General features: G+C 28.9%; 10 protein-coding genes and 1 long non-coding RNA gene across 11 annotated transcripts; all 11 read right to left on the reverse strand.

Annotated features, from left to right (window-relative positions):
• Positions 1–14,873: 14,873 nt before the first annotated feature.
• LOC129972273 (zinc finger protein 239-like) lies at positions 14,874–15,767 on the reverse strand. Its single transcript, XM_056086354.1, has one exon. The coding sequence runs from the start codon at positions 15,765–15,767 to the stop codon at positions 14,874–14,876; it is 894 nt and encodes a 297-aa protein (XP_055942329.1).
• Positions 15,768–43,530: 27,763 nt separating this feature from the next.
• On the reverse strand, positions 43,531–44,088 carry LOC129972280 (zinc finger protein 675-like). Its single transcript, XM_056086367.1, has 2 exons — positions 43,805–44,088; positions 43,531–43,660 (listed from the first exon to the last, which is right to left on the reverse strand). The coding sequence occupies exons 1-2, from the start codon at positions 44,086–44,088 to the stop codon at positions 43,531–43,533; spliced, it is 414 nt and encodes a 137-aa protein (XP_055942342.1).
• Positions 44,089–51,639: 7,551 nt separating this feature from the next.
• On the reverse strand, positions 51,640–52,266 carry LOC129972290 (zinc finger protein 239-like). Its single transcript, XM_056086378.1, has one exon. It carries the CDS (start codon positions 52,264–52,266, stop codon positions 51,640–51,642), a length of 627 nt encoding a protein of 208 aa, XP_055942353.1.
• A 7,795-nt stretch (positions 52,267–60,061) lies between these two features.
• LOC129972299 (zinc finger protein 239-like) lies at positions 60,062–105,341 on the reverse strand. Its single transcript, XM_056086389.1, has 3 exons — positions 104,762–105,341; positions 90,403–90,534; positions 60,062–60,132 (listed from the first exon to the last, which is right to left on the reverse strand). The coding sequence occupies exons 1-3, from the start codon at positions 105,339–105,341 to the stop codon at positions 60,062–60,064; spliced, it is 783 nt and encodes a 260-aa protein (XP_055942364.1).
• Positions 105,342–113,236: 7,895 nt separating this feature from the next.
• On the reverse strand, positions 113,237–136,521 carry LOC129972309 (zinc finger protein 253-like). Its single transcript, XM_056086401.1, has 4 exons — positions 136,284–136,521; positions 136,017–136,142; positions 120,553–120,633; positions 113,237–113,355 (listed from the first exon to the last, which is right to left on the reverse strand). Exons 1-4 carry the CDS (start codon positions 136,519–136,521, stop codon positions 113,237–113,239), a joined length of 564 nt encoding a protein of 187 aa, XP_055942376.1.
• Positions 136,522–140,047: 3,526 nt separating this feature from the next.
• On the reverse strand, positions 140,048–181,472 carry LOC129972317 (gastrula zinc finger protein XlCGF8.2DB-like). The gene is made up of 4 exons (XM_056086414.1): positions 180,738–181,472; positions 179,538–179,584; positions 144,606–144,742; positions 140,048–140,238 (listed from the first exon to the last, which is right to left on the reverse strand). The coding sequence occupies exons 1-4, from the start codon at positions 181,470–181,472 to the stop codon at positions 140,048–140,050; spliced, it is 1,110 nt and encodes a 369-aa protein (XP_055942389.1).
• Positions 156,934–159,756, reverse strand: LOC129972084 (uncharacterized). The gene is made up of 2 exons (XR_008784829.1): positions 159,131–159,756; positions 156,934–157,367 (listed from the first exon to the last, which is right to left on the reverse strand). It is a non-coding gene; the product is annotated as an uncharacterized LOC129972084 (long non-coding RNA).
• A 26,572-nt stretch (positions 181,473–208,044) lies between the features above and the next one.
• On the reverse strand, positions 208,045–208,948 carry LOC129972327 (zinc finger protein 675-like). The gene is made up of 2 exons (XM_056086426.1): positions 208,175–208,948; positions 208,045–208,101 (listed from the first exon to the last, which is right to left on the reverse strand). The coding sequence occupies exons 1-2, from the start codon at positions 208,946–208,948 to the stop codon at positions 208,045–208,047; spliced, it is 831 nt and encodes a 276-aa protein (XP_055942401.1).
• Positions 208,949–226,549: 17,601 nt separating this feature from the next.
• Positions 226,550–231,773, reverse strand: LOC129972334 (zinc finger protein 271-like). Its single transcript, XM_056086438.1, has 2 exons — positions 230,444–231,773; positions 226,550–226,689 (listed from the first exon to the last, which is right to left on the reverse strand). Exons 1-2 carry the CDS (start codon positions 231,771–231,773, stop codon positions 226,550–226,552), a joined length of 1,470 nt encoding a protein of 489 aa, XP_055942413.1.
• Positions 231,774–253,785: 22,012 nt separating this feature from the next.
• LOC129972342 (zinc finger protein 479-like) lies at positions 253,786–255,346 on the reverse strand. The gene has a single exon (XM_056086449.1). It carries the CDS (start codon positions 254,770–254,772, stop codon positions 253,786–253,788), a length of 987 nt encoding a protein of 328 aa, XP_055942424.1. The 5' UTR covers positions 254,773–255,346.
• A 7,751-nt stretch (positions 255,347–263,097) lies between these two features.
• On the reverse strand, positions 263,098–264,773 carry LOC129971830 (zinc finger protein 239-like). The gene has a single exon (XM_056085840.1). It carries the CDS (start codon positions 264,663–264,665, stop codon positions 263,856–263,858), a length of 810 nt encoding a protein of 269 aa, XP_055941815.1. The 5' UTR covers positions 264,666–264,773; the 3' UTR covers positions 263,098–263,855.
• Between the last annotated feature and the right edge of the window lie 23,585 nt (positions 264,774–288,358).

Genomic DNA, 288,358 nt, shown 5'->3' on the forward strand with positions numbered 1-288,358 from the left:
GTATACATCAGCGCTTTCCAACTCTGTTGCAATTTTGAAAATAATACAGCTTAATTCGCTAGTGAAGGTTAAAAAAAATTCAGAGTAAAGTAATATCAGGTCTGAAATATTTGATTTCTCATAACATCCTCTACCTTTAATCAGAATATTCCAGGAATTTATCTGGAATGTGATAATTTAATTATTACGATTAAAAATTTAAGACTTTCTACTATCTCCATAATTTAAACCTTCTTGATTTTCTTCAATTTTACATTTGATTTTCAAATGGATTATTCAAAAGAGAATCGACCAGAAATATGAAATTTAGTATCGGACATTTAGACCAAAACTTTTCACCAGCACAGTGTTGAGACTTATCCAAACAAATCGAACTATAACTCTCTGTTCAACCATGAGTACGTGAATCTGATAATTTAAAATAATCGAAAGGTCTTATGGATTAACTTGGTATATAGCTTAATTAGAAGATAGGTATGAAATTTTTTACCAAATCCGTCAATAAGATAATCTATATATTTGTAAACAGAATAATTTTACACTGATGATGAATTTATAAGCGATACAAAACGTGAATAGCTCTCTTTGTTTAATGAATAGCTCATATTTTATAGTAAAGCAAAATCTCAAACAACATCTACACAATTGAGACACGTTAAGTAGTTTTGACACAGAAATTTTAGAAGTGCCTAAAATTATGGATTCTATTATTAGAAACGGACATTCGCAACTCAAGCCTGATTCTGATTCGAATATCTTCGAAAAACCAATTATTATATCCGAAAATGAATAAAAAAAATTATTTACATGATAAATGTCATTATAAGTAAATATTACATAAAGGATTCAACTGAAATATTCACTAATAATAATTAAACAAAATTTAAGTGTTAAAAAATTCAATAGAATTCTAGATTAACTTCTAGAATTGTATTATTAAGTATTTTAGAAGCGAAAACATAAAAAAAGGGATTTCATTATTTTTTATTAGCTAAAAACTGATGTTGGAAAAAAAATTCGTGTCTCATTTATATATGCTATGTTAAAAAAATATCAATATCAAGTCAGAGCTAAAATAAATAAGAAACAAACGGAATAGAATAAAAAAACAATTTATTATAATAACGATGTAGATTAAAATAATTATATATCAAAGATTTACAACATACAAGACAAAGGAATACCACAGAAAAAGTAAACATCTGCTATCTTCTTTCCAGCAATAAACAAACAAGAAAAATCTGAAATAAAGAAGCCCTTTTTGTTGATTCCTTTTATTGTTACCATATGATAGTCATTTCGAATATTTTTAAAGAAATTAAAAAAGAAACAACAAGAAGCTGTAGATTTAACCATACTAAACCCGACAGTGTTTATTCGTTTTTCAACATTGTTCTTCGTCAATAAAACGAAACCGTCTTCCAGTGTCAAAATGGTCACAGGTATTTTTATTTTCTGCGAAGTTCTTTAATTTTTGAATAATAATATTTGATCACCTTAATACAATTTCTGATCCAAAAGGCGTTTTATTCTTATTTTTGGCTATTGATTCATTTCGCTGTCAAATCAGCACCAGCTAAAACAATAGATTTGATATTGTATATTTGTTCTTTTATTTCAAAAAATAATATTATGCAATATTTTCGCGTCATTTACAGTTAGTAACTAGAATCAGATATAATCAAAACGTTTTAGGAATAGAACGTACTCTTTAATATCACAAGAAGGTTATATCACGTTTTAAGAATATTCAACGCTCGCTCTCATTTAAAATACAGTGGCTCCCAAAATAGATTATACACTATACCTTTTCTTCTTTAATTTTATTCTTTTTGATATTAACATTCCTATTTATGGCTTATATTTATAAGAACGACAAAATATACATTAACAAAAGTATTAGGTTAAAAAACCAAACGGAGGAATCAATAATATTTTTTTACAGTAATTTTTATGTCAAAGTTACAAATTCCAAAGTCGCAAAATTGAGTATACATCTAGCAAAATCTGTCAACAAAAAAAGAAAAAGATAAATTAAAATTTTGTTGCGTATCTTTTTGCAATTAGAACAGTTTGTAAACGATGTGGCTTTAAGTTGACAAGATTTTCAGTTGTTTCAACGGATATTTTCCACCATTCTTCTTGTAATACTCTTTTTAAGTGTTCCTTGCCCCTAATATCGTGTTTTTGAATTTATTTTTTTAATTGTGCCCACAAATTTTCAATCATATTGAGATCTGGAGATTGAGGAGGGGTGTGCAATTGCATTTTACAATTTTACAACAACCATAACTTAACTATTTTAGCTGTATGTTTTGGGTCATTATTTTGTTGAAATAGAAAACTTGATCCTAAACCTAAATTCTGGGCACTATTTTTTAAAATTGTTCTTCAGAATATCCAAATACTTAATTTTGTCCATGATTCCATCAATGAAAACTAAATTTCTCACTCCTTTTGCAGACATACAGAACCATACAAGAAGTGAACCACCTCCATGCTTGACAGAAGGATTGGTGTTTTTAGGAAGAAGTTCAGAATTGGGCTTTCTCCAAACATAACATCGACCATCACTACCAAAAACATTGAACTTACTTTCGTCACTGAATATTACTTGATTCCAGAAGTTAGGAGGCTTTGAAATATGATTTTTAGCAAATGAAATTCTTTTCTCTCGATTTACTTTGGAAATGAATGGTTTTGTTCTGGCTACGTGACTATTATAATTTGCTTTTCGAATTACTCTTCGAATTGTTTCTGCAGAAACACACTTTACAATTGTTCTTGAAGTAGATGTAGCACTCACCTTAGGATTGTTTGCTGCCTCTCGAATAACTCTTTTTTGGTCGTGGCACTGAGAATTTTCTTTCTTCCTCTTCAAAGTTTATTAGCAATTTGTCCATGCATTTTATACTTCAGGATAATTTTTTTAACTCATCCTGAATTGCTTTGAATTTCCCTTGCAATTTCTCGTAGAGATTTACCATCTTCAGACAATCGAATAACAAGTTTTCGAATTTCAACATTTGTTTCATTTCTAGAGCACCTTATGATAACCAAATCGTTTGTTTTCGCTTGGAAATCAATGAATACCAATTAAAGTAACAAAACTATTTTACTTATTCATTTGAAAATAAATAATGGTAGTCAAGTCGCATATTTTATAAGGTGTATTCTCAATTTTGTGACTTTGGAATTTGCAAATTTGACTTAAAAATTACTGTAATAAAAATATTATTGATTCCTCCGTTTTGTGTTTTAGCCTAATACTTTTGTTAATGTATATTTTGTCGTTCTTATAAATATTAGTCATAAATAGGAATGTTAAGATCAAAAAGAATAAAATTAAAGAAGAAAGAGTATAGTGTATACTCAATTTTGGGAGCCACTGCATATTTAACTGAATGTCATGATTTTGCAGAATATATTATGCTGCTCGGGACCATTTTTCAGATCCCCACAGGAAAGCTGTAGCCAATAAAGTCACTCTTTCAGCAGAGTTGATGTTTTTACCTGCAATTTTATACAGCTTTCATCTACACACTACTAAAATTACGCCTCTGTTCATCCCCTACTGCTACTTCTCTGAGCAGCATAATATATACTACTAAAACTCCTGGAAAAAAAATCCACACACAAAAAAAACTATTTGTTTCTTATACATTTTGTGTCTTATTATAAGCTTATAAACAGAGTGTATTGTAATTGATGATATTTACAGGGCACAGCTTCATGAACACTAAATAAATATTTAAAATAATGTCTTGGCAATGGCATACCCTAAAAGTAGTGCTAATCTGATAAAATATAGTATGCAATGATTGAACCCAGCTATTGAATTGCATCAAATTTTGCACAAAATCCTTCAAACAGATATATGTTTCTGTTCATTTTTATAATTGCAACAAAATAAATAAAATTAATCTAAACAGGTGTATAAATATGGTGCATAATTTTATTATTTGATAAATATTTTGGACCTAATCGATCGAGAAGTAGACAATCTGGTGTTATAGGCTCATTAATAGTAAACAAAATAACTCAAAATCGTAGTATTCTCGGTGATAAAATTTTATTATTTTAATTCAATCAAAACTGTATAACTGGCTTGGAACATCATTTACTACAGGATACTTTTCTAATCCGTCAACTTGTGCGGAAGCAAGTAGTTACAGAACATGACAAATCCAAATGAAATAAGCAGTGTGATTTTGATATTGAAACTAATTGTAACCAATTTTTGAACCAGTCGGCAGATGGAGTAAAATTTGATGTAATCAAAAAACGAATAATGAATCTTTCAAAGTTTATATGCTATAGTTTGGATTTGAAGAACGTGAAAAAATGGATTTACATGCATCGAAATCAACAAAAAATATTTATGTCGGGTTTTATCATATACAAACATTTTGAAAAGCTTTGAAATATATTCGTTAATAAAATTAATACCGATAAAGTTTAATTTTAAAATTTTGTTATGCAAATTACTTAATTTAACATGCACTACTACAACCTGGCAAACATTAAGCTGGGTTTCAATTCTTTTCATAACTTAGCGAAAACTCACATTGAAATATTTGAAATCAGACATTACGTTCATAAAAATACGTAATATTATGAAAGTATAGTAGTATGGCAATAATAAATAAGCCAAAAGCAGGACTGAATATAAAAAAAAACATTTATTTAAAACAAAAATTTGATTAAGATCATTTTCACGTTAAAAAGATCCTTTACAAACACATATATCGTAGTAATGAATATGATGACTGATAACAGTAATAATGATATTTGCCTTCCAACAGATCTTGATTGATTAAAATTTCAAGAAATCGGTTTTCGTTAAAATCCTGATGATGAAGATTAATTCAATTTGATGACTTAAGCCTGTATATAAGTCGGCTTTTTCATTAGGTGTATGTTTTCTGAGCAAACTCCATCGGGTAGAATGTAATTATTATCTTTACACAGCATTTATTCCGAGAAGTCATCCAGATATGATTTAATGTTACCATCCATGAGGATTACCGCATCCTAGAAAGACTGACTTCTGCAATGTCATCCTGTGGAGTTTCTAATGGAAATATAGAAGCTGAAAATTAATAAATATTACAGAAACACAAAGGATATTTACATAGGAAAGCACCACATTTTAAATAAGTTCTCATAATCGAGTATTATTAAATAAAATCATCGAAAATCCCAAAAATGATATTTTTTCAATAATTTCTCTGGTAAGTAAGTTAACAAAAATAAATACAACAGCAAATTTATGCTTAATTTTCTATTTCAATTTTCTTTAGTTATTTCATAATTTTGTTATATATAAATAATTTTTGATTAATATTTTGATTTAAGCGTATACTGCTTAATTCATTACTTACATATAATTTTTTAATATTTTTTTTTTATGTGGAAATAGCCTACAAAATTTACTTTAGATGAGGAATCTCTTAAGCAAGCATTTTTAAACACTCATTTTAACATCTGATTGCAAAGCCTCCATATTCTTCAGAAACATCTCTAAATACGTCTGAGAGTAGAAGATAGCAAATTTGAGGAAAGAAGAGTTGCGCGGTCTTATGTGATAAACACTGGTCAATAATAGCAAAGTTGCAATGACAAGTGATACAGCGCAGTATTGATATTATAAAATAATCTAAAATTCTTCTTTCTAGAATTTCTATAAAATTTAGGATAATTTATTCCAATTAGTAGAGTGAAGTCAAGCAAACTTCAGATATTTATCATCCTCCAAATTCTAGAACTTTTAGATTCTTTCCCCGAAAAAATGAGATATTAATCATGAAATTGTCCGAGTGTACAAGCATACAAGTAAAAAAAAAATAGTGAGATAGCATTAAATAGGAGGTCTTAACTTCATCTTAAATTACGTGACATCATTTGAAATTTCATTCCTAAGTGTGTTTTCGTCTGATTCGATTTTCATACAAGTGTAAGGAAAAAGTTATTGGTACTAATGTTCGAAATGAAATGAAAAGAATGGATATTATATTTTGTTCATAAAAATAAATAATGGCTATTATATATGAATCAATATTAACTGAGCAATGTTTCAAGTTTTAAAGTTTCAGTCAATTGTCATAATAATTAGTTTCTAATCTTTTAAAACTTGCGACCAAATTTTTAGTTACAGAATCCATAGCAATCTCCTGCATCCTATGCTTATTTTCCAGAGAAACACAGCACACATTCCTTCCCAAACAGGTTTCATAATTCTAAATAGAAGTATTACACGAAAATACTTCTATTTTGTGTAATTTGGTTATTAAACATTAAACAAAATAGGTAAACAGCGATTTTAAGTCCACATCAAAGTATTGTGGAATGTGGAAATAGTACACACATTCAAGAAATGTCTCACTTACCATGTGATACTATCATATCTTATGATCTTTTGTATAAATCCTACAATGAAAAGTACATAATAAAAAAAACTAAAAATTATTTTAAAAGGCTTAGTAAAAAATGAATTTTTATTCAATAATAATAAAACATCTATAGAAAAATAATTTTTATCCAATTAAAAATTAAAAAATAGGGCTCAAAATGAAGCATGAAAGAACAATAATTGATTTATAAATACTAGAAATTAATCTAAAATTCAAATAATTTAAGTAAAAAATATATACTACATACTCTCAGAAACATGCTTACAGAATATTGTGGTACTTAATATATAATTTAATCGATATAATTGATACAAGTATTCATAGACTTTAAAATTTAAAAAATGTACTCATCATTGTTTTTGTAATGATAAATGGCTTTAAAATAAGTTTAAATAGCTTAAATAACAATAACATATAATTAAAATTAGTATAGTCTGAATAGGAAAGCGTTACCTGTTCAGCACAACGAAATCTCAATAAGAAAACATTCGCTACATTCTTTTCAGCAGAGCAGATCCAGTAAAACCTCAAATGAAGATGCATTCTCTATTAAATCGATCTTGAAATTCGAAAACTAATAATCAATTGGGTCGTTTTAAGTCAACTGCTAAAATGTGTTGTTTTCTGCTGCAAACACCATGCGAATGAGAATGTTGTAAAATATATTATAGTTTACCACAGCCTTTTATTCAACTAAATTTATAACGAATTTATTTTTTCTGTCTAGATCTGTTTTTTTCTTTCAAGGATTTTTAGTACACAAAATTCGGAGATAAAAATGACAATTAAAAATATAATACCAAACAGTAGGTAAAAGTATATTTAACCCGACAATGTTTATTCGGTTTTAAACACGAAACCGACTTTCGGGTGAAAAAAAGACAGAGGGTTTTTTTTCCTGCCAAGTTCTATAGCTTTTGAATAACAATATTCCAAAAACCATTCGGAATCCAAAGAATTTAATTGTCTTTTTCGTCTATTGATTAATAATGCTGTCTAATCAGCATTGACTCACACAATGGGTTTCGTCTTTCATTTCGAAACATAATAGTATGCAAGATTTTCGTGTCTTTTACAATCTCTAACTAGAATCGTGTATGCTTAGGAACACTTTATAAGAATACATCGTAACCCTTTATGTCACAAGAAAATGATTTCACGTTTTATGAATATTCAATGTTCGCTCTGATTTAAAATATCATGAAATGGGTGCCATGATTCTATAGAATATATTATGCTCCTTAGAGGACTTTTTCACGTCTTAACAGATACGATGCAGCCAAAAAAGTAAATTTTTCAGCAGTGATGATGGGCCTACTTGAATACTTTAGATCTGTTGATATGAAAACTGCGTAACGTTACGCCTACTGTTTGTTTCAGTATCCCGAAGCTACTTTTCGACGATTCCACCCTCGTTAAGGTGCGAGACGCGAAAGGATGGGCCATTTTCGGAATTCTTCATAAATCTTTGACTTTGATTTCGATACCATTAAATTTTTCGTTCAGATTTTTTCTAGGTCTATGTCAGTGTCGTGTCTTTTCTAGCCGTAACATTTTAGTGTATTTCAAAATTTTGCTTGTTTATACGGTTAGTTTAAATGGCAAAGAAAGCTTTTAGGAGTTGCAGGAGGAATATTTTATATAAATCAGTAAAGATGATCGAGATTATCTACCACTATACTTTTCGTTATTATATACTTTCGGTTCTACTTTCGTATTTCCCCGAAGAAATTGCAGGAATTTAGAACAGGGTTGTTTCTTTAGAAGCTACTACTTCAAAATATATACAACGGTAATTTTCTTAAATAGAATTATGTATTAAGAGGTGCATAAAATAATTTTACAAAAAAAAAAAAAAATTCTTAGAAAACTATAAACCCATTTTATCACTGGAGTGCAATATCACATTTTAAAAATATTTAAAGTTTGCAATGGTTTAAAACATTATTAAATTACTACTATGACTCTGTAGAATAAATTTTGCTGCACAGAGGACCTTTTTCAATTCCTAACTGTAACGCTGTATCCAACCATTCCTTCAGCAGAGGTGATACTCCTACTTGTATAGTTTATACAGCTTTCATCTACATACAGCTGATGTTATGCTCCTTTACATCATCTACTTCTACTCCTGAAAGAAAATTCCACATTATTTTAGAATGCATTGTAATTGATAATATTTTCGGAGCAAAGCTTCCTTGAACTCTAAAGAAATATATATTTAAAATCATGTCTTGGAAACCGCAAATTGCTAGACAGTTGAAATATAGTATGCAATAACCCATCTGTTTATGTTTGCACCCATCTGTTTATCTGTATCAAAGTTTAGACAAAGTCTATAAACAGAAATATCTATCTATTCATTTTTGGGGGTGTAATGACATAAAAAAAAATTGAGATCCGTGGACGGTTTGGTGCAGGGTTTTATTATTCGATGTGTATTTCGGACTAATCGATCGACAACTAGACAGTCTGTTGATCTCAGTTATTATTAAACGAAATAACACAAAACTTCAGTACGTTTGGTGAATGAAATTTATTATTTTATTGAATCAAAACTGTATAACTGCCTTGTGTAATTTACTACAGGATAGTCTGCTTATCCGTCAGCTTGTACTAAGGCACGCATTTTTTTAAAAAGAAGACAATAAGTTCGAAATAAGGAATTTAATTTTGACACTGAAATAATCTGTATTAAATTTTAGAAACAATTGGTCGATAGATAAAAAAACATCTGTTTTAAAGTTTATATACGTTTTTTCGAATCGAAAATCATGGGGAAAAATTGAAGGGTTCGTATATACTGAAATCTGAAATCTACAAAAAGAATTCGTTTCGGAGATTAACAGTTATATACAAATAGCTGTATACAAATAATTATATTAATAAAATATATTAATTTTTTAAATGAATACAAATTAAGTTTAAACATTAAAAAAATTTGATATGCGAATTACTTAAATTAATTTCTGAGTCTGGATTTAATTCATTTCTAGACTTTGCAAAAACTTTCATTGAAATATTTGAATGCAGAAATTGCATTAATATAAATACGTGATGTTGTGAAAGTGTAGAAATATATTATTTCTGGAATAAATAAAATACACGCAGAATAGAATATAAAGACATTAAACAAACAAACGTGAGGAAAAATGGATGGATGAACATATACTGAAATTTACAAAATATATTCATATCGAGTATTACCAGTTATATGCAAATATTATAAAAAATTTGAAATATATTCATTGTTAAAATTATTACAAATTAAGTTTCAACATTAAAAAAATTTGGTAAACGATTTAAATTAATTTCTTATACTGCTCCAACTTGCCGAACTTTAAGCAGGATTTTAATTCTTTTCTTAACTTAAAAAAATCACTTATTATAATATTTGAATGCAGACATAGCATTCGTACTCATAAGTGATATTATGAAAGTATAGTAATTTATAAGTGCTATAATAAATTAGCCATGCGCATGACAGAATATAAAAAGATATATTTACACAACCTGATTTAAAAACATTATCACATTAATACGAGCATTTACAAACATATATATCGTAGTAATGATATTTGCCTTCCGACAGCAGTAGATAGGGCGAAATGTAAAGAATTCGAAGGCTTTTCTTAAAGTCCTGATATTGAAGATGAATTCAGTCTGATAATTCAAGCCTGTATATAAGTCGGTTGTTTTGTGGGATATACTTTATTAGTGCAGACTTCAAAGGGTTGAAATACGATCTTCACACAACATTTATTCCAAGAAGCCGGCATGATATGATATAATGTAATCATTCATGAGGATTATCGCACCCCAGGAAGACTGACTTGTTGAATATCATCCTGGGGTTTTCTGATAAAATAAGAAAAATACAAAATTAATAATGAATTATTACAAAAACACACTGGACATTTACATTGAAAAACACCATATTTCAAATCCTCAACTGGAGTATTTCTTTAAAAATAAAATCATCGAAAATCTCAATATTAATATTTTCTCACATATTTCTCTAGTACATTAATTAACAAAAATAAATATGACAGCAAATTTATATTTAGTCTTCTATTTCAATTTTTCTTATTTCATGTTCTTGTTAATTAAGAATAATCTTTTTTTAACCTTATAAAAATTATAATCTTTATCGAATTATTTGCGTATGATTTTATATGATTACTCTGTTATGTGCAAAATTGCTTACAAAATTTATTTCAGATGAGGAATCTCTTCAGCATGACAAATTTTTTAAAGCTGATTTTTATATTTGATTGCAAAGCATTCATCTTCTTCAAAATATCACTAAATATGATAGAGTGTAAAAGATAACAATGCTTTGAAAAGTAAAGTTGCACTCTCTTATGCGATGAAGACATAGAATAATCAATAAGCAAACTTACGTTCAAAGGTGACATACTGCGCATACTGATGTGATAAAATAATTTAATATTTTTCGTTTTAGAATTTGTAAAATCTAAGATAATGGCTAAGATCTCATAGCCATCAACTTTTTAGTAAACTCATAATTTGAGAACTTTCAAATCCTTTCCCATATAAAGTGAGATATGTATAATTAAATAGTCTGAGTGTACAAGAATACGAGCAAAACTTCTTTTTAGAGCGATAGTGTTAAATATGTAGTTTTATCTTCCTATAAAGTCTTATATTTGTGACATTAATTTAAATTTTATCCCTTAGCGTGTTTCTGTGTGATTCGATTTTCATGAAAAGTAAGGAAAAAGTTACTAGTATTAAAGTTCGAAATCAAATAAAAAAAATAGATTTAAAGTATTTTGTTCATACCAGTAAATAATAACTATTATGTATGAATTTGTAAATAAATGAGAAATGTTTAAAGTTTAGTCAATTATCAAAATCATGAATTCTTATTCTTTTAAAACTTGCTACCGAAATTTTATGAACAGAATCCATAGCAGTCTCCTGCATTCTATGTTTATTTTCCAGCGACACACAGCACATCTTCTTTTCTAAAGAGGAGTCATGATTCTAAATGGAAGTCTTTTACGAAAGAAATCATCAATAAATAGGAAGGATTAAAACAATTTCAAGCGAGCATTGTAATTTTGCAAATTGTGGAAAGAAACTACAAATTTAGGAGTTTGTCTCAGCCAACATGTGATAAGAACGCATTCTGGAGAGTCTTGTTTAAATCCTTAAAAGTAAGTAATATTTACATCAGTAAGTAATATAAATATTACTTATTGAGTAATATAAATATAAATATTAAATATAATAATTTCTGGTAATATAAATATAACTCAGAAATTATTTTAAAAGGCTAAGTTAATCAATAACAATTTAAACATCCATACTTAAAAAATCTTCATCAAATTAATAATTAATTGGTTATTAAATAGTTATTAGGATATACGATTTTGAGTAAAAACGGGCTCAATATGAAGAGTGAAATAATTATTATTATGTAGCATCGAATTTCCAACTAGAAATTCGAACATACTCATTTCATTTTTTTCTTTATTTTTCGAACAGCATTCCTCAACAATATTCAGATTTAATTGATCTGCAATAAAGCTAATGTTACACCTATGTACATCATCTAGTGCTTCACGTGAAAAAAATTCCACAAAAAACTATTTTAGTTTCTTATAAATAAGATGTTTTGTAATTGATGATATTTACTGAGCAGAACATCATGAACACTAAATAAATATATATTTAAAATCACATCTTCGAAATCGCATGCCCTAAAGCGTAGTGGTAGACAGATGGAAAATAGTATGCAATAATTGCACAAAGCTATTGAATGTCACCAAATTTTGGACAAATTGCTTTAAATATAAAAATGTATCTGTTCATTTTATGATTGCAACAAAATTTTAAAAAATTAAGCGAAATAGGGGAAGGAATTTGATGCAAGATTTATTATTTGATATATATTTTGAGCCCAACCGATGGACAAATACACACTCTGCTGATCTCTGTCCATTATTAATAAAGATAAAACACAAAATCGCAGTATGTTCGGGGATTGAATTTTATTATTTTATTGAATCAAAGCTGTACAACTGACTTGAAACTTTATTTATGATTGTATAGTCTGCTTATCTGACAGAACTTAGAGAACGTGACAAAGACAAGGGAAATAAGGACTGACATTCCTATATTGAAATTATTTATATCAAATTTTTAAACCAATCGGCACATAAAGTAAAGTTTGATGAAATTAAACTTATAACGTCTCTTTCAAAGTTTATATGCGATACTTTCGACTCGAAAACCATGGAAAAAATGAATGGATACACAAACACTGAAATCAACAAAACATTTTCATGTCGGGTTTTATCAGTTATATACAAATATTTGAAAAAACGTTGAAATATATTCATTAATAAAATTAATACCAATTAAGTTTAACTTCAAAATTTTGGCATGTGTAATAAAACTTTTTGTACATAAATAAACTTTGTGTACAACTCTAACTTGGCAAACTTTAAGCAGGGTTTTGAATCTTTTCCCAACTTTGCAAAAACTCTGATTGGAATATTTAATGCAGATATACATACGTGACATTATGAAAATATAGCAGTATTTAAGCACTATACTAAATACGACACACGCAGGACAGAATATAAAAACATTTATTCAAAACAAAAATTGTAATGAGATCATTTTCACATTAGAAAGATCGTTTGCAAAAATATATAAAACAGTAATGAATACGATGGCTGATACAAGTAGTAAAATATAGCAGTTGATCGTGTGAAATGTGAAGACATCAAAGGTTTCTTTCTTACAATCCTGCTGATGAAAATGTATATATCTGAGGATTAAAGTCTGCGTTTAAGTCAATTTTTTAAATTAATTAATTATTTGAATTAATAATTAATTATTTGAATTAATAATTAATTATTAAATTAATTAATTATTCAAATAATTAATTATTCAAATTAATTATTTGACAAATTCAAATTAAAATCACGGTTACCTAATCTTATAAAACTTGCGACTCATTTTTTAAAAGCAAAATGCATAGCCGTCTCCTGCATTCTATTTTTTTTTTCCTGGGACACACAGCACATCTTCTTTCCCAAAGAGGTTTCATGATTCTAAATGGAAGTCTTATACATAAAGAATCAACATTAAACAGAATAGATTGATAGCAATTTTAAACGCACAACATAATTTTGCAAATTGTAGAAATAACACACATATTCAATAGTTTGTCTCAGCCACCAAGTAATATGAAAACATTTTAGAATCTCTTGTCTAAATCCTTAAAAATAAGTATAAGGAACATAGCAAAAATAACTCAAAAGTTATTTTAAAAGGCTTAGATAAAACTGACAATTCTTATTCCATAATAATTAAAACATCTATAATAAAATAATTGATGACATTAAAAATTAATTGCTTAAAAAGTAATTATAAGACTATACAATATATACAAAAAAGGGGCTCAGTAAAAAGCATGAAACAATCGTTATTATGCAGCATCGAATTTCCAATTACAAATTCGGACATGCTCATTTAGCACAACATATCTCGGAGGAAGAAATCGACTCTATAAATGTTAGAAATTAATGTTAAGGCAAATAATTAAAGTAAAAATTAAAATGACGTCCACAAATTCTAAGAAATCACTAACCGTTTTTTCCTAAGAATGTGGCGATTCTTAATGTATTATTAAAAATTAATTCATACAAGTACTGACAGTATTGAACATTTTAAAAATACACTCATCCTTGTCTTTGCAATGACAGCTGGCTTTAAAAGGAGTCAAAATTGCTCAAATAATATTAGCATGTAATTGAAGATAAGCATAATCTGAATTGAAAAGATTACCTGTTCAACACTGAACAATCAAATCACAATTTCCATCGTCTAATTCGAATCTACTGCAGACTGTGCTTTAAAAAAATTCCAGTTTTCTCTGACTCTGAATTTAAAATTTCCATTCTCACTGATTATTTTGTGCTTAAGAATCATTCTTATTCACTATTTTCTCATATTAGGTTTTCAAAGCAGTTATATTATAGTTTGTTGCTGTAAAATGAATTCCGCTTAAGGATAAATTAAATCTCTTTTGTCATATAAAATAAGAACGTGATGATAAGTGCATTGTCGGTTATGCAAAGCATGGAATTTCGAAATTGTATGAGCAATGCGTAATTTATCCCTGTTGGTTATATAAAGTATTGGAATTTATCCAGGTTTTATCCGTTTATCAAAACCAAAGGATTCCTTCAGTATGTTCCTCGATATATATTTCTAATGAAATTATCACTCATATTCTAGCTTAGATTTTAAAAATTTTAAATTTTCATTTTTAGTGCATGATTGAAAAATTAACCAAAATTTTCATGTTCCACAGAAAGCATTTCCACATACCTCATTGTTGTTAGATTTCCTTTTATATTAAAAAGTAACTATTTTAAAATAATGCCTATCAATAAAATTTCGCTCAAGCTCCGCAGTTTAAATCTCTTCTTGTGGATGGGTACGTAAATGTTTTATTAAACTGGCTCTACTGCAGAGTGTTTTGCCACATAATTCACAGACGTACGGCTTTTCTTTTGTATGTGTACGTAAGTGAGTTTTTAAATGACTTCTTTGGGAGAATTTATTTCCACAGACTTCACAGACATAAGGTTTTTCTTTTGTATGCGTGCGTAAATGTCTTCTCAAATTACTGATTTGAGAAAATTTATTTCCACAGACTTCACAAACAAAAGGTTTTTCCTTTGAATGAATACGTAAATGTTTGGCTAATGTGCTTCTAACGGTAAATGCTTTACTACAAACTTCACAAACATAAGGTTTTTCTTTTGTATGAATGCGTAAATGTATTTTTAAATTCGATCTTAGCGAAAAAATTTTGCCACAGAATTCACAAACGTAAGGTTTTTCTTTTGTATGAATGCGAAAATGCGTTCTTAAATTAGATAATTGAGAAAAAGGCTTATTACAGACTTCAAAGACATAAGGTTTCTCTTTTGTATGGATGCGTAAATGTTCCTTTAAAATAGGCGTACCAGCGAAAGCTTTATTACATATATCACAGGCATAAGGTTTCTCTTTTGTATGGATACGGTAGTGTCGCGTTAATGTACTTCTTCTGTTGAATGCGTTATTACAGACTTCACATGCGTAAGGCTTTTCTTTTATATGAATGCGTGTATGGATTTTTAAATCACTTCTTCTTTTGAACGCTTTACCACAAGTTTCACAAATATGTGGTTTCAAGATTGAATGACAAGTTAAATGACTATGAAAAGCTCTTCTATTATTACAGTTTAATCCACATATTTCACACTGAAATATTCCTTCTTCCTGAGGAGCTGATAAATCTTTCTTTAGTTCTTCTTCCATATTTAATTTTACTCCACATATATAGCGTACGTACGTTTTCTCTGAGAAGAATAGATGATCGCTTATTCCTTGTACTTTTCTTTGTAAATATTTCGTCAAATCTTTTCGAAAATGAAATTTTTCATCTCAGTGAAAAAGTAACTGAATTAACATTTTTTCATCTTTATATGCTTTGATTTCATCTTTCAGCCTGAAATATTCATACCTCGTGATTTGATAACCCTTCTTGTTGTTGATTCTTTGATAAATAAAAAAATTCAGACATAAAATTAAATGACGATAATCTCAATTATTCAAAGATAGTTCTATCGCTGATTTAAATTTTGATTTTTTACCGCATTCCTTCTAAAAAGACTTCTATCAGCATTCTTTTAATTTGTAATATTTCAGTATACATATTTCTTCTTTACTGTTTATTAAAAACGCAGATTTGAATTTTGATCATATAACAAAGGTTCAAACTATGACTTATTTTAAAAAAACCCTACTTAGTAACTTCTTAAAATTTGTAAAACAGATGTCTTGATCTGTTATTAATCTTAAATGTAAACAGTGCAGGATATAAACGAACAAATTCTGTTATTCCAATCCGCTATTAACCAGAGATTCCTAGTTAAAATGTACGTGTCATATAATCCTATATGTTAAATGAGAAATCTTCTTCTTACAATCGCAGAAGTTCTTTCAGCAATTATTGTATGCAATTCAAGAAGCATAGTAAGAGAAAAAAGAATTGTCATGCACAATGATTTCACGGCGTCTTTGTGTATAATCTTTGGGAAGTCCGTGTTAGTGTTTTAACTAGTTTTACGGCTTCTATAGTTCATCGTCAGTAATGTACTCATTGGCGATTCAAATAGATCCCATTATTTTATTTCTAAACCGTTATTAATCTGCTTGTATATTCAATAGAAAAACACTTTTATATGAAAAAAAGAATTATATTTTTGTTTTTTTTATCTTAATTAAATTAGTCCGAAAGGTGGTCCAAATATATATATAGTGTCAGTCCCATTTTCCATATTTTGATAAAAAAAACATTCTTCATATACTAACTAAACTGCCACGAAACAAGATTAGAAGCTTTAAATATAGTTGTTTCAAACTATTCGAAATTCTTCTCTCAGAAAGGTCCATTCTTCAATGCACAGTTCTAATTTCTGGCTGTCGCTTATTCTCTAAAAATAATGAAATTCTAAGCATTATGACTCAGTCAGTCTGATTGTTTGAAAGTGGAGCATTTTTTTTAATTTAAAAAGAAAAATATTATATTTACTGAATACGTTAAGATAGGGATATTATAGAGAAATTTAGAATTCATTCGATTTCAGCATTTGGTTTATTGTATCAAATAACAAAAATGCATTTCATTTATGCTATTTTTCTTATCAGAAATTAATACCTATACTTATTTTCTTGAAAAAAAAATGATTTGACCGTTGCCTATGATATTTCATTATACTGTAATTAATTTTCATGAAACATAATCCCTTTTCAATTATCGGTGTTTTGAAATTATATTTAAAGTTTGGGTGATGACGGCGACAGTCAAAATTCTAAACGATTAATAACTAAATTATAATAATTACATTAGCAATCTTTTATATTTACTGAAAGAATTACATGTTTTTTCAAAATGATTTCACAATTATCACATTATTGCTAATTGAGAGATTATTAGATTATTACTAATTGAAATGTTTGAAATTTAGGAATAGTGAAACTATTGGTAGAATGGACACAAATTTCGTATACATCAGCGCTTTCCAACTCTGTTGCAATTTTGAAAATAATACAGCTTTATTCGCTAGTGAAGTAAAAAAAAAAATTCAGAGTAAAGTAATATCAGGTCTGAAATATTAGATTTCTCATACCATACCCTACCTTTAATCAGAACATTCCAGGAATTAATCTGGAATGTGATAATTTAATTATAACGATTAAAAATTTAAGACTTTCTACTATCTCCATAATTTAAACCTTCTTGATTTTCTTCAATTTTACATTTGATTTTCAAATGGATTATTCAAAAGAGAATCGAGCAGAAATATGAAATTTAGTATCGGACATTTAGACCAAAACTTTTCACCAGCACAGTGTTGAGACTTATCCAAACAAATCGAACTATAACTGTCTGTTCAACCATGAGTACGTTAATCTGATAATTTAAAATAATCGAAAGGTCTTATGGATTAACTTGGTATATAGTGTAATTAGAAGATAGGTATGAAATTTTTTACCAAATCCGTCAATAAGATGATCTATATATTTGTAAACAGAGAGTAATTTTACTCCCATGATGAATTAATAAGCGATATAAAACGTGAATAGCTCTCTTTGTTTAGTGAATAGCTGATATTTTATAGTAAAGCAAAATCTCAAACAACATCTACACAATTGAGACACGTTATGTAGTTTTGACACAGAAATTTTGGAAGTGCCTAACATTATGGATACTATTATTAGAAACGGACATTCGCAACTCAAGCCTGATTATGATTCGAATATCTTCGAAAAACCAATTATTATATCCGAAAATGAATAAAAAAATTATTTACATGATAAATGTCATTATAAGTAAATAGTACATAAAGAATTCAACTGAAATATTCACTAATAATAATTAAACAAAATTTAATTGTTAAAAAATTCAATATAATTCTAGATTAACTTCTAGAATTGTATTATTAAGTATTTTAGAGCGAAAACATAAAAAAAAGGGATTTGATTATTTTTTATTAGCTAAAAACTGATGTTAGAAAAAAAAAATTCGTGTCTCATTTATATATGCTATGTTAAAAAAATATCAATATCAAGTCAGAGCTAAAATAAATAAGAAACAAACGGAATAGAATTTAAAAAAAATTTATTATAATAACGATGTAGATTAAAATAATTATATATCAAAGCTCTACAACATACAAGACAAAGGAATACCACAGAAAAATTAAACATGTGCTATCTTCTTTCCAGCAATGTACAAACAAGAAAAATCTGAAATAAAGATGTCCTTTTTGTTGATTCCTTTTATTTTTATCATATGATAGTTATTTCGAATAATTTTGAAGAAATTAAAAAAGAAACAACAAGAATCTGTAGATTTAACCATATTAAACCCGACAGTGTTTATTCGTTTTTCAACATTGTTCTTCGTCAATAAAACGAAACCGTCTTCCAGTATCAAAATGGACACATGGATTTTTATTTTCTGCGAAGTTCTTTAATTTTTGAATAATAATATTTGATCAACTTCATACAATTTCTGATCCAAAAGGCGTTTTATTCTTATTTTTGGCTATTGATTCATTTCGCTGTCAAATCAGCACCAGCTAAAACAATAGATTTGATATTGTAGATTTGTTCTTTTATTTCAAAAAATAATATTATGCAAGATTTAAGCGTCATTTACAGTTAGTAGCTAGAATCAGATATAATCAAAACGTTTTAGGAATAGAACGTACTCTTTAATATCACAAGAAGGTTATATCACGTTTTAAGAATATTCAACGCTCGCTCTCATTTAAAATACAGTGGCTTCCAAAATAGATAATACACTATACTCTTTCTTCTTTAATTTTATTCTTTTTGATATTAACATTCCTATTTATGGCTAATATTTATAAGAACGACAAAATATACATTAACAGAAGTATTAGGCTAAAAAACCAAACGGAGGAATCAATAATATTTTTATTACAGTAATTTTTATGTCAAAGTTACAAATTCCAAAGTCGCAAAATTGAGTATACATCTAGTAAAATCTGTCAACAAAAAAAGAAAAAGATAAATTAATATTATGTTGCGTATCCTTTTGCAATTAGAACAGCTTGTAAACGATGTGGCTTTAAGTTGACAAGATTTTGAGTTGTTTAGCCGGATATTTTCGACCATTCTTCTTGTAATACTCTTTTTAAGTGTTCCTTGCCCCCAATATCGTGTTTTTGAATTTATTTTTTTAATTGTGCCCGCAGCATTTCATTCATATTGAGATCTGGAGATTGAGGAGGGGTGTGCAATTGCATTTTACAATTTTACAACAACCATAACTTAACTATTTTAGCTGTATGTTTTGAGTTATTATTTTGTTGAAATAGAAAACTTGACCCTAAACCTAAATTCTGGGCACTATTTTTTAAAATTGTTCTTCAACATATCCAAATATTTAATTTTGTCCATGATTCCATCAATGAAAACTGAATTTCTCACTCCTTTTGCAGACATACAGAACCATACAAGAAGTGAACTACCTCCATGTTTGACAGAAGGATTGGTGTTTTTATGAAGAAGTTCAGAATTGGGCTTTTTCCAAACATAAAATCGACCATCACTACCAAAAACATTGAACTTACTTTCGTCACTGAATATTACTTCATTCCAGAAGTTAGGAGGCTTTGAAATATGATTTTTAGCAAATGAAATTCTTTTCTCTCGATTTACTTTGGAAATGAATGGTTTTGTTCTGGCTACGTGACTATTATAATTTGTTTTCGAATTACTCTTCGAATTGTTTCTGCAGAAACACACTTTCCAATTGTTCTTGAAGTAGATGTAGCAATTTTTGTAGCACCCACCTTAGGATTGTTTGCTGCCTCTCGAATAACTCTTGTCTTGGTCGTGGCACTGAGGATTTTCTTTCTTCCTCTTCAAAGTTTATTAGCAATTTGTCCATGCATTTTATACTTCCGGATAATTTTTTGAACTCATCCTGAATTGCTTTGAATTTCCCTTGCAATTTCTCGTAGAGATTTACCATCTTCAGACAATCGAATAACAAGTTTTCGGATTTCAACATTTGTTTCCTTTCTAGAGCACCTTATGAAAACCAAATCGTTTGTTTTCGCTTGGAAATCAATGATAACCAATTAAAGTAACAAAACTATTTTACTTATTCATTTGAAAATAAATAATGGTAGTCAAGTCGCATATTTTATAAGGTGTATACTCAATTTTGTGACTTTGGAATTTGCAACTTTGACTTAAAAATTACTGTAATAAAAATATTATTGATTCCTCCGTTTTGTGTTTTAGCCTAATACTTTTCTAAGTGTATATTTTGTCGTTCTTATAAATATTAGTCATAAATAGGAATGTTAAGATCAAAAAGAATAAAATTAAAGAAGAAAGAGTATAGTGTATACTCAATTTTGGGAGCCACTGCATATTTAACTGAATGTCATGATTTTGCAGAATATATTATGCTGGTCGGGACCATTTTTCAGATCCCGACAGGAACGCTGTAGCCAATAAAGTCACTCTTTCAGCAGAGTTGATGTTTTTACTTGCAATTTTATATAGCTTTCATCTACACACTACTGAAGTTACGCCTCTGTTCTTTCGCTACTGCTACTTCTCTGAGCAGCATAATTTATACTACTAAAACTCATGGGAAAAAAAATCCACACACAGAAAAAAAACTATTTGTTTCTTATTAGAAGCTTATAAACAGAGTGTATTGTAATTGATGATATTTAATGGGCAGAGCTTCATGAACACTAAATAAATATTTAAAATCATGTCTTGGCAATGGCATACCCTAAAAGTAGTGCTAAACTGGTAAAATATAGTATGCAATGATTGAACCCAGCTGTTGAATTGCATCAAATTTTGCACAAAATCCTTCGAACAGATATATGTTTCTGTTCATTTTTATAATTGCAACAAAATAAATAAAATTAATCTAAACAGGTGTATAAATATGGTGCATAATTTTATTATTTGATAAATATTTTGGACCTAATCGATCGACAAGTAGACAATCTGGTGATATAGGCTCATTAATAGTAAACAAAATAACTTAAAATCGTAATATTCTCGGTGATAAAATTTTATTATTTTAATTGAATAAAAATGTATAACTGCCTTGTAAATTTATTTATTATAGCATAGTCTGCTAATCCGTCAGCTTGTAAGGAAGCAAGTAGTTACAGAACATGACAAAGCCAAATGAAATAAGGAGTGTGATTTTGATATTGAAACTAATTGTATCCAATTTTTGAACCAGTCGGCAGTAAAATTTGATGTAATCAAAAAACGAATAATGCCTCTTTCAAAGTTTATATGCTATAGTTTGGATTTGAAGAACGTGAAAAAATGGATTTACATGCATCGAAATCAACAAAAAATATTTATGTCGGGTTTTATCATATACAAACATTTTGAAAAGCTTTGAAATATATTCGTTAATAAAATTAATACCGATAAAGTTTAATTTTAAAATTTTGTTATGCAAATTACTTAATTTAACATGCACTGCTACAACCTGGCAAACATTAAGCTGGGTTTCAATTCTTTTCATAACTTAGCGAAAACTCACATTGAAATATTTGAAATCAGACATTACGTTCATAAAAATACGTAATATTATGAAAGTATAGTAGTATGGCAATAATAAATAAGCCAAACGCAGGACTGAATATAAAAAAACATTTATTTAAAACAAAAATTGGATTAAGATCATTTTCACGTTAAAAATATTCTTTACAAACACATATATCGTAGTAATGAATATGATGACTGATAACAGTAATAATGATATTTGCCTTCCAACAGATCTTGATTGAGTGAAATTTCAAGAAATCGGTTTTCGTTAAAATCCTGATGATGAAGATTAATTCAGTCTGATGATTTAAGCCTGTATATAAGTCGGCGTTTTCATGGGGTGTATGTTTTCAGAGCAAACTCCATCGGGTAGAATGTAATTATTATCTTTACACAGCATTTATTTCAAGAAGTCATCCAGATATGATTTAATGTTACCATCCATGAGGATTACCGCATCCGAGAAAGACTGACTTCTGCAATGTCATCCTGTGGAGTTTCTAATGGAAATATAGAAGCTGAAAATTAATAAATATTACAGAAAGACAAAGGATATTTACATAGGAAGGCACCACATTTTAAATAAGTTCTCATAATCGAGTATTATTAAATAAAATCATCGAAAATCCCAAAAATGATATTTTTTCAATAATTTCTCTGGTAAGTAAGTTAACAAAAATAAATACAACAGCAAATTTATGCTTAATTTTCTATTTCAATTTTCTTTAGTTATTTCATAATTTTGTTATATATAAATAATTTTTGATTAATATTTTGATTTAAGCGTATACTGTTTAATTCATTACTTACATATAATTTTTAAATATTTTTCTTTTATGTGGAAATAGCCTACAAAATTTACTTCAGATGAGGAATCTCTTAAGCAAGCATTTTTAAGCACTCATTTTAACATCTGATTGCAAAGCCTCCATATTCTTCAGAGACATCTCTAAATACGTCTGAGAGTAGAAGATAGCAAAGTTCAGGAAAGAAGAGTTGCGCGGTCTTATGTGATAAACACTGGCCAATAAGCAAAGTTGCAATGACAAGTGACACAGCGCAGTATTGATATTATAAAATAATCTAAAATTCTTCTTTCTAGAATTTCTATAAAATTTGGGATAATTTATTCCAATTAGTAGAGTGAAGTCAAGCAAACTTCAGCTATTTATCATCCTCCAAATTCTAGAACTTTTAGATTCTTTCCCCGAAAAAATGAGATATTAATCATGAAATTGTCCGAGTGTACAAGCATACAAGTAAAAAAAAAAAATAGTGAGATAGCATTAAATAGGAGGTCTTAACTTCATCTTAAATTACGTGACATCAATTGAAATTTCATTCCTAAGTGTGTTTTCGTCTGATTCGATTTTCATACAAGTGTAAGGAAAAAGTTATTGGTACTAATGTTCGAAATGAAATGAGAAGAATGGATATTATATTTTGTTCATAAAAATAAATAATGGCTATTATATATGAATCAATATTAACTGAGTAATGTTTCAAGTTTTAAAATTTCAGTCAATTGTCATAATAATTAGTTTCTAATCTTTTAAAACTTGCGACCAAATTTTTAGTAACAGAATCCATAGCAATCTCCTGCACCCTATGCTTATTTTCCAGAGAAGCACAACACACCTGTCTTCCCAAACAGGTTTCATGATTCTAAATAGATGTATTACTTACAAAAAAGACTTCTATTTTGTTTAATCTGGATATTCAACATTAAACAATATAGATTGATAACGATTTTAATTCCACATCAAAATATTGTAAAATGTGGAATTAGCACACACATTCAAGAGTTGTCTCAATTAATCTCACAGCACACATTCCTTCCCAAACAGGTTTCATAATTCTAAATAGAAGTATTACACGAAAATACTTCTATTTTGTGTAATTTTGTTATTAAACATTAAACAAAATAGATAAACAACGATTTTAAGTCCACATCAAAGTATTGTAGAATGTGGAAATAGTACACACATTCAAGAGTTGTCTCACTTACCATGTGATACTATCATATCTTATGATCTTTTGTATAAATCCTACAATGAAAAGAACATAGTAAAAAAAAAACTAAAAATTATTTTAAAAGGCTTAGTAAAAAATGAATTTTTATTCAATAATAATAAAACATCTATAGAAAAATAATTTTTATCCAATTAAAAATTAAAAATAGGGCTCAAAATGAAGCATGAAAGATCAATAATTGATTTATAAATATTAGAAATTAATTTAAAATTCAAATAATTTAAGTAAAAATTACATACTACATACTCTCAGAAACATGCTTACAGAATATTGTGGAGTCACTTAATATATAACTTAAAATTAATTGATACTAGTTTTGACAGTTGTGAACATTTTAAAAATACACTCATCGTTGTTTCCGCAATGACAATTGGCTTTAAAATAAGTCTAAATAGTTTAAATAACAATAACATATAATTAAAGATTAGTATAGTCTGAATAGGAAAGAGTTACCTGTTCAGCACAATGAAATCTCAATTTCCAACGTCTAATTCGGAATTAATGCAGTCTCTTCTTTAAAAGAACAAGTTTTCATTCAATCTCAATTGAAAATCACAATTCTTATTGATAACTTTGTGCTAAAAATCATGTTTATTCACTATTTTCCCATATTCGGTTTCAAAGCAGTCACATTGTAGTTTGTTACGGTAAAATGAGTTCCGGTTAAAGATAAATTAAATCTCTCTTGTCATATAAAATAAGAACTTATGATAAATACATAGTTGGTTATAAAAATCATTGAATTTATCAAAGCTGGATAAACAATGTATGAGCCATGTGGAATTTATCCATGTTGGTTATACAAAGCACTGGAATTTATCAAGGTTTTAGTATTTTATCCAATCTAAACGATTCCTTCAGTATGTTCATCCACATATTCATTATTGTTAGGTTTCCATTTGTTTATTTGAATTTATCACTTTTATTCTAGTTTAGATTTCAAAAGTTTTAAATTTTCATTTTTAGTGGATGATTTAAAAAATAATCAAAAGTTTCATGTTCCCCAGAAAGCTTTCCCAGAATATTCATTATTGTTAGGTTTCCTTTTATATTAAAAAGAAATTATTTTAAAATAATTACTATCAATAAAATTTTGCTCAAGCACCGCAGGCTAAATCTCTTCTCCTGGATGGGTACGTAAATGTTTTATTAAATTGCTTTTTCTGCTGAATGCTTTGCCACATACCTTGCAGACATAGGGCTTTTCTTTTGTATGCGTACGTAAGTGAGTTTTTAAATTGCTTTTTTGAGTGAATTTATTGCCACAGACTTCACAGACATAAGGTTTTTCTTTTGTATGTGTACGTAAATGTACTTTTAAATAACACGCAAGAGCGAATGCTTTATTGCATACATCACAGACATAGGTTTTTTCTTTTTTATGAATACGTAAATGAACTTTTAAATTACACGCAAGAGCGAATGCTTTGTTGCAGACATCACAGACATAAGGTTGTTCTTTTGTATGAATGCGTAAATGTTCCCTTAAACCATATTTACGTGCGAATGCTTTACTACAGATATCACAGACATAAGGTTTATCATTTGCATGAATAATCAAGTGTACTTTTAATGCACTTTTTCTGCTGAATGCTTTGTTACATACTTCACATATATCAGTTTTTTCGTTTATGTGACTACGTGTATGAGTTTTTAAATAACTTCTTGTTTTGAAAGCTTTACCACAAGTTTCACATATATGGGGTTTCAAGTTTGAATGGCACAATGAATGCTTATTTAAAGCTATTCTATTAGTGCAATTAAGTCCACATATTTCACATTGAAATTGCGTTTCTCTCCGATAAGGGAGCGAGGGTTTCTTTAGTTCTTCCATATTTAATTCTAATCCACACAAAGAACATACATAAATTTTCTTTAAAAAGAAGAGATGATAGCTTATTCGTTGATCTTTTCTTTGTAAATATTTTGTCAAATTTTTTCGAAGCTGAAATCTTTCTTCTCTTTAAAAAAGTAGATGCATTAATATTTTTTTCTATTTTATATATATTCTATTTCGTCCTTCAGACTGAAACATCTATATCTCGTGATTTGATATCTATTCATTAGATTTTATTCTTTGACTAAATATAAAAAAAAATCAGGCATTCAAATGAATTCAGTGAAAATAATCCCAATTATTCCAAGATATTTCTATCTCACAAATTCGATCAGCATTCTTTAAATTTGGAATAATTTAGCTCTCATAGGTCTTCTTTAATGAATATTAAAAACACAGCTCTTCATTTTTATGATAAAAAATGGGTTCGTATATTTATTTATTTAAAAGAAAACTTACTTGTAACGGCTCCTAACTTTTTAAAACTTTCAGAACTCATGTTTTGATCTCTTATTAATCTTAAATTTAATCGCTAATGATTATAATAATATCAGTTAAATAAGAAATTTTCTTCTTGTAACAGCAGAATTATTTTCAGCAATTATTGTAAGCAATTTCCGAAGCACAGTAAGAGTCACGGCGTCTTTGAGTATAATCTTTGGGAAGTTCATGTTAGTGTTTGTATTAGTTTTACTGTTTCTATAGTTTTCATCATATCTGGAACACGAACCGTATTTTCCTTTATGCCTTTCCATCAAATGAATTTAGGTCATCGTCAGTAGTGCTCTCGTTGTCGATTCAAAAAAAATCCCATTATTTTATTTCTATACCGTTAGAAAACTCTTCTGTATGATACAAAGAATTATATTCGTAGTTTTTTGACTTTTTATTTATGGTCTCAATATCTGTATAATGTCCACATATAGTTAGATATCAAAACCTTCTTCAGGTGCTATCTGATCTTCAATTTATAGAGATTAGAATCCCTAACTATAATAATTTCAGCTTATCTGCCGATCTTCTGCCTTGATTAAGAACTATATTTCAATGCAGAGTTCTGCTTTGGAGCTCTTATTCCTTAAAAATAATGAAATTCTAAGCATTAGGATTCAATCATTGCCGTTATCCGAAAATTGAACTTTTTTTTTTGCTGTTATTTAAGATTAAAAATATTGTATTTATAAAATTTGTTAAAATAAGAAGATTGTTCATTTGAGTTCAAAATTTGCACTTGACTTTCAAAGTGATAATTCAAAAGGAATCTAGCTAGACACATGAAAATTATGATATAATTACTAATTCAAAGATGTCTATTAATTTAATTTAAACGTTTAAAATTTAGAAATATTGAAAATATTAGTAGTAGAAACGCTTCTCATTTCTTTTACACTCACACGCTGCAAATGAGTTGAAATTTTGAAAATAATACAGTTTAGTTCGAAAGTGATGCAGAAACAACTAAACTCATGGATAAAGTAATATCCAATGGGAAATATGAGATATATCACCTCCCCCCCCCGAATAAAAAGAAAATTCGTTCGTACGAAAGTTGAGCTTTTTTGTTCTTGTTTTAGATGAAAAGTATTATATTTACTTAATTCGTTAAATTCGTACCTGAGGAAGTTCTATTTTTCAATGCTCAGTTCTTCTTAGGGGATATCGCTTATCCCCTAAAAATAATGAAGTTCTAAGCATTATGAATGAGTCAGTGCCATTGTAGGATAGTTGAACTTTTTTTTGTCGTTGTTATAAAAGGTGAAAAATATTACATTGATTAAATTTGTTAAGATAGGAGAATTTTATAGAAATTTCGAATTCATAAGATTTCAACATTTGGTTAATTGTATCAAACAATGTTAAATACATTTCATTTATAATGTTTATCTTTCCAAGCCTTTACTTATTTTTTGTAAATATAGATGATAAGGCCAATGCTTTTGATCTTTCATTATATTGTAATTAATTTCATTAAACTTAATCCCTTTGCAATAATCGATATTTTGAAATTATATTTAAAATGTGGATGGTGAAAGCGGCAGTCAAAGTTCTAGATCATTAATTAATGATTTAATAACTAAATAATAATAAATACATTATCAACGTTTTGATACTTACACTAAGAATAAAACTTTTTTTTCAAAAAAAAAAAAATTAAAATCATCGCATCATTTCTAATTAAGGGGTGATTACTGATATAATCAAAAGGCTTGAAATTTAGAAATGATGAAATTGTTGGTAGTAGAATCGCATCAAAATTCATTTGTATCAGCACGATACAAATGAGTTGGAATTTTGAAAATAATACAATTTAATATTCGCAAGTGATGCAAAAAACTTCTTTACTGCAGTGTAAAACTATATCTGGTCTGAAATACTATAGTTCTCATCTCTCCCCCTAATCCGAACAAAATTTCCAGGTTAATTGGTAGAAATTTAGGCTTCTGAATTTGTATCATCGCCTTCTTTAAACATAATTGGATTCAAAATTTATGTTCGGCATTCACATTGATAATTCAAAAGGAACTGAGCTAGGCAAATAAATTTTAACATTAGACGTCTGCACAAAAATATGTCAGCAGCACATTATTGGGATATAACCAGTCAAAATTAATTACAACTGCTTTTTTCCATCCATACTCACGTGAAGATGATGAAAGATAAGACTGTTTGATGGATTAATTTGGCATGTAGTGAAGTTAGAAGTAATGTTTCAAATTTTTCCCAAATCCATCAACGTGATAAATATTGAGTTATATATTCGTGAAAAATCTAAAGAAAAATATGGTAACTTTGGGATAATAATGATGCTTTTAAAATTGTGCTATCAAAGTATAAGTGTCTTTATTTGGACTTAGTTTACTATTGAATGTAGTATTAATTTATAATTAACAAACAAATACCAACAACAGGCTATACCGAGGAGACTTATGCAATTATTAAAAAGAGAAATTAGCGAATTACTCGAAGTTCAAGCTATATTCTTTCGACTCGAAATTCATGGGAAAAAATACAATAATATTTTTTGATAAACACTTTTATATACAATCATTACAGAGGAAATTCAACTTGAAATGAATTATCAGTTATTAAAAATTACTGTTTGCTAAATACAAATTTCAAAAATGAGATATATGTCAAGGTTGAATTTCAGATGTGTATTATTTTATGTTTTAGAATTGAAACATAGTATATCAGGAGTTGATTTTTAATAAGTTACCTAAAAAATACCAGAAAATTCGAAATAAGCGATATCAATCATAGATGATATTTTCAAGTCATATCAGAATTATGTGAATTCTAAAATGAATAAGAAGCATATAGAAGGGAATAAAAAAAAACTATTTTATTATAACAACAATATAGATGAAAACAATTATGTTGCAAAGCTAGACAACAAATAAGACGAAGGAATACGACAGAATAAGTAAACATTCGCTATATTCTTTTCAGCAACAGCAGATCAAGTAAACCTCAAATAAAAATACCTCCTCTGTACATTATTTCTTGAAATTCGAACAACTAATAAGCATTTAGTTCATTTTAAATATACTGTTAAACTGAGGTGTTATATGCAAACACCATTTGAATGAAAGTGTTTTATTGTATATTAAAGTTTACCATAGCCTTTCAGTGAACTAAATTTATCTCGAATTTACATTTTCTGACTGGATCTGTTTTTGATTTTTTTCAAGGATATTTAGTACACAAAATTGAGAGAGAAAACCGGCAAATAAAAAAATAGTACCAAACATTAGATTACATTTGTGGAATGAGAAAATAGTTGAAATATCGAATCGAATCTTCAAGATACTTAAGGATGCATATTACGTATATTTAAAATCAGGACATTTTGTCCTTTATAAAGATGCACTCGTCTTCAATGCTTAGAGAATTTCAATTTTAGTTGCTTATCACTAGATATACAGGTCAAAATTTAATGGAATTATTTATGTGCTCAAGTTATGGTCTAAAAGGAATACCCTACAATATTCATGGTGCATATGCGTGACCAGGCTTATGGACCAACATGCAGGAAAGTGTAAATAAATATTTAAGACTAAATAGCTTAACTACTTCTTAGCTTACATACAGCTTTCTCAAAAAGCTGTAAATTTTGAGACCATTTGGCGTCGATTCCACATTTTCAACAACAGGGAGAATGCATATACAATAAATCTTTCAAAAGCGTTCTCGACATACTGTAGGGTTTAAGATGGGAAGACACGGTTGTGTAGTGTACACAATATAGTAAATGAGTTCTTACGTTGAAGTGTTCGCATTCCTCTTTCCCAAACCATCCACGCTTTAAAAAAATTCCTTGAGCTAGGGGACCAAATTTCAATGAGGGCATTTGTTATCTGCATGTTACCAAATATAAAAAATATAACTCATTTTAATATTATATACTATTGAAATAAAATAATAATTCTACGATAATCATAATAATCTGATTTTAATCACAAATTCTAACAAGCAGGTATCCCATAAAATACTGCTACCATTTGTTTGGCTGAGCATAGCTAAATATGGCTCATGTGATAATTAATTAACAACAACAACAACAATACCCCATACCAAATCACACAACATTTTACAATATTTTAAGTAAATATATTAATCGAAGTATATGCAAGAATGGCTGGCTTTAAAATGAATCCAAACATATTAATACAGGTAGAAAATAATTAATAATTCATTAAATATATACTAAAAGAAGAATGATTACCTTTCTCCAACTTCGTCTTCGGTTCTCTCAAGGAATTTCTTTTGTCTAATTCGGAACACAAAAGAACTTTTGCCTAGTAATACTTATTTCCTAATAGAGTTTGCTTAAGTTGTACTTAAAAATCGCAATCTTTACCTTTTTACATTTTCTAGCATTTGTCCTCTTAAAAGCGCCAATCTCAAGTATACTCTTGTAATTTAATTTGTCTGTTTTCCAAATAAACAGTGACGCCATGACGATTAATACGTGTAACAATATGCAGACTGAATAATCAAATCATTCAATTTAATATATAATTTTAATGAAATTGAAAAAATTACTTAAGTTAATGTTTTTAGATATTAATATGATAAACAACTGAAACAATTATGATCTAAAAGCTATATTGGTTGCATATAAATTCAAAAAAACACAAAGTTAATTTCAAAGGAAATATTATTGCTGGAATATGATTTGTTATTCATTTTGAACAATTTAATTGCTTAAATTTGAATATCCACTCCCATACGGAGAATAAATACCCATCAAGTAAAGTTTCATTATAATAGATAAGATATTTTTTTTCTGTATTATTCAAATCTTTATTTGAAATTATGCATAAAGTGTATCATATTTTTCATTAAAAACGACTTATAATACATTTCTATCTGTAATAAAAAATGATAAACATTTTGCAGCGAAACTTGTTCTAGCTTGGAGCTGGATACTTCTGAAAGCAAATTCCATAAAAAAAAACCATTTTAGTTTCTTTTACATTTTGTTTCTTTTTATAAGTTTATAAACAGAATAAATTATAATTGAGGACATTTAATGAGCAGAGCTTCCTGAACACTAAATAAATAAATATTTAAAATGATGTCTTGGAAAACGCGTATCCCAAAGCGCAAAGTGCTCGATAGAATGAAATATAATAAATGCAGCAAGCTGTTGAATTGTACCAAATTTTGGACAAAATCCTTCAAACAGAAATATGTATCTGTTTATTTTTGTGATTGCAACAAAATAAAAAAAATTCAGCGATTAAAAATTAGATGCATGCTTTTATTACTAAATATGTGTGAAATTTCGGAGTTAATTGATCGAAAGTAGACAGTCAGTTGAATTCTGTTCGTTATTAGTGAACAAAATAACTCAAAATCGCAATTTGTTCAGTAATTGAATTTTATTATTTTATTGAATCAAAACTGTATAACTGCTTTGGGACTTTATTTATTACAGGATAGTCTACTAATCTGTCAGATTCTATGGAAGCAAGTAGTTACAAAATGTGACAACTTCTTAGGCAACTGAAATAAGGAATTTGAATTTGACAGGAAATCCAAATCGTCTGATGGATAAAAAATTTGATGAAGTGAAAAAAAACATGTCACTTTTAAAGTTTATAAATGATTTTTCGACGCGAAAAAATGAATGGATGATATATATATATATAAACCATAAATATTAGGTTGGGTGTTATGAGTCATATAGGAATACGTTGAAAAACTTAGAAATATGTTCACTCATAAAATGAATTCGAATTAAGTTTAAACATTTCTTTTAAATTTTTGATTGCGAATTACTCAAATAATTTTTTTGTATTGCTCTAAATTGCCAAATTTTAATAGGGTTTTAAATCTTTTCATAATAGAGTTATATAATAAAGATTTTCATAATAGTTTAGAGAAAACTCATTCAAATATTTAATGCAGACATTGCATTCATATATGATGTTATGAATTATGAATGTATGATATCATGAAATTATAGCAGCATATAAGTGCTTTACTAAATAAGACACATGTAGGATAGAATATAAAAACATTTATTTAAAACAAAAATATGATTAAAACCATTATCACATTAAAAAGAGCATTTACAAACATATATATCGTAAAAATGAATATGATGGTTGATGCAATTAATAATGAAATTTATCAGCAGTTCAAGGAGTAGAACTGTGAAGAAATCGAGGATTTCACTTCAAATCCTGATGATGAAGATTGTATACATCTGATGATTTAAGCCTGTATATAAAGCAGTTGTTTAATGGGATATACATTGTCAGAGCATACTTCAAAGGTTTGAATGAAATTATTACCTTCACACAACATTTATTTCAAGAATCCAACCAGATACGGTATTGTGTTATCGTCCATGAGGATTACCGCATCCGAGAAAGACTGACTTCTGCAATGTCATCCTTTGGAGTTTCTAATGGAAATATAGAAACTAAAAATGAATACAAAATATTACAAAAACACAATGGACCTTTACATAGGAAAACACCACATTAAAAATACTCAATTAGAGAACTTAATTAAAAAAAAATAATCGAAAATCTCAATATTGATATTTTTTCAATAATTTCTCTGGTACATTAGTTAACGAAAATAAATATGACAGCAAATTTTTATTTGGTCATCTATTTGTTTTTTTTTATGTTATTTCCTATACTAACTTTATCATATGATTAACGATAACTACAATCTGAATATTAAATAATTACCTGTTCAGCACTGGCCAGTCGACTCACAATTTCCATCCTCTGATATGAAATTAACACAGCCTTTGCTTTACACTTCTCATTCACCATATTTACTTTGTGCATAGGAATCACGTTTTTTCCTTATTTTTCCATATTCGGTTTTCAAAGCAGTCACATTGTAGTTTGTTGAGTTAAAATGAATTCCGAAAAAGGATGAATAAAATCTCTTTTGTCATATAAAATAAGAACATGATGATGACTGCGTTGTTGGTTATACAAAGCATGGTATTCAAATATTTGTATAATGAACTTACCACTTATATTCTATCTTAGATTTCAAAATTTCATATTCAATGGATAATTTAAAAATAATAAAAAGATCCATGTTCCACAAAAAGCATTTCCAAAGACTTCATTATTGTTAGATTTACTTTTATATTAGAAAGAAACTGTTTTAAAATAATTACTATGGAATAAAATTTCGCTGAAGCTCCACAGGTTAAATGTCTTTTTGTGGATGGAAGCGCAAATATTTTATTAAATTGCCTTTCCTGCTGAATGCTTTGCCACATACTTCACAGACATAGGGCTTATGTTTTGTATGCGTACATGTATTTCCAGAAATTAGCTTTATCACTGAATTTATTGCCACAGATTTCACAAACATAAGGTGTTTCCTTTGCATGAATCCTTAAATGATGGTTTAATTGTACCTTTTTTTGGTAAATGCTTTACAGAAAACTTCATAAACATAAGATTCTACTCTTGTATGGATGCGTAAATGTTTTTAAAGACTGTCATAGCGAAATATTTTTGTCACAGAATTCAGAAACATAAAGTTTGTCTATTGTACGAATGCTTGTGTGCCTTTTTAAATAACTTCTTGTTTTGAATGCTTTATTACAAATTTCACAAACATAAGGTTTGTCTATTATATGAATGCTTGTGTGATATTTTATATAACTTCTTGTTTTGAATGCTTTATTACAAATTTCCCAAACATAAGGTCGTTCTTTTGTATGAATGCTTGTGTGACCTTTTAAATGACTTCTTCTTTTGAATGCTTTATTACATACTTCACAAACATAAGGCTTTTCTTTTGTATGAATACGTAATTTTCCTTTAAAGTAGATGTGCGGAAGAATGCTTTATTACACACTTCACATGCATAAGGTTTTTCGTTAGTGTGAGTTAGTAAATGTTTCTTTAAATCATTTCCTTGCCTGAACCCTTTATTGCAGACTTCACATACATAAGGTTTTTCTTTTGTATGAATGTTTGTGTGCATTTTTAAACGACTTACACTTTTGAATGTTTTACCACAAGTTTCACATATATGAGGTTTGAAATCTGAATGACAAAATGAATGCTTCTTTAAAGCATGTTTATTCCTGCAATTAAGTCCGCATATTTCACATTGAAATTTTCCTTCTTTCTGAAGAGTCGGCGAATGTATGTTTAGTTCTTCTTCCATATTTAATTCCACTACACACACATAACATACGTAAATTTTCACTGAAATGAACAGATGATAGCTTATTCTTTGTACTTTCCTTTGTAAATATTTTGTCAAATTTTTTCGAAGATTAAATTTGTCATCTCATTGAAAAACTAAATGCATTAACATTTTTCATTTTTATATATTACATTACATTAATCATACTGAAATATCTATAGTGATTTGATTAGCTTTGATCTATTCGGTCATTATAATTTGTTCTTTGACTAAAGATAAGAAAAAATCAGGCATTAAATTAAATTCAATGACTATAATACCAACTATTCAAAGATAGTTCTATCGCTCTGTTGATTTTTTTATAGCATTCCTTCTAAAAAGATTTCGATCATCATTCTTTAAATTTGGAATAGTTTAATTCTCCCTATGTCTTCTTTAATGATTACTAAAAACAGAGCTTTTGATTTTTATGATAAAAAACGATTCCAATATTTACTTATTAAAAAAAAAGTCTTACTTGCAACGACATCTAACTTTTTAATACTTGTAGAACTCATGTTTTGACCTTTATTAATCTTGAATGCAAACGCTTCTGGATATACTGGGCCAAATTCCGTTTTTCCAATGCGCTAATAATCAGAGTATCTTTATTAAAGTTTATGTGTCATATAATAATATCAGTTAAATGAGAAATTTCCTTCTTGTAACCGCAGAAGTTGCCTCAGTAATTTTTGTACGCAAACCCCGAAACATAGCAGGAGAAAAAAAAATCGTTTTAAATAATTATTTCACGGTGTCTTTGAGTATAATCTTTGGGAAGATCGCGTTGGTACGAGTGCTAGTTTTCATGGTTTCTATAGTTTTCATACAATATCTCGATCACAAACCATATTTTCCATTATGCCTGTGCATCAAATGAATTTAAGTCATCGTCAGTAATGTATTCGCTGTCGATTCAAATAGATCCCATTATTTAATTTCTATATCTTTATAAATGTGCTCCTACTTTCAGTTCTCAGTATGATTATTAAAGTTGCTCTTCTGTATGATTATAAAAGTTGTTTTCTGACTTTTTATTTATGGTTTAAATCTCTACTTAATGCCCAGTCATGTTTAGATATTAAAATATTCTTCAGATGCTATTTTAACTGCAACTAACTGGCAATAAAAGCTTTAACTATAATAATTTCAGATTTTTCAATCTTTTGCGTTGAAAAAGATTCGTGTTTCAGTGCACAGTTATGCTTAGGAGCTACCGCTGAATACCTAAAAATAATGAAATTCTAAGCATTAATGATTCTTTCGGTGCGGATGAAAAATATTGCATTTACTAATTTCTTTAAGATAGGCAGGTTGTATATAAAGTAAGACTTCATAAGATTTAAGCATTAGGTATATTGTGACAAACAACATAAAATGCATTTCCCTTATACTATTTATCTTACGAATGTCCTTACTTATTTTTTTCTGGAAATAAATGATGTGACCAATGCTGTTGATGATTCATTATATTGTAATTAACTTTATGAAATATAATCCCTTTGCAATATTAGATCTTTTAAAATTATATTTAAAATGTGGGTGATGAAAGCGACAGTCAAAATTCTAGACTATAAATTAATGTTTTAATAATTAAATTATAATAATTACATTAACAATTTTTTTCTATTTACCCCAAAAAATTAAACTAATTTTTGAAAATAGTTTAAAAATTATCACATTATTATTAATTAAGTGATGATTTCTAATATAACCGAAATGTTTGACATGTAGAAATGGTGAAACTATTGGCAGTGGAAATGCATCAAAATTCATTTTTGTCAGCACATAACAGCTGAATTGAAATTCTGAAAATAATACAGGTTCATATTGGTAAATGAAGCGAAACAAACTCCGATGTAAAGTTATATCTGGTACAAAAGACTCGGTTTCTGGTACCTTTCCTCGCTTAATCTGAACAGAATTTCCAGATCAATTATGAAAAAATGAGTTTCGGAATTATTATCCTCCTCTTGCTTTAATCATATTTGTCTTCAAAATTTATGTTTGACTTACGAAGTGATAACTCAAAATCGAACCGAGCGACACATATGAAATTTAACATTAGACTTTTGCACCAAAATATTTCGCCAGCACAACATTGGGATACAGACAGTCAAAGTGAATTATAACTGTCTGTCCATCCATGCTCCCGTGAAGGTGATAGATTAATTAATCCACGATTATGGATTAATTTGGCATGTAGCGTAATTAGAAGCTATGTTTCAAATTTAGCCCAAATAAATCAATGTGATAAATATTGGTAGAGTTATATATTCGTGAAAAATCTAATGAAAATTCAGGGTAAGTTTGGGTATAATGATGATGCTTTTATATTCAGCTATCAAAGTATAAATATCAATATTTAGCTTTAATTTACCGGTTGGAATAGCGTTAAATTCTGCTAACGGACAAACACAAACAACAGGCTATACATTTAAGACATACTGGTCTTGACGCCGAACTTTATGATACACATTATATTTTGGAGCAATTATTCAAAAGAGAAATTAGCTAATTACTCGAAGCTCAAACCATGTTCTTTAATGATTCGAAAATCATGGAAAAAATACAAGAATAATTTTTGATTAACACCATTATATACAATTATTACATAAAGAAATTCAAATGTAATGACTTAACCGTTATTAAACATCAGAGGTAACAAAATATAAATTTCAAGAAAATGAGATATATGCCTAAGTTTCCTTTAAGAAACGCATTAGTTCATGTTTTAGCGCTGAAACCTATATGAGGATTTAATGTTTTATAACTCAGCTAAAAAATCATACCGGAAAATTCGAAATAGGCGATAGCTTTCACACATGATATTCTTATCGGAATTATGTTAATTCTGAAATAAATAAGAATCATACAGAATAGAATATTAAACTATTTTATTATAACAGCCATATAGATTATAACAATTATGTTCCAAACCTGGATAACAAAAAAGACGTGGGATTACGGCACAATAAGTAAACATTCGCTACATTCTGTTCAGCAATAGAATATCAAGTAAAACCTCAAATTAAAATCCTTCTCTGTTAAATTAGTCTTAAAATTCGAACAACTAATAAGCAAATGGCTCATTTTAAGGCAGCTGCTAAAATGAGTTGTTTTTAGATGCAAGCACCATGCGACTGAAAGTGGTTTATGGTATGTTAAAGATTACCATAGCCTTTTTAGTGAATTAAATTTATACCAAACAGTAAATTATATTATATTTAACCCGACAATTTTTATTCGCTTTTCAACACGAAACCAACTTTCGGATGAAAATGCTAGCAGAGTTCTTTTTTTCTGTGAAGTTCTACAGCTTTTGAATGATAATATTTGACCAAACAAATAGAATTTCTGCTCCACAACAAATTTTCTTTTTCTTTTCGGCTATTGATTAATTTCGCTGTCCAATCAGCATCAGCTAAAACAATAGATTTTGCCACTGTAGATTTCTTTTTTTTTATTTGGGAAAATAATATTATGTAAGATTTTCGCGTCTTGTATGCTATTATCTACGCTTAGGAACACTTTATGACGCAAGAGTGTGATTTCACGTTTTAAGAATATTCCATGTTCGCTCTGATTTAAAATATCATGAAATGACTGCCATGATTCTATAGAATATATTATGCTCCTCAGAGGACTTTTTCAGGTCTTAACAGAAAGGATGAAGCCAAAAAAGTCAATCAAGTATTTGTGTTCAAAATTTATGTTTGACTTACGAAGTGATAACTCAAAAGGGAACCGAGCGACACATATGAAATTTAACATTAGACTTTTGCACCAAAATATTTCGCCAGCACAACATTGGGATACAGACAGTCAAAGTGAATTAACTGTCTGTCTATCCATGCTCCCGTGAAGGTGATAGATTAATTAATCCACGATTATAGATTAATTTGGCATGTAGCGTAATTAGAAGCTATGTTTCAAATTTCACCCAAATAAATCAATGTAATAAATATGGGTAGAGTTATATATTCGTGAAAAATCTAATGAAAATTCAGGGTAAGTTTGGGTATAATGATGAGCTTTTTTATATTCAGCTATCAAAGTATAAATATATCAATATTTAGCCTTACTTTGCCGGTGGGAATAGCTTTAAATTCTGTTAACAGACAAACACAAACAACAGGCTATACAGTTAAGACATACTGGACTTGAAGCCGAAATTTTAGAAACACCTTATATTTTGGAGCAATTATTCAAAAGAGAAATTAGCTAATTACTCTAAGCTCAAATCATATTCTTAAATGATTCGAAAATCATGGAAAAAATGCAAGAATAATTTTTTATTAACACCATTATATACAATTATTACATAAAGAAATTCAAATGTAATGACTTAACCGTTATTAAACATCAGAGGTAACAAAATATAAATTTCAAGAAAATGAGATATATGCCTAAGTTTCCTTTAAGAAATGTATAAGTTCATGTTTTAGCGGTGAAACATATATGAGGATTTAATTTTTTATAACTCAGCTAAAAAAATCATGCCGGAAAATTCGAAATAGGCGATAGCATTCACATGTGATATTCTTATCAGAATTATGTTAATTCTGAAATAAATAAGAATCATACAGAATAGAATATTAAACTATTTTATTATAACAATTATTCGAACTCACTGCCACCGTAGATTTCTTTTTTTTTATTTCGGAAAATAATATTATGTAAGATTTTCGCGTCTTGTATGCTATTATCTACGCTTGGGAACACTTTATGACGCAAGAGTGTGATTTCACGTTTTAAGAATATTCCATGTTCGCTCTGATTTAAAATATCATGAAATGACTGCCATGATTCTATAGAATATATTATGCTCCTCAGAGGACTTTTTCAGGTCTTAACAGAAAGGATGAAGCCAAAAAAGTCAATCTTTCAGCAGAGGTGATGGGCCTACTTGAATACTTTAGATGTGTTGATATGTAAACTGCATAGCGTTAAGCCTACTGTTTGTTTCAGTATCCCGAAACTACTACTTTTCGAAGATTCTACCTCGTTAAGGGATGAGACGCGGAAAGATGAGCCATTTTTGGAATTCGTCATATATCTCTGACATTGATTTCCGTAAAATTAAATTTTTTGTTTAGATTCTTTCTAAGTGTATGCTAGTATCGCGTCGTTTCTGGCCGTACTATTTTACTGTAATTCAAATTGCTTGTTTATACTGTTTGTTTAAATGTCAAAGAAAGCTTTGAGGAGTTGCCCGAAGAATATTTTATATCAATTAGTAAAGATGATCCAGATTATCTATCACTGTCCTTTTCGTTATTATATGCTTTCTATTCTACTTTCGTATTTCCCCGACGAAATTGCAGAAATTTGGAGCTAACTTGTTCTTTTAGAAGCAACTATAACGAAATATATACAAAGGTAATTTTCTTAAATACAATTATGTATTAAAAGGGACACAAAACAGTTTACAAAAACACAGTTAGAAAACTATAAAACCTTTTTATCATAGGAGTGCAATATCACATTTTAAAAATATTTAAAGCTTGCAATGCCTTAAAACATTATTAAATTACTACTATGACTCTGAAGAATATATTTTGCTGCACAGAGGAATTTTTTCAAGTCCTAACAGAAACCGTGAATCCAATAAAGTAATTCATTCAGCAGAGGTGATACTCCTACTTGTATAGTTTATACAGCTTTTATCTACATACAGCTAATGTTATGCTCCTTTACATCATCTACTTCTACTCCTGAAAGAAAATTCCACAAAAAAGTATTTTAGAATGCATTGTAATGGATAATATTTTGGGAGTAGAGCTTCATCGAACACTAAATAAATATATACTTAAAATAATGTCTTGGAAATCGCATGCCCTAAAGTGTAGTGCAAGAAAGATGGAAAATAGGATGCGATAATTGCCTCCAGCTTTTGAACAAAATCATTCAAATATAAATATTTATCTATTCATTTTATGATTGCAACAAAATAAAGAAAAAATAAGCGACATAGGGGAAGGAATTTGATGCAAGATTTACTATTCGATATATATTTCGAAGCTAACCGATTGACAAGTAAACACTCTGTTCTTTTCGGTTCGTTATTAATAAAGAAATAACACAACAAGCGCAGTATGTTCGGGGATTGAATTTTATTATTTTATTGAAACAAAATTGTACAACTGCCTTCGAACTTAATTTATTATAGAATAGTCTGTTAATTTGACAGAACTTAGAGAAAGTGACAAATAAAAGCAAAATAAGGAGTGAGATTTTCATATTGAAATTATTTATATCAAATTTTTAAACCAATCGAAACATTGATACAAATTTTTATGAAATCAATAAACGCATAATGTCTCTTTCAAAGTTTTTATGCGAAATTTTCTCCTCGAAAACTATGAAAAAAAGGAATGGATTCACATACCGAAATCAACAAAAAAAAATTTATGTCGGATTTTATTAGTTATATACAAATATTTGGAAAAACTTTGAAATATATTCACTAATAAAATTAATACTAATTAAGTTTAACTTTAAAATTTTGGTATGCAAATTACTTAAATAGACTTTTTGTACAGCTCTAAATTGGCCAACTTTAAGCAGGGAATAGATTCTTTTTCCAACTTTACAAAAACTCTCATTGAAATATTTACTGAAGTCATTGCATTCATATTCATGCGTGTTAATAAGAAAGTAAAGCATTGTATAAGTGCTATACTGAATAATCCCCACTAAGGTTAGAATATAAAAACATTTATTTAAAACAAAAATTGGATTAAGATCATTCTCACATTAAAATGAGCATTTACAAACATATATATCGTAGTAATGAATACGATGGTAGTAAGTAGTAATATTTGCCTTACGACAGCAGTTTATCGAGTGAAATGCTTTTTCTTAAAATCCTGATGATAAACATGCTTATATCTGATGATTTAAGACAGTTCTTTAACGGGAAATATGTTGTCAGAGCAGACTTCAAACGGTTGAATGAAATTATTAACATCACGCAGCATTTATTCTAAGAAGCCAGCCAGACGTGATATAATGTTATGATCTATGAGGATTAGCTCATCCGAGGACTTGTAGAGTATCATCCTGAGGAGTTTCCGCTGTAAATATAGAAACTGAAAAATAAATAAAATTTATTACAAAATGCAATAGATTTTTATGTTGGGAATTACTATATCAAAAAAAAATCGATTGAAAAATTTATTTAAAAATTATTATATGAAATTTATTTAAAAATTATATAATTATTACATATATGTATAACGTTTATTACAAAAACACAATAAACATTTATGGTGGAAATTACCATATCAAAAAATAACCGATTGGAGTATTTATTTAAAAAGTAAAATTACCGGAAATTTCAAATATATTATTTGTCAAATTCAAATTAAAATCACGGTTACCTAATCTTATAAAACTTGCGACTCATTTTTTAGAAACAAAATCCATAGCCGCCTCCTGCATCCTATTTTTATTTTCCTGAAACACACATCTTTTTTCCCAAAGAGGTTTCATGATTCTAAATGGAAGTCTTATGCGGAAAGAATCAACATTAAGCAGAATAGATTGATAACGATTTTAAGAGCACAACATAATTTTGCAAATAGTAGAAATAACACACATATTTAGTAGTATGTCTCAGCCACCACGAAATATGAAAACATTTTAGAATCTCTTGTCTAAATCCTTAAAAGTAAGTATAAGGAACATAGCAAAAATAACTCAAAAGTTATTTTAAAAGGCTTAGATAAAACTGACAATTTTTATTCAATAATAATTAAAACATCTATAATAAAATAATCTACGAAATTAAAAATTAATCGCTAAAAAGTAATTATAAGACTATACAATATATACAAAAAAGGGGCTCAATAAAAAGCATGAAACAATCGTTATTATGCAGCATCGAATTTCCAATTACAAATTCGGACAAGCTCATTTAGCACAACAGATCTCGGAGGAAGAAATCGACTCTATAAATGTCAGATATTAATGTTAAGTGAAATGATTAAAGTAAAAAATAAAATGACATCCACAAATTCTAGGAAAGAAATTACCATTTTTTCATATCATTGTGGCGACTTTTTAATGTATTATTTAAAATAAATTCATACGAGTTTTGACAGTCCCGAACATTTTAAAAATACACTCATCGTTGTCTTTGCAAAGACAGTTGGCTTTATAAGGAGTCAAAATAGCTCAAATAATATTAGCATGTAATTAAAGATAAGCATAATCTGAATTGAAAAGATTACCTGCTCAGCACTGAACAATCAAATCACAATTTCCATTGTCTAATTCGAATCTAATGCAGACTGTGCTTTAAAAAAATACAGTTTTCATTGACTCTGAATTTAAAACCATTCAAACTAATTACTTTGTGCTTAAGAATCATGCTTATTCACTATTTTCCCATATTAGGTTTTCAAAGCAGCTATATTATAGTTTGTTGCGGTAAAATGAATTCGGGTTCAGGATAAATTAAATCTTTTTTGTCATATAAAATAAAAACCTGATGATAAGTGCATTGTCGGTTATGGAAAGCAAGAAATTTATCCACGCTGGATGAACAAAATTGTATGAGCAATGCTTAATTTATCCTTGTCGGTTATATAAAGTATTGGAATTTATCTAGGTTTTATCCGTTTATCAAAACCAAAGGATTCCTTCAGTATGTTCCTCGATATATCTGTATAATGAAATTATCATATATATTCTAGCTGAGATTTCAAAAATTTTAAATTTTCATTTTTAGCCGATGATTTAAAAATTAATAAAAAGTTTCATTTTCCACTGAAGGGATTTCCAGTTTCTTCATTATTGTTAGATTTCCTGTTTGAACTATCCTTTGATAATTTTTTGAAATAATTAACTATCAATAAAATTTCGCCGAAGCTCCGCAGGTTAAATCTCTTCTTCTGGATGGCTGCGTAAATGTTTCAGTAAATTGCTTTTCTTGCTGTATGCTTTGCCGCATACTTCGCAGACATATGGCTTTTCTTTTGTATGCGTACGTAAGTGAGTTTTTAAATTACTTATTTGAGAGAATTTATTGCCACAGACTTCACAGACATAAGGTTTTTCTTTTGTATGCGTGCGTAAATGTGTTTTAAAATAACTTATTTGAGAAAAATTTTTGCCACAGATCTCACAGGCATAAGGTTTGTCCTTTGTATGCGTACGTAAGTGAATGGCTAATGTGCTTCTATCAGTGAATGCTTTACTACAAACTTCACAAACGTAAGGCTTTTCTTTTGTATGAATGCGTGTATGCATTTTTAAATTACTTCTTCTTTTGAACGCTTTTCCACAAGTTTCACAAATATGTGGTTTCAAGTTTGAATGACAAATTAAATGACGATTTAATGCTTTTCTGTTGCTACAGTTTAATCCACATATTTCACACTGAAATCTTCGTTCTTCCTGAGAAGCCGGCGTATTTTTATTTAGTTCTTCTTCCATATTTAATTCTACTCCATATATATAGCATACATAAGTTTTCTCTGAAACGAATAGATGATCGCTTATTCCTTGTACTATTCTTTGTAAATATTTCGTCAAGTTTTTTCGAATATGAAATTTTCATCTCAGTGAAAAAGTAACTACATTAACATTTCTCCTTTCAGCCTGAAATAATCATTCCTCGTGATTTGATAACCAATTTTTAGATTTTGTTCCTTCATCAAAAAAAAAAAAAAAAAAAAAAAAAAAAAAAATCAGACATAAAATTAAATGACGCTAATTCCAATAATTCAAAGATAGTTCTATCGCTGATTGAAATTTTGATTTTTTATCGCATTCCTTCTAAAAAGATTTCTATCAGCATTCTTTTAATTTGGAATATTGCAGTATACGTATTTCTTCTTTACTGTTTATTAAAAACGCAGATTTGAATTTTGATCATATAAAAAAGGCTCCAAATGTTACTTATTTAAAAAAAAACCTTATTTGTATCTTTTTAAAAGTTGTAAAAACAGATGCCTTGACCTGTTATTAATCTTAAATTTAAACAGTGCAGAATATAAACGAACACATTCTGTTATTCCAATCCGTTAGTAACCACAGATTCCTTGTTAAAATTTACATGTCATAAAATCCTATCTGTTAAATGAGAAATCTTCTTCTTACAATCGCAGAAGTTCTTTGAGCAATTATTGTATGCAATTCAAGAAGCATAGTAAGAGAAAAAAGAATTGTCATGCACAATAATTTCACGGCGTCTTTGTGTATAATCTTTGGGAAGTTCTTGTTAGTGTTTTAACTAGTTTTACGGCTTCTGTAGTTTTCTTATATATCTCGATCACAAAACATATGCCTATGTATCAAATGAATTTAGGTATTCGTTAGCAATGTACTCATTGGCAATTCAAATAGATCCCATTATTTTATTTCTATACCGTTATAAATGGGCTAGTATATTCAATAGGAAAACACTTTTATATGTAAAAAGAATTATATTTTTTGTTTTTTCATCTTAATTAAATTCGTCCTAAAGGTGGTCCAAATATATATATAGTGTCGGTCCCATTTACCATATTTTGATAATAAAACATTCTTGATATACTAACTGAACTGCCACGAAACAAGATTAGAAGCTTTAAATATAGCTGTTTCAAACTATTCGAAATTCTTCCCTCAGAAAGGTCCATGCTTCAATTAACAGTTCTTCTTACTGGCTAATGCTTATTTCCTAAAAATAATAAAATTCTAAGCATTATCACTCAGTCAGTCTGGTTGTCTGAAAGTGGAGCTTTTTTTTTTATTTAAAAAGAAAAATATTATATTTACTAAATTCGTTAAGATAGGGATATTGTAGAGAAATTTAGAATTCATTAGATTTCAGCATTAGGTTTATTGTATCAAATAACAAAAATGCATTTCATTTATGCAATTTTTTTTACTAGGAATAAATGCCTTTACTTATTTTCTTGAAGAAAAAAATGATGGGACCATTGCTTATGATATTTCATTAAACTATAATTAATTTTCATAAAACATAATTCCTTTTTAATTACCGATGTTTTGAAGTTATATTTAAAAATTGGATGATGAAGGCGACAGTCGAAATTCTATACGATTAATAACTAAATAATAATAATTACATTAGCAATTTTTTATATTTACTAAAAGAATTAAATTATTTTTTAAAAATGATTTTTCAACTATCACATTATTGCTAATTGAGACATTATTACTAGTTGAAATTTAGGAATAGTGAAACTATCGCTAATAGAATGGCAACAAATTTCGTATACATCAGCGCTTAAAACTGTGTTACAATTTTGAAAATAATACAGCTTAATTCGCTATTGAAGTAATAATAATAATAATAAACCGAGATTTCTCATACCATCTCCTGCTTTTAATCTGAACATTCCAGGAATTTATCTGGAATGTGATAATTTAATTATCACGATTAAAAATTTAGAACTTTCTACTATCTCCATAATTTAAACCTTCTTGATTTTCCTCAATTTTACATTTGACTTTCAAAGGGATTATTCAAAAGAGAATCGAGCAGAAATATGAAATTTAGTATTGGACATTTAGACCAAAACTTTTCAGCAGTACAATGTTGACTTACCCAAAAGAGCGAACTATAAGCGTCTGTTCAACCGTGAGCACGTGAACCTGATAATTTAAAAGAATAAAAAAAGTCTTATGGATTAACTTGGTATATAGCGTAATTAGAAGATGAGTATGAAATTTTTTAACAAATCCGTCAATAAGATGATCTATATATTTGTAAACAGAGAATAATTTTACACTGATGATGAATTTATAAGCGATACAAAACGTAAATGGCTCTCTTTGTTTAATGAATAGCTCATATTTTATAGGAAAGCAAAATCTCAAACAACATCTTGACACACGTTATGACAGGTTTGACACAGAAATTTTAGTAGTGTCCAACATTATGGATACTATTATCAGAAACGGACATTCGCGACTCAAGCCTGATTCTGATTCGAATATCTTCGAAAAACCAATTATTATATGCGAGAATGAATGAATAATTATAATAATATTAATAATTAATAATAATTAAACTAAATTTGATTCTCAAAAAAATCAATATAAATTTAGATTGCCCTCTAGAATTGTATTATTAAGTATTTTAGAGCGAAAACATAAAAAAAAAGGATTTGTATTCAATTTATAAGTTGAAAACTCACGTTGGAAAAAAGAAATTCGTGTGTCGTTTATATATGCTATGCTTAAAGAATATCAGAATTACGTCAGAGCTAAAATAAATAAGAAACAAACGGAATAGAAAAAAAACAATTTATTAAAATAACGATGTAAGATAAAATAATTATATGTCAAAGGTCCACAGCAAACAAGACAAGGGAATACCACAGAAAAAGTAAACATGTGCTATCTTCTTTCCAGCAATAAATAAACAAGGAAAATCTAAGATAAAGATGTCGTTTTGGTTGATTCTTTTTATTGTTATCATCTGATAGTCATTTCGAATAATTTTAAAGAAATTAAAAAAGAAATAACAAGAAGCTGTAGATTAAACAATATTTAACCCGACAGTGTTTATTCGTTTCTCAGCATCGTTCTTCGTCAATAAAACGAGACCATCTTCTAGGGTCAAAATGGTAACAGGGATATTTGTTTTTCTCCTTCAAAGTTCTAAAATTTTGTAATAATAATATTGGATCAAATTAATACAATTTCAGATCCACAACGAATTTTATTCTTTTCGTCTATTGATTCATTTCGCTGTCAAAAATCAGCATCAGCTAAAACAATAGATTTTGCTATTGTAGATTTTTCTCTTTTATTTCAAATTTAATAGCACGCAAGATTTTCGCGTCATTTACAGTTAGTAACTAGAATCGGCGATAATCAAAACATTATCAGAATAGAATGTACACTTTAATATCACAAGAATATTATATCATGCTTTAAGAATATTCAATGTCCGCTGTCATTTAAAATATAATTTACTGACTGTTATGATTTTGCAGAATATATTATGATGCTCAAGGGATATTTTTCAGATCCTCACAGGAACGCTGAAGCCAATAAAGTCCGTTCTTTTCAGCAGAGGTGATGCTCTTACTTGCATATTTTATGCAGCTTTCATCTACAGACTGCTAAAGGTACGCCACTGTTCATCACCTACTGCTACTTCTCTGAGCAGCCTTATATATACTACTAATACTCCTATATAAAAGATCCCCACACAAAAAACCTGTTTGTTTCTTATTATAAGCTTATAAACCTAATGTATTGTAATTGATGATATTTACGGAGCAGAGTTCCCTAAACACTAAATAAATAAATATTTAAAATCATGTCTTGGAAATGGCTTACCCCAAAGGTATTGCTAAACCGATAAAATATAGTATGCAACGATTGCACCCAGCTGTTGAATTGCATCGAATTTTGCACAAAATCCTTCGAACATGCATCTGTTCATTTTTATGATTAATAAACAAAATAAATAAAATTAAGCTAAATAGGTGGATAAATATGGAATATAATTTTATTATTTGAAAAATATTTCGGACCTAATCGATCGACAAGTAGACATTCTCTAAGCTTAGTATTAGTTAAAAAAATAACTCAAAATCGTAGTATGCTCTGTGATTCAATTTTATTATTTTAATTGTATCAAAACTGTATAACTGCCTTGGAACTTTATTTATTATAGGATAATCTGCTAATCCGTCAGCTTGTATGGACGCAAGTAGTTACAGAACGTGATAAAATCAAATGAAATAAAGAGTGTGATTTCGATATTGAAACTAATTGTATCCAATTTTTGAAACAATCAGCAGATGGAGTAAAATTCGATGAAATCAAAAAACGAATAATTTCTCTTTCGAAGTTTATATGCTGCAATTTGGATTCGAACAACATGGAAAAAATGAATGGATTTACATACATCAAAATCAACAAAAAATATTTATGTCGGGTTTTATCAGTTATATACAAATATTTTCAAAAGTTTTGAAATATATTCATTAATAAAATTAATACCGATTAAGTTTAACTTTAAAATTTTGATAGGCAAATTACTTAATTTCACATGCACTGCTCCAACTTGTCAAACTTTAAGCAGTGTTTTATTACTTTTCATGACTTAGCGAAAACTCACACCGAAATATTCCAATGCAGACATTGCATTCATAAACATACATTATATTATGAAAGCATACCAGTATAGCAATAATAAAAAAGACAAACGCAAGACTGAATATAAAAAAAACATTTATTTAAAACAAAAATTGGATTAAGATCATTTTCACGATAAAAAGATCCTTTACAAACACATATACCGAGTAATGAATATGATGACTGATAACAGTAATAATGATATTTGCCTTCTAACAGATCTTGATAGAATGAAATTTCAAGAAATCGGTTTTCCTTAAAATCCTGATGACAAAAATTAATTCAATCTGATGATTTAAGCCTGTATATAAGTCAGTTTTTTCATGAGATGCATGTTTTCAGAGCAAACTCCATCGGGTAGAATATAATTATTACTTTCACACAGCATTAATTTCAAGAAGCCAGCCTGATATGGTATAACGTTATCATCCATGAGGATTACCGCATCCGAGAAAGACTGACTTCTGCAATGGTCATCTCGTGGAGTTTCTAATGGAAATTTAGAAACTGAAAATGAATAAAAATTATTAAAACCACAATAGACACTTACGTTGGAACACACCATATTAAAAATACACGATTAAGAGTACTTATTTAAAAATGAAATAATCGAAAATCTAAATATTAATATTTTCTCAAATATTTTTCTGGTAAGTAAATTAATAAAAATAAATACGACAGCAAATTTATATTTAATTTTCTATTTCAATTTTCTTTAGTTATTTTATAATTTGGCTATTTAAAAATATTTTTTGATTAATATTTTGATTATAGTGTATACTGTTTATTGCAGTACTTATATATAATTTTTTAAACTTTCTCTTTTATTTCTCTTTAATTTCTCATTTTTACATTTGATTGCAAAGCCTCCATGTTATTCAGAAACATCACAAAATATATTGCGGAGTAGAAGATAGCAAAGTTTAGGAAAGAAGAGTTGCACGGTCTTATGTGATAAACACTGCCCAATAAGCAAAGTTGCAATGACAGGTGACACAGCGCAGTATTGATATGATAAAATAATTTAATATTATTATTTCTAGAATTTGTATAAAATCTAGGATAATTTATTCAAATTAGCAGACTGAAATCACGCAAACTTCAATCATTTATCAACTTCAAAGTTCCAGAACTTTTAGATTCTTTCACCGAAAAAGTGAGATATGAATAATGAAGTTGTCCGAGTGTACAAGCATACAAGAGATAGCATTAAATAGGAGGTCTTGACTTCATCTTAAATTATGTGACATCAATTGAAATTTTGTCCCTAAGGTAGTTTTTGTCTGATTCTATTTTCATATAAGTGCAAGGAAAAAGTTTTTGGTACTAATGTTCGGAATAAAATGAGAAGAATGGATTTTAATTATTTTGCTCATACCGATTAATAATGGCTATTTTATAGGTATAAATAATAATTGAGAAATGTTTCAAGTTTTAAAGTTTCAGTCAATTGTCATAATAATTAGCAACAGAATTTTTAGAAACAGAATCCATAGCAATCTCATATATTCGATGCTTATTTTACAGAGAAATACAGCCCACCTTTCTTCCCAAACAGGTTTTATGATTCTAAATAGAGGTATTACACGAAAAGACTTCTATTTTGTTTAATATGGATATTCCACATTAAACAATATAGATTGATGACGATTTTAATTCCACATCAAAATATTGTAGAAAGTGGAATTAGCACACACATTCAAGAGTTGTCTCACTTACCATGGGATACTGATATATCTTATGATCTTTTGTATAAATCCTTCAAAGTAAAGAACATAAAAAAAAATTCAACATTTTTTTAAAAGCCTTAGTAGAAAATTCAATAATAATAAAAACATCTATATTAAAACAATTTTTATCAAATTAAAAATTAGAGCTAAAAATGAAGCATGAAAGAGCTTTTAATTTCGAAATAGAAATTCGAACATGTTCTCGGACAAGATATCTCGGAATAAGTAGTCGAATTTATAAATATTAGAAATTAATTTAAAAGTCAAATAATTTAAGTAAAAAATAAACTACACAATCTAAGAAACATGCTTACAGAAAATTGTAGTGCTTAATATATCATTTAATTGATATAATTGATACAGGTATTGATAGACTTGAACATTTAAAAAATGTACTCATCTTTGTTTTTGTAATGACAAATGGCTTTAAAATAAGTTTAAACAGCTTAAATAACAATAATATATAATTAAAGATTAGTATAATCTGTATAGGAAAGCGTTACCTGTTCAGCACAATGAAATCTCAATTTCCAGCGTGAAATTCGATTGCAGTCTGTGCTTTAAAATAACCAGTTTTCATTGACTCTCAATTTAAAAATCACCATTCTCATTGATAACTTTGTGCTAAAAAATCATGTTTATTCACCATTTTCCCATATTTGGTTTTCAAAGCAGTCACACTGTAGTTTGTTACGGTAAAATGAGTTCCGGTAAAAGATAAATTAAATCTCTCTTGTGATATAAAATAAGAACTTCATGATAAGTACATAGTTGGTTAAAAAAATCATAGAATTTATCCAAGCTGGATAAACAAAAATGTATGAGCCATGTGGAATTTATCCATGTTGGTTATACAAAGCTTTGGAATTTATCTAGGTTATTTATCCAATCTGAAGGATTCCTTCAATATGTTCCTCCAAATATTTGTATAATGAATTTATCATTTATATTCTAGCTGAGATTTCAACAATTTTAAATTTTTTATTACAACAAATTTAATATTTTTATTGGATAATTTAAAAACTAATCAAAAGTTTCATGTTCCCCAGAACGAATTTCCAGAGACTTCATCATTGTTAGATTTGATTTTACATTAAAAAGAAATTATTTTGTAATAATTACTATCAAAATTTCGCTCAAGCACCGCAGGTTAAATCTCTTCTTCCGGATGGGTACGTAAATGTTTTATTAAATTGGCTCTACTGCTGCGTCCTTTGCCACATATTTCACAGACATAAGGCTTTTCTTTTGTATGCGTACGTAAGTGAGTTTTTAAATTGCTTATTTGAGAGAATTTATTGCCACATATTTCACAGACATAAGGTTTGTCCTTTGTATGCGTACGTAAATGAGTTTTTAAATTATTTTTTTGAGAGAATTTATTGCCACAGACTTCACAGCCATAAGGTTTGTCCTTTGTATGCGTACGTAAGTGAGTTTTTAAATTACTTATTTGAGAGAACTTATTGCCACAGACTTCACAGACATAAGGTTTGTCCTTTGTATGCGTACGTAAGTGAGTTTTTAAATTACTTATTTGAGAGAATTTATTACCACAGACTTCACAGACATAGGGCTTTTCTTCTTTGTGAATACGTAAATGTACTTTTAAACTACACGCAAGAGCGAAAGCTTTAATACAGATATCACAGACATAAGGTTGTTCTTTTGTATGAATGCGTAAATGTTCCTTTAAACCAGATTTACGTGCGAATGCTTTAATACAGATATCACAGACATAAGGTTTATCATTTTCATGAATAATCAAGTGTGCCATTAATGCACTTTTTCTGCTGAATGCTTTATTACATATTTCACATATATCGGTTTTTTCGTTTATGTGACAGCGTGTATGAGTTTTTAAATGACTTCTTGTTTTGAACGCTTTACCGCAAGTTTCACATATATGGGGTTCACGTTTGAATGGCACAATGAATGCTTATTTAAAGCTACTCTATTAGTGCAATTAATTCCACATATTTCACATTGAAATCGTATTTCTCTCCGATAAGGGAGCGAATATTTCTTTAGTTCTTCTTCCATATTTAATTCTACTTCACACACAGCATACATCTATATCTCTTGATTTGATATTTATTCATTAGATTTTGTTCTTTGACTAAATATAAAAAAAAATCAGGCATTCAAATGAATTAAGTGAAGATAATCCCAATTATTCCAAGATATTTCTATCTCACAAATTCGATCAGCATTCTTTAAATTTGGAATAATTTAGCTCTCATAGGTCTTCTTTAATGAATATTAAAAACACAGCTTTTCATTTTTATGATGGAAAAAGGGATTCAAATATTTATTTATTTAAACGAAAACTTACTTGTAACGGCTCCTAACTTTTTAAAACTTTTAGACTCATGTTTTGACTTCTTATTAATCTCGAATTTAATCGCTGCTTGTTATAATGTAAAAAAATCTGTTATTCCAATCCGCTATTAATCCGAGGTGTTTTGTTTAAGTTTACATGTCATATAATAATATCAGTTAAATAAGAAATTTTCTTCTTGTAACCGCAGAAGTTTTTCAGCAATCATTGCAAGCAATTTACGAAGCAGACAGAGTAAGACAAAAATAATAATAATGATTTCATGAAAGAAAAAAATAATAAAATTATAATGATTTCAAGTTATTTTTGAGGAGGGTTCTTTCTTCTTTGGGGTTCATCTTTGGGGAGGTTGTGTTAGTACGAGTGCTAGTTTTCATGGTTTCTACAGTTTTCATACATATCTCGATAACAAACCATATTTTCCTATATGCCTCTGCATCAAATGAATTTAGGTCATCATCAGTTGTATTCTGGTTGTCGATTCCAATAGATCCCATTATTTTATTTCTGTACTTTTACAAAACTCTTCTGTATTAAGTAAAGAATTATATTCGTAGTTTTGTTTTTTAATTTTTATTTATGATCTCAATTTCTGTATAATCTCCACTTATATTTCGATATCAAAACCTTCTTCAGATGCGATTTGAAATGCAATTAATCGAGATTAGAAGCTTTAAGTATAATAATTTCAGATTATCTGCCGATCTTCTGCCTTGAAGAAGATCTATGTTTCAATGCAGAGTTCTGCTTTGGAGCTATCGCTTATTCCTTCAAAACAATAAAATTCTAATCACTATAATTCAATCATTGCCGTTATTCGGAAATTGAACATTTTTTTGCTGTTATTTAAGATGAAAAATATTGTATTTATAAAATTTCTTAAAATAAGAAGATTGTTCATTTGGGTTCAAAATTTACACTTGACTTTCAAAGTGATAATTCAAAAGGAACCTAGCTAGACACATGAAAATTATGATATAATTACTAATTCAAAGATGTCTATTAATTTAATTTAAACGTTTCAAATTTAGAAATATTGAAAATTGTAGAAATATTGTAGTATAAACGCTTCACATTTCTTTTACACTCACACGCTACAAATCAGTTGGAATTTTTAAAATAATACAGTATAGTTCGTAAGTGATGCAGAAACAACTAATCTCCTGGGTTAAGTAATATCTACTCGGGAATACTAAATATGTCACCCTCCCCGCCGAATGGAAACAAAAGCCGTTCGTTCAGAAGTTGATTTTTTTTTTTGTTGTTGTTTAAGATCAAAAGTATTATATTTACTAAATTCGTTAAATTCTTTCTTGAGGAAGTTCAATTTTTCAATGCGTAGGGGCTATTTTCAATGCTTAGGGTTCTTCTTAGGGGCTATCGCTTATCACCTAAAAATAATGAAATTCTAAGCATTATGATTCAGTCATTGCCGTTATTCGAAAATTGAACATTTTTTGTTTTTATTATAAAGATGAAAAAGACTATATTGATTAAATTTGTTCAGATGGGGTGATTTTATAGAAATTTAACACTCATTCAGTTTCAGGTTAATTGTACCAAACAACGTAAAGTGCATTTCATTTATGCTATTTATCTTATGAAGCCTTTAGTATTTTTTTGTAGAAATAAATGATTGTGCCAGTGCTTGTGATGTTTCTTATATTGTCCTTAATTTTCATAAAACATAATCCTTTTGCAATAATCGCTGTTTTGAAATTATATTTAAAATGTGGGTGATGAAACCGACAGTCAAAATTCTATACGATTAATTAATGTTTTAAAAACTAAATAATAATAAATATATTATAAATTTTTTATATTTATCAAAGAATATTAAACTTATTTGCCGAAAAAATTTTAAAATCTTCGCTTCATTATGATTTAATTGATGATTACTAACACAAACGAAATGTCTGAAAATTATAAATGGCCAAACTATTCATAGTAGAATCAAATCAAAATTCATTTATATCAGCACATTACAACTGCGTTGGAATTTTGAAAATAAAACAGCTTAATGTTCGTATGCAATACACAAGCAACTGTACTCCGGGGTAAAGTTATATCTGGCACGAAATACTTGATTTCTGGTACCCCTCCTCGCTTAATCCGAACAAAATTTCCAGATTAATTATTAAAAATTTAGGCTTTTGAATTTTTATAATCTCAGTGCTTTAAACATATTGGGTTCCAAATTTCAGTTTGAATTTCAAAGGGATAATTCGAAGGAAATCGAGCTAGACATGAAATTTATCATCTGACGTCTGAACCACAATATTAGGATGTAGCCAGTCAAAGTGAAAATAACTATCTGTCCGTCCATTCTCCCATGAAAGTGATAAAAAAATCAAACAGTCTTATATATTCATTTGGCATGTAGCGTGATCAGAAGCTACGCTTCAAATTTGACCCAAATCCATCAAAGCGAAATATATTGATTGATTTATATATTCATGATAAGTCTAAAAAAAATCCCAATGAATTTTTGCATAATGATGATACTTTTGAAATTCAGCTATCAAAATATAAATGTCTTTATTTAGACTGAATTTACCTTTGTGCATAGTATAAATTTATATTAACTGACAAACACAATTAATAGGCTGGAGAGTGAAGGCATGCTGGTCTTGAAACTGAAACTTTTTCAACTGTTTATATTTTGGAATAGTTAATAATAAGAGAAATTAGTGAATTACTCGAAGCTTAAACCATACAATTTCAAATCGAAAATCTTGTAAAAAAGCAAGATTTTTTTTCTCCTTTTTGATATTTTACTACAATCATCACATAATAAATTCCTTTGAAATGTATTATCAATTATTATATGAATTATAGTTTAATAAACACAAATTTCAAAAAATGAGATATATGCCTAGGTTTCCTTTCATGAGAGTATTCGTTTGTGTTTTAACGCTGAAACATAAATAAGGATTCGATTTGCAATAACTCAGCTAAAAAAAATCAGACCGAAAAATTTGAAATAGGCGATAGCATACAAACATGATGTTCTCAAGTCATGTTAGAATCATGCGAATACTAAAATAAATAAGAAGCATATAGAATGGAATAAACAAAAAGTATTTTATTATAACAACCTTAAAGATTAAAACAATTATGTGACAAGGCTGGATAACAAACAAGGCGTAGGAATACGACAGAAAAAGTAAACATTCGCATAACCATTTATTGAACTAAATTTATAACGAATTTATTTTTCTGTCTAGATCTGTTTTTTTCTTTCAAGGTTTTATGGTAAACAAAATTCGGAGACAAAAATTCTAATTAAAAGCAATAATACCAAACAGTAGATTAAATTATATTTAACACGGCAATATTTATTCGTTTTCCAATACGAAAGCAACTTTTGCGTGAAAATGCAGATAGAGGGTTTTTTTCCTGCCAAGTTCTATAGCTTTTGAATAACAATATTCTCAAAAACCATTCGGAATTCAAAGAATTTAATTGTCTTTTTCGGCTATTGCTTAATTATGCTGTCTAATCAGCATTAGCTCACACAATGGATTTCGTCTTTCATTTCGAAACATAATAGCATGCAAGATTTTCGTGTCTTTTACAGTCTCTAACTAGAATCATGTATGCTTCGGAATACTTTATAAGAATACATCGTAACCCTTTCCATTACAAGAGTATGATTTCACATTTTAAATATATTCTGATTTAAAATATCATAATATGACTACCATGATTCTAGAAAATATAGTTTGCTGCTCAGAGGACATTTTCAGATCGTAACAGAAACGCTGAAACAAATATAACGTCACTCATTCAACAGAGGTGATACTCCTATTTTTATAGCTTATATAGCCTTCATCTACACACAGCTAATGTTACTCCTAAGTACATCATCTACTTCAATTCCTGAAAGCAAATTCTATAAAAAAGTATTTCAGTTTCTTATACATTTTGTTTCTTAAAAAGAATGCATTGTAATTGATGATATTTACGGAGCATAGCTTTATTGAATACTAAGTAAATATTTATTTAAAATCATGTCTTGGAAAGCGCTTATCACAAAGCGCAAAGTGCTAGACAGATGAAATATAGTATGCAATAATTGCACCCATCTGTTTATCTGTATCAAAGTTTAGACAAAACTTATTGAACTGAAATATCTATCTATTCATTCTTGTGGGTGCAACGAAATAAAAAAAAACTGAGAGCAATGGATGAATTTGGTGCATGATTTTATTATTCGATGTATATTTGAACTTTGCAAAAACTTTCATTGAAATATACGAACGCAGAAATTGCATTTATATAAATACTTGATATTGTGAAAGAGTAACAGTATATTATTGCTAGAATAATTAAGATATATGCAGAATAGAATATAAATACATTAAACAAACAAACATGATGAAAATTGATGGATTAACATATACTGAAATTTATAAAAATTTTTCGTTTCGAATATTATCTGTTAGATGCAAATATTTCGAAAAACTTTGAAACATATTCACTGATAAAATTATTAAGAATTAAGTTTAAACATTAAAAAAAAATTGTAAGCGAATTACTTAAATTAATTTCTTATATTGCTCTAACTTGCCAAACTTTAAGCAGGATTTTAGTTCTATTCTTAACTTGACAAAGTCTCGTATTGTAATATTAGAATTTCATTCATAGACATAAGTGATATTATAAAAGTATAGCAGTGTAATAATAATAAATAAACCATACGCAGGATCGAATATAAAAACATTTATTTAAAACATAACCTGGTTTAAGATCATTATCTTATTAAAATGAGCATTTACAAACACATATCGTAAGAATGAATACGATGGCTGATTGATTCAAGTTGTAATCATATTTGCCTTCCGACAGCAGTTGATGGACTGAAATGTGAAGAAATGGAAGGTTCTCTTTAAAATCCTGATAATGGAGATTAATTCAGTCTGATGATTTAAGCCAGTATATAAGTCGGTTATTTTATAGGATATACGTCAGTATAGCAGATTTTAAAGGTTTGAATGAAATTAGTACCTACACACAGCATTTATTACAAGGAGCTGGCCTTATACGATTTAATATTATCACCCATGAGAATTATCGCATCCGAGGTAGACTGACTTTTGGAATATCATCCTGAGAGTTTCTGATGCGAATCTATAAACTGCAAAATTAATAAAAATCATTACAAAAACACAATGGTCCATGCCATAGGAAAACACCACATTAAAAACTATCGATTATAAATCTGATTTAAAAATAAAATCATCGAAAATCTCAATATTGATATTTTCTAATTCATTTCTCTGGTACATTAGTTAACAGAAATAAATACGACAGAAAATTTATATTTAGTCTTTTAGACATGCACGGACTTATGTGAAAAAAGAAACATGCTGGCAAATCAGCAGAATTACATTGAAAGGTGCCAAAGTTCACAAACTGATATGAAAAAAAAATTTAATATTTTTCATTCTAGAATTTGAAAAATCTAGAATAATTTATTCCAATTAGCAGAGTGAAATCTCGCAAACTTCAACCGTTTATCAACCTCCAAATTCTAGAACTTTCAGATTCTTTCCCAGAAAACTCAAAAATTATTTTAAAAGGCCAAGTTAAAAAAATACCAATTTTTAATCAACAATAATTTAAACAACTGTACTTAAAAAATCTTCATCAAACTAATAATTAATTGGTTATTAAATAGTTATTAGGCTTTACGATTCTGAGTAAAAACGGGCTCAATATAAAGAGTGAAATAATTATTATTATGTAGCATCTAATTTCCAACTAGAAATTCGGACATACTCGTGTCTTTTTTTTTTTCATTTTTCGAACAGCATTCCACAACAATATTCACATTTAATTGATCTGCAATACAGTTAATGTTACGCCTATATACATCCTCTACTACTACTCATGAAAGCAAATTCAACAAAAAAACTATTTTTGTTTCTTATAAATAAGATGTTTTGTAATTGATGATATTTACGGAGCAGAGCTTCATCAACACTAAATAAATATAAATTTAAAATCATGTCTTGGAAATAGAATACCCTAAAGCGTAGTGCTAGACAAATGGAAAATAGAATGCAAAAATTGCCTCCAGCTTTTGAATGGCACCAAATTTTGGACAAAATCCTTCAAATATAAATATGTATCTGTTCATTTCGTGGTTGCAACAAAATAAAGGAAAATTAAACGAAATATGGTAAGAAATTTGATGCAAGATTCATTATTCAATATATATTTCCAACCTAACAGATTGACAAGTAGACACTCTGTTCGTTATTAATAAAGAAATAACATAAAATCGCAGTATGTTCGGGGATTGAATTTTATTATTTTATTAATCAAAACTGTACAAATGTCTCCGAACTTAATATATAATAGAATATTCTGTTAATCTGACAGAACCTAGAGAAAGTGACAAAGACAAGCGAAATAAGGAGTGAGATTTTAATATTGAAATTATTTATATCAAATTTTTAAACGAATTGACCGATGGATACAATTTTTTATGAAATCAATAAACGCATAATGTTTCTTTCAAAGTTTTTATGAAAAACTTTCCACTCGAAAACCATGAAAAAAAGGAATGGATTCACATTGGATCAATTGAATTCACCGAAATCAACAAAAAAATTCTGTCGGGTTTTATCAGTTATATACAAATATTTGGAAAAACTTTGAAATATATTCACTAATAAAATTAATACTAATTAAATTTAACTTTAAAATTTTGGTATGCAAATTACTTAAATAGACTTTTTGTACAGCTCTAACTTGGCCAACTTAAAGCAGGGTTTAGATTCTTTTTCCAACTTTGCAAAAACTATCATTGAAATATTTACTGAAGACATTGCATTCATATTCATGCGTGTTAATAAGAAAGTAAAGCAGTATGTAAGTGCTATACTGAATAATCCCCACGAAGGTTAGATTATAAAAACATTTATTTAAAACAAAAGTTGGATTAAGATCATTATCACATTAGAATGAACATTTACAAACATATATCGTAGTAATGAATATGATGCTGATACAAGTAGTAATATTTGCATTACGACAGCAGTTTATCGAGTTAAATGCTTTTTCTTAAAATCCTGATGATGAAGGTGTTTATATCTGACGATTTAAGACAGTTCTTTAACGGGAAATATATTGTCAGAGCAGACTTCAAAGGGTTGAATGAAATTATTAACATCACGCAGCATTTATTCCAAGAATCCAGCCAGACATGATATAATTTTTATCATCTATGAGGATTACACGCATCCGAGGACTGACGACTGACTTGTAGAGTATCATCCTGAGGAGTTTTGCCTAGAAATATAAAAACTGAAAAATAAATAAAAATTATTACAAAATGCAGTAGATATTTACGTTGGAAATTACTATAACAAAAAAATAATCGATTGAAAAATGTATTTAAATATTATTTATATAATTATTACTTATTTGTATAAAGTTTATTACAAAAACAACATAAACATTTATGTTGGAAATTAACATATCAAAAAATACTCGATCGGAAAATTAAAAAAAAAAAATTTTTTTGTAAATTTCAAATTATTTGATAAATTCAAATTAAAATCACGGTTACCTAACCTTAAAAAAACTTGCGACTCATTTTCAGAAACAAAATCAATAGCCGCCTCCTGCATCCTATTTTTATTTTCCTGAGACACACAGCACATCTTCTTTCGTAAAGCGGTTTCATGATTCTAAACGGATGTCTAATACGGAAAGAATCAACATTAAACAGAATAGATTGATAACGATTTTAAGCGCACAACGTAATTTTTCAAATAATTGAAATAACACACATATTCAATAGCTTGCCTTAGCCAACACGCAATAAATGAAAACATTTTAGAATCTCTTGTCTAAATCCTTAAAAGTAAGTATAAGGAACATAGCAAAAATAACTCAAAAGTTATTCTAAAAGGCTTAGATAAAAATGACAATTTTTATTCAATAATAATTAAAACATCTATAATAAAATAATCGATCAAATTAAAAATTAATATCTTAAAAAGTAATTATAAGACTATACAATATATACAAAAAAGGGGATCAAAAAAAGGAAGAAACAATCGTTATTATGGAACATCGAATTTCGAATTACAAATTCGGACATGCTCATTTAGAACAACATATCTCGGAGGAAGTAATCGAATCTATAAATGTTAGAAATTAATGTTAAATCAAATAATTAAAGTAAAAAATAAAATGACTTCCACAAATTCAAGGAAAGCCATAACCTTTTTTTCGTAATATTATGGCGATTCTTAATATATTATTTAAAATTAATTAATACAAGCATTGACAGACTTGAACATTTTAAAAATACACTCATCGTTGTCTTTGCAATGACAGATGGCTTTAAAAGGAGTCAAAATAGCTCAAATAACATTAGCATGTAATTAAAGATAAGCGTAATCTAAATAGAAAATATTACCTGTTCAGCACTGAACATTCAAATCACAATTTCCATCGTCTAATTCGAACCTAATGCAGACTGTGCTTAAAAAAATCCAGTTTTCATTTACTCTGAATTTAAAACCATTCAAACTAATTACTTTGTGCTTAAGAATCAAGCTTATTCACTATTTTCCCATATTAGGTTTCAAAGCAGTTATATTATAGTTTGTTGCTGTAAAATGAATTCCGGTTAAGGATAAATTAAATCTCTTTTGTCATATAAAATAAGAACGTGATGATAAGTGCATTGTCGGTTATGCAAAGCATGGAATTTATCCACGCTGGATGAACAAAATTGTATGAGCAATGCGTAATTTATCCGTGTTGGTTATATAAAGTATTGGAATTTATCCAGGTTTTATCCGTTTTTCAAAACCAAAGGATTCCTTCAGTATGTTCCTCGACCTATATGTATAATGAAATTATCACTTATATTCTAGCTTAGATTTCAAAAATTTTAAATTTTCATTTTTAGTGCATGATTTAAAAATTAACCAAAATTTTCATGTTCCACAGAAAGAATTTCCAGAGTCTTCATTATTTTTAGATTTCCTTTTATATTAAAAAGTAACTATTTTAAAATAATTACTCTCAATAAAATTTCGCTCAAGATCCGCAGATTAAATGTCTTCTTGTGGATGCGTACGTAAATGTTTTATTAAACTGGCTTTACTGCTGAGTGCTTTGCCACATACTTCACAGACATACGGCTTTTCTTTTGTATGTGTACGTAAGTGAGTTTTTAAATTACTTATTTGAGAGAATTTATTGCCACAGACTTCACAGACATAGGGATTTTCATTTGTATGCGTGCGTAAATGTCTTCTCAAATTACTTATTTGAGAGAATTTACTGCCACAGATTTCACAGACATAAGGTTTGTCCTTTGTATGTGTACGTAAGTGAGTTTTTAAATTACACATTTGAGAGAATTTATTGCCTTAGACTTCACAGACATAAGGTTTGTCCTTTGTATGTGTACGTAAGTGAGTTTTTAAATTACTTATATGAGAGAATTTACTGCCACAGATTTCACAGACATAAGGTTTGTCCTTTGTATGTGTACGTAAGTGAGTTTTTAAATTACACATTTGAGAGAATTTATTGCCACAGACTTCACAGACATAAGGCTTTTCTTTTGTATGCGTGCATATATGTCTTCTGAAATTACTTAAGTCAGAAAATTTACTGCCACAGACTTCACAAACGTAGGGCTGCTCATTTGTATGAATGCGTAAATGTACCTTTAAAACACTTGCATTGTTAAACGCTCTACTGCAGACTTCACAGACATAAAGTTTTTCTTTTGTATGAATGCGTAAATGTATTTTTAAACGCGAATTTAGCGAAAAAGTTTTGCCACAGAATTCACAATCGTAAGGTTTTTCTTTTATATGAATGCATAAATGTTCCTTTAAAATGGACGTACTAGTGAATGCTTCATTACATATATCACAAACATAAGGTTTATCCTTTGTATGGATGCGGTAGTGTTGCATTAAAATACTTCTTCTGCTGAATGCGTTATTACACACTTCACATGCGTAAGGCTTTTCTTTTATATGAATGCTCGTATGCATTTTTAAATAACTTCTTCTTTTGAACGCTTTACCACAAGTTTCACAAATATGTGGTTTCAAGATTGAATGACAAATTAAATGACTTTTAAAATCTTTTCTATTGCTACAGTCTAATCCACATATTTCACACTGAAATCTTCCTTCTTCCGGAGGAGCTGTCGAATGTTTCCTTATTTCTTCTTCCATATTTAATTCTATTCCACATATATAGCGTACTTAAGTTTTCTCTGAAAGGAATAGAGGACTGCTTATTCCTTGTACTTTTGTTTTTAAATACAGGGTGGTCAAAAAAATACTTCCCCTATATATGAAACCCTAGCGGCCTATCTGCTCAACCAATCGAACCAAAATTTCAGACATGGTTGTTTGAAGGTATGCGCTGGAGATTGTGATGATTCTAAACAACGCAGAAATCACGGTTACGGTTACAGTGAAAGAATTTCTAAATTTTCCCACCATTCTATCACCAAAGTGTTGTTGCAGCACTGATCGAACACATGGGGTGACATGTGGAGGAGCCCCATCTTGCATCCATACAATGTCACTAATGACATTTCGTTGCTCCTGTTTTTTGAATTATGTAATTGAATTATGCAAGGTACGTCAAAGCTCATCCTCTCTGTGTTGTCATTAGTCCTTTATAATGCTCTTCTTTGTAAATGACTTACGCCGCTAATTTTCGTCACACGCTAATCGTTCCAACGCCATTTGTGGTTTTTCAATACGCTGATCAATTTGCGCAAAGAAAAAGTGGGAGTTGCCATTCTAAAATTTCGAAATTCTCTCACTGTAACCGTAACCTCTGCGTTGTTTAGAATCATCACAATCTCCAGCGCATACCTTCAAACAACCATGTCTGAAATTTTGGTTCGATTGGTTGATCGGATAGGCCGCTAGGGTTTCATATATAGGGAAAGTTTTTTTTTACTACCCTGTATTTCGTCAAGCTTTTTCGAATACGAAATTTTCATCTCAGTGAAAAAGTAACTGTATTAACATTTTTTTCATCTTTATATGCTACATTTCATCTTTCAGCCTTAAATATTCATACTTCGTGATTTGATAAGAATTCATCAGATTTTGTTCTTTTATAAATAAAAAAAAATCAAACATAAAATTAAATGACGATAATCCCTTTTAATCAAAGATAGTTCTATCGCGGATTAAAATTTTGATTTTTTACCGCATTCCTTTTAAAAAGATTTCTATCAGCATTCTTTTAATTTGGAATATTTCAGTATACATATTTCTTCTTTAATGATTATTAAAAACTGAGATTTGAATTTTGATCATATAAGAAAGGTTCAAATTATTACTTATTTAAAAAAAACCTACTTTGTAACTTCTTAAAAGTTGTAAAACAGATGTCTTGACCTGTTATTAATCTTAAATGTAAACAGTGTAGAATATAAACGGACAAATTCTGTTATTCCAATCCGGTATTAATCAGAAATTCCTTGTTAAAGTTTACGTGTCATAAAATCAAATCTGTTAAATGAGAAATTGTCTTTTTATAATCTCAGAAGTTCTTTCAGCAATTATTGTATGCAATTCAAGAAGCATAGTAAGAGAAAAAAGAATTGTTCTACGCCATGATTTCACGGCGTCTTTGAGTATAATCTTTGGGAAGTTCGTGTTAGTGTTTGTACTAGTTTTACGGTTTCTAATATTTTCATACATATCTCGATCACAAACCATATGCCTTTATGCCTTTGAATCAAATGAATCTCGGTCATCGTCAGTAATGTACTCATTAACGATTCAAATGGATCCCATTATTTTATTTCTATACCGTTATAAATGAACTAGTATATTCAATAGGAAAACACTTTTATATGAAATAAAGAATTATATTTTCTATTTTTTTATCTTAATTAACCCATTAAACGCCAAAACTCAAAATCATTATTTGTTTTTGATGTAAACAATAAAAGTTATTATTTTGACCATTTATAATAGTAATTTAATGTAAAAATAAGGAAATTGCACTTACTTTCAAAAATATAGGGTGTTACGTTGGCGCAACGTCAGCGGAAAAGAAGTACGAATGTTGATCGTTATCACCGAGCATTACGCCGCATTTTCTTCACGTTATAAAAACTAGACATTTTTGTGAGCTTATTAAAGGGTGTAAAATAGTCAAAACACTTCTTTAAAATTTTTAATTTATTAAAAACTAACAAATAAATGTAGTTGACAAGCTTATTATGTAAGAATAAGGTGTTATACATTTCAAGTATGAGATGCTTCATTACAATTGTGGTGTAAAGCAACTTCACAAACATTGCAGCGATAAATAGTTTGGTTGTGGCAATACTTGCAAACGTAGTCTTCTACTGTCTGTAGACTTAACAATAAAATGTCCTTCGGATATTGGTTTTGTAAGGCTGAATTTTCTCAGACGTCCTGTAGCTGATTTTTCTTATTTATCTCACTATCCAAGGGCGTCTGTAAATGATGAAGCACAACCTCTCGTCTAAAATCCAACAGTGACTTTTTAATTCCTTCTTCAAAAAATCTTGATTTTCTCCAAGCATTTTTTAGTGCATCATCAATGAAATTTGAAAATATCGGCCACCACCATCTTTTGCCATGGACTCTAATTCTGTAATTGGAAATAAAATTGTCACACAAATCTACACCACCTATTTTCTTATTATATTGCTCAATGCAGTGAAGTTGGGCTACTAATATTTTCTTCTTCTGATTTTTAGAGTATCGAGAAACTTTTTTTAGTGGTTCAATTTTTTCAAACGTTGACCCTATTGTCACAACAGAGTTGTCATTCCACCGAACAACAAGTATCTTTTTGTTTTCTTCATATTGAAAAAAAAAAATTGAAAATATCTGTACTAGTTTTATCTTCCATGATTTATTTGATACGATCAATTGAAGCTTTTTCTTCATTTTTTGGTCGAAGCCTATCAATTGATTCCTTTTTTGTCCATCGTAATTTTTCGTTTTTCCGTTTTGTTTTTTTAACAGAACTTTTGGGAGGATCTAACTTCTTCACATGAACTTCAACTTCTCTTGCAGTATCTCTAGGTAAAACTTCATTATCGTTATTTAAAATATTTTCATTACCTTCTTCTTCATCACTAGCATCTGCTGTTTCTGGAGGTATGACAACAATATCGGTCTCATCTGCATCTTCTACATCAGAATTTTGTTCGAAAATTTTTTCCAAAGCTTCTTCATCTTATATAAGATATCTTGATCTACGCATTTTAAACCACAGATGATAAAAAAGTTGTTGCCAATAAGACGCACAGTACTGAAATGAAATCTTTCAAGAAGGATAACAGTCTACCCCCTTTCCGCTGATGTTGCGCGAACACAACACCTATTTTTGCTTTCCCCTTCTCCCCCACAGAAAGACCTGATTTGTGGAATGTATTAACAAAGAGTGACCTTGGCTAATGTATTTCACAACCAAACCCTAATTTGTTTTTAATTTTTATTTTTTATAAGAAAAAAATGAGTTTGGAAATTTGAACCAAAAAAATGCTTAAAGTAAAACATCGATTATCAGGTGTAAAATAATTTATTTAAGTCAATTTTTTCACTGAATTGTTAGTAGTGCTATTCTTTAATATAAAACTGTAATTTATTCAAAAATTTGTTTAATCGTTATTTTTTTTTATATTTAATTATATTGACCGTTGCGTCGACGCAACACCAGCGGTTAATGGGTTAAATTAGTCCTAAAGTGATCCAAATATCTATATAGTGTCGGGCCCCATTTACCATATTTTGATAATAAAACATTCTTCATATACTAACTGAAGTGTTACGAAACAAGATTAGAAGCTTTAAATATAGCTGTTTCAATCTATTCGAAATTCTTCTCTCAGAAAGGTCCATGCTTCAATGCACAGTTCTTCTTGCTGGCTATCGCTTATTTCCTAAAAATAAAGAAATTCTAAGCATTATGACTCAGTCAGTGTGATAGTCTGAAAATTGAGCATTTTTTTCTATTTAAAATGAAACATATTATATTTACTAAATTCGTTAAGATAGGGATATTGTACAGAAATTTAGAATTCATAAGATTTCAGCATTAGGTTTATTGTATCAAACAATTTAAAATGCATTTCATTTATTCTATTTTTCTTACTAGCAATTAATGCCTTTGCTTATTAAAAGGATTTATTCACTTATTTATTTAAGGAAAAAAATGATGAGATCGTTGCCTATAACATTTTATTATATTGTAATTAATTTTCATAAAACATAATCCCTTTTCAATTATCGATGTTCTGTAATTATATTTTAAGTTTGGGTGATGAAGTCGACAGTCGAAATTCTATACGGTTATGTGTTTTTTGTTGATTCCTTTTATTTTTTTCATATGATAGTTATTTCGAATAATTTTGAAGAAATTAAAAAAGAAATAACAAGAAGCTGTAGATTAAACTGTATTTTACACGACAGTGATTATTCGTTTTTCAACATCGTTCTTCGTCAATAAAACGAAACCGTCTTCCAGGGTCAAAATGGTCACGGGGATTTTTTTTTCTGCGAAGTTCTATAATTTTTGAATAATAATATTTGATCAACTTAATACAATTTCTGATCCACAACGAGTTTCATTCTTATTTTCGGCTATTGATTCATTTCGCTGTCAAATCAGCACCAGCTAAAACAATAGATTTTATTACTGTAGATTTTTTTCTTTTATTTCCAAAAATAATAGTATGCAAGATTTTCACGTCATTCACAGTTAGTAACTAGAATCGGAGATGATCAAAACTACGAGAACGTACCCTTCAATATCTCAAGAATGTTATATCACGTTTTAGGAATATTCAACGTCCGCTCTCAATTAAAATATAATTAACTGACTTTCATGATCTTCAGAATATATATGCTGCTCAGGGGACCTTTTTCAGATCCCCACAGGAACGCTGAAGTAAATAAAATCACTCTTTCAGCAGAGTTGATACTCTTACTTGCATATTTTATACAGCTTTCATCTACAGACTGCTAAAGTTACGCCCCTGTTCATTACCTACTGCTACTTCTCTGAGCAGCATAATATATACTACTAATAGTCCTGTTAAAAAATGCACATAAAAAACTATTTGTTTCTTATACATTTTGCTTCTTAATATAAGCTTATAAACCTAATGTATTGTAATTGATGATATTTACGAAGCAGAGCTTCATGAACACTAAATAAATATATAAAATCATGTTTTGGAAATGGCTTACTCCAAAGGTAGTGCTAAACCGATAAAATATAGTATGAAATAATTGCACCCAGCTGTTGAATTGCATCAAATGTTGCACAAAATCCTTCGAACAAATATATGCATCTGTTCATTTTCATGATTGCAACAAAATAAATAAAACTAAGCTAAATAGGTGGATAAATATGGTATATAATTTTATTATTTGATAAATATTTCGGACCTAATCGATCGACAAGTAGACATTTTGTTGATCTAGGCTCATTATTAGTAAACAAAATAACTCAAAATCGCAGCATGCTCGATGATTCAATTTTATTAATTTAATTGAATCAAAACTGAATAACTAACTGACTTGGAACTTTAATTTTTATAGGATAGTCTGCTAATCCGTCAGCGTGTACGGAAGCAAGTAGTTACAGAACGTGACAAGTCAAATGAAATAAGGAGTGTAATTTCGGTATTGAAACTAATTGTATAAAGTTTTTGGAATGGAATTGAAACTAATTGTATCAAATTTTTGAACCAATCGGCAGATGGAGTAAAATTTGATGTAATGAAAAAGGCCTTATTCGTTTTTTGAAAGTTTATATGCTATAGTTTGGATTCGAACAACATGGAAAAAAATGAATGGATTTGCATACCTCGAAATCAAAAAATATTTATGTCGGGTTTTATCGGTTCTTTACAAATATTTTGAAAAACTTTGAAATATATTCATTTATAAAATTAATACCATTTAAGATTAACTTTAAAATTTTGTTAAGCAAATTATTTAATTTAACATGCACTGCTATAACTTGGCTAACCTTAAGCAGAGTTTTAATTCTTTTCATAATTTAGCAAAACCTCAAACTGAAATATTGCAATGCAGACATTTCATTCATAAACATACGTTATATTATGTAAGTATACCAGAATAGCAATAATAAAAAAGACAAACGCAGGACTGAATATAAAAAAAAACATTTATTTAAAACAAAAATTGGATTAAGATCATTTTCACGTTAAAAAGATCCTTTACAAACACATATATCGTAGTAATGATTATGATGACTGATACCAGTAATAATGATATTTGCCTTCCAACAGATCTTGATTGAGTGAAATTTTAAGAAATCGGTTTTCCTTAAAATCCTGCTGATGAAAATTAATTCAATCTGATGATTTAAGCCTGTATGTAAGGCGGTTTTATCATGGGGTGTATGTTTTCAGGGCAAACTCCATCGGGTAGAATGTAATTATTATCTTTACACAGCATTTACTCCGAGAAGTCATCCAGATATAATATAATGTTACCATCCACAAGGTTTACAGCATGAGAGAAAGATTGACTTCAGCAATGTCATCCTGTGGAGTTTCTAATATAAATATAGAAACTGAAAATTAATAAAAATTATTAAAACCACAATAGACATTTACGTTGGATTATACCATATTAAAAATATTCGATTATGAGAACTTATTTAAATATAAAATCATCGAAAATCTCAATATTGATGTTTTTTCAATAATTTCTTTGGTAAGTTAGTTAACAAAAATAAACAACAGCAAATTTATATTTAATTTTCTATTTCAATTTTTTTGAGTTGTTATTTAAAAATAATTTTTGATTAATATTTTGATTATAGCGTATACTGTTTGTTGCATTACTTACATATAATTTTTTAATATTTTTCTTTTATGTGGAAAAAGCCTACAAAATTTACTTCAGATGAGGAATCTCTTAAGCAAGTATTTTTAAACATTTATTTTAACATTTGATTGCAAAGCCTCCATATTCTTCAGAAACATCTCAAAATACGTCTGAGAGTAGAAGATAGCAAAGTTCAGGAAAGAAGAGTTGCACGGTCTTATGTGATAAACACTGGCCAATCAGAAAAGTTGCAATGACATGTGACGCCGCGCAGTATTGGTATGATAAAATAATTTAATATTTTTCTTTCTAGAATTTGCATAAAATCTAGGATAATTAATTCCTATTAGCAGAGTGAAATCACGCAAAGAACTTTTAGATTCTTTCAGATTCTTCCAGAACTTTTAGATTCTTTCACCGAAAAAGTGAGATATTAACAATGAAATTGTCCGAGTAAACAAGCATACAAGTAAAAAAAAATTAGTGAGATAGCATTAAATAGGAGGTCTTGACTTCATCTTAAATTATGTGACATCAATTGAAATTTTATCCTTAAATGTGTTTTTGTCTGATTCGATTTTCATACAAGTGTAAGGAAAAAGTTATTGTTACTAATTTTCGAAATTAAATGAGAAGAATGGATTTTAAGTACTTTGTTCATACCGATAAATAAGGGCTATTATATATGTATAAATATTAATTGAGCAATGTTTCAAGTTTTAAAGTTTCAGCCAATTGTCGTAATAAGGAGTTCCTAATCTTTTAAAACATTCGACCGAATTTTTAGAAACGGAATCCAAAGCAATCTCCTGCATCCTGTGCTTATTTTCCAGAGAAGCACAGCACACCTTTCTTCCCAAACAGGTTTTCATGATACTAAATAGATGTATTACTTACAAAAAAGACTTCTATTTTGTTTAATATGGATATTCAACATTAAACAATATAGATTGATAATGATTTTAATCCCACTTTTAAATATTGTAAAATATGGAAATAGTACACACATTGAAGAGTTGTCTCACTTACCATATAATAATATATTTTATGAATTTTTGTATAAATCCTGAAGAGTAAAGAACTTTCCAAATAAGAACTGAAAATTATTTTAAAAGGTTTACTTAAATATGACAATTTTTATACAATAATAATTAAAGCGTCTATATTAAAACAATTTTTATCAAATTAAAAATTAAAAAATAGGGCTAAAAATGAAGCATGAAAGAGCTTTGAATTTCGAAATAGAAATTCGAACATGTTCTCGGACAAGATATCTCGGAATAAGTAGTCGAATTTATAAATATTAGAAATTAATTTAAAAGTCAAATAATTAAATTAAAAAATAAACACTCAAAAAAACATGCTTACAAAATATTGTGGAGTTACTTAATATATCACTTAAAATTAATTGATACTAGTATTGACAGTTTTGAACATTTTAAAAATACACTCATCGTTGTTTACGCAATGACAATTGGCTTTAAAATAAGTCTAAATATCTTAAATAACATTAACATATAATTAAAGGTTAGTATAGTCTGAATAGGAAAGCATTACCTGTTCAGCACAATGAAATCACAATTTTCCACCGTCTAACTCGAAATCAATGTAATCTATTCTTTAAAATAACCAGTTTTCATTCATTCTCCATTGAAAATCACCATTCTGATAACTTTGTGCTAAAAAAATTATGTTTATTCATTTTTTTCCCATATTCGGTTTTCAAAGCAGTCAGATTGTAGTTTGTTATGGTAAAATGAGTTCCGTTTAAAGATAAATTAAATCTCCCTTGCCATATAAAATAAGAACTTCATGATAAGTACATAGTAGGTTATAAAAATCATTGAATTTATCCAAGCTGGATAAACAAAAATGTACGAGTCATGTGGAATTTATCCATGTTGGTTATATAAAGCACTGGAATTTATCAAGGTTTTTTTATTTATCCAATCTAAAGGATTCTTTCAGTATGTTCCTCCACATATTTGTTTATTTAAATTTATCAATTATATTCTGTCTTAGATTTCAAAAAGTTTTAGTTTTCATTTTGAATAGTGAAGTTTAGTGAATTATTTAATAACTAATCAAAAATTTCATGTTCCACAGAAAGCATTTCCAGAGTCTTCATCATTGTTAGATTTCCTTTTATATTACAAAGTATCTATTTTGAATAATTATAATAAATAATATAATAATTGAAATAATTACTATCAATAAAATTTCGCTCATGCACAGCAGGTTAAATCTCTTTTTCTGGATGGATACGTAAATGTTTCATTAAATTGGCTTTACTGCTGAATGCTTTGTCGCATACTTCACAGACATAGGGCTTTTCTTTTGTATGCGTACGTAAGTGAGTGTTTAAATTAGTTCTTCGAGTGAATTTTTTGCCACAGATTTCACAGACATAAGGTTTGTCCTTTGTATGCGTACGTAAATGAGTTTTTAAATTACTTATTTGAGTGAATTTATTGCCACAGACTTCACAGACATAGGGTTTTTCTTTTTTTTTGAATGCGTAAATGTACTTTAAAATTAGACGCAAGAGCGAATGCTTTATTGCAGACATCACAGACATAAGGTTGTTCTTTTGTATGAATGCGTAAATGTTCCTTTAAACCAGTTTTTCGTGCGAAAGCTTTATTACAGATATCACAGACATAAGGTTTATCATTTGCATGAATAATCAAGTGTGCCATTAATGCACTTTTTCTCCTGAATGCTTTATTACATACTTCACATATATCAGTTTATACACAGCTTTTCATTTTTATGATAAAAAAGGGGTTCGAATATTTATTTATTTAAACGAAAACTTACTTGTAACAGCTCCTAACATTTTAAAACTTTCAGAACTCTTGTTTTGATTTCTTATTAATCTTAAATTTAATCGCTCCTGATTATAATTGGACAAATTCTCTTATTCCAATCCACTATTAATCAAAGATTCTTTGTTAAAGTTTACGTGTTATATTATAATATCAGTTAAATGAGAAATTTTCTTCTTGTAACCGCAGACGTTTTTTCAGCAATTATTGTAAGCGATTTCCGAAGCATAGTATGAGAAAAAAGAATTGTTCTACAGAATGATTTGACGGCGTCTTTGAGTATAATCTTTGGGAAGTTCCTGTTAGTGTTTGTACTAGTTTTACGGTTTCTATAGTTTTCGTACATATCTCTATCACGAACCATATTTTTCTTTATGCCTTTCCATCAAATGAATTTAGGTCATCGTCAGTAGTGCTCTCGTTGTCTTTTCAAAAAAATCCCATTATTTTATTTCTATACCGTTAGAAAACTCATCTGTATGAAGTAAAGAATTATATTCGTAGTTTTTTGACTTTTTATTTATGGTCTCAATATCTGTATAACGTCCACTTATATTTAGATATTAAAACCTTCTTCAGATGTTATTTGAACCGCAATTAATCGAGATTAGATAGCTTTAACTATAATAATTTCAGATTATCTGCCGATCTTCTGCTTTGAGGTAGATCCATATTTCAATGCACAGTTCTGCTTTGGTGCTATCGCTTATTCCTTCAAAAGTAATGAAATTCTAAGCATCATGATTCAATCATTGCCGTTTTTCGAAAAATGAACATTTTCTTTTTTGTTGTTATTTAAGATTAAAAATATTGTATTTATAAAATTTGTTAAAAATAACAAGATTGTTCATTTGGGTTAAAAATTTACACTTGACTTTCAAACTGATAATTCAAAAGGAACCTAGCTAGACACATGAAAATTATGACATAATTACTAATTCAAAGATGTTTATTAATATAATTTAAACGTTTAGAATTTGGAAATATTGAAATTATTAGTAGTAGAAACGCTTCACATTTCTTTTACACTCACACGCTACAAATGAGTTGCAATTTTGAAAATAAAACAGTTTAGTTCGTAAGTGATACAGAAGCAACTAAACTCCTGGGTTAAGTAATATCTAGTCAGAAATACTAAATATGCCCCCCCCCCACCCAGAATCGAAACAAAAATCGTTCGTTCGGAAATTGAACTTTTTTTTTTTGTTGTTGTTGTTTAAGATGAAAAGTATTATATTTACTAAATTCGTTAAATTCGTTCCTGATGAAGTTCAATTAGGTTCTTCTTAGAGGCTATCGCTTATCCCCTAAAAATAATGAAATTCGAAGCAGTATGATTCAATCATTGCCAGTATTTGTATTGTTTCATTATATTGTCATTAATTTTCCTAAAACATAATCCCTTTGCAATAATCGTTGTTTTGAAATTATATTTAAAATGTGGGTGATGAAACTGACCGTCAAAATTCTAGACGATTAATTAATGTTTTAAAAAACTAAATAATAAATATATTATAAGTTTTTTATATTTATCAAAGAATATTAAACTTATTTGACGAAAAAATTTTGAAATCATCGAATCATTATTAACTAAGTCATGATTACTAATAAAAACGAAATGTTTGAAATTTATAAATGGTGAAACTATTCATAGTAGAATCGCATCAAAATTCATTTATATCAACACATTACAACTGCGTTGGAATTTTGAAAATAAAACAGCTTAATATTCGTATGTAATACACAAGCAACTGTACTCCGGGGTAAAGTTAATCTGGCCCGAAATACTTGCTTTCTCGTACCCCTCCTCGCTTAATCCGAACAAACTTTTTAGATTAAGTATTAAAAATTAGTCTTTTGTAATTTTATAATCTCTGTGCTTTAAACATTTTGGGTTCCAAATTTAAGGTTGACTTTCAAAGGGATAATTCGAAGGAAATCGAGCTAAACATGAAATTTAACGTTAGACGTCTGAACCACAATATTAGGATGTAGCCAGTCAAAGTGAAAATAACTGTCTGTCTGTCCGTCCATTCTCCCATTAAAGTGATAAAAAATCAAGCAATCATATGAATTAATTTAGCATGCAGCGTGATTAGAAGCTATGCTTCAAATTTGACCCAAATCCATCAATGCGAAATATATTGATTGATTTATATATTCGTGATAAGTCTAAAGAAAAATCAATATAAATTATCGCTTAATGATGATACTTTTGAAATTGAGCTTTCAAAATATAAATGTGTTTATTTAGACAAAATTTTCCTTTGGGTATTTATATATATAAATAAAAGTATAAATTTATATTAACTGGTATAGTATAAATTTATATTAACCGACAAACGCAATTAATAGGCTGTATAGTGATGGCATGCTAGTCTTAAACTGAAATTTTTTCAACTGTTTATATTTTGGAATAGTTAATAATAAGAGAAATTAGCGAATTATTCGAAACTCAAACCATACAATTTCGACTCGAAAATCATGAAAAAAAGGCAAGATTTTATTTCTTTTTTGATAAACACTATTACATACAATCAATACTATCAACAATATTACATACAATTATCAATTATTATATGAATTATAGTTTAATGAATACAAATTCCTAAAAAGGAGATATATGCCTAGGTTTCCTTTCATAAGAGTATTCGTTTGTGTTTTAACGCTGAAACATAAATATGGATTTGAATTGTAATAACTCATCCAAAAAGATGAGGCCGAAAAATTCCATATAGGCGATAGCATTCAAACATGTTGTTCTCAAGTCATATTAGAATCATGTGTATACTAAAATAAATAAGAAGCATATAAAATGTAATAAGAAAATTATTCTATTATAAAACCCTTAAAGATTAAAATATTATGTAGGATTACGACAGAATAAGAAAACATTCTCTATATTCTTTTCAGAAACAGCAGATCCAGTAAAACCTCAAATAAAGATGCATTCTCTATTAAATCGATCTTAAAATTCAAAAACTAATAAACAATTGGGTTTTTTTAAGTTCTGCTAAAATGAGTTGTTTTCTGATGAAAACACCATGTGAATGAATTTGTTGTATAATATATTATAGTTTAACATAGATTTTTAATGAAGTAAATTTATAATGAATTTATTTTTTCTGTCTAGATCTGTTTTTTTTTTTCATTCGAGGATTTTTAGTACACAAAATTCGGAAACAAAAATGGAAATCAAAAAAAAAAAAAAATAATACCAAACAGTAGGTTAAATTAAATATTAAACGGGACAATGTTTATTTGTTTTTCAACACTATACCGACTATCGTGTGAAAATGCAGACAGAGGTGTTTTTCTCCAGCGAAGTTTTATAGATTTTGAATAACAATATTCCAAAAACCATCAGAATTTAAAGAATGTAATTGTCTTTTTCGGCTATTGATTAAATATGCTGTTTAATCAGCATAAGATCACACAACGGATTTCGTTTTTCATTTCGAAACATAATAGTATACAAGATTTTCGCGTCCTTTACAATCTCTAACTAGAATCATGTATGCTTCGGAAGACTTTATAAGAATACATCATACCCTTTCCATTATAAGAGTATGATTTCACATTTTAAATATATTTGATTTAAAATATCATGAAATGACTGCCATGATTTTATAAAATATATTATGCTTCGCAGAAGGCTTTTTCAGGTCTTAACAGAAACGATGAAGCCAAAAAAGTCAATCTTTCAGCAGAGGTAATGCGCCTACTAGAATATTATAACTGTGTTGATATGAAAACTGCGTAACATTACGCCTACTGTTTGTTTCAGTATGCAGAAACTACTTTTCGACGGTTCTACCTCTTTAATGTGTGAGACGCGGATGGATGGCCATTTCCTGATTTCTTCATCAATCTGACCTTGATTTCCATACCTTTAAATTTTTCGTTCAGATATTTTTCTAGGTGTATGTCAGTGTCGTGTCGTTTCTGGCAGTACTATTTTGCTGTAATTCAGAATTGCTCGTTTATATGGTTAGTTTAAAGACAAAAAAGCTTTCAAGAGCTGCAAGAAGAATAATATTATAAATCACATTTTTAAAATATTCAATGTTCTCTACGATTTAAAACATCAGTAAATTACTGCATGATTCTGTAGAATATATTTTGCTGCTCAGAGGACATTTTCAGATCGTAACAGAAACGCTGAAACAATTATAAAGTCACTCCCTCAACAGAGGTGATACTCCCACTTGTATAGCTTATACAGCCTTCATCTACACAAAGCTAATGTTACGCCTCTGTACATCATCTACTTCAATTCCTGGAAGCAAATTATTGATGATATTTACGGATCAGAGCTTCCTTAAATAGTAAATAAATATTTATTTAAAATCATGCCTTGGAAAGCGCTTATCCCAAAGCGCAAAGTGCTAGACAGATGAAATCTAGTATGCAATAATTGCACCCATCTGCTGATCTGTATCAAAGCTTAGACAAAACCCATAAAACAGAAATACGTATCTATTCATATTTGTGGGTACAACGAAATAAAAAATAATTGAGACCGGTGGAAGAATTTGGCGCTTTATTTTATTATTCGATGTGTATTTCGGACCTAATAGATCGATAAATAGACAGTCTGTTGATCTAGGTTATTAGTAAAGAAAACAACTAAAGAATGCAGTATATTCGGGGAATGAAATTTATTACTTTATTGATTCAAAACTGTGTAATTGCTTTCGGACAATTTATTACAGAATAATCTACTAATCTGCAAGCTTGAACAGAAGCAAGTAGCTAAAGAATGAAGAGAATGACTTCGAAATAAGCAAAGTGATTTTGACACTGAAATTATCTGTATCAAATTTTAGAAACAATCGATCGATGTATATACAAAAGCATAACATCTCTTTTAAAGTTTATATACGTTTTTTCGAATCGAAAATCATGAGGAAAAATGGATGGATTCGCATATACTGAAATCTACAAAAAAATATTCGTTTCGGAGATTAACAGTTATATACAAATAGCTGTATACAATATTAATGAAATATATTCATTTTTAAAATGAATACCAATTAAATTTAAACATTAAAAAAATTTCATATGCGAATGACTTAAATTAATTTCTGGTACTGCTCTGAGTCTGGACTTAATTCATTTCTCGACTTCGCAAAAAATTCCATTGAAATATTTGAATGCAGAAACTGTATTTACATAAATACGTGAAACTGTGAAAGTGAAGCACTATATTATTTTTGAGATAAACAGGACACATGCAAAAAAGAATATTAAAAAATTAAACAAACATGAGGAAAAATGGATGGATGAACATATACTGAAATTTACAAAAAAAAAAAAAAAAATTCGTATCGAGTGTTATCAGTTATATGCAAATATTTTTAAAAACTTTGAAATATATTCACTGATAAAATTATTACGAATTAAGTTTAAACATTAAAAAAATTTGGTGATCAAATTAAATTAATTTCTTATACTGTTCCAACTTGCCAAACATTAAGCAAGATTTTAATTCTTTTCTTAACTCGACAAAATCACTCATTATAATATTTGAATGCAGACATTGCATTCATACTTATAAGTGATATTATGAAAGCATAGTAGTATATAAATGCTATAATAAATAAGCCATGCGCATGACAGAATATAAAAGGATATATTTAAAACACAACCTGGTTTAAGATTATTATCACATTGATGATGATGTCGTGTCCGCGTTACCACGGAAAGGGGTTGCAGTCGCTTCTAAAGGTAAAGACCCCTGAGCACCGAAGGACAGAAGTCTGACTTCTAGCTCATATGAAGATGAAACTCACACATTCGCTTGCACAACCCATTTTTACAGGGGGACACATTCACACACCTCACAGATAGAACACAGATGAAGAACAACCATTCACGAACGGGATTCGAACTCGGGAAGCCCAGATCATGTGGAAGATGCGCTACCCCTATGCAAGGACGCCGGCTCATTATCACATTAAAACGAACATTTACAAACATATATATCGTAGTAATGAATACGATGATTGTTACAAGTAGTGATGATATTTGCCTTCCGACAGAAGTTAATCCTGTGAAATGTAAAGAAATCGAAGGTTTTCCTTAAAATCCTGATGTTGAAGATTTATTCAGTCTGATAATTCAAGCCTGTATATAAGTCGGTTTTTTTGTGGGATATACTTTAGCAGTGCAGACTTCAAAGGGTTGAAATACTATTTTCATACAACATTTATGCCAAGAAGCCGGCATGATAGGATATAATGTAATCATCCAAGAGGATTATCGCATCCGAGAAAGACTGAATTGTGGAATATCATCCTGGGGAATTTCTGATGAAATAAGAAAAAAACAAAGTTAATAAAGAATTATTACAAAAACACACTGAACATTTACATTGAAAAACACCATATTTCAAATCCTCCACTGGAGTATTTCTTTAAAAATAAAATCATCGAAAATCTCAATATTAATATTTTCTCACATATTTCTCTGGTACATTAATTAACAAAAATAAATATGACAGCGAATTTATACTTAGTCTTCTATTTCAATTTTTCTTATTTCATGTTCTTGTCAATTAAGAACAATTTTTTATTAACCTTATAAAAAGTATAATCTTTATCGAATTATTTGCGTATGATTTTATATGATTACTCTGTTATGTGCAAAATTGCTTACAAAATTTATTTCAGATGAGGAATCTCTTCATCATGACAGATTTTTTAAAGCTGATTTTTATATTTGATTGCAAAGCATTCATCTTCTTTAAAATATCCCTAAATATGATAGAGTGTAAAAGATAACAATGCTTTGAAAAGTAAAGTTGCACTCTCTTATACGCTGAAGACATAGAGTTGTCAATAAGCAATATTACGTTCAAAGGTGACATACTGCACATACTGATGTGATAAAATAATTTAATATTTTTTGTTTTAGAATTTGAAAAATCTAAGATAATTTATTGCAGTTGACAGAGAAAAATCTCATAGCCATCAACTTTTTAATAAACTCGGAATTTGAGAACTTTCAAATCTTTTCCCATATAAAGTGAGATATGTATAATTAAATAGTCTGAGTGTACAAGAATACAAGCAAAAGTTTTTTTAGAGTGATAGCTTTAAATATGTAGTTTTATCTTCTTATAAAGTCTTATATTTGTGACATCAATTTAAATTTTATCCCTTAGCGTGTTTCTTTGTGATTCGATTTTCATAAAAAAAGTAAGGAAAAAGTTACTAGTATTAACGTTTGAAATCAAATAAAAAAAATAGATTTAAAGTATTTTGTTCATACCAGTAAATAATAACTATTATGTATGAATTTATAAATAAATGAGAAATGTTTAAAGCTTTAGTCAATTATCAAAATCATGAATTCTTATTCTTTTAAAACTTGCTACCGAAATTTTATGAACAGAATCCATAGCAGTCTCCTGCATTCTATGCTTATTTTCCAGCGACAAACAGCACATCTTCTTTTCTAAAGAGGTGTCATGATTCTAAATGGAAGTCTTTTAAGGAAGAAATCATCAATAAATAGGAAGGATTAAAAAAGATTTCAAGCGAGCATTGTAATTTTGCAAATTGTGGAAAGAACCCACAAATTTAGGAGTTTGTCTCAACCAACATGTGATAAGAACGCATTTTCGAGCCTCTTGTCTAAGTTCTTGAAAGTAAGTGTAAAAAACATGCCAAAAATAACTCAAAAATTATTTTAAAAAGGCTAAGTTAAAAAAATGCCGATTTTTATTCAATAATAATTTAATTATCTATACTTAAAAAATCTTCATCAAATTAATAATTAATTGCTTATTAAATAGTTTTTAGGATATACGATTTTGAGTAAAAATGGGCTCAATATGAAGAGTGAAATAATTATTATTATGTAGAATCGAATTTCCAACTAGAAATTCGAACATACTCATTTCATTTTTTCTTTATTTTTCGAACAGCATTCCTCAACAATATTCAGATTTATTTGATCTGCAATATAGCCAATGTTACACCTATGTACATCATCTAGTGCTTCTCCTGAAAAAAATTCCACAAAAAACTATTTTAGTTTCTTATAAATAAGATGTTTTGTAATTCATGATATTTACTGAACAGAACATCATGAACACAAAATAAATATATATTTAAAATCATATCTTCGAAATCGCATGCCCTAAAGCGTAGTGGTAGACAGATGGAAAATAGTATGCAATAATTGCACAAAGCTATTGAATGTCACCAAATTTCGGACAAATTCCTTCAAATGTAAAAATGTATCTGTTCATTTTATGATTGCAACAAAATTTTAAAAAATTAAGCGAAATAGGGAAACTAATTCGATGCTAGATTCATTATTTGATATATATTTCGAGCCTAACCAATCGACAAGTAGACGCTCTGTTGATCTCTGTCCATTATTAATAAAGATAAAACACAAAATCGCAGTATGTTCGGGGATTGAATTTTATTATTTTATTGAATCAAAACTGCATACCTGCCTTGAAACTTTATTTATGATTGTATAGTATGCTAATATGACAGAACTTAGAGAACGTGTTAAAGAAAAGCGAAATAAGAAGTGACATTTCAATATTGAAATTATTTATATCAAATTTTTAAACCAATCGGTAGATAGATTAAAATTTGATGAAATCCAAACACTTATAACGTCTCTTTCAAATTTATATGCGTTACTTTCCACTCGAAAAACATGGAAAAAAAGGAATGGATTCACATACACAAAAATCAACAAAACATTTTCATGTCAGATTTTATCAGTTATATACAAATATTTGGAAAAGCTTTGAAATATATTCATTAATAAATTTAATACCAATTAAGTTTAACTTCAAAATTTTGGCAAGCGTAATGAAACTTTTTGTACATAAATAAACTTTTTGTACAACTCTAACTTGGCAAACTTTAAGCAGGGTTTTGAATCTTTTCCCAACTTTGCAAAAACTCTGATTGGAATATTTAATGCAGATATACATACGTGACATTATGAAAATATAGCAGTATTTAAGCACTATACTAAATACGACACACGCAGGACAGAATATAAAAAACATTTATTTAAAACAAAAATTGTAATAAGATCATTTTCACATTAAAAAGATCGTTTGCAAACATATATAAAACAGTAATGAATACGGTGGCTGATACAAGTAGTAATATATAGCAGTTGATCGAGTGAAATGTGAAGACATCAAAAGTTTCTTTCTTACAATCCTGCGGATGAAAATGTATATATCTGAGGATTAAAGTCTGTGTTTAAGTCAATTTTTTAACGGGACATACCTTGTCAGAGCAGACTTCAAAGGGTTGTATGAAATTATTAACATCGCAAAGCATTTTTTCCAAGATGCCAGCCAGACTGATACAATGTTATCATCCATCAGGATTACCGCAGCCGAGTACTGAAGACTGACTTGTAGAATATCATCCTCAGGAGTTTCCGATGGAAATATAGAAACTGAAGAATTAATAAAAATTATTGCAAAATGCAGTAGATTTTTACGTTGGAAATTACTATATCCAAAAATAATGAATTGAAAAATTTATTTAAAAATTATTATAAATATATATATAATTATTACATATACATATAAAATTTATTACAAAAACATAAAAGACATTTACGTTGGAAATTACCATATCAAAAAGTACTCAACTGGAGCATTTATTTAAAAATAAAATTACCGGAAATTTCAAATTAATTATTTGACAAATTAAAATTAAAATCACGGTTACCTAATTTTATAAAACTTGCGACTCATTTTTTAGAAGCAAAATGCATAGCCGTCTCCTGCATCCTATTTTTATTTTCCTGGGACACACAGCACATCTTCTTTCCCAAAGAGGCTTCAGGATTCTAAATGGAAATCTTATACGGAAAGAATTAACATTAAACAGAATAGATTGATAACTATTTTAAGTGCACAACATAATTTTGTAAATGATAGAAATAACACAAATATTTAGTAGTATGTCTCAGCCACCACGAAATATGAAAACATTTTAGAATCTCTTGTCTAAATCCTTAAAAGTAAGTATAAGGAACATAGCAAAAATAACTCAAAAGTTATTTTAAAAGGCTTAGATAAAACTGACAATTTTTATTCAATAATAATTAAAACATCTATAATAAAATAATCGATGAAATTAAAAATTAATTGCTTAAAAAGTAATTATAAGACTATACAATATATACAAAAAAGGGGCTCAATAAAAAGCCTGAAACACTCGTTATTATGCAGCATCGAATTTCCAATTACAAATTCGAACATGCTCATTTAGCACAACAGATCTCGGAGGAAGTAATTGAATCTATAAATGTTAGAAATTAATGATAAGTGAAATAATTAAAGTAAAAAATAAAATGTCATCCACAAATTCTGGTAAAGCCATAACCATTTTTTCATATCATTGTGGCGATTCTTAATATATTATTTAAAATAAATTCATACAAGTATTGACAGTCCCGAACATTTTAAAAATACACTCATCGTTGCAAAGGCAGCTGAACATTACCTGTTCAACACTGAACAATCAAATCACAATTTCCATCGTCTAATTCAAATCTAATGCAGACTGCTTTAAAAAAATCCAGTTCTTATTGACTCTGAATTTAAAATCACCATTCTCACTGATTACTTTGTTCTTAAGCATCATGCTAATTCATTATTTTCCCATATTAAGTTTTCAAAGCAGCTATATTATAGTTTTTTGGGGTAAAAAGAATTCCGGCTAGAGATAAACTTAATCTCTTTTGTCATATAAAATAAGAACGTGATGATAATTGCATTGTCGGTTGTGGAAAGCAAGAAATTTATCCACGCTGGATGAACAAAATTGTATGAGCAATGCGTAATTTATCCGTGTTGGCTATATAAAGTACTGGAATTTATCTAGGTTTTATCCATTTATCTAAACCAAAGGGTCCCTTCAGTATGTTGCTCGACATATATGTCTAATGAAATGATCACTTATATTCTAGTTTAGGTTTCAAAAATTTTAAATTTTCATTTTTAGCCGATGATTTAAAAATTAATAAAAAGTTTCATTTTACACTGAATTGATTTCCAGTTTCTTCATTATTGTTAGATTTCCTGTTTGAACTATCCCTTGATAATTTTTTGAAATAATTAACTACCAATAAAATTTCGCCGAAGCTCCGCAGGTTAAATCTCTTTTTCTGGATGGGTAGGTAAATGTTTTATTAAATTGCTTTTCTTTCTGTATGCTTTGCCACATACTTCGCAGACATAGGGCTTTTCTTTTGTATGCGTACGTAAGTGAGTTTTCAAATTACTTATTTGAGAGAATTTATTACCACAGACTTCACAGACATAAGGTTTTTCTTTTGTATGCATGCGTAAATGTCTTCTGAAATTGCTTATTTGAGAGAATTTCTTTCCACATACTTCACAGACATAGGGCTTTTCTTTTGTATGTGTACGTAAGTGAGATTTTAAATTACACATATGTGAGAATTTATTGCCACAGACTTCACAGACATAAGGTTTTTCTTTTGTATGCGTGCGTAAATGTGTTTTAAAATAACTTATTTGAGAAAATTTTTTGCCACAGACTTCACAAACAAAAGGTTTTTCCTTTGAATGAATAAGTAAATGTTTGGCTAATGTGCTTCTATCAGTGAATGCTTTACTACAAACTTCACAAACGTAAGGCTTTTCTTTTGTATGAATGCGTGTATGCATTTTTAAATTACGTCTTCTTTTGAACGCTTTTCCACAAGTTTCACAAATATGTGGTTTCAAGTTTGAATGACAAATTAAATGACAATTTAATGCTTTTCTGTTGCTACAGTTTAATCCACATATTTCACACTTAAATCTTCGTTCTTCCTGAGAAGCCGGCGAATTTTTATTTAGTTCTTCTTCCATATTTAATTCTACTCCACATATATAGCAAACATAAGTTTTCTCTGAAAGGAATAGATGATTGCTTATTCCTTGTACTATTCTTTGTAAATATTTCGTCAAGTTTTTTCGAATATGAAATTTTCATCTCAGTGAAAAAGTAACTACATTAACATTTCTCCTTTCAGCCTAAAATAATCATACCTCGTGATTTGATAACCAATTTTTAGATTTTGTTCCTTGATCAAAAAAAAAAAAAAAAATCAGACATAAAATTAAATGACGATAATTCCAATTATTCAAAGATAGTTCTATCGCTGATTTAAATTTTGATTTTTTGCCGCATTCCTTCTAAAAAGTTTTCTATCAGCATTCTTTTAATTTGGAATATTGAAGTACACATATTTCTTCTTCAATGATTATAAAAACGCAGATTTGAATTTGGATCATATAAAAAAGTCTCAAAATGTTACTTATTTAAAAAAAAACCTTATTTGTATCTTTTTAAAAGTTGTAAAAACAGATGCCTTGACCTGTTATTAATCCTAAATGTAAACAGTGCTGGATATAAACGAACACATTCTGTTCTTCTAATCCGTTATTAACCACAGATTCCTTGAACGCCCTTCTTCTTGCAAATCCTCACATTAAAATTTCATGGATCAAGGCACATGTAGGCCATGAAGGGAATGAAGCGGCGGACAAACTAGCCAAAACAGCGGCTAATGCTAATCAAGATCGGAATGTAATGAAGCTTCCAAGATGTCATCTGAAGAACATCCTCCAAACCGATATGATGACAAGATGGCAAAAGGAATGGGAAGAAGGCGAAACAGGCCGCTCCACATTCAACATAATACAGAAAGTTTCTCTCTACGCGACCAACTGGAACAGAGCGGATGTCCTTTTCTTCACTGGACACGGCCCATTCCCGACATACCTACACAGATTCCACCTGGCCAACTCTCCTTATTGTAGCTGTGGGGAGATAGGATCCCCAATTCCCTATGCCACCGAATGCCTACTGACTCTCTCATGGCACATGAGGAAGCCAGAAACAAGTCTCGAGGAAGAATGGTACAGGAGAGTTGCATCGAATACCCTTTCACGCGGCAAGATCCACTCCATAGTAAACCATATTCATAAATACCAAGACCTCTTCAAGACAACACAATAGCTGAGACCAAAATGCCACTTATCAAAATCAGCCGAAATTATAACTTCAAAAGTCCCTCAAAAGTGCAGTTCTGACGAAGGAAATCAAAACCACAGGACTCAGAAGGACGTTACAGATTTCTGACCTTTCAGTGATAATTTATATGCTTATGCATATCATATAGATGTTCTCAATGTAATTTATCAGTTTTTTTCAGTTAGTAATCTCGTTTCCCTGTAAGTTGAACCCATAGTGACCATTTGTTTAAGTATCCTTGTCCCCTCTATTCGGTTATTACGTCACCAAAAAATTAAATACAGTCGTGTAGGATTTGACACCGTTGGGATTCTCTCTGGAGAACCCTGGATGGTCTGTCGTCTCTTTCTTTCTACCAACATTTTCTTTCTTTCTTTTTTTTCCCCCTTCCATCTTGTGCTCATCCAACTGGTTAGATAACTTAGTGTTATAGGTACCGGGGGCACAGGATGGCGTTATGTTATGTTAACATGTACGTGTCATAAAATCATATCTGTTAAATAAGAAATTTTCTTCTTACAATCGCAGAAGTTCTTTGAGCAATTATTGTATACAATTCAAGAAGCATAGTAAGAGAAAAAAGAATTGTTATACACCATGATTTCACAGCGTCTTTGAGTATAATCTTTGGGAAGTCCGTGTTAGTGTTTTCACTAGTTTTACGGCTTCTGTAGTTTTCATACATATCTCGATCACAAACCATATGCCTATGTATCAAATGAATTTAGATAGTCGTCAGCAATGTACTCATTCGCAATTCAAATAGATCCCATTATTTTATTTCTATACCGTTATAAATGGGCTAGCATATTCAATAGGAAAACACTTCTATATGAAATAAAGAATTATATATTTTTTTATCTTAATTAAATCAGTCCTAATGTGGTCCAAATATCTATATAGTGTCGGGCCCCATTTAACATATTTTGATAATAAAGCATTCTTCATATACTAAGTGAACCGATACGAAGCAAGATTAGAAGCTTTAAATATAGATGTTTGAAACTAATCGAAATTCTTCCCTCAGAAAAGTCCATACTTCAATGCACAGTTCTTCTTACGGGCTATCGCTTATTCCCCAAAAATATTGAAATTTTAAGCATTATAATTCAGTAAGTGTGATTGTCTGAAAGTTGAGCAGTTTATTTTTATTTAAAATGAAAAATATTATATTTACTAAATTCGTTAAATAGGGATATTGAAGAGAAATTTAGAATTCATAAGATTTCAGCATTAGGTTTATTGTATCAAACAACGTAAAATGCATTTCATTTATGCTATTTTTCTTACTAGAAATTAATGCCTTTATTTATTTTCTTGAAGAAAAAAATGATGGGACCATTGTTTATGATATTTCATTACACTATAATTAATTTTCATAAAACATAATTCCTTTTTAATTACCGATGTTTTGAAGTTATATTTAAAATTTGGATGATGAAGGCGACAGTCGAAATTCTATACGATTAATAACTAAATAATAATAATTACATTAGCAATTTTTTATATTTACTAAAAGAATTAAATTATTTTTTAAAAATGATTTTTCAACTATCACATTATTGCTAATTGAGACATTATTACTAATTGAAATGTTGAAATTTGGGAATAGTGAAACTATTGCTAATAGAATGGCAACAAATTTGTATACATCAGCGCTTAAAACTGTGTTACAATTTTGAAAATAATACAGCTTAACTCGCTAGTAAAGTAAAAAAAAAAAAAGAATTCCAAGATTTCTCATACCATCTCCTGCTTTTAATCTGAACATTCCAGGAATGCATCTGGAATGTGATAATTTAATTATCACGATTAAAACTTTAGGACTTTCTACTATCTCCATAAATCAAACCTTCTTGATTTTCTTCAATTTTACATTTGACTTTCAAAGGGATTATTCAAAAGAGAATATAACTAGGCATATGAAATTTAGCGTTGGACATTTACAACCAAATTTTTCACTAGGAAGTGTTGAGAATTAACCAAAAAGAGTGAACTATAAGCGTCTGTTCAACAGTGAGCACGTGAACCTGATAATTTAAAAGAATCAAAAAGTCTTATGGATTAATTTAGGTATAGCTTAATTAGAAGATAGGTAAGAAATTTTTTACCAAATCCGTCAATGAAATGATCTATATATTTGTAAAAAGAGAATAATTTTGCTCCCATGATGAATTTATAAGCGATTTAAAGCGATTATAAGCGATTAGCTTTGTTTAGTGAATAGCTGATATTTTATAGGAAAGCAAAATCTCAAATAACATCTACACAATTGAGACACGTTATGGAGCTTTGACACAGAAATTTTAGAAGCGCCTAACATTATGGATACTATTTTTAGAAACGGACATTCGCAACTCAAGCCTGATTCTGATTCGAATATCTTCGAACTACCAATTATCATACGCGAAAATGAATAAAAAAATTATTTACATAATAAATGTTATTATAAGTAGATAGTACATAAAGAATTCAACTAAAATATTCACTAATAATAATTAAACTAAATTTAATTCTCGAAAAATTCAATATAATTCTAGATTAACTTCTAGAATTGTATTATTAAGTATTTTAGAGCAAAAACATAAAAAAAGGGATTTGATTATTTTTTATTAGCTAAAAACTCATGTTGGAAAAAAAAAGAAATTCGTGTGTCATTTATATATGCTATGCTTAAAGAATATCACAATCAAGTCAGAGCTAAAATAAATAAGAAATAAACGGAATAGAATAAAAAAAGATGCCCTTTTTGTTGGTTCCTTTTATTTTTTTCATATGAAAGTTATTTCGAATAATTTTGAAGAAATTAAAAAAGAAATAACAAGAAGCTGTAGATTAAACTGTATTTAACCCGACAGTGATTATTCGTTTTTCAACATCGTTCTTCGTCAATAAAACGAAACCGTTTTCCATCGTCAAAATCGTCACAGGGATTTTTATTTTCTGCGAAGTTCTATAATTTTTGAATAATAATATTTGATCAACTTAATACAATTTCTGATCCACAACGAATTTTATTCTTTTCGTCTATTGATTAATTTCGCTGTCAAAAATCAGCATCAGTTAAAACAATAGATTTTGCTATTGTAGATTTTTCTCTTTTATTTCAAATTTAATAGCACGCAAGATTTTCGCGTCATTTACAGTTAGTATCTAGAATCGGAGATAATCAAAACATTATCAGAATAGAATGTACCCTTTAATATCACAAAAATATTATATCATGCTTTAAGAATATTCAATGCCCGCTGTCATTTAAAATATAATTTACTGACTGTTATGATTTTGCTGAATATATTATGATGCTCAAGGGATATTTTTCAGATCCTCACAGGAACGCTGAAGCCCATAAAGTCACTCTTTTCAGAAGAAGTGATACTCTTACTTGCATATTTTATACAGCTTTCATCTACAAACTGCTAAAGTTACGCCTCTGTTCATCAACTACTGCTACTTCTCAGAGCAGCATTATATATACTACTTATGGAACGTGGAAAAAAGATTCCCCACAAAAAAAAACTATTTGTTTCTTATTATAAGCTTATAAACCTAATGTATTGTAATTGATGATATTTACGGAAAAGAGTTCCCTAAATACTAAATAAAGAAATATTTAAAATCATGTCTTGGAAATGGCTTACCCCAAAGGTAGTGCTAAACCGATAAAATATAGTATGCAACGATTGCACCCAGCTGTTGAATTGCATCAAATTTTGCACAAAATCCTTCGAACATGCATCTGTTCATTTTTATGATTGGAACAAAATAAATAAAATTAAGCTAAAGAGGTGGATAAATATGGTATATAATTTTATTATTTGATAAATATTTCGGACCTAATTGATCGACAAGTAGACATTCTCTAGGCTTATTATTAGTTAACAAAATAACTCAAAATCGTAGTATGCACTGTGATTCAATTTTATTATTTTAATTGTATCAAAACTGTATAACTGCCTTGGAACTTTATTTATTATAGGATAGTCTGCTAATTCGTCAGCTTGTATGGACGCAAGTAGTTACAGAACGTGATAAAGTCAAATGAAATAAAGAGTGTGATTTCGATATTGAAACTAATTGTATCAAATTTTTGAACCAATCGGCAGATGGTGTAAAATTCGATGAAATCAAAAAACGAATAATGTCTCTTTCGAAGTTTATATGCTGCAATTTGGATTCGAACAACATGGGAAAAAATGAATGGATTTACATACATCAAAATCAACAAAAAATATTTATGTCGGGTTTTATCAGTTATATACAAATATTTTCAAAAGTTTTGAAATATATTCATTAATAAAATTAATAACGATTAAGTTTAACTTTAAAATTTTGATAGGCAAATTACTTAATTTCACATGCACTGCTCCAACTTGTCAAATTTTAAGCAGGGTTTTATTACTTTTCATGACTTAGCGAAAACTCACTCTGAAATATTCCAATGCAGACATTGCATTCATAAACATACGTTATATTATGAAAGTATACCAATATAGCAATAATAAAAAAGACAAACGTAGGACTGAACATAAAAAAAAACATTTATTTAAAAGAAAAATTGGATTAAGATCATTTTCACGTTAAAATGATCCTTTACACACACATATATCGTAGTAATGAATATGATGACTGATAACCGTAATAATGATATTTGCCTTCCAACAGATCTTGACTGAGTGAAATTTCAAGAAATCGGTTTTCCTTAAAATCCTGATGACAAAAATTAATTCAATCTGATGATTTAAGCCTGTATATAAGTTAGTTTTTTCATGAGATGTATGTTTTCAGAGCAAACTCCATCGGGTAGAATATAATTATTACTTTCACACAGCATTAATTTCAAGAAGCCAGCCTGATATGGTATAACGTTATCATCCATGAGGATTACCGCATCCGAGAAAAACTGACTTCTGCAATGGTCATCTCGTGGAGTTTCTAATGGAAATTTAGAAACTGAAAATGAATAAAAATTATTAAAACCACAATAGACACTTACGTTGGAACACACCATATTAAAAATACACGATTAAGAGAACTTATTTAAAAATGAAATCATCGAAAATCTAAATATTAAATTTTTACAAATATTTTTCTGGTAAGTAAATTAATAAAAATAAATACAACAGCAAATTTATATTTAATTTTCTATTTCAATTTTCTTTAGTTATTTTATAATTTGACTATTTAAAAATATTTTTTGAATAATATTTTAAATTATAGTGTATACTGTTTATTGCAGTACTTATATATAATTTTTTAAAATTTCTCTTTTATTTCTCTTCAATTTCTCATTTTTACATTTGATTGCAAAGCCTCCATGTTATTCAGAAACATCACAAAATATATTGCGGAGTAGAAGATAGCAAAGTTCAGGAAAGAAGAGTTGCACGGTCTCATGTGATAAACACTGCCCAATAAGCAAAGTTGCAATGACAGGTGACACAGCGCATTATTGATATGATAAAATAATTTAATATTATTATTTCTAGAATTTGTATAAAATCTAGGATAATTTATTCCAATTAGCAGAGTGAAATCACGCAAACTTCAATCATTTATGAACTTCAAAATTCCAGAACTTTTAGATTCTTTCACCGAAAAAGTGAGATATTAACAATGAAATTGTCCGAGTGAACAAGCATACAAGTAAAAAAAAATTAGTGAGATAGCATTAAATAGGAGGTCTTGACTTCATCTTAAATTATGTGACATCAATTGAAATTTTATCCTTAAATGTGTTTTTGTCTGATTCGATTTTCATACAAGTGTAAGGAAAAAGTTATTGTTACTAATTTTCGAAATTAAATGAGAAGAATGGATTTTAAGTACTTTGTTCATACCGATAAATAAGGGCTATTATATATGTATAAATATTAATTGAGCAATGTTTCAAGTTTTAAAGTTTCAGCCAATTGTCGTAATAAGGAGTTCCTAATCTTTTAAAACATTCGACCGAATTTTTAGAAACGGAATCCAAAGCAATCTCCTGCATCCTGTGCTTATTTTCCAGAGAAGCACAGCACACCTTTCTTCCCAAACAGGTTTTCATGATACTAAATAGATGTATTACTTACAAAAAAGACTTCTATTTTGTTTAATATGGATATTCAACATTAAACAATATAGATTGATAATGATTTTAATCCCACTTTTAAATATTGTAAAATATGGAAATAGTACACACATTGAAGAGTTGTCTCACTTACCATATAATAATATATTTTATGAATTTTTGTATAAATCCTGAAGAGTAAAGAACTTTCCAAATAAGAACTGAAAATTATTTTAAAAGGTTTACTTAAATATGACAATTTTTATACAATAATAATTAAAGCGTCTATATTAAAACAATTTTTATCAAATTAAAAATTAAAAAATAGGGCTAAAAATGAAGCATGAAAGAGCTTTGAATTTCGAAATAGAAATTCGAACATGTTCTCGGACAAGATATCTCGGAATAAGTAGTCGAATTTATAAATATTAGAAATTAATTTAAAAGTCAAATAATTAAATTAAAAAATAAACTAAACACTCAAAAAAACATGCTTACAAAATATTGTGGAGTCAATTAATAAATCAGTTAAAATTAATTGATACTAGTATTGATAGTTTTGAACATTTTAAAAATACACTCATCGTTGTTTCCGCAATGACAAATGGCTTTAAAATAAGTCTAAATAGCTTAAATAACATATCATTAAAGATTAGTATACTCTGAATAGGAAAGAGTTACTTGTTCAGCGCAATGAAATCACAATTTCCAGCGTCTAATTCGAAATTAAAGCAGTCTGTTCTTTAAAATAACCAGTTTTCATTCACTCTCAATTGATAATCACCATTCTCAATGATACGTTTGTGCTAAAAAATCATGTTTATTAACTATTTTCCCATATTCGGTTTTCAAAGCAGTCACATTTTGGTTCGTTACGGTAAAATGAGTTCCGGTTAAAGATAAATTAAATCTCTCTTGTCATATAAAATAAGAACTTCATGATAAGTACATAGTTGGTTATAAAAATCATTGAATTTATCCAAACTGGATAAACAAAAATGTATGAGCCATGTAGAATTTATCCATTTTGGTAATTCAAATGACTGGAATTTATCAAGGTTTAATTATTTTATCCTATCTAAAGGATTCCTTCAGTATGTTCCTCCTCATATTTGTTTATTTGAATTTATCACTTATATTCTGGCTTAGATTTCAAAATTTTTAAATTTTCATTTTTAGTGGATGATCTAAAAAATAATCAAAAGTTTCATGTTCCCGAGAGTCTTCATTATTGCTAGGTTTCCTTTTATATTAAAAAGAAATTATTTTTAAGTGATTACTATCAATAAAATTTCGCTCAATCACCGCAGGTTAAATCTCTTCTCCTGGATGGGTACGTAAATGTTTTATTAAAAGGCTTTTCTTGCTGTATGCTTTGGCACGTACTTCACAGACATAGGGCTTTTCCTTTGTATGGGTACGTAAGTGAGTTTTTAAATTACACATTTGAGAGAATTTATTGCCACAGACTTCACAGACAAAGGGATTTTCATTTCTATGCATGCGTAAATGTCTTCTGAAATTACTTATTTGAGAGAATTTATTGCCACAGACTTCACAGATATATGGTTTTTCTTCTGTATGAATTCTCATATGTTCCCTTAATGCACTTTTTCTGCTGAATACTTTATTACATACTTTACATATATCAGTTTTTTCGTTTATGTGACTACGTGTATGACATTTTAAATAACTTCTTGTTTTGAACGCTTTACCACAGGTTTCACATATATGGGGTTTCAAGTTGGAATGGCACAATGAATGATTATTTAAAGCTGCTCTATTAGTGCAATTAAATCCACATATTTCACATTGAAATCGCATTTCTCTTCGATAAGAGAGCAAGGGTTTCTTTAGTTCTTCTTCCATATTTAATTCTACTCCATATAGAGAGCATACATAAATTTTCTCTAAAAAGAACAGATGATGGCTTATTCCTTGCTCTTTGCAAATATTTTGTCAAGTTTTTTCGAAGCTGAAATTTTTCTTCTTAGTGAAAAAGTAAATGCATTAATATTTTTCGATTTTATATATTAAATTTCATTCATCAGACTGGAACATCTATATCTCGTGATTTGATAACCATTCATTAGATTTTTTTCTTTGACTAAATATAAAAAAATCAATCATTCAATTCAATTCAGTAACGATTATCCCAATTATTCGAAGATATTTCTATCTCTCAATTATTTTTTTTTTTTACCGCATTCCGTCTAAAAAGATTTAGCTCTGCATTCTTTAAATTTGGAATAATTTAGTTCTCCATATATCTTTTATAATGAATATTAAAAACACAGCTCTTCATTTTTATGATAAAGAATGGGTTCGAATATTTATTTATTTAAAAGAAAACTTACTTGTAACGGCTCCTAACTTTTTTAAACTTTCGGAACTCATGTTTTGACCTCTTATTAATCTTGAATTTAATCGCTGCTGGTTATAATGGGACAAATTCTCTTATTCCAATCAGCTATTAATCAGAGGTTGTATGTTAAAGTTTACGTGTTATATAATAATATCAGTTAAATGAGAAATTTTCTTGTAACCGCAGAAGTGTTTTCAGCAATTATTGTAAGCAATTTCCGAAGCATAATAAGAGAAAAAAGAATTGTTCTACAGAATGATTTCACGGCGTCTTTGAGTATAATCTTTGAGAAGTTCGTGTTAGTGTTTGTACTAGTTTTACGGTTTCTATAGATTTCATACATATCTCGATCACGAACCATATTTTCCTTTATGCCTTTGCATCAAATGAATTTAGGTCATCGTCAGTAGTGCTCTCGTTGTCGATTCAAAAAAAATCCCATTATTATATTTCTATACCGTTAGAAAACTCATCTGTATGAGGTGAAGAATTATATTCGTAGTTTTTTTACTTTTTATTTATGTTCTCAATATCTGTATAACGTCCACTTATATTTAGATATTAAAACCTTCTTCAGATGTTATTTGAACCGCAATTAATCCATATTAGATAGCTTTAACTATAATAATTTGAGATTATCTGCTGATCTTCTGCTTTTAAGGTAGTTCCGTATTACAATGCACAGTTCTGCTTTGGAGCTATCACTTATTCCTTAAAAATAATGAAATTCTAAGCATTATGATTCAATCATTGCCAGTATTTGCAATGTTTCATTATATTGTCATTAATTTTCATAAAACATAATCCCTTTGCAATAATCGCTGTTTTGAAATTATATTTGAAATGTGGGTGATGAAACCGACAGTCAAAACACTAGACGATTAATTAATGTTTTAAAAAACTAAATAATAATAAACATATTATGAATTTTTTATATTTATCAAAGAATATTAAACTTATTTGCCGAGAAAATTTTAAAACCATCGCATCATTTTTAATAAAGTGAGAATTACTAATACAAACGAAATGTTTGAAATTTATAAATGGTGAAACTATTCACAGTAGAATCACATCAAAATTCATTCGTATCAGCACATTACAACTGTGTTGGAATTTTGAAAATAAAACATCTTAATATTAGTATGTAATACACAAGCAACTGTACTCCTGGGTAAATCACAAAGATATATCTGGCCCGAAATACTTGATTTCTGGTACCCCTCCTCGTTTAATCCGAACAACATTTTCAGAATAAGAATTAAAAATTTAGTATTTTGAAATTTTAAAATCTCTGAGCTATAAACATATTATGCTCCAAAGTTAAGTTTGACTTTCAAAGGGATAATTCAAAGGAAATCGAGCTAGACATGAAATTTAACGTTAGACCTCTGAATCACAATATTAGGATGTAGCCAGTCAAAGTGAAAATAACTGTCTGTCTGTCCATTTTCCCATGAAAGTGATAAAAAAATCAAACAATCATATGGATTAATTTGGCATGTAGCATGAATAGAAGCTATGCTTGAAATTTGCCCAATATATTGATTGAGTTTTATATTCGTGATAAGTCTAAAGAAATATCACAATGCGTTTTGGCATAATGATGATACTTTTGAAATTCAGCTATCAAAATATAAGTGTCTTTATTTAGACTAAATTTACTTTGGGGCATAGTATAAATTTATATTAACTGACAATGGCAATTAATAGGCTGTACATAGAAAGCATGGTGGTCTTGAAACTGAATTTTTTTCTAAGCCTTATATTTTGAAATAGTTAGTAATAAGAGAAATTAGCGAATTACTCAAAGCTCAAACCATACATTTCCGACTCGTAAATCATGGAAAAAATACAAGATTGTTTTTCTTTTTGATAAACACTATTACATACAAATGTCACATAATAAATTCATTTGAAATGAATTATCAGGTATTATATGAATTACAGTTTAATGAATACAAATTTCAAAAAATGAGATATATGCCTAGGTTTCCTTTCATAAAAGTATTCGTTTGTGTTTTAAACCTGAAACATAAATAAGAATTTGATTTGTAATAATTCAGCTAAAAAAATCAAGCCGAAAAATTCCAAATAGGCGATAGTATTCAAACATAATGTTCTCAAGTCATATCAGAATCATGTGAATACTAAAATAAATAAGAAGCATATAAAATGGAATGAAAAAACTATTTTATTATAAAAACCTTAAAGATTAAAACATTATGTAGGATTACGACAGAATAAGAAAACATTTTCAATGAACAAATAAAGATGCATTCTCTATTAAATCGATCTTAAAATTCGAAAACTAATAAACAATTGGGTTTTTTGAAGTCCTGCTAAAATGAGTTGTTTTCTGCTGCAATCAATATGCGAATGAAAGTGTTATATAATATATTATAGTTTACCATAGAATTTTAATGAACTAAATTTATAACGAATTTATTTTTTTCTGTCTAGATCTGTTTTTTTTTTTTTTTTTTTTTTTTTTTCATTCGGGGATTTTTAGTACACAAAATTCGTAGACAAAAATGGAAATAAAAAAAATAATACCAAACAGTAGGTTAAATAATATTTAACCCGACAATATTTATTTGTTTTTCAACACGAAACCGACTTGCGGGTGAATAGGCAGACAAAGGTTTTTTTTCTGCCAAGTTCTATAGCTTTTGAATAACAATATTCCAAAAACCGTTAGGAATTCAAAGAATTTAATAGTCTTTTTCGTCTATTGATTAATAATGTCGTCTAATCAGCATTAGCTCACACAATGGATCTCGTCTTTCATTTCGAAACATAATAGTATGCAACATTTTCGTGTATTTTATAATCTCTAACTAAAATCATGTATGCTTAGGAAAACTTTATAAGAATACATCGTAACCCTTTCCAATACAAGAATATGATTTCACATTATTTCACATTTTAAATATATTCTTATTTAAAATATCATGATATGACTACCATGATTCTAGAAAATATATTATGCTTCTCGGAAGGCTTTTTCAGTTCTTAACAGGAAAGATGAAGCCAAAAAAGTCCATCTTTCAGCAGAGGTAATGTGCCTAATTGAATATTATAGCCGTGTTGATATGAAAACTGTGTAACATTGCGCCTACTGTTTGTTTCAGTATAGAGAAACTACTTTTCGACGATTCCACTTCGTCAAGGTGTGAGACGCAAAGGGATGAGCCATTTTCGGATTTCTTCATGAATCTTTGACCTTGATTTCCGTACCTTTAAATTTTACGTTCAGATTTTATGTCAGTATCCTGTCTTTTCTGACCGTAATATTTTACTGTAATTCAGAATTGCTCGTTTATATGGTTAGTTTAAAGACATAAAACTTTCAAGACTTGCGCGAAGTATATTTTATACAAATAACATTTTTAAAATATTTAATGTTCTCTATGATTTAAAATCTAAGTTAAATGACTGCTATGATTATATAGAATATATTTTGCTGCTCAGAGGACATTTTCAGATCGTAACAGAAATGCTGAAACGAATATAAAGTCACTCATTCAGCAGAGGTGATACTCCTACTTTTATAGTGTATACAGCCTTCATCTACACACACCTAATGTAACGCCTCTGTACATCATCTACTTCTATTCCTTATAGCAAATTATTGATGATATTTACGGATCAGAGCTTCCTTGAATAGTAAATAAATATTTATTTAAAATCATGCCTTGGAAAGCGCTTATCCCAAAGCGCAAAGTGCTAGACAGATGAAATCTAGTTTGCAATAATTGCACCCATCTGTTGATCTGTATCAAAGCTTAGACAAAACCCATAAAACAGAAATACGTATCTATTCATATTTGTGGGTACAACGAAATAAAAAATAATTGAGACCGGTAGAAGAATTTGGCGCTTTATTTTATTATTCGATGTGTATTTCGGACCTAATAGATCGATAAATGGACAGTCTGTTGATCTAGGTTATTAGTAAATGAAACAACTAAAGAATGCAATATATTCGGTGAGTGAAATTTATTACTTTATTGATTCAAAACTGTGTAATTGCTTTCGGACAATTTATTACAGAATAATCTACTGATCTGCAAGCTTGAACAGAAGCAAGTAGCTAAAGAATGAAGAGAATGACTTCGAAATATGAGAAGTGATTTTGACATTGAAATTATCTGTATCAAATTTTAGTAACAATCGGTCGACAGATAAAGAAAAGCATAACATGTCTTTCAAAGTTTGTTACGTTTTTTCGAATCGAAAATCATGAGGAAAAATGGATTGATTCGCATATACTTAAATCTACAAAATAAACTCGTTTCGGAGATAACACTTATATACAAATAGTTGCATACAATATTAATGAAATATATTCATTTTTAAAATGAATACCAATTAGGTTTAAACATTAAAAAAATGATATGCAAATGACTTAAATTAATTTCTGGTACTGCTGGGAGTCTGGACTAAATGCATTTCTCGACTTTGCAAAAGCTTTCATTGAAATATTTGAATGCAGAAATTGTATTTACATAAATACGTGAAACTGTGAAAGTGAAGCACTATATTATTTTTGAAATAAACAAGACACATGCAAAAAAGAATATCAAAAAATTAAACAAACATGAGGAAAAATAGATGGATGAACATATACTGAAATTTACAAAAAAAAAATTCGTATCGAGTGTTATCAGTTATATGCAAATATTTTGAAAAACTTTGAAATATATTCACTGATAAAATTATTACGAATTAAGTTTAAACATTAAAAAAATTTGGTAAACAAATTAAATTAATTTCTTATACTGCTCCAACTTGCCAACCCTTAAGCAAGATTTTAATTCTTTTCTTAACTCGACAAAATCACTCGTTATAATATTTGAATGCAGACATTGCATTCATACTCATAAGTGATATTATGAAAGCATAGTAGTATATAAGTGCTATAATAAATAAGCCATGCGCATGACAGAATATAAATTGATATATTTAAAACACAACCTGGTTTAAGATTATTATCACATTGATGATGATGTTGTGTCCGCGTTACCACGGAAAGGGGTTGCAGTAGCTTCTAAAGGTAAAGACACCTGAGCACCGAAGGACAGAAGTCTGACTTTTAGCTCATATGAAGATGAAACTCACACATTCGCTTGCACAACCCATTTTTTCAGGGGGACACATTCACACACCTCACAGATAGAACACAGAAGAAGAACAACCATGCACGAACGGGATTCGAACTCGGGAAGCCCAGATCATGGGGAAGATGCGCTACCCCTATGCAAGGACGCCGGCTCATTATCACTATAAAACGAACATTTACAAACATATATATCGTAGTAATGAATACGATGATTGTTACAAGTAGTGATGATATTTGCCTTCCGACAGAAGTTGATCGTGTAAAATGTAAAGAAATCGAAGGTTTTCCTCAAAATCCTGATGTTGAAGATTTATTCAGTCTGATAATTCAAGCCTGTATATAAGTCGGTTGTTTTGTGGGATATACTTTAGCAGTGCAGACTTCAAAGGGTTGAAATACTATTTTCATACAACATTTATGCCAAGAAGCCGGCATGATAGGATATAATGTAATCATCCATGAGGATTATCACATCCGAGAAAGACTGAATTGTGGAATATCATCCTAGGGAATTTCTGATAAAATAAGAAAAATACAAAGTTAATAAAGAATTATTACAAAAACTCACTGAACATTTACATTGAAAAATGACATATTTCAAATCCTCCACTGGAGTATTTCTTTAAAAATAAAATCATCGAAAATCTCAATATTAATATTTTCTCAAATATTTCTCTGGTACATTAGTTAGCAAAAATAAATATGACAACAAATTTATATTTAGTCTTCTATTTCAATTTTTCTTATTTCATGTTCTTGTTAATTAAGAATAATTTTTGATTAACTTTATAATAAGTATAATGTTTATCAAATTATTTGCGCATGATTTTATATGATTACTCTGTTATGTGCAAAATTGCTTAAAAATTTATTTCAGATGAGGAATCTCTTCAGCATGACAGATTTTTTTAACGCTGATTTTTATATTTGATTGCAAAGCATTCATCTTCTTCAAAATATCACTAAATATGATAGAGCGTAAAAGATAGAAATGCTTTGAAAATTAAAGTTGCACTCTCTTATGCGATGAAGACATAGAATAATCAATAAGCAAACTTACGTTCAAAGGTGACATACTGCACATACTGATGTGATAAAATAATTTAATATTTCTCGTTTTAGAATTTGTAAAATCTAAGATAATTTATTGTAGTTGACAGAGAAAAATCTCATAGCCATCAATTTTTTAGTACACTCAGAATTTGAGAACTTTCAAATCCTTTCCCATATAAAGTCAGATATGTATAATTAAATAGTCTGAGTGTACAAGAATACGAGCAAAACTTAAATAGCGTTAGCGTTAAATATGTAGTTTTATCTTCTTATAAAGTCTTATATTTGTGACATCAATTTAAATTTTATCCCTTAGCGTGTTTCTGTGTGATTCGATTTTCATAAAAAGTAAGGAAAAAGTTACTAGTATTAAAGTTCGAAATCAAATAAAAAAAAATAGATTTAAAATATTTTGTTTATACCAGTAATTAATAACTATTATGTATGAATTTGTAAATAAATGAGAAATGTTTAAAGCTTTAGTCAATTATCAAAATCATGAATTATTATTCTTTTAAAACTTGCTACCGAAATTTTATCAACAGAATCCATAGCAGTCTCCTGCATCCTATGCTTATTTTACAGCGACACACAGCACATCTTCTTTTCTAAAGAGGTGTCATGATTCTAAATGGAAGTCTTTTAAGGAAGAAATCATCATTAAATAGGAAGGATTAGAAACAATTTCTAGCGAGCATTGTAATTTTGCAAATTGTGGAAAGAACCCACAAATTTAGGAGTTTGTCTCAACCAACATGTGATAAGAACGCATTTTCGAGCCTCTTGTCTAAGTTCTTAAAAGTAAGTGTAAAAAACATGCCAAAAATAATTCAAAAATTATTTTAAAAAGGCTAAGTTAAAAAAATGCCGATTTTTATTCAATAATAATTTAAACATCTATACTTAAAAAATCTTCATCAAATTAATAATTAATTGTTTATTAAATAGTTATTAGGATATACGATTTTGAGTAAAAACGGGCTCAATATGAAGAGTGAAATAATTATTATTATGTAGCATCGAATTTCCAACTAGAAATTCGAACATACTCATTTCATTTTTTCTTTATTTTTTGAACAGCATTCCTCAACAATATTCAGATTTAATAATCTGCAATATAGCTAATGTTACACCTATGTACATCATCTCGTGCTTCACCTGAAAAAAATTCTACAAAAAACTATTTTAGTTTCTTATAAATAAGTTGTTTTGTAATTGATGATATTTACTGAGCAGAACATCATGAACACTTAATAAATATATATTTAAAATCACATCTTTGAAATCACATGCCCTAAAGCGTAATGGTAGACAGATGGAAAATAGTATGCAATAATTGCACAAAGCTATTGAATGTCACCAAATTTTGGACAAATTCCTTCAAATATAAAAATGTATCTGTTCATTTTATGATTGCAACAAAATTTTAAAAAATTAAGCGAAATAGGGGAAGGAATTTGATGCAAGATTTATTATTTGATATATATTTCGAGCCTAACCGATGGACAAGTAGACGCTCTGTTGATCTCTGTCCATTATTAATAAAGATAAAACACAAAATCGCAGTATGTTCGGGGATTGAATTTTATTATTTTATTGAATCAAAGCTGTACAACTGCCTTGAAACTTTATTTATGATTGTATAGTCTGCTTATCTGACAGAACTTAGAGAACACTGACAAAGACAAGGGAAATAAGGACTGACATTCCTATATTGAAATTATTTATATCAAATTTTTAAACAAATCGGCGCATAAAGTAAAGTTTGATGAAATTAAACTTATAACGTCTCTTTCAAAGTTTATATGTGATACTTTCGACTCGAAAACCATGGAAAAAATGAATGGATACACAAACACCGAAATAAACAAAACATTTTCATGTCGGGTTTTATCAGTTATATACAAATATTTGAAAAAACTTTGAAATATGTTCATTAATAAAATTAATACCAATTAAGTTTAACTTCAAAATTTTGGCAAGCGTAATGAAACTTTTTGTACATAAATAAACTTTTTGTACAACTCTAACTTGGCAAACTTTAAGCAGGGTTTTGAATCTTTTCCCAACTTTGCAAAACTCTGATTGGAATATTTAATGCAGATTTACATACTTGACTTTATGAAAATATAGCAGTATATAAGCACTATACTAAATAAGACACAAGCAGGACAGAATATAAAAACTTTTATTTAAAACAAAAATTGTAATAAGATCATTTTCACATTAAAAAGATCGTTTGCAAACATATATAAAACAGTAATGAATGCGACTGCTGATACAAGTAGTAAAATATAGCAGTTGATCGACTGAAATGTGAAGACATCAAAGGTTTCTTTCTTACAATCCTGCTGATGAAAATGTATATATCTGAGGATTAAAGTCTGCGTTTAAGTCAATTTTTTTAACGGGACATACCTTGTCAGAGCAGGGTTGAATGAAATTATGAACATCGCAAAGCATTTTTTCCAAGATGCCAGCCAGACTGATATAATATTATCATCCATCAGGATTACCGCAGCCGAGTACTGAAGACTGACTTGTAGAATATGATCCTCAGGAGTCTCCGATGGAAATATAGAAACTGAAGAATTAATAAAAATTATTACAAAATGCAAAAGATTTTTACGTTGGAAATTACAATATCCAAAAATAATGAATTGAAAAATTTATTTAAAAATTATTATAAATATATATATATTTATTACATATACTTATAAAATTTATTACAAAAACATAACAGACATTTACGTTGGAAATTATTATATCAAAAAATACTCAACTGGAGCATTTATTTAAAAATAAAATTAACGGAAATTTCAAATTAATTATTTGATAAATTAAAATTAAAATCACGGTTACCTAATCTTATAAAACTTGCGACTCATTTTTTAGAAGCAAAATGCATAGCCATCTCCTGCATCCTATTTTTATATTCCTGGGACACATAGCATATCTTCTCTCCCAAAGAGGTTTCATGATTCTAAATGGAAATCTTATGCGGAAAGAATCAACATTAAACAGAATAGATTGATAACAATTTTAAACGCACAACATAATTTTGCAAATTGTAAAAATTTCACACAAATTCAATATTTGTCTCAGTCACTACGTAATATGAATCTCTTGTCTAAATCCTGAAAAGTAAGTGTAAAGAACGTAGAAAAAATAACTCGAAAGCTATTTTAAAAGGCCTAGATAAAAATGACGATTTTTATTCAATAATAATTAAAACATCTATAATAAAATAATCTATGAAATTAAAAATTAATTGCTTATAAAGTAATTATAAGACTATACAATATATACAAAAAAGGGGCTCAATAAAAAGCATGAAACAATCGTTATTAAGCAGCATCGAATTTCCAATTACAAATTCGGACATGCTCATTTAGCACAACATATCTCGGAGGAAGTAATTGAATCTATAAATGTTAGAAATTAATGTAAAGTGAAATAATTAAAGTAAAAAATAAAATGACATCCACAAATTCTAGGAAAGCCATAACCATTTTTTTATATCATTGTGGCGATTCTTAATATATTATTTAAAATAAATTCATACAAGTATTGACAGTCCCGAACATTTTAAAAATACACTCATCGTTGTCTTTGCAATGAGAGCTGGCTTTAAAAGGAGTCAAAATAGCTCAAATAATATTAGCATGTAATTAAAGATAAGCATAATCTGAATTGAAAACATTACCTGTTCAGCACTGAACAATCAATTCACAATTTCCATCGTCTAATTCGAATCTAATGCAGACTGTGCTTTAAAAAAAATCCAGTTTTCATTGAGTCTTAATTTAAAATCATTCTCACCATAATGGATAAACCATTTAACCATACTTTGTGCTTAAGAATCATGTTTATTCACTATTTTCGCATATTAGGTTTTCAAAGCAGTTATATTATAGTTTGTTGCTGTAAAATGAATTCCGGTTAAGAATAAATTAAATCTCTTTTGTCATATAAAATAAGAACGTGATGCTAAGTGCATTGTCGGTTATGCAAAGCATGAAATTTATCCACGCTGGATAAACAAAATTGTATGAGAAATGTGTAATTTATCCGTGTTCGTTATATAAAGTACTAAAATTTATCTAGGTTTTATCCATTTATCTAAACCAAAGGATCCCTTCAGTATGTTCCTCGACATATATGTATAATGAAATTATCATTTATATTCTGGCTTGGATTTCAAACGTTTTAAATTTTCATTTTCAGATTATGATTTAAAAATTAAAAACTTTCATCTTCCACTGAAGGCATTTCCAGTTTCTTGATTATTGTTAGATTTCCTTTTTGAACTATCCTTTGATAATTTTTTTGAACTAATTATTATCAATAAAATTTCACTCAAGCTCCGCAGGTTAAATCTCTACTTCTGGATGGGTACGTAAATGTTTTATTAAATTGCTTTTGTTGCTGTATGCTTTGCCACATACTTCGCAGACATAGGGCTTTTCTTTTGTATGCGTACGTAAGTGAGTTTTTAAATTACTTATTTGAGAGAATTTATTGCCACAGACTTCACAGACATAAGGTTTTTCTTTTGTATGCGTGCGTAAATGTCTTCTGAAATTACTTATTTGAGAGAATGTATTGTCACAGACTTCACAGGCATAGGGTTTTTCCCTAGTATGAATACGTAAATGTTTGACTAATGTGCTTCTATCGGTGAATGCTTTGCCGCATACTTCACAGACATATGGCTTTTCTTTTGTATGCGTACGTAAGTGTATTTTTAAATTACTTATATGAGAGAATTTACTGCCACAGATTTCACAGACATAAGGTTTGTCCTTTGTATGCGTACGTAAGTGAGTTTTTAAATTACTTATTTGAGAGAAGTTATTGCCACAGACTTCACAGACATAGGGTTTTTCTTCTTTATGATTGCGTAAATGTACTTTTAAACTACACGCAAGAGCGAATGCTTTATTGCAGACATCACAGACATAAGGTTGTTCTTTTGTATGAATGTGTAAATGTTCCTTTAAACCAGATTTACGTGCGAAAGCTTTAATACAGATATCACAGACATAAGGTTGTTCTTTTGTATGAATACGTAAATGTTCCTTTAAACCAGATTTGCGTGCGAATGCTTTAATACAGATATCACATACATAAGGTTTATCATTTGCATGAATAATCAAGTGTGCCATTAATGCACTTTTTCTGTTAAATGCTTTGTTACATACTTCACATATATCAGTTTTTTCGTTTATGTGACTGCGTGTATGAGTTTTTAAATGACTTCTTGTTTTGAATGTTTTACCACAAGTTTCACATCTATGGGGTCTCAAATTTGAATGGCACAATGAATGCTTATTTAAAGCTATTCTATTAGTGCAATTAAGTCCACATATTTCACATTGAAATTTCATTACTCTCCGATAAGGGAGCGAATATTTCTTTAGTTCTTCTTCCATATTTAATTCTACTCCACACACAGAGCATACATAAATTTTCTCTAAAAAGAACAGATGATTGCTTATTCCTTGATCTTTTCTTTGTAAATATTCTGCCAAGTTTTTTCGAAGGTGAAATTTTTTTTCTCAGTAAAAAAGTATATGCATTACTATTTTTGTTTTATATATATATATATATATTATGTTTCGTCCTTCAGATTGAAACATCTATATCTCGTGATTTGATAAACATTCCTTAGATTTTGTTCTTTGACTAAATATAAAAAAATATCAGTCATTCAATTGAATTCAGTGAAGATAATCCCAATTATTCCAAGATATTTCTATCTCTCAATTTTTTTTTTACCGCATTCCGTCTAAAAAGATTTCGATCAGCATTCTTGAAATTGGAATAATTTTGCTCTCCATAAGTCTTTTTTAATTAATATTAAAAACACAGCTTTTCACTTTTATGATAAATAGGGGGTTCAAATATTTATTTATTTTAAAGAAAACTTACTTGTAACGGCTCCTTAATTTTAAAACTTTCAGAATTCATGTTTTGACCTCTTATTAATCTTGAATTTAATCGCTGCCGGTTATAATGGAACAAATTCTGTTATTCCAATCCGTTATTAATCGGAGTTGTTTTGTTTAAGCTTACATGTCATATAATAATATCAGTTAAATAAGAAATTTTCTTCTTGTAACCTCAGAAGTTTTTTTAGCAATCATTGCAAGCAATTTCCGAAGCATAGCAAGAGTAGAAAAAATTGTTACACTCAATGATTTCAAGGCGTCTTTGAGTATAATCTTTGGGAAGTTCGTTTTAGAGTTTTCTATAGTTTTACGGCTTCTATAGTTTTCATACATATCTCGATCACTAAACATATTTTCCTTATTACCTTTCCATCAAATGAATTTAGGTCATCTTCAGTAGTGCTCTCGTTGTCGATTCAAAAAAATCCCATTATTTTATTTCTATACCGTTAGAAAACTCATCTGTATGATGTAAAGAATTATATTCGTAGTTTTTTGATTTTTTATTTATGGTCTCAATATCTGCATAACGTCCACTTATATTTGGATATTAAAACCTTCTTTAATGCTACTTGAACTGCAATTAATCGAACTTTAACTATAAGCTTAACTATAATAACTTATAGCTATAAGCTATAACTAAGCTAACTTAATCTTTAACTATAATAATTTCAGATTATCTGCCGATCTTCTGCCTTGAGGTAGATCCATATTTCAATGCACAGTTCTGCTTTGGAGCTATCACTTATTCCTTAAAAATAATGAAATTCGAAGCATTAATTTTCCATCATTGACGTTATTCGAAAATTGGACTTTTTTATTGCTGTTATTTCAGATTAAAAATATTGTATTTATAAAATTTGTTAAAATAAGAAGATGGTTTATGTGGGTTCAAAATTTATACTTGATTTTCGAAGTCATAATTCAGAAGGATCCTAGATAGACACGTGAAAATTAAGACATAATTACTAATTCAATGATGTCTATTAATTTAATTTAAACTTTTCAAATTTAGAAATATTAAAAATATTAGTAGTAGAAAGCTTCTCATTTCTTTTACACTCACACGCTGCAAATGAGTTGAAATTTTGAAAATAATACAGTTTAGTTCGAAAGTAAAGCAGAAACAACTAAACGCATGGGTAAAGTAACATCTAGTCGGAAATATTAGATATGTCACCCTCCCCGACCCCCACGAATTGGAACAAAAGTCGTTCGTTCGAAATTTGAATACTTTGTTGTTGTTTAAGATGAAAAATATTATATTTACTAAATTCGATAAATTCGTTCCTGAGGAAGTTCCATTTTTCAATGCTCAGTTCTTCTAGGGGAAAAACATCATATTGATTAAATTTGTTAAGATGGGAGAATTTTATAGAAATTTAACATTCATAATATTTCAGCATTAGATTAATTGCATCAAACAAAGTAAAATGCATTTCATTTATACTATTTATCTTAACAATGCTTTTTTTTGTAGATATAGATGATAAGGCGAATGCTTGTGGTGTTTCATTATATTGTAATTAATTTTCACAAAACATAATCCCTTTGCAATGATAGCTGTTTTGAAATTATATTTAAAATGTGGCTGATGAAAACGACAGTAATATCCTTGACGATTAATGTTTTAACAACTAAATAATAATTAATATATTATCAATTTTTTTATATTTATAAAAAAAATATTAAACTTATTTGTCGAAAAAATTTTAAAATCATAGCATCATTATTAATTAAGTGATGATTATTAATACAAACGAAATGTATGAAATTTATAAATGATGAAATTATTCATAGTACAATCACATCAAAATTCATTTATATCATCACATTACAAATGCGTTGGAATTTTGAAAATAAAACAGCTTAATATTCGTATGTAATACACAAGCAACTGTACTCCTGGGTAAATCACAAAGATATATCTGGCCCGAAATACTTGATTTCTGGTACCCCTCCTCGTTTAATCCGAACAAAATTTTCAGATTAAGTATTAAAGATTTAGGCTTTTGAAATTTTATAATCTCTGTGCTTTAAACATATTGGGTTCCAAATTTAAGGTTGACTTTCAAAGGGATAATTCAAAGGAAATCGAGCTAGACATGAAATTTATCATCTGACGTCTGAACCACAATATTAGGATGTAGCCAGTCAAAGTGAAAATAACTATCTGTCCGTCCATTCTCCCATGAAAGTGATAAAAAATCAAACAGTCTTATGGATTCATTTGGCATGTAGCGTGATCAGAAGCTATGCTTCAAATTTGACCCAAATCCATCAAAGCGAAATATATTAATTGATTTATATATTCGTGATAAGTCTGAAAAAAAATCCCAATGAATTTTTGGATAATGATGATACTTTTGAAATTCAGCTATCAAAATATAAATGTCTTTATTTAGACTGAATTTACCTTCGTGCTTAGTAGAAATTTATATTAACTGACAAACACAATTAATAGGCTGTACAGTGAAGGCATGCTGGTCTTGAAACTCAAACTTTTTCAACTGTTTAGATTTTGGAATATTTAATAATAAGAGAAATTAGCGAATTAATCGAAGCTCAAACCATACAATTTCGACTCGAAAATCATGGTAAAAACGCAAGATTTTTCTCCTTTTTGATATACACTATTTTACTACAATCATCACATAATAAATTTCTTTGAAATGGTATATCAATTATTATATGAATTATAGTTTAATAAATACAAATTTCAAAAAAATGAGATATATGCCTAGGTTTCCTTTCATAAAAGTATTCGTTTGTGTTTTAACGCTGAAACATAAATAAGGATTTGATTTGCAATAACTCAGCTAAAAAAAAATCAGATCGAAAAATTTGAAATAGGCGATAGCATATAAACATGATGTTCTCAAGTCATATCTGAATCATGCGAATACTAACATAAATAAGAAGCATATAGAATGGAATAAACAAAAAGTATTTCATTATAACAACCTTAAAGATTAAAACAATTATGTGACAAGGCTGGATAACAAACAAGGCGTAGGAATACGACAGAAAAAAGTAAACATTCGCATAACCTTTTATTGAACTAAATTTATAACGAATTTATTTTTCTGTCTAGATCTGTTTTTTTCTTTCAAGGTTTTTTAGTACACAAAATTCGGAGACAAAAATTCTAATTAAAAGCAATAATACCAAACAGTAGATTAAATTATATTTAACACGGCAATATTTATTCGTTTTCCAATACGAAAGCAACTTTTGCGTGAAAATGCAGATAGAGGGTTTTTTTCCTGCCAAGTTCTATAGCTTTTGAATAACAATATTCTCAAAAACCATTCGGAATTCAAAGAATTTAATTGTCTTTTTCGGCTATTGCTTAATTATGCTGTCTAATCAGCATTAGCTCACACAATGGATTTCGTCTTTCATTTCGAAACATAATAGCATGCAAGATTTTCGTGTCTTTTACAGTCTCTAACTAGAATCATGTATGCTTCGGAATACTTTATAAGAATACATCGTAACCCTTTCCATTACAAGAGTATGATTTCACATTTTAAATATATTCTGATTTAAAATATCATAATATGACTACCATGATTCTAGAAAATATAGTTTGCTGCTCAGAGGACATTTTCAGATCGTAACAGAAACGCTGAAACAAATATAACGTCACTCATTCAACAGAGGTGATACTCCTACTTTTATTGTTTATACAGCCTTCATCTAAACACAGGTAACATTACGCTTCTGTACATCATCTACTTCAATTCCTGAATTATACAAAATTATACAAAATAATTATACAAAATATTATACAAATTTTGTATAATAATTATACAAAAAAGTATTTTAGTTTCTGATACATTTATAAACAGAATGCATTATAATTGATGATATTTACGGAGCAGAGCTTCCTTGAATACTAAATAAATATTTATTTAAAATCATGTCTTGGAAAGCGCTTATCCCAAAGCGCAAAGTGCTAGACAGATGAAATATAGTATGCAATAATTGCACCCATCTGTTTATCTGTATCAAAGTTTAGACAAAACTCATTGAACTGAAATATCTATCTATTCATTCTTGTGGGTGCAACGAAATAAAAAAAAACTGAGAGCAATGGATGAATTTGGTGCATGATTTTATTATTCGATGTATATTTGAACTTTGCAAAAACTTTCATTAAAATATTCGAACGCAGAAATTGCATTTATATAAATACTTGATATTGTGAAAGAGTAGCAGTATATTATAGCTAGAATAAATAAGGTATATGCAGAATAGAATATAAATACATTAAACAAGCAAACATGATGAAAATTGATGGATTAACATATACTGAAATTTACAAAAAAGTTTCGTTTCGAATATTATCTGTTAGATGCAAATATTTCGAAAAACTTTGAAACATATTCACTGATAAAATTATTAAGAATTAAGTTTAAACATTAAAAAAAATGTAAGCGAATTACTTAAATTAATTTCTTATATTGCTCTAACTTGCCAAACTTTAAGCAGGATTTTAGTTCTATTCTTAACTTGACAAAGTCTCGTATTGTAATATTAGAATTTCATTCATAGACATAAGTGATATTATAAAAGTATAGCAGTGTAATAATAATAAATAAACCATACGCAGGATCGAATATAAAAGCATTTATTTAAAACATAACCTGGTTTAAGATCATTATCTTATTAAAATGAGCATTTACAAACACATATCGTAAGAATGAATACGATGGCTGATTGATTCAAGTTGTAATGATATTTGCCTTCCGACAGCAGTTGATGGACTGAAATGTGAAGAAATGGAAGGTTCTCTTTAAAATCCTGATAATGGAGATTAATTCAGTGTGATGATTTAAGCCAGTATATAAGTCGGTTATTTTATAGGATATACGTCAGTATAGCAAATTTTAAAGGTTTGAATGAAATTAGTACCTACACACAGCATTTATTCCAAGGAGCTGGCCTTATACGATATAATATTATCACCCATGAGAATTATCGCATCCGAGGTAGACTGACTTTTGGAATATCATCCTGAGAGTTTCTGATGCGAATCTATAAACTGCAAAATTAATAAAAATCATTACAAAAACACAATGGACCATGCCATAGGAAAACACCACATTAAAAACTCTCGATTATAAATCTGATTTAAAAATAAAATCATCGAAAATCGCAATATTGATATTTTCTAATTAATTTCTCTGGTACATTAGTTAACAAAAATAAATACGACAGAAAATTTATATTTAGTCTTTTAGACATGCACGGACTTACGTGAAAAAAGAAACATGCTGGCAAATCAGCAGAATTACATTGAAAGGTGCCAAAGTTCACAAACTGATATGAAAAAAAAATTTAATATTTTTCATTCTAGAATTTGAAAAATCTAGAATAATTTATTCCAATTAGCAGAGTGAAATCTCGCAAACTTCAACCATTTATCAACCTCCAAATTCTAGAACTTTCAGATTCTTTCCCAGAAAACTCAAAAATTATTTTAAAAGGCCAAGTTAAAAAAATACCAATTTTTAATCAACAATAATTTAAACATCTATATTTCAAAACTCTTCATCAAATTAATAATTAATTGCTTATTAAATAGTTATTAGGCTTTACGATTCTGAGTAAAAACGAGCTCAATATAAAGAGTGAAATAATTATTATTATGTAGCATCGAATTTCCAACTAGAAATTCGGACATACTCGTGTCTTTTTTTTTTTTTTTTTTTTTCATTTTTCGAACAGCATTCCACAAAAATATTCACATTTAATTGATCTGCAATACAGTTAATGTTACGCCTATGTACATCCTCTACTACTACTCCTGAAAGCAAATTCAACAAAAAACTATTTTTGTTTCTTATAAATATGTTTTGTAATTGATGATATTTACGGAGCAGAGCTTCATCAACACTAAATAAATATAAATTTAAAATCATGTCTTGGAAATAGAATACCCTAAAGCGTAGTGCTAGACAGATGGAAAATAGTATGCAAAAATTGCCTCCAGCTTTCGAATGGCACCAAATTTTGGACAAAATCCTTCAAATATAAATATGTATCTGTTCATTTTGTGGTTGCAACAAAATAAAGGAAAATTAAACGAAATAGGGGAAGACATTTGATGCAAGATTCATTATTTAATATATATTTCGAACCTAACCGATTGACAAGTAGACACTCTGTTCATCTCTGTTCGTTATTAATAAAGAAATAACACAAAATCGCAGTATGTTCGGGGATTGAATTTTATTATTTTATTAATCAAAACTGTACAAATGTCTTCGAACTTAATATATAATAGAATATTCTGTTAATCTGACAGAACTTAGAGAAAGTGACAAAGACAAGCGAAATAAGGAGTGAGATTTTAATATTGAAATTATTTATATCAAATTTTTAAACGAATTGACCGATGGATACAAATTTTTATGAAATCAATAAACGCATAATGTTTCTTTCAAAGTTTTTATGAAAAACTTTCCACTCAAAAACGATGAAAAAAAAGGAATGGATTCACATTGGAACAATTGGATTCACCGAAATCCACAAAAAAATTATGTCGGGTTTTATCAGTTATATACAAATATTTGGAAAAACTTTGAAATATATTCACTAATAAAATTAATACTAATTAAATTTAACTTTAAAATTTTGGTATGCAAATTACTTAAATAGACTTTTTGTACATCTCTAACTTGGCCAACTTTAAGCAGGGTTTAGATTCTTTTTCCAACTTTGCAAAACCTCTTATTGAAATATTTACTGAAGACATTGTATTCATATTCATGCGTATTAATAAGAAAGTAAAGCAGTATGTAAGTGCTATACTGAATAATCCCCACGAAGTTTAGATTATAAAAACATTTATTTAAAACAAAAGTTGGATTAAGATCATTATCACATTAAAATGAAAATTTACAAACATATATCGTAGTAATGAATATGATGAAGATACAAGTAGTAATATTTGCATTACGACAGCAGTTTATCGAGTGAAATGCTTTTTCTTAAAATCCTGATGATGAAGATGTTTATATCTGACGATTTAAGACAGTTCTTTAACGGGAAATATGTTGTCAGAGCAGACTTCAAAGGGTTGAATGAAATTATTAACATCACGCAGCATTTATTCCAAGAATCCAGCCAGACATGATATAATTTTTATCATCTATGAGGATTACCGCATCCGAGGACTGACGACTGACTTGTAGAGTAACATCCTGAGGATTTTCCCCTAGAAATATAAAAACTGAAAAATAAATAAAAATTATTACAAAATGAAGTAGATATTTACGTTGGAAATTACTATAACAAAAAAATAATCGATTGAAAAATGTATTTAAATATTATTTATATAATTATTACTTATATGTATAAAGTTTATTACAAAAACAACATAAACATTTATGTTGGAAATTAACATATCAAAAAATACACGATTGGAAAATTAAAAAACAAAATTTTGTAAATTTTAAATTAATTATTTGATAAATTCAAATTAAAATCACGGTTACCTAACCTTAAAAAAACTTGCGACTCATTTTCAGAAACAAAATCAATAGCCGCCTCCAGCATCCTATTTTTATTTTCCTGAGACACACAGCACATCTTCTTTCCCAAAGAGGTTTCATGATTCTAAATGGATATCTTATACGGAAAGAATCACCATTAAACAGAATAGATTGATAACTATTTTAAGTGCACAACATAATTTTGCAAATTGTCGAAATAACACACATATTCAATAGTTTGCCTTAGCCAACACGCAATAAATGAAAACATTTTAGAATCTCTTGTCTAAATCCTTAAAAGTAAGGAACATATAAGGAACATAGAAAAAATAACTCAAAAGTTATTTTAAAAGGCTTAGATAAAAATGACAATTATTATTCAATAATAATTAAAACATCTATAATAAAATAATCGATCAAATTAAAAATTAATTGGTTAAAAAGTAATTATAAGACTATACAATATACACAAAAAAGGGGCTCAATAAAAAGCATGAAACAATCGTTATTATGCAGCATCGAATTTCCAATTACAAATTCGGACATGCTCATTTAGCACAACATATCTCGGAGGAAGTAATCGAATCTATAAATGTTAGAAATTAATGTTAAATCAAATAATTAAAGTAAAAAATAAAATGACGTCCACAAATTCAAGGAAAGCCATAACCTTTTTTTCGTAATATTATGGCGATTCTTAATATATTATTTAAAATTAATTAATACAAGCACTGACAGACTTGAACATATTAAAAATACACTCATCGTTGTCTTTGCAATGACAGCTGGCTTTAAAAGGAGTCAAAATTGCTGAAATAATATTAGCATGTAATTAAAGATAAGAGTAATCTGTATTGAAAACATTACCTGTTCAGCACTGAACAATCAAATCACAATTTCCCTCGTCTAATTCGAATCTAATGCAGACTGTGCTTAAAAAAATCCAGTTTTCATTTACTCTGAATTTAAAACCATTCAAACTAATTACTTTGTGCTTAAGAATCAAGCTTATTCACTATTTTCCCATATTAGGTTTCAAAGCAGTTATATTATAGTTTGTTGCTGTAAAATGAATTCCGGTTAAGGATAAATTAAATCTCTTTTGTCATATAAAATAAGAACGTGATGCTAAGTGCATTGTCGGTTATGCAAAGCATGAAATTTATCCACGCTGGAAAAACAAAATTGTATGAGCAATGCGTAATTTTTCCGTGTTGGTTACATAAAGTACTGGAATTTATCTTAGTTTTATCCGTTTATCAAAACCAAAGGATTCCTTCAGTATGTTCCTCGATATATATGTATAATGAAATTATCACTTATATTCTAGCTTAGATTTCAAAAATTTTAAATTTTCATTTTTAGTGCATGATTTAAAAATTAACCAAAATTTTCATGTTCCACAGAAAGAATTTCCAGAGTCTTCATTATTTTTAGATTTCCTTTTATATTAAAAAGTAACTATTTTAAAATAATTACTCTCAATATAATTTCGCTCAAGATCCGCAGATTAAATGTCTTTTTGTGGATGCGTACGTAAATGTTTTATTAAACTGGCTTTACTGCTGAGTGCTTTGCCACATACTTCACAGACATACGGCTTTTCTTTTGTATGTGTACGTAAGTGAGTTTTTAAATTACCTCTTTGAGAGAATTTATTGCCACAGACTTCACAGACATAGGGATTTTCATTTGTATGCGTGCGTAAATGTCTTCTCAAATTACTTATTTGAGAGAATTTACTGCCACAGATTTCACAGACATAAGGTTTGTCCTTTGTATGTGTACGTAAGTGAGTTTTTAAATTACTCATTTGAGAGAATTTATTGCCACAGACTTCACAGACATAAGGTTTGTCCTTTGTATGTGTACGTAAGTGAGTTTTTAAATTACTTATATGAGAGAATTTACTGCCACAGATTTCACAGACATAAGGTTTGTCCTTTGTATGTGTACGTAAGTGAGTTTTTAAATTACACATTTGAGAGAATTTATTGCCACAGACTTCACAGACATAAGGCTTTTCTTTTGTATGCGTGCATAAATGTCTTCTGAAATTACTTAAGTCAGAAAATTTACTGCCACAGACTTCACAAACGTAGGGCTGCTCATTTGTATGAATGCGTAAATGTACCTTTAAAACACTTGCATTGTTAAACGCTCTACTGCAGACTTCACAGACATAAAGTTTTTCTTTTGTATGAATGCGTAAATGTATTTTTAAACGCGAATTTAGCGAAAAAGTTTTGCCACAGAATTCACAATCGTAAGGTTTTTCTTTTATATGAATGCATAAATGTTCCTTTAAAATTCACGTACTAGCGAATGCTTCATTACATATATCACAAATATAAGGTTTATCTTTTGTATGGATGCGGTAGTGTTGCATTAAAATACTTCTTCTGCTGAATGCGTTATTACACACTTCACATGCGTAAGGCTTTTCTTTTATATGAATGCTCGTATGCATTTTTAAATAACTTCTTCTTTTGAACGCTTTACCACAAGTTTCACAAATATGTGGTTTCAAGATTGAATGACAAATTAAATGACTTTTAAAATCTTTTCTATTGCTACAGTCTAATCCACATATTTCACACTGAAATCTTCCTTCTTCCGGAGGAGCTGTCTAATGTTTCCTTATTTCTTCTTCCATATTTAATTCTACTCCACATATATAGCGTACTTAAGTTTTCTCTGAAAGGAATAGATGACTGCTTATTCCTTGTACTTTTGTTTTTAAATACAGGGTGGTCAAAAAAATACTTCCCCTATATATGAAACCCTAGCGGCCTATCCGCTCAACCAATCGAACCAAAATTTCAGACATGGTTGTTTGAAGGTATGCGCTGGAGATTGTGATGATTCTAAACAACGCAGAAATCACGGTTACGGTTACAGTGAAAGAATTTCTAAATTTTCCCACTATTCTATCACCAAAGTGTTGTTGCAGCACTGATCGAACACATGGGGTGACATGTGGAGGAGCCCCATCTTGCATCCATACAATGTCACTAATGACATTTCGTTGCTCCTGTTTTTTGAATTATGTAATTGAATTATGCAAGGTGCGTCAAAGCTCATCCTCTCTGTGTTGTCATTAGTCCTTTATAATGCTCTTCTTTGTAAATGACTTACGCCGCTAATTTTCGTCACACGCTAATCGTTCCAACGCCATTTGTGGTTTTTCAATACGCTGATCAATTTGCGCAAAGAAAAAGTGGGAGTTGCCATTCTAAAATTTCGAAATTCTCTCACTGTAACCGTAACCGTGATCTCTGCGTTGTTTAGAATCATCACAATCTCCAGCGCATACCTTCAAACAACCATGTCTGAAATTTTGGTTCGATTGGTTGAGCGGATAGGCCGCTAGGGTTTCATATATAGGGGAAGTTTTTTTTTTACTACCCTGTATTTCGTCAAGCTTTTTCGAATACGAAATTTTCATCTCAGTGAAAAAGTAACTGCATTAACATTTTTTTCATCTTTATATGCTACATTTCATCTTTCAGCCTTAAATATTCATACTTCGTGATTTGATAAGAATTCATCAGATTTTGTTCTTTTATAAATAAAAAAAATCAAACATAAAATTAAATGACGATAATCCCTTTTAATCAAAGATAGTTCTATCGCGGATTAAAATTTTGATTTTTTACCGCATTCCTTTTAAAAAGATTTCTATCAGCATTCTTTTAATTTGGAATATTTCAGTATACATATTTCTTCTTTAATGATTATTAAAAACTGAGATTTGAATTTTGATCATATAAGAAAGGTTCAAATTATTACTTATTTAAAAAAAACCTACTTTGTAACTTCTTAAAAGTTGTAAAACAGATGTCTTGACCTGTTATTAATCTTAAATGTAAACAGTGTAGAATATAAACGGACAAATTCTGTTATTCCAATCCGGTATTAATCAGAAATTCCTTGTTAAAGTTTACGTGTCATAAAATCAAATCTGTTAAATGAGAAATTGTCTTTTTATAATCTCAGAAGTTCTTTCAGCAATTATTGTATGCAATTCAAGAAGCATAGTAAGAGAAAAAAGAATTGTTCTACGCCATGATTTCACGGCGTCTTTGAGTATAATCTTTGGGAAGTTCGTGTTAGTGTTTGTACTAGTTTTACGGTTTCTAATATTTTCATACATATCTCGATCACAAACCATATGCCTTTATGCCTTTGAATCAAATGAATCTCGGTCATCGTCAGTAATGTACTCATTAACGATTCAAATGGATCCCATTATTTTATTTCTATACCGTTATAAATGAACTAGTATATTCAATAGGAAAACACTTTTATATGAAATAAAGAATTATATTTTCTATTTTTTTATCTTAATTAACCCATTAAACGCCAAAACTCAAAATCATTATTTGTTTTTGATGTAAACAATAAAAGTTATTATTTTGACCATTTATAATAGTAATTTAATGTAAAAATAAGGAAATTGCACTTACTTTCAAAAATATAGGGTGTTACGTTGGCGCAACGTCAGCGGAAAAGAAGTACGAATGTTGATCGTTATCACCGAGCATTACGCCGCATTTTCTTCACGTTGTAAAAACTAGACATTTTTGTGAGCTTATTAAAGGGTGTAAAATAGTCAAAACACTTCTTTAAAATTTTTAATTTATTAAAAACTAACAAATAAATGTAGTTGACAAGCTTATTATGTAAGAATAAGGTGTTATACATTTCAAGTATGAGATGCTTCATTACAATTGTGGTGTAAAGCAACTTCACAAACATTGCAGCGATAAATAGTTTGGTTGTGGCAATACTTGCAAACGTAGTCTTCTACTGTCTGTAGACTTAACAATAAAATGTCCTTCGGATATTGGTTTTGTAAGGCTGAATTTTCTCAGACGTCCTGTAGCTGTATAAAACGAAACCGTCTTCCAGGGTCAAAATGGTCACGGGGATTTTTTTTTCTGCGAAGTTCTATAATTTTTGAATAATAATATTTGATCAACTTAATACAATTTCTGATCCACAACGAGTTTCATTCTTATTTTCGGCTATTGATTCATTTCGCTGTCAAATCAGCACCAGCTAAAACAATAGATTTTATTACTGTAGATTTTTTTCTTTTATTTCCAAAAATAATAGTATGCAAGATTTTCACGTCATTCACAGTTAGTAACTAGAATCGGAGATGATCAAAACTACGAGAACGTACCCTTCAATATCTCAAGAATGTTATATCACGTTTTAGGAATATTCAACGTCCGCTCTCAATTAAAATATAATTAACTGACTTTCATGATCTTCAGAATATATATGCTGCTCAGGGGACCTTTTTCAGATCCCCACAGGAACGCTGAAGTAAATAAAATCACTCTTTCAGCAGAGTTGATACTCTTACTTGCATATTTTATACAGCTTTCATCTACAGACTGCTAAAGTTACGCCCCTGTTCATTACCTACTGCTACTTCTCTGAGCAGCATAATATATACTACTAATAGTCCTGTTAAAAGATGCACATAAAAAACTATTTGTTTCTTATACATTTTGCTTCTTAATATAAGCTTATAAACAGAAGGAATTGTAATTGATGATATTTACGCAGCAGAGCTTCATGAACACTAAATAAATATTTAAAATCATGTCTTGGCAATGGCTTACCCTAAAGGTAGTGCTAAACCGATAAAATATAGTATGCAACGATTACACCCAGCTGTTGAATTGCATTAAATTTTGCACAAAATCCTTCGAAAAAATATATGCATCTGTTCATTTTTATGATTGCAACAAAATAAATAAAAATAAGCTAAATAGGTGGATAAATATGGTATATAATTTTATTATTTGATAAATATTTCGGACCTAATCGATCGATAAGTAGACATTTTGTTGATCTAGGCTCATTATTAGTAAGCAAAATAACTCAAAATCGCAGCATGCTCGATGATTCAATTTTATTAATTTAATTGAATCAAAACTGAATAACTGACTGACTTGGAACTTTATTTATTATAGGATAGTCTGCTAATCCGTCAACTTGCACGGAAGCAAGTAGTTACAGAACGTGACAAAGTCAAATGAAATAAGGAGTGTAATTTCGGTATTGAAACTAATTGTATAAAGTTTTTGGAATGGAATTGAAACTAATTGTATCAAATTTTTGTAACCAATCGGCAGATGGAGTAAAATTTGATGTAATCAAAAAACGAATAAGGCCTTTTTCAAAGTTTATATGCTATAGTTTGGATTCGAACAACATGGAAAAAAAATGAATGGATTTACAAACATCGAAATAAAAAAAAATATTGATGTCGGGTTTTATCGGTTATTTACAAATATTTTGAAAAACTTTGAAATATATTCATTAATAAAATTAATACCATTTAAGTTTAACTTTAAAATTTTGTTAAGCAAATTACTTAATTTAACATGCACTGCTATAACTTGGCTAACTTTAAGCAGAGTTTTAATTCTTTTCATAACTTAGCAAAACCTCACACTGAAATATTGCAATGCAGACATTGCATTCATAAACATACGTTATATTATGAAAGTATATAGTATAGCAATAATAAAAAAGACAAACGCAGGACTGAATATAAAAAAAAACCTTTATTTAAAACAAAAATTGGATTAAGATCATTTTCACGTTAAAAAGATCCTTTACAAACACATATATCGTAGTAATGATTATGATGACTGATAACAGTAATAATGATATTTGCCTTCCAATAGATCTTGATTGAGTGAAATTTTAAGAAATCGGTTTTCCTTAAAATCCTGCTGATGAAAATTAATTCAATCTGATGATTTAAGCCTGTATATTCAGCGGTTTTTTCATGGGGTGTATGTTTTCAGGGCAAAATCCATCGGGGAGAATGTAATTATTACCTTCACACAGCATTTATTTCAAGACGCCAGGCTGATGTGATATACTGATACCATCCAGGAGGATTACAGCATCCGAGAAAGACTGACTTCTGCAATGTTCATCTCGTGGAGTTTCCAATGGAAATTTAGAAACTGAAAATGAACAAAAATTATTAAAACCACAATTGACACTTATGTTGGAACACACCATATTAAAAATACACGATTAAGAGAAATTTAAAAATAAAATCATCGAAAATATAAATATTGATATTTTTTGAATTATTTTTCTGGTAAGTAAGTTAACAAAAATAAATACAACAACAAATTTATATTTAATTTTCTATTTCAATTTTCATAAGCTATTTCATAATTTCGTTATTTAAAAATAATTTTTGATTAATATTTTGGTTAAAGCATATATTGTTTATTGCATTACTTATATATAATTTTTTAAAATTTCTCTTTTATGTGGAAATAGCCTACAAAATTTACTTCAGATGAGGAATCTCTTAAGCAAGCATTTTTAAACACTCATTTTAACATTTGATTGCAAAGCCTCCATATTCTTCAGAAACATCTCTAAATACGTCTGAGAGTAGAAGATAGCAAATTTTAGGAAAGAAGAGTTGCACGGTATTATGTGATAAACACTGGCCAATAAACAAAGTTGTTATGACATGTGAACAGCGCAGTATTGATATGATAAAATAATCTAATATTTTTCTTTCTAGAATTTGCATAAAATCTAGGATAATTTATTCCAATTAGCAGAGTGAAATCACACAAACTTCAATCATTTATCAACTTCAAAATTCCAGAACTTTTAGATTCTTCCCCCAAAAAATGCTGATATGAATAATGAAGTTGTCTGAGTGTACAAGAATACAAGTAAAAATATTTTTAAGAGTGATAGCATTAAATAGGAGGTCTTAACTTCGTCTTAAATTATGTGACATCAATTGAAATTTTATCCCTGAGTGTGTTTTTTTCTGATTCTATTTTCATACAAGCGTAAGGAAAAATTTATTGGTGCTAATGTTCGAAATAAAATGAAAAGAACGGTGTTTAAGTACTTTGTTCATACCGATAAATAAGGGCTATTATATATGTACCAATATTAATTGAGAAATGTTTCAAGTTTTAAAGTTTCAGCCAATTGTCTTAATAAGGAGTTCCTAATATTTTAAAACTTGCGACCGAATTTTTAGAAACGGAATTCAAAGCAATCTACTGCATCCTATGCTTATTTTCCAGAGAAGCACAACACACCTTTCCTCCCAATCAGGTTTCATGAATCTAAGTAGAAGTATTTCACGAAAGGACTTCTATTTTGTTTAATGTGGTTATCAAACATTAAACAGAATAGATAAACAACAGTTTTAATCCCACTTTAAAATATTGTAAAATGTGGAAATAATACACACATTCAAGAGTTGTCTCACTTACCATATGATATTAACATAGATTATGATCTTTTGTGTAAATCCTTTAAAGTAAAGGACATACCAAAAAAGAGCTCAAAATTATTTTGAAAGGTTTAATTAAAATTGACAATTTTTATGCAATAATAATTAAAGCATCTATATTAAAATATTTTTTATGAAATTAAAAATTAAAAAATAAGGCTAAAAATGTAGCATGAAAAAGCATCGAATTTCGAAATAGAAATTCGAACATGTTCTAAGACAGGATATCTCGGAACAAATAATCGAATTTATAAATATTAGAAATTAATTTAAAAGTGAAATAATTAAATCAAAAAATAAACTACACACTCCAAGAAACATGCTTACAAAATATTGTGGTACTTAATATATCATTTAAAATTAATTGATAGAAGTATTGATAGACTGAAACATTTAAAAAATGTACTCATCATTGTTTCTGTAATGACAAATGGCTTTAAAATAAGTCTAAATAGCAATAACATATAATTAAGGATTAGTATAGTCTGAATAGGAAAGCGTTACCTGTTCAGCACAATCAGACCACAATTTCCAGCGTCTACTTCGAAATTCATGCAGTCTGTGCTTTAAAATAACCAGTTTTCATTGACTCTCAATTGAAAATCACCATTCCCATTGATGACTTTGTGCTAAAAAATCATGTTTTTTCACTATTTTCCCATATTCGGTTTTCAAAGCAGTCACATTGTGGTTCGTTACGGTAAAATGAGTTCCAGTTAAAGATAAATTAAATCTCTCTGGTCATATAAAATAACAACTTCATAATTAGTACATAGTTGGTTATACAAACCATGGAATTTATCCAAGCTGGATAGTCAAAAATGTATGAGCCATTTTTAATTTATTCATGTTGGTTATACAAAGTACTGGAATTGATTATGGTTTTATTATTTTATCCAATCTAAAGGATTTCTTGAGTATCTTCCTCCACATATTTGTTTATTTGAATTTATCATTTATATTCTGGCTTCGATTTCAAAAATTTTAAATTTTCATTTTTAGTGGATGATTTAAAAATTAATCAAAAGTTTTATGTGCCCCAGAAAGCTTTTCCAGAGTCTTCATTATTGTTAGATTTCCTTTTATATTAAAAAGAAATTATTTTGAAATACTTACTATCAATAAAATTTCGCTCAAATTCCGCAGGTTAAATCTCTTCTTCTGGATGGGTAGGTAAATGTTTTATTAAATTGCTTTTCTTGCTGTATGCTTTGCCACATACTTCGCAGACATAGGGCTTTTCTTTTGTATGCGTACGTAAGTGAGTTTTTAAAGTACTTATTTGAGAGAAATTATTGCCACAGACTTCGCAGACATAGGGATTTTCATTTCTATGCATGCGTAAATGTCTTCTGAAATTACTTATTTCAGAGAATTTATTGCCACAGACTTCACAGACATATGGTTTTTCTTCTGTATGAATGCGTAAATGTACTTTTAAATTACACGCACGAGCAAATGCTTTATTGCAGACATCACAGACATAAGGTTGTTCTTTTGTATGAATGCGTAAATGTTCCTTTAAAACATTTTTACGTGCGAAGGCTTTACTACAGATATCACAGATATAAGGTTTATCATCTGAATGAATAATCAAGTGTCCCATTAATGTACTTTTTCTGCTGAATGTTTTATTACATACTTCACATATATAATTTTTTTCATTTATGTGACTGCGTGTATGAGTTTTTAAATGACTTCTTGTTTTGAACGCTTTACCGCAAGTTTCACATTTATGGGGTTTCACGTTTGAATGGCACAATGAATGCTTATTTAAAGCTATTCTATTAGTGGAATTAAATCCACATATTTCACATTGAAATCGCATTTCTCTTCGATAAGGGAGTAAGGGTTTCTTTAGTTCTTCTTCCATATTTAATTCTACTTCATATATAGAGCATACATAAATTTTCTCTAAAATCAACAGATGATTGCTTATTCCTTGTTCTTTTCTTAGTAAATATTTTGTCAAGTTTTTTCGAAGCTGAATTTTTTTTTCTTAGTGAAAAAGTAAATGCATTAATATTTTTCTTTTTTATATATTAAATTTCATTCATCAGACTGAAATATCCACATCTCTTGACTTGATAACCATTCATTAGATTTTGTTCTTTGACTATATATAAAAAAATCGGGCATTCAATTGAATTCAATGACGATTATCCAAATTATTCGAAGATATTTCTATCGCTCAATTTTTTTTTAAGGCAATCCGTCTAAAAAGATTTTGATCAGCATTCCTTTAAATTTGGAATAATTTAGTTCTCTATATGTCTTCTTTTATGAATATTAAAAACACAACTTTTCATTTTTACAATAAAAAAGGGGTTCGAATATTTAATTATTTAAAAAATAACTTACTTGTAACGGTTCCTAAATTTTAAACTTTCGGAACTCATGTTTTGACCTCTTATTAATCTTGAATTTAATCGCTCCTGATTATAATGGGACAAATTCTCTTATTCCAATCAGCTATTAATCAGAGGTTGTATGTTAAAGTTTACGTGTTATATAATAATATCAGTTAAATGAGAAATTTTCTTGTAAACGCAGAAGTGTTTTCAGCAATTATTGTAAGCAATATCCGAAGCATAGTAAGAGAAAAAAGAATTGTTCTAATGAATGATTTCACGGCGTCTTTGAGTATAATCTTTGGGAAGTTCGTGTTAGTGTTTGTACTAGTTTTACGGTTTCTATAGTTTTCATACATATCTCGATCACGAACCATATTTTCCTTTATGCCTTTCCATCAAATGAATTTAGGTCATCGTCAGCAGTGTTCTTGTTGTCGATTTAAAAAAAACCCATTATTTTATTTCTATACCGTTAGAAAACTATTCTGTATAAAGTAAAGAATTATATTCGTAGTTTTTTGACTTTTTATTTATGGTCTCAATATCTGTATAACGTCCACTTATATTTAGATATTAAAACCTTCATCAGATGTTATTTGAACGGCAATTAATCGAGATTAGATAGCTTTAACTATAATAATTTCAGATTATCTGCCGATCTTCTGCCTTGAGGTAGATCCATATTTCAATGCACAGTTCTGCTTTGGAGCTATCGCTTATTCCTTGAAAATAATGAAATTCTAAGCATTATGATTCAATCATCCCCGTTATTCCAAAATTGAACATTTTTTTGCTGTTATTTAAGATTAAAAATATTGTATTTATAAAATTGCTTAAAATAAGAAGATTGTTCATTTGGGTTCAAAATTTGCACTTGACCTTCAAAGTGATAATTCAAAAGGAACCTAGCTAGACACATGAAAATTATGACATAATTACTAATTCAAAGATTTCTATTAATATTATTTAAACGTTTAAAATTTAGAAATATTTAAACTATTTACTAAATTCGTTAAATTATTTCCTGAGGAAGTTCCATTTTTCAATGCTTAATTTTTTTTAGGGGCTATCACTTATTCCCTAAAAATAATGAAATTCGAAGCATTATGATTCAATCATTGCCAGTATTTGTGATGTTTCATTATATTGTCATTAATTTTCATAAAACATAATCCCTTTGCAATAATCGCTGTTTTGAAATTATATTTAACATGTGGGTGATGAAACCGACAGTCAAAATTCTAGACGATTAATTAATGTTTTAAAAAATTAAATAATAATAAATATATTATAAATTTTTTTATTTATTAATTTTTTATATTTATCAAAAAATATTAAACTTATTTGTTGAAAAAATTTTAAAACCATCGCATCATTTTTAATAAAGTGAGAATTACTAATACAAACGAAATGTTTGAAATTTATAAATGGTGAAACTATTCATAGTAGAATCACATCAAAATTCATTTATATCAGCACATTACAACTGCGTTGGAATTTTGAAAATAAAACATCTTAATATTCGTATGTAATACACAAGCAACTGTACTCCGGGGTAAATCACAAAGATATATCTGGCCCGAAATACTTGATTTCTGGTACCCTTCCTCGTTTAATCCGAACAACATTTTCAGAATAAGAATTAAAAATTTAGTATTTTGAAATTTTATAATCTCTGTGCTTTAAACATATTGGGCTCCAAAGTTAAGTTTGACTTTCAAAGGGATAATTCAAAGGAAATCGAGCTAGACATGAAATTTAACGTTAGACCTCTAAACCACAATATTAGGATGTAGCCAGTCAAAGTGAAAATAACTGTCTGTCTGTCCATTTTCCCATGAAAGTAATAAAAAATGAAACAAGCATATGGATTAATTTGGCATGTAGCATGAATAGAAGCTATGCTTGAAATTTGCCCAAATCCATCAAAGCGAAATATATTGATTGAGTTATATATTCGTGATAAGTCTAAAGAAATATCCCAATGTGTTTTAGCATAATGATGATACTTTTGAAATTCAGCTATCAAAATAAAAAGGTCTTTATTTAGACTAAATTTACTTTGGGGCATAGTATAAATTTATATTAAATGACAATGGCAATTAGTAGGCTGTACATGGAAAGCATGGTGGTCTTGAAACTGAATTTTTTTCTACGCCTTATATTTTGGAATAGTTAGTAATAAGAGAAATTAGCGAATTACTCAAAGCTCAAACCATACATTTTCGACTCGTAAATCATGGAAAAAATACAAGATTGTTTTTCTTTTTGATAAACACTATTACATACATATGTCACATAATAAATTCATTTGAAATGAATTATCAGGTATTATATGAATTACAGTTTAATGAATACAAATTTCAAAAAATTAGATATATGCCTAGGTTTCCTTTCATAAAAGTATTCGTTTGTGTTTTAAACCTGAAACATAAATAAGAATTTGATTTGTAATAATTCAGCTAAAAAAATCAAGCCGAAAAATTCCAAATAGGCGATAGTATTCAAACATAATGTTCTCAAGTCATATCAGAATCATGTGAATACTAAAATAAATAAGAAGCATATAAAATGGAATGAAAAAACTATTTTATTATAAAAACCTTAAAGATTAAAACATTATGTAGGATTACGACAGAATAAAAAAACATTTTCAATGAACAAATAAAGATGCATTCTCTATTAAATCGATCTTAAAATTCGAAAACTAATAAACAATTGGGTTTTTTGAAGTCCTGCTAAAATGAGTTGTTTTCTGCTGCAATCACCATGCGAATGAAAGTGTTATATAATATATTATAGTTTACCATAGAATTTTAATGAACTAAATTTATAACGAATTTATTTTTTTCTGTCTAGATATGTTTTTTTTTTTTGTTTTGTTTTTTTTTCATTCGGGGATTTTTAGTACACAAAATTCGTAGACAAAAATGGAAATAAAAAAAATAATACCAAACAGTAGGTTAAATAATATTTAACCCGACAATGTTTATTTGTTTTTCAACACGAAACCGACTTGCGGGTGAATAGGCAGACAAAGGGGTTTTTTTTTCTGCCAAGTTCTATAGCTTTTGAATAACAATATTCCAAAAACCGTTAGGAATTCAAAGAATTTAATTGTCTTTTTCGTCTATTGATTAATAATGTTGTCTAATCAGCATTAGCTCACACAATGGATCTCGTATTTTATTTCGAAACATAATAGTATGCAAGATTTTCGTGTATTTTATAATCTCTAACTAAAATCATGTATGCTTAGGAAAACTTTATAAGAATACATTGTAACCCTTTCCAATACAAGAGTATGATTTCACATTATTTAACATTTTAAATATATTCTTATTTAAAATATCATGATATGACTACCATGATTCTAGAAAATATTTTATGCTTCTCGGAAGGCTTTTTCAGTTCTTAACAGGAAAGATGAAGCCAAAAAAGTCCATCTTACAGCAGAGGTAATGTGCCTACTTGAATATTATAGCCGTGTTGATATGAAAACTGTGTAACATTGCGCCTACTGTTTGTTTCAGTATCCAGAAACTACTTTTCGACGATTCCACTTCGTTAAGGTGTGAGACGCAAAGGGATGAGCCATTTTCGGATTTCTTCATGAATCTTTGACCTTGATTTCCGTACCTTTAAATTTTACGTTCAGATTTTATTCTAGTTGTATGTCAGTATCCTGTCTTTTCTGACCGTAATATTTTACTGTAATTCAGAATTGCTCGTTTATATGGTTAGTTTAAAGACATAAAACTTTCAAGACTTGCACGAGAACATTTTATACAAATCACATTTTTAAAATATTTAATGTTCTCTATGATTTAAAACCTCGTTCAATGACTGCTATGATTATATAGAATATATTTTGCTGCTCAGAGGACATTTTCAGATCGTAACAGAAATGCTGAAACGAATATAAAGTCACTCATTCAGCAGAGGTGATACTCCTACTTTTATAGTGTATACAGCCTTCATCTACACACAGCTAATGTAACGCCTCTGTACATCATCTACTTCTATTCCTTATAGCAAATTATTGATGATATTTACGGATCAGAGCTTCCTTGAATAGTAAATAAATATTTATTTAAAATCATGCCTTGGAAAGCGCTTATCCCAAAGCGCAAAGTGCTAGACAGATGAAATCTAGTATGCAATAATTGCACCCATCTGTTGATCTGTATCAAAGCTTAGACAAAACCCATAAAACAGAAATACGTATCTATTCATATTTGTGGGTACAACGAAATAAAAAATAATTGAGACCGGTAGAAGAATTTGGCGCTTTATTTTATTATTCGATGTGTATTTCGGACCCAATAGATCGATAAATGGACAGTCTGTTGATCTAGGTTATTAGTAAATGAAACAACTAAAGAATGCAATATATTCGGTGAGTGAAATTTATTACTTTATTGATTCAAAATGTGTAATTGCTTTCGGACAATTTATTACAGAATAATCTACTGATCTGCAAGCTTGAACAGAAGCAAGTAGCTAAAGAATGAAGAGAATGACTTCGAAATATGAGAAGTGATTTTGACATTGAAATTATCTGAATCCAATTTTAGTAACAATCGGACGACAGATAAAGAAAAGCATAACATGTCTTTCAAAGTTTGTATACGTTTTTTCGAATCGAAAATCATGAGGAAAAATGGATTGATTCGCATATACTTAAATCTACAAAATATACTCGTTTCGGAGATTAACAGTTATATACAAATAGCTGTATACAATATTAATGAAATATATTCATTTTTAAAATTAATACCAATTAAATTTAAACATTAAAAAAATGATATGCGAATGACTTAAATTAATTTCTGGTACTGCTGTGAGTCTGGACTAAATGCATTTCTAGACTTTGCAAAAGCTTTCATTGAAATATTTGAATGCAGAAATTGTATTTACATAAATACGTGAAATTGTGAAAGTGTAGTAGTATATTATTTTTGGAATATACAAGACACATGCAAAAAAGAATATTAAAAAATTAAACAAACATGAGGAAAAATGGATGGATGAACATATACTGAAATTTATAAAAAAAAATTTCGTATCGAGTGTTATCAGTTATATGCAAATATTTTGAAAAACTTTGAAATATATTCACTGATAAAATTATTACGAATTAAGTTTAAACATTAAAAAAATTTGGTAAACAAATTAAATTAATTTCTTATACTGCTCCAACTTGCCAAACCTTAAGCAAGATTTTAATTCTTTTTTAACTCGACAAAATCACTCATTATAATATTTGAATGCAGACATAGCATTCGTACTCATAAGTGATATTATGAAAGCATAGTAGTATATAAGTGCTATAATAAATAAGCCATGCGCATGACAGAATATAAAATTATATATTTAAAACACAACCTGGCTTAAGATTATTATCACATTGATGATGATGTCGTGTCCGCGTTACCACGGACAGGGGTTGCAGTAGCTTCTAAAGGTAAAGACCCCTGAGCACCGAAGGACAGAAGTCTGACTTCTAGCTCATATGAAGATGAAACTCATACATTCGCTTGCACAACCCATTTTTACAGGGGGACACATTCACACACCTCACAGATAGAACACAGATGAAGAACAACCATGCACGAACGGGATTCGAACTCGGAAAGTCCAGATCATGTGGAAGATGCGCTACCCCTATGCAAGGACGCCGGCTCATTATCACATTAAAACGAACATTTAAAAACATATATATCGTAGTAATGAATACGATGATTGTTACAAGTAGTGATGATATTTGCCTTCCGACAGAAGTTGATCGAGTGAAATGTAAAGAAATCGAAGGTTTTCCTTAAAATCCTGATGTTGAAGATTTATTCAGTCTGATAATTCAAGACTGTATATAAGTCGGTTTTTTTGTCGGATATACTTTAACAGTGCAGACTTCAAAGAGTTGAAATACTATTTTCATACAACATTTATGCCAAGAAGCCGGCATGATATGATATAATGTAATCATCCATGAGGAGTATCGCATCCGAGAAAGACTGAATTGTGGAATATCATCCTGGGGAATTTCTGATAAAATAAGAAAAATGAAAAGTTAATAAAGGAATATTACAAAAACACACTGAACATTTACATTGAAAAACACCATATTTCAAATCCTCCACTGGAGTATTTCTTTAAAAAAAAATCATCGAAAATCTCAATATTAATATTTTCTCACATATTTCTCTGGTACATTAATTAACAAAAATAAATATGACTAAATATAAATATAATAAAATTTATATTTAGTCTATTCATTCTAGTCATTCAATTCTATATTCTATTTCAATTTTTCTTATTTCATGTTCTTGTTAATTAAGAATAATTTTTTATTAACCTTATAAAAAGTATAATCTTTATCGAATTATTTGCGTATGATTTTATATGATTACTCTGTTATGTGCAAAATTGCTTACAAAATTTATTTCAGATGAGGAATCTCTTCAGCATGACAGATTTTTTAAAGCTGATTTTTATATTTGATTGCAAAGCATTCATCTTCTTTAAAATATCCCTAAATATGATAGAGTGTAAAAGATAACAATGCTTTGAAAAGTAAAGTTGCACTCTCTTATACGCTGAAGACATAGAGTTGTCAATAAGCAATATTACGTTCAAAGGTGACATACTGCACATACTGATGTGATAAAATAATTTAATATTTTTTGTTTTAGAATTTGAAAAATCTAAGATAATTTATTGCAGTTGACAGAGAAAAATCTCATAGCCATCAACTTTTTAATAAACTCGGAATTTGAGAACTTTCAAATCTTTTCCCATATAAAGTGAGAAATGTATAATTAAATAGTCTGAGTGTACAAGAATACAAGCAAAACTTTTTTTAGAGTGATAGCTTGAAATATGTAGTTTTACCTTCTTATAAAGTCTTATATTTGTGACATCAATTTAAATTTTATCCCTTAGCGTGTTTCTGTGTGATTCGATTTTCATAAAAAAAGTAAGGAAAAAGTTACTAGTATTAACGCTTGGAATCAAATAAAAAAATAGATTTAAAGTATTTTGTTCATACCAGTAAGTAATAACTATTATGTATGAATTTATAAATAAATGAGAAATGTTTAAAGCTTTAAAGTTTTAGTCAATTATGAAAATCATGAATTCTTATTCTTTTAAAACTTGCTACCGAAATTTTATGAACAGAATCCATAGCAGTCTCTTGCATCCTATGCTTAATTTCCAGCGACACACAGCACATCTTCTTTTCTAAAGACGTGTCATGATTCTAAATGGAAGTCTTTTAAGGAAGAAATCATCAATAAATAGGAAGGATTAAAAACAATTTCAAGCGAGCATTGTAATTTTGCAAATTGTGGAAAGAACATACAAATTTAGGAGTTTGTCTCAGCCAATATGTGATAAGAACGCATTCTGGAGCCTCTTGTTTAAATCCTTAAAAGTAAGTAATATTTATATCAGTAAGTAATATAAATATTACTTACTGAGTAATATAAATATAAATATTAAATATAATAATTTCTGGTAATATAAATATAACTCAGAAATTATTTTAAAAGGCTAAGTTAATCAATAATAATTTAAACATCTATACTTAAAAAATCTTCATCAATTTAATAATTAATTGCTTATTAAATAGTTTTTAGGTTATACGATTTTGAGTAAAAACGGGCTCAATATAAAGAGTGAAATAATTATTATTATGTAGCATCGAATTTCCAACCAGAAATTCGGACATACTTATTTTTATTTTTTCTTATTTTTTCGAACAGCATTCCTCAACAATATTCAGATTTAACTGATCTGCAATACAGTTAATGTTACGCATATGTACATCATCTACTGCTACTCCTGGAAGCAAATACCACAAAAAACTATTTTAGTTTCTTATAAATTTTTTTTTTTGTAATATACTTATAAATAAGATGTTTTGTAATTGATGATATTTAGTCAGCAGAACATCATGAACACTAAATAAATATAAATTTAAAATCATATCTTATAAATCGCATGCCCTAAAGCGTAGTGGTAGACACATGGAAAATAGTATGCAATAATTGCACAAAGCTATTGAATTGCACCAAATTTTGGAAAAATTCCTTCAAATAAAAATATGTATCTGTTCATTTTGTGATTGCAACAAAATTAAGAAAAATTAAGCGAAATAGGGGAAGGAATTTGATGCGAGATTCCTTATTAGATATATATATGTCGAGCCTAACCGATCGACAAGTAGACTGTTGATCTCTGTCCGTTATTAATAAAGAAATAACACAAAACCGCAGTATGTTCGGGGATTGAATTTTATTATTTTATTGAATCAAAACTGCATACCTGCCTTGAAACTTTATTTATGATTGTATAGTCTGCTAATCTTACAGAACTTAGAGAACGTGACAAAGAGAAGCAAAATAAGGAGAGAGATTGTAATTTTGAAATTATTTATATCAAATTTTTAAACCAATTGAAAGATGGATACAAAATTGTGACATTTCGATATTGAAATTATTTATATCAAATTTTTAAACCAATTGAAAGATGGATACAAAATTGTGACATTTCGATATTGAAATTATTTATATCAAATTTTTAAACCAATCGGCACATAGAGTAAAATTTGATGAAATCCAAAAACTCATAACGTCTCTTTCAAATTTATATGCGTTACTTTCCACTCGAAAAACATGGAAAAAAGGGAATGGATTCACATACACCAAAATCAACAAAAAATTTTTCATGTCAGGTTTTATCAGTTATATACAAATATTTGGAAAAACTTTAAAATATATTCATTAATAAAATTAATACCAATTAAATTTAACTTTAAAATTTTGGAATGGGAATTACTTAAATAAACTTTTTGTACAGATCTAACTTGGCAAACTTTAAGCGGAGTTTCGAATCTTTTCCCAACTTTGCAAAAACTCTCATTGGAATATTTAATGCAGATATACATACGTGACATTATGAAAGTATAGCAGTATATAAACACTATACTAAATACGACACTCGCAGGACAGAAAATAAAAACATTTATTTAAAACAAAAATTGTAATAAGATCATTTTCACATTAAAAAGATCGTTTGCAAACATATATATAGCAGTAATGAATACAATGGCTGATGCAAGTAGTAAAATACTGTAGTTGATCGAATGAAATGTGAAAACATCAAAGGTTTCTTTCTTACAATCCTGATGATGAAGATGTATATATCTGAGGATTAAAGTCTGCGTTTAAGTCAATTTTTTAACAGGACATACCTTGTCAGAAGAGACTTCAAAGGGTTGAATGAAATTATTAACATCGCAAAGGATTTATTCCAAGATGCCAGCCAGATTGATATAATGTTATCATCCATGAGGATTACTGCATCCGAGTACTGAAGACTGACTTGTAGAATATCATTCTCAGGAGTTTCCGATGGAAATATAGAAACTGAAAAATTAATAAAAATTACTACAAAATCCAGTAGATATTTACTTTGGAAATTACTATATCAAAAAAATAATCGATTGAAAAATGTATTTAAAAATTATTATATAATTATTTTATATATTTATAAAGATTATTGCAAAAACAACAAACATTTATGTTGGAAATTACCATACCAAAAAATACTCGTTTGGAATATTTGTTTAAAAATAAAATTATTTGACAAATTCAAATTCAAATCATGGTTACCTAATCTTATAAAACTTGTGACTGATTTTTTATAAAGAAAATCCACATCCGCCTCCTGCATCTTATTTTTATTTTCCTGAGACACACAACACATGTTCTTTCCCAAAGAGATTTCAGGATTCTAAATGGAAATCTTATACGGAAAGAATTAACATTAAACAGAATAGATTGATAACGATTTTAAGCGCACAACATAATTTTGCAAATGGTAGAAATAACACAAATATTCAATAGTTTGTATCAGCCACCAAGAAATATGAAAACATTTTAGAATCTCTTGTCTAAATCCTTAAAAGTAAGTATAAGGAACATAGCATAAATTACTCAAAAGTTATTTTAAAAGGCTTAGATAAAACTGACAATTTTTATTCAATAATAATTAAAACATCTATAATAAAATAATCGATCAAATTAAAAATTAATATCTTAAAAAGTAATTATAAGACTATACAATATATACAAAAAAGGGGCTCAATAAAAAGCATAAAACAATCGTTATTATGCAGAATTTCCAATTACAAATTCGGACATGCTCATTTAGCACAACATATTTCGGAGGAAATAATCGAATCTATAAATGTTAGAAATTAATGTTAAGTCAAATGATTAAGGTGAAAAATAAAATGACATCCACAAATTCTAGGAAAGCCATAACCTTTTTTTCGTAATATTGTGGCGATTCTTAATATATTATTTGAAATAAATTCATACAAGTATTGACAGTCCCGAACATTTTAAAAATACACTCATCGTTGTCTTTGCAAAGACAGATGGCTTTATAAGGAGTCAAAATAGCTCAAATAACATTAGCATGTAATTAAAGATAAGCGTAATCTGAATTTAAAACATTACCTGTTCAGCACTGAACAATCAAATCACAATTTCCATCGTCTAATTCGAATCTAATGCAGACTGTGCTTTAAAAAAATCCAGTTCTTATTGACTCTGAATTTAAAATCACCGTTCTCACTGATTACTTTGTGCTTAAGCATCATGCTTATTTGCTATTTTTCCATATTAGGTGTTCAAAGCAGCTATATTATAGTTTGTTGCGGTAAAATGAATTCCGGCTAAAGATAAACTTAATCTCTTTTGTCATATAAAATAAGAACGTGATGATAAGTGCATTGTCGGTTATGGAAAGCAAGAAATTTATCCACGCTGGATGAACAAAATTGTATGAGCAATGCGTAATTTATCCGTGTTGGTTATATAAAGTACTGGAATTTATCTAGGTTTTATCCATTTATCTAAACCAAAATGTCCCTTCAGAATGTTGCTCGAGATTCTAGCTTAGATTTCAAAAATTTTAAATTTTCATTTTTAGCCGATGATTTAAAAATTAATAAAAAGTTTCATTTTCCACTGAAGGGATTTCCAGTATCTTCATTATTGTTAGATTTCCTGTTTGAACTATCCTTTGATAATTTTTTGAAATAATTGACTATCAATAAAATTTCGCCGAAGCTCCGCCGGTTAAATCTCTTCTTCTGGATGGGTGCGTAAATGTTTTAGTAAATTGCTTTTCTTGCTGTATGCTTTGCCACATACTTCGCAGACATAGGGCTATTCTTTTGTATGCGTAAGTAAGTGAGTTTTTAAATTACTTATTTGAGAGAATTTATTGCCACAGACTTCACAGACATAAGGTTTTTCTTTTGTATGCGTGCGTAAATGTCTTCTGAAATTACTTATTTGAGAGAATGTATTATCACAGACTTCACAGGCATAGGGTTTTTCCTTGGAATGAATACGTAAATGTTTGACTAATGTGCTTCTAACGGTGAATGCTTTGCCGCATACTTCACAGACATATGGCTTTTCTTTTGTATGCGTACGTAAGTGAGTTTTTAAATTACTTATATGAGAGAATTTACTGCCACAGATTTCACAGGCATAAGGTTTGTCCTTTGTATGTGTGCGTAAATGTCTTCTGAAATTACTTATTTGAGAGAATGTATTATCACAGACTTCACAGGCATAGGGTTTTTCCTTGGAATGAATACGTAAATGTACTTTTAAATAACACGCACGAGCGAAGGCTTTATTGCAAACATCACAGACATAAGGTTGTTCTTTTGTATGCGTGCGTAGATGTCTTTTAAAATTACATATTCGGGAAAATTTATTGCCACATACTTCACAGACATAAGGTTTTTCTTTTGTATGCGTGCGGAAATGTGTTTTAAAATAACTTATATGAGAAAATTTTTTGCCACAGACTTCACAAACAAAAGGTTTTTCCTTTGAATGAATAAGTAAATGTTTGGCTAATGTGCTTCTATCAGTGAATGCTTTACTACAAACTTCACAAACGTAAGGCTTTTCTTTTGTATGAATGCGTGTATGCGTTTTAAAATTACTTCTTCTTTTGAACGCTTTTCCACAAGTTTCACAAATATGTGGTTTCAAGTTTGAATGACAAATTAAATGACGATTTAATGCTTTTCTATTATTACAGATTAATCCACATATTTCACACTGAAATCTTCGTTCTTCCTGAGAAGCCGGCGTATTTTTATTTAGTTCTTCTTCCATATTTAATTCTACTCCACATATATAGCATACATAAGTTTTCTCTGAAACGAATAGATGATTGCTTATTCCTTGATCTTTTCTTTGTAAATATTTCGTCAAGTTTTTTCGAATATGAAATTTTCATCTCAGTGAAAAAGTAACTACATTCACATTTCTCCTTTCAGCCTGAAATAATCTTACCTCGTGATTTGATAACCAATTTTTAGATTTTGTTCCTTGATCAAAAAAAAAATAATCAGACATAAAATTAAATGACGATAATTCCAATTATTCAAAGATAGTTCTATCGCTGATTTAAATTTTGATTTTTTACAGCATTCCTTCTAAAAGGATTTCTATCAGCATTTTTTTAATTTGGAATATTGCAGTATACATATTTCTTCTTTAATGATTATAAAAACGCAGATTTGAATTTGGATCATATAAAAAAAGGCTCAAAATGTTACTTATTTAAAAAAAAACCTTATTTGTATCTTTTTAAAAGTTGTAAAAACAGATGCCTTGACCTGTTATTAATCTTAAATGGAAACAGTGCAGGATATAAACGAACACATTCTGTTCTTCTAATCCGTTATTAACCACAGATTCCTTGTTAACATGTACGTGTCATAAAATCATATCTTTTAAATGAGAAATTTTCTTCTTACAATCGCAGAAGTTCTTAGAGCAATTATTGTATGCAATTCAAGAAGCATAGTAAGAGAAAAAAGAATTGTCGTGCACAATGATTTCACGGCGTCTTTGTGTATAATCTTTGGGAATTCCGTGTTAGTGTTTTCACTAGTTTTACGGCTTCTGTAGTTTTCATACATATCTCGATCACAAACTATATGCCTTTGTATCAAATGAATTTAGGTAGTCGTTAGCAATGCACTCATTGGCAATTCAAATAGATCCCATTATTTTATTTCTATACCGTTATAAATGGGCTAGCATATTCAATAGGAAAACACTTTTATATGAAATAAAGAATTATATATTTTTTTATCTTAATTAAATCAGTCCTAATGTGGTCCAAATATTTATATAGTGTCGGGCCCCATTTAACATATTTTGATAATAAAGCATTCTTCATATACTAACTGAACCGATACGAAGCAAGATTAGAAGCTTTAAATATAGATGTTTGAAACTAATCGAAATTCTTACCTCAGAAAAGTCCATACTTCAATGCACAGTTCTTCTTACGGGCTATCGCTTATTCCCCAAAAATATTGAAATTTTAAGCATTATAATTCAGTAAGTGTGATTGTCTGAAAGTTGGGCAGTTTATTTTTATTTAAAATGAAAAATATTATATTTATTAAATTCGTTAAATAGGGATATTGAAGAGAAATTTAGAATTCATAAGATTTCAGCATTAGGTTTATTGTATCAAACAACGTAAAATGCATTTCATTTATGCTATTTTTCTTACTAGAAATTAATGCCTTTATTTTTTTTCTTAAAGAAAAAAATTATGGGACCGTTGCATTTTTGATGAAATATATTTAATTATATTGTAATTAATATTCATAAAACATAATCCATTTTCAATTATCGATGTTTTGAAATTATATTTAAAGTTTGGGTGATGAAGGCGACAGTCGAAATTCTAGACGATTTATAACTAAATAATAATAATTACATGAGGAATTTTTTATATTTACTAAAAGAATTAAATTATTTTTTAAAAATGATTTTTCAACTATCACATTATTGCTAATTGAGACATTATTACTAACTGAAATGTTGAAATTTGGGAATAGTGAAACTATTGCTAATAGAATGGCAACAAATTTGTTTACATCAGCGCTTAAAACTGTGTTACAATTTTGAAAATGATACAGCTTAACTCGCAAGTAAAGTAAAAAAATAAAAAAGAATTCCGAGATTTCTCATACCATCTCCTGCTTTTAATCTGAACATTCCAGGAATGTATCTGGAATGTAATTTAATTATCACGATTAAAAATTTAGGACTTTCTACTATCTCCATAATTTAAACCTTCTTGATTTTCCTCAATTTTACATTTGACTTTCAAAGGGATTATTTAAATGAGAATAGAACTAGACATATGAAATTTAGTACTGGACATTTAGACCAAAACGTTTCAGCAGTACAATGTTGACTGACCCAACAAAGCGAACTATAAGCGTCTGTTCAACCGTGAGTACGAGAACCTGATAATTTAAAATAATCGAAAAGTCTTATGGATTAACTTGGTATATAGCGTAATTAGAAGATAGGTTTGAAATTTTTTAACAAATCCTTCAATAAGATGATCTATATATTTGTAAACAGAGAATAATTTTACTCCCATGATGAATTTATAATCAATATAAAACGTAAATGGCTCTCTTCGTTTAATGAATAGCTCATATTTTATAGGAAAGCAAAATCTCAAACAACATCTACACAATTGAGACACGTTATGTAGCTTTAACACAGAAATGTTGGAAGTGCCTAACATTATGGATACTATTATTAGAAATGGACATTCGCAACTTAAGCCTGATTATGATTCGAATATCTTCGAAAAACCAATTATTAATCCGAAAATGAATAAAAAATATTATTTACATGATAAATGTCATTATAAATAAATAGTACATAAAGAATTCAACTGAAATATTTACTAATAATTATTAAACTAAATTTCATTCTCAAAAAATTCAATATAATTCTAGATTAACTTCTAGAATTATATTATTAAGTATTTTAGAGCGAAAACATAAAAAAAGAGATTTGATTATTTTTTATTAGCTAAAAACTCATGTTGGAAAAAAAATTCGTGTCTCATTTATATATGATATGCTTAAAGAATATCAATATCAAGTCAGAGCTAAAATAAATAAGAAACAAACGGAATAGAATAAAAAACAATTTATTAAAATAATTATATGTCAAAGCTCCACAACAAACAAGACAAAGGAATACCACAGAAAAAGTAAACATCTGCTGTCTTCTTTCCAGCAATAAACAAAGAAGAAAAATCTGAAATAAAGATGCCCTTTTTGTTGATTCCTTTTATTTTTATCATCTGATAGTCATTTCGAATAATTTTAAAGAAATTCAAAAAGAAATAACAAGCAGTTCTAGATTAAACAATATTTAACCCGACAGTGTTTATTCGTTTCTCAGCATCGTTCTTCGTCAATAAAACGAAACCATCTTCTAGGGTCAAAATGGTAACAGGGATTATTATTTTCTTCGAAGTTCTTTAATTTTTGAATAATAATATTTGATCAACTTAATACAATTTCTGATCCACAACGAGTTTTATTCTTATTTTCGGTTATTGATTCATTTCGCTGTCAAATCATCACCAGCTAAAACAATAGATTTTGCTATTGTAGATTTTTTTCTTTTATTTCGAAAAATAATAGTATGCAAGATTTTCGCGTCATTTATAGTTAGTAACTAGAATCGGAGATGATCAAAACGTTCTCAAAATAGAACGTACCCTTTAATATCACAAGAATGTTATATCACGTTTTAAGAATATTCAACGTTCGCTCTCATTTAAAATATAATTAACTGACTGTCAAGATTTTGCAGAATATGTTATGATGCACAGGGGACCTTTTTCAGATCCCCACAGAAACGCTGTAGCCAATAAAGTCACTCTTTCAGCAGAGGTGATACTCTTACTTGCATATTTTATACAACTTTGATCTATACACTGTTCATCACCTACTGCTACTTCTTTGAGCAGCATAATATATACTACTAATACTAATGGAAAAAAATTAAAAATAAAAAACTATTTGTTTCTTATACATTTTGCTTCTTATCAACAGAAGATATTGTAATTGATGATATTTACGTAGCAGAGCTCCCTGAACACTAAATACATAAATATTCAAAATCATGTCTTGGCAATGGCTTACCCTGAAGCGTAGTGCTAAACCGATAAAATATAGTATGCAATGCTTGCATCCAGCTGTTGAATTGCATCAAATTTTGCACAAAATCCTTCGAACAAATATATGCATCTGTTCATTTTTATGATTGCAACAAAATAAATAAAATTAAGCTAAATAGGTGGATACATATGGTATATAATTTTATTATTTGATAAATATTTCGGAACTAATCGATCGATAAGTAGACATTTTGTTGATCTAGGCTCATTATTAGTAAGCAAAATAACTCAAAATCGCAGCATGCTCGATGATTCAATTTTATTAATTTAATTGAATCAAAACTGAATAACTGACTGACTTGGAACTTTATTTATTATAGGATAGTCTGCTAATCCGTCAACTTGCACGGAAGCAAGTAGTTACAGAACGTGACAAAGTCAAATGAAATAAGGAGTGTAATTTCGGTATTGAAACTAATTGTATAAAGTTTTTGGAATTGAATTGAAACTAATTGTATAAAGTTTTTGGAATGGAATTGAAACTAATTGTATCAAATTTTTGAACCAATCGGCAGATGGAGTAAAATTTGATGTAATGAAAAAGGCCTTATTCGTTTTTTGAAAGTTTATATGCTATAGTTTGGATTCGAACAACATGGAAAAAAATGAATGGATTTGCATACATCGAAATCAAAAAATATTTATGTCGGGTTTTATCGGTTATTTACAAATATTTTGAAAAACTTTGAAATATATTCATTAATAAAATTAATACCATTTAAGTTTAACTTTAAAATTTTGTTAAGCAAATTACTTAATTTAACATGCACTGCTATAACTTGGCTAACTTTAAGCAGAGTTTTAATTCTTTTCATAACTTAGCAAAACCTCACACTGAAATATTGCAATGCAGACATTTCATTCATAAACATAATTTATATTATGAAAGTATACCAGAATAGCAATAATAAAAAAGACAAACGCAGGACTGAATATAAAAAAAACCATTTATTTAAAACAAAAATTGGATTAAGATCATTTTCACGTTAAAAAGATCATTTACAAACACATATATCGTAGTAATGATTATGATGACTGATAACAGTAATAATGATATTTGCATTCCAACAGATCTTGATTGAGTGAAATTTTAAGAAATCGGTTTTCCTTAAAATCCTGCTGACAAAAATTAATACAATCTGATGATTTAAGCCTGTATATAAGTCCGTTTTTTCATGAGATGTATGTTTTCAGAGTAAACTCCATAGGGTAGAATGTAATTATTATCTTTACAAAGCATTTATTCCGAGAAGTCATCCAGATATGATATAATGTTACCATCCATGAGGATCACCGCATCCGAGAAAGACTGACTTCTGCAATGTCATCCTGTGTAGTTTCAAATGGAAATATAGAAACTAAAAATGAATGAATATTATTTTGGAATTACGTTGGAACACACCATATTGAATATATTCGATTATGAGAAATTATTTAAATATAAAATCATCGAAAATCTCAATATTGATGTTTTTTCAATAATTTCTTTGGTAAGTAAGTTAACAAAAATAAACACAACAGCAAATTTATATTTAATTTTCTATTTCAATTTTTTTGAGTTATTTCATAATATTGTTATTTAAAATTAATTTTTGATTAATATTTTGATTAATATACTGTTTGTTGCATTACTTACATATAATTTTTTAAGATTTCGCTTTTATGTGGAAAAAGCCTACAAAATTTACTTCAGTTGAGGAATCTCTTAAGCAAGTATTTTTAAACACTCATTTTAACATTTGATTGCGAAGCCTCCATATTCTTCAGAAACATCTCAAAATACGTCTGAGAGTAGAAGATAGCAAAGTTCAGGAAAGAAGAGTTGCACGGTCTTATGTGATAAACACTGGCCAATAAGCAAAGTTGTAATGACAGGTGACACAGCGCAGTATTGATATGATAAAATAATTTAATATTATTATTTCTAGAATTTGTATAAAATCTAGGATAATTTATTCCAATTAGCAGAGTGAAATCACGCAAACTTCAATCATTTATGAACTTCAAAATTCCAGAACTTTTAGATTCTTTCACCGAAAAAGTGAGATATTAACAATGAAATTGTCCGAGTGAACAAGCATACAAGTAAAAAAAAATTAGTGAGATAGCATTAAATAGGAGGTCTTGACTTCATCTTAAATTACGTGACATCAATTGAAATTTTATCCTTAAATGTGTTTTTGTCTGATTCGATTTTCATACAAGTGTAAGGGAAAGGTTACTGGTACTAATGTTCGAAATAAAACAAGAAGATTGGATTTTAAGTACTTTGTTCATGCCGATAAATAGTGGCTCTTATATATGTATAAATATTAATTAAGAAATGTTTCAAGTTTTAAAGTTTCAGACAATTCCCATAACAATGAGTTCCTAATATTTTAAAACTTTCAACCGAATTTTTAGAAACGGAATCCGAAGCAATCTACAGCATCCTATGCTTATTTTCCAGAGAAGCACAACACACCTGTCTTCCCAAACAGATTTCATGATTCTAAATAGATGTATTACTTACAAAAAAGACTTCTATTTTGTTTAATATGGATATTCAACATTAAACAATATAGATTAATAACGATTTTAATCCCACTTTAAAATATTGTAAAATGTGGAAATAATACACACATTGAAGAGTTGTCTCACTTACCATATGATACTGACATACATTAAGATCTTTTGTTTAAATACTATAAAGTAAAGAACATACCAAAAAAGAACTCAAAATTATTTTAAAAGGTTTAGTTAAAAATGACAATTTTTATACACTAATAATTAAAGCATCTATATTAAAATCATTTTTATGAAATTAAAAATTAAAAAAGGGGCTAAAAATGTAGCATGAAGGAGCATCGAATGTTCTCGGACAAGATATCTCGGAATAAGTAGTCGAATTTATAAATATTAGAAATTAATTTAAAAGTCAAATAATTAATTTAAAAAATAAACAACACAATCAAAGAAACATGCTTACAAAATATTGTGGTTCTTAATATATCATTTAAAATTAATTGATAGAAGTATAGATAGACTTGAACATTTAAAAAATGTACTCATCATTGTTTTTGTAATGACAAATGGCTTTAAAATAAGTTTAAACAGCTTAAATAGCAATAACATATAATTAAGGATTAGTATAGTCTGAATAGGAAAGCGTTACCTGTTCAGCACAATCAGACCACAATTTCCAGCGTCTACTTCGAAATTCATGCAGTCTGTGCTTTAAAATAACCAGTTTTCATTGACTCTCAATTGAAAATCACCATTCAAATTGATGACTTTGTGCTAAAAAATCATGTTTTTTCACTATTTTCCCATTATCGGTTTTCAAAGCAGTCACATTGTCGTTCGTTACGGTAAAATGAGTTCCAGTTAAAGATAAATTAATTCTCTCTTGTCATATAAAAAAACAACTTCATAATTAGTACATAGTTGGTTATACAAACCATGGAATATATCCAAGCTGGATAGTCAAAAATGTATGAGCCATTTTTAATTTATTCATGTTGGTTATACAAAGTACTGGAATTGATTCAGGTTTTATTATTTTATCCAATCTAAAGGATTTCTTGAGAATGTTCCTCCACATATTTGTTTATTTGAATTTATCATTTATATTCTGGCTTAGATTTCAACAATTTAAAATTTTCATTTTTAGTGGATGATTTAAAAATTAATCAGAAGTTTTATGTTCCCCAGAAAGCTTTTCCAGAGTCTTCATTATTGTTAGATTTTCTTTTATATTAAAAAGAAATTATTTTGAAATAATTACTATCAATAAAATTTCGCTCAAATTCCGCAGATTAAATCTCTTCTTCTGGATGGGTAGGTAAATGTTTTATTAAATTGCTTTTCTTGCTGTATGCTTTGCCACATACTTCGCAGACATAGGGCTTTTCTTTTGTATGCGTACGTAAGTGAGTTTTTAAAGTACTTATTTGAGAGAATTTATTACCACAGAATTCACAGACATAAGGTTTGTCCTTTGTATGCGTACGTAAGTGAGTTTTTAAATTACACATTTGAGAGAAATTATTGCCACAGACATATGGTTTTTCTTCTGTATGAATGCGTAAATGTATTTTTAAATTACACGCACGAGCGAATGCTTTATTGCAGACATCACAGACATAAGGTTGTGCTTTTGTATGAATGCGTAAATGTTCCTTTAAAACAGATTTACGTGCGAAGGCTTTACTACAGATATCACAGACATAAGGTTTATCATCTGAATGAATAATCAAGTGTCCCATTAATGTACTTTTTCTATTGAATGTTTTATTACATACTTCACATATATAATTTTTTTCATTCATGTGACTGTGTGTATGAGTTTTTAAATAACTTCTGTTTTGAACGCTTTACCGCAAGTTTCACATATATGGGGCTTCACGTTTGAATGGCACAATGAATGCTTATTTAAAGCTATTCTATTAGTGGAATTAAATCCACATATTTCACATTGAAATCGCATTTCTCTCCGATAAGGGAGTGGGGGTTTCTTTAATTCTTCTTCCATATTTAATTCTACTTCATATAGAGAGCATACATAAATTTTCTCTAAAAACAACAGATGATTGCTTATTCCTTGTTCTTTTCTTAGTAAATATTTTGTCAAGTTTTTTCGAAGCTGAAATTTTTTTTCTTAGTGAAAAAGTAAATGCATTAATATTTTTCTTTTTTATATATTAAATTTCATTCATCAGACTGAAATATCTACATCTCGTGACTTGATAACCATTCATTAGATTTTGTTCTTTGACTATATATAAAAAAATAGGGCATTCAATTGAATTCAATGACGATTATCCAAATTGTTCGAAGATATTTCTATCGCCCAATTTTTTTTTATGGCAATCCGTCTAAAAAGATTTTGATCAGCATTCCTTTAAATTTGGAACAATTTAGTTCTCCATATGTCTTCTTTTATGGATATTAAAAACACAACTTTTCATTTTTGCAATAAAAAAGGGGTTCGAATATTTATTTATTTAAAAGATAACTTACTTGTAACGGCTCCTAACTTTTTAAAACTTTCAGAATTCATGTTTTGACCTCTTATGAATCTTGAATTTAATCGCTGCTGGTTATAATGGGACAAATTCTCTTATTACAATCCCCTATTAATCAGAGCTGCTTTGTTAAAATTTACGAGTCATATAATAATATCAGTTAAATGAGACATTTTCTTCTTGTAACTGCAGACGTTTTTCAGCAATTATTGTATGTAATTTCCGAAGCAGAGTAAGACAAAAATAATAATAATGATTTCATGAAATAAAAAATAATAAAATGATAATGATTTCAAGGTGTCTTTCAGTATAATCTTTGAGGAGGTCGTGTTAGTACGAGTGCTTTTTCATGGTTTCTATAGTTTTCATACATATCTCGATCACAAACCATATTTTCCTATATGCCTCTGCATCAAATGAATTTAGGTCATCATCAGTTGTGTTCTGGTTGTCGATTCCAATAGATCCCATTATTTTATTTCTATACCGTAAGAAAACTCTTCTGTATGAATTAAAGAATTATATTCATAGTTTTTTTACTTTTTATTTATGGTCTCAATATCTGCATAACGTCCACTTATATTTAGATATTTAAAAACTTCTTCAGATGCTATTTGAATGGCAATTAATCAAGCTTAAACTATAAGCGTAACTATAATACCTTATAGCTATTAGCTATAACTAAGCTAACTTAAGCTCTAACTATAATAATTTCAGCTTATCTGCCGATCTTCTGCCTTGAGGAAGAACTATATTTCAATGCAGAGTTCTGCTTTGGAGCTCTAATTTAGTCCTTAAAAATAATGAAATTCTAAGCATTATTTTTCAATCATTGCCGTTATTCGAAAATTGGACTTTTTTTTTTGCTGTTATTTCAGATTAAAAATATTGTTTTTATAAAATTTGTTAAAATAAGAAGATTGTTTATGTGGGTTCAAAATTTATACTTGACTTTCGAAGTCGTAATTCGAAAGGAACCTAGCTAGACACATGAAAATTATGACATAATTACTAATTCAAAGATGTCTATTAATTTAATTTAAAACGTTTAAAATTTAGAAATATTGAAAATATTAGTAGTAGAAACGCTTCTCATTTCTTTTACACTCACACGCTGCAAATGAGTTGAAATTTTGAAAATAATACAGTTTAGTTCGAAAGTGATGCAGAAACAACTAAACTCATGGATAAAGTAATATCTAGTCGGAAATACTAGATATGTCACCCTCCCCGCCCCCCACGAATTGTAACAAAAGTCGTTCGTTCGAAATTTGAATACTTTGTTTTTGTTTAAGATGAAAAATATTATATTTACTAAATTCGGTAAATTCGTTCCTGAGGAAGTTCCATTTTTTATTGATCAGTTCTTCTAGAGGCTATCGCTTATCCCCTAAAAATAATGAAATTCGAAGCATTATGACTGAGTCAGTGCCTTTGTACGACAGTTGAGCATTTTTTTGTTGTTGATATTTAAGATGGAAAACATCATATTGATTAAATTTGTTAAGATGGGAGGATTTTATAGAAATTTAACATTCATACGATTTCAGCATTAGGTTAATTGTATCAAACAGTGTAAAATGTATTTCATTTATAATATTTATCTTACCTTTGTCTTTTTTTGGTAAATATAGATGATAAGGCCAATGCTTGTGATGTTTCATTATATTGTAATTAATTTTCATGAAACATAATCCCTTTGAAATAATAGCTGTTTTGAAAAATTATATTCAAAATGTGGGTCATGAAAGCGGCAGTAAAAATTCTAGTCTATTAATTAATGTTTTAAGAATTAAATTATAATAATTCCATTAACAATTTTTTATATTTATCAAAGAATATTAAACATATTTGCCGAAAAAAATTTAAAATCGTCTCATCATTATTAATTAAGTGATGATTACTAATAAAAACGAAATGTTTGAAATTTATAAATGGTGAAACTATTCATAGTAGAATCACATCAAAATTCATTTATATCAGCACATTACAACTGCGTTGGAATTTTGAAAATAAAACAGCTTAATATTCGTAATACACAAGCAACTGTACTGCGGGGTAAAGCTATATCTGGCACGAAATACTTGCTTTCTGGTACCCCTCCTCGCTTAATCCGAACAAAATTTTCAGATTAAGTATTAAAAATTTAGTCTTCTGAAATTTTATAATCTCTGTGATTTAAACATATTGGGTTCCAAATTTAAGTTTGACTTTGAAAGGGATAATTCAAAGGAAATCGAGCTAAACATGAAATTTAACGTTAGACGTCTGAACCACAATATTAGGATGTAGCCAGTCAAAGTGAAAATAACTGTCTGTCTGTCCATTCTCCAATGAAAGTGATAAAAAATCAAACAATCTTATGGATTAATTTGGCATGTAGCGTGATTAGAAGCTATGCTTCAAATTTGACCCAAATCCATCAAAGCGTTTTTTTTTTATTCAGTTATATATTCGTGATAAGTCTAAAGAAATATCCCAATGCGTTTTGGCATAATGATGATACTTTTGAAATTCAGCTATCAAAATATAAAGGTCTTTATTTAGAATAAATTACTTTTCAGCATAGTATAAATTTATATTAACTGACAAACATAATAAATAGGCTTTACAATGAAGACATGCTGGTCTTGAAACTGAAATTTTTTCAACGCCATATATTTTGGAATATTAGTAATAAGAGAAATTTGCGAATTACCCGAAGCTCAAACCATACATTTTCGACTCGAAAATAATGGAAAAAAGGCAAGATTTTTTTTTTTCTTTTTGATAAACACTATTACATATAAACATCACATAATAAATTCATTTGAAATGATTTATCAGTTATTATATGAATTATAGTTCAATAAATACAAATTTCAAAAAATGAGATATATGCCTAGGTTTCCTTTCATAAGAGTATTCGTTTGTGTTTTAACTCTGAAACATAAATAAGAATTTGATTTGTAATAATTCAGCTAAAAAAATCAAGCCGAAAAATTCGAAATAGGCGATAGCATTCAAACATAATGTTCTCAAGTTATATCAGAATCATGTGAATACTAAAATAAATAAGAAGCATATAAAATGGAATGAAAAAACTATTTTATTATAAAAACCTTAAAAATTAAAACATTATGTAGGATTACGACAGAATAAGAAAACATTCTCTATATTCTTTTCAGCAACAGCAGATCCAGTAAAACCTCAAATGAAGATGCATTCTCTATTAAATCGATCTTAAAATTCGAAAACTAATAAACAATTGGGTTTTTGGAAGTCCTGCTAAAATGAGTAGTTTTCTGCTGCAATCACCATGCGAATGAAAGTGTTATATAATATATTATAGTTTACCATAGAATTTTAATGAACTAAATTTATAACGAATTTATTTTTTCTGTCTAAATCTGTTTTTTTTTTTTTTTTTTTTTTTTTTTTCATTCGGGGATTTTTAGTACACAAAATTCGGAGACAAAAATGGAAATAAAAAAAATAATACCAAACAATTGGTTAAATAATATTCAACCCGACAATGTTTATTTGTTTTTCAAAACAAAACCGACTTTCGGGTGAAAAGGCAAAGGTTGTTTTTTTTTCTGCCAAGTTTTATAGCTTTTGAATAACAATATTCCAAAAACCGTTAGGAATTCAAAGAATTTAATAGTCTTTTTCGTCTATTGATTAATAATGTTGTCTAATCAGCATTAGCTCACACAATGGATCTCGTCTTTCATTTCGAAACATAATAGTATGCAAGATTTGTGTGTGTTTTATAATCTCTTAACTAAAATCATGTATGCTTAGGAAAACTTTATAAGAATACATTGTAACCCTTTCCAATACAAGAATATGATTTCACATTATTTCACATTTTAAATATATTCTGATTTAAAATATCATGATATGACTACAATGATTTTAGAAAATATATTATGCTTCTCGGAAGGCCTTTTCAGTTCTTAACAGAAAAGATGAAACCAAAAAAGTCCATCGTTCAGCAGAGGTAATGCGCCTACTTGAATATTATAGCCGTGTTGATATGAAAACTGTGTAACATTGCGCCTGCTGTTTGTTTCAGTATCCAGAAACTACTTTTCGACGATTCCACTTCGTTAAGGTGTGAGACGCAAAGGGATGAGCCATTTTCGGATTTCTTCATAAATCTTTGACCTTGATTTCCGTACCTTTAAATTTTTAGTTCAGATTTTATTCTAGTTGTATATCAGTATCCTGTCGTTTCTGACCGTAATATTTTATTGTAATTCAGAAATGCTAGTTTATATGGTTAGTTTAAAGATAAAAAAGTTTCAAGACTTGCACGAGAACATTTTATACAAATCACATTTTTAAAATATTTAATGTTCTCTATGATTTAAAACCTCGTTAAATGACTGCTATGATTCTGTAGAATATATTTTGGTGCTCAGAGGACATTTTCAGACCGTAACAGAAACGCTGAAACAAATATAAAGTCACTCATTCAACAGAGGTGATATCCTACTTGTATAGCTTATACAGCCTTTATCTACACACAGCTAATGTTATGCCTCCGTACATCATCTGTTTCGATTCCTGAAAGCCAATTCTACAAAAAAATATTTCAGTTTCTTATACATTTTGTTTTTATTATGAATTTATAAACAGAATGCATTATAATATTTGATATTTACAGAGCATAGCTTCCTTGAATACTAAATAAATATTTATTTAAAATCATGTCTTGGAAAGCGCTTATCCCAAAGCACCAAGTGCTAGACAGATGAAATATAGTATGCAATAACTGCATCCATCTGTTTATCTGTATCTAAGTTTAGACAAAACCCATCAAACAGAAATATGTATCTATTCGTTCTTGTGGTTGCAACGACATAAAAAAAAAAAAAAAAAAAAAAAAAAAAAAAAAAAATTTGAGACCGGTGGATGAATTTGGCGCATGATTTTATTATTAGATGTGCATTTCAGACCTAATAGACAGTCTGTTGATTTTGGTTATTAGTAAATGAAATAACTAAAAATTGCAATATGTTCGGTGAATGAAATTTATTATTTTATTGGATCAAAACTGTGTAATTGTCTTCGGGCAATTTATTACAGAATAATCTACTTGAAGCTCGAAGGGTTCTGTAAGCCTGAACAGAAGTAAATAGCTACAGATGGAAGACAATGATTTCGAAATAAGGAATTTGATTTTGACATTGAAATTATCTATATCAAATTTTAGAAACAATCGGGCGATATATAAAAAAGAAAGCATAACATCTCTTTTAAAGATTATATACGATTTTTTCGAATCGAAAATCATGAGGAAAAATGGATGGATTCGCATTTACTGAAATCAACAAAAAATATTAGTTTCGGAGATTAATAGTTATATACAAATAGCTGTATACAAATAATTATATTAATGAAATATATTCATTTATAAAATTAATACCAATTAAGTTTAAACATTAAAAAAATTGATATGCAAAGTACAGCAGTATTACTTAAATTAATTTTTGCTACTGATCTGACTTGCAAACATTTAATCAGGGATTTCATTCATTTCTGAACTTTGGAGAAACTTTCATTGAAATATTTGAATGCAGAAATTGCATTAATATAAATACGTGATGTTGTGAAAGTGTAGAAATATGTTATTTCTGGAATAAATAAGACATATGCAGAATAGAATATAAAAACATTAAACAAACAAACATGAGGAAAAATGGATGGATTAATATATACTGAAATTTACAAAAAAATTTCGTGTCGAGTATTATCATTTATATACAAATATTTTGAAAAACTTATTACGAATTAAGTTTAAACATTAAAAAATTTGGTAAGCGAATTACTTAAATAAATTTCTTATACTGCTCTAACTTACCAAACTTTAAGCAGGATTTTAATTCTAAACTTAACTTGACAAAGTCTCTCATTGTAATATTTGAATGCAGACATTGCATTTATACACATAAGTGATATTATGAAAGTATAGCAGTATAGCAAAAATAAATAAGCCATACGCAGTACCAAATATAAAAAAAACATTTATTTAAACTAAAACCTGGTTTAAGATCATTATCACATTAAAATGAGTATTTACAAACACATATCGTAGTAATGAATACGATGTTTGATTGATTCAAGTAGTAATGATATTATTGTATGCAATTTCAGAAGCAAAATAAAATTTCAAAAAATAATAATATTTTAAATAATGATTTTATGGTGTCTTTGAATATAATAATTTTGAAGGTCGCATAAATATAAGTACAAGATTTTACTGTCTCTATAGTATTCATACATGTCTCGATCATAGACCTTATTTCCTTTTAAGCTTTTGCAAAATATTAATTTAGAACATCGTCAGTAATATACTTGTCCATTTTGTAGGATCCCAGTACCTAATATCTATACCTTTATAGATAGGCCTATATATTCAATCAGAAAACACTTCTATGTGAAGTAGAAAATTATATTTTTGGTTTTCTGACTTAATTAAAGTCTTCCTAAAGACAGACCAAATCTCTATATAGTATCGGGTCCAATTTACTTTATTTTCATAATAAAACATTCTTCATACACTAACATAGCTGCGACGTACCGAGATTAGAAGCTTTAAATATAACAATTTTAGACTATTTGATCTTCTGCCTTGAGGAAGATCCATATTTCAATGCACAGTTCTGCTTAAGGGCTATCGCTTATTCCCTAAAAACAATGAAATTCATTATGATTCTGTCAATGCGGTGATTTGAAAGATGAATATTTTTTTTTTTATTTAAGATGAAAAATATTATTATTTTTTTTAAATTTGTTAAAATAGGTGGATAGTACAGAAATTTAATATTCATAAATTTTGAGAATCAGATTTATTGTATCAGATAACATGAAATACAGTTCATTTATACTATTTTTCTAACTAAAAAATGAATGCCTTTCAGTTTTTATTTTTTTGTGTTTATTTTATACTTAAAATATTTCCATTCAATTCATGGATATTATAATTTCTTTTAGAATACAAAGAATTAACTTTAAAAAAATTTCAATGCAATAAAGTTTCGCTCAATCTCCGCTGATTAACTTTTTTTTTTCTTGTGCATAGTTGCGTAAATGTTTTCTAAACTTACCTCTTTTTTTAAAAAAATTCTCAATTATAAACGTACCATACATAAGGTTACTCGCTAGTATGCGTGCTCAAATGTATTGTTAAATTGCATCGATGTAAAAAATCTTTGCCACAGACTTCACAGACATAAGATTTTTCTTTCGTATACGTACATAAATGTCTTGCTAAATTACTTTTATCGACGAATACTTTTCTACAGACTTCACAGACATAAGGTTTTTCTTTTGTATGCGTACGTAAATGTCTTGCTAAATTACTTTTATCGATGAATGATTTTTCTACAGACTACAGAGACATGTGGTTTTTCTTTGTTATGAATATTTTTAAACGTCTGTTTAAAGCACTTTCTTGTCTGAACTCTTTACTGCAGACATCACATACATAAGGCTTATCGTTTGTATGCGTACGTAAATGTCGTCTCAAATTAGCTATTTGAGTGAATTTTTTGGCACATAATTCTCAAACGTAGGATTTTCATTTGTATGAATGCGTAAACTTAAACAGTTGAACGCGTTACTGCAGACTTCACGGACATAAAGCTGTTCTTTTGTATGATGGCGTAAATGTACCTTTAAACTAGATATTTGAATCAATCCTTTATTACAGGTTCCACAGACATAAGGTTTTTCTTGGCATGAATACGCAAATGTTGGGTTAATTCACTTCTATGGTTGAACACCTTATTCAAAACTTCATATACATTATGCTTTTTTATGATATGAACGCTTGCATGTACTTTCAAATGACTTCTTCTTTTGAACGCTTTACCACAAGTTTGACATACGTAGGGTTTCACATTTGAATGGTAAATTGAATGCTTACGTAAAGTATCTTTATTACTGCAATTTAATGCACATATTTCACACTGAAATCGTGTTTCTTTCCGATGAGCCAGAGACGGTTTCTTTAATTCTTTCTCCATATTTTATTTGAAAACACACATAGATAATACATGTATATATTTCGCATTCTACAAACTGAAATTCCTATATCTTGTGATTGATTATGTATATTCTATACACTCGTTAGATTTTGTTGTTTGACTAAAAATAAAAATGCATACATTCAGTTGATTCAGTGAAGATAATTAAAAACGCACCTCGTGTTTCCTAAAATTCGGTTCTAGTAAATGCTCTGGTTTTCACAATAGACATTTATTGAAGACTCAGGATCTAAACACATACTATGGAACAACGGTGGCAGAAGAGATGTTACAAGTTACAGCTTTCGGCGTGTAACAATTCAAAGGGATCATATAATTGCGAGGGCTTTGCAAGCCTGTATTCCTTTCAAAATTTAAAATACGTTGATCGCTTTTATTCCCGCAATCGATACTCAGCAGCAAGGAGCTCACCTGAGCCTCTTAACTATTTTCTCTTCTTGCTACCCTCCCCCACACCAGACAAAAAGAGAACGCAGCGCCACTTCTTGGTATGCGTCAGAACATTACAACAGTTTTTTTGTTTTTTTATGATAAAAATATGTTTCAAGAATTAATTATTTAAAATATACCTTACTTGAAACGACTCGTAACTTTTTAAAACTTGTTAAAAATTTATGATCTTGAAAGTAAAAGATGGGAGATATATAGGCATGAAAACTCATATGTTTCATAGAAGTACTGACGATGTTGGATTGTTTCCTACAATTTTCGCATATATGTAGTTCTCTCATTTGTATGAGTCGATAAATGACTCAATAAAGCTCGTCTATTGCTGTAGATTTCCTCACATTTTTCATGCTGCTTTTTCTCTTTTAGATCATATATAATATATATATTATCGTATAACATATTCGGTTATACAGGTTCGGGAGGGAGGTTAATCAGTGATTATTTTTTTCTAATATTTTTCCTCTGTATTAAAATTTAAATCGTACACAATGCATATAACAGCTTTTCTGACTAAAGAAGAAATGAAAGTTCCATAAAATTATTTTTCTTAGTTAAAGTTTGAAATCAAAAATTGAAATTTTTTAATCTATACAATCTAAAAGCATTACAATGTCTCTTCTTCTTGTAATGTTTTACACATTTGAAATTGAAATAGTTCCTTCTTTAATATATTTATCTTGGCCCTATTTTATCAATTAAATTTATATTTTGGCGTCCTCCCTTCAGAGCTAAGTTAACACTAACCTAAGCATGAAACTTTCAATATTTGAAGGAAATCAACGGAAGATTTTATGTAATCATTGATTTCTGGATATTCCTAAAGATTGGTCTTTAAACACACTAAAACTATATTGATCAAAAATGAGTTTTAGAACAATAAAATATGAGTTCATAAATCAATCTGTTCTGTTGAAAAATGTCAGAGTTCTTATTTTTTCTTCAGCATAATTAAAGAATTATACAACATAAAAAATGGTTTGTTTTATGTCTTTTAAAGCAATTTTTCTAATTTGTACTAGACACCAGTCATACACAATTTAGAATTTTTTTTTCTTTTTTTAGAGGACGGTAAAAATTAGTACGTTGCATATTCGAATCATAAGAATAACTTCTTTGCGGTTAAGGATATCTAAAATGTTGGCAAATATATGAAAAATGAAAATTTTTGGTATTTTATCTTTGGATTCAAAAGAAATTATTTCATGTCTATTAACATTTTTGTTATATTTAAAATTTATAACCATTATATTGAAATTTTAAAAACGACTTTTGTTTTTAAATTATTTTATTTTGTGAAAGAGCAATTTCGGGAAACGATAAGTTGCCTTTCTCACTCTCGCTTTCACAATGCCCCAGTAAAAATTTTGCAGACTAATTTCGCATTTAGTCATTTAATTAGTTATTTATAAAAATAAATTAGCTTTATTGAATATTTTTTTTTCTTTCTCGGTTTTATGCTTTTGGTTCTATTTTCTTATTCCCCGATGAAATCACATTAGTATAAAATATATTGTTTTTTTTTTAATCACTCATCTGAAATAGATACATTGTTCATTTCCATAAATATAATTCATATGATTGCAAAGAATTATTAAAGAGCAATCAGACTTTAAGAATAAATCACAATTGATATATTACTTTATTTATGCAGAAAATTTTTAAAAGCACTACTCGATAATGAGCTGATGACCCATTAAAATAAAAAGAATGCAACATCACAGTTTTAGAATATTTAATGTTCAATATTGTTTAAAACATCATAAAATAACTGCCATGATTATATTATCCTGAGGATTATATTTTCATTTATTGATGAAATCGAGAGGGCGAATAAAATCACAATTTCGAAGGAGGTGATGCTTCTGCTAGGATAATTTAGTTATGTCGACTGAAAAATTATATATATTTATCCTTACGCAGTCCATATACTGCTGCTCCGGAAATCAAATACCATATCAAAATATTTTAGTTTCATATACCAAGCATATAAACAGATTACATTATCGTCGTCAAAAAATTTTGATCTCTAAATTTCGATCAATATTTACGCATTAGAACTACCTAAATATTAAAAAAATGTATAAAATCACATCTTAGAAAGCGATTGCCCGAAACAAAACGTAATGGACGCATGTAACATAGCATTTGATTTTCGCAACCGGATTGTTGACATGCATTAAATTTTCGACAAAATCCAGTAAACAAAGTGTCTGTCTATTAAGTAGTTGTCGCACGATGCATGAAAAGTAAATGAGGCTTGTGAATGAATTCGACATATGATTTTGCTAGCAGAATGAAACTTTGAACCCAGTTGATCAACAACAAAACTATCGATTTGTCTGTTCATTTTCGCGAAGTGCCAAAATCGGAGTATGATCCCTGAATGTATTTATTACATTACCTAATATAACCAAAGCTATGCAGCTGTCTTTGTATTCAGTTTATTTATTACAGGGTAGTCAGCTAATCTGTCGACTTGTACAGGTACAAGAGGTTTCAAATGAGCACAATCAGTTAGGCAAATGAAATATTGTGTGTGACTTTCAACTGAAATCTTTTGTATCAAATTTTGGATCCATCTAATCAAAGGAATGAGATGAAAAACACCATAGAGTCTGTTTCAAAATCTATACACGATTCTATTGACCCGATAATCATGGCAAAATGAATAACCACATACATAGGAATCTACCTATAATTTTTTATATCGAAAATATCGATTATATACAAATGCATTAAAATCTTGATGTTCGAAATGTATTCAATATTAAGAATTAATACAAATTAAATTGAAAATTTTTCAAAATTTCGGAATGTGAATTATCTAGATTAACTTCTGGTACAACATCGGTTTATGCTCTAGCGAGCCAGAGTTTAAGTATTGATTAAATTAGTTTTTCAGCAGAAACTCTCAAAGGAGTATTAGAATGCAGACATAGTGTACAAAAATATATATAACGTTTCAACAGTATAACATTATATCGGTGATGAAATAAATCAGGCACATGCAAGAGAGAATAAAAAAGAAACCATTCTATTTAAAAAATTAATTAGTATGAATTAAAAAGTTAATCATGTTAAAAGGAGCATTTACAAATATATATATGGTAATAAGGAATCTGATGGCATTTAACAGCGAACATAATTTGCCGTCTTCAGTCTTTAAACAACAGCTGATCGAATGACATCTGACGTAATCGAGGGCTTTCCTCAAGTCCTCTTGTTGAAGATTAATTTTATTTGATTGTCTAGCCTTGAACATACGTCTGTTGTTTTATGGGTTTTACATTGAAATCGAAAGGAGCAATCATCTTCCAACAGCTGTTACTCCAGGTAGTCGACCAAATGTGTTGTAGGGATACAGCCCAAAAGAAACATCGCATCTTAGGAAGGATGTATTTAATGATGAATTGCTGACATCAAGAATATCGTCATGAAGTGTTCCTGTTCGGAAAACAGAAACAAGAAAATTATAAATAAAAATTATACAAATGCATAACAAACATTTAAGTTAGAAAATTATAAAAATATTTTCTATTGGAGTATCTATTCAAATGAAAATTATTTTCTAAAATCTTCATAATAATATTTCCTCCCTCATGTCTACAGCACGAAAACTAATGAGAATATATATATATATATATATATATATATATATATATATATATATAGTTTTTTTAAAAATATTTATTAGTTTATACATATATTTGTTCAACAAATGTATATTTAGTTTTCTATATCAAATTTCCACGTGTCATTTCAAGTTCATATTATATAATATATTTTTTTTAATATTGAAAATTTTATAATGTGTATGTGTATATGTGTATAATGTGTACTTACTTAATTTTACGTCTAATTTTTTACATGGAATTTGGGTAGAAAATTTACTTTAGATGAGGAATCTTTTCAACGAAGCTCAAAATGCATCAGTTTTCAAACTCAAATTTTAACATTAAAACTGAAACTCTTTTATCTCTTTCACATATTTCGGCAAATATGATAGAGAGCAGAAGTCAGCCATCGTTCAACCAAACAAGGAATTGAAGATTCTAAAATAAAGTTCAGATATACATGACTATTGTTTGCAGCTGATCATACTGGAAATAGCAAATACTAGAAATCTAAAGCAGAATAATAAGAATGTGGTGAAAGATGAACAATAAGAATGCAGATTTTACAGCTTTAAGAACATCAAATTTAGCCACTAACAATATTATAAATCTCCGAAGAAATATTCTTTATTAAAAATAAATATATGAAGAAATTTCTTATATTATATTATATATATATATATATATATATATTGACAAATATCAGAGTATTTTTGTTTAAATTTTAATTGCAAGTATCAAAATAGTGGGCTAGTAAACGTCTTCTTATAATCGTTAGGATTTGCGACCGTATTTTTAGAAACCAATTTTACAGCATTTCCCTGCGTCCTCTGAGTATTTTCCAGAAATAGAAAGCACAGGATCTTTCCCAAACAGGTATCATGATTCAATATAAAGATATTATGAGAAAAGCAGCATTATTAACCAGAGTAACAAGATAACTATTTGAAACGCCCATCATAAATTCCAATTTGAAAAAATGACATGCACATCCAAGATTTTCTCTCGCCCAATATTTGATACCAGTCAACACTTTTAGTACCGCTTGTCCATATCCTTAAATGTAAAATCCAAAAACATATATTGAAAAATTATTTTAAAGGCTTAGTTAAAAAACGGCTGCTTTTATTAAATCATCTACATAAAAAATAATATTAATCAAATTAAAATTAATAAATTATTAAGTAATTATTTCGCTACACGAAAATGATTAAAAACGGGGATTATAAAATTTGAAGCAATAATTATGCAGCATCGAATTTCCAGAGAGAAATCCGAACACATTAATTCAGCACAAGATTCTTTGAAAAAAATCGAATCTATAAATAATATAAATTCATGTAAGATCAAATACAATCTTAGTAAACCAAATAAATGAATAATGTCCATACAATAACACAAATTCGTTCACAAAACTGTGTGCCATAACTTAATATATTATTTAAAATTAATTATTACTAGTATTCATCAATTTGAACTTTTCAAAATTATACTCATCATTGTTTTTGAAGTGACTGCTGGCTTTAAAATGAATCCAAGCATCATAAATAATAGTAGAATATAATTAATGACGAGTGAAGAGAAAAGCATTACCTGTTCTGCACAGGACAATGGACAGACTTCATTCATTTTCATAGTCTACTTCTAACGCAGTCCTTACAGTAAAATGTCCATTTCTCATTACCGCTGTTTACTTTCTGCTTTAAGAATCACGTTTAGTCATCATTTTCAAATTTTCTTTCTTTAAAGCAGTCACTTTGAGGGTTGCTACAGTTGAATTAATTCCTGTTAAAAGTAAATGAAATATCTTTTGTGATATAAAATAGGAACATGGTGATTAGTGCATAATTGGTTATACAAACCACAGAATGTATCACCAATCCAAGGAATATTTCCTGTATATTCTCTCACATATTTTTATAATGAATTTGTATCATATATTCGAGATAAGATTTCAAAACATTTCATTTTCATTTTCAATGGGTACTAGAGAAAAATATACGTGCTATTTTGCATTTAAATCATTTCCATAGAATTCACGTATATTAGAATTTCATTTACATTAAAATGAAATAACTTTAAAATAACTTCAATCTAATAAAGTTTCACTCAATCTCCAAAGGTTCATTCTCTTTTTGTGCATAAGTACGTAAATGTTTTCCAGATGAATTTCTTTGTTTCAATCCTTCATAATAAAACGAGCTTTGTGTAAAGTTACCCGCTTGAATGAATGCTTAAATGTTTTTTTAAAGCACACAGATGTGAAAAGTCTTTGTCACATACATCACAGATATAAGGTTTTTCGTTTGTATGAGTACGTAAATGTATCTTTAAAGTACCTCCTTGTCTGAACCCTTTACTGCAGACATCACATACATAAGGCTTCTCTTTTGTATGAATGCGTGAATGTATTTTTAATGCACCTCTTCTTTTGAAAGCTTTACCGCAAGTTTCGCATACATGGGTTTCACGTTTGAATGGCAAATTGAATGGTCATTTAAAGCTTTTCTATTAATGCAATTTAGTCCACATATTTCACACTGAAATCGTGTTTCTTTCTGATAAGCAAAAAAACCTTTCTCTTGCTTTTCACACGCTTCATCTACTTCACAGACATAAGGTTTTTCTTTTGTATGCGTACGTAAATGTTTTTTGAGATAGTCTATTTGATTGAATTTCTTGCCACATATTTCACAAGAATAAGGTTTTTCTTTTGTATGGATAAGTAAATGTCTTTTCATATTAGCTTTCTGAGTGAATATTTTGCCACAGATTTTACAAACATTTGGATTTTCCTTTCCATGAATGATTGAATGTTTCTTAAAAGCATTTACTTGGTCGAATGTCATACTGCAAATTTCACAGACATAAGGGTGCTTTTTTATATGAATCTGTAAATGAGTATTACAAATAGACCTTCGAGCGAATGCTTTATTGCACACTTCACAAACATAAGGTTTTTCTTTTGTATGAACACGTAAATGATCTCTCATATTCTTTATATAACTAAATTTTTTTCCACAGACATCACATGCATAAGGCTTTTCTTTTGTATGAACGCGTAAATGTGTTCTTAAGTTAGACTTGTCAGTGAATGTTTTATTACAGACTTCACATGCATAAAGTTTATCTTTTGTATGAATACGTGTATGCAATATTAAATCAGCTCTTCTTTTGAACGCTTTCTTACAGACATCACATGCATAAGGTTTATCTGTCATATGAACGTTGGTATGTATTTTTAAATGATTTCTTGTTTTGAACGCTTTACCACAAGTTTCGCATACATAGGGTTTCACGTTTGAATGGCAAAGTGAATGCCTATTTAAAGAATCTTTATTATTACAATATAACCAACATATTTCACACTGAAATCGTTTTCCTTTCTCATGAGCCAATGAGGGTTCCTTTAGTTCTTTCTCCATATTTAATTTTAAAGCACACACAGAGCATGTTTATATATATTATTTCGCATTCTTCAAACTGAAATAGCTACACCTTGTGCTTCAATATGGTTGGTCAATCCACTCATAAGATTCTGTTCTTAGTTTAAATATAAAAATTCACACATTCAGTTGAATCCATTGTCGATTATTAAAAACAAATCGTGACTTACGAAAATACGGTTCCAGAAAATACGCTGGTTTTCACAACAGACGTTCATTGACGACACAGACGGGATGGAAACACACAGAACGGAACTACGCTGACTGAAGACATATTACAAATTACAGCCCTCGGCGTGTAACAATTCAGAGAGGTCATATAATTTTGAAAGCCTCGCAAGCGGGCATTCCTTTCACAATTTAAAATACTTTGATCATCCGCCTCCCCGTAATCAACACCCGCCTACAACAACCGACCGTTTTCACTAGACCTTCGTCTACACTCGTAACTATTTGCCAAAGGCAAAACTGCGCATGCTCAAGCTGAGAAGCGTCTAGGGGCTGCTCCAAAAATTCTGCTCCGAGGGAAAAAGAAGGGGAAAATTTGCGGGGGAAAAATTTTCAGACTAATAGCTTATTATGCTTATCCTCAATGGTCGATATTGTTGTCTCCGTTATTTATCGGCAGATGAAAGATTGTTTTGAACGTATTTAAAATACTTTTATTTATTATAAATGAAATTATAGTGTGCATATGAAAAAGTATTATCTTTCAATCATTTACGAATGTAATTATTTTGTGGGAAAATTTACGCGGGGAAAATCTTAAGAATATTAGCTATGCCTATGGTTGTGTCCGTTGCAAGCTGTACCACGACCTTCGTAGCTGTACACGATACAAATATTTTGAATCATTAATTGCAATTATAGTGTGCATATGCAAAAGTATTATCTTTCAGTTATTTACGAATGTAATTATTTTGTGTAATAATGTTTAATATGGATGTAAGAATTGCAAGCTGTACACGATACAAATATTTTGAATCATGTACAACTCATCACACATTTCTGTTTCTGTACCTGTTCATGTCAATTAAGAAGTTATAGGATTAGATGTTAGTTCTAGATATTTATCTTTGTTAAGAAAATAACTTTTTATGAAATCCTCAAAGTCATTTTTTTTCCTCAGATTATTAAGCATGTAAATTACATTCAGGAAGTCATACTTTATTTACCTGAAACATTTTGTCCATATATTTTTACAAAATTTACATATGTTGATAATAAATTTGATACACAACTATTTTTATAATTAAAAAGAAAGCATTCCATTGGCAATTGATGTAAAAAGATAGACAAAAGATTATCTTCAGTTGTGTAAATAAATTGCACATCAAACTGGGAATTAAATGAATATCTTGCATTTAGCTGGGTAAAAATCCTGCATTTGATTTCCTAAGATTTTAAAATTATATTTACTTATATAATATGAAAGTTATTCAAGAGATTTTGTTATTGTTGAAGCCTAATACGAAAGCTTTTTATTACAGGATTTTTCCATGCAAAATTTTTAAAGAAAATGCTTCTCTTTATTTAAAAGCAAAAATGTTTATAAAAAAATCCTTTATATTCAATGAGATTGTATGTTTGAAATTACGGATCTATTTATTCTGTAACAGCTATGACATCGTAATATGCTGAAAAGAAAAGCACTGCCAATGTTTTTATTTATTCAGAAAGAAAATATTTATATGATAAAATACCTTGTATATTTCATTATATCTGAAAATTTTTTAAGATAAATCTTACTTTATTTTTTTAAAGAATTATATTTAATGATTGTTAAAAGATTTTCATCGTATCATGTTATGAAAACTTATTTGTGTGTACCTGTAATGAGTGATGTTCTACTATTAAAATTTGACCATATGTTTTTTGCGTTTGATTGATTTAATTCAAATACTAGCTACTCTTGTGCAATGAAAATATAAAAAAGGTCAGTTAAATAGCCCTAATATAGAATCTAAGTGAAATGAATAATGACAAATTCTTCTGTTTGTCAACTTTTTTAGTGTTATATTGAATATTAGAACAGCTTTAGATTTTTTAAAATTTTATTAGACTGACTGTATTTTAGATTTTTTTTTTTGTTGTTGTTTTTTACATCTCAATTCAAGAATTATTTTAGAGGTTTACTATCATGCATTTTAGTTTAGAAAAATATGTATATACAAGTAAGATAATGAAAAAATGTAAACCTTTTGGGTAATATCAATTTGAATGAAATAATCAAACTTCTAATGTGAGTAAATTAGCCAAAAATGCAGTAATTTTTTTAAAAATAAACATCTTTCTATCGCATAAATATTCTAAATTATTTTAGATTTTTAAAGTGATTTAATTTTAGTATTTAGAAATGGAGTTGCTATAAACCTTTCTTGTAATCTATCTACTGAATAAATTATTTTATATATGAATTTACAAATTACAAGTTAGTTTGGGTTTAGATAGAGAGGTATGCACTTACAATGATGGCTTCATTTAGCCATCATCAAATTGTGAAGAATTATTTAAAATTCAAAAAGTAAATGATAATTGCAACTGTTCTGTTTGATGTAAAGACTGTGATTGTTGCATCCATAATTATATCTGCAGCTGCATTGATTTTTCAATCAGATGGAATATGTGCCAGCATATTCATTTTGTATGCATGTACAATAAGAAAACAAATAATATTTCCAATGATGAAAATTGATAATTGGTGAAGCTGCAGAAACCTACAATCTTAATGAAAATATAGCATCAATTTCATCTCCCAGACCAACCAATGAAGCAAATAATTTAACTTTTAATGAATCGGATTCACTTATAAAGTATGTAAATAACAATGAATCTGTGATGCCTTTATCGCCCAACGAGAAAAACTGAGGAAATATTGTAATAAAATTATTGATTCCCTTGTTACGGCAGAAGAATTAAATGTTGCTCGAACAAAAATTTCTTTCATGATGCCCATTTTGAATGCTTTAAGATGTAATTTAAAACCACATGCTGCTACTTTTCAAACCAAAAGTAATGGTGCTGCCAACAAACATCTTAAGCAGCAGAGAAACAAGAAGAAAAAATTTCAAGTCATGAAAAAATATTTGTCCTTTCTGCCAGTGAATCTAAAGCAATAGCTTTAAATCTTTTAAGTCAGAATATTAAATCAGCAAGCCAGTAACAAAAGTAGTGTAATTATCCAGCATAATTTTATATTAATGTTTTATTAATGCATTAAACCCAGCATCAAAAGCCATAATAATTTTAAATATTTTATCAGTTATTTATAAATAAAATTAGTGTGTTATTGAAAAACTATTATCTGTTTTCAGTCATTTACAAATGTAATTATTGTGTGAATTTGAAAAATTATGAACCTGTTTTCAATTATTTATAACCATTATTGTAGTACATACTCAAAATAATCTGAATGAACTTTAATGAACAAAATCACAGCTTTGGGCCTTTATATTTTATCTTCTACTAACACTGGTTATTCAGATGTGCTTGATTTTACAATGATAAAATTCTAATAATATTTTAAGAGTTTTAAAACATCATAAGATCCTGTGATTTACAAATGTTGTCAGCAAATAAAAATATTAAAAATTAAAAACTAACATTTCAAATCATAAAATCTCAGTTATATATATATATTATTAAATATTAATAAGTAAAAAAAAAAAAAAGCAAACCTCAAAAGGCATGGAGCTGACAATAACAAGTCTAGTAAAATATTATTGAAGAAAAAAGGATAAATTTTTGATCATTAATAATAAATGTTATCATTTCAAATTGTTAGTTTTTCACAATTTTTTTAAATATAGGTTCATTTAACATTTTCAATAAGCTATTACATATATAACATTTCCAATGGTTAAATCGTGCAAATTTAGATTACAATGTATAACATTTCCAATAGTTAAATCGTGCAAATTTAGATTACAATGTAATTATTAACTTTTGTTTTCATTGAGACATGAGTAAGGCTCTCAATTTAATTTATTAAAAAACAAAATTCAAAACTTAAAATTAAAAAGGAAAGGTAAAAAGGATCAGCAAATTATGTTTGAACTAAATTATATTCTCATAGCAGTATAAGCAATTAACTGCTTCATAATCATCAGTTTAATAATAACTGATTTAACACTAATTTAATAATTTGGTAGTCAAATGAAACATCAAATATTTCAATGACACAGATATCAAGGCTAAGTATGCATGTACTCAAAATTGTAATATTAATTTACTGCAAAATAATAATATAAATAACTTTTAAAAATTTAAATGTCATTTCAATATAGTTTAATAAAATTCACTTGAATTATGAAACTGAAATGTATGCACTTAAATATATAAATTTATTTTTCATTTATGGGATCGAAATATTAGACTCGTATATATCCATATTTCTTCATAATTACATTTTCAGATCTATGTATTTAATACATATAGTTGTGTCTGTATTTATTACATACCCAACTATATGTGTTTGAAAATATTCCTTAAAAACGCATATTGGCGCTGAAATATATATATAACAGTAAATTGATCAAATCATAATTTTCTCAAATAAGTACAAAAGCTTTCAATAGTTACCAATTGATAATGTAAAACAAAAAAATACTTGTCTGTTGTCACAATAACTCCACCTAAACAAATAATATGACATTGTATTTGGTATTCCGAGATACGTTTATAAGTAAACTGAGCTACTTTCAAATTAATTAAAGTATTTAAAAAGTAAAGGAATAAAAAATAAATCAATGATTTGGGTGACATGGATTAGAAATCTATAATGTATTCTTTATTTGAACAATAATTTTTTGCAGCATCTTACTTTTCATATAATGTCATAACTTCTATATAAAAAAAAGCGTCGTTATATTTAGTTCAATAACACTATTCTAAAATCAAAGGCATCTACATTTTAGAATTCCGAAGACAAATTTCGAAACATTTGAGAACATACAAAATTATACAGTTCAGGAATCTGACGGAGAAATCACATGGGCTGAAAAACTCCGTTTTCCCTAAACATCAGAAAATCCCTATGTTTTTCCCTAAGAGCAAAATTTTGGTGCTGTCCCTAGAGTCTAGTCCTCTAGCTGCGACCTTGCCAAGTTGTTTTGGATAAGGCGCTGTCGAGCCAAATGTAGAAGCATCGAGGGAGCTGCACCAAAAATTCTGCTCCGCGGGGAGAAATGGCAAGGGGATTGTTGTTTGTGCTGGAAATATTTTGAATGTAGTTTCGATTATTTATAAGCATGACGGACATGTGAATGTTAAATTTTTGATTAATCTTAAATACGATTGTAGTTTCTTTTGGAAAAATTTTGAATGTACTTTCGATTATTCTTAAACATAACAGAAATGTGAAAGTGTATGATTCATTAAAAAAAGGGTTTTTTTATTGTGTTCATATTTATATTTTGTAAATGCATTAAATACAGCATCAAAAGCATTAATAATTTAGTTTGAGCGATTTGAAATATTTTCAGTTATTTATAAATGCAATTTATAGATAACTGAAATTTGAAAAATATTATCTTTCAGTCAATTACACATATGTGTGTACATGATTTAAATAGTTTGAATCTTGTACGACTCATCACATATTTCTGTTTGTGAAACTGTCCATGTCATTTAAGCAGATATAGAATTAAATGTTAGTTCTAACTAATATTTATCTGTATTAATAAAATAACTTCTTATGAAATTTTTCATGTCATTTTTTTCCCCAGATCATTAAGCATGTAAATTATATGTAGAAAATCCCTACTTTATGTACCTGAAATATTTTCCCATATATTTTTAGGTAGTTTACATATGTTGATAATAAACATACATATATAAGTAAGTAAGATATTGAAAAAATGTAAAACTTTTAGATAGTATCAAGTTCAATGAAATAAATTTCTGGTGAGAGTAAATTAGTTAAAATCCAGTATTTTTAAAAAAAATAAACATCTTTGTATAGATATTCTGTTTTGCATAAATACCCTGAATTATTCAAAATGTATACTTGCATACTTCTGAAAAATTCTCATTAAAAGTGTTGTATGCATACAATGCAATTAAGATTATTCTCATCATTATTACTACCACTGCTTTTGATATATACACAAAAAATTATTATTTTTAAAGTTCTGCATTTTTTAACAGGGTTTCTCATCCTTGGTATGGAAAGAAATTATAAAGTAAATAAGTATTTATTTGTAATCTAATTTCTGAGAAATTTTATGTTACAAATATAAGCACATTTAGAAGATAATTTTCAATAAATGTGTTTATGAGAATAAATTTTCTAAATTTAAGTCATATTTCTGTTATTTGTAAGAAAGAATACAGAAATTTTCTCATAATATTTCACCTTTCTTTTTTCTTGCCACACTAATTAGATTAGTGCTGTACATATAGATTTACTTATATTACACAGAAAAAAGCAAATATTAAAAGAAATTCATATTTTTAATAAAGTATGCTATTTTTAATATTTTCTTACTTTTTTTATAATGATTTTAAAAGGAGGGAATAATTTGTTCACAGTAAATATATTTCTGGGGAATGTAGTATTTCCCTAGCACTTAAAATTTAAAATCCGACTTAATTAAAAAGCAATTCAATGTTAAATAGATTAATAGAATTTACTTATTAGCAAATAGATCACAGACTTATGATTAAGCAAACTCATGAAAACATTTTCTGTACTCATCCTTCTTTGGTTTATAGCTTTCATTTCCATTTATAACTTTAATTTCTTAAGCCATCAAACTCCAAATTTTGATCCCAAAGATTATTGCTATTACAGATTTAAACTTATAAACAATAGACATTGAACAATTAAATAAATATTAAAAAACACTAATTTTTCACCTAACTGATGTGGTTAACATAATTTGAAGAGGATTAATGATTTTTTGCCAATCTTTTTTGAAATCTTACTTCTATACTTCAGGTAGTAAAACATATATATCTTAAAATGCTTACATACATAATATATATATATATATATATATATATATATATATATATATATTACAATAATATAATACATAATATAAAAACAATATACATAAACATGCTTATATAAATCTTTAAATAAGGTATTGTTTAGATTTTTAAATAAAAAAACACCTCTAATATCATAAAAATTCATTTTTTATTGTTTTATTTTATAATCTGTAACTAATTATCTATCAATTTAAAATAATTTCTTTTTTCCTTTTAATATATATATATTTAAATACTATTTTAAATTACATAATAAATTATTTTACTGTCAGAAAAGGAGGAAGCACAAAATTTATCACTTTTAATCCATTTTTTAAAGAATAATCTCTACTATAATAATAATAAAAATGAATGTATGTGTTTTGAGCCTCATGTCGTTTGACCTATACTATCAAATTTTAGATATAATTGAAATTAAATACAACCAATATCTTGACAAACCAGCCTGTCTGCAAAGGCAGCTAATATATAATAAAATTGATAATTAAGTTTTAAATTTTAGCATATATTTTTTTTATTGGCTATATTTCTATATTAAATTTTGAAGAACATAATGACAGCTTTTATATTTTCTTCTACTAACACTGTTTATTTAGATGTACTTGATTTTACAATGATCAAATTCTTATTATATCTTAATATTTTAGAACTCTAAATATTAATCTTTATGGTTTACTAATTTTGTCAGCAAATAAAAATATTAAAAATTATTTTATTAATAAAAATTTATATTTACATTTAAAATCATAAAATTTTAATTATATATAATATTTCTAATAATTAAATCATATGCAAATTTAGATTACATAGTAATTATTAACTTATATTCTCATGTAATTATGATTAACTTTTATTCTGAAGCATGAATTAGGCTCTTATCTTATATTATTAAAAAGAAAAAGAAAAAAAAAAAAAAAACAACTGAATTCAAAAATTTAAAAAAAAGATAAAAAGAACCATCAAATTATGTTTGAACTAAAATACATTCTTATTTCAGGTTAAGCAATTAACTGTTTCATGAGCATCATATAGATAATAACTGATTTAACAATAATTTTGTAATGGGGTAGCCAAATGAAACGTTTCAATGATACAGATATCAAGGCTAAATATGCATTATTCAAAACTGTTTAGTATTATTTTTTAGTTTTTCTGTAAAATGATAATATGAATAACTTTAAAAAATTAAAATATCATTTCATTGGAATTTAACATAATTCATTTGAATTATGTAACTGAGATATATGTATATACAATTTTATTTTTTATTGATGTGATCAAACCTGTATGTATTCATATTTCTTAATAATTACATTGTCAGATCTATGTTTTTAACAGCACTAAATACCCAACTATATGTTTAAAAATATTCCTTAAAAATACATGCTGGCACTGTAATATATAAAACAGTACATTAATCAAATCATATTTTTCTTTAAATAAATAGAAAAATTTTCAATTGATGCTTATTTATAATATAAAACAAAAAATATTTGCCTGTATGTTACAAAAACTCCACCCAAACAAATAACATGGTATTGCATTTGGTATTCTAGGATACGTTTGTAAATAAATTGTGCTACTCTCAAATTAATTTAGGTATTTAATTAAATAATAAAAAATAAACCAATCAATTAATTTACACAGGTGAGAAATTTATAATGAATTCTTTACTTGTGCCATAACTTTTTCCAGCATCATATTTTTCATATAAATATTGTCATAAACTTTCATAAAAAAGAATGTCATAATCTGTCTTTATGTTTAATTCAATAACACTGTCTTAAAAATAAAAGACATCTACATTTCATAATTCCAAAGACACATTTCCAATCATTTTTGAACATGCAACATTAACAATACAGCTCAGGAATTTGACAAAGAAATCTGAAAAAACTGTTTTTCCCTATAAGCAAAATTTTGGTGCTGGCTCTAGAGTCTAGTACCAAATGTTGTGTCATTGAAAGTTTATTAACAAAACACATCTTTAAACAAAACAGCCTTGATTATTTATAGACAAAGATTATTTATTTGCACAGTTAATTTTTTCAAATATTTTAGTTTCATTCATATATGACTGTATTAATAAAGCACATTTTGTTTCTAAGTTCACATGATACTCATTAATGCATGAGTTTTTAAATAATATGAAATTTCTTTTCACTTAGGTTTGAAAATTAATGCTTTTAAAATAAATACTTTTTTCATGTGAAACTTCAAGTGATATTATACTGTTCCGTAAAGAATTATGATTACAAAGGGGAAAAAAACTAATTATTAATACATTTATTTTTCCTATAAAATTCACTAATATGAAATTTGAGATGAATAATTACTCAAGTGTATTTATTTATTTGACTCAAATGTTTCTATCAAGGCCCTGAAAAGGGCCGTTGGTTTGAACATTCCAGAAAAGACATTCAAAAGCAAAGATTTTCAAAAGCGAAAAATAAGGTAAACAAAAAAGTAAATTGGCGCGTTTGCTGCTCGAGGAAGCTGCGCTGTTTTGGAGAATGCGCAGTTTTGCCTTTGGCAAATTGTTACAAGCCACGACCCCCGTTAGACAAGGCCGGAAAACTTACGTCACAGAAAGTAATGACGTCGCTCCGAGAGATTACACGAGTGGGTGCGAATTGGAGGACCGAGGGAGGAATTTCACCCTCTTCAAGTTTACTGATAAGAAACGAACTCTTTTCCTCCCACGCCATGTTTTAGCCAGTGGCCCTCCTGTGTTTGAGTAGATAGGAAGTGCCATTTCTTATTTGCAAGAAAAATCATTTGGATTACTAAAAATAAGGAATAGAAATGCCTTTGATCTGTTGTGTTCCAAACTGTAATGGAAATTACAGGAATGGCCCAAGAGTAAGTGTTTTTGCCTTTACTAAAAATGAAGAGCTTAAAAAGAAATGGTTAAGTGCTATACATCGTGAAGGATTTTATCCGACGCAGCATAGTAGGGTAAGCTTATTTAATTATTTTAAACTAATGCTTAATGTTTCTAAATGAAAAATCATTTATTCTCACATTAGAAATTTAACAGCTAAGTAATATCCATTATTCGTGATTTTAATCAAGTGCGTTATGAAAAGAATTATTTTATAAAATGCTGTAATACAGGTAATAATGTCTGTAATTACTGTCAATAATAATTATAATACACTGGTGGACAAAATTAAGAGATGGAAAGCATTTTCGCACTTTTCTCTAAAAATACCGCACAAAACATGGACAGTTGATTGCCATATATGGTCACTGTAGCGTATTGGCCCTGGGATAAGTTTACGTATTCTTGTGGGCGTTGCTAAGCCAGCAGGAGGTATAAAAGTCCGCATCGAGCTGTTCATCTCATTCCACTCTTCAACACAGTTGCAGATTTTAGTGCATTTTTTGAATAATCGTGTTGTTTCTTGCTGGTTTTTAGGTGAAATGAGTGAACATCATCGTTTAGACGACGGTATGAGGTGGATAATTGTGGGTATACTTGAGGCAGGTCAGTCCCAAGCTCAGGTTGCTAGGAAATTGGATATAACACCAAGCGTCATTTCCAATTTGTGGAGTCAATTTAAAACTAGTGGGACAGTATGCAGACGACCAGGACAAGGTCGCCCGAGGGCTACAACGGCCAATGAAGACCGGTATTTGTTCGTTTCAGCTAAGCGTCAGAGGACGGCTACAGCCACTCAATTGTCTAGGGACCTCGCGGTTGCTACAGGAACATCAATTTCGAGTAAGACAGTTTCCAGAAGACTCCATGAAAGAGGGCTGTATGCCAGGAAGCCCGCTATTTGCATCCCACTCACTCCTTCCCACAAAAGAGCGCGTGCAGAATGGTGCAGACAACATCAGAATTGGACACAGCTTCAATGGGCTAATATTCTCTTCACAGATGAGTCCAGATTCAGTCTACAACCTGATTCTGGACGGTTATTGATATGGAGGGAACATGGAACCCGATACCATTCCAGCAACATTATCGAAAGGGACCATTATGCTGGTGGAGGACTCATGGTTTGGGCAGGGATCATTCAAGATACCCGCACACCGCTCCATGTGTTTGACAATGGTTCCGTGAATGCCCAGAGGTATAGGCAGGAGGTCCTAGAGCCCTATGTGCGTCTTTTCAGTGGCGCTGTTGGCCCTGAGTTCATTTTTATGGACGAAAATGCGCGACCACATAGGGCTCTCATGGTTGATGAGTATCTGGAAAGCGAGGACATTCAACGAATGGATTGGCCAGCCAAATCCCCTGACCTGAATCCTATTGAACATGCTTGGGATGCTCTTGGGAGAGTTATTGCGATGCGCCAACCTCCCCCCAGAACCATTCTAGAGTTAAAAATTGCTCTGGTGGAAGAATGGAAGGGTCTTCCACAACCCCTCCTGAAATCCCTTATTAACAGCATGCATACTCGTTGTGCATGCTGTCTGTCTGTCAGGGGTGACCATACACCATACTAGAGGCAACACACACTGTACAAGCCTCACTTTTATTGTCATCTTTTATCCTTAAGTTCAGACTACATTGGATTTATTGGCAATAGGTCTTGCCAGTGAATGGCACTTTCATTTTTGTTTTGCATACTTTATTACCATGGTATAAGCTATATCCATACCAAATTTCATTTATTTATATTCAGTATTTTTTGAGATGTTTGGGAAAATGTCTTCCATCTCTTAATTTTGTCCACCAGTGTATTTGCCGTAATTATGTTTACATGCTTTATTTACTATTATATCTATAATTACGTTTATATAGTTAAATTTTATTATATAACAACGATAAAAGCATGAGAGTAAACAATAATAATTATATATTGTTTTATGTTGTATATTTGTTACTGTATTTAAATTAAACATTAAAGGAAGTCAATATTTACGAATAATTTCCTTTACTGTAGGTCTGTGAATTACATTAAAAAAATGATATTGAAAGAGAACCTAGTCTATTTGATTCGAAGTCAGGAAAATTATTAAGTGCCCCTCTTAAATATCCAAGACTAGTGATTGGAGCAATTCCATCTCGGATGCCAATATGTGCCGCTTACATGTCATCTTCAAAATTTCATAGGGAAAATCCAGAAATAAAATTATATTTACATGCTTTGTTTACTATTATATCTATAATTACGTTTATATAGTTAAATTTTATTATATAACATAACGATAAAAGCACGAGAGTAATTATATATTGTTTTATGTTGTATATTTCTTACTGTATTTAAATTAAACATTAAAGGAAGTCAATATTTACGAATAATTTCCTTTACTGTAGGTCTGTGAATTACATTTTTAAAAAATGATATTGAAAGAGAAACTAGTCTATTTGATTCGAAGTCAGGAAAATTATTAAGTGCCCCTCTTAAATATCCGAGACTAGTGATTGGAGCAATTCCATCTCAGATGCCAAATTGTGCCACTTACATGTCATCTTCAACATTTCATAGGGAAAATCCAGAAATAAAAAAGATGAAATTGGAGCAACAATATATAAAGAAAACTCTCCAGGAAAGCATAACAGAAAAAAAGAAATACGATGAGACAAGAGAATTTAAAAATTTGGAAGAACTAAAGCAGCGCATTTCTTTAGTAAATTTGAAAAATTTCTGGAATATCATTCATAAAGAAAACAAAATTTTATTCGTGAGTATTGAATTAAGTTCTGGTCCTGAAATTGCCTTGTCTGTTGTAATAAATGATTTATTAGAGGTGTCAGCTTTTGTTGGAAAAACAAGCTTGTCAAATATTCCAAACATTTCTTCTTTACCTATAAAAATCAATAACATCAACACTTTAAATGAAATATTAGAGCAATGAATTGCAATTAGAATAGTTTTGCAATTTAGAATAGTTGCTCTAAATCCATATGCAATTTATATGTCTTGCACATCATACTTTTTAAATTTATTAATTTGTGATACCATTTCCAGCAATATATATTTTAATTTATTTTTTTTTTATTTATTTTTTTTTTTTTTTGGATATTACAACTTGTCTATGCTTTTTTATACCCTTTGGGAAGCCAGAATGGATTCAGTTAAAGCAATGTATACACAGTTTGAAAAAATTTGTAATGTCCTAGAAGAATTTATTGAGGTAAATAGAGATAGTACAGCGGTATGCGAAGTAAAAATATTGGAATCAATAAAAGAAATGCCATTTATTTTATACTTAATAGTATAGTTTTCAATATTGCCCAAAATTAACACTACCAATGAATTATTTCAACTAAAAACAGTTGTTTTTTATTCGGCTTTTAAATTGATCAGTAAAATTAAAACTGAAGTTCAAAATTTAAGTACAAAATTCAACACATTTTTAGACGAATCAAAAGTGATAAAATGCAATTTGAATAATTCAGAAAATTTTCTTAAAACACGAATTTGAAAAAGAAAAAGATCATATTCGGAAATAAAAGAAGATGAAGTTAAAGAATTTGGGTATTAAAAATATCACAGCAATTGATATTCTCATTGTACAGAGAGAAGGTAGATTTAAAAATGTGTCAATTTAATCACTGATATAAAAAATTTCAAATTAAATTCAGCAAATTAAAAGTAAGGAAGAAGTGTAGTTGATCAAGGCGTGAAGAAGCTTACAAGCATTTGCTGCACAAATCATTGAAAAAAAAATGGTGATTTTTCTGAAGTAATTAAAAGCAAAAACAAATTCATTAAACAAATATACACGCAATAGCATTATATATAATGTTTGTAATTTTTTTTTTTTTACTTTAAAAAAAATTGCGGCTCCAAATGGTTTCTTGCACCCAATCTCCTTTATATTTAAGGCCGGCTCTGATTATAATTCAGAACTTCTGTACCTTATGTGAATAAGAAATTTTGAAATTTTCTAATCAAAAATATTTTGCAACAGATGTAATTTTTAATGATGTAGTGAATGAAGAAGTACATGATTATTTCAAATTCAAAGGCATTTCAGGACATAAACCGGAAAATGTTTATAGATTGGCAGTCTGGTCTGCAGTCAATGCATTATTGAATAATTACATGATAGTTTGAAAAGCTCTTCTAAAACCGGAAAGGAAAGAAAATTTGATAAATTTAGTAAGGATATTTCTAACAAAGTAATGATAAAATATATAGTTAAATAAGAAAGCTCTTCTAATGTTTCAAAGATTTATTGGATATTTTTTTGAATAGAATACTGTTTCATGAAATATTGTTTTTATTGCTTTCTTGGAGTTGACGCCACGGCAAATATTCATAAAACCATTATTGTATTTAATTGTTTTGAAATTAATGAACAAAAGCATTGCAAATGTATTTTTTATATTATAACTTAAAAATTTATGTACCATATATGAAGAAGAAATTTTGAAATTTTCTAATCAAAAATATTTTGCAACAGATATAATTTTTAATGATGTAATGAATGAAGATAATAGTTTTAAATCTAGGGGAGATACACCTACTGGGAAACCTGCCCTGCACTTAATGCAAAAAAGGTAATGCATACCAAGCACCGTACCTCCAGGGTGATGTGGAAAGCGGCTGCATTTTAATTATTAATGAATTCTACAATATATGTGTGTTGAATTGCATGATATGGAAGCATGTGAAATGATATTAACAAGTGAAAAGTAATTTCTCTTTACTCTCTAGCGCGCAGAGACTTGATGTTAAGGGAATGGAGTGTACCGTCTCGTTGTGACGTCACAGAAACCCGCAAAGGCCTTGTCTATCGGGGGTTGTGTACAAGCGCGGATTTAGGTCTAGTTCCGTTTTCTCTTATTCTGACCTCTATCCACCCCAACCAATCAGATAGCAGCGCCACCTCTTGGAAGGAGGAAGAAAGAATCAACCTTTTTTTTTTAAATGATAAAAATAGCTTTGAATAATAAATAATTTAAAATATGAATCACTTGAAACGACTCGAAACTTTTTAAAATTTTCAAAAATTCATGACTTGACCTGTAATTAATCTGGAATCTTGGATGTAAACGGAGTGAGATATATAGCGACAAAAGCTGTTATCCCAATCCGTTACTAATCAAATCTTCTTTGATAATGTTTACGCGTCATGTCATGGTCTCCGTTAAATGAGATAGATTCTTATCATAACCGGAATAGTTGTCTCACCCATTTTTGTAAGGGCCTTGAACCCATCGTAAAATTAAAAAAAAAAAGGATCTAAAAAATCATTTCATGGTGTCTTTGAGTATGATTTCTTGCGAAGGCAGTGTTAGTATTCTTGACAAATCGCAACATTAATGGGAAAAATAAGAAAATGTATTAGAAATAGTTTTTACGGTTTCATGCATATGTTTATAGTGTTCATACATATCAAATAGCAATATTTATGGAAAAAATAAAAAAATGGTCGAATTATCTTCGACTGATATATTAATAATTGTTTTTTAAAATTAAGTATGTACTTTGAAATATTAAATTTGAAAGTGAAAATCAAAGAAAATATCTTCTTAGAGCATAGACTAGGCTTGCATCAATAAGTTAATTTTTTTTTTCAATAGTAATTCAAACTTTGCAAATTAATATGAAACAAGAGGTTCCATTTTACTCTCGAGTATTTTATATTTCAATTCTACGAAATATATAGGACCTGATCGCTTTGATCAGGTTTACGAAAAATAAGCAGCCAAAAAAATATGCTACGTTGCTGTTTGAAGAGACTTACATTTCATAAGAAATCCTTAGATATTGTTTACAATTGTTCTGAAAGTGAACAGATCAAACGCAAGTAAGGGTAATCTCCCCGAAGCGTTCTCGTACATTCTTCTGTAAAATGATTCATTTTCCTCTTTCGCATAAAACTGTGGACCTTGTGTAAAGCTGTGAATTCCTTGCGTGGAATTGGTGGAAGATGGTTACGAATTACAGATCTTTGTAGTGAATCTAGAATCTTTGCTAAACATATCGTATACATATGAATTATGAAAGATTATTTTACCAACAGAATGGAGCAAAATATGGCACGGTATTACAATTTTGTAATAAGATAGCATACCAAATCTCATTGATTTAAATCTTCCTGGGTATGAGTCATCGAGTTTACATTCATTCGAAAGGAAAGACCGACAGACGGCCAACTCTTTCGGAGATTTGATTCGAAGTTTGATAAAAAGAAAATCTATAATTTAGATTCTAAAAGTATGTAGTGGATATTATCTTTTTTGCTGTTTGCGCTACAGAATTATTAAGTTCACTTATACTCGAACAACCAAATAGTCAGATTTCCTCTGAATGGATTTCGTTCAAAATTGCACAACAATCTAGAAAATGAATCGTAATTCCATATACCAAATTTCAGTTGTCTGGCTCAAATCATTTTTGAGTTATCGTGTTCACAGACAAACATAATTACAAGATTATATTTTTCAAAATTGGGGAAGTCTGAAACCTGAATACTCGTCAAAATATCGATTCGCTGACGTTTGCAATACTTTTCCTATACATCGTATACAAAGTAAAAAAAGAGACTTTCAATACTAAACTGAATATAGTATTAAGTATAACATTTCTCGATAAATCGTTCTTAAGCTTCGAACAATTAATAAGTAATTAGCTCAATATAAGTCAACTGCTAAAATGGGATGTGCTTTAGATGCAAACACAATGCGAATGAAAGTGTTTTATAGTATAGTATGGTTTACAATTGCCCTTTAGTGAACAAAATTCACAATGAAATTTTTTTGTTCTGTCTGGATCTGTTTTATTTTTTTCAAGGATTTTTAGTACACAAAATTCGGAGGCAAAAATTACAAAGTGGCAAATAAAAAATGAACAAAACACACACTAGGTCAAATTATATTTAACCCGATAAAGTTTATTCATTTTTCAATACAAAACCAAATTTCGGTTGAAAATGCTTTTTTTCCCCCCCCGCTCAGTTCTATTGCATTTGAATAAGATTGTTCGTCCAAACGAATCGAATCTCCGAACCACAAAGAATTTGATTGACCTTTTTTGCTTTTGATTAATTACTTTGTCAAATCAGCACCAGCTCAAACAATAAATTTAGACTTTTATTTCGAAAAATAATAGTATGCAAGATTTTCGCGCCTTTTACAGTCTCAAACTAGAATCGTAAATTCTTCTGAACGCGTTATCAGAATAGAACGCAATCACATACATAACTTAATGCTACAAAAATGTTTTAGCACGTTTTAAGAATATCCAACATTCTCTCTTATTTAAGATATCATTAAATGACTGCCATGATTCTGCAAAAAATATTATTCTGCTCAGAAGGTATTTTCAGGTTTTAACAGAAAGACAATGAAAGCCAATGAAGTCACTCTTTCAGGAGAAGTGCTTCTCCTACTTGTATACTGTATACAGTTTTCATCTAACATGCAGCTAACATTACGCCTCTGTACATCATTTACTGCTACTCCTGAAAGTAAATTCCACACAAAACTCTTTTAGTTTCCTAATTTTTTTTTTTTTTTTACTTACTTTAAGTTTATTAACAGAATGTATTGTAGGTGATGCTATTTGCGAATAGGAGCATCCAGTATATTAAAGAAATAAATATTTAAAATCATGTCTCGGAAATCGCATACCCTAAAGCGCAGTGCTAGACAAATGAAATATAGTATGCAATAATTGCTCCCAGCTCTAGAATTGTACCAAATTTTGGACAAAATCCTACAAACAGAAATATGTATCAGCTCATTTTTGTAATTCAACAAAATTTTTAAAAAAATTAGCAGTTAAAAATTTGATGCATGATTTTATTATTAGATATGTATTAAATTTGGAGTTAATCGATCGACAAGTAGACAGTCGGTAGAACTTCGTTCGTTATTAGCAAACGAAATAACTCAAGATTGTATAGTTTCGTTATATTAACTTCTCGTTTCTAAAGCAACACTAGGGCTATTTTGGGACGGACCTCGTAATTTTGAACCGCGGCTGGGTTTTATCAGTTATATACAAATATTTTGAAAAACTTTTAAGTATATTCAATGATAATATTTATAAGAATTTTTAAACATTTTTTAAAAATTTACCATGTGAATTACTTAAATTAATTTCTTACATTGCTCTAACTTGCCAAATTTTAAACAGGCCTTAATTACTTAAATTAATTTTTTTCTTGACTAAACAAAATCTCTCATTGGAATACTTGAATGCGGATATGCAATCATACACATAAGTGATATTATGAAAATATAGCAGTATATAAGTATTATTATAAATAAGACACTTAAAAGTATAGAATATAAATCATTTATTTAAAACAAAAATTGGATTAAGATCATTATCACAATAAAATGAGCATTTACAAATATATATATCGTAGTAATGAATGCAGTGACTGCTAAAAGTAATAATCATACTTCCAACAGCAGTTGATGGAGTGAAACGTGAAGAAATCGAGGGTTTTCCTTAAAATCCTGATAATGAAGATTCATTCAGTCTGATGATTTAAGCCTGTATATAAGTCGGTTATTTAATGGGATATACGTTAGTAGAACAGATTTCAAAGGGATGGGTGGAATTACTACCTTCACACAACCTTTATTTAAAGAAGCCGGACAGATATGACAAAATGTTATCATCCATGAGGATTACCGCATCCGAGAAAGACTGACTTCTGCAATGTCATTCATGTGGAGTTTCTAATGGAAATATGGAAACTGAAAATGAATAAAAAATATTACAAAAACACAATAGACATTTACATAGGAAAACACCAGATTATAAATACTCGATTAGAGAACTTATTTTACAATAAAATCATAGAAAATCTGAATATTGATATTTTGTTTTCGAACAAGATATCTCCGAAAAAGTAGTTGAATCTATAAATGTTAGAAATTAATGGAAAAATCAAATAATTAAAGTGAAAAATAAACTACACATTCTAGGATACATGTTTACCGAACATTGCAGCATCACATAATATATTAATTAAAATTATTTGATACAAGCATTGACAGTCTAGAACATTTTCAAAATGTACTCATCGTTGTTTCTGCATTGAATAATGGCTTTAATAAGAATTCTAAATAGCTTAAATAACAACAGTATATAATTAGCTATCAGCGTAATCAGAATGGGAACACTTTACCTGTTCTGCACTGGTCAATTCACACACTTCGTTAATTTCCATCGTCTAATTCGAAACTAACACAGCATGTGCTTTAAAATTCACAGTTGTCATTGGCTCTCAATTTAAAATCACCATTCTCATTGATTACTTTGTGCTTAAAAATCATGCTATTCATTATTTTCCCATTTTTGGGTTTAAAAGCAGTCACATTGTAGTTTGTTACGGAAACTGAATTCCGGTCGAGGATAAATTAAGTATATTTTTCCATATAAAATACGAAGATTTGTGCATTGTTTGTTATACAAAGTATGAAATTTATCCACGCTCGATAAACAAAAATACATGTGTAATATCGAATTTATGCATATTGGTTATAGAAAGCACAGGAATTTTACCAGGTTTTATTGGTTTATCCAGCGATTCCTTCAGTATGTTCCTCCACATATTTCTATAATGAGCTTATAACATATATTCAAACTTAGATGTGAGAAATTTTAAATTATCAGCAAACTCTTAAAATTAGTTACATGATGCACAAAAAGCATATCCATAGTCTGCATTAATAGTAAATTTTCGTTTACATTAGAAAGAAATTGTTTCAAAAATAACTTTTAAGGAATAAAACTTCGCTCAAGATTCACATGTTAAATTTCTTCTCGTGTATGGGCACGTAAATGTTTTGTTAAACTCCTTCTTTTGCTGAATGCTTTTTCACAAACTTCGCAGACATAAGGCTTTTCTTTTGTATGCATACGTAAATGTCTCCCGAAATTAGCTTTATCACTGAATTTATTGCCACAAACTTCACAAACGTAGGGCTTTTCTCCTTTATGAGTGCGTAAATGTGTTCTTAAATTAGATAAATCAGAAAAAGCTTTTTTACAGACTTCACAAACAAAAGGTTTTTCCTTTGAATGAATCCGTAAATGTTTGGTTAATGCACCTCTTTCGGTGAATGCTTTACTACAAACTTCATAAACAAAAGGTTTTTCTCTTGTATGAATGCGTAAATGTCTTTTTAAAACGATTAATTGTGAAAAATTTTTGCCACAGAATTCACAAACATAAGGTTGTTCTTTTGTATGAATGCGTAAATGTTCCTTTAAACTAGATACACGAGCGAATGCTTTATTACAAATATCGCAGACATGAGGTTTATCTTTTGTATGAATACTCAAATGGTGTCTTAATGTAGTTCTTGTATTGAATGTTTTATTACAGACTTCAGATACATAAGGTTTTTCTTTTGTATGAATGCGTGTATGCACTTTTAAATTACTTCTTCTTTTGAATGCTTTACCACAAGTTTCACATAAATGTGGTTTCAAGTTCGAATGACAAGATAAATGACTATTAAACGCTGTTCTATTACTACTGTTTAATCCACATATTTCGCACTGAAATGTTCCTTCTCTCTGAAGAACCGGTGAATGTTTCTTTTGTTCTTCTTCCATATTTAATTCTACTTCACATATATAGCGTAGTTTTCTCTGAAAAGAATAGATGATCGCTTATTCCTTGTACTTTTCTTTGTAAATATTTCGTCAAATTTTTTCGAAGCTCAAATTTTTCATATGAATGAAAAACTAAATACATTAATACTTTTCTTTTTTATATATTAAATTTCATCCTTCAGAATGAAATATCTATATCTCGGGATTTCATAACCATTCATTAGATTTTGTTCTTCGACTAAATATAAAAATTTAGACATTAAATTGTATTCACTGACGATAATCCCAAATATTCAAAAGATAGTTCTATCGCTCAATTAATTTTTTTTACCGCATTCCTTCTAAAAAGATTTCTATCAGCATTCTCTAAATGTTGAATATTTCAGTTCTTACCATTTCTTCTTTAATGATTATTAAAAACACAGCTTTGGATTTTGACGCTTGAAAAAAGGTTCAAACATTTGCTTATTTAAAAAAAAAAAAAAATAAAACCTTACTTGTAATCACTCGAAACTTTTTTAAACTTCTAAAACTTATGCCTTGACCTGTTATAAATCTTAAATGTAAACAGTGCGGGTTACAAAAGGAGAAATTCTGTTATTCCAATCCTCTATTCATCAGAGCTTCTTTGTTATAATTTAGGTGTCATGTAATAATATCGGTTAAATGAGAAATTTCCTTCTTGTAACCGCGGAAGTTGTCTCAGCACTTTTTGTATGCAAGTCCCGAAGCAGAGTAAGAGAAAAAATTTGTTTTAAATAATGATTTTATTGTGTCTTTGTGTATAATCTTTGCGAAGGTCGCGTTCATATTAGTACAAGTTTATACTGTCTCTATAGTTTTCATATATGCCTCGATCACAGACCTTATTTTTTTTCCCGCCTTTGCATCAAATTAGAAAAAAAGTATGATTTTTGTTTTTTGACCTAATTAAAGTATTCCTAAATATGGTCTAAATCTCTATATAGTATCAACCCTATTTATCATATTTAGATATAAATACATTATTACCAGAGCTGCGACGAACCGAGATTCGAAGTTTTAACAGTAAGAATTTTAGACTATTCGATCTTCAGCCTAAAATTAAGATCAGGCTATTCAATAGCTGTCCTAAGGAGGATCCATCTTTCAATGCACCGTTCTTCTTAGGGGCTATTGCTTATTCCCTAAAATTGATGAAATTCTAATCTTTGTGATTCTGTAAGTGAGAACGTTTGAACGTTGAACATTATTGTCTTGTTGTTTAAAATGAAAAATATTGTATTGCTTGAATTTGTTAAAATGGAAGATTGTATATAAATTTAGAATTCATATGTTTTCAGCATTAGGTTTATTGTGTCAAGCAATGCAAAATAAATTTCATTTATACTATTTTTCTTACTAGAAATTAATTTCTTCGGATATTTTTGTAGAAATAAAAGTGGAAGCCAAAGCCTGTGATGTTTCATTATATTGTAATTAACATTATAAAACAAAATACCATTGCAATGATCGCTGCTTTGAAATTGTATTTAAAATGTGGATGATGAAAGCGACAGTCAAAATTCTAGAATGATTAATTCACGATTTAAGAACTAATTGTTGATAATTACATTAACATTTTTTCTATTTAACCAAAGAATTAAAATTATTATTCAAAATAATTTAAAAATTATCCCATCATTACTAATTATGTGATGATTATTATATAATTTAAAGGTTTGTAATTTAGAAATGGTGAAACTATTGGTAGTAGAATCACCTCAAAATTCATTTTTGTGGGCACGTTTCACCTAAGTTGGGATTTGGAAAATAATTCAGCTTAATTTTGCAAAGATCTGATACCCTTTGAGATCTGATCAAACCTTTATCGGAATAAAATTTTCTGGTAAATTATTGAATAATTTAGGCTTTGGAATTTTTGTCATCTCTCTGCTTTAAAGATATTTTTATTCCAAATTTACTTTTGACTTTCAAAGTGATAATTCAAAAGCAACCGAGCTCGACATATGAATATTAGCATTGGACTTTTGAACCAAAATATTTCACCAGCACAACATTAGGATACAGACATTCAAATTGAATTGTAACTGTCTGCCCATCCATGCTCCCGTGAAGGTAATAAAAAACCAAACAGTCTTATACATTAATCTGGCATGTAGCGAATTACAAGCTATGTCACAAATGTGGACCCAATCCATCAATGTGATAAATATTGATTGAGTTATATATTCGCGAAAATATTAATGAAAAATCAAGGGAAGTTTAGGCATAATGATGATACTTTTGAAATTCAGCTATCAAAGTATCAATATCTTTTGTTTTTGGACTTCATTTACCGTTGGGAATAGTATTAATTTATATTAACGAAAAAATACAAACAACAGGCTATACCGATGAGACATGCTGGTCTTGACGCCAAAATTTTAGAAACACCTTTCATTTTGAACTAATTATTAAAAAGAGACATTAGTGAATTACTCGAAGATCAAACCATATTCTTTGGACTTGAAAATCATGGAAAAAATACAAGAATATTTTTTTATCATAAACACCATTATATACAAATATTAAATAAGAAATTCAATTAAATGAATTAACAGTTATTAAAAATCACAGTTTACAAATTACAAATTTTAAAAAAATGAGATATATGTCTAGGTTTCCTTTCAGAAGTATATCAATTTATATTTTAGCCCTGAAATATAAATGGGAATTAATTTTTAATAAGTAAGCTAAAAAAATCATGCTGGAAAATTCGAAACAGGCGATAGCATTCATACGTGATGCTCTCAGGTCATATCAGAATTATATGAATTCTAAAACAAATAAGAAGCATACAGAATAGAATAAAAAACTGTTTTATTATTACAAACAAACAGAATAAAAGAATTAAGTGCCAAGGCTAACGAATAAGACTTAGGATTACGACAAAATAAGTATGCATTCGCTATATTCTTTTCAGCAACAGCAGATCAACTAAAACCTCAAATAAATTCTTTTTCAGAAATTAGAAATTTAGGAGCTACAATTCAGAAATATATACAACTAAATATTAAGAGGAATACGAAATAGATTTACAAAACAAACTAAAACACTGAAAGATGCTTTTTGTCACAGGAATGCAATATCACATTGCAAAAATATTTAAAGTTAGCTATGGTTTAAAACATCGGTAAATGACTTCCATGATTCTATAAAAAATATTTTGCTGCTCAGAGCTCTTTTTCAGATCTTAACAGAAACGCTGAAGCCAATGAAGTCACTCTTTGAGCAGCGGAGATACTCCTACTTGCTTACTTTATACAGTTGTCATCTAAACTGCCAATGTTACATCCTTTACTGCTACTCCTAAAAATAAATTCCACACAAAATTTTTTTTTTCTTATTATAAGCTTATAAACAGAATATACTGTAATTGATATTTTCAGATCAGAGCTCCCTGAACACTAAATAAATATACATGTAAAATCATGCCTTGGAAAGCGCTTACCCCAAAGCGCAAAGTGCAAGACAGATGAAATCTAGTACTCAATAATTGCACCCAACTGTTGAATTGTACCAAATTTTGGAGAAAATCATTCAAGCAGAAATATGTATCTATTCCATTCAGTGAATGCAAAAAAAAAAAAAAAAAAAAAAAAAAAAACGAGACAGGTGGATGACTTTACTGCATTGTTTTATTATTATATATGTATTAATTTTCGTAACTAATCGATCGACAAATAGACATTCTGTTGATCTCGGTTCATTATGCTCGGTGATTGAACTTTATTATTTTATTGAATCAAAACTGTGTAACTGCCTTCGGACTTTCTTTACTATTGAATAGTCTGTTAATCCGTTCGTTTGTACGGAAGCAAGTAATTTTAGAACGCGACAATGACAAGTGAAATATGGAGTGTGATTTTAACATTGAAACTATATAGCAGGATTCACACGAGGCCAACTATTGTCCGTAATGGAAGGTCACGCCTACTTCAGAAGTTCACGTAACCGCAATGGGACAATGGCAAACAGTTGTTCCGATGAGACAACCATTTGAACGCTGCTTTTGTATCAAATTTTTGAACCATTCAGCCAATGGATGCAAAATTTATGATACCGAAAATGCATAATGTCTCCTTCAAAATTTATGCAAGATGATTTAAACTCGCATATCATGGAAAAAAGAATGGATTCACACGTACTGAAATAATATATATTCTTCTCGAGTTTTTATTAGCTATATACAAATATTTTAAAAAACTTTAAAATATATTTTCTAATAAAATTACGAATTAATTTTAAACATTAAAAATTTTTTGTATGAGAATTACTTAAATTAATCTCTTGTTCTACTCTAACTTGAAAAAATTTAAGCAAGGATTTAATTCTTTTCTAAACTTAGCAAAAATTTTCATTGGAATATTTGAACGCGGACATTGCATTCGTATACATAATTGATATTATGAAAATATAGCAATATATCACCGCTAGAATAAATAGGACAAACGCAGGATAGAATATAAAAATATTTATTTAAAACAAAATTTTGATTAAGATCATTATCACAGTAAGAAGAGCTTTACAATCATGTATAACGTAGTAATAAATGTTATGACATTGAAATACAATCAATATTTACTTTATCTTAAAACAGTTGACGGATTGAAATGTGGAAAAATCGAGGGTTTTCCTTAAAATCCTTTGATGAAGATTATATATATCAGATGATTTCAGCCTATATATAAGTCAGTAGTTGAATGGGATATACGATGTCAAAGCAGATTTCGAATGTAATTATTATCTTTACACAGCATTTATTAAAAGAAGTTATCCAGATATGATATAATGTTACCATCCATGAGGATTACCGCATCCGAGAAAGACTGACTTCTGCAATTTCATCCAGTGGAGTTTCTAATGGAAATATAGAAACTGAAAATGAATAAAAAATATTACAAAAACACAATGGACATTTACATAGGAAAACACCATATTAAAAATACTCGATTAAATAACTTATTTAAAAATAAAATCCTCGAAATTCTCAATATTGATATTTTATCAATTATTTTTCTGGTACATCAATTAACGAAAATAAATATGACAGCATTTCTATATTTAGTCTTCTATTTGGATTTTTCTTGTGTTATTCCATGCTCTTGTTATTTAAAAATAATGTTTGGTTGACTAGATAAAGAGTATAATATTTATCACAATACTTGCATATAATTTTATATGATTATCCTCATATGTGAAAAATGCCTACAAAATCACTTCAGATGAGGAATCACTTCAGCATTACAGCAATTTTTAAACGCTAATTATTATATTTGATTGCAAATGATTAATCTTCTTCAGAAATATCTCTAAATATGATAGAGAGTAGACGATAGCAATGCTTTGAAAAAGAGAGGTGCACGGTCTTATGTAATGAAGAAACATGCTGGTTAATCAACTAAACTCGCATTAAGAAGTGCCATAATGCAGTATTGATGTGATAAAATAATTTATCATTAATTTTCTAAAATTGTAAAAAATCTATAATAATGTATTGCAATTGGCACAGTTAAATCTTGCAACCACCAACCTTTTAGCAATCTCCAAATTTTAGAACTTTTAGATCATTTCCTCGAAAAAGTGAGATATGAATCATGGAACTGTCTGAGAGTACAAGCAAAAAAATTTTTTTAGAGCAACTGCATTAAATTGGCAGCCTTAACATCATCTTAAATATTGACTTGTATTTATGACATCAATTTAAATTTTTTTACCTAGGAGTGTGTTTGTGTGATTCAATTTTCATAAAAATGTAAGAAAAAGTTATTGATATTAGCGTTCGAATTAATGATCAGAATGGATTATAAATGTTTTGTTCATACCAATAAATAATGGCTATCATATATGTATCAATATTAATTGAGAAATAGAAATGAGTTGTTTTTTTTTAATTTCAGTCAATTGTCAAACTTTTGGGTACCTAATTTTATAAAACTTGCGGCTCGGTTTTTAGAAACAGAATCCATCCTCCGGCATCCTATGCTTATTTTCTGGAGACACACAGCGCATCTTCTTTTCTAAAGAAGTTTCATGATTCTAAATCAAAGTCTTTTACAAAAGAAATCAACATTAACCAGAAAGAATTGATAACAATTTTAAGCGCGCATTATAATTTTGCTAATTCTGGAAATAACCCACAGATTCAAGAATTTTTCTCAACCGCCATGTGATAAGAACGCATGTTCTAACCTTTCATCTAAATCTTTAAAAGTAAGTATAAGGACACAGCAAAAATAAATCAAATTATTTTAAAAGGCTAAGTTAAAAAATTCTAAATTTTGTTCAATAATAATTAAAACATCTATACTAAAAAAATCTTCAACAAATTATTAATTAATTGCGTTAAATATTTACTAGGATGTACGATTTTGAGAAAAAATGACCTCAATATAAAACATTAAACCGTTATTATTATGCAGCATCTAATTTGCAATTAGAAATGTGAATATACTCATTTACAAGATATCTAGAACAAATAAACGAATATATAAATATTAGAAATTAATTAAACGTCAAATAATTAAACCTAAATATATAAATTGATGCCCACACAGTCTAAGAAACATATTATCATAAATTAATATATTATTTAAAATTAATTGATATTAGTATTCAGCACTTGGAAATGAATCTAAATAGCTTAAATAACTTTATCATGCATTATTGATGATTGCAATCTGAATGGTAATGCATTACCTGTTCTGCACTGGACAATCGACTCACAATTTCCGTCCTCTGATTCGAAACTAATACAGCCTGCACTTCAGACTGTCCTGCTCTCATTGATCATGTTTACTTTTTGCTTCAGAATCGCGTTTATTCATCATTTTCCCATATTCTTTTTTAAAAGCAATCACTTTGCGGGTTGCTACAATATAATGAATTCAGGTTAATGATAAATTAAATAATGTTTTAAAATAACTGATGTATTCAAATAAATTTCATGCCATAAAGCTTCACAGATTAAATTTCTTTTTTTGCATGAGTGCGTGAATGTCTACTTAAATTGTTTCTTTTTCATGAATGCTTTTTCACAAACTTCACAGACATAAAACTTTTCTGTTTTTATGCTTACCTAAATGTCTTCTGAAATTAGATTTATCGCCGAATTTATTACCACAGACTTCACAAACATAAGGTTGTTCTTTCGTATGAATGCGCAAATGTGTTCTTAAGTTAGATAATTGTGAGAAAGGCTTTTCACAGACTTCCACAGACATAAGGCTTTTCCTTCAAATGAACACGTAAATGTTTCGTTAAAGTGCTTCTTTGGGTGAACGCTTTACTACAAACTTCACAAACATAAGGTTGTTCTTTCGTATGAATGCGCAAATGTGTTCTTAAACTAGGTAATTGTGAGAAAGGCTTTTCACAGACTTCACAGACATAAGGCTTTTCCTTCAAATGAACACGTAAAGGTTTCGTTAAAGTGCCTCTTTGGATGAACGCTTTACGACAAACTTCACAAACATACGGTTTTTCTCTTGTGTGGATACTTAAATGGTATTTTAATGAATTTCTTTGCGAAAACTGTTTGACGCAGTATTCACAAACGTAAGGTTGTTCTTTTGTATGAATGCGTAAATGTACCTTTAAATTATACATACGAGCGAATGCTTTATTACAGACTGCACAGACATAAGGTTTCTCTTTTGTATGGATACGGTAGTGTTGCGTTAATGTATTTCTGCTCTTGAATGCTTTACTACAGATTTCACATACATAAGGCTTTTCTTTCATATGAACGCTTGTATGCATTTTTAAATGACTTCTTCGTTTGAACGCTTTTCCACAAGTTTCGCATACGTGTGGTTTTAAATATGAATGACAAGATAAATGCCTATTTAAAGCGTTTGTATTACTGCAGTTTAATCCACATAATTCACACTGAAATTTTCCTTCTTTCAGAGGAACCGGCGAACATTTCTTTAGTTCTTTCTCCATATTTAATTCTACTCCACACACATGCAATACGTAAATTTTTCCTGATATGAACAGATGATACCTAAATACTCGTACTTTCCAATGAAAATATTTCGTCAAATTTTTTCGAATCTTAAATTTTTTATCTCAATGAAAAACCGAATGCTTTATTATGTCATTTTTATATATTGCATTATATTCTTCAGACTGAAATATCTATATCTCGTGATTTGAAAAACTTCGGTCTATCCAGTCATTAGAACTTGTTCTTTGGCTAAATATAAAAAAATAAGACATTCAATTGAATTCAATGATGATAATCCTAATTATTCAAAAATAGTTCTATCGCTCAATTCATTTTTTTTACCGCATTCCTTCTAAAAAGATTTCAATAATTCTTTAAATTCTAAATACTATAGTTCTCCATACGTCTTTTTTAATGATTATTAAAAACACAGCTTTTGATTTTTAAGATTAAAAAGAGGTTCGAATATTTACTTATTTAAAAAAACCCTTACTTGTAACGACTCCTAACTTTTTCAAACTTGTAGAATTTGTATTTTGACCTGTTATTAATCTTCAATGTAAACGCTGCGGGATATATGGAACAAATTCTGTTATTCCAATTCGCTATTAAGCAGACATTCTATGTGAAAGTTTGCGTTTCATATAATAATATCAGTTAACTGAGAACTTTTCTTCTTATAACCGCAGCAGTTCTTTGAGCAATTACTGTATGCAATTTCCGAAGCATAATAAGAGAAAAATAAATTTTGAATAATGATTTCATGGCGTCTCTCGGTATAATCTTTTCGAAGGTCGGGTTAATGGTAATGTTTACTGTTTCTATGGTTTTCACACATCTTTCGATCACAGACCTTATTTTGAGTCTTTGCATCAAATTAGTTCAAACTTGTAGAATTCGTGTTTTGACCTCTTATTAATCTGGAATGTAAAAGCTGCGGAATATAATGGAGCAAATTCTGTTATTCCAATTCGCTATTAATCAGACCTTCTTTGTGAAAGTTTACGTTTCATATAATAATATCAGTTAACTGAGAACATTTCTTCTTGTAACCGTAGAAGTTCTTTGAGCAATTATTGTATGCAATTTCCGAAGCATAATAATAGAAAAAATTTGTTTTGAATAATGATTTCATGGCGTCTCTCGGTATAATCTTTGCGAAGGTCGGGTTAATGGTAATTTTCACTGTGTCTATGGTTTTCACACACCTTTCGATAACAGACCTTATTTTAAGTCTGCATCAAATTAGTTTAGAACATCGTCTGTTATGTACTGGTTGTCCATTTTGTAGGATTCTAGCACTTAATATCTATACCGTTATAGATAGAATTACATATTCAATCAGAAAACTGTTCTATAAGAAGTAAAGAATTATATTTTTTGTTTTCGGCTTAATTAAAGTATTCCTGAAGATGGTCCAAATATCTATACAGTGCGGGTTCTATTTTCCATATTTGGATTTTAGACTAATGGATCTTCTGAATTGAGGGAAGATGCATATTTCAGTGCATAGTTCTGCTGAAGGGCTATTGCTTATTCCCTAATAATAATTAAATTCTAAACATTATGATTCTATCGCTGCGGTGTTTTTAAATATGAATATTTTTTTGCTGCAGTTTAAGGTGAAAAACATTATATTGATTGAATTTGCTAAAATAGGGTGAATGTATAAAAATTTAGAAATCATAAGTTTTGAAAATTAGATTTATTGTATCAAATAAGATGATACAATAAATCTTCATTAACTGTTTTTCGTAAGAGAAATGAATGGTTTCGCTTATTATTTTGTAGAAACAAATGATGGGGCTAGTGCTTGTGATGTTTCATTATATTGTAATTAGCTTCATAAAACACAATCCCTTTGCAATAATCGCCGTTTTGAAATCGTATTTAAAATGAGGGCAATGATAGCGACCATCAAAATTCTAGATGATTAATTAGAGTTTTATTAACTAAATAATAATAATTACATGAGCAATTTTTTATATTTTCCAAAAGAATTATAATAATAATTCCATTTTTTCAGCAAAGAATTCCTATTTGCTGAAAAAAATGTAAAAATTATCACATCATTATCAATTAAGTGATGATTACTAATATAATCGAAATGTATGAAAATTAGAAATGGCGAAAGTGTTGATAGAAGAATCGCATCAAAATCCTTTTTTGTCAGCAAGTTAGAATTGAGTTGGAATTTCGAAAATAATACAGTGTAATATTCGCAAAGAAAGCAAAACCCACTGTACACGGAGGTAAAATTATATCTGGCCTGAAATATTTGAGTTCTCTAACCCCCCCCCCCAACCATCTATCCGAAAAAATTTCCAGGAAAATTATTAAATATTTAAGCTTTGGAATTTTTATGATCTTTGTGCTTTAAACATAATTGGGTCCGAAATACAACTTTTTGATAAAACAAATGCAAAATATAACATAATAAAAATTTATTTGGGTTCTATTTATCAAAAGAATAAAACTTTTTTCAAAATAATTATTTAAATATCACATCATTGCAAATTTTGAGATTATTACAAATATAATCGAAATGTTTGACAATAATTTCAAAATATTTCATAATTTAGGAATATTGAAACTTTTACTAATAGAATGGCAGCAAATTTCGTATATTTCAGCACTTTCCAACTGAGTTGGAATTTTGAAAATATTACAATTTTATTTTCCTATTGACGTAAAAACAGCAAAACTTCAGAGAAAAGTAATATCTGGTCAGAAATACTAGTTTTCTCATACCAGCCCCCCCCCCCCCTTCATCAGAACAAACATTCCAGATTAAATATTAAAAATTTAGGCTTTGGAATTTTTATCACCTTCATACTTCTTCAAACCTTCTCGAGTTCAAACCTTACGTTTGACTTTGAAAGGGATTAATTAAAAGAGAACCGAGCTAGGTGAATGAAATTTAGCATTAGACATGTGTAACGAAATTTCTCCCCAGCACAATGTTGAGACTTATCCAGTCAAATGAATTATAAATGTCTGTCCATCCGTGCGTACGGGATAACTCAAAAAAATCAAACTCAAAAATCACTCAAACAGACTTATGGATTAATTTGGCCCATAGCGTAATTAAAAGATATGTATGAAATTTGGACCGAATCCGTCAATGAGATGATCTATTCCTTTGTGAACAGAGAATAAACTTACTCATAAATGGCATAAATTTGATGATCAATTTTAAAGCGGCACAAAATGTGAATGGCTCTCTTTGAGTTTAATGTATGGCTGATATTTTATATTAAAGCAAAAACGAAATCAACATCTAGACAAACGAGACGCGTTATGTAGCATTGACACAGAAATTTTAGAAGTGCCTAACATTATGGATACTATTATTAGAAACGGACATTCGCAGCTCATTCGAAACTCATGCATGGTACTGAATCGAATATCATCGAAAAATCCCTTATTATATACGAAAAGAAACAAAAATTATTGACGTGATAAATACCATTAAAAGTAACTATTACATAAAGAATATAATGAAATATTCACTGATAATAACTAAACTATATTTAATGCTTAAAAGATTCAGTATAAATCTGGATTAACTTCTAGAATTGTATTAAGTATTTTAGAGTGGAAACATAAAAAAGGGTTTGATTTTTTTATTAGCTAAAACTCATGTTCGAGAAAAAGAAATTGAAATCTAAATTTATATACGCTGAGCTTAAAGAATATCCAAATCATGTCAGAGTTAAATTAAATAAGAAACATACAGAATAGAATAAAAAGTATTTTATTATAAAACAGTGTAGATTAAAAGAATTATGCTTCAAAGCTCGATAATAAGCAATTTTAAAGAAATTAAAAAGAAATAACACTAAGCAGTAGGTCAAACAATATTTAACCCGACAGTGTTTATTCGTTTCTCAACATCGTTCATCGTCAATAAAACGAAACAGTAAGCCAGGGTCAAAATCGTAACAGCTACTTCTTTTTTTCTTCTTCTTTTTAAAAATTTCAGTCGCAATTGTCAAAATCATTGATTATGAAATTGTTGAAACTTGCGACCATTTTACAGAAACCGAATCCATAGCAGCCTCCTCCATCTTATGCTTATTTTCCAAAGACACACAGCACATCTTCTTTTCCAAAGAGGTATCAGGATTCTAAATGGAAGTCTTATGCAAAAAGAATCACATTTTATCCAGAATATATTGATAACGATTTTAAACGCACACCATAACTTTACAAATTTCGGAGATAACTCATACATTCAAGATTTGTTCTCATCCACTATATGATACCAACACATTTTAGAAACTCTTATCTAAATTCTTAAAAGTTAGTGCAAAGAACATGGCAAAAATAACTCAAAAATTATTTTAAAAGGCTTAGTTAAAAAATGTCAATTTTTATTAAATAACAATTAAAACATCTAAAAAATCAAAGTATTTAAAAAATTAAAAATTCATTGCTTAGTAAGTAATTACCATACTACACAGTTTCAATATGAAGCATGAATGAGCCTCCAATTTGGAATTACAAATTCGTGAATACTCATTTTGCATAAGATATCTCAGAACAAGTCATCGAATCTATAAATGTTACAAATTAGTTTAAAATCAAATAATTAAAGTAAAAGAATAAAATGATGTCAACACATTCTAAGAAACATGCTTACAGAATATTGTATCGTCACTTAATATATTATTTAAAATTAATTGATACAAATATTAATAGTCTTGGAATATTTAAAAAACATACTCAAGATTGTTTATGCAATGATAGATAGCTTTAAAATCAGTCTAAATATCTTAAATAACAATAGCATATAGTTAACGATCAGTGTAGTCTTTACCTCTTCTGTTCTGGACAATTGACTCACTTCGTTAATTTCCATAAAATATCCAGTTCTCATTCACTCTCAATTTAAAATCACCATTCTCATTGATTACTTTGTGCTTAAGAATCATGCTTTTTCATTATTTTCCCATATTCAGTTTTCAAAGCAGTCGCATTGTAGTTTGTAACGGTAAAATGAATTCCGGTTAAGGACAAATTAAATCTTTTTTGTCATATAAAATAAGAACGTGATGATTAGTACATAGTACATAGAATTAATCCATGCTGGATAAACAAAAATGTATGAGCAATTTATCCGTGTTGTTTATACAACGATCTTGAATTTACCCATTCCAAAGAATTCCTTCAGTATGTTCCTCTATATATTTGTATAATAAGATTATCACTTATATTCTAACTTATATTTCAAAAATTTTCATTTTTTTATTTTCAGTGGGTACTTAAAAATTAATCAAAAGTTTCATGTTCCACAAAAAGCATTTCCAGAATCTTCATTAATATTAGATTTACTTTTACATTAGACAGAAACTGTTTTAAAATAATTACTGTGCAATAAAATTTTGCTAAAGCTCCACAGGTGAAAACACTTCTTGTGGATGGGTACGTAAATGTTTCATTAAATTGAGTTTCGTGGTGAATGCTTTGCAACATACTTCACAGACTGAGGGCTGGCTTTTCTTCTTTATGAATGCGAAAATGTGCTCTTTTACTAAATAATCGTGAGAAAGGCTTTTTACAGATTTCACAGACATAAGGTTGTTCTTTTGTATGAATGCGTAAATGTTCCTTTAAACTAAACCTGCTAGCGAATGCTTTATTACATATATCATAGACATAAGGTTTATCTTCTGTATGAAGACACAAATGCTGTATTAAAATACTTTTTCTAATGAATGCTGTATTGCAGACTTCACATGCGTAAGGTATTTCGTTTATATGAATGCCTGTAGCATTTTTAAATAACTTCTTCTTTTGAAAGCTTTAAAACAAGTTTCACAAATATGGGGTTTCAAGATTGAATGACAAATTAAATGTCTATTTAAAGCTTTTTTATTACTACAGTTTAATCCACATACTTCACACTGAAATTTGCCTTCTTTCTCAGGAACCGGCGAATGTTTCTTTAGTTCTTCATCCATATTAAATTATATTCCACACACAGAGCATACATAAAATTTCTCTGATATGAACAGATGATAGCTAAATCTTTATAGTTTAAAAATATTTCGTCAAGTTTTTTCGAAGCTTGCATTTACCATCTCAATGAAAAACTAAATGCGTTAACATTTGTAGTTTTTATATAGTTATATAAAGGAATACCACAGCAAAAAGTAAACATCTGCTATCTTTTTACCAAAAATAAACAAACAAGTGAAACCTAAAATAAAAATAACTTTTCCTTAAATCCTTTTATTTTTATCATCTGATGGAAATTTCGAAATATTTTAAACAAATTCAAAAGAAATAACAAAAAGCATTAGGTTAAACTATATTTAAACGGACAGTGTTTATTCTTTTTACAATATCGTTCTTTTCTCAATAAAACGAAATCGTTTTCTAGAGTCAAAATGGTATCAGAGATTTTTTTTTCTGCGAAGTTCTAGAGCTTTTGAATAACGATATTTGACCAAACTATTAGAATTTCTGATCCACAAAGAATATGATTGTCCCCTTCGGCTGTTGATTAATTACGCTGTCAAATCAGCACCAGCTCAAACAATACATTTCACCTTTCATTCCGAAAAATAATTGTATGCAAGATTTTCGTCTCTTTTACAGTCGCTAACTATGTAGAATCCTCTATGCGTATGAAAACATTATCTAAATATAAAGTAACCCTTATTATCACAAGAAGGTAACATCATGTTTAAGAATATCCAACGTTCACTCTGCTTCAAAATATCATGAAATGACTTCCATGGCTCAGTAAAAAATATTATTCTGCTCAGGGGACATTTTTCAGGTCTTGACAGAAACACTTAAATCAATAACTCTTTCAGAAGAAGTGATTCTCCTACTTGTATACTGTATACAGTTTTCATCTACACACAGCTAACGTTTCGAATCTGTACATCATTTACCGCTACTCCTGAAAGTAAATTCCACAAAAAACTCTTTTAGCTTTTTGAAACTTTTTTTTAATTACTGTAAGTTTATTAACAGAATGTATTGTAGCTGATGCTTTTTGCGGATAGGAGCATCCAGAATACTGAATAAATATATATTTAAAATCATGTCTTGGAAATTGCATACTGTAAAATGTAGTGCTAAACTGATAAAATATAGTATGCAATAATTGCACCCAGCTCTAGAATTGTATCAAATTTTGGACAAAATCCTACAAACAGAAATATGTATCAGCTCATTTTTGTAATTCAACAAAATTTTGAAAAAATTAAGCAGTTAAAAATTTGATGCATGATTTTATTATTAGATATGTGCTAAATTTGGAGTTAACCGATGGACAAGTAGACAGTCTGTTGAACTTTGTTCGTTATTAGCAAACGAAATAACTCAAGATTGTTTAGTTCAGTTATATTAACGTCTCATTTTTAAAGTAACACTAGGGCTATTTTGGAACGGACATCGTAACTTTGAATCGCGGTTGGGTTTTATCAGTTATATACAAATATTTTCAAAAACTTTGAAGTATATTCATTGATAATATTCATAACAATTTTTAAACATTTTTAAGAATTTGTTATGCGAATTACTTAAATTAATTTCTTACACTGCTCTAACTTGCAAAATTTTTAACAGAGCTTTAAATTTTTGTTGACTAAACAAAATCTATCATTGCAATATTTGAATGCAGATACGCAATCATACACATATGTGATATAATGAAAGTATAGCAGTATATAAGTACTATAATAAATAAGACACTTAAAAGTATAGAATATAAAAACTTTTATTTAAAACAAAACAAGAATTAAGATCATTATCACATTAAAATGAGCATTTACAAACATATATATCATAATAATGAATGCAGTGACTGGTAAAAGTAATAATCATACTTCCAACAGCAGTTGATGGAGTGAAATGTGAAGAAATCGAGGGTTTTCCTTAAAATCCTAATGATGAAGATCAATTCAGTCTGATGATTTAAGCCTGTATATAAGTCGGTTATTTAATGGGATATACGTTAGTAGAACAGATTTCAAAGAGATGAATGAAATTACTACCTTCGCACAACATTTATATAAAGAAACCGGTCAGATATGACATAATGTTATCATCCATGATGATTACCGCATCCAAGAGATACTGACTTCTGCAATGTCATTCCAGTGGAGTTTCTAATGGAAATATAGAAACTGAAAATTATTTTAAAAAAACATTACAAAAACACAATAGACATTTACATAGGAAAACACCACATTAAAAATACTCGATTAGAGAACTTATTTAAAAATAAAACAATCGAAAAGCTCAATATTGATATTTTCTCAGTAATTTCTCCGGTACATTAGTTTATAAAAATAAATATGACAGAAAATCTATATTTAGTCATCTATTTGAATTTTATTTTTTGTATTTCATATTCTTGTTCTTTAAGAATAATTTTTTATTCACATGATAATTTTATTAACATTATTAACATTATGATGATTTTAGTAACAATATTTATAAATTTTTTTATATGTTTACTACTTTATATGGCAATTGCCAACAAAATTACTCCAGATGAAGAATCTCTTCAGCACGACATTAATTTTTAAAAACTAATTTAAACATTTTATTGCAGAGCATTCATCTTCTTCAGAAATATCTCCTACATAGAGTAGAATATAGTTAAGACTTGAAAAGGAGTGCTGCACGGTTTCATAAGATGGAGGTAAGCACTGATCAGTCAGCAAATATACACTGAAATGTGCCACAGCCGACATATTGATATGTTAAAATAATTTAATATTTTCTTTCTAGAATATGAAAACTCTTGGATAATTAATTAGCAGAATTAAATCTCTGAACTTCCAACCATTAACCATTAAATAAACAGCTATTCTTTCATCTTAAATGAAGTTTTATATTTGTGAAGTCTATCTCTAAGTGTGTTTTTGTGTGACTCGATTTTCATACAAATGTAAGGAAAAAGGTATTGGTACTAATGTTCGAAATAAAATGAGAAGAATGGATTTTAATTATTTTATTCATACCAATAAATAAGGGCTATTGTATATGTATAAGTATTAATTGAAGAATGTTTCAACCTTTAAAGTTTCAGTCAATTGTCATAATAATGTGTTCCTAATCTTTTAAAACAAACGACTGAATTTTTAGAAACAGAATCCATAGAAATCTGCTGCATCCTATGCTTATTTTCCAGAGACCCACAGCACACATTCCTTCCCAAACAAGTTTCATAAATCTAGATAGAATTCTTATACGAAAAAACTACTATTTTGTTTAATGTGGTTATTCAGCATTAAACAAAATCGATAAACAACGAATTTAAGTCCATATCAAAATATTGTAAAATGTGGAAATAGCACACACATTCAGGAGTTGTCTTACCCACCATCTGATACTAACATACTTTAATACATTGAATAAATCCTTAAAGAATATACCAAAAGGAACTCAAAAAAATATTTTAGAGGGCTTAGTTAAAAATGCTAATTTTTATTCAATAATAATAAAAAATTTATATTAAAAAATCTTTATCAAATTAAAAATTAAATTCCTTACTAAGCAATTATTAGACTTTAAAATTTTGTGTAAAATAGGGCTCAATATGAAGCATGGAAGAGCATCGAATTTCGAATTAGAAATTCAAACATGTTCTCGGACAAGATATCTCTGAAAAAATACTTCAATCTATAAATGTTAGGAATTAATGTAAAAATCAAATAATTAAAGTGAAAAATAAACTGCACATTCTATGATACATGTTACCGAACATTGCAGCGTCACATAATATATTATTTAAAATTATTTGATACAAGACAATCTTGAACATTTTAAAAATGTACTAATAATTATTTTTGCAATTACAGATGGCGTTAAAATAATTCTGAACAGCGTAGATAACAACAGTATATAATTAGCTATCAACGTAATCTGAATGGGAAAGCTTTACCTGTTCTGCACTGGACAATTGACACACTTCGTTCATTTCCATTGTCTAATTCGAAACTAACACAGCATGTGCTTTAAAATTCACAGTTGTCATTGGCTCTTAATTTAAAATCCCCATTCTCACTGATTACTTTGTGCTTAAGAATCATGCTATTCATTATTTTCCCATTTTCGGGTTTCAAAGCAGTCACATTGTAGTTTGTTACGGTAAAATAAATTCCGGTTAAGGATAAATTAAATATATTTTTCCACGTAAAATAAGAACATAATGTATTTTTTGTTATACAATGAAATTTATCCACTCTAGATAAACAAAAATACATGTGTAATATCGAATTTATCCATGTTGGTTATAGAAAGCACTGGAATTTGACCAGGTTTTATTGATTTATCCAACGATTCCTTCAGTATGTTCCTCCACATATTTCTATAATGAGCTTATAACTTATATTCAAACTTAGATTTCAGAAATTTTAAATTATCATCAAATTCGTAAAATTATTGATAACTTACATGTTTCACAAAAAGCATATCCATAGTCTGCATTAATAGTAAATTTTCGTTTACATTAGAAAGAAATTGTTTAAAAAATGACTTCTAGGAAATAAAACTTCGCTCAAGCTTCACATGTTAAATTTCTTCTCGTGCATGGACACGTAAATGTTTTGCTTCTTTTGCTGAATGCTTTTTCACAAACTTCGCAGACATAGGGCTTTTCTTTTGTATGCATACGTAAATGTCTCCCGAAATTGGAGTTATCACTGAATTCATTGCCACAGACTTCATAGACATATTGTTTTTCTTCTTCATGAATGCGAAAATGTGTTCTTAAATTAGATAATTGAAAAAAGGCTTATTACAGACTTCACAGATATAAAGTTTCTGCTTTGAATGAATACGTAAACGTTTGTTTAATGCCCCTCTTTTGTTGAATGCTTTACTACACAAACAAAAGGTTTTTCTCTTGTATGGATGCGTATATGTCTTTTTAAACCCCATCCTTGTGAAAATGTTTTGCCACAGAATTCACAAACATAAGGTTTTTCTTTTGTATGAATGCGTAAATGTTCCTTTAAACTAGATATACGAGCTAATGCAAACATAAGGTTTCTCTTTTGTGTGAATACTCATATGTTGCCTTAATGTAGTTCTTGTATTGAATGCTTTATTACAGACTTCACATACATAAGGTTTTTCTGTTGTATGAATGCGTGTGTGCACCTTTAAATAACTTCTTCTTTTGAATGCTTTACCACAAGTTTCACATACATGTGGTTTCAAGTTCGAATGACAAGATAAATGACTATTAAGCGCTTTTCTATTACTACTGTTTAATCCACATATTTCTCCCTGAAATGTTACTTTTCTCTGAAGAACCGGTGAATGTTTGTTTTGTTCTTCTTCCATATTTAATTCTACTCCACATGTAGAGCGTACATATGTTTTCTCTGAAAAGAATAGATGATCACTTATTCCTTGTGCTTTTCTTCGTAAATATTTCGTCAAATTTTTTCGAAGTTGAAATTTTTCATCACATTGAAAAACTAAATACATTAATACTTTTCTTTTTTTTATATTAAATTTCATCCTTCAGAATAAAATATCTATATCTCGTGATTTGATAACCATTCATTAGATTTTGTTCTTTGACTAAATAAAAAAAATTCAGACATTCAATTGTATTCAATGACGATAATCCCAATTATTCCAAGATAGTTCTAACACTCAACTATTTTTTTTACAGCATTCCTTCTAAAAAGATTTCTATCAGCATTCTCTAAATGTTGAATATTTCAGTTCTTCATATTTCTTCTTTAATGATTATTAAAGACACAGCTTTGGATTTTGATGTTTTAAAATCGTTCAAGCAATTGCTAAGTAAATAAAAAACCTTACTTGCAATGACTCGTAACCTTTTAAAAGTTGTAAAACAGCTGTCTTGTTATTAATATTAAATGTAAACAGTGCAGATTATAAAGGGAGAAATTCTGTTATTCCAATCCGCTATTCATCAGAGGTTCTTTGTTATAATTTAGGTGTCATGTAATAATATCGGTTAAATCAGAAATTTCCTTCTTAAAACCGCAGAAGTTGTCTCAGCACTTTTTGTATGCAAGTCCCGAAGCATAGTAAGAAAAAAAATTGGTATTAAATAATGATTTTATTGTGTCTTTGTCTATAATCTTTGCGAAGGTCGCGTCCATATGAGTACAAGTTTGTACTGTCTCTATAGTTTTCATATATGCCTCGATCACAGACCTTATTTTCTTTTCCGCTTTTGCATCAAATTAGTAAAGAAGTATGATTTTTGTTTTTTGACCTAATTAAAGTATTCCTAAATATGGTCTAAATCTCTATATAGTATCAACATTATTTATCATATTTAGATATAAATACATTATTACCAGAGCTGCGACGAACCGAGATTCGAAGTTTTAACAGTAAGAATTTTAGACTATTCGATCTTCAGCCTAAAATTAAGATCAGGCTTTTCAATAGCTGTCCTAAGGAGGATCCATCTTTCAATGCACCGTTCTTCTTAGGGGCTATTGCTTATTCCCTAAAAATGATGAAATTCTAATCTTTGTGATTCTGTAAGTGAGAACGTTTGAACGTTGAACATTATTCTCTTGTTGTTTAAAATGAAAAATATTGTATTGCTTGAATTTGTTAAAATGGTAGGTTGCATATAAATTTAGAATTCATATGTTTTCAGCATTAGGTTTATTGTGTCAAGCAATGCAAAATAAATTTCATTTATACTATTTTTCTTACTAGAAATTAATTTCTTTGGATATTTTTGTAGAAATAAAAGTGGAAGAAAAAGCCTGTGATGTTTCATTATATTGTAATTAACATTATAAAACAAAATACCATTGCAATGATCGCTGCTTTGAAATTGTATTTAAAATGTGGATGATGAAAGCGACAGTCAAAATTCTAGAATGATTAATTTACGATTTAAGAACTAATTGTTGATAATTACATTAACATTTTTTTCTATTTAACCAAAGAATTAAACTTATTATTCAAAATAATTTAAAAATTATCCCATCATTACTAATTATGTGATGATTATTATATAATTTAAAGGTTTGCAATTTAGAAATGGTGAAACTATTGGTAGTAGAATCACCTCAAAATTCATTTTTGTGGGCACGTTTCACCTAAGTTGGGATTTGGAAAATAATTCAGCTTAATTTTGCAAAGATCTGATACCCTTTGAGATCTGATCAAACCTTTATCGGAATAAAATTTTCTGGTAAATTATTGAAAAATTTAGGCTTTGGAATTTTTATCATCTCTCTGCTTTAAAGATATTTTTATTCCAAATTTACGTTTGAGTTTCAAAGTGATAATTCAAAAGGAACCGAGCTAGACATATGAAATTTAGCATTGGACTTTTGAACCAAAATATTTCACCAGCACAACATTAAGATACAGACATTCAAATTGAATTGTAACTGTCTGTCCATCCATGCTCCCGTGAAGGTAATAAAAAATCAAACAGTCTTATACATTTAATCTGGCATGTAGCGAATTAGAAGCTATGTCACAAATGTGGACCCAATCCATCAATGTGATAAAAATTGATTGAGTTATATATTCGCGAAAATATTAATGAAAAATCACGGGAAGATTAGGTATAATGATGATACTTTTGAAATTCAGCTATCAAAGTATCAATGTCTTTTGTTTTTGGACTTCATTTACCGTTGGGAATAGTGTTAGATTATATTAACGAAAAAACAAAAACAACAGGCTATACCGATGAGACATGCTGGTTTTGACGCCGACATTTTAGAAACACCTTCCATTTTGAATTAATTATTAAAAAGAGACATTAGCGAATTACCCGAAGATCAAACCATATTCTTTGGACTTGAAAATCATGGGGAAAATACAAGAATATTTTTTTATCATAAACACCATTATATACAAATATTAAATAAGAAATTCAATTAAATGAATTAACAGTTATTAAAAATCACAGTTTACTAAATACAAATTTTAAAAAAATGAGATATATGTCTAGGTTTCCTTTCAGAAGCATATTAATTTATATTTTAGCACTGAAATATAAATGGGAATTAATTTTTAATAAGTAAGCTAAAAAAATCATGCTGGAAAATTCGAAACAGGCAATAGCATTCATACGTGATGCTCTCAGGTCATATCAGATTTATATGAATTCTAAAACAAATAAAAAGCATACAGAATAGAATAAAAAATTGTTTTATTATTACAAACAAACAGAATAAAAGAATTAAGTGCCAAGGCTAACGAATAAGACTTAGGATTACGACAAAATAAGAATGCATTCGCTATATTCTTTTCAGCAACAGCAGATCAACTAAAACCTCAAAAAAATTCTTTTTCAGAAATTAGAAATTTAGGAGCTACAATTCAGAAATATATACAACGTAAATATTAAGAGGAATACGAAATAGTTTTACTAAACAAACTAAAACACTGAAAGATGCTTTTTGTCAAAGGAATGCAATATCACATTGCAAAAATATTTAAAGTTAGCTATGGTTTAAAACATCGGTAAATGACTTCCATGATTCTATAAAAAATATTTTTCTGCTCAGAGCTCTTTCTCAGATCTTAACAGAAACGCTGAAGCCAATGAAGTCACTCTTTGAGCAGCGGAGATACTCCTACTTGCTTACTTTATACAGTTGTCATCTACACTGCCAATGTCACCCCTCTATGCATCATCTACTGCTACTCCTGAAAATAAATTCCATACAAAAAAATTTAGTTTCTTATTATTAGCTTATAAACTGAATATACTGTAATTGATATTTTCAGATCAGAGCTCCCTGAACACTAAATAAATATGCATGTAAAATCTTGCCTTGGAAAGCGCTTACCCCAAAGCGCAAAGTGCAAGATAGATGAAATCTAGTACTCAATAATTGCACCCAACTGTTGAATCGTACCAAATTTTGGAGAAAATCATTCAAGCAGAAATATGTATGTATTCCATTCAGTGAATGTAAAAAAAAAAAAAAAAATAAACGAGACTGGTGGAGGAATTTATTGCATTGTTTTATTATTATACATGTATTAATTTTCGTAACTAATCGATCGACAAATAGACATTCTGTTGATCTCGGTTCATTATGCTCGGTGATTGAACTTTATTATTTTATTGAATCAAAACAGTGTAACTGCCTTCGGACTTTATTTACTATTGAATAGTCTGCTAATCTGTCCGCTTGTACGGAAGCAAATAATTTCAGAACGCGACAATGATAAGTGAAATAAGGAGTGTGATTTTGACATTGAAATTATATAGCAGAGTTCACACGAGGCCAAATATTGTCCGTAATGGAAGGTCACGCCTACTTCAGAAGTTCACGTAACCGCAATGGGACAATGGCAAACAGTTGTTCCGATGAGACAACCATTTGAACCCTGCTTTTGTATCAAATTTTTGAACCAATCAGCCAATGGATGCAAAATTTATGATACCAAAAACGCATAATGTCTCCTTCAAAATTTATGCAAGATGCTTTAACCTCGAATATCATGAAATTCGGAAAATGAATGGATTCACACGTACTAAATAATGTGTATTCTTCTCGAGTTTTTATTAGCTATATACAAATATTTTTAAAAATTTTAAAATATATTTTCTAATAAAATTAATTTTAAACATTAAAGAATTTTTGTATGAGAATTACTTAAATTAATCTCTTGTTCTACTCTAACTTGAAAAAATTAAAGCAAGGATTTAATTCTTTTCCAAGCTTAGCAAAAACTTTCATTGGACTATTTGAACGCAGACATTGCATTCGTACACATACTTCATATTGTGAAAATATAGCATTATATCACTGCTAGAATATATAAGAGAAACGCAGGATAGAATATAAAAACATTTATTTAAAACAAAACTTGGATTAAGATCATTATCAAATTAAGAAGAGTTTTACAATCATGTATAACATAGCAATGAATGTTATGACATTGAAATGCAATCAATATTCACCTGATCTTTAAAGAGTTGATGGAGTAAAATATGAAAAAAAATCCCGATGATGAAGATTGTATATATTAGATGATTTCAGCCTATATATAAGTCAGTTGTTGAATGGGATATATGATGTCAAAGCAGATTTCGAATGTAATTATTATCTTTACACAGTATTTATTCCAAGACGTTATCCAGATATAATATACTGTTACCATCCATGATGATTACGGCATCCGATAAAGTCTAACTTCTGCAATTTCATCCAGTGGAGTTTCTAATGGAAATATAAAAACTGAAAATTAATAAAAAAATATTGCAAAAACTCAATGGTCATTTACACAGGAAAACACCATATTAAAAATACTCGATTAAATAACTTATTTAAAAATAAAATCCTCGAAAATCTGAATATTGATATTTTATCAATATTATATTGATATTTATCAATTTCTCTGGTACATTCATTAACGATCATAAATATAACAGCAAATCTATATTTACTCTTCTATTTGGATTTTTCTTGTGTTATTCCATGTTCTTGCTATTTAAGAATAATTTTTGGTGGAAATGGTATAGATTATAATATTTATCACATTACTTGCATATAATTTTATATGATTACCCTCTTATATGCAAAATGCCTACAAAATTACTTCATATGAGGAATCACTTCAGCATTACAGCAATTTTTAAACATTAATTTTTACATTTCATTACAAAGCATTCATCTTCTTCAGAAATATCCCTAAATATGATAGAGAGCAGAAGATAGCAATGCTTTGAGAAACAGAACTGCACAGTCTTATACAATGAAGAAACATGCTAGCCAATCAGCAAACTCACAATAAGAAGTGCCATAATGCAGTATTAATGTGATAAAATAATTTAATATTAATTTTCTAGAATTGGAAAAAAATCTATGATTATTGCAATTGGCACAGTTAAATCTTGCAACCACCAACCTTTTAGCAATCTCCCAAATTTTAGAACTTTTCGATCATTTCCTCGAAAAAGTGAGATATGAATCATGAAATTGGATGAGCATACAAGATTACAAGCAAAAAAAATTTATTAGAGCCATTGCATTAAATCGGCAGCCATAACTTCATCTTAAATTCTGGCATATATTAGTGACATCAATTGAAATTTTTCCCCTAATTATGTTTTTGTGTGATTCAATTTTCATAAAAATGTAAGAAAAAAGTTATTGATATTAGCGTTCGAAATAAAATGATCAGAATGGATTATAAATGTTTTGTTCGTACCAATAAATAATGGCTATCATATATGTATCAATATTAATTGAGAAATAGAAATGAGTTTTTTTTTAATTTCATTTTTAATTGTCAAAATTTTGGGTACCTAATCTTATAAAATTTGAGCTGAGTTTTCAGAAAAAGAATCCATAGCAGTCTCATGCATCCTGTACTTATTTTCCAGATACACGCAGCATCTTCTTTTCTAAAGAGGTTTCATGATTCTAAATTAAAGTCTTTTACTAAAGAAATCAACATTAACCAGAAAGGATTGATAACAATTTTAAGCGCGCATTATAATTTTGCCAATTCTGGAAATAACCCACCGATTCAAGAATTTTTCTCAACCGACATGTGATAAGAACGCATGTTCTAACCTTTTGTCTAAATCTTTAAAAGGAAGTGTAAGGACATAGCAAAAATGCATCAAAAATTATTTTAAAAGGCTGTTAAAAATTCTAAATTTTCTTCCATAATAATTAAAACATCTATACTAAAAAAATCTTCATCAAATTATTAATTAATTGCATTAAATATTTACTAGGCTGTACGATTTTGAGCAAAAATGGCCTCGATATAAAGCATCAAACTATTATTATGCAGCATCTAATTTCCCATTAGAAATTTCAACATACTCATTTAGTACAAGATATCTAGAACAAATAATCGAATATATAAATATTAGAAATTAATTAAACGTGAAATAATTAAATTAAATAAATAAATTGATACCCACACAGTCTAAGAAACATATTTTCATAAATTAATATATTATTTAAAATTAATTAACGTTTTTATTCATCATTTGGAAATGAATCTAAGAAGCTTAAATAACTTTATCATATAATTATTGATGATTACAAAATGAATGGTAAAGCATTACCTGTTCTTCACTGGCCTATCGACTCACAATTTCCGTCCTCTGATTCGAAACTAACACAGCCTGTACTTTATAACGTCCAGTTCTCATTCATCATGTTTAATTTAAGCTTAAGAATTTCGTTTATTCATCATTTTCCCATATTCTTTTTTAAAAGCAATCTCTTTGCGGGTTGCTACAATATAATGAATTCAGGTTAATGATAAATTAAATAATGTTTTAAAATAACTGATGTATTCAAATAAATTTCATGCAATAAAGCTTCACAGATTAAATTTCTTTTTTTGCATGAGTGCGTGAATGTATTTAAATTGCTTCTTTTTCATGAATGCTTTTTCACAAACTACACAGACATAAGACTTTTTTTTTTTTTTTATGCGTACCTAAATGTTCTCTGAAATTAGATTTATCGCCGAATTTATTACCACAGACTTCACAAACCTAAGATTGTTCTTTCTTATGAATACGCAAATGTATTCTTAAATTAGATAAATGTGAGAAAGGCTTTTTACAGACTTCACAGACATAAGGCTTTTCCTTCGAATGAACGCGTAAATGTTTGGCTAAAGTGCCTCTTTGGGTGAACGCTTTACTACAAACTTCACAAACATAAGGCTGTTCTTTCGTATGAATGCGCAAATGTATTCTTAAGTTAGATAAATGTGAGAAAGGCTTTTTACAGACTTCACATACATAAGGCTTTTCCTTCGAATGAACGCGTAAATGTTTGGCTAAAGTGCCTCTTTGGGTGAACGCTTTACTACAAACTTCACAAACATAAGGCTGTTCTTTCGTATGAATGCGCAAATGTGTTCTTAAGTTAGATAATTGTGAGAAAGGCTTTTTACAGACTTCACAGACGTACGGCTTTTCCTTCGAATGAACACGTAAATGTTTGTCTAAAGCGCCTCTTTGGGTGAACGCTTTACTACAAACTTCACAAACATAAGGTTGTTCTTTCGTATGAATGCGCAAATGTGTTCTCAAGCTGGATAATTGTGAGAAAGGCTTTTTACAGACTTCACATACATAAGGCTTTTCCTTCGAATGAACGCGTAAATGTTTGGCTAAAGTGCCTCTTTGGGTGAACGCTTTACTACAAACTTCACAAACATAAGGCTGTTCTTTCGTATGAATGCGCAAATGTGTTCTTAAGTTAGATAATTGTGAGAAAGGCTTTTTACAGACTTCACAGACATACGGCTTTACCTTCGAATGAACACGTAAATGTTCCGCTAAAGCGCCTCCTTGGGTGAACGCTTTGCTACAAACTTCACAAATATAAGGTTGTTCTTTCGTATGAATGCGCAAATGTACCTTTAAATTAGACTTACGGGCGAATGCTTTATTACAGACTGCACAGACATAAGGTTTCTCTTTTGTATGGATACGGTAGTGTTTCGTTAATTTATTTCTGCTGTTCAATGCTTTACTACATACTTCACATACATAAGGCTTATCTTTCATATGAACGTTTGTGTGTGCTTTTAAATGACTTTTTCGTTTGAACACTTTTCCACAAGTTTCGCATGCATGTGGTTTTAAAAATGAATGATAAGATAAATGCATATTTAAAACTTCTATATTACTGCAGTTTAATCCACATAATTCACACTGAAATTTTCCTTCTTTCAGAGGAACCGGCGAATGTTTCTTTAGTTCTTTCTCCATATTTAATTCTACTCCACACATATGCAATACGTAAATTTTTCCTGATATGACCAGATGATACCTAAATACTCGTACTTTCCAATGAAAATATTTCGTCAAAGGTTTTCGAATCTCAGTGAAAAACCGAATGCTTTATTATGTCATTTTTATATACTGCATTATATTCTTCAGATTGAAATATCTATATCTCGTGATCTGAAAAACTCCGGTCTATCCAGTCATTAGAAATTGTTCTTTGGCTAAATATAAAAAAATCATTCAATTGAATTCAATGACGATAATCCTAATTATTCAAAAAATAGTTCTATCGCTCAATTATTTTTTTACTGCATTCCTTCTAAATAGATTTCAATCAGTATTCTTTAAATTCTAAATTCTATAGTTCTCCATACGTCTTTTTTATGATTATTAAAAACACAGCTTTTGATTTTTAAGATTAAAAAGAGGTTCCAATATTTACTTATTTAAAAAAAACCCTTACTTGTAACGACTCCTAACTTTTTCAAACTTGTAGAATTCATGTTTTGACCTGTTATTAATCTTCAATGTAAACGCTGCGGGATATAATGGAACAAATTCTGTTATTCCAATTCGCTATCAAGCAGACCTTCTATGTGAAAATTTACGTTTCATATAATAATATCAGTTAACTGAGAACTTTTCTTCTTGTAACCGCAGAAATTCTTTGAGCAATTATTGTATGTAATTTCCAAAGCATAATAAGAGAAAAAAAATTTTTTGAATGATGATTTCATGGCGTCTCTCGGTGTAATCTTTGCGAAGGTCGGGTTAATGGTAATTTTTACTGTGTCTATGGTTTTCACACATCTTTCGATCACAGACCTTATTTTATTTTAAGTCTTTGCATCAAATTAGTTTAGAACATCGTTTGTTTTGTACTGGTTGTCCATTTTGTAGGATTCTAGTACTTAATATCTATACCGTTAGATAGATAGAATTACATATTCAGTCAGAAAAGTGTTCTGTAAGAAGTAAAGAATTATATTTTTTGTTTTATGCTTAATTAAAGTATTCTTAAAGATGGCCCAAATATCTATACAGTGCGAGTTATAGAAGCTTTAAATATAACAATTTTAGAATATTCGATCTTCTGCCTTGAGGAAGAACCATATTTCAATACCCAGTTCTATTGTCGGGCTATCGCTTATATCCTAAAAATAATGAAATTCTAAGTATTATGATTATATCGCTGCTGTGTTTTGAAAGATCAATATTTTTTTCTGCAGTTTAAGATGAAAAACATTATATTGATTCAATTTGCTAAAATACGGAGATTGTATAAAAATTTAGAATTCATAAGTTTTGAGAATCAGATTTATTGTATCAAATAAGATTAAATACCTTTCATTTAACTGTTTTTCGTACGAGAAATGAATGGTTTCGCTTATTTTTTTGTAGAAACAAATGATGGGGCTAGTGCTTGTGATGTTTCAATATATTGTAACTAGTTTCATAAAACACAACCCCTTTGCAATAATCGCCCATTCGAAATCGTATTTAAAATGAAGACAATCAAAGCGAACATCAAAATTCTAGACGATTAATTAGTGTTTTAACAACTAAATAAATATAATTACATGAGAATTTTTTTATATTTCTCAAAAGAATGAAACCTATTTGCTGAAAAAATGTAAAAATTATCCCATCATTACTAATTAAGTGATGATTACTAATATAACCGAAATTTTTGAAATTTAGAAATGGTGAAATTATTCATAATAGAATCCCATCAAAATTCACTTATATCAGCACGTTACAACAGAGCTAGAATTTGGAAAATAAAACAGCTTAATATTCGCAAAGAAATCAAAAACAACTGTACACCAGTGTAAAGATATATCAGGTTCCAAATACTTGATTTCTCATTCCCTCCTACCACCTCCACCTAATAAGGAAAAAAAAATTCCAGGTTAATTATTAAATACTTAATCTATGGAATTTTTATCATCTCCGTGCTTAAAACTAATTTGGGTTTAAAATATGACATATTTGATAAAACAAATAAAAAATATAACATAATAAAGCCTTATTTGGGTTATATTTATCAAAAGAATTAAACTTTTTTCAAAATAATTTTTTAACTATCACATCATTTTTATTTATGAGATTATTACTAATATAATCGAAATAATTGACAATGATTTCAAAATGTTTCAAAACTTAAGAATGTTGAAACTATTGCTAATAGAAAGGCAGCAAATTTCGTATACGTCAGCGCTTTGCAATTGAGTTTCAGATTTCGAAAATATTATAGGTTTAATTTCCTAGTGAAATAAAAACAGCGAAACTTCAGAGTAAACTCATATCTGGCCAGAAATATTCGATTTCTCATATCACTCCCCCCCCTCCTTAATCAGAACAAAAATTCCAGGTTAATTATTAAAAATTTAGGCTTCGGAATTTTTATAATCTCCATACTTCTTCAAACCTTTTCGAGTTCAAACTTTACGTTTGACTTTGAAAGGGATTAATTAAAAGAGAACCGAGCTAGAAGAGTGAAATTTAGTATTAGACATTTGTACCGAAATTTCACCTCAGCACAATGTTGGGCATATCCAGTCAAAACGAATTATAACTGTCTGTTCAACCGTGCGCACGTGAGCGTGATAACTTAAAAAAATCAAACAGACTTATGGATTAATTTGGCGTTTCATACATAAAAGATGTGTATGAAATTTCGGACCGAATCCGTCAATGAGATGATCTATTCCTTTGTGTGCAGAGAAAAAACTTAGTCAAAAATGGCATAAACTTGATATGAATTTTAAAGCGACACAAAATGTGAATGGTTCACTATGAGTTTAATGTATGGCTGATATTTTATAGGAAAGCAAAAACGAAAACAACATCTAAACAAGTGAGACACGTTATGTAGCTTTGACACAGAAATTTTAGAAGGGCCTAACATTATGGATACTACTATTAGAAACGGACATTCGCAGCTCATTCGAAACTCATGACTTGAATATCATCGAAAAATCCATTATTATATGCAAAAAGAAATAAAAATTATTTACATGATAAACACCATTACAAGTAACTATTACATAAAGAGTATAATGAAATATTCCCTGATAATAAGTAAACTATATTTAATGCTTAAAAAATTCAGTATAAATCTAGATTACCTTTTAGAATTGTATTATTAAGTATTTTAGAGCGGAAACTTAAAAATGGGTTAGATTTTTTTTTATTAGCTAAAACTGATCTTCGAGAAAAAGAAATTGAAAACTGAATTTATATACGCTTAGCTTAAAGAATATCAGAATCATGTCAGAGCTAAAATAAATAAGAAACATATAGAATATAATAAAAACTGTTTTATTAAAACAACAATGTAGACTAAAAGAATTAGGCGTCAAAGCTCGATAACAAGCAATTTTAAAGAAATTAAAAAGAAATAACACTAAACAGTAGGTTAAACAATATTTAACCCGACAGTGTTTATTCGTTTCTCAACATCGTTCTTCGTTAATAAAACGAAACCGTTTTAAAGGGTCAAAATGATAACAGCTACTTTTTTTTTCTTCTTCAAAGTTCTGTAACTTTTGAATAACATTACTTGACCAAACTAATGGAATTTCTGATCCGCAACAAATTTCGTTCTTCTTTTCGGCTATTGATTAATTACGCTGTATAATCAGCATCAGTTAAAATAATACATTTTGCTAATGTAGATTTCTTCTGTTATTTGGGGAAAAAATAGTGTGTTGGATTTTCACGTCATTTACAGTTAGTAACTAGAATCATAGAAGATAATGAACACATTATCAGAATAGAAAGCACATCTTAATATCAGAAGAATGTTATATCACGTTTTAAGAATATTCAACGTTGTCTCTGATTTAAAACATAATTATAAGATTGTAATGATTTTGTAGAATACATTTGCTGTGCTGGGGACTTTTTTTATGTCTTAACAGAAACGCCGAAGCCAATAAAATCACTCTTTCAGTAGAGTTTTACTCCTACATGTATACATTTTTCAGTTTTCATCTACACACTGCTAAAGTCACGCTTCAGTGCATCGCATACTGCTACTTCTCTGAGAAGCATAATTAATGTATACTACTAATACTCCTGAAAACAAATTCCACAAAAAGAAAAAAAGAAAACTATTTTAGTTTCTCATACATTTTGTTTCTTATTATAAGCTTATAAACAGAATGTATTGTAATTGGTGATGTATAGGAAGCATACCTTTCTGAACACTAAATAAATATATATATACACTTTTAAAATTATATCTTGGATAGCGCTTACTCCTAAGCGCAAAGTGCTAAACAAATGAAAAACAAGATCTAATTGTACTCAACGATTACACTCAACGGTCACTGCAAGCAATGGTTGGTCTGTATCAAATTTTTGAGAAAATTCATGAGAGAGAAATATGTACCTGCTCATTTTTGTGTTTGCAACAAAATTAAACATGAAGCCAGACAGCTGAACGGATTTGATGCATAGTTTTATTATTTGATATGTATTTAAACAATTAGATAAGTTCGTTATTAGTAAACGAAATAACTCAAAATTGCAGTATGTTCGGCGATTGAATTTTATCACTTTATTGAATCAAAACTGTGTAACTGTCTTCGGTCTTATTTGTTATAGGATAATCTGCTTATCTGTCAGCTGGTAGCGAGTAGTTATAGAACGAAGACAATGACTTCCTATACATATATCAACTAAAAATATTTATATTAATAACATATATTCAATTATAAAATTAATAACAATTAAGTTTACACATTAAAACATTTTTCCTATACGAATTATTTAAATACATTTCTGGTACTGCCCTGACTTCAAATGCAAATTTAAATGACTGCAAGAATTTAAGCAGGGATTTATTTCTTTTCTCAACTTTCATAAACTCTAATCAAAATATTCAAATGCAGACATTGCATTTATATAAATACGTGATGTTGTGAAAGTGTAGCAATATGTTATTGCTGGAATAAATAAGATACAAGCAGGACAGAATATAAAAATATTTATTTAAAAGAAAAGTTGGATTAAGATCTTTATCACATGAAGAGCCTTTAAAATCATACATTTCGTAGTAATGAATAAGATATCTTTGAAAAGCAGTCAGTATTTACCTTATATAATTGATACAATAATGCCTTATCAATTGTTGTCCTACAATAAGTACAATCTTGAACTTATTATAAGTATAATAAGATAAGTACAATTTTGAACATCAGGATTTTTTGCGGAAACCTCCATTACATAATATTTTATTCTATCAACAGTTATCAGATTTTTTTAAAGTTTCAGTCGCAGTTGTCAAAATCATGGATTAGGAAATTGTTGAAATTTGCGACCGTTTTATAGAAACCGAATCCATAGCAGCCTCTTGCATCCTATGATTATTTTACAGAGACACACAGGGCATCTTTTTTTTCCAAAGATGTTTCATGATTCTAAATGGAAGTCTTATGCAAAACAAATCACATTTTAACCAGAATAGATGAATAACGATTTTAAGCGCACACCATAATGTTACAAATTGTGTAGTTAACTCACACATTCAAGATTTGGTCTAACCCACTATATAATACCAACACATTTTAGAACCTCTTATCTAAATTCTTAAAAGTTAGTGTAAAGAACATTGCAAAAATAACTCAAAAATTATTTTAAAAGGCGTAGTTAAAAAATGTCAATCTTTATTAAATAACAATTAAAACATCTAAAAAATCAAAGTCTTTATCAAATTAAAAATTAATTGCTTATTATGTTATTATCATACTATACAGTTTCAATATGAAGCATGAATGAGCCTCCAATTTGGAATTACAAATTCGGAAATATTCATTTTGCACAAGATATCTCAGAACATGTCATTGAATCTATAAATGTTAGAAATTAATGTAAAATCAAATAGCTAAAGTTAAAAAAATAAATTGATGTCCACACATTCTAAGAAACATGCTTAGAGAATACTGCGGCGTCACTTGATGTATTATTTAAAATTAATTGATACCAGTTTTAATAGTCTTCAATATTTAAAAAAATATACTCAAAATAGTTTCTGCAATAACAGATAACTTTAAATGAAGTCTAAATAGCTAAAATAACAATGGCATTTAATTAACTATTATTGTAGTCTGAATAGAAAAGTTTTACCTATTATGCATTGGACAATCGACTCGCTTCGTTAATTTCCATCGTCTGATTCGAAACTAACGCTATTTATCCTTTAAAATATCCAGTTCTCCTTGACTCTCAATTTCATTGATTACTTTATTACTTGATTGATACTCAATAACATTGAATCTCATTGAGCTCAAAAATCATGATTAATCATTATTTTCTCATATTCGGTTAAAAAAGCAGATACATTATAGTTTGTTGCGGTAAAATGAATTTCGATTAAGGATAAATTAAATCTCCTTTGTAATACAAAATAAGAACTTGATGATTAGCGAATTGTTGGTTACACAAAGCGTAGAATTTATCCAGGCTGGATAAACAAAAATGTATGAGCAATTTATCCGTGTTGTTTATACAAAGATCTTGAATTTATCCAGGTTTTATCGGTTTATCCATTCTAAAGTATTCCTTAAATATGTTCCTCGACATATTTGTGTAATAAGATTATCGCTTATATTCTAGCTTACATTACAAAAATTTTCATTTTTTTATTTTCAGTGGATACTTATAAATTAATCAAAAGTTTCATGTTCCACAAAAAGCATTTCCAGAATCTTCATTAACATTATATTTTCTTTTACATTAGAAAGACTCTGTTTTAAAATAATTACTAAAATTGCTGAAAGTCCGTAGTTAAATGTCTTCTTGCGGATGGGTGCGTAAATGTTTCATTAGATTGCCTTTCCTGTTGAATGCTTTGCCACGTACTTCACAGACATCGGCTTATGTTTTGTATGCGTACGTAAGTGTCTTCTGAAATTAGATTTATCACTACATTTATAGCCACACACTTCACAAACATAGGGTTTTTTCTTCATTATGAATGAGAAAATGGGCTCTTATACTAGATAATCGTGATAAAGGCTTTTCACAGATTTCACAGACATAAAGTTGTTCTTTTGTATGAATGCGTAAATATTCCTTTAAACTAAACCTACTAGCGAATGCTTTATTACATATATCACAGACATAAGGTTTATCTTTTGTATGAAGACGCAAATGCTGCATTAAAATACTTTTTCTAATGAATGCTTTATTGCAGACTTCACATGCGTAAGGTTTTTCGTTTATATGAATGCCTGTATGCATTTTTAAATAGCTTCTTCTTTTGAAAGCTTTACCACACGTTTCACTAATATTGAGTTTCAAGATTGAATGACAAATTAAATGACTATTAAAAGCTTTTCTATTACTACAGTTTAATCCACATACTTCACACTGAAATCTTCCTTCTTCCTGAAGAGCCGGCGAATGTTTCTTTAGTTTTTCTTCCATATTTAATTATACTCCACATATATAGCATACATAAAATTTCTCTGATATGAACAAATGATAGCTAAATCTTTGTAGTTTAAAAATATTTCATCACGTTTTTTCGAAGCTTACATTTACCATCTCAGTGAAAGACTAAAGGCCTTAACATTTGTAGTTTTTATATAGTCATATAAAGGAATACCCCAGAAAAAGTAAACATCTGCTATCTTTTTTCCAAAAATAAACAAACAAGTGAAACCTAAAATAAAAATACCCTTTCCGTTAAATCCTTTTATTTTTATAATCTGACAGTCATTTCGATATATTTTAAAGAAATTCAAAAGAAATAACAAAAAGCATTAGGTTAAACTATATTTAAACGGACAGTGTTTATTCTTTTTACAATATCGTTCTTTTCTCAATAAAACGAAATCGTTTTCTAGAGTCAAAATGGTATCAGAGATTTTTTTTCTTGGAAGTTCTAGAGCTTTTCAATAACGATATCTGACCAAACTATAAGAATTTCTGATCCACAAAGAATTTGATTGTCCCCTTCGGCTGTTGATTAATTACGTTGTCAAATCAGCACCAGCTCAAACAATAGATTTCACCTTTCATTCCGAAAAATAATTCTATGCAAGATTTTCGCGTCTTTTATAGTCGCTAACTATGTAGAATCCTCTATGCGTATGAAAACATTATCTAAATAGAACGTAACCCTTAATATCACAAGAAGGTAACATCATATTTAAGAATATCCAACGTTCACTCTGATTCAAAATACCATCAAAGACTGCCATGGCTCTGTAAACAATATTATTCTGCTCAGGGGACATTTTTCAGGTCTTGAGAGAAACACTGAAATCAATAAAGTCACTTTTTCAGGAAAAGTGATTCTCCTACTTGTATACTGTATACAGTTTTCATCTACACACAGCTAACTTTTCGACTCTGTACATCATTTACTGCTACTCCTGAAAGTAAATTTCACAAAAAACACTTTTAGTTTCTTATTATAACCAGAATGTATTATAATTGATAATATTTTTAGAGCAGAGCTTTTTTTACTTAGTATAAGTTTATTAACAGAATGTATTGTAGGTGATGCTATTTACAAATAGGAGCATCCAGAATATTAAAGAAATAAATATTTAAAATCATGTCTTAGAAATCACATACCTTAAAGCGTAGTTCTAGACAGATGAAATATAAAATGCACAAATGATTAAATTAAAAATTAAATTAATTATCAAATTAAAAAAATGAAGCAGTTAAAAATTTGGTGCATGATTTTATTATTAGATATATGTTAAATTTCGGAGTTAATCGATCGACAAGTAGACAGTCTTTAGAACTCTGTTCGTTATTAGCAAACGAAACAATTCAACATTGTTTAGCTCAGTTATATAAACGTCTCGTTTTTAAAGCAACACTAAGGATATTTTGGGACAGACCTCGCAATTTTGAACCGCAGCTGGGTTTTATCAGTTATATACAAACATTTTGAAAAACTTTGAAGTATATTCATTGATAATATTCATAACAATTTTTAAATGTTTTTTTTTAAAATTTGATATGAGAATTACTTAAATTAATTTCTTACATTGCTCTAACTTGCCAAATTTTAAACAGGCCTTAATAACTTAAATTAATTTTTTTTCTTGACTAAACAAAATCTCTCATTTGAATACTTGAACGCGGATATCCAATCATACACATAAGTGATATTATGAAAATATAGCAGTACATAAGTACTATAATAAGACACTTAAAAGTATAGAATATAAAAGCATTTATTTAAAACAAAACAAGAATTAAGATCATTATCACAATAAAATGAGTATTTACAAACATATATATCATAATAATGAATGCAGTGACTGGTAAAAGTAATAATCATACTTCCAACAGCAGTTGATGGAGTGAAATGTGAAGAAATCGAAAGTCTTCCTTAAAATCCTGATGATGAAGATCAATTCAGTCTGATGATTTAAACCTGTATATAAGTAGGTTCTTTAATGGGATATTCGTTAGTAGAACAGATTTCAAAGAGATGAATGAAATTACTACCTTCGCACAACATTTATTTAAAGAAGCCGGTCAGATATGATAAAACGTTTTCATCCATAAGGATTACCGCATCCGAGAAAGACTGACTTCTGCAATGTCATTCCTGAGGAGTTTCTAATGGAAATATAGAAACTGAAAATTAATAAATAGACACTTACGTTGGAACACACCATATTAAAAATACTCGATTACAGAACTTATTTAAAAATAAAACAATCGAAAATCTCAATATTGAAATTTTCTCAGTAATTTCTCTGGTACATTAGTTTACGAAAATAAATATGACAGAAAATGTATATTTAGTCATTAATTTGAATTTTCTTTTTGTTATTTCATATTCTTGTTACTTAATATTAATTTTTGATTAACATGATAATTTTAGTTACATTATTAACATGATGATTTTAGTAACAATATTTAAAAAATTTTTTATATGTTTACTCCTTTATGTGGAAATTGCCAACAAAATTACTCCAGATGAAGAATCTCTTCAGCATTAATTTTTAAAAACTAATTTAAACATTTTATTGCAAAGCATTCATCATCTTCAGAAATATCTCCTACATAGAGTAGAAGATAGTTAAGACTTGAAAAGAAGTGCTGCACGGTTTCATAAGATGGAGACATACACTGATCAGTCAGCAAACGTACAATGAAATGTGCCGCAGCCCACATATCGATATGTTAAAATAATTTTATATTTTCTTTCTAGAATTTGAAAACTCTTGGACAATTAATTGCAATTAGCAGAATCAAATCTCTCAACATCCAAATCTTAACAAACTCCAACCATTAACCATTAAATAAACAGCTTTTCTTTCATCTTAAATGAAATTTTATATTTATGACACTTTATCTCTAAGTGTGTTTTTGTGTGATTCGATTTTCTTACAAATGTAAGGAAGCAGTTATTGGTTTTAACGTTCGAAATGAAATTAGAAGAACTTATTTAATGTATTTTGTTCATAGCGATAAATAAATGGCTATTATATATGTATAAATATTAACTGAGCAATGTTTAAAGTTTTGAAGTTTCAGTCAATTGTCATAATAATGAGTTCCTGATATTTTAAAACAAGCGACTGAATTTTTAGAAACGATATCCATAGAAATCTCCTGCATCCTCTACTTATTTTCCAGAGACACACATTATTAAACAAAATACATAAACAACGATTTTAAGTCCACATCAAAATATTGTAAAAATATGGAAATAGCACACACATTCAGGAGTTGTCTCACCCACCATCTGATACTAACATATTTTAAGACATTGTATAAATCCTTAAAGAATATACCAAAAGGAACTCAAAAATTATTTTAAAAGGCTTAGTTAAAAATGCTAATTTTTATTCAATAATAATAAAAAAATTTATATTAAAAAATCTTTATCAAATTAACAATTAAATTTCTTACTAAGCAATTATTAGACTTTACAATTTTGTGTAAAATAGGGCTCAATATAAAGCATGGAAGAGTAGCCAATTTCGAATTAGAAATTCGAACATGTTCTGGAATAAGATATCTCTGAAAAGGTACTTCAATCTATAAATGTTAAAAATTAATGTATAAATCAAATAATTAAGGTGAAAAATAAACTGCACATTCTATGATACATGTTACCGAACATTGCAGCGTCACATAATATATTATTTAAAATTAATTGATACAAGCATCGATAGTCTTGAACATTTTAAAAATATACTCATCTTTCTTTCTGCAATGACAGATGACTTTAAAAAGAAATCTAAATAGCTTAAATAACAACAGTATATAATTAACTATCAGCGTAATCTGAATGGGAAAACTTTACCTGTTTTGCACTGGACAATTCACTCACTTCGTTCATTTCCATCGTCTAATTCGAAACTAACACAGCATGTGCTTTAAAATTCACAGTTGTCATTGGCTCTCAATTTAAAATCACCATTCTCACTGATTACTTTGTGCTTAAGAATCCTGCTATTCATTATTTTCCCATTTTCGGGTTTCAAAGCAGTCACATTTTAGTATGTTACGGTAAAATGAATTCCGGTGAAAGATAAACTAAATATATTTTTCCATATAAAATAAGAACATGAAGATTAGTGCATTGTTTGTTATACGAAGTATGAAATTTATCCACTCTCGATAAACAAAAATACATGTGTAATATCGAATTTATTCATGTTGGTTATAGAAAGCACTGGAATTTAACCAGGTTTTATTGGTTTATCCAAAGATTCCTTCAGTATGTTCCTCCACATAATGAGCTATTTCTATAATGAGCTTATAACTTATATTCAAACTCAGATTTCAAAAATTTGAAATTATCAGCAAATTCTTAAAATTATTGATAAGTTACATGTTTCACAAAAAGCATATCCATAGTCCGCATTAATAGTAAATTTTCGTATACATTAGAAAGAAATTGTTTCAAAAATAACATTTAAGAAATATAACTTCGCTCAAAATACACATGTTAAATTTCTTCTCTTGCATGGGCACGTAAATGTTTTGTTAAACTGATTCTTCTCCTGAAAGCTTTTCCACAAACTTTGCAGACATAAGGCTTTTCTTTTGTATGCATACGTAAATGTCTCCCGAAATTAGCTTTATCACTGAATTTATTGCCACAGACTTCACAAATATATGGTTTTTCTTCTTCATGAATGCGAAAATGTGTTCTTAAATTAGATAATTGAGAAAAAGGCATATTACAGACTTTACAGATATAACTTTTTTCTCTTGTATGGATGCGTAAATGTTTTTTTAAACAACTTCCATGTGAAAATTTTTTGCTACAGAATTCACAAACATAAGGTTGTTCTTTTGTATGAATGCGTAAATGCTCCTTTAAACTAGATATACGAGCACATGCTTTATTACAAATATCGCAGACATAAGGTTTATCTTTTGTATGAATACTCAAATGGTGTCTTAATATAGTTCTTGTATTGAATGTTTTATTACAGACTTCACATACATAAGGTTTTTCTTTTGTATGAATGCGTGTGTGCACCTTTAAATTACTTCTTCTTTTGAATGCTTTACCACAGGTTTCACATACATGTGGTTTCAAGTTCGAATGACAAGATAAATGACTATTAAACGCTGTTCTATTACTACAGTTTAATCCACATATTTCGCACTGAAATGTTCCTTCTCTCTGAAGAACCGGTGAATGTTTCTTTTGTTCTTCTTCCATATTTAATTCTACTTCACATATATAGCGCAGTTTTCTCTGAAAAGAATAGATGATTGCTTATTCCTTGTACTTTTCTTTGTAAATATTTCGTCAAATTTTTTCGTAGCTGAAATTTTGCATCTCAGTGAAAAACTAAATACATTAATACTTTTCTTTTTAATATAATAAATTTCATCCTTCAGAATGAAATATCTATATCTCGGGATTTCATAACCATTCTTTAGATTTTGTTCTTCGACTAAATATAAAAATTTAGACATTAAATTGTATTCAATGACGATAATCCCAAATATTCAAAAGATAGTTCTATCTCTCAATTATTTTTTTTACCGCATTCCTTCTAAAAAGATTTCTATCAGCATTCTCTAAATGTTGAATATTTCAGTTCTTCATATTTCTTCTTTAATGATTATTAAAAACACAGCTTTGGATTTTGATGATATACAAAAGGCTCAAACAATTGCTTATTAAACAAAAAACCTTACTTGTAATGACTCGTAACCTTCTAAAAGTTGTAAAAAAGATGTCTTGTTGTTAATCTTAAAGGTAAACAGTGCAGGCTATAAAGGGATAAATTCCGTTATTCGAATCCGCTATTAATCAGAGGTTGTTTTTTAAAATTTCGGTGTCATATAATAATATCGGTTAAATGAGAAATTCCCTTCTTATAACCGCAGAAGTTGTCTCAGGTATTTTTGTATGAAGTCCCGAAGCATAGTAAGAGAAAAAAATTGTTTTAAATAATGATTTTATTGTGTCTTTGTGTATAATCTTTGCGAAGGTTGCATTAATATGAGTACAAGTTTGCACTGTCTCTATAGTTTTCATATATGCCTCGATCACAGACCTTATTTTCTTTTCCGCTTTTGCATCAAATTAGTAAAGAAATATACTTTTTGTTTTTTAACCTAATTAAAGTATTTCTAAATATGGTCTAAATCTCTATATAGTATCTGGCCCTATTTATCATATTTATATATAAACACATTCTTCTATGTATTACCAGAGCTGCGACGAATCGAGATTAGAAGTTTTAACAATAAGAATTTTAGACTATTCGATCTCCTGCCTAAAGGAAGATCAGGCTATACAATAGCTGCCCTGAGGAAGATCCATCTTTCAATGCACAGTTCTTCTTAGGGGCTATTGCTTATTCCCTAAAAGTGATGAAATCCTAATCTTTGTGATTCCGTAAGTGAGGATGTTTGAACGTTGATCATTATTCTGTTGTTGTTTAAAGTGAAAAATATTATACTGCTTGAATTTGTTAAAATGGAAGGTTGTATATAAATTTAGAATTCATATGTTTTCAGCATTAGATTTATTGTATCAAGCAATGCAAAATAAATTTTAATTATACTATTTTTTCTTACTAGAAATTAGTTTCTTCGAATATTTTTGTAGAAATGAAAGTGGAAGCCAAAGCCTGTGATGTTTCATTATGTTGTAATTAACATTATAAAACAAAATCCCATTGCAATGATCGCTGCTTTGAAATTGTATTTAAAATGTGGATGATGAAAGCGACAGTCAAAATTCTAGAATAATTAACGATTTAAGAACTAATTGTTGATAATTACATTAAATTTTTTTTCTATTTACCCAAAGAATTAAACTTATTATTCAAAATAATTTTAAAATTATCACATCATTACTAATTAAGTGATGGTTATTATATAATTTAAAGGTTTGAAATTAAAAATAGTGAAACTATTGGTAGTAGAATCGCCTCAAAATTCATTTTTGTCGGCACATTACAACTGAGTTGGGATTTGGAAAATAATTCAGCTTAATTTTGCAAAGATCTGATAAGGTACTTCAAGGTAAAATGATATCTGGTCTGAAATACTAGAGTTCTCTACCCCCTAACCTTTTATCGAAATAAAATTTCCATGTAAATTTTTTAAAAGTTTAGGTTTTGGAATTTTTATTATCTCTTTGCTTTAAATATATATTTATTCCAAATATAAGTTTAACTTTCAAAGTGATAATTCAAAAGGAACCAAGCTAGACATATGAAATTTAGCATTAGACTTTCGAAGCAAAATATTTCACCAGCACAATATTGGGATATAGCCAGTAGAAATGAACTATAACTGTCTGTCCCTCCATGCTCCCGCAAAGGTAATAAAAAATCAAACAGTCTTATACATTTAATCTGACTAGAAGCTATGTCACAAATGTGGCCCAAATCCATCAATGTGATAAATATTGTTTGAGTTATATATTCGCGAAAAGACTGATGAAAAATCACGAGAAGTTTAGATATAATGATGATACTTTTGAAATTCAGCTATCAAAGTATCAATGTCTTGTTTTTGGACTTAATTTACCGTTGGGAATAGTGTTAATTTATATTAACTAACAAACACAAACAACAGGCTATACCGATGAGACATGCTGGTCTTGACGCCGAAATTTTAGAAACACCTTCCATTTTGAATTAATTATTAAAAAGAGATATTAGCGAATTACTCGAAAATCAAACCATATTCTTTGGACTTGAAAATCATGGAAAAAATGCAAGAATATTTTTTTATCATAAAAACCATTTTATACAAATATTAAATAAGAAATTAAATTGAAATGAATTAATAGTTATTAAAAATCACAGTTTACTAAATATAATTTTTTTTAAAAAAATGAGATATATGTCTAGTTTCCTTTCGGAAGCATATTACTTTATATTTTTGCGCTGAAACATAAACGAGGATTAATTTTTAATAAGTAAACAAAAAAAAAAAAAAAATCCGGAAAATTCGAAACAGGCGATAGCATTCATACGTGATGCTCTCAAGTCATATCAGAATTATATGAATTCTAAAATAAATAAGAAGGATGCAGAATAGAATAAAAAAGCTGTTTTATTTTAACAACAAAATAGATTAAAACAATTATGTGCCAAGGCTGGATAAGAAGGAATACGACAAAATAAGAAAGCATTCGTTATATTCTTTTCTACAACAGCAGATCAACTAAAACCTCAAATAAATGTGCCTGCTCTGTTAAATATTTCTTAAAATTCGAACAAGTAATAAGCATTTGGCTCATTTTAAATCAACTGCTAAATTGTGGAATTTTTAGATGCAAACACCATGCAGACGAAAATGTTTTATAGCATATTATAGTTTACCCTAGACTTTCAGTGAAATAAATTTTTAAAGAATTTATTTTTTCTGTCTGGGTCTTTTTTTATTTCCCAAGGATTTTCAACACCCGAAAGTTCTTTCACACAAATTCGGAGACAAAAATGGCAAATAAAAAAATAATACAAAACATTAGGTTACATTATATTTATCTCGACAATGTTTATTCGCTTTTCAACAAGAAAACATCTTTGCACAACAGGCGGAAAATGCTAACAAAGATTTTTTTCTGCTCACTTCTGTAGTTTAGTTTAATTGTAATAACGTCCCATTTTAAGGCAACACTAGGGCTATTTTGGGAAGGACCTCGTAAATTTTGAACCCAGTCAGATGAAGAGGACGGCACCTGAGTCTGGACCCCATCTCTCTCCAAACTTCCTCACCACACCAGCGGGAGGATATTTGCCCAAGATGAATTTAGCGTGCACCAGAACCGCTTACACGACGGTTCATCGGTGGAATGGGGCTTCGAATCCGGTTCCGTAGCCGAGAACTTACCACCACATGTCTGCGGCCAGCTCCGTTCTACCGCTTTTGAATCGCAATATTCGACCAAACGAATCGGATTTCTGTTCCATATAGAATTTAATTGCCCTTTTCGGCTGTTGATTAATTATGCTGTCAAATCAGCATAAGCTCAAACAATAGATTTCGTCTTTTATTTCGAAAAATAATAGTATGCAAGATTTTTGCGTACTACACAGTTTCTATCTAGAATCATCTATGATGTGGAGCACTTTATCAGTATGCATCGAACCCCTTTATATTACAAGAGAATAATTACATGTTTTAAGAATATTCAACTTTCACTTCGATTTCAAATACCATGAAATGGCTGCCATGGTTGTATAGAATATATTATGCTGCTCCGAGGACTTATTCCGGTCTTAACAGAAATGCTGAAGCCAAAAACGTCAATCTTTCAGCAGCGGTGATGCGACTGCTTGACATGAAAACTGTATAATGTTTCGCCCAATGTTTGTTTCATTTTCTCGAAACTACTACTTTTCGATGATTCTACCTCGTGAAGTTGTGGGATGTGAAAGGATGGGCCATTTCCGGAATTCTTCATCAGTCTTTGACCTTGATTTCAGCGCTATTAAATACTTTTTCGTTCGGATTTTTTTCTAGATGGATGTCCGTATCGAGTCGTTTCTGGCCGGACTATTTTATTGCAATTCAAAATTGCTTGTTTGCATGGTTGGTTTAAATTACAGAAAAGCTTTTAAGAGTTACACGAAGAATATTTTATACAAATCAATAAAGGTGATCTAGATTATCTACCATTGTTTTGTTTCTTTTTCGTTATTATATGCTTTCGGCTCTCTTCGTGTTTTCCCGACGAAATTGCAACAATTTTGAAATTCTTTTTTAGATGCTATAATTCCGAAATATATACTATTAAATATTAAGAGGAATACGAAATAGTTTTACAAAACAGACTGAAAGACCGTTTTTATCACAGGGATGCAATATCATATCGTAAAAATATTTAAAGTTCGCTATTGTTTAAAACATAGTTAAATAACCTCCACGATTCTATAAAACATATTTTCTTTCTCAGAACTCTTTTTCAGGTCTTAACAGAAACGCTGAAGCCAATATTGTTTCAGCAGAGGTGATAACCTTACTTGCATATTTTAAATAATTGTCATCTACGCTGCTAATGTTACTCCTCTGTGCATCATCTACTGCTACTCCTGAAAATAAATTCCACACAAAAAAATTTAGTTTCTTATTATAAGCTTATAAACAGAATATACTGTAATTGATATTTTCAGATCAGAGATCCCTGAACACTAAATAAATATTTATTTAAAATCATGCCTTGAAAAGCGCTTATCCCAAAACGCAAAGTGCAAAATAGAAGAAATCTAGTGCGCAATAATCTGAGTCGAATTGTATTAAATTTTGGAGAAAATCATTTAAGCAGAAATATGTATCTATTCCATTCAGTGATTGCAACAAAAAAAATTAAACGAGACATGTGGATGAATTTACTGCATTGTTTTATTATTATATATGTATTAATTTTCGTAAATAATCGATTGACAAGTACACATTCTGTTGATCTCGAATCCTTATGCTCGGAGATTGAACTTTATTATTTTATTGAATTAAATCTGTGTAACTGCCTTTCGACTTTATTTATTATAGAATAGTCTGCTAATCTGTCTGCTTGAAATTATTTAGCAGGGTTCACACGGGGCCAAATATTGTCTGTAATGGAAGGTCAAGCCTACTTCAGTAAGTTCGTGTAACTGCAATGGGACAATGGCAAACAGTTGTTCAGATGAGACAACCATTTGAACCCTGCTTCAGTATCAAATTTTTGAACCATTCAGCCAATGGATGCAAAATTTATGATACGAAAAACGCATAATGTCTTTTTCAAAATTTATGCAAGATGCTTTGACCTCGCATATCATGGAAAAATGAATGGATTCATGCGTACTGAAATCAACAAAAATATTCTTGTCGGATTTTTATTAGCTATATACAAATATTTTTAAAAACTTTGAAATATATTTACTAATAAACTTAATACAAATTAAGTTTAAACATTAAAAAAAATTTGGTATGAGAATTACTTAAATTTACCTCTTGTTCTACTCTAACTTGAAAAAATTTAAGCAAGGATTTAATTCTTTTCTAAGCTTAGCAAAAACTTTCATTGGAATATTTGAACGCAGACATTGCATTCGTATACATACTTAATATTGTGAAAATATAGCAATATATCACTGCTAGAATGTATAAGACACACGCAGGATAGATTATAAAAACATTTATTTAAAACAAAATTTGGATTAAGATCATTATCACAATAAGAAGAGCTTTACAATCATGTATAACGTAGTAATGAATGTTATGGCATTGAAATGCAATCAATATTTACCCTATCTTAAAACAGTTGATGGAGGTAAATGTGAAAAAATCGAAGGTTTCCTTAAAATCCCGATGATGAAGATTGTATATATGAGATGATTTCAGCCTATATATAAGTCAGTAGTTGAATGGGATATACGTTGTCAAAGCAGATTTCGAATGTAATTATTATCTTTACACAGCATTTATTCCAAGAAGTTATCCAGATATAATATACTATTACCATCCATGAGGATTGCGGCATCCGAGAAAGACTGACTTCTGCAATTTCATCCAGTGGAGTTTCTAATGGAAATAGAGAAACTTAAAATGAATAAAAAATATTACAAAAACACAATGGACTTTTACATAGGAAAACACCACATTAAAAATACTCAATTACAGAACTTAATTAAAAATAAAATCCTCGAAATTCTCAATATTGATATTTTATCAATTATTTCTCTGGTACAATTATTAACGAAAATAAATATGAAAGCAAATCTACATATAGTCTTCTATTTGGATTTTTCTTGTGTTATTCCATGTTCTTGTTATTTAAGAATAATTTTTGGTTGACATGATAAAGAGTATAATATTTATCACATTACATGCATATAATTTTATATGATTATCCTCTTATGGGAAAAATGCCTACAAAATCACTTCAGATGAGGAATCACTTCAGCATTACAGCAATTTTTAAACGCTAATTATTATATTTGATTGCAAATGATTAATCTTCTTCAGAAATATCTCTAAATATGATAGAGAGTAGACGATAGCAATGCTTTGAAAAAGAGAGGTGCACGGTCTTATGTAATGAAGAAACATGCTGGCTAATCAACTAAACTCGCATTAAGAAGTGCCATAATGCAGTATTGATGTGATAAAATAATTTATCATTAATTTTCTAAAATTGTAAAAAAATCTATGATTATTGCAATTGTCACAGTTAAATCTTGCAACCACCAACCTTTTAGCAATCTCCCAAATTTTAGAACTTTTACATCATTTCCTCGAAAAACTGAGATATGAATCATGAAATTGTCTGAGTGTACAAGAATACAAGCAAAAAAAAATTTTTAGAGCAATTGCATTAAATCGGCAGCCTTAACATCATCTTAAATTCTAATTTGTATTTGTGACATCAATTGAAACTTTTTTATCTAAGAATGTGTTTGTGTGATTCAATTTTCGTAAATATGTAAGAAAAAAGTTATTGATATTAGCGTTCGAAATAAAATGATCAGAATGGATTATAAATGTTTTGTTCATACCAATAAATAATGGCTATCATATATGTATCAATATTAATTGAGAAATAGAAATGAGTTGCTTTTTTTTTAAATTTCAGTCAATTGTCAAAATTTTGGGTACCTAATCTTATAAAATTTTCGGGGGAGTTTTTAGAAAGAGAATCCATAGCAATCTCATGCATCCTATGCTTATTTTCCAGATACACGCAGCATCTTCTTTTCTAAAGAGGTTTCATGATTCTAAATTAAAGTCTTTTACGAAAGAAATCAACATTAACCAGAAAGGATTGATAACAATTTTAAGCGCGCATAATAATTTTGCAAAATCTGGAAATACCCTACAGATTCAAGAGTTTCTCTCAACCACCATGTGATAAGAACTCATGTTCGAGCCTCTTGTCTAAATCCATAAAATTAAGTGTAAAGAACATAGAAAAAATCAATCAAAAATTATTTTAAAAGGCTAAGTTAAAAAAATGCTAAATTGTGTTCAATAATAATTAATACATCTATGCTGAAAAAATTTTCATCAAATTAATAACTAATTGCATTAAATATTTACTAGGCTGTACGATTTTGAGTAAAATTGCCCTCAATATAAAGCATCAAACTATTATTGTTATGCAGCATCTAATTTCCAATTACAAATTTGAACATACTCATTTAGTACAAGATATCTCGAACAAATAACCGAATATATAAATATTAGAAATTAATTAAACGTCAAATAATTAAACTAAATCAATAAATTGATGCCCACACAGTCTAAGAAACATATTTTCATAATTCATATATTATTTAAAATTAATTAATGTTAGTATTCATCATTTGGAAATGAATCTAAATAGCTTAAATAACTTTATCACATAAATAACAATAATTGCAATCTGAATGGTAAAACATTACCTGTTCTGCACTGGACTTTCGACTCACAATTTGTATCCTCTGATTTGAAACTGACGCAGCCTGTGCTTTATAATGTCCAGTTCTCCTTGATCATGTTTAATTTGAGCTTAAAAATCACAATTATTCATCATTTTCCCATTTTCTTTTTTAAAAGATATCACTTTGCGGGTTGCTAAAATATAATGAATTCCGGTTAATGATAAATTAAATAATGTTTTAAAATAACTGATGTATTGAAATAAAATTCATGCAATAAAGCTTCACAGGCTAAATTTCTTTTTCTGCATGAGTGCGTGAATGTCTACTTAAATTGTTTCTTTTTCATGAATGCTTTTTCACAAACTTCACAGACATAAAACTTTTCTTTTTTTATGCGTACCTAAATGTCTTCTGAAATTAGATTTATCGATGAATTTATTACCACAGACTTCACAAACATAAGGTTGTTCTTTCGTATGAATGCGCAAATGTGTTCTTAAGTTAGATAATTGTGAGAAAGGCTTTTCACAGACTTCACAGACATAAGGCTTTTCCTTCAAATGAACACGTAAATGTTTCGTTAAAGTGCCTCTTTGGGTGAACGCTTTACTACAAACTTCACAAACATAAGGTTGTTCTTTCGTATGAATGCGCAAATGTGTTCTTAAGTTAGATAATTGTGAGAAAGGCTTTTCACAGACTTCACAGACATAAGGCTTTTCCTTCGAATGAACACGTAAATGTTTCGCTAAATTGCCTCTTTCGGTGAATGCTTTACTACAAACTTCACAAACATAAGGTTGTTCTTTCGTATGAATGCGCAAATGTGTTCTTAAGTTAGATAAATGTGAGAAAAGCTTTTTACAGACTTCACAGACATAAGGCTTTTCTTTCGAATGAACACGTAAATGTTTCGCTAAATTGCCTCTTTCGGTGAATGCTTTACTACAAACTTCACAAACATAAGGTTGTTCTTTCGTATGAATGCGCAAATGTGTTCTTAAGTTAGATAAATGTGAGAAAAGCTTTTTACAGACTTCACAGACATAAGGCTTTTCCTTCGAATGAACACGTAAATGTTTCGCTAAAGTGACTCTTTGGGTGAACGCTTTACTACAAACTTCACAAACATAAGGTTGTTCTTTCGTATGAATGCGCAAATGTGTTCTTAAGTTAGATAATTGTGAGAAAGGCTTTTCGCAGACTTCACAGACATAAGGCTTTTCCTTCGAATGAACACGTAAATGTTTCGCTAAAGCGCCTCTTTGGGTGAACGCTTTACGACAAACTTCACAAACATACGGTTTTTCTCTTGTGTGGATACTTAAATGGAATTTTAATGAATTTCTTTGCGAAAACTGTTTGACGCAGTATTCACAAACGTAAGGTTGTTCTTTTGTATGAATGCGTAAATGCACCTTTAAATTAGACATACTAGCGAATTCTTGATTACAGACTGCACAGACATAAGGTTTCTCTTTTGTATGGATACGGTAGTGTTGCGTTAATGTATTTCTGCTCTTGAACGCTTTACTACAGACTTCACATACATAAGGCGTTTCTTTCATATGAACGCTTGTATGCATTTTTAAATGACTTCTTCGTTTGAACGCTTTTCCACAAGTTTCGCATACGTGTGGTTTTAAATATGAATGACAAGATAAATGCCTATTTAAAGCTTTTGCATTACTGCAGTTTAATCCACATAATTCACACTGAAATTTTCCTTCTTTCAGAGGTACCGGCGAATGTTTCTTTAGTTCTTTCTCCATATTTAATTCTACTCCACACACATGCAATACGTAAATTTTTCCTGATATGACCAGATGATACCTAAATACTCGTACTTTCCAATGAAAATATTTCGTCAAATGTTTCCGAATCGTAAATTTTTCATCTCAGTGAAAAACCGAATGCTTTGTTATGTCATTTTTATATATTGCATTATATTCTTCAGATTGAAATATCTATATCTCGTGATTTGAAAAACTTCGGTCTATCCAGTCATTAGAAATTGTTCTTTGCCTAAATATAAAAAATCAGACATTCAATTGAATTCAATGATGATAATCCCAAATATTCTAAGATAGTTTTATCGCTCAATTCATTTTTTTTTACCGCATTCCTTCTAAAAATATTTTAATCAGTATTCTTTAAATTCTAAATAGTATAATTCTCCATTCGTCTTTTTTAATAATTATTAAAAACACAGCTTTTGATTTTTAAGATTAAAAAGAGGTTCGAATATTTACTTATTTAAAAAACCCTTACTTGTAACGACTCCTAACTTTTTCAAACTTGTAGAATTCGTGTTTTGACCTCTTATTAATCTGGAATGTAAAAGCTGCGGAATATAATGGAGCAAATTCTGTTATTCCAATTCGCTATTAATCAGACCTTCTTTGTGAAAGTTTACGTTTCATATAATAATATCAGTTAACTGAGAACATTTCTTCTTGTAACCGTAGAAGTTCTTTGAGCAATTATTGTATGCAATTTCCGAAGCATAATAATAGAAAAAATTTGTTTTGAATCATGATTTCATGGTGTCTCTCGGTATAATCTTTGCGAAGGTCGGGTTAATGGTAATTTTCACTGTGTCTATGGTTTTCACACACCTTTCGATAACAGACCTTATTTTATTTTAAGTCTTTGCATCAAATTAGTTTAGAACATCGTTTGTTATGTACTGGTTGTCCATTTTGTAGGATTCTAGCACTTAATATCTATACAGTTAGATAGATAGAATTACATATTCAGTCAGAAAAGTGTTCTGTAAGAAGTAAAGAATTATATTCTTTGTTTTAGGCTTAATTAAAGTATTCGTAAAGATGGCCCAAATATCTATACAGTGCGAGTTATAGAAGCTTTAAATATAACAATTTTAGAATATTCGATATTCTGCCTTGAGGAAGAACCATATTTCAATACCCAGTTCTCTTGTCGGGCTATCGCTTATATCTTAAAAATAATGAAATTCTAAGTATTATGATTATATCGCTGCGGTGTTTTGAAAGATGAATATTTTTTTGCTGCAGTTTAAGATGAAAAACATTATATTGATTCAATTTGCTAAAATAAGGAGATTGTATAAAAATTTAGAATTCATAAGTTTTGAAAATCAGATTTATTGTATCAAATATCATGAAATACCTTTCATTTAACTGTTTTTTGTATTAGAAATGAATGGTTTCGCTTATTTTTTTGTAGAAACAAATGATGGGTCTAGTGCTTGGGATGTTTCATTATATTGTAATTAGTTTCATAAAACACAATCCCTTTGCAATAATCGCCTATTCGAAATCGTATTTAAAATGAAGACAATCAAAGCGAACATCAAAATTCTAGACGATTAATTAGTGTTTTAATAGCTAAATAATAATAATTACATGAGCAATTTTTTATATTTTCCAAAAGAATGAAACCTATTTGCTGAAAAAATGTAAAAATTGTCACGTCATTATTAATTAAGGGATGATTACTAAAATAATCGAAATGTTTGAAAATTAGAAATGGCGAAACTATTCATAATAGAATCCCATCAAAATTCACTTATATCAGCACGTTACAACTGAGCTAGAATTTATAAAATAATACAGCTTAATATTCGCAAAGAAAGCAAAAACAACTGTACACCAGTGTAAAGATATATCAGGTTCCAAAAACTTGATTTCTCGTTCCCTCCCTCCACCTCCACTTAATAAGAAAAAAAATTCCAGGTTAATTATTAAATATTTAAGCTACGGAATTTTTATCATCTCCGTGTTTAAAACTAATTTTGGTTCAAAATACGACATATTTGATAAAACAAATACAAAATATAACATAAAAAAGCCTTATTTGGGTTATATTTAACAAAAGAATTAAACCTTTTTCAAAATAATTTTTTAACTATCACATCATTTCTATTTATGAGATTATTACTAATATGATCGAAATGTTTGACAATGATTTCAAAATGTTTCATAACTTAAGAATGTTGAAACTATTGCTAATAGAAAGGCAGCAAATTTCGTATACGTCAGCGCTTTCTAACTCAGTTGCAGATTTGAAAATATTATAGGTTTAATTTCCTAGTGAAATAAAAACAGCAAAACTTCAAAGTGAAGTGATATCTGGTCAGAAATATTCGATTTCTCATATCACACCTCCCCCTAATCAGAACAAACATTCCAGGTTAATCATTAAAAAGTTATTCTTCGAAATTTTTATCATCTTCATACTTCTTCAAACCTTTTCGTGTTCAAACTTTACGTTTGACTTTCAAAGGGAGTAATTAAAAGAGAACCGAGCTGGATGAGTGAAATTTACTGTTAGACATTTGTACCGAAGTTTTACCCATCACAATGTTAAGCATATCCAGTCAAAACGAATTATAACTGTCTGTTCAACCATGCTCACGTGAGCGTGATAAATCAAAAAAAAATCAAACAGACTTATGGATTAATTTGGCGTTTCATACATAAAAGATGTGTATGAAATTTCAAACCAAATCCATCAATGAGATGATCTATTTCATTGTTTACAGAGTATAAACCTACTCAAAAATGGCATGAATTTGATTATGTATTTTAAAGCGTCAAAAAAATTAATGGTTCACTATGAGTTTAATGTATCGCTGATATTTTATAGGAAAGCAAAAACAAAAGCAACATCTAGACAAATGAGACACGTTATGTAGCTTTGACACAGAAATTTTAGAAGTGCCTAACATTATGGATTCTATTATTAGAAACGGACATTCGCAGCTCATTCGAAACTCATGCATGGTACTGAATCGAATATCATCGAAAAATCCCTTATTACATACGAAAAGAAATAAAAATTATTGACGTGATAAATACCATTAAAAGTAACTATTACATAAAGAATATAATGACATATTCACTGATAATAACTGAACTATATTTAATGCTTAAAAGATTCAGTATAAATCTAGATTTCCTTCTAGAATTGTATTATTAAATATTTTAGAGCGGAAACTTAAAAAAGGGTTTGATTTTTTTATTAGCTAAAACTCATGTTCGAAAAAAAGAAATTGAAATCTGAATTTATATACGATAAGCTTAAAGAATATCTGAATCATGTCAGAGCTAAAATAAATAAGAAACATACAGAATAGAATAAAAAGAATTTTATTAAAACAACAATGTAGATTAAAAGAATTACTCGCCAAAGCTCGATAACAAGCAATTTTAAGAAAATTAAAAAGAAATAACACTAAACAGTAGGTTAAACTATATTTAACCCGACAGTGTTTATTCGTTTCTCAACATCGTTCTTCGTCAATAAAATGAAGCCGTTTTCCAGGGTCAAAATGGCCACAGGGATTTTTCTTTTCTTCGAAGTTTTATAACTTTTGAGTAACATTATTTGACCAAACTAATAGAATTTCTGATCCGCAACAAATTTCATTCTTCTTTTCAGCTATTGATTAATTACGCTGTCAAATCAGCATCAGCTAAAGTAATAGATTTTGTTAATGTAGATTTCTTCTGTCGTTTGGGGAAAAAATAGTATGTCAGATTTTCACGTCATTTACAGTTAGTAACTAGAATCATAGAAGATAATGAACACATTATCAGAATAGAAAGCACTTCTTAATATCACAAGAATGTTATATCACGTTTTAAGAATATTCAACGCTGTCTTTGATTTAAAATATAATTAAATAATTGCAATGATTTTGCAGAATATATTATGCTGTGCTGGGGACCTTTTTTATGTCTTAACAGAAACGCTGAAACCAATAAAACCACTCTTTCAGCAGAAGTTTTACTCCTACTTGTATACTTTTTACAGTTTTCATCTACACACTGCTAAAGTTGCGCTTCAGTGCATCACCTACTGCTACTTCTCTGAGAAGCATAATTAATATATACTACTAATACTCCTGAAAACAAATTCCACAAAAAGAAAACTATTTTAGTTTCTCATACGTTTTGTTTCTTATTATAAGCTTATAAACAAATGTATTGTAATTGGTGATGTATATGAAGCATACCTTTCTGAACACTAAATAAATATATGTATACACTTTTAAAATTATGTCTTGGATAGCGTTTACCCCTAAGCGCAAAGTGCTAGACAAATAAAATACAAGATGTAATTGTACTCAACGATTACACTCAACGGTCATTGCAAGCAATGGTTGATCTGTATCAAATTTTGGACAAAATTCATCAATATGTACTTGCTCATTTTTGTGTTTGCAACAAAATTAAACATGAAGCGAGACAGGTGGAAGGATTTGATGCATAGTTTTATTATTTGATATGTATTTAAATTATTAGATATATTCGCTATTAGTAAACGAAATAACTCAAAATTGCAGTATATTCGGTGATTGATTTTTATCAATTTATTGAATCAAAACTGTGTAACTGTCTTCGGTCTTAATTTGTTATAGGATAGTCTGCTTATCTGTCAGCTGTTAGCGAGTAGTTACAGAACGAAGACAATGACTTCCTATACATATATCAACTAAAAATATTTATATTAATGAAATATATTATACAATTAATAACAATTAAGTTTGAACATAAAAATTTTTTTCCTATACGAATTATTTAAATTAACTTCTGGTACTGCTCTGAATTCAAATGCAAATTTAAATGACTGCAAGAATTTAAGTAGGGATTTATTTCTTTTCCCAACTTTCAAAAACTCTAATCGAAATATTTGAATGCAGACATTGCATTTATATAAGTACGTGATATTGTGAAAGTGTAGTAGTATATAATTGCTAGAATTAATAAGACACATGCAGAATAGAATATAAAAATATTTATTTAAAAGAAAAGTTGGATTAAGATCTTTATCGCATTAAGAACCTTTAAAATCATACATTTCGTAGTTATGAATATGATAGCTTGGAAATGCAGTCAGTATTTACCTTATATAATTGATACAATAATGCCTTATCAATTGTTGTCCTACAATAAGTACAATCTTGAACTTATTATAAGTATAATAAGATAAGTACAATCTTGAACATCAGGATTTTTTGGGGAAACCTCCATTTACATAATATTTTATTCTATCAACAGTTGTCAGATTTTTTTAAAGTTTCAGTCGCAGTTGTCAAAATCATGGATTAGGAAATTGTTGAAACTTGTGACCATTTTATAGAAACCGTATCCATAGCAGCCTCTTGTATCCTATGATTATTTTACAGAGACACACAGGGCATCTTTTTTTTTTCCAAAGATGTTTCATGATTCCAAATAAAAGTCTTATAGGAAAAGAATCAACATTAAACAAAATAGATTGATAACGATTTTACCATTGTGGAAATAAATCATACATTTAAGATTTCGTCTAAAAATTATATGACACCAACGAATTTTAGAACCTCTTATCTAAATACTTAAAAGTTAGAAATAGCAAAAGTGACTAAAAAATTATTTTAAAAGGCTGTTAAAAAATGTCAATCTTTCTTAAAATTTAATTTCTTTATCAAATTAAAAATTAATTGCTTAGTAAGTAGTTATCATACTAAAGAGATTTGAGTAAAAGCGAAAACAATATAAAGCATGAATGAGCCTCCAATTTGGAATTACAAAATCGGAAATATTCATTTTGCACAAGATATCTCAGAACAAGTCATTGAATCTATAAATGTTAGAAATGAATGTAAAAGTCAAAGAATTAAAGTACACAGTCTACAGAACTACTACACAGTCCACAGAACATGTTTACCGAACACCGCGTCGTCAGTTAATGTATTATTTAAAATTCATTGATACAGGTATTGATAATTTTGAACATTTAAAAAACATACTCAACATATTTTCTGCAATGATAGATGGCTTTAAAATGAATCTAAATAGCTTAAATATCAATAGCATATAAACAAAGATTAGCGTTGTCTGAATGGGAAATATTATGAATTAATTTGTCATATAGCAAAATTAGAAGATATGTTTCAAGTTTGGGTCAAATCCATTAATATGCAAAATCAAATAGCTAAGGTCAAAAAAAAAAAAATGATGACCACACATTCTAAGAAACATGCTTAGAGAATACTGCGGCGTCACTTAATGTACTATTTTAAATTAATTGATTCAAGTATTAATTGTCTTCAATATTTAAAAAAATATACTCAAGATAATTTCTGCAATAACAGATAACTTTAAAATCAGTCTAAATAGCTAAAATAACAATGGCATTTAATTAACGATTATTGTAGTCTGAATAGAAACGTTTTACCTATTCTGCATTGCACAATCGACTCACATCGTTCATTTCCATCGTCTGATTCGAAACTAATTCAATCTATCCTTTAAAATATCCAGTTCTCCTTGACTCTCAATTTAAAATCATCATTCTCACTGATTACTTTGTGCTTAAGAATCATGCTTATTCATTATTTTCTCATATTCGGTTAACAAAGCAAATACATTATAGTTTGTTGCGGTAAAATGAATTTCGGTTAAGGATAAATTAAATCTCTTTTGTTATACAAAATAAGAACGTGATGATTAGCGAATTGTTGGCTACACAAAGCGTAGAATTTATCCAGGGTGGATAAACAAAAATGTTTGAAAAATTTATCCGTGTTGTTTATACAAAGATCTTGAATTTATCCAGGTTTTATCGGTTTATCCATTCTAAAGGATTCCTTCAGTATGTTCCTCGACATATTTGTGTAATAAGATTATCGCTTAAATTCTAGCTTATAGTACAAAAATTTTCATTTTTTATTTTCAGTGGATACTTATAAATTAATCAAAAGTTTCATGTTCGACAAAAAGCATTTCTAGAGTCTTCATTAATATTATATTTTCTTTTAAATTAGAAAGACACTGTTTTAAAATAATTACTATAATTGCTGAAGCTCCACAGGTTAAATGTCTTCTTGCCGATGGGTGCGTAAATGTTTCATTAAATTGCCTTTCCTGTTGACTGCTTTGCCACATACTTCACAGACATAGGGCTTATGTTTTGTATGCGTAATTAAGTATCTTCTCAAATTAGATTTATCACTGCATTTATAGCCACAGACTTCACAAACATAGGGTTTTCCTTCTTTATGAATGAGAAAATGTGCTCTTTTACTAGATAATCGTGAGAAAGGCTTTTTACAGATTTCACAGACATAAGGTTGTTCTTTTGTATGAATGCGTAAATGTTCCTTTAAACTAAACCTACTAGCGAATGCTTTATTACAAATATCACAGACATAAGGTTTATCTTCTATATGAAGACACAAATGCTGCATTAAAATACTTTTTCTAATGAATGCTGTATTGCAGACTTCACATGCGTAATGTATTTCGTTTATATGAATGCCTGTATGCATTTTTAAATAACTTCTTCTTTTGAAAGCTTTACCAGAAGTTTCACAAATATGGGGTTTCAAGATTGAATGACAAATTAAATGTCTATTTAAAGCTTTTTTATTACTACAGTTTAATCCACATACTTCACACTGAAATTTGCCTTCTGTCTCAGGAACCGGCGAATGTTTCTTTAGTTATTCATTAATATTAAATTATATTCCACACACAGAGCATACATAAAACTTCTCTGATATGAACAGATGATAGCTAAATATTTATAGTTTAAAAATATTTCGTCAAGTTTTTTCGAAGCTTGCATTTACCATCTCAGTGAAACACTAAATGCGTTAACATTTGTAGTTTTTATATAGTTATATAAAGGAATACCACAGCAAAAAGTAAACATCTGCTATCTTTTTACCAAAAATAAACAAACAAGTGAAACCTAAAATAAAAATAACTTTTCCGTTAAATCCTTTTATTTTTATCATCTGATAGAGATTTCGAAATATTTTAAAGAAATTCAAAAGAAATAACAAAAAGCATTAGGTTAAACTATATTTAAACGGACAGTGCTTATTCTTTTTACAATATCGTTCTTTTCTCAATAAAACGAAATCGTTTTCTAGAGTCAAAATGGTATCAGAGATTTTTTTTTCTGCGAAGTTCTAGAGCTTTTGAGTAACGATATTTGTCCAAACTATTAGAATTTCTGATCCACAAAGAATATGATTGTCCCCTTCGGCTGTTGATTAATTACGTTGTCAAATCAGCACCAGCTCAAACAATAGATTTCACCTTTCATTCCGAAAAATAATTGTATGCAAGATTTTCGCGTCTTTTATAGTCGCTAACTATGTAGAATCCTCTATGCGTATAAAAACATTATCTAAATAGAACGTAACCCTTAATATCACAAGAAGGTAACATCATGTTTAAGAATATCCAACGTTCACTCTGATTCAAAATATCATCAAAGGACTGCCATGGCTCTGTAAAAAATATTATTCTGCTCAGGGGACATTTTTCAAATCTTGACAGAAACACGGTAATCAATAAAGTCACTCTTTCAGGAGAAGTGCTTCTCCTACTTGTATACTGTATACAGTTCTCATCTACACACAGCTAACGTTTCGACTCTGTACATCATTTACCGCTACTCCTGAAAGTAAATTCCACAAAAAACTCTTTTAGTTTCTTATTATAAACAGAATGTATTGTAATTGATAATATTTACAGAGCAGAACTTTTTTACTTAGTATAAGTTTATTAACAGAATGTATTGTAGGTGATGCTCTTTGCGAATAGGAGCATCCAGAATATTAAAGAAATAAATATTTAAAATCATGTCTTGGAAATCGCATACCCTAAAGCGTAGTTCTTCTAGACAGATGAAATATAGTATGCAATAATTGCACCCAGCTGCAGAATTGTACCAAATTTAGGACACAATCCTACAAACAGAAATATGTATCGGTACATTTTTGTAATTGCAACAAAATTTTTAAAAATTAAGCAGTTAAAAATTTGGTGCATGATTTTATTATTAGATATATGTTAAATTTCAGAGTTTATCGATCGACAAGTAGACAGTCTTTAGAACTCTGTTCGTTATTAACAAACGAAATAACTCAAGATTGTTTAGTTTCGTTATATTAACGTCTCGTTTTTAAAGCAACACTAGAGCTATTTTGGGACAGACCTCGCAATTTTGAACCGCAGCTGGGTTTTATAAGTTATATACAAACATTTTGAAAAACTTTGAAGTATATTCATTGATAATATTCATTACAATTTTTAAACGTTTTTTTAAAATTTGGCATGCGAATTACTTAAATTAATTTCTTACACTGCTCTAACTTGCCAAATTTTTAACAGAGCTTTAATTTTTTTGTTGACTAAACAAAATCTCTCATTGGAATATTTGAATGCCATCAAAAACATAACTTGTAAAAAAAACCAAGTCTCGCAACTCAGTTCTTCTATCGTAAAAAGTTGTGAGATTCATGTAATACCAAGTCGGTCCATTTATTCAGTCCCTACTTAAGGGTCCTTCTGTCTTAAGTTATTACGTAATTAGCTAACCTAACAACATCTTATGGTGACCATATCAATATTAAAAATCTTTTATGGTTTAAATAAATAGATTGACTTGGCCATCGCTTGAAAACACAATGTATCTTTACATTAAATTAGATTACATTAACATATTATATTAAATTAGATTGTTTAGTGCGATTGCCAAGTCAATCTATTTATTTAAACTATAAAAGATTTTTAATATTGATTTGGTCACCATAAGATGTTGTTAGGTTAGCTAATTACGTAATAACTTAAGACAGAAGGACCCTTAAGTAGGGACTGAATAAATGGACCGACTTGGTATTACATGGATCTCACAACTTTTTACGATAGAAGAACTGAGTTGCGAGACTTTGTTTTTTTTACAAGTTATGTTTTTGATGGCATCTCATTTCTTTTTGTAGATAGTCCTTTTCTTATTTTTGTATGTAGTCTTCCCCTTTTTCTTTTCCCGTACTACTTCTTGAGATTCAGCCACAGTTTTTCTCAAAGCCCAGTCTCTGTCTCTATGGGTTTTTCTCGTAAGCTTTGATGTTACAATTTTTGACAAGTCTGGACGGTAAATGCTTCTTAGTCTGTTGTATTCACAAATTGGGGATTCCTGCGCTTTAATACTTGCAAAGTCGACATTTATTAGATGTAAGCCGTCCACACTTGTAACTCTCGGAAGTGCCACGTAAGCTTGACCGGATGTGAATGCTGCAGAACCAATATCCATCAGTGCATTATTTAGACTTAGACCGTGACTTTTGTGTATAGTTATAGCATAGGCTATACATATGGGAAACGGTTCGCGATGAACATAAGCTCTATTAATAATTTCAAATTTAGTTTTGACCGGACTAAGCTCGTAAACATGTTCTTTATTAAATGCAATGTATATTTTCTTAATTATTTTTTGTATTTTCCTGATCAACCTTTACTCTTTGCACTATACCGATAGAACTATTAACTACACCAAGACTTGCGTCAATATTTCGCCTTAACATGATTTTTGATCCTATTTTTATAATTATGTTCTCTTCCAGGCCTGCAGTCATAGAAGCATCGACTTCATATTTTTTTATGCATTCACGAGCTCTTTTTGTTAGGTATCTGGGGAAATTTATGCTATCTACAGCTGTTAGTTTTATTTCGGGATGTGGAAGAGATTTAAGCATTGCAGTATTTAATTGTTGACAGATGTTTTTTGTAGATAATAAGCAAACGATATCGTCAGGAAGTTTCGAGAGGGGTTCAATTATTTCAATTAATCTGTTTTCATTTGAATTGGATTTTAGAGTTATTAATCTAGTCGAGAGTAAGTCGCGGTCTTTTTGTGTAGTCACACCTAATGTTATTCTATTTAGCATTTCAACAGAGTCAAAATCATTGAGCTGTCGCATGTTAATTGTAAGTTCATCGTATATGAACAGTTCAGTCCACAGATTCGGTACACTGAGGGAACCTAATAACTTGTTAGTTTCAGCAGTTGATAGTTTTTCAAAAGGTGACTTTTCTCTGACCGGCGGAAGCTGTAAGAGATCTCCGAAAACTACAAGATGTTTTTTTCCAAACTACCCATTCTGATCGTCTCTTGTGTCGAATATTTCAGATAAGCGTAAGTAAATATATGTTAAACATTGGATATCATCGACACTTCGTCTGTTATAAACAACACTACTTCTTTCAAATCTGATATCAGAAGGAGCACTTCGTCAGAAAGTTGTTTGTACTTCGGTATTTGCTTGTGTTCTACAGGCAGTTGCAATAGTCTATGTATAGTCAATCTATTCTATGTATAGTCAGCTATTCCTGTTGGAGTACTAACTGCCACTTTTTTTGTTTAAATAAGTCTTAACCCAAATTTTCAGAGTTTTTATTAAAAAGCTCTTTCCAGTGCCACCAGTTCCACTCACAAAACAACGTAAAACGTCAGCGTTATTATCGGTTGTGTCCATTTTATTTGTGATCATATCGAAGACTCTTTTTTGATCGACATTAAGTTTTGCGATCATACTTTGAAGATCAGTTTGCTTTCTTCTACCAGATTGATTTTCTGAAAGTCACCCATTGTGTTTGCAGCTTCCACAGCTTCAAACTGAATTATTTCAAATTAGATATTGTTTGAAACCTGTAATTTTGAGATTTAATTAATTTTTCCCAGGGTGAATAGTGTCATCATATGAAAGACCGTTTTACAGTAATCTGTATTGGATGCTGCCGGATGCCGAGCCAGTGATACGAGAGCTTGGTGACAAACTTGGCGACCATTTGGCGCCTTGGCGACGAATTTGCCGACAAAATGGATAATGCTCGAAACTTCAAAAAATTTATCGATCCGTCCATTATTACATGGATATTTTAGTTTTTCCTTGATTTATAAACTAAACACTAATTGTATTCTAAATTTAAAGCTTCTATGTCTGCTAGAAGTGCCTTAGAGTTTTGATGATCTGTCAGTCAGTCAGTGACAAAATTCACAAACTTTGACTAGTTATAATTCTTAAACTACTGGTTCAAATTTAATGAAATTTGAAATATACCGTGTTTATATAATGCCTGCTTGGTTACTGAAAATTCAGGCTTCTAGTTTTATCCGCAATGAAGTTATAGGGGGTTGAAAATGGCCTGAACTGCTTCGAGAAAAGGATAAAATAATACGGCCGTGCCGCTTGTTTTTGCTCGACTCGGCAGGGACATTGCCGTGCCCCCAGATGCAGATATGCAATCATACACATAGGTGATATTATGAAAATATAGCAGTATATAAGTACTATAATAAACAAGACACAAAAGTATAGAATATAAAAACATTTATTTAAAACAAAAAAGAGAATAAAGATCATTATCACATTAGAATGAGCATTTACAAACAAATATATCATAATAATGAATGCAGTGACTGCTAAAAGTAATAATGATACATCCAACAGCAGTTAATGGAGTGAAATGTGAAGAAATCGAAGGTTTTCCTTAAAATCCTGATGATGAAGATTAATTCAGTCTGATGGTTTAAGCCTGTATATAAGTCGATTCTTTAATGGGATATTCGTTAGTAGAACCGATTTCAAAGAGATGAATGAAATGACTACCTTCGCACAACATTTATTTAAAGAAGCCGGTCAGATATGACGTAATGTTATCATCCATAAGAATTACCACATCCGAGAAAGACTGACTTCTGCAATTTCATTCAAGTGGAGTTTCTAATGGAAATATGGAAACTGAAAATGAATAAAAAATATTACAAAAACACAATAGACATTTCCATAGGAAAACACCACATTAAAAATACTCGATTAGAGAACTTATTTGAAAATAAAATCATAGAAAATCTCAATATTGATATTTTGTTTTCGAACAAGATATCTCCGAAAAAGTAGTTGAATCTATAAATGTTAGGAATTAATTTAAAAATCAAATAATTAAGTTGAAAAATAAACTACAAATTCTAGGATACATGTTTACAGAACATTGCAGCGTCATATAATATATTATTTAAAATTAATTGATACAAGCATTGACAGTCTTGAACATTTCAAAAATGTACTCATCGTTGTTTCTGCAATGACAGATGGCTTTAAAAAGAATTCTAAATAGCTTAAATAACAACAGGATATAATTAACTATCAGCGTAATCTGAATGGGAAAGCTTTATCTGTTCTGCACTGGACAATTCACTCACTTCGTTCATTTCCATCGTCTAATTCGAAACTAACACAGCATGTGCTTTAAAATTCACAGTTGTCATTGGCTCTCAATTTAAAATCACCATTCTCACTGAATACTTTTCGCTTAAGAATCATGCTATTCGTTATTTTCCCATTTTCAGGTTTCAAAGCAGTCACATTGTAGTTTGTTACGATAAAATGAATTCCGGTGAAGGATAAATTAAATATATTTTTCCATAAAAAATAAAAACATGATGATTAGTGCATTGTTTTTAATACAAAGTATGAAATTTATCCAAGCTGGATAATCAAAAATACATGTGTAATATCGAATTTATCCATGTTGGTTATAGAAAGCATTGGAATTTAACCAGGTTTTATTGGTTTATCCAACGATTCCTTCAGTATGTTCCTCCACATAATGAGCTATTTCTATAATGAGCTTATAACTTATATTCAAACTTAGATTTCAAAAATTTGAAATTATCAGCAAATTCTTAAAATTATTGATAAGTTACATGTTTCACAAAAAGCATATCCGTAGTCTGCATTAATAGTAAATTTTCGTTTACATTAGAAAGAAATTGTTTAAAAAATAACATCAAAGAAATAAAACTTCCCTCAAGATTCACATGTTAAATTTCTTCTCTTGCATGGACACGTAAATATTTTGCTTCTTTTGCTGAATGGACGCGTAATGTTTTGCTTTTCAACAAGCTTCGCAGACATAGGGCTTTTCTTTTGTATGCATACGTAAATGTCTCCCGAAATTGGCGTTATCACTGAATTTATTGCCACAGACTTCACAGACATATGGGTTTTTTTCTTCATGAATGCGAAAATGTGTTCTTAAATTAGATAATTGAAAAAAGCCTTATTACAGATTTCACAGATCTAAGGTTTCTGCTTTAAATGAATACGTAAACGTTTGGTTAATGCACCTCTTTTGGTGAATGCTTTACTACAAAAACAAAAGTTTTTTCTCTTGTATGGATGCGTAAATGTCTTTTTAAACCCCTTCTTTGTGAAAATGTTTTGCCACAGAATTCACAAACATAAGATTGTTCTTTGTATGAATGCGTAAATGTTCCTTTAAACTAGATACACGAGCTAATGCTTTATTACAAATATCGCAAACATAAGGTTTATCTTTTGTTTGAATACTCATATGTTGCATTAATGTAGTTCTTGTATTGAATGCTTTACTACAGACTTCACAGACATAAGGTTTTTCTTTTGTATGAATGCGTGTGTGCACTTTTAAATGAATTCTTCTTTTGAATGCTTTACCACAAGTTTCACATACATGTGGTTTCAAGTTTGAATGACAAGATAAATGACTATTAAACGCTTTTCTATTACTATACTGTTTAATCCACATATTTTGCACTGAAATGTTCCTTCTCTCTGAAGAACTGGTGAATGTTTCTTTTGTACTTCTTCCATATTTAATTTTACTCCACATATATAGCGTACATATGTTTTATCTGAAAAGAGTAGAAGATTGCTTATTCCTTGTACTTTTCTTTGTAAATATTTCGTCAAGATTTTTCGAAGCTGAAATTTTGCATCTCAGTGAAAAACTAAATACATTAATACTTTTCTTTTTTATATATTAAATTTCATCCTTAACAATGAAATATCTATATCTAGTGATTTGATAACCATTCATTAGATTTTGTTCTTGGACTAAATAAAAAAATTTAGACATTAAATATTATTCAATGACGATAATCACAAATATTCAAAAATAGTTCTATCGCTCAATTAATTTTTTTTTTACCGCATTCCTTCTGAAAAGATTTCTATCAGCATTCTCTAAATGTTGAATATTTCAGTGCTTCATATTTTTTCTTTAATGATTATTAAAAACACATCTTTGGATTTTGATGCTTTAAATTCGTTCAAGCAATTGCTAACTAAACAAAAAACCTTACTTCCAATGACTCGTAACCTTTTAAAAGTTGTAAAACAGCTGTCTTGTTATTAATCTTAAATGTAAACAGTGCAGCCTATAAAGGGACAAACTCTGTTATTCCAATCCGCTATTAATCAGAGCTTCTTTGTTATAATTTAAGTGTCATGTAATAATATCGGTTAAATGAGAAATTTCCTTCTTGCAACCACAAAAGTTGTCTCAGCACTTTTTGTATGCAAGTCCCGAAGCAGAGTAAGAGAAAAAATTTCTTTGAAGTAATGATTTTATTGTGTCTTTGTGTATAACCTTTGCGAAGGTCGCTTTAATATAATTACAAGTTTGTACTGTCTCTATAGTTTTCATATATGCCTCGATCACAGACCTTATTTTCTTTTCCGCTTTTGCATCAAATTAGTGAAGAAGTATAATTTTTGTTTTTGACCTAATAAATGTATTCTTAAATATGGTCTAAATCTCTATATAGTATCTGGCTCTATTTATCATCTTTAGATATAAATACATTCTTCTATGTTACCAGAGCTGCGACGAACCGAGATTAGGAGTTTCAACAATAATAATTTTAGACTATTCGATCTCCTGCCTAAAATAAGATCGGGCTATTCAATAGCTGCCCTGAGGAAGAACCATCTTTCAATGAAAAGTTCTTCTTAGGGGCTATTGCTTATTCCCTAAAAATGATGAAATTCTAATCTCTTTGATTCTGTAATTTGAGGACGTTTGAACGTTGAACATTATTCTGTTGTTGTTTAAAGTGAAAAATATTATACTGCTTGAATTTCTTAAAATGGTAGGTTGTATATAAATTTAGAATTCATTTGTTTTCCGCATTAGATTTATTGTATCAAGCAATGCAAAATAAATTTCATTTATATTTTTTTTCTTACTAGAAATTAATTTCTTCGAATATTTTTGTAGAAATAAAAGTGGAAGCCAAAGCCTGTGATGTTTCATTATGTTGCAATTAATATTAAAAAACAAAATCCCATTGCAATGATCGCTGATTTGAAATTGTATTTAAAATGTGGATGATGAAAGCGACAGTCAAAATTCTAGAATGATTAATTCACGATTTAAGAACTAATTGTTGACAATTACAATAACATTTTTTTTCTATTTACTCAAAGAATTAAACTTATTATTCAAAATAATTTAAAAATTATTACATCATTACTAATTAAGTGATGATGATTATATAATTTAAAGGTTTGAAATTTAGAAATGGTGAAACTATTGGTAGTAGTATCGCCTCAAAATTCATTTTTTTGGTACGTTACAACGGAGTTGAGATTTGGAAAATAATTCAGCTTAATTTTGCAAAGATCTGATACCCTTTAAGATCTGATCAAACCTTTATCGGAACAAAATTTTCTGGTAAATTATTGAAAAATTTAGGCTTGGGAATTTTTATAATCTCTCTGCTTTAAAAATATTTTTATTCCAAATTTACGTTTGACTTTCAAAGTGATAATTCAAAAGGAACCGAGCTAGTAATATGAAATTTAGCATTGGACGTTTGAACCAAAACTTTTCACCAGCACAATATTGGGATATAGCCAGTAGAAATGAACTATAACTGTCTGTCCTTCCATGCTCCCGCAAAGGTAATAAAAAATCAAACAGTCTTACACATTTAATCTGGCATGCAGCGAATTAGAAGCTATGTCACAAATGTGGCCCAAATCCATCAATGTGATAAATATTGATTGAGTTATATATTCGCGAAAAGACTAATGATAAATCACGGGAAGTTTAGGTATAATGATGATACGTTTGAAATTCATCTATCAAAGTATCAATGTCTTTTGTTTTTGGACTTAATTCGCCGTTGGGAATAGTGTTAAGTGATGTTAACGAACAAACACAAACAATAGGCTATACCGATGAGACATGCTGGTCTTGACACCGAAATTTTCGAAACTCCTTCCATTTTGAACTAATTATTAAAAAGAGACATCAGCGAATTACTCGAAGATCAAACCATATTCTTTGGACTTGAAAATCATGGAAAAAATACAAGAATATATATTTTTAACATAAACACCATTATATACAAATATTAAATAAGAAATTCAATTAAATAAATTAACAGTTAGTAAAAATCACAGTTTACTAAATACAAATTTAAAAAAAATAGATATATGTCTATGTTTTTCTTCGGAAGCATATTAATTTATATTTTAGCGCTGAAACATAAATAGGAATTAATTTTTAATAAGTAAGCTAAATAAATCATGCCTGAAAATTCGAAAAAAAAAGCATTCATACGTGATACTCTCAGGTCATATCAGAATTATATGAATTCTAAAATAAATAAGAAGCATACAGAATAGAATAAAAAATTGTTTTATTATAAGAAACAAATAAAATAAATGAATTAAGTGCCAAGGCTAACGAATAAGACTTAGCATTACGACAAAATAAGTATGCAATCGCTATATTCTTTTCAGCAACAGCAGATCAACTAAAACCTCAAATAAATTCTTTTTCAGAAATTAGAAAAATTTTTTTAGGATCTACAATGCAGAAATATATACAACTAAATATTAAGAGGAATACGAAATAGTTTTATAAAACAAACTGAAAGATGCTTTTTGTCACAGGAATGCAATATCACATTGCAAAAATATTTAAAGCTAACTAAGGTTTAAAACATCATTAAATGACTTCCATGATTCTATAAAAAATATTTTGGTGCTCAGAGCTCTTTTTCAGATCTTAACAGAAACGCTAAAGCCAATAAGGTCACTCTTTGAGCAGTGGAGATACTCCTACTTGCTTACTTTATACAGTTGTCATCTACACTGCCAATGTCATCCCTCTATGCATCATCTACTGCTACTCCTGAAAATAAATTCCATACAAAAAATTTAGTTTCTTATTATAAGCTTATAAACAGAATATACTGTAATTGATATTTTCAGATCAGAGCTCCCTGAACACTCAATAAATATGCATGTAAAATCATGCCTTGGAAAGCGCTTACCCCAAAGCGCAAAGTGCAAGATAGATGAAATCTAGTACTCAATAATTGCACCCAACTGTTGAATTGTACCAAATTTTGGGGAAAATCACTCAAGCAGAAATATGTATCTATTCCATCCAGTGACTGCAACAAAAAAAAAATTAAACGAGACAGGTGGATGGATTTACTGCATTGTTTTATTATTATATATAAATTAATTTTCGTACCTAATCCATCGACAAGTAGAAATTCTGTTGATCTCGGTTCATTATGCTCGGTGATTGAACATTATTAATTTAATGAATCAAAACTGTGTAACTGCCTTCGGTCTTTATTTAGTCTTTGAATAGTCTGCTAATCTGTCCGCTTGTACGGAAGCAAATAATTTTAGAACGCGACAATGACAAGTGAAATAGGGAGTGTGATTTTGACATTGAAATTATATAGCAGAGTTCACACGAGGCCAAATATTGTCCGTAATGGAAGGTCACGCCTACTTCAGAAGTTCACGTAACCGCAATGGGACAATGGCAAACAGTTGTTCCGATGAGACAACCATTTGAACCCTGCTTTTGTATCAAATTTTTGAACCAATCAGCCAATGGATGCAAAATTTATGATACCGAAAATGCATAATGTCTCCTTCCAAATTTATGCAAGATGCTTTAATCTCGCATATCATGGAAAAATGAATGGATTCACACGTACTGAAATAATATATATTCTTCTCGAGTTTTTATTAGCTATATACAAATATTTTTAAAAACTTTAAAATATATTTTCTAATAAAATTACGAATTAATTTTAAACATTAAAAATTTTTTGTATGAGAATTACTTAAATTAATCTCTTGTTCTACTCTAACTTGAAAAAATTTAAGCAAGGATTTAATTCTTTTCTAAACTTAGCAAAAACTTTCATTGGAATATTTGAACGCGGACATTGCATTCGTATACGTAATTGATATTAAGAAAATATAGCAATATATCAGCGCTAGAATAAATAGGACAAACGCAGGATATAATATAAAAATATTTATTTCAAACAAAATTTGGATTAAGATCATTATCACAATAAGAAGAGCTTTACAATCATGTATAACGTAGTAATGAATGTTATGACATTGAAATGCAATCAATATTTACCCTATCTTAAAACAGTTAATGGAGGTAAATGTGGAAAAATCGAGGGTTTTCCTTAAAATCCTTTGATGAAGATTGTATATATCAGATGATTTCAGCCTATATATAAGTCAGTAGTTGAATGGGATATACGATGTCAAAGCAGATTTCGAATGTAATTATTATCTTTACACAGCATTTATTCCAAGAAGTTATCCAGATATAATATACTATTACCATCCATGAGGATTGCGGCATCCGAGAAAGACTGACTTCTGCAATTTCATCCAGTGGTGTTTCTAATGGAAATATAGAAACTGAAAATTAATAAAAAATATTACAAGCACACAATGGACATTTACATAGGAAAACACCATATTAAAAATACTCGATTAAAAAACTTATTTAAAAATAAAATCCTCGAAAATCTCAATATTGATATTTTATCAATTATTTTTTTGGTACATTAATTAACGAAAATAAATATGACAGCATTTCTATATTTAGTCTTCTATTTGGATTTTTCTTGTGTTATTCCATGCTCTTGTTATTTAAGAATAATTTTTGGTTGACATGATAAAGAGTATAATATTTATCACAATACTTGCATATAATTTTATATGATTATCCTCTTATGTGAAAAATGCCTACAAAATCACTTCAGATGAGGAATCACTTCAGCATTACAGCAATTTTTAAACGCTAATTATTATATTTGATTGCAAATGATTAATCTTCTTCAGAAATATCTCTAAATATGATAGAGAGTAGACGATAGCAATGCCTTGAGAAAGAGAGCTGCACAGTCTTATATAATGAAGAAACATGCTAGCCAATCAGCAAACTCACAATAAGAAGTGCCATAATGCAGTATTAATGTGATAAAATAATTTAATATTAATTTTCTAGAATTGTAAAAAATCTATGATAATGTATTGCAATTGGCACAGTTAAATCTTGCAACCACCAACCTTTTAGCAATCTCCAAATTTTAGAACTTTTAGATTATTTAATCGAAAAAGTGAAATATGAATCATGAAACTGTCTGAGAGTACAAGCAAAAAAAATTTTTTAGGGCAATTGCATTAAATTGGAAGTCTTAACTTTATCTTAAATTCTGACTTGTATTTGTGACATCAATTTAAATTTTTTTACCTAAGAGTGTGTTTGTGTGATTCAATTTTCGTAAAAATGTAAGAAAAAGTTATTGACATTAGCGTTCGAATTAAATTAATGATCAGAATGGATTATAAATGTTTTATTCATACCAATAAATAATGGCTATCATATATGTATCAATATTAATTGAGAAATAGAAATGAGTTTTTTTTTTTTTTAATTTCAGTCAATTGTCAAACTTTTGGGTACCTAATTTTATAAAACTTGCGGCACGGTTTTTAGAAACAGAATCCATTCTCCGGCATCCTATGCTTATTTTCTGGAGACACACAGCGCATCTTCTTTTCTAAAGAATTTTCATGATTCTAAATCAAAGTCTTTTACAAAAGAAATCAACATTAACCAGAAAGAATTGATAACAATTTTAAGCGCGCATTATAATTTTGCTAATTCTGGAAATAACCCACAGATTCAAGAATTTTTCTCAACCGCCATGTGATAAGAACGCATGTTCTAACCTTTCATCTAAATCTTTAAAAGTAAGTATAAGGACACAGCAAAAATAAATCAAATTATTTTAAAAGGCTAAGTTAAAAAATTCTAAATTTTGTTCAATAATAATTAAAACATATATACTAAAAAAATCTTCAACAAATTATTAACTAATTGCTTTAAATATTTACTAGGATGTACGATTTTGAGAAAAAATGGCCTCAATATAAAACATTAAACCGTTATTATTATGCAGCATCTAATTTGAAATTAGAAATTTGAACATACTCATTTAGTACAAGATATCTAGAACAAATAATCGAATATATAAATATTAGAAATTAACTAAACGTCAAATAATTAAACATAAATATATAAACTGATGCCCACACAGTCTAAGAAACATATTTTCATAAATTAATATACTATTTAAAATTAATTGATATTAGTATTCAGCACTTGGAAATGAATCTAAATAGCTTAAATAACTTTATCATGCATTATTGATGATTGCAATCTGAATGGTAAAGCATTACCTGTTCTGCACTGGACAATCGACTCACAATTTCCATCCTCTGATTCGAAACTAATACAGCATGCACTTCAGACTGTCCTGCTCTCATTGATAATGTTTAATTTGTACTTAAGAATCGCGTTTATTCATCATTTTCCCATATTCTTTTTTAAAAGCAATCACTTTGCGGGTTGCTACAATATAATGAATTCCGGTTAATGATAAATTAAATAATGTTTTAAAATAACTGATGTATTCAAATAAATTTCATGCAATAAAGCTTCACAGGTTAAATTTCTTTTTCTGCATGAGTGCGTGAATGTCTACTTAAATTTTTTCTTTTTCATGAATGCTTTTTCACAAACTTCACAGACATAAAACTTTTCTTTTTTTATGCGTACCTAAATGTCTTTTGAAATTAGATTTATCGATGAATTTATTACCACAGACTTCACAAACATAAGGTTATTCTTTCGTATGAATGCGCAAATGTCTTCTTAAGTTAGATAATTGTGAGAATGGCTTTTCAGAGACTTCACAGACATAAGGCTTTTCCTTCAAATGAACACGTAAATGTTTCGTTAAAGTGCCTCTTTGGGAGAACGCTTTACTACAAACTTAACATACATAAGGTTGTTCTTTCGTATGAATGCGCAAATGTGTTCTTAAGTTAGATAATTGTGAGAAAGGCTTTTCACAGACTTCACAGACATAAGGCTTTTCCTTCGAATGAACGCGTAAATGTTTCGCTAAAGTGCCTCTTTCGGTGAATGCTTTACTACAAACTTCACAAACATAAGGTTGTTCTTTCGTATGAATGCGCAAATGTCTTCTTAAGTTAGATAAATGTGAGAAAAGCTTTTTACAGACTTCACAGACATAAGGCTTTTCCTTCGAATGAACACGTAAATGTTTCGTTAAAGTGCCTCTTTGGGTGAACGCTTTACTACAAACTTCACAAACATAAGGTTGTTCTTTCGTATGAATGCGCAAATGTGTTCTTAAGTTATATAAATGTGAGAAAGGCTTTTTACAGACTTCACAGACATAAGGCTTTTCCTTCGAATGAACACGTAAATGTTTCGCTAAAGCGCCTCTTTCGGTGAACGCTTTACGACAAACTTCACAAACATACGGTTTTTCTCTTGTGTGGATACTTAAATGGAATTTTAATGAATTTCTTTGCGAAAACTGTTTGACGCAGTATTCACAAACGTAAGGTTGTTCTTTTGTATGAATGCGTAAATGTACCTTTAAATTAGACATACGAGCGAATGCTTTATTACAGACTGCACAGACATAAGGTTTCTCTTTTGTATGGATATGGTAGTGTTGCGTTAATGTATTTCTGCTCTTGAATGCTTTACTACAGACTTCACATACATAAGGCTTTTCTTTCATATGAACGCTTGTATGCATTTTTAAATGACTTCTTCGTTTGAACGCTTTTCCACAAGTTTCGCATACGTGTGGTTTTAAATATGAATGACAAGATAAATGCGTATTTAAAGCTTTTGTATTACTGCAGTTTAATCCACATAATTCACACTGAAATTTTCCTTCTTTCAGAGGAAACGGCGAATGTTTCTTTAGTTCTTTCTCCATATTTAATTGTACACCACACACATGCAATACGTAAATTTTTCCCGATATGAATACCAATAGATGATACCCAATTCCTCGTACTTTCCAATGAAAATATTTCGTCAAATTTTTTCGAATCTTAAATTTTTTATCTCAGTGAAAAACTGAATGCTTTATTATGTCATTTTTATATATTGCATTATATTCTTCAGACTGAAATATCTAATCTCGTGATTTGAAAAACTTCGGTCTATCCAGTCATTAGAAATTGTTCTTTGCCTAAATACAAAAAATCAGACATTCAATTGAATTCAATGATGATAATCCTAATTATTCAAAAATAGTTCTATCGCTCAATTCATTTATTTTTTTTACCGCATTCCTTCTAAAAAGATTTCAATCGGTATTCTTTAAATTCTAAATAGTATAATTATCCATTCGTCTTTTTTAATGATTATTAAAAACACAGCTTTTGATTTTTAAGATTAAAAAGAGTTTGGAATATTTACTTATTTAAAAAACCCTTACTTGTAACGACTCCTAACTTTTTAAAACTTGTCGAAGTCGTGTTTTGACCTCTTATTAATCTTCAATGTAAAAGCTGCGGAATATAATGGAGTAAATTCTGTTATTCCAATTCGCTATTAATCAGAGCTTCTTTGTGAAAGTTTACGTTTCATATAATAATATCAGTTAACTGAGAACATTTCTTCTTGTAACCGTAGAAGTTCTTTGAGCAATTATTGTATGCAATTTCCGAAGCATAATAATAGAAAAAATTTGTTTTGAATCATGATTTCATGGTGTCTCTCGGTATAATCTTTGCGAATGTCGGGTTAATGGTAATTTTCAATGTGTCCATGGTTTTCACACACCTTTCGTAACAGACCTTATTTTATTTTAAGTCTTTGCATCAAATTAGTTTAGAACATCGTCTGTTATGTACTGGTTGTCCATTTTGTAGGATTCTAGCACTTAATATCTATACCGTTATAGATATAATTACATATTCAATCAGAAAACTGTTCTATAAGAAGTAAAGAATTATATTTTTTTGTTTTCGGCTTAATTAAAGTATTCCTGAAGATGGTCCAAATATCTATACAGTGCGGGTTCTATTTTCCATATTTGGATAATGAAACATTCTTCATACACTAACATATCTGCAACGTACCGAGATTTGTAGCGTTAAATATAACAATTTTAGACTAATGGATCTTCTGCCTTGAGGGAAGATGCATATTTCAGTGCATAGTTCTGCTGAAGGGCTATTGCTTATTCCCTAATAATAAGGAAATTCTAAACATTATGATTCTATCGCTGCGGTGTTTTTAAATATGAATATTTTTTTGCTGCAGTTTAAGGTGAAAAACATTATATTGATTGAATTTGCTAAAATAGGGAAATTGTATAAAAATTTAGAAATCATAAGTTTTGAAAATCAGATTTATTGTATCAAATAAGATGATACAATAAATCTTCATTAACTGTTTTTCGTAATAGAAATGAATGGTTTCGCTTATTATTTTGTAGGAACAAATGATTGGGCTAGTGCTTGTGATGTTTCATTATATTGTAATTAGCTTCATAAAACACAATCCCTTTGCAATAATCGCCGTTTTGAAATCGTATTTAAAATGAGGGCAATGATAGCGACCATCGAAATTCTAGATGATTAATTAGAGTTTTATTAACTAAATAATAATAATTACATGATCAATTTTTTTATATTTTCCAAAAGAATTATAATAATAATTCCATTTTTTCAGCAAAGAATTCCTATTTGCTGAAAAAATGTAAAAATTATCACATCATTATCAATTAAGTGATGATTACTAATATAATCGAAATGTTTGAAAATTAGAAATGGCGAAAGTGTTGATAGTAGAATCGCATCAAAATCCTTTTTTGTCAGCAAGTTAGAATTGAGTTGGGATTTCGAAAATAATACAGTGTAATATTCGCAAAGAAAGCAAAACCCACTATACACGGAGGTAAAATTACATCTGGCCTGAAATATTTGAGTTCTCTACCCCCCCCCCCCCCAACCATCTATCCGAAAAAATTTCCAGGAAAATTATTAAATATTTAAGCTTTGGAATTTTTATGATCTTCGTGCTTTAAACATATTTGGGTTCAAAATACAACTTTTTGATGAAAACAAATGCAAAATATAACATAATAAAAATTTATTTGGGTTATATTTATCAAAAGAATAAGACTTTTTTCAAAATAATTATTTAAATATCACATCATTGCAAATTTTGAGATTATTACAAATATAATCGAAATGTTTGACAATAATTTCAAAATGTTTCATAATTTAGGAATGTTGAAACTTTTACTAATAGAATGGAAGCAAATTTCGTATACTTCAGCATTTTCCAACTGAGTTGGAATTTTGAAAATATTACAGTTTTATTTTTCTATTGACGTAAAAACAGCAAAACTTCAGAGTAAAGTAATATCTGGTCAGAAATATTAGTTTTCTCATACCATCACCCCCCCCCCTTTATCAGAACAAACATTCCAGATTAAATATTAAAAATTTAGGCTTTGGAATTTTTATCACCTTCATACTTCTTCAAACATTCTCGAGTTCAAACTTTACGTTTGACTTTGAAAGGGATTAATTAAAAGAGAACCGAGCTAGGTGAATGAAATTTAGCATTAGACATGTGTACCGAAATTTCTCCCCAGCACAATGTTGAGACTTATCCAGTCAAATGAATTATAAATGTCTGTCCATCCGTGCGTACGTGATAACTCAAAAAAATCAAACAGACTTATGGATTAATTTGGCCTATAGCGTAATTAAAAGATATGTATGAAATTTGGACCGAATCCGTCAATGAGATGATCTATTCCTTTGTGTACAGAGAATAAACTTACTCATACATGGCATAAATTTGATGATCAATTTTAAAGCGGCACAAAATGTGAATGGCTCTCTTTGAGTTTAATGTATGGCTGATATTTTATATTAAAGCAAAAACGAAATCAACATCTACACAAACGAGACACGTTATGTAGCATTGACACAGAAATTTTAGAAGTGCCTAACATTATGGATACTATTATTAGAAACGGACATTCGCAGCTCATTCGAAACTCATGCATGGTACTGAATCGAATATCATCGAAAAATCCCTTATTATATACGAAAAGAAATAAAAATTATTGACGTGATAAATACCATTAAAAGTAACTATTACATAAAGAATATAATGAAATATTCACTGATAATAACTAAACTATATTTAATGCTTAAAAGATTCAGTATAAATCTGGATTACCTTCTAGAATTGTATTAAGTCTTTTAGAGCTGAAACTTAAAAAAGGGTTTGATTTTTTTAATAGCTAAAACTCATGATCGAGAAAAAGAAATTGAAATCTAAATTTATATACGCTAAGCTTAAAGAATATCCAAATCATGTCAGAGTTAAATTAAATAAGAAACATACAGAATAGAATAAAAACTATTTTATTACAAAACAGTGTAGATTAAAAGAATTATGCGTCAAAGCTCGATAATAAGCAATTTTAAAGAAATTAAAAAGAAATAACACTAAGCAGTAGGTTAAACTATATTTAACCTGACAGTGTTTATTCGTTTCTCAACATCGAAACTGTATGCCAACATAAAACGAAACTGTATGCCAGGGTCAAAATGGTAACAGCTACTTCGTTTTTTCTTCTTCTTTTTAAAAGTTTCAGCCGCAGTTGTCAAAATCATTGATTAGGAAATTGTTGAAACTTGCGACGTTTTATAGAAACCGAATCCCTAGCAGCCTCCAGCATCCCATGCTTATTTTCCAAAGACACACATCGCATCTTCTTTTCCAAAAGAGATATCAGGATTCTAAATGGAAGTCTCATGCAAAAAGAATCGCATTTTAACCAGAATAGATTGATAACGATTTTAAGCGCACACCATAATTTTACAAATTGTGGAGATGACTCATACATTCAAAATTTGGTATCATCCACTATATGATACCAACACATTTTAGAACCTCTTAACGAAATTCTAAAAAATTAGTGCAAAGAACATGGCAAAAATAACTCACAAATTATTTTAAAAGGCTTACTTAAAAAATGCCAATCTTTATTAAATAACAATGAAAACATCTAAAAAAGCAATGAATCAAATTAAAAATTAATTGCTTAGTAAGTAATTCTCATACACAGTTTCAGTATGAAGCACGAATGAGCCTCCAATTTGGAATTACAAATTCGGAAATATTCATTTTGCACAAGATATCTCAGAACATGTAATATAATCTATAAATGTTTGAAATTAATGTAAAATCAAATAGCTAAAGTAAAAAAAAAAAAAAATTGATGTCCACACATTCTAAGAAACATGCGTAGAGAATACTGCGGCGTCACTTAATGTACTATTTTAAATTAATTGATTCAAGTATTAATTGTCTTCAATATTTAAAAAAAATTTACTCAAGATAGTTTCTGCAATAACAGATAACTTTAAAATGAGTCTAAATAGCTAAAATAACAATGGCATTTAATTAACGATTACTGTAGTCTGAATAGAAATGTTTTACCTATTCTGCATTGCACAATTGACTCATTTCGTTCATTTCCATCGTCTGATTCGAAACTAATTCAATCTATCCTTTAAAATATCCAGTTCTCCTTGACTCTCAATTTAAAATCATCATTCTCACTGATTACTTTGTGCTTAAGAATCATGCTTAATCATTATTTTCTCATATTCGGTTAACAAAGCAGATACATTATAGTTTGTTGCGGTAAAATGAATTTCGGTTAAGGATAAATTAAATCTCTTTTGTCATACAAAATAAGAAAGTAATGATTAGCGAATTGTTGGCTACACAAAGCGTAGAATTTATCCAGGCTGGATAAACAAAAATGTATGAGCAATTTATCCGTGTTTTTTATACAAAGATCTTGAATTTATCCAGGTTTTATCGGTTTATCCATTCCGAAGGATTCATTCAGTATGTTCCTCAACATATTTGTGTAATAAGATTATCACTTATATTCTAGCTTACATTACAAAAATTTTCATTTTATTTTTTATTTTTAGTGGATACTTATAAATTAATCAAAAGTTTCATATTTCACAAAAAGCATTTCCAGAGTCTTCGTTAATATTATATTTTCTTTTAAATTAGAAAGACACTGTTTCAAAATAATTACTATAATTGCTGAAGCTCCACAGGTTAAATGTCTTCTTGCGGATGGGTGCGTAAATGTTTCAGTCAATTGCCTTTCCTGTTGAATGCTTTGCCACATACTTCACAGACATAGGGCTTATGTTTTGTATGCGTACTTAAGTGTCTTCTGAAATTATATTTATCACTGCATTTATAACCACAGACTTCACAAACATAGGGATTTTCTTCTTTATAAATGAGAAAATGTGCTCTTATACTAGATAATTGTGAGAAAGGCTTTTTACAGATTTCACAGACATAAGGTTGTTCTTTTGTATGAATGCGTAAATGTTCCTTTAAACTAAACCTACTGCAGAATGCTTTATTACATATATCACAGATATAAGGTTTATCTTCTGTAGGAAGACGCAAATGCTGCATTAAAATACTTTTTCTAATGAATGCTTTATTGCAGACTTCACATGCGTAAGGTTTTTCGTTTATATGAATGCCTGTATGCAATTTTAAATAACTTCTTCTTTTGAAAGCTTTACCACAAGTTTCACAAATATGTGGTTTCAAGATTGAATGACAATTTAAATGACTATTAAAAGCTTTTCTATTACTACAGTTTAATCCACATACTTCACGCTGAGATCTTCCTTCTTCCTGAAGAGCCGGCGAATGTTTTAGTTTTTCTTCCATATTTAATTATACTCCACATATATAGCATACATAAAATTTCTCTGATATGAACAAATGATAGCTAAATCTTTGCAGTTTAAAAATATTTCATCAAGTTTTTTCGAAGCTTACATTTGCCATCTCAGTGAAAAACTAAATGCGTTAACATTTGTAGTTTTTATATAGTCATATAAAGGAATACCACAGAAAAAGTAAACATCTGCTATCTTTTTTCCAAAAATAAACAAACAAGTGAAACCTAAAATAAAAATACCCTTTCCGTTAAATCCTTTTCTTTTTATCATCTGACAGTCATTTCGAAATATTTTAAAGAAATTCAAAAGAAATAACAAAAAGCATTAGGTTAAACTATATTTAAACGGACAGTGTTTATTCTTTTTACAATATCGTTCTTCCTCAATAAAACGAATTCGTTTTCCAGAGTCAAAATGGTATCAGAGATTTTTTTTCTGCGAAGTTCTAGAGCTTTTGAATAACGATATTTGACCAAACTATTAGAATTTCTGATCCACAAAGAATTTGATTGTCCCCTTCGGCTGTTGATTAATTACGTTGTCAAATCAGCACCAGCTCAAACAATAGATTTCACCTTTCATTCCGAAAAATAATTGTATGCAAGATTTTCGCGTCTTTTTCAGTCGCTAACTATGTAGAATCCTCTATGCGTATGAAAACATTATCTAAATATAAAGTAACCCTTAATATCACAAGAAGGTAACATCATGTTTAAGAATATCCAACGTTCACTCTGATTCAAAATATCATGAAATGACTGCCATGGCTCAGTAAAACATATTATTCTGCTCAGAGGACATTTTTCAGGTCTTGACAGAAATACTTAATAACTCTTTCAGGAGAAGTGATTCTCCTACTTGTATACTGTATACAGTTTTCATCTACACACAGCTAACGTTTCGAATCTGTGCATCATTTACCGCTACACCTGAAAGTAAATTCCACAAAAAACTCTTTTAGCTTTTTGAAACTTTTTTTTACTTACTGTAAGTTTATTAACAGAATGTATTGTATGTGATGCTATTTGCGGATAGGAGCATCCAGAATACTCAATAAATATATATTTAAAATCATGTCTTGGAAATCGCATACTGTAAAATGTAGTGCTAAACTGATAAAATATAGTATGCAATAATTGCACCCAGCTCTAGAATTGTACCAAATTTTGGACAAAATCCTACAAACAGAAATATGTATCAGCTCATTTTTGTAATTCAACAAAATTTTTAAAAAATTAAGCAGTTAAAAATTTGGTGCATGATTTTATTATTAGATATGTGCTAAATTTGGAGTTAACCGATCGACAAGTAGACAGTCTGTTGAACTTTGTTCGTTATTAGCAAACGAAATAACTCAAGATTGTTTAGTTTCGTTATATTAACGTCTCGTTTTTAAAGTAACACTAGGGCTATTTTGGAACGGACATAGTAACTTTGAATCGCGGTTGGGTTTTATCAGTTATATACAAATATTTTGAAAAACTTTTAAGTATATTCAATGATAATATTTATAAGAATTTTCAAACATTTTTTAAAAATTTGGCATGTGAATTACTTAAATTAATTTCTTACATTGCTCTAACTTGCCAAATTTTAAACAGGCCTTAATTACTTAAATTAGTTTTTTTCTTGACTAAACACTATCTCTCATTGGAATACTTGAATGCGGATATGAAATCATACACATAAGTGATATTATGAAAATATAGCAGTATATAAGTACTATTATAAATAAGACACTTAAAAGTATAGAATATAAATCATTTATTTAAAACAAAAATTAAATTAAGATCATTATCACAATAAAATGAGCATTTACAAATATATATATCGTAGTAATGAATATGATTACTGGTAAAAGTAATAATCATACTTCCAACAGCAGTTGATGGAGTGAAATGTGAAGAAATCGAGGGTTTTCCTTAAAATCCTGATAATGAAGATTAATTCAGTCTGATGATTTAAGCCTGTATATAAGTCGGTAATTTAATGGGATATACGTTAGTAGAACAGATTTCAAAGGGATGGGTGGAATTACTACCTTCACACAACCTTTATTTAAAGAAGCCGGTCAGATATGACAAAATGATATCATCCATAAGGATTACCGCATCCGAGAAAGACTGACATCTGCAATGTCATTCCTGTGGAGTTTCTAATGGAAATATGGAAACTGAAAATGAAAAAAAAATATTACAAAATCACAATAGGCATTTACATAGGAAAACACCAGATTAAAAATACTCGATTAAAGAACTTATTTGAAAATAAAATCATAGAAAATATCAATATTGATATTTTGTTCTCGAACAAGATATCTCCGAAAAAGTAGTTGAATCTATAAATGTTAGAAATTAATGTAAAAATCAAATATTTAAAGTGAAAAATAAACTACACATTCTAGGATACATGTTTACTGAACATTGCAGCGTCACATAATATATTATTTAAAATTATTTGATACAAGCATTGACAGTCTTGAACCTTTTTAAAATGTACTCATCATTGTTTCTGCAATGAAAGATGGCTTTAAAAAGAATTCTAAATAGCTTAAATAACAACAGTATGTAATTAGCTATCAGCGTAATCTGAATGGGAAAGCTTTACCTGTTCTGCACTGGACAATTCACTCACTTCGTAAATTTTCATCGCCTGATTCGGAAGTAACACAGCATGTGCTTTAAAATTCACAGTTGTCATTGGTTCTCAATTGAAAATCACCATTCTCACTGATTACTTTGTGCTTCAGAATCATGCTATTCATTATTTTCCCATATTCGGGTTTCAAAGAAGTCACATTGTAGTTTGTTACGGTAAATTGAATTCCTCTGAAGGATAAATTAAATAGATTTTTCCATGTAAAATAAGAACATGATGATTAGTGTATTGTTTGTTATACAAAGTATGAAATTTATGCACGCTGGATAAACAAAAATACATGTGTAATATCGAATTTATCCATGTTGGTTATAAAAAGCAATGGAACTTAACCAGGTTTTATTAGTTTATCCAACAATTCCTTCAGTATGTTCCTCCACATATTTCTATAATGAGCTTATAACTTATATTCAAACTGATATTTCAGAAATTTTAAATTATCAGCAAATTCTTAAAATTGATAAGTTACATGTTTCACAAAAAGCATATCCATAGTCTGCATTAATAGTAAATCTTCGTTTACATTAGAATGAAATTGTTTAAAAAATAACATTTAAGGAATAAAACTTTGCTCAAGATTCACAAGTTAAATTTCTTTTCGTGCATGGGCACGTAAATGTTTTGTTAAACTGCTTCTTCTGCTGAAAGCTTTTGCACAAACTTCACAGACATAAGGCTTTTCTTTTGTATGCATACGTAAATGTCTCCCGAAATTAGCTTTATCACTGAATTTATTGCCACAAACTTCACAAACGTAGGGCTTTTCTCCCTTATGAGTGCGTAAATGTGTTCTTAAATTCGATAAATCAGAAAAAGGTTTTTTACAGACTTCACAGACATAAGGTTTTTCCTTCGAATGAATCCGTAAATGTTTGGTTAATGCACCTCTATCGGTGAATGCTTTACTACAAATTTCACAAACAAAAGGTTTTTCTCTTGTATGGATGCGTAAATGTCTTTTTAAACCGCTTGCTTGTGAAAAATTTTTGCCACAGAATTCACAAACATAAGGTTGTTCTTTTGTATGAATACGCAAATGTTCCTTTAAATAAGATACACGAGCGAATGCTTTATTACAAATATCGCAGACATAAGGTTTATCTTTTGTATGAATACTCAAATGTCGCGTTAATGTACTTCTTGTATTGAAAGCGTTATTACAGACTTCACATACATAAGGTTTTTCTTTTGTATGAATGCGTGTGTGCACCTTTAAATGACTTCTTCTTTTGAAGGCTTTACCACAAGTTTCACATACATGTGGTTTCAATTTCGAATGACAACATAAATGACTATTAAACGCTTTTCTATTACTACAGTTTAATCCACATATTTCGCACTGAAATGTTCCTTCTCTCTGAAGAACCGGTGAATGCTTCTTTTGTTCTTCTCCCATATTTAATTTTACTCCACATATATAGCGTACATATGTTTTCTCTGAAAAGAATAGATGATCGCTTATTCCTTGTACTTTTCTTTGTAAATATTTCGTCAAATTTTTTCGAAGCACAAATTTTTCATATCAGTGAAAAACTAAATACATTAATACTTTTCTTTTTTTTATATTAAATTTCATCCTTAAGAATGAAATTTCTATATCTCATGATTTGATAACCATTCATTAGATTTTGTTCTTTGACTAAATAAAAAAATTCAGACATTAAATTGTATTCAATGACGATATTCCCAATTATTCCAAGATAGTTCTAACACTCAAATAATTTTTTTTTACCGCATTGCTTTTAAAAAGATTTCTATCAGCATTCTCTAAATGTTGAATATTTCAGTTCTCTATATTTTTTCTTTAAAGATTATTCAAAACACAGCTTTGGATTTTGATGACATACAAAATGCTCAAACAATTGCTTATTAAACAAAAAACCTTACTTGTAATGACTCTTAAACTTTTAAAAGTTGTAAAAGAAATGTCTTGACATGTTATTAATCTTAAATGTAAACACTGCAGGCTATAAAGGGAGAAATTCTGTTATTCCAATCCGCTATTCATCAGAGGTTGTTTGCTATATTTAAGTGTCATGTAATAATATCGGTTAAATCAGAAATTTCCTTCTTGTAACCGCAGAAGTTTTCTCAGGTATTTTTGTATGCAAGTCCTGAAGCATGGTAAGAGAACAAATTGGCATTAAATAATGATTTTATTATGTCTTTGTGTATAATCTTTACGAAGGTCGCGTCAATATGAGTACAAGTTTGTACTGTCTCTATAGTTTTCATATATGCCTCGATAACAGATCTTAGTTTCTTTTCCGATTTTGCATTAAATTAGTAAACAAGTATAATTTTTGTTTTTTGACCTAATTTAGGTATTCCTAAATATTGTCTAAATCTCTATGTAGTATCTGGCCCTATTTATCATCTTTAGATATAAATACATTCTTCTATGTTACCAGAGCTGCGACGAACCGAGATTAGGAGTTTCAACAATAAGAATTTTAGACTATTCGATCTCCTGCCTAAAGGAAGATCGGGCTATTCAATAGCTGCCCTGAGGAAGAGCCATCTTTCAAAGAACAGTTCTTCTTAGGGGCTATTGCTTATTCCCTAAATATGAAGAAATTCTAATCTTTGTGATTCCGTAAGTGAGGACGTTTTAACGTTGAACATTATTCTGTTGTTGTTTAAAGTGAAAAATATTATATTGCTTGAATTTGTTAAAATGGTAGGTTGTATATAAATTTACAATTCATATGTTTTCAGCAGTAGTTTTATTGTATCAAGCAATGCAAAATGAATTTCATTTATACTTTTTCTCTTCTAGAAAATAATTTCTTCGAATATTTTTGTAGAAATAAAAGTGGAAGCCAAAGCCTGTGATGTTTCATTATGTTGTAATTAACATTATAAAACAATATATAATTGCAATGATCGCTGCTTTGAAATCGTATTTAAAATGTGGATGATGAAAGCGACAGTCAAAATTCTAGAAAGATTAATTAACGATTTAAGAACTAATTGTTGATAATTACATTAAAATTTTTTTCTATTTACCCAAAGAATTAAACTTATTACTCAAAATAATTTTAAAATTATCACATCATTACTAATTAAGTGATGATGATTATATAATTTAAAGGTTTGAAATTTAGAAATGGTGAAACTATTGGTAGTAGAATCGCATCAAAATTCCTTTTTGTCGGCACATTACAACTGAGTTGGGATTTGGAAAATAATATAGCTTAATTTTGCAGAGATCTGATAAGGTACTCTAAGATAAAATGATATATGGCCTGAAATATTAGAGTTTTCAAACCCCCCCCCCGCAACCCTTTATCCGAACAAAATTGCCTGGTAAATTATTGAAAATTTTAGGTTTCGGAATTTTTATCTTCTCTCTGCTTTAGAGATATTTTTATTCCAAATTTACGTTTGACTTTCAAAGTGATAATTCAAAAGGAACCGAGCTAGACATATGAAATTTAGCATTGGACTTTTGAACCAAAGTATTTCACCAGCACAATATTGGGATATAGCCAGTAGAAGTGAACTATAACTGTCTGCCCATCCATGCTCCCGTGAAGGTATTAAAAAATCAAACAGTCTTATACATTAATCTGGCATGCAGCGAATTGGAAGCTATGTCACAAATGTGGCCCAAACCGCTCATTGTGAAAAATATTGATTGTGTTATATATCTAATCTAAAAGTCTAATGAAAAATCATGGGAAGTTTTGGTATAATGATGATACTTTTGAAATTCAGCTATCAAAATATCAATGTCTTTTGTTTTTGGACATCATTTACCGTTGGGAATAGTGTTAATTTATATTAACGAACAAACACAAACAACAGGCTATACCGATGAGACATGCTGGTCTTGACGCCGACATTTTAGAAACACCTTCTATTTTGAACCAGTTATTAAAAAGAGATATTAGCGAACTACTCGAAAATCAAGACATATTCTTTGGACTTGAAAATTACGGAAAAAATACAAGAAATTTTTTTTTATCATAAACACCATTATATACAAACATTAAATAAGACATTCAATTGAAATGAATTAACAATTATTAAAAATCACAGTTTACTAAATACAATTTTTTTAAAAAAACTGAGACAAATGTCTAGGTTTTCCTTCGGAAGCATATTAGTTTATATTTTAGCGCTGAAACATAAATGGGAATTAATTTTTAATAAGAAAGCTAAATAAATCACGCCGGAAAATTCGAAATAGGAGATAGCATTCATACATGATGTTCTTAAGTTGTATCAGAATTATGTTAATACTGAAATAAATAAGAATCATACAGAATAGAATAAAAAACTATTTTATTATAACAGCCATATAGATTAAAACAATTATGTGCCTAGGCTGGATAACAATTAAGACTTAGGAATACGTCAAAGTAGGTTAGCATTCACTATATTCGTTTCTGCAACAGGAGATCAAGTAAAACCTCAAATAAAGGTGCCTCCTCTGTTAAATATTCTTAAAATTCGAACAAGTAATAAGCATTTGGCTCATTTTAAATCAACTGCTAAAATGAGGAATTTTTAGATGCAAACACCTTGCAAATGAAAATGTTTCATAGAATATTATAGTTTACCATAGACTTTCAGTGAAATAAATTTTTAACAAATTAATTTTTCTCTCTGGAACTGTATTTTTTTTTTTTTTTTCATGGATTTTTAGCACCCGAAAATTCCCTCAAACAAATTCGGAGACAAATTTTTGTCTGCCAAATGGCAAATTTTTGTCTGATAAATTTTTTTTGCCAAAAGGCAAATAAAAAAATATTATCAAATAGTAGGTGAAATTATATTTATATCGACAATGCTTATTCGTTTTTCTACATGAAATCATCTTTAAAAACCGTGAGAAAATGCTAACAAAGATTTTTTTTCTGCTCATTTATGTAGTTTAGTTTAATTATATTAGCATCCCGTTTGAAGTCAAAATGGGGGCTATTTTGGGATGGACCTAGTAATTTTTGAATCCCGGTCAGGTGACGAGGAAGGCACCCCAACTCTTTCTCGTCACACCAGCGGGAGAATGCAAGATTTTAGCGTATCATACAGATTCTATCTAGAATCATCTCAGTACATATCGAAACCCTTATATCACAACAGTATAATTACATGTTTTAGGAATATTCAACGTTCACTCCGATTTAAAATACCATGAAATGACTGCCATGATTGTGTAGAACTTATTATACTGCTCCGAGGACTTTTTCAGGTCTTAACAGAAACGCTGAAGCCAAAAAAATTCAACCTTTCAGCAGCGGTGATGCGACTGCTTGACATTAAAACTGTATAATGTTACGCCTACTGTTTGTTTCAGTATCCCTAAACTATTACTTTTCGATGATTCTGCCTCTTTAAGTTGTGGCATGTAAAAGGATGGGCCATTTCCGGAATTCTTCATCAGTCTTTGACCTTGATTTCAGCGCTATTAAATACTTTTCCATACAAATTTTCTCCAAAGTGTATGTCCGTATCGAGTCGTTTCTCGCTGGAGAATTTTATTGTAATTCAAAATTGCTTGTTTGCATGGTTAGTTTAAATTACACAAATGCTTTCAAGAGTTACACGAAGAATATTTTATACAAATCAATAAAGGTAATCTAGATTATCTACCATTGTTTGTTTGTTTTTTTCGTTATTATATGCCTTCCGCTCTCTTCGTTTTCCCGACGAAATTGCAACAATTTAGAATTTTTTTTTAGGAGCTACTATTCCGAAATACATGCAATTAAATATTAAGAGGTGCACGAAATAGTTTCACAATACAAACTAAAAGAGTGAAAATACTCTTTTTATCACACGAATGCAATATCACATTGTAAAAATATTTAAAATTCGCTATGGTTTAAAACATTATTAAATGATTTCCATGATTCTATAAAAAATATTTTGTTGCTCAGAGCTCTTTTTCAGGTCTTAGCAGAAAAGCTGAAGCCAATAAAGTCACTCCTACAGCAGAGGAAATACTCCCACTTGCTTACTTTATACAGCTGTCATCTCCGCTGCTAATGTTATCACTCTGTGCATCATCTACTGCTACTACTGAAAGCAAATTCTACAAAAAAAAAATTAAGTTTCTTATTATAAGCTTATAAACAGAATATACTGTAATTGATATTTTCAGATCAGAGCATCCTGAACACTAAATGTATATATGTAAAATCATGCCTTAAAAAGCTCTTACCCCAAAGCGCAAAGTGCAAGACAGATGAAATCTAGTACGCAATAATTGCACCCAGCGGTTAAATTGTACCAAATTTTGGAGAAAATCCTACAAGCAGAAATATGTATCTATTCCATTCAGTGATTGCAACAAAAAAATAAATAAATGAGACACGTGGATGGATTTACTGCATTGTTTTATTAATATATATGTATTAATTTTCGTAACTAATCGATCGACAAATAGACATTCTGTTGATCTCGGTTCATTATGCTCGGTGATTGACCTTTATTATTTTATTGAATCAAAACTGTGTAACTGCCTTCGCACTTTATTTACTATAGAATAGACTGTTAATCCGTTCGTTTGTACGGAAGCAAGTAATTTTAGAACGCGACAATGACAAGTGAAATATGGAGTTTGATTTTAACATTGAAATTATATAGCAGGGTTCACACGAGGCAAAATTTTATCTGTAACGGAAGGTCACGCCTATTTCAGGAAGATCACGTAACTCCAATGGGACAATGGCAAACAGTCGTTCAGATGAGACAACCATTTGAACCCTGCTTTTGTATCAAATTTTTGAACTATTCAGCCAGTGGATGCAAAATTTATGATACGAAAAACGCATAACGTCTCCTTCAAAAATTATGCAAGCTGCTTTCAACTCGAATATCATGGAAAATTGAATGGATCCACACGTACTGAAAACAACAAAAATATTTTTGCCGGGTTTTTATTAGTTATGTACAAATATTTTTAAAAACTTTAAAATATATCTACTAATAAAATTAATACGAATTAAGTTTAAAGATTTTAAAAAATTTGGTATGAGAATTACTTAAATTCACCTCTTGTTCTACTCTAACTTGAAAAAACTTAAGAAGGATTTAATTCCTTTCTAAGCTTAGCAAAAACTTTCATTGGAATATTTGAACGCAGACATTGCATTCGTATACATACTTAATATTGTGAAAATATAGCAATATATCACTGCTGGAGTATATAAGACAAACGCAGGATAGAATATAAAAACATTTATTTAAAACAAAATTTGGATTAAGATCATTATCACAATAAGAAGAGCTTTACAATCATGTATAACGTAGTAATGAATGTTATGGCATTGAAATGCAATCAATATTTACCCTATCTTAAAACAGTTGATGGGGGTAAATGTGGAAGAATCGAAGGTTTCCTTAAAATCCCGATGATGAAGATTGTATATATCAGATGATTTCAGCCTATATATAAGTCAGTTGTTGAATGGGATATACGATGTCAAAGCAGATTTCGAATGTAATTATTATATTTACACAGTATTTATTCCAAGAAGTTATCCAGATATAACATACTGTTACCATCCATGAGGATTACGGCATCCGAAAAAGACTGATTTCTGCAATTTCATCCAGTGGAGTTTCTAATGGAAATATAAAAACTGAAAATTAATAAAAAAAATATTAAAACCACAAAAGACATTTACGTTGGAACGCACCATATAAAAATACTCGATTAGAGAACTTATTAAAAAAAAAATCCTCGAAAATCTCAACATTGATATTTTCTCAATTATTTCTCTGGTACATTAATTAACGATCATAAATATGACAGCAAATCTATATTTACTCTTCTATTTGGATTTTTCTTGTGTTATTCCATGTTCTTGCTATTGAAGAATAATTTTTGGTTGACATGGTATACATTATAATATTTAACACATTACTTGCATATAATTTTATATGATTACCCTCTTATATGCAAAATGCCTACAAAATTACTTCATATGAGGAATCACTTCAGCATTACAGAAATTTTTAAACATCAATTTTTACATTTCGTTACAAAGCATTCATCTTCTTCATAAATATCTCTAAATATGATAGAGAGCAGAAGATAGCAATGCTTTGAGAAAGAGAGCTGCACAGTCTTATATAATGAAGAAACTTGCTAGCCAATCAGCAAACTCACAATAAGAAGTGCCATAATGCAGTATTAATGTGATAAAATAATTTAATATTAATTTTCTAGAATTGGAAAAAAATCTATGATTATTGCAATTGCCACAGTTAAATCTTGCAACCACCAACCTTTTAGCAATCTCCCAAATTTTAGAACGTTTCGATCATTTCCTCGAAACAGTGAGATATGAATCATGAAAGTGGATGAGCGTATAAGAATACAAGCAAAAAAAATTTTTTAGAGCCATTGCATTAAATCGGCAGCCATAACTTCATCTTAAATTCTGGCATATATTAGTGACATCAATTGAAATTTTTCTCCTTATTATGTTTTTGTGTGATTCAATTTTCATTAAAATGTAAGAAAAAAGTTATTGATATTAGCGTTCAAAATAAAATGATCAGAATGGATTATAAATGTTTTGTTCGTACCAATAAATAATGGCTATCATATATGTATCAATATTAATTGAGAAACAGAAATGAGTTTTTTTTATTTCATTTTTAATTGTCAAAATTTTGGGTACCTAATCTTATAAAATTTGCGGCTGAGTTTTTAGAAACAGAATCCATAGCAGTTTCATGCATCCTGTACTTATTTTCCAGATACACGCAGCATATTCTTTTCTAAAGAGGTTTCATGATTCTAAATTAAAGTCTTTTACTAAAGAAATCAACATTAACCAGAAAGGATTGATAACAATTTTAAGCGCGCATTATAATTTTGCAAATTCTGGAAATAACCCACGGATTCAAGAATTTTTCTCAACCGCCATGTGATAAGAACGCATGTACTAAACTTTTGTCTCAATATTTAAAAGTAAGTGTAAGGATATAGCAAAAATAAATCAAATTATTTTAAAAGGCTAAGTTAAAAAATGCTAAATTTTGTTCAATAATAATTAAAACATCTATACTAAAATAATCTTCATCAAATAATTAATTAATTGCATTAAATAGTTACTAGGCTGTACGATTTTGAGCTCAATATAAAGCATCAAACCAGTATTATTATGCAGCAACTAATATCCAATTAGAAATTTCAACATACTCATTTAGTACAACATATCTAGAACAAATAATCGAATATATAAATATTAGAAATTAATTAAACGTCAAATAATTAAATTAAATAAATAAATTGATACCCACATAGTCTAAGAAACATATTTTCATAAATTAATATATTATTTAAAATTAATTAATGTTAAGATTCATCATTTGGAAATGAATCTAAGAAGCTTAAATAACTTTATCATATAATTATTGATGATTGCAAAATGAATGGTAAAGCATTACCTGTTCTGCACTGGCCTATCGACTCACAATTTCCGTCCTCTGATTCGAAACTAACACAGCCTGTACTTTATTCCAGTTCTCATTGATCATGTTTAATTTAAGCTGAAGAATCCCGTTTATTCATCATTTTCCCATTTTCTTTTTTAAAAGCAATCTCTTTGCGGGTTGCTACAATATAATGAATTCCAGGTAATGATAAGTTAAATAATTTTTTTAAATAACTGATGTATTCAAATAAATTTCATGCAATAAAGCTTCATAGGTTAAATTTCTTTTTCTGCATGAGTGCGTGAATGTATTTAAATTGCTTCTTTTTCATGAATGCTTTTTCACAAACTACACAGACATAAGACTTTTTTTTTATGCGTACCTAAATGTTTTCTGAAATTAGATTTATCGCCGAATTTATTAACACAGACTTCACAAATCTAAGATTGTTCTTTCTTATGAATACGCAAATGTATTCTTAAATTAGTTAATGTGAGAAAGGCTTTTTACAGACTTCACAGACATAAGGTTTTCCTTCGAATGAACACGTAAATGTTTCATTAAAGTGCCTCTTTCGGTGAACGCTTTACTACAAACTTCACAAACATAAGGCTGTTCTTTCGTATGAATGCGCAAATGTTTTCTTAAGTTAGATAATTGTGAGAAAGGCTTTTTACAGACTTCACAGACATACGGCTTTTCCTTCGAATGAACACGTAAATGTTTCGTTAAAGTGCCTCTTTCGGTGAACGCTTTACTACAAACTTCACAAACATAAGGCTGTTCTTTCGTATGAATGCGCAAATGTTTTCTTAAGTTAGATAATTGTGAGAAAGGCTTTTTACAGACTTCACAGACATAAGGCTTTTCCTTCGAATGAACACGTAAATGTTTCGTTAAAGTGCCTCTTTCGGTGAACGCTTTACTACAAACTTCACAAACATAAGGCTGTTCTTTCGTATGAATGCGCAAATGTATTCTTAAGTTAGATAAATGTGAGAAATGCTTTTTACAGACTTCACAGACATAAGGCTTTTCCTTCGAATGATAACGTAAATGTTCCGCTAAAGCGCCTCTCTGGGTGAACGCTTTACTACAAACTTCACAGACATAAGGCTTTTCCTTCGAATGAACACGTAAATGTTTGGCTAAAGCACCTCTTTGGGTGAACGCTTTACTACAAACTTCACAAACATAAGGCTGTTCTTTCGTATGAATGCGCAAATGTGTTCTTAAGTTAGATAATTGTGAGAAATTGTGAGATGAATGCGCAAATGTACCTTTAAATTAGACGTACGGGCGAATGCTTTATTACAGAATGCACAAACATAAGGTTTCTCTTTTGTATGGATACGGTAGTGTTTCGTTAATGAATTTCTGCTGTTCAATGCTTTACTACAGACTTCACATACATAAGGTTTATCTTTCATATGAACGTTTGTGTGTGCTTTTAAATGACTTCTTCGTTTGAACACTTTTCCACAAGTTTCGCATACGTGTGGTTTTAAAAATGAATGACAAGATAAATGCCTATTTAAAGCTTTTGTATTACTGCAGTTTAATCCACATAATTCCCACTGAAATTTTCCTTCTTTCAGAGGAACCGGCGAATGTTTCTTTAGTTCTTTTTCCATATTTATTTCTACTCCACACACATGCAATACGTAAATTTTTCCCAATATGAACAGTTGATACCTAAATACTCGTACTTTCCAATGAAAATATTTCGTCAAATTTTTTCGAATCTGAAATTTTTTATCTCAATGAAAAACTGAATGCTTTATTATGTCATTTTTATATATTGCATTATATTCTTCAGACTGAAATATCTATATCTCATGATCTGAAAAACTTTGGTCAATCAAGTTATTAGAACTCTTTCTTTGGCTAAATATAAAAAATCAGACATTCAATTGAATTCAATGATGATAATCCTAATTATTCAAAAATAGTTCTATCGCTCAATTCATTTATTTTTTTTAACGCATTCCTTCTAAAAAGATTTCAATCGGTATTCTTTAAATTCTAAATACTATAATTATCCATTCGTCTTTTTTAATGATTATTAAAAACAAAGCTTTTGATTTTTAAGATTAAAAAGAGTTTGGAATATTTACTTATTTAAAAAACCCTTACTTGTAACGACTTCTAACTTTTTCAAACTTGTAGAATTCGTGTTTTGACCTCTTATTAATCTGGAATGTAAAAGCTGCGGAATATAATGGAGCAAATTCTGTTATTCCAATTCGCTATTAATCAGACCTTCTTTGTGAAAGTTTACGTTTCATATAATAATATCAGTTAACTGAGAACATTTCTTCTTGTAACCGTAGAAGTTCTTTGAGCAATTATTGTATGCAATTTCCGAAGCATAATAGGAGAAAAAATTTGTTTTCAATAATGATTTCATGGCGTCTCTCGGTATAATCTTTGCGAAGGTCGGGTTAATGGTAATTTTTACTGTGTCTATGGTTTTCACACATCTTTCGGTCACAGACCTTATTTTATTTTAAGTCTTTGCATCAAATTAGATTAGAAGCGTTAAATATAACAATTTTAGACTATTGGATCTTCTGCCTTGAGGGAAGATGCATATTTCAGTGCATAGTTCTGATTAAGGGCTATTGCTTATTCCCTAAAAATAATGAAATTCTAAACATTATGATTCTATCGCTGCGGTGTTTTGAAAGATGAATATTTTTTTGTTGAAGTTTAAGATGAAAAATATTATATTGATTAAATTTGCTAAAATAGGGAGATTGCATAAAAATTTAGAATTCATAAGTTTTTAAAATCAGATTTATTGTATCAAATAATATGAAATACCTTTCATTTAACTGTTTTTTGTACTAGAAATGAATGGTTTCACTTATTAATTTGTAGAAACAAATGATGGGGCTAGTACTTGTGATGTTTCATTATATTGTAATTAGTTTCATAAAACACAATCCCTATGCAATAATCGCCGTTTTGAAATCGTATTTAAAATGAGGACAATCAAAGCTACCATCAAAATTCTAGACGATAAATTAGTGTTTGAATAAGTAAATAATAATTATTATATAAGCAATTTTTTTTCATATTTACCAAAAAAAATGAAACCTATTTGCTGAAAAAATGTAAAAATTATCACATCAATACTAATTAAGTGGTAAATACTAACATAACCGAAATTTTTGAACGAACAACTAATTACAGATATAACCGAATGTTACAACCAATGTAAAATGATATCTGGTCTGAAATACTAGAATTCTCTATCCCCCCCCCCCAACATTTTATTCGAACCAGGTAAATTATTAAAAATTTAGTCTTAGGAATTTTTATGATCTCCGTGTTTTAAACATATTTAGGTCCAAAATATAACATATTTGATAAAACAAATACAAAATATAACATAATAAAAACTTATTTGGGCTATATTTATCAAAAGAATTAAACTTTTTAAAAATAATTATTTAAATATCACATCATTGCAAGTTTTGAGATTTTTACAAATATAATCGAAATGTTTGACAATAATTTCAAAATATTTCATAATTTAGGAATGTTGAAACTTTTATTAATAGAATGGCAGCAAATTTCGTCAGCACTTTCCAATTGAGTTAAAATTTTGAAAATATTTCAGCTTTAATTTCCTAGTGAAATAAAAAAAGTAAAACTTCAGAGTAAAGTGATATCTGGTCAGAAATATTAGATTTCTCATATCACCCCCCACCCTTCACCAGAACAAATATTCCAGGTTAAATATTAAAAATTTAGACTTCGGAATTTTTATCATCTTCATACTTCTTCAAACCTTTTCGAGTTCAAACTTTACGTTTGACTTTCAAAGGGTGTAATTAAAAGAGAACCGAGCTAGATGAGTGAAATTTAGTTTTAGGCATTTGTACAGAAATTTCTTCATCACAATGTTGGGCTTTTCCAGTCAAAACGAATTATAACTGTCACTTCAACCGTGCGCACGTGAGCGTGATAGATGAAAAAAATCAAACAGACTTATGGATTAATTTGGCTTATAGCGTAATTAAAAGATATGTATGAACGATAGATAGTATGAAAGATATGTAAAAGATATGTATGTCCGTCAACGAGATGATCTATTCCTTTGTTTTCAGAGAATAAACTTACTCAAAAATGACATAAATTTGATGATGAATTTTAAAGCGTCACAAAGTGTGAATGGCTCACTATGAGTTTAACGTATCGCTGATATTTTATTGGAAAGCAAAAACGAAAACAACATCTAGGCATATGAGACACGTTATGTAGCTTTGACACAGAAATTTCAGAAGTGCCTAACATTAGGGATACTATTATTAGAAACGGACATTCGCAGCTCATTCGAAACTCATGCATGGTCCTGACTCGAATATCAAAAAAATCCATTATTATATGCAAAAAAAAAAAAAAATTATTTACATGATAAACACCATTACAAGTAACTATTACATAAAGAGTATAATGAGATATTCCCTGATAATAACTAAACTATATTTAATGCTTAAAAATTCAGTATAAATCTAGATTACCTTTTAGAATTGTATTATTAAGTATTTTAGAGCGGAAACTTAAAAAAGGGTTTGATTTTTTATTTGCTAAAAAAACATGTTCGAGAAAAAGAAATTGAAAACTGAATTTATATACGCTAACCTTAAAGAATATCTGAATCATGTCAGAGCTAAAATAAATAAGAAACATACATAATAGAATAAAAAGTATTTTATTAAAACAACAATGTAGATTAAAAAAATTATGCGTCAAAGCTCGATAACAAACAATTGTAAAGAAATTAAAAAGAAATAAAGCTAAACAGTAGGTTAAACAATATTTAACCCGACTGTGTTTATTCGTTTCTCAACATCGTTCTTCTTCCATAAAACGAAACCGTTTTCCAGGGTCCAAATGGTCACAGGGATTTGTTTTTCTTCTTCGAAGTTCTATAATTGTTAAATAACATTATTTGACCAAACTAATAGAATTTCTGATCCGCAACAAATTTCATTCTTCTTTTCGGCTATTTTTTAATTACGCTGTCCAATCAGCATCAGCTAAAGCAATAGATTTTATTAATGTAGATTTCTTCTGTTATTTGGGGAAAAAATAGTATGTTAGATTTTCACGTCATTTACAGTTAGTAACTGGAATCATAGAAGATAATGAACACATTATCAGAATAGAAGGCACATCTTAATATCAGATGAATGTTATATCACGTTTTAAGAATATTCAACGTTGTCTCTGATTTAAAACATAATTATAAGATTGCAATGATTTTGCAGAATATATTATGCTGCGCTGGGGACCTTTTTTATGTCTTAACAGAAACGCTGAGGCCAATAAAATTACTCTTTCAGCAGAAGTTATACTCCTACTTGTATATTTTTTCAGCTTTCATCTACAGTTACGCTTCAGTACTTCACCTACTGCTATTTCTCTGAGCAGCATAAATAATATATACTACTAATACTCCTGAAAACCAATTTCACAAAAAGAAAACTATTTTAGTTTCTCATACATTTTGTTTCTTATTATAAGCTTATAAACAGAATGTATTGTAATTGGTGATGTATAGGAAGCATACCTTTCTGAACATTAAATAAATATATATATACACTTTTAAAATTATGACTTGGATAGCGTTTACCCCTAAACGCAAAGTGCTAGACAAATGAAACACAAGATGTAATTGTACTCAACGATTACACTCAACGGTCATTGCAAGCAATGGTTGATCTGTATCAAATTTTGGACAAAATTCATTAGAGAGAAATATGTACCTGCTCATTTTTGTGTTTGCATCAAAATTAAACATGAAGCGAGACAGGTGGACGGATTTGATGCATAGTTTTATTATTTGATATGTATTTAAACAATTAGATAAGTTCGTTATTAGTAAACGAAATAACTCAAAATTGCAGTATGTTCGGTGATTGATTTGTATCACTTTTTTGAATCAAAATTGTGTAACTGTCTTCGGTCTTAATTTGTTATAGGATAGTCTGCTTATCTGTCAGCTGGTAGCGTGTAGTTATAGAACGAAGACAATGACTTCCTATACATATATCAACTAAAAATATTTATATTAATGAAATATATTCAATTATAAAATTAATAACAATTAAGTTTAAACATTAAAAAAATTTTCCTATACGAATTATTTAAATAAATTTCTGGTACTGCTCTGACTTCAAATGCAAATTTTAATGACTGCAAACATTTAAGCAGGGATTTATTTCTTTTCTCAACTTTCAAAAACTCTAATCGAAATATTTGAATGCAGACATTGCATTTATATCAATACGTGATATTGTGAAAGTGCAGCACTATATAATTGCTAGAATTAATGAGACACATGCAGAATAGAATATCAAAATATTTATTTATAACAAAAGTTGGATTAAGATCTTTATCACATTAAGAGCCTTTAAAGTCATACATATCGTAGTAATGAATATGATGACTTTGAAAGGCAGTCAGTATTTACCTTAAATAACAACAATTGATACAATAATGTCTTATCAATTGTTGTCCTACAATAAGTACAATCTTCAACTTATTATAAGTATAATAAGATAAGTACAATTTTGAACATCAGGATTTTTTGGGGAAACCTCCATTACATAATATTTCATTCTATCAACAGTTATCAGATTTTTTAAAAGTTTCAGTCGCAGTTGTCAATATCATGGATTAGGAAACTGTTGAAATTTGCGACCGTTTTATAGAAACCGAATCCATACCAATCTCCTGCATCCAATGATTATTTTACAGAGACACACAGGGCATCTTTTTTTCCAAAGAGGTTTCATGATTCCAAATAAAAGTCTTATAGGAAAAGAATCAACATTAAACAAAATAGATTGATAACGATTTTACCATAATTTTTCAAATTGTGGAAATAAATCATACATTTAATATGTCATCTAAAAATTGTATGACACCAACGAATTTTAGAACCTCTTGTCAAAATACCTAAAAGTTATTGTAAAGAAATAGCAAAAATGACTAAAAAATTATTTTAAAAAGCTTAGTTAAAGAATGTCAATCTTTATTAAATGGCAATTAAATCATCTGTAAAAATCAATGTATTTATCAAATTAAAAATTAATTGCTTGGTAAATAATTATCATACTATATGAGTAAAAGTGGACTCAATATAAAGCATGAATGAGCCTTCAATTTCGAATTACAAATTTGGACATATTCGTTTTGCACAAGATATCTCAGAACAAGTAATCGAAACTATAAATGTTGGAAAATAATGTAAAAGTCAAAGAATTAAAGTACACAGTCTACAGAACTACTACACATTCTACAGAACATGTTTACTGAACATTGCGGCGTCACTTAATGTATTATTTAAAATTCATTGATACAGGTATCGATGGTTTTGAACATTTAAAAAATATACTCAACATTGTTTCTGCAATGACAGATGGCTTTAAAATGAGTCTATATAGCTTAAATATCAATAGCATATAAACAAAGATCAGCGTTGTCTGAATGGGTAAGATTATGGATTAATTTAGCATATAGCAAAATTAGAAGATATGTTTCAAGTTTGGGTCAAATCCATCAATGTGATAGTTATATATTCGTGAAACGTCTATTGAAAAATTACGGTAAGTATGGGTATAATGACGATGCTTTTGAAGTTCAGCTATCAAAGTATAAATGTCTTTTTCTGGACTTAATTTACCGTTGGGTCGAGTGTTAGGTTGTAGGAATAAGCAAACACAAACAACAAGTTATACAATTGAGAACATGGTGGTATTGACACCGAAATTTTAGAAGTACCGTACATTTTATAGCATTTAGTAAAAAAAGATATTAGCTAAGTTCAAAAAATAATTTTTCGACTCGAAAATCATGGAAATAAATGCAAGAATATATTTTAATAAACACTATTATATGCAAACATTGCATAGGAAATTCAATTGAAATGAATTGTCAATTATTAAAAATTCCAGCTTATTAAATACAAATTTCAAAAAAATGAGATGTACAGTGGTGGCCAAAATTGTGGACACTTTCGAAAAGGTTTATGCTTTCTAACTTTGTTTATAGAAAATGTAACGTTTTACAAAATCAAAGTCTTACATATCATTTTAAAGAGAATTTGATATTGATTTCAAAACAAAAACTAAAATTCAAATATTTGCAACACCAAAAAAGTGGAGTGGCAATAACTATCTCGATACATTAGATGATAATGACAATCAGTTATCAGTACTTAGCAGGGTAGCCTTTATTTTTTAATGATAACTTCAGATTGATATTTCATTGAGCTGACGAGAGTTTTAAGTTCTTCTTTCGTTATTCTATGATCCCAGAAAACAATTATAATCTCAATTAATTCTCTTTTATTTGATGGACGCTTCATATGAACAAGATTTTTCAAACGGCGCCATAAGATCTCAATAGGATGGAGGTCAGGACTGTTTCCTGGCCATAATAACAATTCAAAGCTATTTGTACTAATCCACTCATTCGATATTTTTGCTGTGTCTCATGGAGGTAAATCCTGCTGAAAAATAAATGATGCGTTGCTGGAAAAGAGATCACTGATGAAAGGTATAAATTTTGGTTCTAGAACAGTGTCAATGTATTTTCTTGCATTTAGGATCCCATCGATATCGTGAAGGAGACCAATACTGTTTGCAGGACCAAATCATAACATTAACTGAGTTCTTCCTAGTTAACTGAATACAGTCAGGATGTAGTTCTTCGCCTATTCTATGTCTTACATATTTTCGCCATCACTACCGAATAACTATATCTTTGTTTCATCACTCCGTATAATTTGTGACCACTGATCATCTGTTCAATTAATTTTGTTCCCTTGCCCACTATAATCTCTTATACGCTTAACATGTAAGTAACAGAACCACCACCTGTTTTGCAATTTCAGTGTAGGAAGGACCACATTGATGTAACACAATAATTTTAGTTATCTTTCTAAGTGCCCAATCTATTCTTTTATTTGATGTCATTGCTTCTTGACTAAATATTAGAAATATTTACAAAAATTCCACCTATATATTAAAAACGTTTAACAAAATTTCGAACTTGCAATTTGATTGCATACAAAACAGTCTTTCTTCTACAGAAAAAAGCACAATAATGACTTGTTCCAACTTTAAACATGATGTCAGCTTTCCCTGGCAGTTAGTAACATTTGATTCTTTCCCAGAAAAAGAACAGTGACATGTCAGGAGAGTTAGAAATTACCATCCGTTTTCATCACTGTGTTTGTTATTCACATTACTGTAAAAATAACTTAATTTGTATTGCAAATATTTGTATTTTGCTTTCGCAGGTCCTCATAGATATGCCATAAAAAATCACTTTTTCGAAGGAAGTGATGCTGCGGCTTGGGTACTTTAGCTATGTTGACATAAAAAATATATATTTTTACCCTTATGTAGACCGTGTAATGCTACTCCTGAAAGCAAATTCCACAACAATATATTTTAGTTTCATACACCAAGTTTCTAAAAAAATTATAAAATCAGCTTTTTCTACTAAATACATAAAATCAGGTCTTCGAAACCGATTACCTAAATGGTAATAAGGAATATGATGGTATTTAACAGCGGAAACAATTTTTCGTCTCCAGCCTTTAAACAACAGCTGATCGAATGACATCTGACGTACTCGAAGGCTTTCCTGGTAGTTCTTTTGTTGAAGATTAACTTTATTTGATTGTGTAGCCTTCAGCATACGACTGTTTTTTATAGGATATTGATTGAAAACGAACGAAGAAATCACATTCTAACAGCTGTTAGACCAGGCAGTCCACCACATATGAAGTAGAGATATCGCACGGAAGAAACATTGCATCTTAGTAAGAATGCATGGAACGATAAATTGCTGACATCAAGAATACCGTCAAAAAGTGCTTCTGTTGAGAAAATAGAAACATGAATATTATAAATAAAAATTTGAGAAATATATAACAAACATTTCAGTTAGAAAATACATTCTATTGTAATATTTATTCAATTCAAATTGTCTTCTAAAACCTTCATGATAATATTTCGTCCCTTATTTCCATAGTAGGATAGTTAACAAGAATAAATATTACAAAAAATTTATATTTCGCTACTATTTCAAACTTTCCTGTGTCATTTCAAGTTTATATAATATATATTATTCAATTTTTGTTGAATATTAAAAATCTTATAATGTCCCTTTATATCCCCTGACTTACAATAAATTTTATATTTAATTTTTTACATGCAATTTGGTTAAAAAAATTTACTCAAAAATTTACTCAGCAGTCACTTATTAAAAAAATCTCTTAAACCAAGCACAAAATGCATCAATTTTCAAATTCCCATTTTAACATTTGACTGCAACGCTTTTATCTTTTTCACGAATTTCGGTAAATATGATAGAGAGCAGAAGTCAGCCATCGTTCAACCAAAAAAGGAATTAAAGATTCTTAAGTAAAGTTGAGACATACATGACTATCTGTTTGCAGCTAATTATACTGGAAATAGCAAATACTTTGAAATTTAAAGCAGAATATTAAGAATGCGGGGAAGATGAACAATAAGAATGCAGATTTTACTACTTTAAAAACATCATATTCAGCCACTAACAATATTATCATTCTTCAAAGAAATATTCTTTATTAAAAATAAATGATTCAATATGTAGATATTATGAGAAAAGCAACATTATTAAACAAAGTAACTAGATAGCTATTTTGAGCCCTCATCATAACTTTTCAATTTGTGAAAATGACACAAACATTCTAGATTTTGTGTCACCCATTATTTGATACCAGCCCACACTTTAGTACCACTTGTCCATATCCTTAAATGCAAATACAAAAAAAACTAACAAAAACAATTTAAAAATTATTTAAAAGGCTTAGTTAAAAAATGGCTGCTTTTATTAAATAATTAAATCATCTATATAAAAAATAATATTATTCAAATTAAAATTAATAAATTATTAAGTAATTATATCGCTAAACGAAATTGAATAAAAACGGGCTTCATATAACATTTGAAGCAATAATAATGCAGCATCGAATTTCCAGATAGAAATTCGAATACATTAATTCTACATTTTCCAATAGTTATAAAAGAACACGTTAATTCAGCATTTCAGCATTTTCCAAGATTCTTTGACAAATAACCGAATTTGTAAATAATATAAATTTCTGCGAAAGTCAAATACAATCTTAGTAAACCAGATAAATGAACAAATGTTCAAATACGTTTACAGAACAGTGTGACCTGACATAAATTATTATTTAAAATTAATTATTAATCAGATTCATCAACTTGAACTTTTCAAAATTCTGCACATCATTGTTTATGTAGTGATTGCTGGCATTAAAATGAATCCAAGCATTATAAATAATAGTAGAATATAATTAATGACGAGTGAAGAGGAAAGCAGTACCTGTTCTGCACAGGACAATGGACAGACTTCGTTCATTTCCATCGTCTACTTCGAAACTAACGCAGTCCTTACATTAAAATGTCCAGTTCTCATTACAGCTGTTTACTTTCTGCTTTAAGAATCACATTTATTCATCATTTTCCAATTTTCTTTCTGCTTTAAGAATCACGTTTATTCATCATTTTCCAATTTTCTTTCTTTAAAGCAGTCACTTTGAGGGTAGCTACAGCAGGCTGAATTCAGGTTAAAGATTAAAAAAAAATATCTTTTGTGACATTAAATAGGTACATGATGATTAATGCATAGTTTGTTATACAAGCCACCGAATCTATCACCAATCCTTGAATACTTCCTGTATATTCTCCCTCTCTTGTATAACATATTTTTATAATGAATTTGTAACATATATTCCATCTTATATTGTAATACATTTCATTTTCATTTTCAATGGGAACTAGAATAAAATATAAGTGTTATTTTACTTTAAAATCATTTCCATAGAATACATAGATATTAGAATTTCTCTTACATTATAAAGAAATAATTTTGAAATAACTTCAATATAATGTAGTTTCACTCAATCTCTACAGACACATTTTCTTTTTGTGCATAAATAGTAAATGTTTTCCAAATGAATTTCTCTGTTTCAATCCTTTATAGTAAAACGAGCTTTGTATGAATGCTTAAATGTTTTTTTAAAGCACACCGATGTGAAAACTCTTTGCCACATACTTCACAAACATAAGGTTTTTCTTTTGTATGCGTACGTAAATGGTCTGTGAGATGACATTTTTCTCTGAATTTATTGCCACACACTTCACAAACGTAAGGTTTTCCTTTTGTGTGCGTACGTAAATGCCTTCCTAAATTACCTATTTCAGAGAATGCTTTATTACAGACTGCACAAACGTGTGGTTTTTCTTTTGTATGAGTACGTAAATGTCTCTTTAAAGCACCTCCTTGTCTGAACCTTTTACTGCAGACATCACATACATAAGGCTTTTCTTTTGTATGAATGAGTAAATGCCTTTTCATAGAAGCTGTCCGAGTGAATATTTTGCCACAAATTTTACAAACGTTTGGCCTTTAATTTCCATGAATGATTGAATGTTTCTTTAAAGCATTTACATGGTTGAACATCATACTGCGGATTTCACACACATACGGTTTTTCTTTTGTATGAACACGTAAATGTGTTCTTAAGTTAGACTTGTCAGTGAATGTTTTATTACAGACTTCACATGCATAAAGTCTATCTTTTGTATGAATACGTGCATGCAATATTAAATCACTTCTTCCTTTGAATGCTTTTTTACAGACATCACATACATAAGACTTTTCTTTTGTATGAATGCTTAAATGTATTTTTAATACACCTCTTCTTTTGAACACTTTACCACAAGTTCCGCATACATAGGTTTTCACGTTTGAATGGCAAAGTGAATGTCTATTTAAAGAATCTTTATTATTACAATATAATCCACATATTTCACACTGATATCACGGTTCTTTCTCAAGAGCCAATGAGGGTTTCTTTAGTTCTTTCTCCATATTGAACTTTAAAGGACACACAGAGCATGCTTATATATATTATTTCGTATTCTTCAAACTGAAATACCCGCACATTGTGCTTCAATATGTTTAGTCAATCTACTCATAAGATTCTGTTCTTAGTTTAAATATAAAAATTCAGACACTCACTTGAATCTATTGTCGATTATTAGAAATACAGCTGTAGCATTCGTGACCTCGCGTTTCCGAAAATACGGTTCCAGTAAATGCGCTGGTTTTCACAACAGAAGTTCATTGACGACACAGACGGGATGGAAAGACACACAATGGAACTACGCTGCCTGAAGAGATGTTACAAATTACAACCCCCGGCGTGTAACAATTCAGAGAGGTCCTGTTATTTTGAAGACTTTGCATGCGGGATTCCTTACACAATTTAAAATACTTTCATCATCCGGTTCCTTGCAGTCGATACCTGCCTACACGGAGCTCACGTCAACTTCTGACCGTTTTCTCTTATTTCGACCTCACTCCACCCCAATCAATCAGAGATAGCAACGCCACCTCTTGGAAGGAGGAGAAAAAAAATCTAAAAGCTACAACCTTTTTTTTTTTTTTTTTTTTTTTTAGTTTAAATGATAAAAATAGGTTTGCGTAATAAATTATTTAAAATATGCCTCACCTGAAACGACTCAAAACTTTTTAAAATTTGCTAAAATTCATGACTTGAACTGTAATTAATCTGGATTCTTGAATGTAAACGAAGCGAGATATATACCGAAGAAATCTGTTATCCCAATCCGTTATTAATCGAATCTTCTGTGTTAATGTTTACGCTTCATGTCATGATCTCAGTTAAATGAGATAGATTCTTATTATAACCGGAATAGTTGTCTCACACATTTTTGGAAATGCAATAAAGCATAGTAAAATAAAAAAGAAGGGTCTAAAAAATCATTTCATGGTGTCTTTGAGTATGATATTTTGCGAACGCAGCGTTAGTATTAGAAATAGCTTCCACGGTTTCTATAGTTTTCATACATATCTTTATCAAATCTGTACATTAATGGGGAAAATAAGAAAATGGCCAAATTATCATCGACTGATATATTAATAATTGTTTTTTAAAATAATGTATGTCCTTTGAAATATTAAATTTGAAAGTGAAAATCAAAATAATTGTCTCCATAGAAAATAGACTAGGCTTGCATCAATAAATTGATTTTTTTTTTTAATAGTATTTCAAACTTTGCAAATTAATGACACAAGTGGGTCCATTTTACTCTTAAGTATTTTATATTTCAATTCTACGAAATATATAGGGCCTGATTGCTTTTATCATGTTTAAGGAAAATAAGTCAGTGGAATGCAGCCAAAAATATATGCTACATTGCTGTTTGAAGAGACTTACATTTCATAAAAAATCCTCAGTAATTGTTTACAATTGTTCTGAAAGTGAAAAGAACTGTGGCAGATTGAATTGAGCGAGGATAGAACCTGGGGTCTTGTGGGTATCAGCCCAGTAACATGACCACAATACAAAAGCAATTGCTCGTATTGCGTAGCTGTTAACTGACTTATAAGCTTTCACCACAGATCAAATGCAAGTAAGGGTAATCTCCCCGAAGCGTTCTCGTATATTCTTCAGTAAAATTATTAATTTTCCTCTTTCATATAAAATTGTAGACCTTGTGTAAAGCTGTGAATTCCTTGCGTGCCATTGGTGAAAGATGGTTACGAATTACAGATCTTTGTCGTGAATCTAACATCTTTACTTAATATATCGTATAAATATGAATTTTGAAAGATTTTTTACCAACCGAAAGGAACAAAATATGGCACGGTGTTACAGTTCTGGTCACAAGATTGCATACCAAATTTCATTGATTTAAATCGTCCTGGGTATGAGTTATCGAGTTTACATTCATTCGAAAGGAAAGACCGACAGATGGCCAACTCTTTGGGAGATTTGATTCAAAGTTTGTTAAAAAGAAAATCTATAATTTAGATTCTAAAAGTGTGTATTGTATATTATCTTTTTTGCTGTTTGCGTTACAGAAATTTTAAGTTCACTTATACTCGAACAACCAAATAGTCAGACTTCCTCTGAATGGTCTTCGTCTAAAATTGCACAACAATCTAGAAAATGAGTAGTAATTCCATATACCAAATTTCAGCTGTCTGGCACAAATCAGTTTTGAGTTTCGTGTTCACAGACAAGCATAATTACAATATTATATTTTTCGAACTTGGGGAAGTCTGAAACTTGAATACTCGTGAAAATATCGATTCGCTGACGTTTGCAATACTTTCCTTATACTCTTCGTATACAAAGTAGAAAAAAGACTTTCAACAATAAACTGAATATAGTATTAAGCATAACATTTCTCGATAAATCGTTCTTAAGATTCGAACCATTAATAAGTAATTTACTCAAAATAAGTCAACTGCTAAAATGAGATGTGTTTTAGATGCAAACACAATGCGAATGAAAGTGTTTTATAGTATAGTATAGTTTACCATTGCCGTTTAGTGAACAAAATGGACAACGAAATTTTTTTCTTCTCTCTGGATCTGCTTTTTTTGCCAAGGAATTTTAGTACACAAAATTAAGAGACAAAAATTACAAAGTGGCAAATAAAAAATGAACACCACACAGTAGGTTAAATTATATTTAACCCGATAATGTTTATTCATTTTTCAACACAAAAAAAATTTCGGTTAAAAATGCTTTTCTTTAATGCTCAGTTC

This window comes from Argiope bruennichi, chromosome 1 (genome assembly GCF_947563725.1).
Source record: "Argiope bruennichi chromosome 1, qqArgBrue1.1, whole genome shotgun sequence".
In the NCBI taxonomy this organism is placed as follows: domain Eukaryota; kingdom Metazoa; phylum Arthropoda; class Arachnida; order Araneae; family Araneidae; genus Argiope; species Argiope bruennichi.

What these genes read in the sequence shown, in the direction of transcription:
- LOC129972273 (XM_056086354.1), bottom strand. Translation starts at nt 15,767, where the DNA reads ATGGAAGAAGAACTAAAGAAAGATTTATCAGCTCCTCAGGAAGAAGGA.
- LOC129972280 (XM_056086367.1), bottom strand. Translation starts at nt 44,088, where the DNA reads ATGGAAGAAGAACTAAATAAAAATACGCCGGCTTCTCAGGAAGAACGA. An exon ending in TTAGCCATTCACTTACGTAC is followed by an intron (nt 43,661 to 43,804) that starts GCATACAAAGGA and finishes CTCTCAAATAAG; the next exon opens with TAATTTAAAAACTCACTTAC.
- LOC129972290 (XM_056086378.1), bottom strand. Translation starts at nt 52,266, where the DNA reads ATGGCACACTTGATTATTCATGAAAATGATAAACCTTATGTCTGTGAT.
- LOC129972299 (XM_056086389.1), bottom strand. Translation starts at nt 105,341, where the DNA reads ATGGCACACTTGATTATTCATGCAAATGATAAACCTTATGTATGTGAT. An exon ending in CAATACATTCTCTCAAATAA is followed by an intron (nt 90,535 to 104,761) that starts GTAATTTCAGAA and finishes ATTCATTTTCAG; the next exon opens with TTTCTAAATTTCCATTAGAA. An exon ending in GAAATTAATGCTGTGTGAAA is followed by an intron (nt 60,133 to 90,402) that starts GTAATAATTATA and finishes TTATATTTCTAG; the next exon opens with GCAAAACTCCTCAGGATGAT.
- LOC129972309 (XM_056086401.1), bottom strand. Translation starts at nt 136,521, where the DNA reads ATGGAAGAAGAACTAAATAAAAATACGCCGGCTTCTCAGGAAGAACGA. An exon ending in TTACGTTTGTGAAGTTTGTA is followed by an intron (nt 136,143 to 136,283) that starts GTAAAGCATTCA and finishes CGCATACAAAAG; the next exon opens with AAAAACCTTATGTCTGTGAA. An exon ending in TGCTGTAATCCTCCTGGATG is followed by an intron (nt 113,356 to 120,552) that starts GTATCAGTATAT and finishes TTATATTTCTAG; the next exon opens with GGGAAAATCCTCAGGATGTT.
- LOC129972317 (XM_056086414.1), bottom strand. Translation starts at nt 181,472, where the DNA reads ATGGAAGAAGAACAAAAGAAACATTCACCGGTTCTTCAGAGAGAAGGA. An exon ending in GTCAGTCTTTCTCGGATGCG is followed by an intron (nt 144,743 to 179,537) that starts GTAATCCTCATG and finishes TCATACACACAG; the next exon opens with TCACATGAATGAAAAAAATT. An exon ending in CTGTAGTAAAGCCTTCGCAC is followed by an intron (nt 140,239 to 144,605) that starts GTAAATCTGTTT and finishes TTTTTCCATTAG; the next exon opens with TATTAGTAGTATATATTATG.
- LOC129972327 (XM_056086426.1), bottom strand. Translation starts at nt 208,948, where the DNA reads ATGAAAGATAAGCCTTATGTATGTGAAGTATGTAGTAAAGCATTGAAC. An exon ending in ATTCGAAGGAAAAGCCTTAT is followed by an intron (nt 208,102 to 208,174) that starts GTATGTGAAGTC and finishes TTCATACGAAAG; the next exon opens with AACAGCCTTATGTTTGTGAA.
- LOC129972334 (XM_056086438.1), bottom strand. Translation starts at nt 231,773, where the DNA reads ATGGAGAAAGAACTAAAGAAACATTCGCCGGTACCTCTGAAAGAAGGA. An exon ending in TTATGTTTGTGAAGTCTGTG is followed by an intron (nt 226,690 to 230,443) that starts GTAATAAATTCA and finishes ATTTATTTTCAG; the next exon opens with GAGTAGCAGTAGATGATGCA.
- LOC129972342 (XM_056086449.1), bottom strand. Translation starts at nt 254,772, where the DNA reads ATGGAGAAAGAACTAAAGAAACATTCGCCGTTTCCTCTGAAAGAAGGA.
- LOC129971830 (XM_056085840.1), bottom strand. Translation starts at nt 264,665, where the DNA reads ATGGGAGAAGAACAAAAGAAGCATTCACCGGTTCTTCAGAGAGAAGGA.